At 41.4% G+C, this 288358-nt stretch overlaps 2 protein-coding genes and 1 pseudogene across 6 annotated transcripts; 2 read left to right on the plus strand and 1 right to left on the minus strand.

The window, feature by feature from the left end:
• The first annotated feature begins 12655 nt into the window (after positions 1–12655).
• RLIM (ring finger protein, LIM domain interacting) lies at positions 12656–52097 on the plus strand. Of its 4 annotated transcripts, XM_022580877.3 has the most exons (5): positions 12656–12833; positions 14661–14726; positions 42627–42819; positions 43725–43808; positions 45108–52097. In XM_022580877.3, the coding sequence occupies exons 2-5, from the start codon at positions 14709–14711 to the stop codon at positions 46724–46726; spliced, it is 1914 nt and encodes a 637-aa protein (XP_022436585.1). In that variant the 5' UTR covers positions 12656–12833; positions 14661–14708; the 3' UTR covers positions 46727–52097. The 4 variants fall into 4 exon arrangements, with proteins under 4 accessions (XP_022436585.1, XP_022436586.1, XP_089760485.1 ...); XM_022580878.3 differs by lacking the exon at positions 14661–14726; XM_089904359.1 differs by lacking the exon at positions 12656–12833 and having other exon boundaries at positions 12845–14726.
• Positions 52098–84180: 32083 nt separating this feature from the next.
• On the minus strand, positions 84181–201221 carry SLC16A2 (solute carrier family 16 member 2). Of its 2 annotated transcripts, none has more exons than XM_022580879.2 (6): positions 200615–201221; positions 95968–96112; positions 92287–92737; positions 90827–90970; positions 86768–86996; positions 84181–85162 (listed from the first exon to the last, which is right to left on the minus strand). In XM_022580879.2, the coding sequence occupies exons 1-6, from the start codon at positions 201042–201044 to the stop codon at positions 84942–84944; spliced, it is 1620 nt and encodes a 539-aa protein (XP_022436587.1). In that variant the 5' UTR covers positions 201045–201221; the 3' UTR covers positions 84181–84941. The 2 variants fall into 2 exon arrangements, with proteins under 2 accessions (XP_022436587.1, XP_022436588.1); XM_022580880.2 differs by having other exon boundaries at positions 92287–92455; positions 200615–201144.
• A 68895-nt stretch (positions 201222–270116) lies between these two features.
• LOC111178185 (N-alpha-acetyltransferase 50 pseudogene) lies at positions 270117–270719 on the plus strand (annotated as a pseudogene).
• The last annotated feature ends 17639 nt before the right edge of the window (positions 270720–288358 follow it).

Genomic DNA, 288358 nt, shown 5'->3' on the forward strand with positions numbered 1-288358 from the left:
TTAGATTTCATCTATATGTGTTAGCATATGGTATTTGTTTTTCTCTTTCTGACTTACTTCACTTTGTATGACAGACTCTAGGTCCATCCACCTCACTACGAATAACTCAATTTCCTTTCTTTTTATGGCTGACCTCAAACATTTTATAAATATAAACTTGTGGCTGACTTCCTAAAAAGTGTTGCCTGGGCCCCTACAATGGAACCAACACATCAGTTTTAGCTTCCACATATCTTCACAAAATGACTGTAGATGAAATTACATCCCAGGATGCCTCCCTTCTAGACTGTGAACTCCCTCAGGACAGAGACTATATCTTTTATATCTGTAACCCCAAGACCTAGCACAGTGCCATGGTACACAATAAATATTGTTGAATGAATGACAACTGCACAGTGCCATGGTATACAATAAATATTGTTGAATGAATGACAACTGAATGAATAAAGGAATGAATGGATTACTGATTACCTTTCAGTTGTCCCTTCTCATCCTGCTATCCCTTTCCTCAGGGCAGACTGAAGAAAACATTTAAAATCCATTCATATCTTGAATATTATTATGAACTCCTAAAGGAATGACCTTAAGCAAAATGGAAGTGCTAAGAGGCAGATACTGGTTTTCTAGTTAATTGATTTTGATCAGTAATTCTTATGCAAAAAATTTTAATAAAGACATTAGAGGCAGCATCTAGACTAAATAAATATATATTTGGGTGGTGTCACTTTCTAAAAACAAAACCAGTTTAATTTCTTAAAGATAAAGGAGTTTGGACCCTTAAAATAGTAAATAAATCCACCATAAAGAAAATGCAGTCACAAACACATAGCAGCCATAAAGATCTTTAAAAAAACAAACAAAAAAAACCTTCATCAGATCATTTTTAAATGATCCCTTTTTAAACCTCTTTAACAACTTCCCATTGCTTTTAGGATATGATCCAAAATCTCTAATTTGAACTATAAGCTAACTCATTGATTCATTCCAGAAATACTGATGAGTGTCTATTAGTATTTTAGGCTTGGAAAATACAGTGGTGAAGCACTGGGGCAAAGCCTCAGTTCCCACAAAACTTTACACTGGGAGTGGGCCAGTGGGAAGACTGACAGACTATAAACATAGAAATACAATCAATAAACATCATAAACAAATAGACAAGATAAATTCCAATGTGATGAGTGCTATGAAGAAAAGAAAATAGAATGATTTTCTAGAGAAAATGAGCTACTCTTTCAGTTTCCCAGGCTCCATTTTCTCACCCCAGGAAATCTGTGCAGGTTATTCCCTCAGGGCTCCTCCCTTATTTTCCTTCTTTCCCTAACCATCATTATTCCTTCAGCTCAAGTCTCAGCTAAAAATGGCAACTCTATGGGTTAAATATTCCTTTTATATACTGGTCCCAATGTACCAATATGTTGTCTCCTTTGTAATGTTCATTACATTTACGAGTATTCGGTCAATGTCTGTCTTGCCACAAGGGCAGGATCTTCTTGTCTGTGGTCTGCTGATCTATTCCCAGCCACCAGCTGGGAAATAAAGTAGATGATCAATCTACAGTAGATGATCATCATATAATAGGTGATCAATACATTTTGTTGAGTGAATGAACAGAAGGAAAATTGGAAAATTCTTTTATTATTTTCCTGTTAAGGAAGGGATAAAAATATGTGAACATCACACATATGTAAAAAGCACATGGGAGAGAAATGCAATTAGGCTGAAGAGAAACTCAATGAGAATTATTCAGTGGGTTGCTTCCCTGGGTTCTAAGGTGGCACTGAATGCCATCATGGGATAAATTGTTTTGAGAAGAAGTGATATCCTAGGTGTTGGAAGTAAGCAGCCCCTTGGTTATAAAAGAGCATGGAAAAGTACATGGGAGGGAGAGAGAGAGAGAGAGAGAGAGAAGAAAGAAGGGAGGCAGAGGGGTAGGGAGGAAGGAAGGAAGGGAGGAAGGAAGAAGGAAGAGTAGACTTGTTGAAGCGTGGAAGGAATAAGCAGATGGGGAGATGCTCTTTCTTTTCATTTTCAGATTCAGACAGAGTTTTCTTTTAAAATAAAAATGGCCCCTCCTTCCAATACCAAGAAATACATGCATATTGTAAATATTCAAGACAATACAGAAAGAGGTAAAGAATTAAAAATGACTAATAATCCTTTCACATTTTATTTGCATGTATATTCATCTAGACTTTTTTCTAAGTATATTTACACATATCTTAATATAAAAATAGAATAATACATGCTATTTTATAAATTGTCTTTTTATTTAAAAACATATTTCCAGAGGGCCGCTGGAGCCGGCGGAGAGCGGCGGCGCGGAGAGAAGATGAGACGGTAACCCAAACACATTGTATAAAATGTGGAAAATACAAACTAGTTTGAGAAAGGTGAATTAAAAATCACTGGTGTGGGAAGATGGCGGAAGAGTAAGACGCGGAGATCGCCTTCCTCCCCACGGATACACCAGAAATACATCTACACGTGGAACAACTCCTACAGAACACCTACTGAAGGCTGGCAGAAGACCTCAGACCTCCCAAAAGGCAAGAAACTCCCCACGTACCTGGGTAGGGCAAAAGAAAAAAAGAAAAAACAGAGACAAAAGAATAAGGATGGAACCTGCACCAGTGGGAGGGAGCTGTGAAGGAGGAAAAGTTTCCACACACTAGGAAGCCCCTCCGCGGGCAGAGCTTCGGGACCGCGGAGTAGTGCACAGCGACGGGTGCGGAGGGCAAAGCGGGGAGATTCCCGCATAGAGGATCGGTGCCGACCGGCACTCACCAGCCCGAGAGGCTTGTCTGCTCACCCACCGGGGCGGGCGGGGCTGCAAGCTGAGGCTCGGGTTTCGGTTTTGGACGGAGCGCAGGGAGAGGACTGGGGTTGGCGGCTTGAACATAGCCTGAAGGGGTTAGTGCACCACGACTAGCCGGGAGGGAGTTCGGGGAAAAGCCTGCACCTGCCGAAGAGGCAAGAGACTTTTTCTTCCCTCTTTGTTTCCTGGTGCGCAAGGAGAGGGGTTTAAGAGCGCTGCTTAGAGGAACTCCAGAGACGGGCGCGAGCCGCGGCTAAAAGCGCGAACCCCAGAGACGGGCGCGAGCCGCGGCTAAAAGCGCGGACCCCAGAGACGGGCGGGAGACGCTAAGGCTGCTGCTGCCGCTACCAAGGGGCCTGTGTGCGAGCACAGGTCACTCTCCACACCCCTCTTCCGCGGAGCCTGTGCAGCCCGCCACCGCCAGGTTCCCGGGAACCAGGGACAACTTCCCCGGGAGAACGCACGGCGGGCCTCGGGCTGCTGCAACGTCACGCCGGCCTCTGCCGCAACGTCACGCCGCCTCTGACGCCGCAGGCCCGCCCCGCACGCAGTGCCCCTCCTTCCCCCCCCTCACCCCCGGCCTGAGTGAGCCAGAGCCCCCGAATCAGCGGCTCCTTTAACCCTGTCCTGTCTGAGCAAAAAACAGACGCCCTCCAGCGACCTACACGCAGAGGCAGGGCCAAATCCAAAGCTGAGCTCCTGTGAGCTGTGAGAACAAAGAAGAGAAAGGGAAATCTCTCCCAGCAGCCTCAGAAGCAGCGGATTAAAGCTCCACAATCAACTTGATATACCCTGCATCTGTGGAATACCTGAATAGACAAGGAATGATCCCAAATTGAAGAGGTGGAATTTAGGAGCTAGATCTATGATTTTTTTCCCTTTTCCTCTTTTTGTGAATGTGTACGTGTATGCTTCTGTATAAGATTTTCTCTGTATAGCTTTGCTTCCAACATTTGTCCTAAGGTTCTATCCGTCCCTTTTTTTTTTTTCTAAATATTTTTTAATTCAATAACTATATTATACTTTATTTTATTTTTACTGTATCTTCTTTCTTTCTGTCTTTTTTCCTTCTTTCCCTCCTTCCTTCCTTCCTTCCTCCCTCCCTCCCTCCTTTCGTTCCTTCTTTGCTTCTTTCTTCCTTCCTTCCTTTCCTCCTTTCCTTCTTTCTTTCCTCATACTTCTACTAATTCTACTTTTTCTCCCTTTTATTCTGAGCCGTGTGGATGAAAGGCTCTTGGTGCTCCAGCCAGGAGTCAGGGCTCTGCCTCTGAGGTAGGAGAGCCAACTTCAGGACACTGGTCAACAAGAGACCTCCCAGCTCCACATAATATTAAATGGTGGAAGTCTCCCAGTGACCTCCATCTTAACACCAGCACCCAGCTTCACTCAACGACCAGCAAGCCACAGTGCTAGACAACCTATGCCAAACAACTAGCAAAACAGGAACACAACCCCACCCATTAGCAGAGAGGCTGCCTAAAATCATAATAAGGCCACAGACACCCCAAAACACACCACCAGACGTGAACCTGCCCACTAGAGAGACAAGATCCAGCCTCATCCACCACAACACAGGCACTAGTCCCCTCCACCAGGAAGCCTACACAACCCACTGAAACAACCTTAGCCACTGGAGACAGACATCAAAAACAACGGGAACTACGAACGTGCAGCCTGCAAAAAGGAGACCCCAAACACAGTAAGATAAGCAAAATGAGAAGACAGAAAAACACACAGCAGATGAAGGAGCAAGATAAAAATGCACCAGACGTAACAAATGAAGAGGAAATAGGCAGTCTACCTGAAAAAGAATTCAGAATAATGATAGTAAGGATGATCCGAAATCTTGGAAGTAGAATGGACAAAATGCAAGAAACAGTTAACAAGGACCTAGAAGAAATAAAGATGAAACAAGCAATGATGAACAACGCAATAAATGAAATTAAAAGTACTCTAGATGGGATCAATAACAGAATAACTGAGGCAGAAGAACGGATAAGTGACCTGGAAGATAAAATAGTGGAAATAACTACTGCAGAGCAGAATAAAGAAAAAAGAATGAAAAGAACTGAGGACAGTCTCAGAGACCTCTGGGACAACATTAAACGCACCAACATTCGAATTATAGGCGTTCCAGAAGAAGAAGAGAAAAAGAAAGGGACTGAGAAAATATTTGAAGAGATTATAGTTGAAAACTTCCCTAATATGGGAAAGGAAATAGTTAATCAAGTCCAGGAAGCACAGAGAGTCCCATACAGGATAAATACAAGGAGAAATACGCCAAGACACATATTAATCAAACTGTCAAAAATTAAATACAAAGAAAGCATATTAAAAGCAGCAAGGGAAAAACAACAAATAACACACAAGGGAATCCCCATAAGGTTAACAGCTGATCTCTCAGCAGAAACCCTACAAGCCAGAAGGGAGTGGCAGGACATACTGAAAGTGATGAAGGAGAAAAACCTGCAACCAAGACTACTCTACCCAGCAAGGATCTCATTCAGATTTGATGGAGAAATTAAAACCTTTACAGACAAGCAAAAGCTGAGAGAGTTTAGCACCACCAAACCAGCTTTACAACAAATGCTAAAGGAACTTCTCTAGACAAGGAACACAAGAGAAGGAAAAGACCTATAATAACGAACCCAAAACAATATAGAAAATGGGAATAGGAACATACATATCGATAATTACCTTAAATGTAAATGGACTAAATGCTCCCACCAAAAGACACAGATTGGCTGAAAGGATACAAAAACAAGACCCTTATATATGCTGTCTACAAGAGACCCACTTCAGACCTAGAGACACATACAGACTGAAAATAAGGGGATGGAAAAAGATATTCCATGCAAATGGAAACCAAAAGAAAGCTGGAGTAGCAATTCTCATATCAGACAAAATAGACTTTAAAATAAGGACTATTACAAGAGACAAAGAAGGACACTACATAATGATCAAGGGATCGATCCAAGAAGAAGATATAACAATTGTAAATATTTATGCACCCAACATAGGAGCACCTCAATACATAAGGCAAATACTAACAGCCATCAAAGGGGAGATTGACAGTAACACATTCATAGTAGGGGACTTTAACACCCCACTTTCACCCATGGACAAATCATCCAAAATGAAAATAAATAAGGAAACACAAGCTTTAAATGATACATTAAACAAGATGGACTTAATTGATATTTATAGGACACTCCATCCAAAAACAACAGAATACACATTTTTCTCAAGTGCTCATGGAACATTCTCCAGGATAGATCATATCTTGGGTCACAAATCAAGCCTTGGTAAATTTAAGAAAATTGAAATTGTATCAAGTATCTTTTCTGACCACAACGCCATGAGACTAGATATCAATTGCAGGAAAATATCTGTAAAAAATACAAACACATGGAGGCTAAACAATATACTACTTAATAATGAAGTGATCACTGAAGAAATCAAAGAGGAAATAAAAAAATACCTAGAAACAAATGACAATGGAGACACAACGACCCAAAACCTATGGGATGCAGCAAAAGCAGTTCTAAGGGGGAAGTTTATAGCAATACAAGCCCACCTTAAGAAGCAGGAAACATCTCGAATAAACAACCTAACCTTGCACCTCAAGCAATTAGAGAAAGAAGAACAAAAAAACCCCAAAGCTAGCAGAAAGAAAGAAATCATAAAAATCAGATCAGAAATAAATGAAAAAGAAATGAAGGAAACGATAGCAAAGATCAATAAAACTAAAAGCTGGTTCTTTGAGAAGATAAACAAAATAGATAAACCACTAGCCAGACTCATCAAGAAAAAAAGGGAGAAGACTCAAATCAATAGAATTACAAATGAAAAAGGAGAAGTAACAACTGACACTGCAGAAATAAAAAAAATCATGAGAGATTACTACAAGCAGCTCTATGCCAATAAAATGGACAATCTGGAAGAAATGGACAAATTCTTAGAAATGCACAACCTGCCAAGACTGAATCAGGAAGAAATAGAAAATATGAACAGCCCAATCACAAGCACTGAAATTGAAACTGTGATTAAAAATCTTCTAACAAACAAAAGCCCAGGACCAGATGGCTTCACAGGTGAATTCTATCAAACGTTTAGAGACGAGCTAACACCTATCCTTCTCAAACTCTTCCAAAATATAGCAGAGGGAGGAACACTCCCAAATTCCTTCTACGAGGCCACCATCACCTTGATACCAAAACCAGACAAGGATGTCACAAAGAAAGAAAACTACAGGCCAATATCACTGATGAACATAGATGCAAAAATCCTCAACAAAATACTAGCAAACAGAATCCAACAGCACATTAAAAGGATCATACACCATGATCAAGTGGGGTTTATTCCAGGAATGCAAGGATTCTTCAATATACGCAAATCTATCAATGTGATAAACCATATTAACAAATTGAAGGAGAAAAACCATATGATCATCTCAATAGATGCAGAGAAAGCTTTCGACAAAATTCAACACCCATTTATGATAAAAACCCTGCAGAAAGTAGGCATAGAGGGAACTTTCCTCAACATAATAAAGGCCATATATGACAAGCCCACAGCAAACATCATCCTCAATGGTGAAAAACTGAAAGCATTTCCACTAAGATCAGGAACAAGACAAGGTTGCCCACTCTCACCACTCTTATTCAACATAGTTTTGGAAGTTTTAGCCACAGCAATCAGAGAAGAAAAGGAAATAAAAGGAATCCAAATCGGAAAAGAAGAAGTAAAGCTGTCACTGTTTGCAGATGACATGATACTATACATAGAGAATCCTAAAGATGCTACCAGAAAACTACTAGAGCTAATCAATGAATTTGGTAAAGTAGCAGGATACAAAGTTAATGCACAGAAATCTCTGGCATTCCTATATACTAATGATGAAAAATCTGAAAGTGAAATCAAGAAAACACTCCCATTTACCATTGCAACAAAAAGAATAAAATATCTAGGAATAAACCTACCTAAGGAGACGAAAGACCTGTATGCAGAAAATTATAAGACACTGATGAAAGAAATTAAAGATGATACAAATAGATGGAGAGATATACCATGTTCTTGGATGGGAAGAATCAACATTGTGAAAATGACTCTACTACCCAAAGCAATCTACAGATTCAATGCAATCCCTATCAAACTACCACTGGCATTTTTCACAGAACTAGAACAAAAAATTTCACAATTTGTATGGAAACACAAAAGACCCCGAATAGCCAAAGCAATCTTGAGAACGAAAAAAGGAGCTGGAGGAATCAGGCTCCCTGACTTCAGACTATACTACAAAGCTACAGTAATCAAGACAGTATGGTACTGGCACAAAAACAGAAATATAGATCAATGGAACAGGATAGAAAGCCCAGCGATAAACCCACGCACATATGGACACCTTATCTTTGATAAAGGTGGCAGGAATGTACAGTGGAGAAAGGACAGCCTCTTCAATAAATGGTGCTGGGAAAACTGGACAGGTACATGTAAAAGTATGAGATTAGATCACTCCCTAACACCATACACAAAAATAAGCTCAAAATGGATTAAAGACCTAAATGTAAGGCCAGAAACTATCAAACTCTTAGAGGAAAACATAGGCAGAACACTCTATGACATAAATCACAGCAAGATCCTTTCTGACCCACCTCCTAGAGTAATGGAAATAAAAACAAAAATAAACAAATGGGACCTAATGAAACTTCAAAGCTTTTGCACAGCAAAGGAAACCATAAACAAGACCAAAAGACAACCCTCAGAATGGGAGAAAATATTTGCAAATGAAGCAACTGACAAAGGATTAATCTCCAAAATTTACAAGCAGCTCATGCAGCTCAATACCAAAAAAACAAACAACCCAATCCAAAAATGGGCAGAAGACCTAAATAGACATTTCTCCAAAGAAGATATACAGATTTCCAACAAACTCATGAAAGGATGCTCAACATCATTAATCATTAGAGAAATGCAAATCAAAACTACAATGAGATATCATCTCACACCAGTCAGAATGGCCATCATCAAAAAATCTAGAAACAATAAATGCTGGAGAGGGTGTGGAGAAAAGGGAACACTCTTGCACTGCTGGTGGGAATGTGAATTGGTTCAGCCACTATGGAGAACAGTATGGAGGTTCCTTAAAAAACTACAAATAGAATTACCATATGACCCAGCAATCCCACTACTGGGCATATACCCTGAGAAAACCAAAATTCAAAAAGAGTCATGTACCAAAATGTTCATTGCAGCTCTATTTACAATAGCCCGGAGATGGAAACAACCTAAGCGCCCATCATCGGATGAATGGATAAAGAAGATGTGGCACATATATACAATGGAATATTACTCAGCCTTAAAAAGAAATGAAATTGAGCTATTTGTAATGAGATGGATAGACCTAGAGTCTGTCATACAGAGTGATGTAAGTCAGAAAGAAAAAGACAAATACCGTATGCTAACACATATATATGGAATTTAAGGGGAAAAAAATGTCATGAAGAACCTAGGGGTAAGACAGGAATAAAGACGCAGACCTACTGGAGAACGGACTTGAGGATATGGGGAGGGGGAAGGGTGAGCTTTGACAGGGCGAGAGAGAGTCATGGACATATACACACTAACAAACGTAGTAAGGTAGATAGCTAGGGGGAAGCAGCCGCAAGGCACAGGGATATTAGCTCGGTGCTTTGTGACAACCTGGAGGGGTGGGATAGGGAGAGTGGGAGGGAGACGCAAGAGGGAAGACATATGGGAACATATGTATATGTATAACTGATTCACTTTGTTATAAAGCAGAAACTAACACACCATTGTAAAGCAATTATACCCCAATAAAGATGTTTAAAAAAAACAAACAAACATATTTCCAGATCTAGCTACTCATTTCTAATGGCTGTGTAGGAGTCCATTATGTGGATGCACTGTATTTAACTAATTATTGTTGAATAGTTATTTTTCTGATATTTCAGTATTTCAATATTATACAACTCACTATGATTAACATCTTTGTACATTTATTACGTATAGTTTTGAAAACTTGTCCATTTATTTTCCTTAAAATAAATTTCTGTTTGTGGATTTGTTGATCAAACAATATGGATATTTAGGCTTTTGATACATGTTGCCAAATTACCTAAAAAAGGTTATATCAGTTTGTACCAGTAGCATATAAGTGTGCCCATTTCATAGTATCTTCATCAACACTTAATATTAAAAACTTTTAATCTTTGACATTCTGATAGGCAAAAAAGAGATATCACTGTTTTTATTTTTATTTCTGATTATGAGTGAGGTTGATTACTCTGATTAATATTATCATATGCTTATCAGCCAAATATTTTCTCCTTCTTTGAATTGTCTATTCATGCCCTTTGCACGTTTAATTGGGATATTTATCTTTAAAAAAAATTTATAATAGCACTTTATAGACTACAGATCTTCCTCAATTTACGATGGGGTTACGTCCCGAGAAATCCATCCTAAGTTGAAAATATCCTAAGTGGAAAATGCATTTAATACACATAACATACCAAACATCATAGTTTAGCCTAGCCTACCTTAAACATGCTCAGAAGACTTAAATTAGCCTACAGTTGAGCAAAAACATCTAACACAAAGCCTATTTTATAATAAAGTGATGAATATCTCATGTAATTTATTGAATACTGTACTGAAATACGGAATGGTTGTGTGGGTACAGAATTGCTATCAGTGTCTGGGTTGTTTACCCTCATGATGTGGCTGACTGGGAACTGCAGCTTGCTGCTGCTGCCCAGCATCACCAGAAAGTATCGTACTGCATATTGCTAGCCCAGAGAAAGATCAAAATTCAAATCTGAAGTACAGTTTCTACTGAATGAGTATCTCTTTTGCACCATAGTAAAGTCAAAAAATCGTAAGTCGAACCACGTAAACTGGGGACTGTCTGTAGTGATACTAGCCATACATGCTTATCATATGTTTATCATATGTAGCATTTTTGCCAATTTCTCATTTCTCTTTTAATTTTATTATAAATCAGTACTACCCCTTAGCTGTCATATGGAAATTATTTTTCTCAGTTTGTCATTTGTCTTTTAACTTTATTAACCTTGTGTTTTGACATTCAGAAGCTTTACTTTCATTTATGAAGTTGTATTTAACAGTAATTCCTTTTATGGACTTTGTGTCATGTTTAGAAAGTCCTTCCACCTCCCCAAGGCTATAGACATATTCACCTACATTTTCCACTTCTTTTGTGATTTTATATTTTACATTAAGCCACGTTTGCCTCAAGAATATGTCAAGGAGTGGCTAATGTTATTGCCATAATCTCAATATCTGGCTTAATAGCAATTGCAGGCCACTGAAGAACTCATTTTACACATTCTAGGTAAAAGTTCTAGTATATGACATGTAATATAAGACAAAAGCTGAGTAGAGACACAATACCAAACTCATATTCCCATACTGTCAAAAATGACAGTATCAAGCCTGTTGGAAAGTTGAACAGGGAAGTATGAGGGATATTGTTGTAACTGCTTGGAGTGAAATATATTTCTGGCTGATGAAATGGCCGTCATGCTGAGGCCGGCACTCTATCAAAAAATATTTGAGGGCCTACTATGAGCTCGCTGCGGATGTAACAGTGAACAAAACAAAAAGGTTTACTGTTCTTAAGGGGGTGGGGTAAACAAATAAATAATATATTTTCAGATGAAGTGCTCTAAAGAAAATTAAGCAGGTAAGGGGACGGGTAAGATGTTATTTCAGATAGGGTGGTTAGGGAAGTCCTCTCTGGGGAGGTGACAGTTGAGAAAAGGTAAAGTTGTAGAGGTGGGAACAAGTTTAGTTCGCTGGAATAATACTAAGAAAGCCAGTGTAGCTGGAGTGTTACCTGAAAACACAGAAAACAGAAAAATGGGGAAAAAAAAACAAACAGGGACACACCCTAAAACCGTGGCTGCTTTTCTTTAAATGTGAAAACGGGAGTTGGATGCTGGGTAGCTCATTCTCTACCTTCCTTCACGCATTACCATCTAAGAAAGGCCTTCCTTAACCGCCCTTAAATTCCAACCTTATCAGATTTTCCCACCGTTTTACAGTCACCGCCCTCTTCCAAGGATTTCAGAATTACCATCTCAGAGAGGCTACCTCTGACCACTCTTTTTAAAACTGCAATTCCCGTTTGCCCCCACCGGGCGTTCTCCCGCCCACCTCCCCCCGCTTTTTCTCCCTAGCATTTATCATCAACTATATATATGTTATACATATATATACACATATATATATATAGTAATTATTGTCCCTCCCCCAAGTAGAATATGAAGACCCACGAGAACTGGGATTTTGGTCCGCTTTAATTTCCGCTGTATCCCCAACATCTATAATAGTGCTTGACACTACAGCTGGCGCTCGATAAATGTCGAATAAACGTAGGATGCTGTATTAACCGGTCCGGACTAACTGTGTGAATCGACGTCAGGTTAGACTAGTATCGCATTTCTCACTCTGAAAAGGGTTTCCAGCAGTCAGACGATGACATCCTCCAGCTTTCAAAAATGGAAACCCAACTTTCCCACAATTCTCAGAACGCGAAATTTCTCGCCACAATTCAAAATGGCGGAGGAGGGTGGGGCCTGTCACATGGTGGGCGTCACAGCGGTTTTCCTTTTCCAGGCCGCGGCCCGCCTTGCCGCGTCGTCAGCCGGCAGCCTTCTCCTCCCACTGAGCCTTTTCAAGCAATCGCCTGGGATTGGCTACTCGGCTGGGAGTCGGGCTGCGGGGCCCGGACGCGGCATCATCACTTCCTGTTGTGGGCAAGCGTTTCCTGTCGCTGCTTGGTAACAATGGGGAAGATAATGGCTGCCTGAGCAACGTCTCCGAGCAGGCGCTGGGCTAGAGGCGGGTCTCAACCAGCGACTCATCGGAGGCGGGCTTGAGAGCGGCGGTAGGGGAGGCGCGCAGGAGCCCCGGCGGCGGCGGCGGCGGCGGCGGCCGGACCGACCGAGTCGGATCCCGACACTAAAACCGAGTAAGTGAAGCCTTGGGAATCCTGAGAAATGGATGGAGAGCGAGAGGAAGACAGCGGAGCCGCGGTTACTGCGTTCTCTCAAAATGGCCTGAGTGGCGCATCGTGGCGGAGGCTCAGCGCCGCCTCCGGACCCCAGGCGCAGGTTGCTGCGGGGGGCTCCGTGGCGTAGTCGCCGCTGCCATTTTAGTTGGGTGTATGGCCGACAGGCTCTTTGAAGAAGGGGAAGGAGGTGGGAAGTACTTCCTTTTCGTGGCCGCTCGAGCCGCGGCCGGGGCCCTCCAGAACCTTAAGAATTTTGGGGAGGCGATTTTCGAGTGTTGGCTTCAGACGTGAGAATCTTTGACCGTCTCAGGTTTTTCTCTCCTCGGTTCTCTGGAGACTTCCCTCGCGTCCTCCTCCCCCCCTCCCTTTTACATGGCGGGCTTGGGTTTAGGAAATGGGGGAAAAATCAGGCTGCTCTAAGTTAGATGCTGAGAACTTGCGGGCCTTTATATTTCCCAGGATTTGCAAAACCCCATTTTGAGCCCTTCTGCAGGGCACTATCAATTAGGCGCCCCCTGGGGCCACGATGACATCTTCCCTGAGGATCTGAGGCAAATGTGGTTTACTCCCTTGCTCGAATAACCCTGGCATATCCTTTGGCAGATATCACTGCAAGGATTCCCCCAAAAGGGAGGGAAAAGCTGTTGCGTGTTTGTTGTTTTTCCCTGGGTGAGGGTGGGAATTGGGCCAAATGATCTTGAAGTTAATTTTCGTTCAATCCGTGAGCAACCCAACCCCTCCCCCCTCAAAAAAATGCCTAAGGGTCTCGGCTTCTGCGGGCGGTACCTGCCACGTACGCCATAGCTTTAGTAACTAGTATTAACCGGTTGGGCTTCTGCTTCCTGAATACTCAGTCCCTTTTTCCCTTATGCTGATTAATTTCAAGATGGAGGAGACAGCCACGTTCCTTCCCTAGACAGTTTCACCATACTTATTCCACAGGTTAGTCCGGGATTCTGAGGACTAGCAGGCTTGTTATTTAGGTCATTCTTTAGTTTTGGGGCAGGAGGAAGCATTTATATCAGGTTGTCATCCACTGTTTGCAAGGTCCCAGAATAATTTTTTGCTGGAAATAAGGAGCCCGCATTTCCTGAATCAGAATTAACCGCAGTGGCTTTGGATGATTGAAGGAAGAAATAGACATACTATTACTAATCATTTTTTGATTCTTCTCCTTATTAAAGACAGAATACTTATATCACCCCATCAGGTACATTATGTCCGTCCTGGATGACTTGAGAGCAGGCAGGCACAGTTATCGCTCTCCCAAAATCGGTTTTCTAAGTTGTAAAAATAAAGTACCCAGGAAGACCAATCTAAATATTTTTTAGTTGGATTTTAGTATACTCTTACTGAAAAAATGTTTTTCTTTAGCCTAAGATGTCCTGATGATCTTTCATACTTTAATTACTGCCTTAGGCTAGTGTAATGTGCCAAATAAGTTTTTGGAAGTAACTGAGAATCTGAAAATAATTAATGGTCTCATGAGAAAAGGCCTATTTTAAGTAACTTTATATTAAAAGGTAGATTGGCTCTCGGCCTTTAAAGGCTATCTTATATATAACATATAAGATTCCTGGTTCCCTCTGACCTTCTCAGTCTCCCCAAATATCCTAATACTAATGTTGAGTTATGTTGGGTTGTGGTGAGTGTGTGTGTGTGTATGTATGTGTGTGTATCTGTATCTAAAATATATAGGATATGTATTGTTTTAGGATGTGTCTGTTTCAAAGAAAATGTCTATCTTATAAAAGAGGAAGAATAATGGATTCTTTTTTTTTCTAGAGCAGAGAGTGAAGAAAACTAAAATCCAGTTTATTGTATTACAATACTATGTCATATAACAGTCAGGTAATTTATTTTTTGTTGCGTCTCCTGATGATTTATGTGTAGAATGCATGTTTAAAAATATTTATTCTGTTTTGCAGGCCCTGTAATTGGATGGGCTTATTTGATATATGTTAGTTGGTCTTGGTCATTCTTCATGATCAGAATGGGTGTTTTTCACTGGGAATTCAAAAGGTAGTGTTCCTGAGTAGCTGGAACCTCATTAGTGCTGTACCTGTCAATTTTTTTCCTTTAAAATAACGTTTGAAATTTACCAGTACCTGTATGGAACAGAAAAAACAATACAGAAATTTGCTGCCTTAAATTACTGTTGGAATGAGATGGGTATAAATAAATAGTGTTTAAATGTTTATTGAATAACAAAATGAATTATCAGTAGACTGTATTACAGGAATATAATCTCATTATTTTGTGTGACATTCGATTTTTTTCCTTCAAGGTCCAAAAAGTCATAAATGATATATAATACTCTAATTGGTATTAACTCCTTTCATCATCATTGTTAAGGTAGCCACATAATTTATTGCCCTAGCCAGGATGCTTTTAAGAGCAAAAGGGACATTATTAATAATGCATCCAGGTGCAAACCTGCATTGTCCCAGGCAAACTGCGATGGGTAGTTAGCCTAAATTCATAACTAATTTGTATTGAATACTTATGTGCTAGGTCCTGTGCTTCACATGTATCATTTTGTACTCCTTACAGCAAAACTTCATGAGGATGTTACCTATTTTACAGAGGTAACTGAGACTCAAAGGAGAGATTAGGTAATTTGTCCTCAATTACATAGCTAATAAGTGGTAGAGCCCCCATTTTAACTCAGGTCTGATGCCAAAGTCACTAAGGTTTTATGTCTTTAGACCTAATTACTATCTAATTAGATTGGAAATGCAAAGAAAATGAAAGGTGGTAATTTTTAAAATCTGTAGGTTATTTGCATCAAAAACTTTTGTTAAAGGAAATTTGCTTTATGAAGCAGGTGAGACTTATTTAGCAATTACACCCTCTTTTTTGGTCTGTCAAGGTTCCTGTTTCAGCTGTTACTGCTTGTGAAAAAGTTTGATAAACTTAATTTAAAATCAGAAATGGCTTTAAGAAATAGCTTAATAATGAAGTCATCTAGAACTGTTAGGCTGATTGGATATATTCTTTCAGATTAGTGAACATGTAGTGAGGCCTTAAATAATACAGTAGATCAAATGCATTTATGGAATTATAATGTGTATATTACTTTTCCCAAAGCTCTAGCGGTTTGGGAAATAGAGCAAACCACTCACCAACCTCCTGTTCCCTTGATTTACTGTAAAGTAGATAACAAATTAGAAAGTAAAAAGTCCTCTGTCAAACCCAGACCAATCAGGTGCTAGAATTTTGGGCCACTAACTAGGGCTGGGACATGTTTTTCTTTTGTAAGTCTAATTCCTTAACATTTCTGTATAACACAGACATTTCCAAAACCATATGGCCCGTTGATTTTAAAAAGTATCCAACTTACGTGATCCTTTGACATTTTGATACCCAGTGTAAGAAAGCAGTAACACTTCTGTGTCTATTTTTCCTTCGTTATTTTTTTTTCCAACCTGGAATATGGAAGTTTCCCAGATAATCAAGCAGTTCATTTTATATGTAAAAATCTTGACAATCTTGAACAATTTGGGAATATATTTGTGAACTTGTGGTTTTGCTCTTGAAATATATACTTGATATTTTTGCTGTAGATATTCTTGTATTTTAGTGCTTCAACCCAAGGTTTTAATTTCATTAGTCATAATATCACCAACATATGTGGGAGACAAATATCTGTAGACAGTGCATGGTATATGTATGTAGATTTGTGGACCTCTTGCAATAATTTCACTACTACAGGTTGGGCTGCTATTACAGCGTTTACATGGTGATGAACGTGATACTTTCTGTGGGGGAGAGGAGATATTTGTGTTCAGTGTTTTCAGTTTTTTCTGGAATGAAAAATGGTCTCTTTCCTCTTGTTCTTCACTTGAGTGTATGAAGAAAGGATTTAACTCTAATTACAATTTTCATTTTTTATTGACCAAAGTTCCTGTTAGTGTCAATTACATCTAAGATGACCATATAGTTTATCCAAACTGGGACACTTAGGCGTGGAAGAGGGCCATATTAATAATTACTACAGGACAACAGTTGTAGACTGCTACTCTTCTGGACAGACCGGGGATATATGGTCAACTTCGTCACCATTTCTGTGTAGGAGCACTGGTTCAGGGATCACAGTTGTCAACGTGTTTGGTTCTGTAACACAGTATTGTTTTCCTCAAACAATATAGCAGTCATTTGTATTTGTGTAGATAATATTTTCTTTTTTGGTCAAGTGATTTTAATTTTAAAAATTGACTTCACTCTTTTAAATTGTTCACTTTGGTGGAAAACTTATTTCTTAAAAAGTAGTACTTTACCATGAGATATCATCTCACACCAGTCAGAATGGCCATCATCAAAAAATCTAGAAACAATAAATGCTGGAGAGGGTGTGGAGAAAAGGGAACACTCTTGCACTGCTGGTGGGAATGTGAATTGGTTCAGCCACTATGGAGAACAGTATGGAGGTTCCTTAAAAAACTACAAATAGAGCTACCATATGACCCAGCAATCCCACTACTGGGCATATACCCTGAGAAAACCAAAATTCAAAAAGAGTCATGTACCAAAATGTTCATTGCAGCTCTATTTACAATAGCCCGGAGATGGAAACAACCTAAGTGCCCATCATCGGATGAATGGATAAAGAAGATGTGGCACATATATACAATGGAATATTACTCAGCCATAAAAAGAAACGAAATTGAGCTATTTCTAATGAGGTGGATAGACCTAGAGTCTGTCATACAGAGTGAAGTAAGTCAGAAAGAAAAAGACAAATACTGTATGCTAACACATATATATGGAATTTAAGGGAAAAAATGTCATGAACCTAGGGGTAAGACAGGAATAAAGACGCAGACCTACTGGAGAACGGACTTGAGGATATGGGGAGGGGGAAGGGTGAGCTGTGACAGGACGAGAGAGAGTCATGGACATATACACACTACCAAACGTAAGGTAGATAGCTAGTGGGAAGCAGCTGCATGGCACAGGGATATTGGCTTGGTGCTTTGTGACAGCCTGGAGGGGTGGGATAGGGAGGGCGGGAGACGCAAGAGGGAAGAGATAAGGGAACATATGTATATGTATAACTGATTCACTTTGTTATAAAGCAGAAACTAACACACCATTGTAAAGCAATTATATCCCAATAAAGATGTTAAAAAAAAAAAGTAGTACTTTACCAATTAACACCAAAATTGCCAGTAATCAGTGACTTTTACATTAATAACTTAAAAATAAACACATGAATCTTTTGGGTTTTTGAGTCATTTTTTGACTTCTTGAGAATAATGAGAAGTCAGAATTGAGTTAGTGTGAATAAGACCAAATTCTAATTTAGTGGCGTAGCTTGATAATAAAAGAGCATGAATTGGGTTGAACTGGGTAATTGAAGATTAAATTCACTGTCTAAAGTACTTGAGTGAATTGAAATGTCATTATAATGGTTTCTTTTTTTGACTAACTTGATCCTGTGAATTGGCAGCATTTGGCTTGGTCTCCATCCTTTGATTTGTTGACATTGTTAATATTTTTCGGTTTAACTGTTTTAGAGGGTTGTTGTAAATCAGAATTATTTGTGAGCTGCAGACTTCCTGCCAAGAGATTAGACACATGCTGAATCCTTTTTTTCCTGCTGTCCTTTTCAAGTGGTAGAGGTAGAAGAATATAAACCAGGCTAAGCTAACATTGCCATGCAGATATTTTATAATCCCATTTTGCGCTAGTAGTATCAGCAGTGGTGGAGGCCTTAGTAGCATCCTCTGATAGGCCAGTAATGGAAGTGATCAGCAAATTGTGTGGGTGGTGAGAGGTACCGTGCAATAAGTAAAGGCAGTGAAATATAAACCCTGCCCTGTTTTTTAAAGAGGAATGCTTTATGTTTCTTTAAAAAAAAATAAGATAGTCATAAAAAGAGACAAGTGTATGAGTGAAATAGCAGTAAGAAAAGCACAGCTTCTAAGCTTACATCCTAGTTATTCATGTTGTTTCTTAAGCTTTATTTTTCTGACTTAGTATTGTAATGTGATGCAGGTTATATCTTATTCATAGTCACAGATTCATAGAATTGGAAAGGTATCTTGTAGATAGCTTAATCCAGTACTCTAATATTGATGGAGATCCTGAGACACAAAAGGTTAAATAAATTGGCCAAATTTACAGTTACTGTTACAGCCAAGACTAGAACCTAGTATCCTGTCTTTTTCCATTTTCACAGAGCTGAATTCCACCCTGCTACTCATAGAATAAAAAAAGCTATCTGGTAATCAACCTTTGATTTGCTACAAATGCTGTAAAATTTTAATGAAACATTCTATATAGGAACAATTCCCAACACTTTTGTATATAACTACATATACGATGGTATTTTATTTTCATGACCTCAGATTCAGCAGTTCTTTGTGATTTGACCTTTTTTTGTTTTTAACTATATTGAGTATTTTTCGTTTTGGTGATGATACTATTGAGCTGACATTTTCATTATTCACAAGGCTTGCATGTCATTAATTCTCATCTACTCTGAGGTTCTTAATGAAGAAGCTCTGTTGCAAACACAATAATGTTTGCCCTTCTCTTTTCAGTATGACACATTTTTATGTTGGTACCTATGATTTTTTTTAATTGGCATGTTGTGCTTTAGAACACTATCGAGTTTTGGAGCTTGTATGAACACATCCAAAAGGTGACGATGCTCAAGGTATAATACTTTAGTAGTTGGTTGGTATTAGGTTACCCTGATTCCTCCCTCCCACCAGACCTTTTTGGTTTTTTGTTGTTGTTTTTGTTTCTTGGGTTTTTTTTGTTGTTGTTTGGGGTTTTTTGGCGGTATGCGGGCCTCTCACCGTTGTGGCCTCTCTCATTGTGGAGCACAGGCTCCGGACGCGCAGGTTCAGTGGCTATGGCTCACGGGCCTAGCCACTCCACAGCATGTGGGATCTTCCTGGACCAGGGCACGAACCCGTGTCCCCTGCATCGGCAGGCAGACTCTCAACCACTGCACCACCAGGGAAGCCCTACCTTTTTGTTTTTAAAAAGAGATTATTTCTTCCAGACTTAATAGATGTGGCTTATTTTAAAACTGATATTCACACAGGCATTTGAATTCCAGAATTCAGTTTTTTAAGTCTGTTGTTTTGTTAACCATATATTTTAGTGCCTTAAATCTTAATTGATGCAGTATGTCCATTGAATATAGTATGCGTGTACTAATACTTAGCACCAGGTCTTCTGACCCATTAGTACTGAGCAGTATGTTTTCTATGGTTTTGTTTGTTTGTTTTTTGTTTTTTTTTTTGGCGGTACACGGGCCTCTCACTGTTGTGGCCTCTGCCGTTGCAGAGCACAGGCTCCGGACGCGCAGGCTCAGCGGCCATGGCTCACGGGCCCAGCCGCTCCACGGCATGTGGAATCTTCCCGGACCAGGGCATGAACCCGTGTCCCCTGCGTTGGAGGCAGACTCCCAACCACTGTGCCACCAGGGAAGCCCGCTTGCTGTTATTTTTGATATTATACATTCCTCCCTATTTTGTAATGTATAGTCAATTCTCATTATTCTTGTAGATATTTTCTATAAACTCACCATAAGCACTGAATTAATGAGTACTGAACCCCAGCCCCTAGGGGAAATATGCGCGCACACACACACACACACACACACACAGTGGTAAGTAGACAGATATGTATGTATACAAATATCGCACATAGATTATGATCTTAAATTGTAAAATCAATTCTTGGTAGTTTCCATTTTCTTTACAGTATTTTTTTGTGTGTGTGTGGCACACGGGCCTCTCACTGTTGTGGCCTCTCCTGTTGTGGAGCACAGGCTCTGGATGCGCAGGCTCAGCGGCCATGGCTCACGGGCCCAGCCGCTCCGCGGCATGTGGGATCTTCCCGGACCGGGGCACGAACCCGTGTCCCCTGTATTGGCAGGCGGACTCTCAACCACTGCGCCACCAGGGAAGCCCCTGAACAGTATGTTTTAAGTGACTTTTTGCCCTAACGTTATAACAAAATTAAATTTTTTAAAGATTGGCATACGTGGATTAGGAGAATTAAATGAAATACTTTTAGCAGTGGTTAGAAACATAGTAACCTGCATAATTTTTATTAATATATGATAATGACTGTAGGAGAATTGGAGATCACTAAAAATGCTTTAAAATTCTCAAGGTGAATAAAATCTGCTTTAAACTCCCTAGTTACAGAATAAATCTCAGGTTTGGTTTTCTTGCTGGCTTTTCCTCCCTGGAATTAAATTTACCTGACACAGTCATACATGTGTTGACCAAATGAGTAGTTTTTCAAATGACTGGGCAAATTTTCTAATTTGGCTGTTTGTGTTCCAGGAATGGATTTGGATATATTGGCACACAGTACTCTGAAAGAAATAAGAGTAATAAAACATATTATTTATCCGAGGGGCAACTCTATTTAAAACGAAAATACTAAAAGTTGACTTACTTAAAAATAAGCCCTGCTGGGTTCAGACTGCTTATAAAAGGTGTTTTGTCATTTTGGAAGTTTTCATACCGGAAATGAACATGGTCTCAAAAGCTCACAGTGAGGTTGAATACATTGGACATGCCTATTGGGACTGAAGGAATATATTTATTTAGTTTATAGTCTTGTATACTACAAAGCTACAGTAATCAAGACAGTATGGTACTGGCACAAAAACAGAAAAATAGATCAATGCAGCAGGATAGAAAGCCCAGAGATGAACCCAAACACATATGGTCACCTTATCTTTGATAAAGGAGGCAGGAATATACAGTGGAGAAAGGACAGCCTCTTCAATAAGTGGTGCTTGGAGAACTGGACAGGTACATGTAAAAGTATGAGATTAGATCACTCCCTAACACCATACACAAAAATAAGCTCAAAATGGATTAAAGACCTAAATGTAAGGCCAGAAACTATCAAACTCTTAGAGGAAAACATAGGCAGAACACTCTGACATAAATCACAGCAAGATCCTTTTTGACTCACCTCCTAGAGAAATGGAAATAAAAACAAAAATAAACAAATGGGACCTAATGAAACTTCAAAGCTTTTGCACAGCAAAGGAAACCATAAACAAGACTAAAAGACAACCCTCAGAATGGGAGAAGATATTTACAAATGAAGCAACTGACAAAGGATTAATCTCCAGAATTTACAAGCAGCTCATGCAGCTCAATAACAAACAAACAACCCAATCCAAAAATGGGCAGAAGACCTAAATTTCTCCAAAGAAGACATTTCTCCAAAGAAGATATACAGACTGCCAACAAACACATGAAAGAATGCTCAACATCATTAATCATTAGAGAAATGCAAATCAAAACTACCATGAGATATCATCTCACACCAGTCAGAATGGCCATCACCAAAAAATCTAGAAACAATAAATGCTGGAGAGGGTGTGGACAAAAGGGAACACTCTTGCACTGCTGGTGGGACTGTGAATTGGTACAGCCACTATGGAGAACAGTATGGAGGTTCCTTAAAAAACTACAAATAGAGCTACCATATGACCCAGCAATCCCACTACTGGGCATATACCCTGAGAAAACCAAAATTCAAAAAGAGTCATGTACCAAAATGTTCATTGCAGCTCTATTTACAATAGCCCGGAGATGGAAACAACCTAAGTGTCCATCATCGGATGAATGGATAAAGAAGATATGGCACATATATACAATGGAATATTACTCAGCCATAAAAAGAAACGAAATTGAGCTATTTGTAATGAGGTGGATAGACCTAGAGTCTGTCATACAGAGTGATGTAAGTCAGAAAGAGAAAGACAAATACCGTATGCTAACACATATATGGAATTTAAGGGAAAAAATGTCATGAAGAACCTAGGGGTAAGACAGGACACAGAACTACTAGAGGACGTACTTGAGTATATGGGGAGGGGGAAGGGTAAGCTGTGACAAAGCGAGAGAGAGGCATGGACCTATATACACTACCAAATGTAAGGTAGAGAGCTAGTGGGAAGTAGCCGCATAGCACAGGGAGATAAGCTCCGTGCTTTGTGACCGCTTGGAGGGGTGGGATAGGGAGGGTGGGAGGGCGGGAGACGCAAGAGGGAAGAGATAAGGGAACATATGTATATGTATAACTGATTCACTTTGTTATAAAGCGGAAACTAACACACCATTGTAAAGCAATTATAGTCTAATAAAGATGTAAAAATAAATAAAATAAAAATAAGCCCTGCTGGGTTAAGCCTGCTTATAAAAGGTGTTTTGTCATTTTGGAAGTTTTCATACCGGAAATGAGCATGGTCTCAATAGCTCATAGTGAGGTTGAATACATTGGACATGCCTATTGGGACTGAAGGAATGTATTTATTTAAAGTTTATAGTCTTGTATACTACAAAGCTACAGTAATCAAGACAGTATGGTACTGGCACAAAAACAGAAAGACAGATCAATGGAACAGGATAAAAAGCCCAGAGATAAACCCACACACATATGGTCACCTTATCTTTGATAAAGGAGGCAGGAATGTACAGTGGAGAAAGGACAGCCTCTTCATTAAGTGGTGCTGGGACAACTGGACAGGTATGTGTAAAAGTATGAGATTAGATCACTCCCTAACACCGTACACAAAAATAAGCTCAAAATGGATTAAAGACCTAAATGTAAGGCCAGAAACTATCAAACTCTTAGAGGAAAACATAGGCAGAACACTCTGACATAAATCACAGCAAGATCCTTTTTGACCCACCTCCTAGAGAAATGGAAATAAAAACAAAAATAAATGGGACCTAATGAAACTTCAAAGCTTTTGCGCAGCAAAGGAAACCATAAACAAGACCAAAAGACAACCCTCAGAATGGGAGAAGATATTTGCAAATGAAGCAACTGACAAAGGATTAATCTCCAAAATTTACAAGCAGCTCATGCAGCTCAGTAACAAACAACCCAATCCAAAAATGGGCAAAAGACCTAAATTTCTCCAAAGAAGACATTTCTCCAAAGAAGATATACAGACTGCCAACAAACACATGAAAGAATGCTCAACATCATTAATCATTAGAGAAATGCAAATCAAAACTACCATGAGATATCATCTCACACCAGTCAGAATGGCCATCACCAAAAAATCTAGAAACAATAAATGCTGGAGAGGGTGTGGACAAAAGGGAACACTCTTGCACTGCTGGTGGGACTGTGAATTGGTACAGCCACTATGGAGAACAGTATGGAGGTTCCTTAAAAAACTACAAATAGAGCTACCATATGACCCAGCAATCCCACTACTGGGCATATACCCTGAGAAAACCAAAATTCAAAAAGAGTCATGTACCAAAATGTTCATTGCAGCTCTATTTACAATAGCCAGGACATGGAAGCAACCTAAGTGTCCATCATCGGATGAATGGATAAAGAAGATATGGCACATATATACAATGGAATATTACTCAGCCATAAAAAGAAACGAAATTGAGCTATTTGTAATGAGGTGGATAGACCTAGAGTCTGTCATACAGAGTGAAGTAAGTCAGAAAGAGAAAGACACATACCGTATGCTAACACATATATATGGAATTTAAGGGGAAAAAAATGTCATGAAGAACCTAGGGGTAAGACAGGAATAAAGACACAGACCTACTGGAGATCGGAGTTGAGGATATGGGGGGGGAAGGGTGAGCTGTGACAAAGCAAGAGAGAGGCATGGACATACATACACTACCAAACTTAAGGTAGAGAGCTAGTGGGAAGCAGCCGCATAGCACAGGGAGATCAGCTCCATGCTTTGTGACCGCCTGGAGGGGTGGGATAGGGAGGGTGGAGGGTGGGAGACACAGGAGGGAAGAGATGTGGGAGCATGTGTGTATGTGTAACTGGTTCACTTTGTTGTAGAGCAGGAGCTAACACACCATTGTAAAGCAACTGTACTCCAATAAAGATGTGGAAAAAAATAAAAGCAAACAATATGAAAAAAAATAAAGTTTATAGTCTTGGCATATATTGGGAGGCAGTTGTCCATTTAGTGAAAAGTTGACTGGATTTGGAATCAGGAGGCCTGGCTTTAATTACTGGCTCTTTCCACGTAGTAAGCACATGGCCTTTGGTAAATCACTTTCTCTGTCTGTGCTTCTGTTTTTTATCTGTAAAATAGATTTGGTGATTCCTACTTCATAGGATTGTTGTAAGGCTTCATTGAAATATAGGTGAAAGGGCTGTATGAATAGGATGGTAAGTATTGCTTATAACTAGGAAGAGACCTAAGTGATTTAAGAACAATTACACATTTGTTCTCTTGTTTTATTGGTAAGCTTTCCCAGAAATATTTAAGTTTAAAAATGGCTGATGCTAACCGTATACTCAATCCAAAATTTCTGACTTGTGGACATGAATATTATAACTGAGTATAAGGTAACTAAATAAAAAGATTTAAAATCTTCTCTTTTATGATGATAGAAGGAGCCCAGGGGAGGGGGACGGTGGGGATTCTTTTTTTCTCTTACATACATAAGTTAAACTGGAAATGTACCACAGTGTTTTTCACCACAGAGTAGAATCTACAGACCCATTTTATTAACATAATTCTTAACTGATCTTTTCACACCAAAATGGAGAGAGATCTGTATTTCATCATTTGGACTGCAGTCTCCTGACATCTTTGGCATACTTTAACCTTTAAAATGTTAGTTTTCACTTACCAAACAATAGTGACATTACATCTGTCGGGCTGAACTGAACTTGTGGTTTAGAATTATTACATTTTTTTCATTTTTATACCACTTAGGTAGTGAAGGGACTGCTTAAAATGAGACCAGGTTCATTTGGGTGTATGTTAGTAAGATGATTTTACAAGGCATTTGAGGGCATTGCTTACATTCAGGATTTTCTTTTCTTTGAAGATGTATTGATAATTACTTCTAGTCTGGGGGACCTCGGCAGGTGTTACAGCCGTAACTCACCCCTTAAATGTCCATACAGGGTAGAGATGTCTTGCCAGTGCTGGAATCTCTTGACCACCACTCCCAACCTAGGGAAAGTGCAGAATGAGGCAGAAAGAATGAAGGCTTTGGGCAAAAGTAGGGGAGCAAATTGGCTTTTTCTCTCCCTGTGCCCTAATCAACTACAAGAAACAGACTGCATTTTAAATGGAAACCTATACCTTAGCAAAAACATTGTGTTCTGTTTAATGAAGCCTTGCCAGTTTGGTTGCAATTTTGAAATAAATGAGTGCGTTGCAGGGATGCCATGTGGGGAAAATATTTTCCTTTATTTTCTCTGGTGTAGGCAGGGGGAAAGGAGAGCAGCGTGTTATTATGGAAGTAATAGTAATTTGGATTTGTTCACATGTTGCTTTGTGAGTGTGTCTCGTTGCTAAAACTTTGAATTAAAAAGTAAAATTAAACCAAAATAAAAATCCTTCTTGAATAGAATAAAGCAGCCTCTAAACTCATCAGGTGGGAGCTATTTAGGATTTAACAGTCTGTAAAATCACAGTGTTTGGGAGGGTTTTGAATGGAGGTATGACTTTTTTGACTCTAGTTTCCATGTAGGAAATGTTAGAAATTCTAGAATGTCAAGAGTGAACTTGAAGATCAGTGAGTGTAGGAAAGAATCATCTATTCCATGTGTTTTTGTAGAGTATTATTTTATTTTTGAAAAATGTAAAGGAGATGCATAAATAGTGGGTTTATAGAGCATAAACTATACATTGAGAACACTTTAAAGCTCTTTCCATATGTGGGGTTGCTGTCTTACAAACAGATTCTTTAAAGCTGCACTGTCCAATATGGTAACCTCTAAGCACATGTGGCTACTGGACACTTGAAATGTCACTAATTAACTGGAACTGAACTTTTAAGTTTCTTTAATTTTAATTAAGCTAAATAAAAAACTGAAAGTGTAAATTTTTTCCATTAAACACAACTTTGTTGTTTCATTAGGACTACATTTCACTTTAATGAAGGTTTAGCATCCATCTTGAGATGTGCTGTAAGTGTAAATTACACACCAGATTTCTGAGACTTAGAATTTTTAAAAAATATAAAACATCTCGCTAATTTTTGTATTGATAACATGTTGAAATGATATTTTGGTTATGTTGGGTAAATAAGATATTAATAAAATTAATATTTCAAAAATATAAAAAGACCATGTAAGGCAGGAAGTGACACTAGTGGTACAGACAAATGCTGTGTGCAAAGATGGATGAAAAAATTGATAGCTGAGATAGTAATAGCTTCTTAGGTGATAAGATTTCATTAAACATTGAGGCGTGAGGGAAATGGGGAAAGACTAAGCGGGGGCTGAAGGAACAGCATTAGTAGAAGTGTGAAGGTAGTAAAGCGCAAAGTGTGTTGGAGGGAGGGGATGGGGCAATATAAGTGGACTGGTCTTACCAAGAAAACATTATAACAAAATTGTGCCACTGGGAATGTGTGGCTTAGTATGACCCTAGGCCCAGAATAGAAAACCAAGGGGCTCTCCATCCTTAATGACATTTTAGTCCAAAGGGTCTTTTGAAATCAGTCTGTTCAAACTCCCACCTAATAAGGACAAACTCCCACCTAATATCTAGCCTCTGCTTGAATATTTCCAGAGATTGGTAATAGCTTGCTTCAAGAGACTGGTTACATCTCCACTTTTAGACAATCTTATTTGCTAGACTATTAAAAGACAGAATTATCTGCTTCCATATTTCTTCAACTCTTGGCCCTAGTTTGACCCTATGATTCTGCTCTCTTTCATGTTATAACTCCAAATATTTGAAGATGGTAATCATGTCCATTTTTAGTCTTGTCTTCAGGCTAGACATCTCCAAGTAATTCAACCATTTCTTTTCTTTTCTTTTCTTTTCTTTTAAGTTATTTTCTTTGGCTGCGTCAGGTCTTAGTTGCAGCATGCGGGGTGTTCGTCACAGCGTGCAGGATCTTCCTTGCGGTGAGGGCTCTTTGTTGTGGCACGCGGGTTCCAGAGCACGTGGGCTCTCTCGCTGAGGAGTGTGAGCTCAGTAGTCGTGGCATGCGGCGTTAGTTGCCCTGCGGCATGTGGGATCTTAGTTCCCTGGCCAGGGATCGAGCCCACTTTCCCTGCATTGGAAGGCAGATTCTTTACCACTGGACCACCAGGGAAGTCCCTCAACCGTTTCTTTTATGGTATTCCCTGGCTTCTCACCATCTTGGTCACTCTAGATACTTTCTTGTGTTTGTCAATGTCCTTTTGGAGGTATTTTAAACGTTTCAAATACTCCGCATGTAGTCTGAAGTGCAAGTTGCATTGGCACTGTTACCTACTTTTATCTGAACACTATGGCCTGGGAAAACAACATGTGACTCTTAGGTTTCTTAGCAGCCAGGTCAAACGGTCTTTTTATTGAGCTTTTGTTAACTAAAAACTTCAGGTCTTCATGTGAACTCACCAAGACAGGTTTTTTTCCCCTATTCTGTAATCTTTTTTTTTAAATATATTTATTTTTGGCTGTGTTGGGTCTTCGTTGCTGCATGCAGTCTTTCTCTAGTTGTGGCGAACGGGGCAGGGGGCTACTCTTCATTGCGGTGCACGGGCTTCTCATTGCAGTGGCTTCTCGTTGTGGTGCAAGGGCTTCAGTAGTTGCGTCACGCGGGCTCAGTAGTTGTGGCACGCGGGCTTAGTTGCTCTGCGGCATGTGGGATCTTCCCGGACCAGGGATTGAACCTGTGTCCCCTGCATTGGCAGGTGGATTCTTAACCGCTGCGCCACAGGGAAGCCCCCCTATTCTGTACTCTTACTATGATTACTTCAGCTTGCTAACCCTTAAAGTGTTTAAGGTAGCACATTTATCATCATTTTGTTGATTTCAGCTCATCTTCACAGCCCAGAGAATTCAGAATATTTTTTATCATATACATCTTCATTACTAACTCCCAGCTTTGAGTTGTCTGTAGATTTGTTTAGCATGTCTTTGACATGGTTCTTTTAAAAATGCTAAAGACAGGGCTGTTTGCAGGTTAACATTGCTCCATAATCTTTGAGAGTGTTATTTAACAACTGTGAATCTGTTAAATTGTATTGTCATCAAGCTCCTTGCTACTCAGACTGATCAGCATCATCAGCATCACTTGGAGGCTTATTTAAAATGCATGCTCTCAGGCCTCACCCCCAACCTACTGAATCAGAATCTGTATTTTTACAAGATTTCCATATGATTCGTTTGTATGCTGAAGTTTGAGAAGCACTGATCTAGTCCACATTTCTCCATAACGATAGGATGCAAAACCTTTTCAGACTCTGTACAGAAACCAAGCTAGACTAGTCGGCAGTATTATCCTGATGCCCCTATCAAAGAGTTTCTCAACCCTGACTGCACAATGGAATTACCTGTGGAATTTTTAAAATATCACTGTCTAGTTCGCCCCAGAGAAAGCTCCCCCAGGTGATTTTCATGTGAGAATCTTGTAAAGCAAGTTGTATGTGAAAGAAAACTATAAGCAAATGAGGTTAATTTGGCAGTGAATTCCACTTCTGGTAAACATATTTCTTCTACGTGTTTGCAATATATCTGATAGTCTATTGCAGAATTTCCCCCTAGGTTTCTCGTCAGATTTTGCTGTGCTATAGCTTATAGATGTCACTTTCTTTGAAGATTACATCATCTAGCATCTCTCCTGTTCTCTGTGATTTCTCAAAGATTATCATTGGAAATATTGCAGTTTTGGCTCTTGATTCTCTCTGAGATATTTGGTTTTTTCCACTACTTCCAGTTGGAAGATGATTCTCCGTGTTGAATAAAATAGAAGTTGAGTGCCTCTACCTACCATCTTCTGTTAATATACCAACGCCCCCCCACACACGTTTAGTACAAGACTCCATTCTTCTTTCAGATTTTGTTTTTCAAAGCCATTTTAAAAAATCTTTCCTGTACTTCTGAAAGTTTCTGTTTCTTGTGGGCTTTAACCTCCCTGGCACTATTCTTAAGACTTTGTGCCATGCTTGTAACAGTCCTTGGTATGTGAGTTTTCTGTTATCTTTGGTTCATGTCCTGCAAATGTCAGAACTTATCAGATGTTTTTCCCTTCTTTGAAAGCTTTACATTTTTAAAGCCTTTCAGCCCTACTGAGTTGTATATTTATTTTTAATTTTATTCATTTTTTTATACGGCAGGCTCTTATTAGTTATCCATTTTATACATATTACTGTATATATATCAATCCCAATCTCCCGGTTCATCACACCACCACCACCCCCCGCCACTTTCCCCCCTTGGTGTCCATACGTTTGTTCTCTGCATCTGTGTCTCTATTTCTGCCCTGCAAACCGGTTCATCTGTACCATTTTTCTAGGTTCCACATATATGCATTAATATACGATATTTGTTTTTCTCTTTCTGATTTCGCTCTGTGTGACAGTCTCTAGATCCATCAACGTCTCTACAAATAGCCCAATTTTATTCCTTTTTAGGGCTGAGTAATGTTGTATTGTATATGTGTGCCACATCTTTATCCATTTGTCTGTCGATGGGCATTTACGTTGCTTCCATGACCTGGCTATTGTAAATAGTGCTGCAGTGAACATTGGGGTGCATGTATCTTTTAGAATTATGGTTTTCTCTGGGTATATGCCCAGTAGTGGGATTGTTGGGTCATATGGTAATGCTATTTTTAGTTTTTTAAGGCACGTCCATACTGTTCTCCATAGTGGCTGTATCAATTTACATTCCCACCAACAGTGTAAGAGGGTTCCATTTCCTCCCCACCCTCTCCAGCATTTGTTGTTTGTAGATTTTCTCATCGTGCCCATTCTAACTGGTGTGAGGTGATACCTCATTATAGTTTTGACTTGCATTTCTCTAATTAGTGATGTTGAGCAGCTTTTCATGTGCTTCTTGGCCATCTGTATGTCTTCTTTGGAGAAATGTCTATTTAGGTCTTCTGCCCATATTTTGATTGGGTTGTTTGTTTTTTTTAATATTGAGCTACATGAGCTGTTTATACGTTTCAGAGATTAATCCTTTGTCCATTGATTCGTTTGCAAATATTTTCTCCCATTCCGAGGGTTGTCTTTTCATCTTGTTTGTAGTTTTCTTTGATGTGCAAAAACTTTTAAGTTTCATTAGGTCCCATTTGTTTATTTGTTTTTATTTCCATTAGGAGGTGGATCAAAAATGACCTTGCTATGATTTATGTCAAAGAGTGTTCTATCCTGTGTTTTCCTCTAAGAGTTTTATAGTGTCCAGTCTTACATTTATGTCTCAAATCCATTTTGAGTTTATTTTTGTGTATGGTGTTAGGGAGTGTTGTAATTTCATTCTTTTACATGTAGCTGTCCAGTTTTCCCAGCACCACTTTTTGAAGAGACTGTCTTCTCCATTGTATATCCTTGCCTCCTTTGTCATAGCTTAGCTGGCCATAGGTGCATGGGTTTATCTCTGGGCTTTCTATCCTGTTCCATTGATCTATATTTCTGGTTTTGTGCCAGTACCATATTGTCTTGATTACTGTAGCTTTGTAGTATAGTCTAAAGTCAGGGAGTCTGATTTCCCCAAGCTCTGTTTTTATCCCTCAAGACTGCTTTGGCTCTTCGGGGTCTTTTGTGTCTCCATACAAATTTTAAGATTTTTTGTTCTAGTTCTGTCAAAAATGCCATTGGTAGTTTGATAGGGTTTACATTGAATCTGTAGATTGCTTTGGGTAGTATATTCATTTTCACAATATTGATTCTTCCAATCCAAGAACATGGTATATTTCTCCATCTGTTTGTATCATCTTTAATTTCTTTCATCAGTGTCTTATAGTTTTTTGCATACAGGTCTTTTGTCTCCCTAGGTAGGTTATTTCTAGATATTTTATTCTTTTTGTTGCAGTGGTAAATGGGAGTGTTTTCTTACTTTCTTTATTAGATTTTTCATCATTAGTGTATAGGAATGCAAGAGATTTCTGTGCATTAATTTTGTATCCTGCAACTTTACAAAATTCATTGATTAGCTCTAGTAGTTTCTGGTGGCATCTTTAGGATTCTCTATGTTTAGTATCACATCATCTTCAAACAGCGACAGCTTTACTTCTTCTTTTCCAATTTGGATTCCTTTTATTTCTTTTTCTTCGCTGATTGCTGTGGCTAAAACTTCCAAAACTATGTTGAATAATAGTGGTGAGAGCGGACATCCTTGTCTTGTTCCTGATCTTAGAGGAAATGCTTTCAGTTTTTCACCATTGAGAATGATGTTTGCTGTGGGTTTGTCATATATGGCCTTTATTATGTTGAGGTAGGTTCCCTCTTTGCCCACTTTCTGGAGCGTTTTTATCATAAATGGGTGTTAAGTTTTGTCAAAAGCTTTTTCTGCATCTATTGAGATAATGTGGTTTTTATTCTTCAATTTGTTAATATGGTGTATCACATTGATTGATTTATGTATATTGAAGAATCCTTGCCTCCCTGGGATAAATCCCACTTGATCATGGTGTATGATCCTTTATTAAATGTGTTGTTGGATTCTGTTTGCTAGTATTTTGTTGAGGATTTTTGCATCTTTATTCATCAGTGATATTGGTCTATAATGTTCTTTTTTTGTAGTATCTGTGTCTGGTTTTGGTATCAGGGTGATGGTGGCCTCATAGAATGAGTTTGGGAGTGTTCCTTCCTCTGCAATTTTTTGCAAGAGTTTAGAGGGATAGATGTTAGCTCTTCTCTTAATGTTTGATAGAATTCACGTGTGAAGCCATCTGGTCCTGGACTATTGTTTGTTGGAAGATGTTTAATCACAGTTTCAATTTCATTACTTGTGATTTGTCTGTTCATATTTTCTATTTCTTCCTGGTTCAGTCTTGGAACGTTATACCTTTCTAAGAATTTGTCCGTTTCTTCCAGGTTGTCCCTTTTATTGGCATAGAGTTGCTTGTAGTAGTCTATTAGGATGCTTTGTATTTCTGCAGTGTCACAACTTCTCCTTTTTCATTTCTAATTTTATTGATTTGAGACCTGTCCCTCTTGATGAGTCTGGCTAATGGCTTATCAATTTTGTTTATCTTCTCAAAGAACCAGCTTTTAGTTTTATTGGTCTTTGCTACTGTTTCCTTTGTTTTATTTCATTTATTCCTTTTTTTGAATTTTATTCTATTTTTTTATACAGCAGGTTCTTAATAGTTATCCATCTTATACATATTAGTGTATATATGTCAGTCACAGTCTCCCAATTCATCACACACACACACACACACACACACACACACACACACGCCGCTGCTTTCCCCCCTTGGTGTTCATACGTTTGTTCTCTATATCTGTGTCTCAATTTCTGCCCTGCAAACCAGTTCATCTGTACCATTTTTCTGGGTTCCACTAGAACCTAGAAAAATGTATATGCGTTAATATACGATATTGGTTTTTCTCTTTCTGAATTACTTCACTCTGTGTGACAGTTTCTAGATTCATCCACATCTCTACAAATGAACCAATTTCGTTCCTTTTTATGGCTGAGTAATATTGCATTGTGTATATGTACCACATCTTCTTTATCCATTCATCCGTCGATGGGCATTTAGGTTGCTTCCATGATCTGGCTATTGTAAATAGTGCTGCAGTGAACATTGTAGTACATAACTCTTTTTGAATTATGGTTTTCTCAGGGTATATGCGCAGTAGGGGGATTGCTGGGTTGTATGGTAGTTCTACTTTTAGTTTTTTAAAGAATCTCCATACTGTTCTCCATAGTGGCTATATCAGTTTACATTCCCACCAACAGTGCAAGAGGGTTCCATTTTCTCCACACCCTCTCCAACATTTGTTGTTTGTAGATTTTCTGATGATGCCCCCTTCTAACGGGTGTGAGGTGATACCTCATTGTAGTTTTGACTTGCATTTCTCTCATAGTGATGTTGAGAAGCTTTTCATGTGCTTCTTGGCCATCTGTATGTCTTCTTTGGAGAAATGTCTATTTAAGTCTTCTCTCCTTTTTTTGATTGGATTGTTTGTTTCTTTAATATTGACCTGCATGAGCTGTTTATATATTTTGGAGATTAACCCTTTGTCCGTTGATTCGTTGGCAAATATTTTCCCTTATTCTGAGGGTTGTCTTTTCATCTTGTTTGTAGTTTGCTGTGGAAAAGGTTTTAAGTTTCATTAGGTCCCATTTGTTTGTTTTTGTTTTTATTTCCATTACTCTAGGAGGTGGGTCAATAAAGATCTTGCTGTGATTTATGTCAAAGAGTGTTCTTCCTGTTTTCCTCTAAGATTTTTATAGTGTCCAGTGTTACACTTAGGTCTCTAATCCATTTTGAGTTTATTTTTGTGTATGGTGTTAAGTAGTGTTCTAATATCATTCTTTTACATGTAGCTGTCCAGTTTTCCCAGCACCACTTATTGAAGAGACTGTCTTTTCTCCATTGTGTATCCTTGCCTCCTTTGTCATTGATTAGTTGACCACAGGTGCGTGGGTTTATCTCTGGGCTTTCTATCCTGTTCCATTGATCCATATTTCTGTTTTTGTGCCAGTACCATATTGTCTCGATTACTGAAGCTTTGTAGTATAGTCTGAAGTCAGGGAGTCTGATTCCCCCAGCTCCGTTTTTTTCCCTCAAGACTGCTTTGGTTATTCAGGGTTTCTTGTGTCTCCATACAAATTTTAAGATTTTTTGTTCTAGTTCTGTGAAAAATGCCGTGGGTAGTTTGATAGGTATTGCATTGAATCTGTAGGTTGCTTTGGGTAGTATATTCATTTTCACAATATTGGTTCTTCCAGTCCAAGAACATGGTATATCTCTCTATGTGATTGTATCATCTTTAATTTCTTGCATCAGTGTCTTATAGTTTTCTGCATACAGGTCTTTTGTCTCCTTAGGTAGGTTTATTCCTAGGTATTTTATTCTTTTTATTGCAGTGGTAAATGGGAGTGTTTCCTTAATTTCTCTTTCAGATTTTTCATTATCAATGTACAGGAATGCAAGAGATTTCTGTGCATTAATTTTGTATCCTGCAACTTTACAGAATTCATTGATTAGCTCTAGTAGTTTTCTGCAAGCATCTTTAGGATTCTCTATGTATAGTATCACATCATCTGCAAACAGTGACAGTTTTACTTCTTCTTTTCCAATTTGTATTCATTTTATTTCTTTTTCTTCTCTGATTGCCGTTGCTCAGACTTCCAAAACTATGTTGAATAATACTGGTGAGGGTGGACATCCTTGTCTTGTTCCTGACCTTAGAGGAAATGCTTTCAGTTTTTCATCATTGAGAATGATGTTTGCTGTTGGTTTGTCATATATGGCCTTTATTATGTTGAGGTAGTTTCCTTCTGTGCCCAGTTTCTGGAGAGTTTTTACCGTAAATGGGTGTTGAATTTTGTCAAAAGCTTTTTCGGCATCTGTTGAGATGATCATATGGATTTTATTCTTCAGTTTGTTAATATGGTGTATCACATTGATTGATTTGCGTATATTGAAGTATCCTTGCCTCCCTGGGATAAATCCCACTTGATCATGGTGTATGATTCTTTTATTGTGTTGTTGTATTCTGTTTGCTCGTATTTTGTTGAGGATTTTTGCATCTATATTCATCAGTGATATTGGTCTGTAATTTTCCTTTTTTGTAGTATCTGTGTCTGGTTTTGCTATCAGGGTGATGGTGGCCTTATAGAATGAGTTTGGGAGTGTCCTTCCTCTGCAATTGTTTGGAAGAGTTTGAGACAGATGGGTGTTATCTCTCCTCTAAATGTTTGATAGAATTCACCTGTGAAGCCATCTGGTCCTGGACTTTTGTTTGTTGGAAGGTTTTGTTGTTGTTGTTGGAAGGTTTTTAATCACAGTTTCAATTTCGTTACTTGTGATTGGTCTGTTCATAATTTCTATTTCTTCCTGGTTCCGTCTTGGAAGGTTATATCTTTCTAAGAATTTGTTCATTTCTTCTAGGTTGTCCATTTTATTGGCATAGAGTTGCTTGTGGCAGTCTCTTAGGTTGCTTTGTATTTCTGCGGTGTCTGTTGTAACTTCTCCTTTTTCATTTCTAATTTTATTGATTTGAGTCCTCTCTGTCTTTTTTTGATGAGTCTGGCTAATGGTTTATCAGTTTTGTTTATCTTCTCAAAGAACCAGCTTCAGTTTTATTGATCTTTGCTGTTGTTTTCTTTGTTTCTGTTTCATTTATTTCTGCTCTGCTCTTTATGATATCTTTTGTTCTGCTAACTTAGGGTTTTGTTTGTTCTTCCTCTATTTCCTTTAGGTGTAAGGTTAGATTGTTTATTTGAGATTTTTCTTGTTTCTTGAGGTAGGCTTGTATTGCTATAAACTTCCCTCTTAGAATTGCTTTTGCTGCATCCCATAGGTTTTGGATCGTCGTGTTTTCATTGTCATTTGTCTCTAGGTATTTTTTGATTTCCTCTTTGGTAGCTTCAGTGAGCTCTTGGTTATTTAGTAACGTATTGTTTAGCCTCCATGTGTTTGTGTTTTTTTACGTTTTTTTCCCTGTAATTGATTTCTAATCTTATAGCGTTGTGGTCAGAAAAGATGCTTGATATGATTTCAGTTTTCTTAAATTTACTGAGGCTTGATGTGACCTTAGATGTGGTCTATCGTGGGGAATGTTCCATGCGCACTTGAGAAGAAAGTGTTGTAATCTCCTGTTTTTGGATGGAATGTCCTATAAATATCAGTTTAATCTATCTCGTCTGTTGTGTCATTTAGACCTTGTGTTTCCTTATTAATTTTCTGTTTGGATGATCTCTCTATTGGTGTGAGGTGTTAAAATCCTGTACTATTATTGTGTTACTGTTGATTTCCTCTTTTATAACCGTTAGCAGTTGCCTTATGTATTGAGATGCTCCTTTGTTGGGCACATATATATTTATAATTGTTATATCTTCTTCTTGGATTGATTTCTTGATCATTATGTAGTGTCCTTCCTTGTCTCTTGTAACATTCTTCATTTTATCTGATATGAGTGTTGCTATTCCAGCTTTCTTTTGATTTCCAGTTGCATGGGATATCTTTTTCCCTCCCCTCACTTTCATTCTGTATATGTCCCAGGTCTGAAGTGGGTCTCTTGTAGACAGCATATATATGGGTCTTGTTTTTGTGTCCATTCAGCAAGCCTGTGTCTTTTGGTTGGAGCATTTAATCCATTCACATTTAAGGTAATTATCGATATGTTATCCCTCCCTTCCCTCCCTCCTCTTTTTTCACTGACTTGAGTCTTTCCTTGACCTCCCAGGTGAAGCTTATAGCTTCTTTCTCTGTTTAGGAGGTTGGACTAGACCTCTAATGTCCCTTCCTACCCAGAGATGCTACCCTCTTTAGTGTCTTTTGTGTGTATGTGCTGAAAACAGCTTCATTGACTCAGGCATCCTTAATCACTGTGCTCCTTGGATCTGGCTCTATTTTCTTAATTGTTATGGGTTTGTTTTTTGGGGGTACTTTTCTTCTCATGTGTTTCCCATTTAGAGAAGTTCCTTTAGCATTTGTTGTAGAGCTGGTTTGCTGGTGCTCAATTCACTTAGCTTTTGCTTGTCTGTAAAGGTTTTGATTTCTCTGTTGAATCTGAATGAGATCCTTGCTGGGTAGAGTAATCTTGGTTGTAGGTTCTTCCCTTTCATCACATAGCCACTCCCTTGTGGCTTGTAGAGTTTCTGCTGAGAAAGCAACTGTTAACCTTATGGAAGTTCCCTTGTATGTTTTTTGTCGTTTTTCCTTTGTTGCTTTTAATAATTTTTCTTTGTCTTTAATTTTTGTCAGTTTGATTACTATGTGTCTCGGCATGTTTCTCCTTCTGTTTATCCTGCCTGGGACTCTCTGTGGTTCCTGGACTTGGGTGGCTATTTCCTGTCCCATGTTAGGGAAGTTTTCAACTGTAATCTCTTTAAGTATTTTCTCAGGTCCTTTCTCTCTTCTCCTTCTGGGACCCCTATGATGCGAATGTTGTTGCGTTTAATGTTGTCCCAGAGGTCTGTTAGGCTGTCTTCATTTCTTTTCATTCTTTTTTCGTCATTCTGTTCCACACCAGTGAATTCCACCATTCTGTCTTCCAGGTCACTTATCCATTCTTTTGCCTCAGTTATTCTGCTATTGATTCCTTCTAGTGTATTTTTCATTTCAGTTATTGTATTGTTCATCTCTGTTTGTTTGTTCTTGAATTCTTCTAGGTGTTTGTTCTTTAATTCTTCTAGGTCTTTTTTAAGCATTTCTTGCGCCTTCTCGTTCTTTGCCTCCATTCTTTTTCCGAGGTCCTGGATCATCTTCACTATCATTATTCTGAATTCTTTTTCTGGAAGGTTATCTTTGTCCACTTCTTTTAATTGTTTTTCTGGGGTTTTATCTTGTCCCTTCATCTGTTACATAGCGCTCTGCCTTTTCATCCTGTCTATCTGTGAATGTGGTTTTTGTTCCACAGGCTGCAGGATTGTAGTTCTCCTTGCTTCTGCTCCTGAGTTGTATTTTTCATAAATTACTTTCAGGATTATTTATTGATCCTTCACAAGTGGACTTTGTCATGTTGTTAGTGTTCAGAATATTAACTGCTTAATGTTAGCCAAATGTGGTTTTCTTTGGTTTGAGAAATTATGGATGAACTTTTTCCTTTGTGCTTTTCTGTAGTTTTAAAAATTAGCTGTGTGCTATTACCAATACTAAGTTGCTACTTAGGTACATATGGGAAATTTTGGCTTCCTTTTGTTTGTTTCTTTGATTGCCTGGCCCATATAACTTTTATGAGTGTTTTATTTAAGCTCTTGACTTGTAGTCTTCTTAAAGTTTCAGGTTATTATGAAAACAGTATATTTCAGAAATTTATATAGCTTACTCTTACCAAAAGTAAGGAATCTTAGTTATGAGGTTAGGAAACTCCAAAAATATTGCATCTCCCTCCCTTTCCTTGACATATTTATCTTATTTGTTTAAACAATGATAGAGTAGCTCTAAAAATAATGATCTAAGAGAGACAATGGGGAGAGCTAGGTGTGCCCATGTACAGCCTGAAATTTGTTTAGACTCATCAGACAGGTAGAGAGGCTTCTTTATTTTTATATCTGAAAGACAGTTTGTTTTTATTTTTCTCTAGTACTGACTTGTAAACATCCAGGTACTTCATGTGTTGTGTGTGGGATTAAATCCTAGTACCAATATAGATTACCTCTTTTCTACAAATCAGATTTTCATATGTTTATGGAATTAACTTTTATTTTGTCAATGTGAAGTTCAATAAGGTCAATCTGAGGTTGGAAGGAAAAGAGTTAGAGAATGAAATTTTTTGTTTGGATTCTTCTCTTAGTTTAGATTGTTTACTACCATTGTTTTTTCATTAGAGTGGTTAATGAGTGTGTGGAGGTCTGCCAATACAGTAATTATCTAATGCTGTACAAGTAGTGAATGACAATTAAGAGGTTTTGGCTAAACAGACACGTGAAAGGATGCTCAGTATCACTAATCATTAGAGAAATGCAAATCAAAACTATAATGAGGTATTACCTCACACCAGCCAGAATGGCCATCATCAAAAAATCTAGAAACAATAAATGCTGGAGAGGGTGTGGAGAAAAGGCAACCCTCTTGCACTGTTGGTGGGAATGTAAATTGATAACAGCCACTATGGAAAACAGTATGGAGGTTCCTTAGAAAACTAAAAATAGAATTACCACACGACTCAGCAATCCCACTACTGGGCATATACCCTGAGAAAAACATAATTCAAAAAGAGTCATGTACCATAATGTTCACTGCAGCTCTATTTACAGTAGCCAGGACATGGAAGCAACCTAAGTGTCCATCAGGAGATGAATGGATAAGGAAGATGTGGCACATATATACAGTGGAATATTACTCAGCCAGAAAAAGAAACGAAATTGAGTTATATGTAGTGAGGTGGATGGACCTAGAGTCTGTCATAACAGAGTGAAGTAAGTCAGAAAGAGAAAAACAAATACCGTATGCTAACACATATATATGGAATCTAAAAAAAACCAAAATTGTTCTGAAGAGCCTAGGGGCAGGACAGGAATAGAGGCGCAGATGTAGAGAATGGACTTGAGGACACAGGGAGGGGGAAGGGTAAGCTGGGACTAAGTGAGAGAGTGGCATGGATATATATACACTACCAAATGTAAAATAGATAGCTAGTGGGAAGCAGCCGCATAGCACAGGCAGATCAGCTCTGTGCTTTGTGTCCGCCTAGAGGGGTGGGATAGGGAGGGTGGGAGGGAGACGCAAGAGGGAGGGGATATGGGGATATATGTATACGTATAGCTGATTCACTTTGTTATACAGCAGAAACTAACACACCATTGTAAAGCAATTATACTCTAATAAAGTTGTTAAAAAAAAAGAAAAAAGTTTTGGCTAGTTTCATGTCCTATCCCAGAGCAGGGGTTGGTAAACTTTCTGTAGAAGTCCAGATAGTAAATTTTTTTCACTTTTCTAATCAAAATTGAGCATATTACATAGTTATTTATTTAAAAACAGAGAAACCAAATTTCCACAAAGTTTTTCTTGATAAAACTCACAATGTAATAATAATTGAGTACAATATTTTGTAATATAGGTCTACTAATGAGAAGAATGGTATTCTTTTGCTGACGGAGGGGTAACATTTTGCTTAATTGGGGCTAAACATACTCCTTATCAAAATCATTTGCAGATGTTCATTTAGTGTTTTCTGACTTGAAGTGAGATTTTACATATTTCATCTTTGAAAATGTCTATTCACACATATAGGTAGGTCTTGCTCTCTAATCAGTACACAAGCATATAATTTTAATGAAGTATATTCACCCCTTAGAAGGTGTTTATAGAATTTTTCATTAAATTCTCTTGATATTTACCTTTTTAGCAGGCATATCATTAGACGGCAGAGTCATCACTTTCAATTGAAGGGTAGGTGGAAGCTCCTCAGTTACACAGTTAAGTGGATTTTGAAATAAGGAAGTTTCCTTTGTACTTGCATTGAGGTCCAAAAAACACTTCTGGAGTTGTAGTTTGTGCTTAGAAAATATATCTACTACAATTTCTATAGGAATGGAGCTCTCATTTCTTTGATAGCACAAGAAGTGCATAAAGCAGCTTGACATTGTGATTCCAGTGTTAGTTATTGTTGAAATGACTTTACTGTAGTATAAGATTTACATATTATAAGCACTGTAATTTTAGGTTGAGTTCATTCAGAAACATTATGAAGTCTTCAGAAAAAGCTAATTTCCCAAGCCATTCCTTGTTTGGTTATAGTAATTGAGAGTAGTTCCTTTCATTCAGAAACAAATCTAATCTTGGACCTGGGTACAACAAATCACAGTAAAACTTTACCAGTGCTAAGCCATCAAAATGAGCACCTGGTAGAGCAAGTCAGGATATTCAGCTTCTATTTCTGACAAAAATTCATGGAACTCGCTATGTTTAAGTCCACCGTAGTGAAGTTCACCATTGACATCACTGGTTCAATAATGATAGATACAAATATTTTCTACACACTACCTATAACTACTATATAATGAATAACCATAGACTTTAAACACCTTACATATTCATAGGCATTGTAAATTTGTCCAAGTAGGTCTACACTTTTTTTTTAACCACTGTTTCAATTGTAACACATCTTAGCAGATTCCACTTCATGTTGTGCTGAATTAGTGTTTCTCAGCTTCTTTGAAAATATTATCACCTGTAGTTAGTTGTTCCATGCAAACTCTTTATAGAGGTCACTTCTTTAGTTACTTCAAACTCCTCAAATAATCAATGTTTGACTCCTTGAATAAACAGCTGAATAGTATCAGTTATATTTGTCAGCTCATCAAGAACCAAGGAAAACCACTCAAAATCATTTGCTCCCTTGTTTTTCACTTGATTATTGACATATCCCAATATCCTCAACTTTCTGAGCAACTGTTCTCATCAAAAGGCTAATAATCTTAAATTTATTTTCTGTGGACAAATTTCTTTAGCTTCTGCAGTCAAACACAGTTTAACTAACACATCATTGACAAATGGCTTTGCTTGCTTAGCCAACAAATGAGCCACTTGGAAACTTACTCTGGTTGAAGCCTCATTTTTTACTTTTGTGGGGAAATATTTTGTGATGAGATACTTTGTTTTAAATTTTTTAATTTTTCAGACTGTAGCTTTCCTGTGAATTGGGAATATTGTGATGAATGCTTATTTAGTCTGATAATATTAATGTATATTTTATTATTTTAGCACAGTTTTAGCGCTGTTGCATTATAAATATAACCTTTGCCATCTAATAACAAAATAATCCATACTCCACTGCACTTTAGGCATTTGAAGTCCATTTTCTCTTCATTTAATATGATGAGTGTACATTGGTAATTAAAAAAATATCACAGTGTGGTGATAAGCATGGCACTTGAAATGCTGTCAAGTTATAATTGCATCACTGCAACTTACAATGCACAGATCGCCAGTGCAAAGCAGTGAGAGTGCTACATACAGTCTTGGTAACAACTACTCAGCTCTGCCATTATAGCATGAAGCAGCCATAGAAAATAAGTGAATGTGTATGGCTGTATTCCAATAAAACTTAAACACTGAAATTTGGATTTCATATAATTTTCACACATCACAGAATATTCTCTTAAAAAAACATTTAAAGGTGTAAAAATCATTCTTAGATCTCAAGGAGAAAAAAATAGGCACCAGGGCTACATTTGGCCCATGGGCCATAGTTTGCCAACCCCTGACCTAGTCTTTTCGTAGTATAACAGTGCTTTTCAGGAGTTTTTCTGTTATGAAATTTCATTCATATGAGGTCTTAAAATCCACGTCTGGACCTGCATTCTGGATTTTCCCATAACTAAAACTGTTCTATAGAATACATACTGACTTCTGTTTTCAAGATTGATCTCCTTTCTCCTTTTAGATAATTTTCCACTTGTTCATCAAGATGGAAAGCTCAGATTCTAACGATAAAGGAAGCGGTGATCAGTCTGCAGCACAGCGCAGAAGTCAGATGGACCGATTGGATCGGGAAGAAGCTTTCTATCAATTTGTAAATAACCTCAGTGAAGAAGATTATAGGCTTATGAGGGATAACAATTTGCTAGGCACCCCAGGTATGCAATGTGTAGTTTAAGGATTTATATATGTAAATTGCTGGTCTTAAAAAAAAAAGGAAACCTGTATTTTAAAAGTTTCTTTAGCCGTTTTGAAGTATGATTTTAATACAAAGGATGTAGAGTGACATTAACTGCTGTACTTATTACATGATTTGTTCACTCATATTTGGAATTATCCTATGTCAGGGTTTTTAGTTAGGAATTATATTATGAATTTATAATGAGCTAAATTCAAGAGAGTGGACCTGAAAAATCTTTTTGTTATTTATCTTTATATAACTTACTAGACATTAGTAGTCTTGAGGAGCTAATGGGAACTTCAGCTCTTAGGAGAGACTTACTCTGTCATAATCAATCAAAGCTAGCCTTGGGTAAAATAGTCAATTATTCAGAACTTTGTGCTTGGTTATTCTCCTTTGCCTGATTAGGGCCCATTTGAATCTACTTAAAATTCATTATCTCCCTTCCTCCTTGTTTCTTGTTAATTCTATTAACCTTTGAGTGATTCGTTAAATTTTAAAAGGTAAGGTGTTAGTTAGCATGGCTCTTATAAGAGAGAGTGCATTTTGAGGCAACAGTACCAGACTTGAGTCAGAATGCCAAAGTTGGCATTCTCGCCCTGCCATATATTAATTAACACGTCAGTCTCTCACTCAGTCTGTTTCATTGTTTTAAACTGCAGATAATACTACCTCCCAGAGTTGCAGTTTTAAACAATGAGATACTGTATGCAAAAGCATTTTGTAAACTGGAAAGAAATGTGAATAAATATAAGTTGTAATGTCATGCTCTCAAATAGGTGAATTTTACCCAGGTTTCCTACTCACTCTCTGGTTGTCATCTCAGATGGATAAGTCATTGTTTTTTATTCATAATTTGGCAAACATTTTAAACTATTTTAGGTGAAAGTACTGAGGAAGAGTTGCTGAGAAGACTACAACAAATTAAAGAGGGCCCACCACCACAAAACTCAGATGAAAATAGAGGTAAATTTTGCTTGGGGGTGGAGGATGGAATGGATAAGGAGCTTCCTAATGATAAATGTCAGCCAAAGATAATCTAGCAATGGCACAAATTAATTTGGTGCTAAGTAACTGCTCATAAAAACAACTGGCATTTTCTTGATATTTGGTGAGAATGTTAACTTTTTTTTTTCTGCTTCACCTTTGGGTTTTTTGTGTTAATTGGAGCATAGTGAGGAATGGCCTATTTTAAATGTGATTTTTTTTCTTGATTTTCCACCTCCATTGAAATTTCCCCCTACCTACTGTATTATTCCTTCCTTATAAACATGAGTTCCTCACCAGCAGAAAGACATGTTGCATTCTGTAATCTGATGGCTCTCAATGGGGTATAATTTTGCCCCCTAGGGGACATTGGCAATGCCTGGAGACATTTTTGGTTGTCATGACTGGGGGTTTGCTATTGGTATCTAGTGGGTGGAGGTCAGGGATGCTGCTAAACATCCTAAAATGCACAGCACAGCCCCCACAACAAAGAATTATCTGGCTCAAAATATAAATAGTCCCACTGTTGAGAAATCTTGCTCTTACCTGGGGTCTGGTGTTTCTCCCTCAATGTGAAATAGGGAATTTGACTAACATAAGAAGCCATGATAACAGTTAGGTTCTCGAATGTGCCATTATATGTACTGTGCTAGGTTCAGACTGTTTACTTGGTCTGATCTCCAATTTCACGTTAATTTAAGATCTTGGTAATGTGAAGAAGTATTCAAATACTTTTAAACCTGTAAATCTCGTTTATATTTTTGCAGTGACTAAAGCAGTCTTGTATTTTTAAATGTCCCATATTATTAAAGGCACTTAAGTCAAGAGCCTAAAGAAATGTAGGCTAATGAAAATTTGACAAAAAAATGTAATTTGAACTAAAATATTAGCCCTGTACCTTAACTGGTGTTTACCTTGTTTGATTACATTAGTGTTGGCAGTGGACTGAAAAAATGTTGTCATCTGACAGCCCACAGTGGTATGTTAGGCTCTGTATATGATGAAGTGCTAAAAATAGACTTCTTCCCAATTCCCTTTTTAAAAAAAAAAATTCCCTAAATTTCTCTACGATTAGCTTGCTCTTTTAAAATGGAATTGAAACTTTCCTGCTTTTACTGCAAATCAATGCAGTATGGTTTACAAAAATCTGTAAATGTGAAATCTGTTCAGAATCTTTGTTCTTTTTTTCTAATATGAACTTTCTGAGTACTCTTATATAATTTCCTAATTTTAATAGTTCCTTTTTCTCCCTCTCTCCCCTCCCTTTTTTAAAAACAGGTGGAGACTCTTCAGATGATGTGTCTAATGGTGACTCTATAATAGACTGGCTTAACTCCGTCAGACAAACTGGAAATACGACAAGAAGTGGGCAAAGAGGAAACCAATCTTGGAGAGCAGTGAGCCGGACTAATCCAAACAGTGGTGATTTCAGATTCAGTTTAGAGATCAATGTTAACCGTAATAATGGGAGCCAAAATCCAGAGAATGAAAATGAGCTATCTGCAAGACGTTCTAGCGGAGAAAGTATGGACAACAACAGCCAAAGGCAAGTGGAAAATCCACGATCTGAATCAACATCTGCAAGGCCACCCAGATCAGAACGAAATTCAACTGAATCATTAACAGGAGAAGCCCCACCTACCAGAGGTCAGAGAAGGGCAAGAAGTAGGAGCCCAGACCATCGGAGAACCCGAGCAAGAGCTGAAAGAAGTAGATCACCTCTGCATCCAATGAGTGAAATTCCACGAAGATCTCATCATAGTATCTCATCTCAGACTTTTGAGCATCCTTTGGTAAATGAGACTGAGGGAAGTTCTAGAACCCGGCACCACGTGACATTGAGACAGCAAATAAGTGGGCCTGACTTGCTAAGTAGAGGTCTCTTTGCAGCTTCTGGAACCAGAAATGCCTCACAAGGAGCAGGGTCTTCAGATACAACTGGCAATGGTGAATCTACAGGATCAGGCCAGAGACCTCCAACCATAGTCCTTGATCTTCAAGTAAGAAGAGTTCGTCCTGGAGAATATCGGCAGAGAGATAGCATAGCTAGCAGAACTCGGTCAAGGTCTCAGACGCCAAATAACACCGTCACTTATGAAAGTGAACGAGGAGGTTTTAGGCGTACATTTTCACGTTCTGAGCGAGCAGGTGTGAGAACCTATGTCAGTACCATCAGAATTCCGATTCGTAGAATCTTAAATACTGGTTTAAGTGAGACTACATCTGTTGCAATTCAGACCATGTTAAGGCAGATAATGACAGGTTTTGGTGAGTTAAGCTACTTTATGTACAGTGATAGTGATTCAGAGCCTAGTGGCTCAGTCTCAAGTCGAAATATGGAAAGGTCAGAGTCACGGAATGGAAGAGGGGGTTCTGGTGGTAGTAGCAGTTCTGGTTCGAGTTCCAGTTCCAGTTCCAGTTCTAGTTCCAGTTCTAGTTCCAGTTCCAGTCCTAGTTCCAGTTCCAGTGGTGAAAGTTCAGAGACTAGCTCAGAGGTATTTGAAGGCAGTAATGAAGGAAGCTCATCATCAGGCTCATCAGGTGCCAGGCGAGAGGGTCGACACAGGGCCCCAGTAACATTTGATGAAAGTGGCTCTTTGCCCTTCCTTAGTCTGGCTCAGTTTTTCCTCTTAAATGAGGATGATGATGACCAACCTAGAGGACTCACCAAAGAACAGATTGACAACTTGGCAATGAGAAGTTTTGGTGAAAATGATGCATTAAAAACCTGTAGTGTTTGCATTACAGAATACACAGAAGGCAACAAACTTCGTAAACTACCTTGTTCCCATGAGTACCATGTCCACTGCATCGATCGCTGGTTATCTGAGAATTCTACTTGTCCTATATGTCGCAGAGCAGTCTTAGCTTCTGGTAACAGAGAAAGCGTTGTGTGATTAAGGTCTGAACTCTCAGCTATGTAGCTGGTATAGTGATGGGCAAACAGGAATCACTTGCTTTATGTCCACTTTTTGAGTGGTGCTTAAATGTAAAGTAGCAACCTGAATTGAGTCATTGCTTTCTGAATGAATCATTGTCCTTCCTCTAATTTCTGTTCCAGAATAAAAGGAAATATTTAAAAAGCAACGTTTTAGGACATAAAAATCTGATTTCAGTATCAGTAATTGTTATTACTGATGATTTATCATATATAGTTGTCAGTTTCTCCTTTGTTATCTTAAAAGGTCTGCCTTAGCAATGGCTCTTATCTGTTTCATGTTGATCTTTAAAGTTTCCTATGCCATAGGAAAGAGGGATGAAGGAAATTCCCAGTTTAGACTAAGTTACAGTACATGTTTCCTAAGTGATTGCTTAAAGCTATACTGTTCCCAGTTATTAGTTGGCACAAATTCACCTACATTCTGAATATCATTTGTTCACCTTTCAGACAAGGTGATATTATTGGACATGTCAGTGTAAATAACACTAAGGTTAGGATCTTCTAAGTGTATAACTGTCTCCTAAGCCCATCACTGTGGCACACTGTAGAGTGAGCTTATAGTTTAATTGAGATATTTATCTTGTGGAAATATTAAAAAAAAAAGCCTATGCTTGTGTAAGTGAAAAAAAATCACATTCATTTGTTTAAAAATGTAAAGCTATTTTGTAGAGGCTCAGTACTTTTCCAATGCACTGTTGTATTAATGCATTAAAAATTGTAAAGTACCATGCTTAGAAATGAAAAAACTGCTTTTTGTGAGCCAACATAGTAAAAAACACACCAAACAAAGTACAAAGCTGCTTTTGTAAGTGTGTAGATGTAAGAGCAGAACATATCTATGATATTTAATGTATGTGAACAGCTACTGTGACATGCAAAGAGGAAAGGACAGAGTGCAGAATTGAACTGCATTGAAGATCAGTGGAAATTGTTTATTTTAACTTGGATTTAGGCAGGAAATGAAAGACAGGAGGAGTAAAGAAAACTGCTTGGAAGAACTTAAACTTTTCATGAAGACAGTAGTCATACAGATGTGAGTGAACTGGTTTCATATGGTGAGATCCTGGACACAGTATTCTACTTGAGCAGATGATGCAAATTTGGCAGAGCTTTGGTTTAAGGAAAACAAACCACTACCCCTTAGCACAAGTTACACTGCTGTTTTTTACAAGTCTGCTCCTCAAAAAAAAAAAAAAACCCAAAAAGCAAAAGATGGAGGAAAGAGACTATAAACCACTTTTAGCATAGGAATTGAAGTTGGTGCAGATGTGTGTACTAATAGGAAAGTCTCAAATTTGCATCATTTTTGAGATTTGTCATTCAAGGTACCAGTGCCCACTTGTTTAATGTTTTGTTACTATCTCTCTAACACAGACCTAACATCTCACATATAAAGACAAGGTGAAGAATTAAGGGATTTTTATTCTTTGTGGAAAGTGAGTCGTGTTGGGTTATTTGAAATTGAAATTTTTAAATGTGCTGCCCATATCTGAAGATGAGAATGCTGACTCACAAATCTATGGGATATGCACTTTATGTTGTTTCCTTAGTAAGCTTTGTGAAGAACCCCAGTACTCTTGCCAACTTTCTCTTGAGGCTCATTGGGGTTAGGATTAGTCTGACTGTGGAGGACTGTCTTTGTTTTTCTGGGAAAAGATAATGGGCCCAAAGAGATTGAACACATCCTTGGCCTTTAACAAAGTGAGCTAATTACCCAGGCCTAGTCAGATACTCTACAAAATAAACAAGTCTGCTTTAGAAATTATCTGGCCACCTTAACTGTTATCAACTCAGCTGTAAAGATTATTTCAAAGCTCATTCTTTCGTATTTTCCTCTGGCTTTCAATCCTACCTAAGTATCAAGGAAATTAACTTGTAAATATGGTAGTTGTTTACTAAGGATATGTACTGCTCTTGCAAGGAAATAATGTCCAAACAAAGCTTCACTTATTTTTTTTTAATATAAGCAGATTTTACTGTTTATGGCGCTTATGTAATACATTTTATCTTTTTAAAAAAATTGTCCATGTAAAAGTCAGGATTCCTTTATATTTGTGAGCCATGTCTCCTTTCCTAAGGGTGTATTCTTTGGTTTTCAGATCTGCAGGGTAGTCCTGATTGGCTAAAAACAAACCCAGTTTCCTCTTGGTATAAAATGTCGCATTCTTATATAGGGGTGTTCATTTTAAATAGTTTAAAAACAACTGCATCACATTCTAAGCATAAAAGAAAGTTATTAACAGGTACCTTCCTAACCTCCCAAGATGTATTTTACTCATTTGTGAAGTATTAAAGAGGTAACTCATGCAGAATGCTGGTTATGAATGTAGATATTGAAGCTATTCATAAACACTGGAAATAGAATTTTAAGTTTTTAGTCTTCAGTAGGATGCACATATTGGACATGTGCATGTGGAAACCTTTTTCAGTAGCACTCATTAATTTCCATTGGATTGTGTAGAATGGATGCAAATATTTTAGTGGAATTTGCTACTTGATTTTTTTTTTGCAAGGTCCATGACCAATATGTACTTACTAGTATGGACATTGAAGACAAGGTCATTTGTAGGTGTCAGATGTACATTGGAGAACAAAAATCTTTTTTCCCACCAGCATCCAAACACCTGTTCTCTTGAGGAAGCATTTTCTTGCAAAAGACTTTACATTTCATTTTGTATCTTTGCACTTTTTCTTTATTACAGAAAGGTTCTGTCTTGAGGACCTAGTTTGAACTTCATGCAGTAATAGGAACAAGAAAAACAATGTTGGAATTACATTGTTCAAGGCATAGGGAAAAGTACTAAAAACGGAATTTCCTTGAATATTTCAGATTATTTTTTAAAATTCACTTACTAGTCTGAAACGTTTGAGGTGTTATGTTTAACTCCAAGCAGTTGACATGATTGAGATTTATTAATACTAAACAAAATTGAACAAGTTAGCTTTAAAGTTTGCAGACTTTATCTGTAGCAACACTAGAAGATGAGCCATATTCTTAATTTGGAATATTTGCTCTAAAAAGAACACATTAGTTATACCTCAGTGGTGTTGATGGAGGTGGGGATTGAGAAAAGTGTTCACATTAGTGTTGGAGTATAGGTAATCAGTTGTACAGTTAACAACGACAAAAAACGTTTAGCACCAGGATTTTATATATATATGTATGTGTGTGTGTATATATATATATATATATATGTATAAAATCTCTAAAAACATGATTGTTGGAGTTCATCCAAACTTTAAGATTAGGAAACTATTAGCTATAAGTGTTACCTCAAGTAATTTTTTTCCCTGGGAAAACATGTTCATTCCGTGCCAAGTATTATCTCCTAGTGTCCGTGTCTCAAATTATATTTATGAAGGGTTATCACTTAATATACTTTGTATTTAATCACCTGCTTCCCAGATGTCCACGACATAAAACGGGTCAAGCATCAGCCATAACTTTTGGCAGTTCGCAAAATACCCATGCGATAGGGAGGTGAGTGGCCATTTTTACAGCTTGCTAGAATACAGTGGCACCTTGTGGTTGTTGTTGATACTTTTAAAGATGGAAGATATTTTTATTCCTCCCTTTACTTCACCCCATTTCTTTGTTCTTTTGTGAACGAAAAATACTTGTAATCTGCCTTATTTGAGTTTTTAAGTTTTACCTTACTGGCTTCCCTGTCAAATGTATTACCAATATTAAATACATAGAAGCCACGTGTGCAGGGCACTTTTGTTGTCTTATAAGACTATGCTGATTGCTACTTTCTAAAGTATTCTGTACCTTAGTAATGCAAGAGACTGATAAGGCACATGTTAAAGTGTCAGGCGTTTTTTTCCCCTTAGTATAATTCTTCAGTATGTGTAATATTCAGTAACAGTGTTGTAATTCATTGAGTTAACGAGTAAATTGTGCGCTTTTGAAAAAACATTTGAAAATGTAAGTCAACTTATAACATGCTTCATTTGGAAAATTAAAGTGCAAGATCCAAGTAACTAGTATTTCAGTTATTTTTAAATCAGATTTTTAATAAGCAACTAAGAAATAGCTGTGAGTTACGTACCTGCCCTTTACAATTTTTAGCATTCTGAAATGAGTTCCTAACTGGAACATTTCTAAAATAACTAATATTCCCAACAAGTAAGCAATCTCACTTGATTTAAGTAACTCCATTTTGTATCTAAAATACAGTATAGAATTGAGCTGTTACTGAGCTGTTGGACTCTCAAGGAATAACAAGTTTGTATCAGTTTTATGATTATTTTCATGTCTACATAGGTATTTTAATTCAAATTTGAAGAAAATAGGCACACCCTTCAGCACTCAGAGATACTTATTTTTGATTAGGATTTGTTTACTCAAGACCCCCAAGCTGCTTTATAGTTACTTAGATTGAGTGATATCTTAAAGACATGCAGTGAAAGTGAACCCCGTCATACCACTGTGCCTAGTTATTTCAGGGTTCCTCTATCAGTTCCTCATCTTCCAGATTTATCCTAATACCAAGGTATGGCTGAACCAGCTGTCCAGCCTTAACTCTTTTGAGTGCCCCTTTGCTAACGTTCTTTTAACTGAGTGATTTGTGTTTTAACTGTCCAATGTTTGGATTTTACCTCTTGATGGCTCCGTTTGTCCCTGGTGCTGCTTTTAAAGATGTAGGGCCATGTGATCAGGTATCAAGTTGAGTAGGTACGCAATTGGCCTGGTTATGTATCTGTGCCTGTTTTATCTTCTCCCAGGAAGAGCTGCTTTGGTATAGATGTTTACTTAGATTCAGGTAAAGAACTGGGCAGCAATTTTGGAAAGCTTTCTGAAGCCTATAATAACCTGAGGGGATTTGGAGGGGGAACAGTAACAAAGGCTGCCTTTATGTCTTTGAACATGAAGCACATAAATGTATGTTCTGTAAAGACTAAAGTGATTGTTATACCAGGGCTTCCTGACCTCTGGGAGAGACTTTCAAAAAAGCAGAAAGGAGCACAAAGTGAAGTGAATTTGGTTGGTTTGCTTTATCTGGTTTCTCATTTTCTTTCAATTTAAACCTGAACATAACACCCTTCTCCAATATCTATCCAGCAGACTCCTGGTTGGGAAGCCCTGTGTTAAATTTTGAGAATGTACCCAGTTTCCTTTTTCTTTTTTTTTTTTTTTTTTTGTACAGTGCTTTACACCTGCTAAAAGTTAACTTGTTTAATGCAAAACAAGACCTTGAAAGGTCAGTCATACTAAAGCTGGTTTGATTATTAATAGTTATCTTTTAGGAAGAAGCTTTTTCCCTATGTAAGATGTCATACTGCAGATTTAAAATATAGACTATCAATAAAATGCATGAAGTGATCATTTGTGCTTGATCATCTCTCCTTGGGTTTTTCTTTTAAAAGGGGGATCTGATAAAGGTTCCGTTGCTTCACACCAATGTCAGATGTGGTTTTTAGAGTCAAGTAGAATTACAGTGCAACCTTGATTTTGATTCCCCTCACTGAGTGTGGGCAGGTACTGGTTTATGGAATATAACTTCCGTATCATGTAATTTAATGGCTTAATCTTTCAGTGGTAAAACAAAAGATTAAACTCTTTCTATATAAGAATCCGGGAAAGATTTATGTAAACGACATTTTAAGTAGGTGCATCTTTGCTGTTTCTTGTATTCTCGCCATTGCCCTGACAACTCCCTTGCTTGATCTCTGTAAATACAAAAACTTGTCTAGGTGTGCATGTGTGCTCACACAGCTTTTGTCTTCCATCCCTACTTCCAATCTCTTAAACATGTTGCCTAAGCCACTAAGAGTCTTTGTTTCTAAGTAGGTCATCACATTCTGATACGTGGATGTGAGTTCCCCTTGGTACTGGTATTCATTTAGCTGATGGTGAATTTTATTACCATTTCATTTCCTCTAGTGCCTACAGAGCCCTATCATTGGCATAGGAACACAGTTCCTCGGGATTTTTGGTGTGGTCAGCTCTTCTTTTCCCCATGACCTTCCCAGGGTTTTGCTTTTAGTGTCGTTCATGATTCTATTCTTTGAAACTCAAGAACACCAACACCACTGAATAGTTCACATTCTAGACAACGAAGTAAGCCAATACACAGGCATCATGTTGAGGGAAATTTAGTGAAAAGGACCATTACCTAGAACAGAGGATTTGATAAATCAGAGTGGATTATAGCTATACTCTTAATGGTCATTTAAAAAACAGGAAATGAAAGCTAGGGTCCAGTTTCTTTGAATTCAGGCAATATTTAAATTTAAGACCTTGCAAATGGATTACTAATGGCTATATTAAAAACAGCTAATTTTTTTCTTGTTGCTGTCAGGTGTTTTATTAAGTACTATAAGTTAATCCTCAGTTATTCTGAGGTTTATTATTACCACCCTGTTTTATAAATGATGTGACTGAGATACTGGCATTTGGTAATTTGCCCAAGGTCACATAATGAGTGGCAGAGTATTTCCAAGTCTGATCTCTGATTCCAGAGCTTATTTTCATTGTGCTTTTAATCCTGCTGCCATAATATGGGCCCTAATTTGTTTTTTAAAATATTTATCTCAAGTCCTAGAGTAATTACTTATGAGGTATGATTTCTTAGAATAAACATTGGTTTTGGGTAGTTTGCCAAGGAAAACTCAAAGGGCAAGTCTGAGAAGGCTGAAAGATCATATATTGTAAATTCTGTAAATCACTTTGGGCATTACTAAATACACCTTAGCGCTATGTGTAGCAAGGTGTTTCACTTCCAAAAATTTGGAAGGAGGCTGGAATGTGTTGTAGAAATCTTTAATGTTAATGGTCATCTCAGCCTCATTAAATGTGCTCTTGGCCCCAGTTATGACTTGATTTGAAATATGAAATGACTAGAAAAAAATTGTAGGTTTTTTTCTTAGTATGCTAGCCAGTTTTATTGGCATCCAAGTTAATGCCCTTGAAAGTTGCCTTGGGCAACCATAGGCATTCCAAGAATGTCATGCTTGCTCAGAAGATACTTGGAACTTGTGAGCAACTGAGAGAAGCAGCCCTCTTCAGTTTGTTCATGTTGTCATCCTTGAGATGAGTCTTGACTGTTTCAAAGAATTATCTTTTTCTCAGTGGATGGAGATTGCCACCCTTAAGCATATTCAGAAAAATACTGTGTGTTCTGAAAGCAATCACAAACAAGGCAGTTCAAGTAATAGATTTAGGATAAGTAAATGGCTGCCTAGGTGAGTGCTTTGATTATCACACCTCATTCAACATTTAAACACAGGGAGAAATAGAATCCCTACTCACAAGGAGCAGGCGTTCAGTGGGGAGACAAGTAAAGTATTACAAAAACCTTAAAAGATACACATAGCATAATTATCCATCCCCATGCAAATGATATTTGAGGGGAGCAGTGAGGAGTAACAGAGTGAACAAGGGCTCATCTGAATTTAGAGTTTGTTTCCTCAGCTAATAGGTAAATATGTATTGTGCTTGCACTATGTACTAGGCATTGTGGTGGTCCGAGGTGCTCTTCCCCTTGTTTTTGGCAGGATGGGGACCCGAAGCCTCTGAAAATATTGCTGAATTTCTCAGTGGACAGTGTTGCTGACTGTGATGTACCTACTTTTAAAAAAATTCAGTTTCCCCTATCTGTACCAGATGTTCTAGAATAGTGCTGTCCAGTGGGAATATAATGCAAGTCACGTGTAATTTAAAAATCTCTAGCAGCTACATTACAAAAGGAATAAAGATAAGAGTTGCAATTAATTTTAATATGTTTATTTAACCCAATAAAGTAAAACTTTTAACATGTGATCAATATAAAAATTATTAGAGATATTTACATTGTTTTTTTTTCATATTGAGTCTTCAAAATCTGCTATTTTACACGTATACTATGTCTCATTTTGGACACCAAATGCTCAGCAACAAGTGGCTAGTGGCTACCATATTGAACAGTACAGTTCTAGAACAGTATGGGAGAGTGATTAAAGTGGGTGGGATGCAAATGGTGATATGTTTTAAAAGTTCACCTGTAGATATGCACACCCTATCTGCTCACACTACCCTAGAACTAAATAGGCATCACGCTTTTACTTGCATGTCAAAGCTGTGGCTTAGAGTGTCTATCCAAGCTTACAAAACTACCATCTTTCTCCTCCCCTTTTGAGGTTAAAAGAATACACTCCCTACCAAAGCTTGAAGTCTAACCATTAACAATAGCAAAAGACCTTACTTAGCTGGTTGAGGGCTTTTATGATTAAGGTTAGGGAAGCCCATCACAACTCCAGCATTATGTAGCAGCTAATAAATAGCAATTGTTACGTTTACTTATTGCAGGAACCAGCACCCAAAGTTTAATGTGGATTCTCTTAGTTATGTTAAAATAATACAAATAATTTTCAAGCAGTCGCTCTATAATCTGAAAGCTGCGTTTGAATACTCCTGGCATAGGTTAGAAACTGCTAACCTGGATTTACAATCTGTTTCTACTTTGTGGTGATAATATATATGCTTAAATGAGTTTCTTGGAATGGAAGGGGGGAAGTTAACATGAGAACAGAGGCTACCAGATCAAACTTCAGCCTCAGTGAAAGTATCTCCCTACACCAAGTCTCTCTGATGCCATTGCTGAAAGTTTGTTTTGTTTGGCAACATGAAGTGAAATATTAACTCCTGTGAAGAAAGAGCTTTTGGAGTTGAGGTTTTAAAAACTGATTCATTTGGCTTGGCTTTACTTACATAATGTAATATTTTCTGTGGCCTTTTTATTTAAGAATCTGAAAACCCACTTAGTAGTACAGGATGGATGTTGGTTTCTAGCATGGGTGACAAACCTATCTCTAGCACGTGAGTCAGACTGCTTACTTGGAAGAAGCCAGAGGAGCACATCACCCAGCTTCTTTCAGAATCTTGGGTGTAGCCCCTCTAGATTAAAGGTGAAAATTACGGAAGAGTCATTCTGGTCATTCTGTTTTGTCTTGGCCCTGCCCTTTCCTGGGAGAAGGAAAAGAATGGAACAGTGTCTGGGGCTCTGTTAACACGAAGGTACAGGATTGTTCCTAAGGAGAGCCCAACTTGGCAACTAAGCCCAAATTCTGCCCTATTGCTCAAATTAAAAAGAACACTTCCCTAATAATTAATACTATCTTCTCTGGCATCCAAGGTAATCCCTTTTCTCCACATGTGGGGACCAGTAACATCTACATTTTTAAACAGGAAAATCATTCAGCCTAATCTACTAAATAGAAATATATTCCAAACTTCATTTAGTGATGTTATCTAACAGCCCTTGTACAAATATGGGCACTGACTGGGCCCTTTCTCCGTTATTTATTTTTTTAAGTCTGAAGTCAAAATCACTTGGAAAAAAAAAAGCTGGAGAAGCCATTCTTTTTTTCTAACATCTTTATTGGAGTATAATTACTTTACAATGGCGTGTTAGTTTCTGCTGTATAACAAAGTGAGTCAGTTATACATATGTTCCCATATCTCTTCCCTCTTGCATCTCCCTCCCTCCCACCCTCCCTATCCCACCCCTCTAGGTGGGCACAAAGCACAGACCTGATCTGCCTGTGCTATGCGGCTGCTTCCCACTAGCTATCTATTTTATATTTGGTAGTGTATATATGTCCATGCCACTCTCTCACTTCGTCCCAGCTTACCCTTCCCCCTCCCCGTGTCCTCAAGTCCATTCTCTATGTCTGTGTCTTTATTCCTGTCCTGCCCCTAGGTTCTTCACAACCATGTTTTTTATGATTCCATATATATGTGTTAGCATATGGTATTTGTTTTTCTTTTTCTGACTTACTTCACTCTGTATGACAGACTCTAGGTCCATCCACCTCACTACAAATAGCTCAATTTCGTTTCTTTTTCTGGCTGAGTAATATTCCATTGTATATATGTGCCACATCTTCTTTATCCATTCATCTATCAACAGACACTCAGGTTGCTTCCACGTCCTGGCTATTGTAAATAGAGCTGCAATGAATATTGTGGTACATGTCTCTTTTTGAAGTATGGTTTTCTCAGGGTGTATGCCCAGTAGTGGGATTGCTGGGTCGTATGGTAGTTCTATTTGTAGTTTTTTAAGGAACCTCCAAACTGTTCTCCATAGTGACTGTATCAATTTACATTTCCACCAACAGTGCAAGAGGGTTCCCTTTTCTCCACACCCTCTCCAGCATTTATTGTTCGTAGGTTTTTTGATGATGGCCATTCTGACCGGTGTGAGGTGATACGACATTGTATCACATTGTTTTAATTTGCATTTCTCTAATGATTAATGATGTTGAGCATCCTTTCATGTGTTTGTTGGCAATCTTCTTTGGAGAAATGTCTATTTAGGTCTTCTGCCCATTTTCGGACTGAGTTGTTTGTTTTTTTGATATTGAGCTTCATGAGCTGCTTGTGTATTTTGGAGATTAATCCTTTGTCAGTTGCTTCATTTGCAAATATTTTCTCCCATTCTGAGGGTTGTCTTTCCGTCTTGTTTATGGTTTCCTTTGCTGTGCAAAAGCTTTGAAGTTTCATTCGGTCCCATTTGTTTATTTTTGTTTTTATTTCCATTTCTCTAGGGGGTGGGCCAAAAAGGATCTTGCTGTGATTTATGTCATAGTGTTCTGCCTATGTTTTCCTCTAAGAGTTTGATAGTTTCTGGCCTTACATTTAGGTCTTTAATCCATTTTGAGCTTATTTTTGTGTATGGTGTTAGGGAGTGTTCTAATTTCATTCTTTTACATGTAGCTGTCCAGTTTTCCCAACACCACTTACTGAAGAGCCTGTCATTTGCAGAAGCCATTCTTGTTCTTTCCCCCACCCCACCCCAAAGTGTTCCCTTCAGTTCACGCTATTGGTGCATTTGATTTTGAATTCCTTATAAGTTAACTGTTCAGCATATATTAACTATGCCTGGCTTAGGCCTTACTTTCTCTTTAAAATGCCCGTTTATAAATCAGCCTAGAAACTCGAGTGGGCAAGATTCCTAACCCTGACATCTTTGTGGATGACTGAAATATCTACTTACAACTGTTTCGGAGAGGTACTGTGGGACCCAGTTGAAAGCACGCTGTGATTTACAGCATCCACCCTCCAATCACCAGTACTGTATACACACTTCGATTGCATTGAAAGGTTAATGTGAACTGTCAGCATGGCCCTGAAAGGAAGAGGGAAGGAGAGATGGCTATGGATTGATGAATAGACCAATAGGTGTCTTGAATATCTATCTGTTTATGGGTCACTGGACTAGGCTTTTTTTTCCCCACGTTTTTCTTCTTATTTGATACTCATAACAATAGGGGGGGCAATTGGATATTTGCATTTTATCCCTGAAATAAAATCAGAATTTAAATGATATGCTCCAGGTCCCACTGCTAGTACTGGTCATCAAAATATTTTTTCATTGGAATCTATGTCCCAAGTACCATTCCAGGTGTAGAGGATACAATGGTGAACAAGACAAAGGCCCTTGCCTTCATGGAGCTTACATTCTAGTAGGGAGAGGCAGATACATTTGTAAATATAAATGAAGACAGTGACCAAATGCTGGGAAAAAAAATAAAATGGTGTGATGTGATTGTGACTGAGATGGAATAGGGTGGTTGTAGAAGACCTTTCTGAGGAGGTGACACAAGCTGAGAACTGAATGAAGAGGAAGCAGAACATTCCAGTCCCAGAAAATGAGCTCTGCTCATTATTTAGAGGGAGGAAAAGGAGCAATGTTGGAGGGGGGAAGCTGTAAGAGATAAGTAAGGGCCAGTTCATGAGGGTTTTATAGTCCAGGGAAGGGAGATAGGATTTTATTCCGAGATGAGAAGATGTTGGGGTCTTGATCATGGGAGTGAAGTGCTGACTTTAACTCCTAAGTGGCAAAATCAAAGACAGATATGACTCTAGGGTGGCTGCTGCAAGTTCCATGATACCAGAGAAGACTCTCTCTTCCCTGCCCCTCTCCTTCCAAGTGTAAGTGCTGGGAAGCTGAGTCCACAGTACCCTGGAGATGGCTCTGCAGTGCTCTAATCTTTTCACTTATCTTTCCTTGTTTTCCTAACAATTTGGTTCTTTGTGTTATTTTATTCTAATCTGATTCGAATGACCCTTTTCTGCTATCACTGAGAAATCCTCAGGTAATGGAACCCAATGCCACAAATGAAGTGGAACAAGCTCTTCTCACTGAAAACTGTGCCAGCATTGCTCTGTTTTTCGTTGCTAATACCTGTAGGGGGCAGTGTTGTCCATAAAATGAACCAAAGAGACAACCGGGTTAATTTTTTCAAGAGCTGACTGTTCAGATCCTTTTCATTGGATGCCTCTTGGTGACTTCTTTACTTGTCAGTGATTTTACTGATGTGTAGGCTAAATTCAGCAAACTCAGATGAATCTAGGAAAGTTAACATACATTTATGGATTAGCTATTATTCCCTGGCATTTTATGAGTGACAGTCACCCAGTTCAGCTGCCTGCATCTAGGCAGGTCTACATTCAAACTATCCCAAGAGCTGAAAAACTGGAGACTCTGGATTGAAAGAATCCACTTATTGATTGGATATAGGGCCCTAACCTAACCATGGGAAAAGGGGTCCCAACCTCAGTGTCCAAGTTACTAGTTCATCTTCTGGGTTTCAGATATAGAAGCAAAGGGCCAAAGGAAATAGGGTCAAAGGAAAGGCAGTTCTGGGCTACCGCATGGGAATCGGGCCAAGCTACACAGAAACTGGCTCCTTTTCTGCTTGTTATGGTGGCATACATTGCTTCCCTAGTCTAGTAGGTCCTACTACGTCATCTCTCTGCCATGCCACCACTAACTGTTGGGATGGGTCTAATGGTGACTTCGTAGCCACAATCCCCCTGGACCCAGCCAAGTCCAGAGATGTTCAGGGCTGTAGGTGAGTGCACATGGAGCCTGGCTCATTTGCAGAAGTATCTTCTCAGGCTAAGCAACAAGTTTTGGGAAAAGGCCCTAGTTCAATTGCTGATTCTAACCTTGCCCTAAGATGATGAGACAAAGTGTCCTGCAAATAGCATATTTGACGTGGACCCTAGTCCTGTGCAAGAAAGACACTTGCCTAGGAAGATTACCTCCTCACAGCTTTTCCCCCACTGAAACTTCCCTCTTTGTTCCTTCAGAAGAATCTATTCACCTGGAGATCCACCTGAATAATTAGAATTGTGTCTGGATAAGGACACACAGCCCTAGGAACTTTAAGAGGCAGTATAAGGATAAATATATTCATGCATAAAAACAGGCAATATAAGTGTTCAGGATCTTACCAGTAATGAGCAGCAATGATCCTATTGAGCAAATGGCCCATGGGAGAGGTGATTTGGGGACCTAAAGGTGCAGTGAAAAGGCTACAGGTTTAAGAGCCAGTTAGATTCATATGCGTCTTACAAGCTGTGTGGTTTTAGATGACACATCTTCTCTGAGTCTCAATTTTCCTTTCTGCAAAGCGGGACTAATGATGCCTACTTTGTTGGGAAGCTTAGCGATCACGTAGGGAAATTCCCTAGCGCTTTAATGGGAGGGACATTCTATTGAGATATTAATAAGATAGGAAAGCAGCATTTCCTAGCGTGGGAGAGGTGGCTGAGCCAACCTCCAATGGCTGTGAAATCTGTACATCTAATTTTTAAAATTAATAAATTTTGAGTTGTGTTGGGTCTTTGTTGCTACATGCAGGCTTTCTCTAGTTGCGGCAAGCGGGGGCTACTCTTCGTTGCGCTGTGCGGGCTTCTCATTGCGGTGGCTTCTCTTGTTGCAGAGCACGGGCTCTAGGTGCGCGGGCTTCAGTAGTTGTGGCACACGGGCTCAGTAGTTGTGGCTTGCAGGCTCTAGAGTGCAGGCTCAGTAGTTGTGACACACAGGCTTAGTTGCTCTGCGGCATGTGAGATCTTCCCGGACCAGGGCTCGAACCCGTGTCCCCTGCATTGGCAGGCAGATTCTTAACCACTGCACCACCAGGGAAGTCCCTGTACGTCTAATTTTGAGATGTTTAAAAAGCATTGAGCTTGTGGTCTGGGAAACCAGCTTCAGTAAAGAGGAATGCATCTTCCCAATGTTCTTTGGATACTCAAAGAAGTCTACTAGGTGTATGAAGGAGACAGGCAGGGTACAGACACAGTTTTTCTAGAATAAGATGGGACCTGTCCATTATGAGACAGCAGGAAAAAAAAACCCAAAAAGCCCATGTAATAGGCACCTGCTTTACCAGGTAAACTAGGATTACACCTAATTGCCTGTGAAGCAACAAATCAATGGCTAAAGATTTGTTGCTATGGCAACTTTTTTTTTTTTTTTTTTTTTGCGTATTCAGCATCTAGCCGCTATTTAGAGGCTACAGCAGGGCCTGGATAGGCAAGTAACTAGATATACCAGGTGCAAAACAAATGAAAAAAACCCCACAATCTAAAAAACAACCCTCCAGGGAATTCCCTGGTGGTCCAGTGGTTAAGACTCTGCACTTTCATTGCCATGGGCGTGGGTTCAATCCCTGGTCAGGGAACCAAGATTCTACAAGCCGTGCAGAGCAGCCAAAACAAAAACAAAAACAAATACAAAACAAGAAAAACCCCAAAATCTGCTGGTAAAATAGGATAAGTGACAAAACTTGCATGCTTCTTTTAAAACTTGCATGTGGCTCAACAAAGATTCCACATATGCTGAGTGACGCTTAAAAAAGAAATCTTTGCTACAGTTGAAAAAGGTTGAAAAAGAAAAGAAATGTGGAAAGTGTGGATTGCTAAGGGCCCAGCAAAAGCTTTTGTCAGAAACCAGTGACTCCCAAAATCTTACCTAGAATTTCTTCTGTTTCCCCTCTCCTATAATTTAGGGGTCCTCTTCACTAGGAGCAGCAGCCCTCAGGTATCTTTTAGCAACATTTTAGACACTGTATTTAGCAGCTTTATGTTTGTAATCAGCATCCCCAGGTCTGAGATGAACTGCGATTTTCCTTTGTTCTTCTAAAAGGAGTGAAGGTACTTCTAGGTCGAGACAGCCAGCAAAAAAACAAAAACAGGGCTTCCCTGGTGGCGCAGTGGTTGAGAGTCCACCTGCCGATGCAGGGGACGCGGGTTCGTACCCCGGTCTGGGAGGATCCCTCATGCCGCGGAGCGGCTGGGCCCGTGAGCCATGGCTGCTGGGCCTGTGCATCCAGAGCCTGTGCTCCGCAACGGGAGGGGCCACAGCAGTGAGAGACCCGTGTACCGCAAAAAAACACAAAAAAAACAAAAATACAAAAACAAACAAAACAGAACAAAAACAAAAAAATGCTGAAACAATTCATCCAGAGGGAACCCCTCCTCGCATTACCGCCCCATCACACAAAGGCCTGCTACTTTTCCTCAACGTGCTTGGGAACAGTTCAAGGCTTCAACCATCAGAGATCATAGTTCAAAGAAAAAAGCACCGTTAGACCCTTTGTTCTTCTCTAGTTAACACTGTTTGACTTTACTCACCCCCGTGGTATTTTTCCTTTATGTAAGAATTGTTTATCTTATTACAGAAGAAATTTCCCCATGGTTTTAACTATTCTCCATACCCTGATGACTCATCAACCTATATCTCTAAGGTCTGATCTCTCCTTCGAAATTTAGACACTCTTTCCCCCTCCCCCCACCCCAGTTGTTTGTGGGGCATCTCAATCTGAATATTTTATAGGCACTTGTTTTACGTGGAATATTCTCCTTTATTTCTTTAGGTGGTACCATATAGTGATCAACAGTGGATTTGAACTACTAGGCCCAGTTAATGAGTGGGCCATTTCTCAACAGAGGAGATCGTAAAATAGGCAAGAAGCTTCTAAGAAATCTTGAACATGACTAAGCCGGATCCTAAGGCTTAGTGTGAAGAGTTAGGAGTAAGGGTTAAAAAATCCACCTTAGCAATAAATATTTAAGTATATGGCTGCTAAAAAAGGTTAAGCCATCTAGAGGGGGGAAAGCCAGTAAGGAGGAAGACTCTTAAGGGAAATCTGACCCGCAAGAAAAACTAGAACTTTGATATAAGAGAATGCAATGGAACTGTGGGCATTGGAAGTCAACGTTGGAAAGTACACTGGTGAAAGTTGACTTTTGAGAGTCCCAAAGAAGGATAGATCTCAGGACAGTAATAAAGGTTGCAAGGTCTCAGTGCTACACCAACTAACTGTGAAACATTGGGCAGTCACCCGCCCTTTTGGCATCTTAGTTTCCCTATTTGTAAAATAAGGGATTTGGATAAGTTTTTTCCAGCTAACTCAAGTTTTAAATTTTTTACTTTTGAAATAATTATAAATTCACAGGAAATTGGAGAGATAGTAGAGAGAGGTAATATATGCCCTTCACCCAGTTTCCCTCATTAACTGCATCTTAGGTAACTGTAGCACAAAACCAGGTATCAAAACCAGGAAATTGATACTGGTACAATGTACATGTGTAATTTTAAGTCATTTTATCACATATGTAGATTCATATAACCAACACAACTATCAAGATATAGAACTATTTTATCACCCCAAAGATCTCCCTTGTACTACCAATTTATATTCAGAATCACACCTGCTTCCCACCACCACCTTTAAACCCCTGGCAATCACTAATCTCTTTTCCATCTCTATAATTTTGTCATTCCAAGAATGTTATATAAATGGAATCATACAGCATGTGACCTTTTAATTGGCTTTTTGTCATTCACCGTAATACCCTTGAGATCCATCCAAGTTGTTGCATGTATCAGTAATTTGTTCCTTTTTATTACTGAGTAGTATTTCATTGTGTAGATGTACTACCCTTTAAATACTCATCTATTTTAGGACATTTTGGTTGTGTCCAGATTTTGGCTATTACAAATAATACTATGAACAATTGTGTAGAGGTTTTATGTGGACCTTTATAAGTTGTACGTAGAAACTTTATAAGTTTTCATTTCTCAGGAGTGCAATTGCTGAGTCTCATGGTAAATGTATAATTAGTTTTTTAAGAAAGTGCCAACTTATTTTCTAGAGTGGCTGTAACATTTTACATTCCCACAGCAATATGAGAGATTCAGTTTCTCCACATCCCAGCCAGCATTTGGTATTGTCACCATTTATTATTTTAGCTGTTCTAATAAATATATAATGGTATCTCATCATAATCTTAGTTTGTATTTCCCTAATGCAAGAAATGTTAAACATCTTTTCATGTGACTATTTACCAAACATATATCCACTTTGGTAAAATGTCTCTTCATATCTTTTGCCTATTTCCTAACAGAATTGTTTGTGGGGGTTTTTTTCTGTTGAGTTTTATTTATATATTCTGGATATGAGTCTTTGTTAGCTACGCAGTTTGTAAATATTTTCTCCCAGTGTGTAGCTTGTCTTTTCATCCTCTTAACAGAATCTTCTGCAGAGCAGGATTTTACTTTTCATAAAGTCCAATTTATCAATTTTTTTTCCTATGGATTGTACTCTTCTTTTTTTCTTTGTACCTGATATCTGTTTTTTGGGATTTTTTGGGTTTTTTAAAAACATTTTTATTGGAGTATAATTGCTGTACAATGGTGTGTTAGTTTCTGCTTTATAGCAAAGTGAATCAGTTATACATACACATATATTCCCATATCTCTTCCCTCTTGCGTCTCCCTCCCGCCCACCCTCCCTATCCCACCCTTTTATCTGGTCACAAAGCACCGAGATGATCTCCCTGTGCTATGCGACTGCTTCCCACTAGCTATCTATTTTACATTTGGTAGTGTATATATGTACATATATACACTACGACTCTCACTTTGTCCCAGCTTACACTTCCCCCTCCCCGTGTCCTCAAGTCCATTCTCTAGTAGGCCTGCGTCTTTATTCCCGTCTTGCCCCTAGGTTCTTCTGACCTTTTTTTTTCTTTTTTTCTTTTATATTCCATATATATGTGTTAGCATACGGTATTTGTTTTTCTCTTTCTGACTTACTTCACGCTGTATGACAGACTCTAGGTCCATCCACCTCACTACAAATAACTCAGTTTCATTCATTTTTATGGCTGAGTAATATTCCATTGTATATATGTGCCACATCTTCTTTATCCATTCATCTGTTGATAGAAACTTAGGTTGCTTCCATCTCCTGGCTATTGTAAATAGAGCTGCAATTAACATTTTGGTACATGACTCTTTTTGAATTACGGTTTTCTCAGGGTATATGCTCAGTAGTGGGATTGCTGGGTTGTATGGTAATGCTTTTGCACAGCAAAGGAAACCATAAACAAGGTGAAAAGACAACCCTCAGAATGGATTGTACTTTTGATGTCATGTCTAAAACACTCCTCTCCAAGCCCTAGGTCCTGAAGATTTTCTCCTATGTTTTCTTCTAAAAGTGTTATAGTTTTGCATTTTACATTTAAATCTATGATCCATTTTGAGTTTATGTTTGTATAAGGCATGATATTTAGTAGGTTGAGATTCTTTTTGCCTATGGATATCCAATTGCTCTGGCATCATTTGTTAAAAAGGTTATAAATTTCTTTTGTACCTTTGTCAAAAATCAGTTGATCCTACTTGTGTGGGGCTATGTCAAGGTTTTCTATTCTGTTGCATTGCTTTGTTGGGTTGGCCAAAAATTTCGTTCTTTTATTCCCATAAGAGCTTATCTGAACGAACTTTTTGGCCAACCCAATATATATCTAGCCCTCTACCAATACCACACAGTCATGATTACTATAGCTATATAATAAGTCTTGAAATCAGATGGAGTGATTCTTCTCACTTTATTATTGCTTTTCAAAGAAGTTATTCTATTCCTTTATCTTTCCATATAAATTTTAGAATAATCTTGTCCATTTTTACAAAAAAAATCTTGCTAGGATTTTGAAAGGAATTGAGTTAAAACTATCAGTTTGGGGAAAATTGACATCTTTACTATGTTGAGTCTTCCAATCCATGAACAGAGTATGCTTTTTGATTTATTTAGCTCTTCTTTGACTTCTTTCATTAGCATTTTGAAATTTTCAGCATACAGATTCAGTACATGTTTTGTTAAGTGTATACCTAAGTATTTCATTTTCTCTGTAATGATTGTAAATATTACTGTGCTTTCAACTTCAGTGTCTGCATGTTCATTGATAGTATATAGAAATGTGATTGATTTTTGTATGTTGATCTTGTCTACTGTGATGTTGCTAAACTTTTTAGTTCTGTAAGGTTTTTGTAGATTCCTTGGGATTTTCTATATAGACAATCCTGTTATCTGCAAATACAGTTTTATTTCTTCCTTTCCAATCTGTATACATTTTAGGTATTTTTCCTTGTCTTATTGCAGTGGCTAGAATTTCCAGTACTATGTTAAATAACAGTGGTGAGAACGGGCATCTTTGTCTTGTTCCTGGTATTAGCAGGAAAGGATAGAATATTTCCTAATAAGTATGATGTTGGCTGTAGATGCTCTTCATCAAATTGAAGTAGTTTCCTTCTATTCTCAACTTTCTGAGAGCTCGTAATCATAAATTAGTGTTGTATTTTGTCAAATGCTTTTTCTGCACCAATTGATAGTATCATATGATTTTTCATCTTTAATTTATTGATATGGTACATTATATTGATTGAATTTCAAATATGGAAACAGCATTATATACATGGAATAAATCCCATTTAGGCATGGTGCACAATTCTTTATATTATTGGATTTGGCTTGATAATATTTTGTGGAGGAATTTTGCATCTATATTCATAAGGGATATTGGTGTATAGTTTTCATTTTTTTGTATTGTCTGGTTTTAGTATCAGGGTAATGCTGTCCTCATAAAATCAGTTGGGAAGTTTTTTTAAATTTTTATTTATTTATTTATTTATTTTTGGCTGCATTGGGTCTTCGTTGCTGCATGTGGGATTTCTAGTTGCAGCGAGCAGGGGCTGCTCTTCATTGTGGTGCGCAGACTTCTCATTAGGTGGCTTCTCTTTTGGCAGAGCATGGGCCCTAGGTGCGTGGGCTTCAGTAGTTGTGGCTCGTGGGCTCTAGAGTGCAGGCTCAGTAGTTGTGGTGCACGGGCTTAGTTGCTCCACGGCATGCGGCACCTTCCTGGCCCAGGTCTCGAACCCTTGTCCCCTGCATTGGCAGGCGGATTCTTAACCACTGTGCCGCCAGGGAAGCCCGGGAAGTGTTTTTTTGTCTTAAGTTTTCTAGAATAGAATGTGTAAAATTGCTGTTAATTCTTCTTCGGACGTTTGGTAAAATTTTCCAATGAATCCATATAGGCTTTTCTTTTAGAGGAGATTTTAAATTACAAATTCTATTTCTTTAATGGTTATAGGATTATTCAGGTAATCTATTTCCTTTTGGTTGAGTTCTTGTGGGGTTTGAGGAGTTTGTCCAATTTTCTAGTTATTGAAGTTTTAAGTGAAAAGTTGTTCATAGTATTCTCTTATTATCTTTTTAATAGCTGCAGGATCTGTAATATAATCCTGTTTCATTTCAGATATTGGTGATTTGGATCTTCTCTCTGTATTCACTCTTACTAGAGGTTTATAAATATTATTGATTTTTTTCAAAGAGCTAAATTTTGTTTTATTGATTTCCTCTATTGCTTTCCTATTTTCAATTTTATTGATTTCTGCCTTTTATTTCCTTCCTTCTTCTTGCTTTGAGTTTATTTTGCACTTCTTTTTCTAGTTTCTTGAGGTAGGAACTTAGATTATTGATTTGAAACCATTCCTAATTTATACAATAAGCAATCAGTGCTATAAACTTCCCTCTCAGTACTGCTTTAGTTCTGTCCCATGTATTGTGATATGTTGTATTTTAATTTTCATTCAGTTGTTTATATTTTTTAAAATTTCCTTTGAGAGTTCCTCTTTGATCTATGCATTGTTAAGAAGTATATTGCTTAATATCTACTTGTTTAGAGATTTTCCTATTGTCTTTCTGATTTTGATTTCTACTTTGATTCTGTTATTCTGAGAAAACAGATTATGTATGATTTCAATTATTTTAAATTTGTTGAAGTTGGTTTTAGGCTCGGGATATGGTCTATTTTGGTATATGTTGCATGGGTGCTTGAAAAGAATGTGTATTCTGCTGTTGTGAGGCAGAGTGCTTCTTTTTTAAAATTAAATACATTGTTTATTTAGTTATCTATTTTTTACATATTAGTGTATATATGTCAATCCCAGTCTCCCAATTCATCCCACCACCCCCTCCCCTGCTTCCCCACTTGGTGTCCATATGTTTGTTCTCTACATCTGTGTCTCTATTTCAGGCAGAACGCTTCTTAAATTTGGTTAGATCTCCCTGGTTGATAGTGTTTTTAGTTCTTCTATGTCCTTACTGATTTTTCTGTCTAGTTTTTCTATCAGTTTTTGAGACACAGTGTAGGAGTTACCAACTATATTATCTATTTCCCTTTTATTTTCTCAGTTTTTGCTTCAACTGTTTTGTAACACTGTTTAGGATTGCTATATCTTCTTGGTAGTCTAACCCTTTTATCACTATGTTTTGTCTTTTTCTCTCTTGGTAATTTTATTTGCTCTGACATCTACTGGCATACCTTTTCCCATCCTTTTACTTTCAACCTACCTATCATTATATAATTGAGGTGAATTTCCTGCATACAACATATAGTTGTGTCATTTAAAAAATCCATTCTGGGGTTTTCAAGATGGTGGAGGAGTAGGAGGACATGGAGTTCATCTCTCTACACAAATGCATCTACAGATGGAACAATTCTCACAGAACACCAGCTGAACAATAGCAGAAGACCTTGGACACCGGAAAGGACAATAAAGGACCTTGCATAACCAGGTAGGACAAAAGAAAGAAGGGAGAAAGAAGAGGAGAGGAAGTGGGATGGGACGTGCACCCCTGCGGGGGGGAACTGAAGCAGAGGAGAGGGTCCTGCATCTGGGGAAACCCCTCACTGATGGGGAAATCGGTTGGAACAGAAAGGAAGCATCTGAGGCTGTCAGAGGAGGGTGAAACAGCTGGTCTGTGGCAGACAGGATAGAGTGAGAGCTACACAGATGGTCCGTGCCATGGCCCTGCATGCCCCAGACTGGGACATGTGTCCACCGGCGCACGTGGGAGCTGGGAGCTGGAATGTGGGGATTGGAGAGCAAAACCCAGGGGGAGGACTGCTGTTGGCTGTGAGGAGACAACTTGAGGGGACAGGAGGGAGGAAATCCACAACTGGGAATGCCTGTGGAGGAAACCCAGACTGCCATGGAAGCAAGGCGCCACTGTTGAGTGATGCGCAGAGGGTGGAGCCACCATTGCAGCCTCTCTCTCCCCATGTGCTGGCCCCTGCCCCGCCCCCGGCACTAGGAAAGGGCCCTGATAGTGCTGGCCCTCATGAGCCTGCCTCCAGGCACTAGAAAATGCTCCCACTAGGGCCGAATCTCTCTCACCCATGGCTGCCAGCTTCTGTGCACCTGTTGCCACTGGGGCTTCTATGACCCAGGCAGCTGTGTCACATCCGCGGCCTGTTCTCACCAAGGCAGACCCAAGTGCTCTAGGGCAGCCCTGGGAGCAGACTCCTGTGGGTGGCCCACACCCAGAGGTAGGGCTAAAACCACGGCTGAGCCCCAAGGGAGGGACAACTAAGGAAGAGGAACAAAAATCTTTCTGTCACCCACACAAGCTGCAGATTAAATCCCCGTAATTGGCTTAGTAGACCCTGAGTCTGTGGAATATCTGAATGGATGAGTGTTCCCACAGATGAAACCAGTCTAACTCTGACAGCTCTGGACTCTGGGGGCAAGAACACGTGGGAGTTGGGCCAGATCACAATCTGAGCTGTCCCCAAAGAGCCCACAGCAGGTCAAGAGACCAACCTAGAGACATTGGAGGGCCTCCTGGGGAGGTGGAGGTGGGCTGTGGCTCACAGCAGGGGCAAGGACACTGACAGCTGAGACCCCATGAAAATGTTATTATTACTATTATTTTTCTTATGTTTTGATTAGTTCTGTTGTTTGGTTTTTTTAATTATTATTTTTATTCATTTTTATATATTTTGGGGGGGTTGTTTGTTTTTTTTCTTTTTAATTTTTAAAATTCTTTTTAATATATTTTTTATTTTTATATTTCTATTTTTACTTTACTTCTTCATTGTTCTGTGTTTTTTCCTTTTTTAAAATCGTTTTTGTCTGTTTGTTTACTTTTCTTTGCTTTATCCTTCAGTTTGCATTCTGCTTTGTTTTGGTTTGTGTTTTTGTTAGTTTTGTTTTTAATTGTTTGATTTCGTTTTTGGTTCTTTTGTTTGGTTGTTCTCCTGTTTTCTTTGTTTTTGATTTTGTGTGTGTGTTTGTTTTTCTTTGGTTTTGCTTTTACCGTTAGTCTTTTTTTTTTTTTATTGCTGTTGTTGCTGTTTGTTTTTTGGTCTTTGCTATTTTCTTGGAATTTGTTTCTCTTTTTATTTTTGTTTGTTTTCTTCCCCCACTTCTTTTCCCTTTATTGCCATGACATGTGGCTTGCAGGGGTCGAGCCTGAGCCTCCAGGGTGGGCGCGCTAAGTACAGGATGCTGGACCACCAGAGAATTCCCAGCCTCGGGGAATATTAATCAGTGAGAGCTCTCCCAGAGCTCTCCATCTCAAATCCAAGACCAGCTACACCCAACTGCCTGCAGGCTCCAGTGCTGGATGCCTCATGCCAGACAACAAGCAAGACAGGAACACAAACCCACCCATTAACAGACAGGCTGCCTAAAGTTGTACTAAGCTCACAGACATCCCCAAACACACCACCTGAAATGGCCCTGCCCATCAGAGGGACAAGGTCCAGCTCCACCCACCAGAACGCAGGCACCAGTCCCTCCCACCAGGAAGCCTACACAAGCCACTGGACCAACCTCACTCACCAGGGGCAGACAAAACCAAGAGGAACTATGACCCTGCAGCCTGTGGAAAGGAGACCTCAAACACAGCAAGTTAGACAACATGAGAAGATGGAGAAATATGTTGCAAATGAAGGAGCAAGGTAAAAACTCACAAGATCAAATAAATGGAGAGGAAATAGGCAGTCTACCTAAAAAAGAATTCAGAGTAATTATAGGAAAGATAATCCAAGATCTCGGAAATAGAATGGAGGCACTGATCGAGAAAATAGAAGAAATGTTTAACAAGGACTTGGAAGAACTAAAGAACAAACAAACAGTGATGAACAACACAATAACTGAAATTAAAAATACTCTAGAAGGAATCAATAGCAGAATAACTGAGCCAGAAGAACGGATAAGTGACCTGGAAGATAGAATGGTGGAATTCACTGCTGTGGAGCAGAATAAAGAAAAAAGAATGAAAAGAAATGAAAATAGTCTCAGAGACCTCTGAGACAACATTAAACGCATCAACATATGAATTATAGTGGTCCCAGAAGAAGGAAAGAAAGAGAAAGGGTCTGAGAATATATCTGAAGAAATTATAGTTGAAAATTTCCCTAACATGGGAAAGGAAATAGTCAAACAAGTCCAGGAAGTACAGAGAGTCCCATACAGGATAAACCCAAGGAGAAACACAGTGAGACACATATTAATCAGACAAACAACAATTAAATACAAAGAAAAAATATTAAAAGCAGAAAGGGAAAAGCAACAAATAACATACAAGGGAATCCTCATAACATTATCAGCTGATTTTTCAGCAGAAATTCTGCAGGCCAGAAGGGAGTGGCAAAATATATTTAAAATGATGAAAGGGAAAAACCTACAACCAAGATTACTCTACCAAGCAAGGATCTCATTCAGATTCAACAGAGAAATGAAAAGCCTTAGAGACAAGCAAAAGCTAAGAGAATTCAGCACCACCAAACCAGCTTTGCCGCAAATGCTAAAGGAACTTCTCTAGGCAGGAAACACAAGAAAAGAAAAAGACCTACAAGAACAAACCCAAAACAATTAAGAAAATGGTAATAGAAACCTTAAATGTAAATAGATTAAATGCTCCAACAAAAAGACTCAGACTGGCTGAATGGATACAAAAACAAGACCCATATATACGCTGTCGACAAGAGACCCACTTCAGACCTAGGGACACATACAGACTGAAAGTGAGGGCATGGAAAAAGAGATTCCATGCAAATGGAAATCAAGAGAAAGCTGGAGTAGCAATACTCATATCAGACAAAATAGACTTTAAAATAAAGACAGTTACAAGAGACAAGGAAGGCCACTACCTAATGATCAAGGGATCAATACAAGAAGAAGAAATAACAATAGTAAATATTTATGCACCCAGTATAGGAGCACTTCAGCACTTAAGGCAAATGCCAACAGACATAAAAGGGGAAATTGACAGTAACACAATAACAGTGGGGGACATAAATATTCCACTTACACCAATGGATAGATCATCCAGACAGAAAATTAATAAGAAAACAAAAGTCTTAAATGACACATTAGATGAGATAGACTTAATTGATATTTATAGGACATTCCATCCCAAAGCAGAAGAATACACTTCCTTCTCAGGTGCACACGGAACATTCTCGAGGATAGATCACATCTTGGGTCACAAATCAAGCCTCAGTAAATTTAAGAAAGTTGAAGTTGTATTGAGCATCTTTTCCAACTACAACACTATGGGATTAGAAATCAATTACAGGGGAAAAAAACCTGTAAAAACAAAAACACATGGAGGCTAAACAATATGCTACTAAATAACCAAGAGACCACTGAAAAAATCAAAGAGGAAATCGAAAAATACCTAGAAACAAATGACAACGAAAACACGACAACCCGAAACCTATGGGATGCAGCAAAAACAGTTCTAAAAGGGAACTTTATAGCAATACAATCTTACGTCAAGAAACAAGAAAAATCTCAAATAAACAGCTTAACCTTACACCTAAAGCAACTAGAGAAGAAGAAACAAAACCCAAAGTTATTAGAAGGAAAGAAATCATAAAGACCAGAGCAGAAATAAATGAAATAGAGATGAAGAAAACAATTCAAAAGATCAATGACACTAAAAGTTGGTTCTCTGAGAAGATAAATAAAATTGATAAACCTTTAGCCAGACTCATCAAGAAAAAAAGGGAGAGGACTCAAATCAATAAAATTAGAAACAAAAAAGCAGAAGTTTCAACTGACACCACAGAAATACAAAGGATCATAAGAAACTCTTACAGGCAACTATATGCCAATAAAATGGACAACCTGGGAGAAATGGAGAAATTCTTAGAAAAGTACAACCTTCCAATACTGAACCAGGAATAAATAGAAAATATGAACAGACCAATCACACGTACTGAAGTTGAAACTGTGATTAAAACTCTTCCAGTAAACAAAAGTCCAGGACCACATGGCTTCACCAGCAGATTTTATCAAACGTTTAGAGAAGAGCTAACACCTATCCTTCTCAAGCTCTTCCAAAAAATTGCAGAGAGAGAAACACTCCCAAACTCATTCTACAAGGCCACCATCACCCTGATAACAACACCAGACAAAGATATTGCGAAAAAAGAAAATTACAGGCCAAATTCACTGATGAGCGTAGACGCAAAAATCCTCAACATAACACTACCGAAGAGAATCCAACAACACATTAAAAGGATCATACACCATGGTCAAGTAGTATTTATCCCAGGGATGCAAGAAATTTTCAATATTTTCAAATCAATCAGTGTGATACACCACCTCAACAAATTGAAGAACAAAAACCATACGATCATCTCAATAGATGCAGAAAAGGCTTTCGACAAAATTCAACACCCATTCATGATAAAAAAAAAAACCTCTCCAGAAAGTGGGCATAGAGGGAACCTACCTCAACATAATAAAGGCCATATATGACAAACCCACAGCAAATATCATTCTCAATGGTGAAAAACTGAAAGCATTTCCTCTAAGATCTGGAAAAAGACAAGGGTGCCCACTCTCACCACTCTTATTCAACATAGTTTTGGAAGTCCTAGCCACAGCAATCAGAGAAAGAAAAGAAATAAAAGGAATCCAAATTGGAAAAGAAGTAAAACTGTCACTGTTTGCAGATGACATGACACTCTACATAGAAAATGCTAAAGATGCCACCAGAAAACAGCTAGAACTTATCAATGAATTTAGTCGAGTCGCAGGATACAAAATTAATGCACAGAAATCTCTTGCATTCCTATACACTAACAATGAAAGACCAGAAAGAGAAATTAAGGAAACAATCCCATTCACCATTGCAACAAAAAGAATAAAATACCTAGGAATAAATCTGCCTAAGGAGAAAAAGTCCTGTATGCAGAAAACTATAAGACACTGATGAAGAATATCAAAGATGACACAAACAGATGGAGAGATATACCATTTTCCTGGATTGGAAAAATCAATATTTTGAAAATGACTATACTACCCAAAGCAAGCTACAGATTCAATGCAACCCCTATCAAATTACCAGTAGCATTTTTCACAGAACTAGAACAAAAAATTTTACAATTTGTATAGAAACTCAAAAGACCATGAGTAGCCAAAGTGATCTTGAGAAAGAAAAATGGAGCTGGAGGAATCAGGCTCCCTGACTTCAGACTATACTACAAAGCTACAGTCATCAAACCAGTATGGTACTGGTACAAAAATAGAAATACAGATCAATGGAACAGGATAGAAAGCCCAGTGATAAACCCACTCACCTCTGGTCACCTAATCTATGACACAGGAGGCAAGAATATGCAATGGAGAAAAGACAGCCTATTTAATAAGTAGTGCTGGGAAAAGTGGACAACTACATGTAAAAGAATGAAATTAGAACACTCCCTAACACCATACACAAAAATAAACTCAAAATGGATTAAACACCTAAATGTAAAGCCAGACACAATAAAACTCTTAGAAGAAAACATAGGCAGAACACTCTTTGACATAAATTGCAGCAAGATCTTTTTTGACCTACCTCCTAGAATAATGAGATTAAAAACAAAAGTAAACAAATGACACCTAATTAAACTTAAAAGCTTTTGCACAGCAAATGAAACCATAAACAAGATGAAAAGACAACCCTCAGAATGGGAGAAAATATTTGTAAATAAAGCAACTGACAAAGGATTAATCTCCAAAATATACAAGCAGCTCATGCAGCTCAATTGCAAAAAAACAAACAACCCAATCCAAAAATGGGCCGAAGACCTAAATAGACATTTTTCCAAAGAGACATACAGATGGCCAAGAGGCTCATGAAAAGATGTTCAACATCACTAATTATTAGAGAAATGAAAAGCAAAACTACAATGAGGTATCACCTCACACCAATCAGAATGGTCATCATCAAAAACTCTACAAACAATAAATGCTAGAGAGGGTATGGAGAAAAGGGAGCCTTCCTGCACTGTTGGTGGGAATGTAAGTTGATACAACCACTATGGAGAACAGTATGGAGGTTCCTTAAAAAACTAAAATTAGAACTGTCATATGACCTGGCAATCCCACTACTGGGCATATACCCAACAAAAACCGTAATTCAAAAAGATACATGCACCCCAATGTTCATTGCAGTGCTATTTACAGTAGCCAGGATATGGAAGCAACCTAAATGTCCAAGAACAGAGCAATGGATAAAGAAGATATGGTACATATATACAATGGAATATTACTCAGCCATAAAATGGAAAATAATTGAGTCATTTGTAGAGACGTGTATCGACCTATAAAGTGTCATACAGAGTGAAGTAAGTCAGAAAGAGAAAAACAAATATCATATATTAATGCATATATATGGAATCTAAAAAAATGGTATAGTTGATCTTATTTGTAAAACAGAAGTAGAGACACATATGTAGAAAACCAATGTATGGATTCCAAGGGGGAAGCAGGGGTGGGATGAATTGGGAGATGGGGATTGACATATATACACTATTGATACTATGTATAAAATAGATAACTAATGAGAACTTACTGTATAACACAGGGAACTCTACTCAGTGCTCTACGGTGACCTAGATGGGAAGGAAGTCCAAAAAAGTGGGGGTATATGTGTACGTATAGCTGATTCACGTTGCTGTACAGTAGAAACTAACACAACATTGCAAAGCAACTATACTCCAATAAAAATAAATTTTAAAAGGAATGTAGGATGAAGTAGATGACCAGGAAAGTTTAAGTATTTAGGGTTAATTATTAGGTTTATTAAATAACCATATTTCTTGCAAAAAAAGTCCACTCTGCAAATCTCTATAGTTGATGTATTTACACCATTTATACTTAATGTAATTATTGATATATTATGGTCTAGTTCTGACATTTATTGTTTGTTTTCTGTTTGTTCCCTCTGTCTTTCATTTATGAATTTTATTCCTGCCTTCCTGTGGGTTAGAATTCTATTTGATTTTCGAGGGTATCTATTTGCTTGGCTTCTTTAGTGGTTGATCTAAGTATTACATTATATGTACATAACTTATCACAGTCTATCAGAGTCAGTATTTTACCAGTTTTAGTGAAGTGTAGAAACCTTACCTCCTTTTTTGTCTTTTCACCATCCCCCATTTATAGTATTGTCTTAGTTTCTCTACATACATTGAGAGCTACATCAGATATTGTTATAGTTTTTGCTTCAATTGTTAAACATAATTTAGAAAGCTCAAGATGATACGAAAAACCTGTTGTATTTTTGCTCTTTTCATTGTACTTTCTTCCTTCCTGACATTTCAAGATTTCTTCTTTTGTCACTTTTCTGTTGGAAGAGCTTCCTTTAGCCATTCTTTTAGGGTAATTCTGCTGGTAACAAATTTTCTTAGTTCTCTGTCATCTGAGAATGTCTTGATTTCCTCTTAATTCCTCAAGGATTTTTTGCTGGATATACAATTCTGGGTTGATAGTTCTTTTCTTTTAGTACTTGAAAAACTTAACGACTTCTTCTAGCTCTCGTCCATGGTTTCTGATGAGAAATCTACAGTCGTTCTAATTGTTTTTTCTCCTATAAATAAGGTGTCATTTTTCTCTCACTGCTTTCAAGATCTTTGTTTGTTTGTGTTTAGTTTTCACATTTGACATGATGTGTTTTTGCATAGATTTCTTTGAGTTCCTCCTGTTTGGGTTTTGCTCAGTTTTTTGAACATACAAGAATATGTCTTTTACCCAGTTTGAGGAGTTTTCTGCCATTAAATAATGACTTTGAATACTTTTTCAGCCCAACTTACTTTCTCCTCTCTTTCTGGGACTCTGATGACATGAATATTAGATCTTTGTTGTAGTTTCAGCAGGCCTCCTCTAACAGTGTGCCGCTGAGAGAAAGTGTGCACTACCTCATTGCTGTCAAGTTGAGGTAGAAGTCTGGGATTCCCACTGGGCCTTCATTGACACCCAGGTGTTGAGGGGCTTCTCATTACTGCTTTGCAGGGGTTGGAGTTCAGGTACCCACTAGGCTTCCTCTGATACCCACAGGAATGCAAGGAACTGGGATGCCTCATTACTATTTCCTACATTTTTCTGCATGGCTGGGATGAAACTCTGGGCTCCATATTTGGCTTTCTGTGACACCACCATGGTGATGGTGGGGAAAGGTGCTTTGTTATAGCATGATGAAGGTGGAATCTAGGCTCTCCACTTTGCCTTTGCTGCTTGGGGTGGGGGTGGGGCCACAATTTGTCCATGGTGTTTGACTGGAGTAGAACTGTAATTGTGTAAAAGTTTTCTGTCTTTCTAGACTGTCCCTTTCCTGATTCTTTGACTAGAGAGAAAAAAATTTCCTTGGGCTTTTTATGTCAGTGCCCATTGCCATTTCTGGGTTTCTGGCTTCTCCATCACCAAGTCTGGGATATGTAAGGCAAAAAGGAAACCTACAGCACTCACCTCAAGTGGATCACTCCTCAGGTTCTGCCTCAGGTCTTCACTCCTACCTGGTCTGCCTTCTTCTCTCCAACTTTCAGAGTCACCTTAGGTTTGTTTTATATATAATATCCAGCATTAAACTGTTCTTCATTGGAGGAATAAGGAAAACCAGTCCCGGAAATTTTAGCGGTCTTTGAGGTACCTCTGTGAATCCCCCAAAGAGTCACAGAGTACAGTATGAAAATTACTGGATCTGAAGCTCTCCACCATTTCACATCTGACCTCCTTTGGGCCTTTGATTTCCTCCTGGTAGAGAACAGCCCTTAACTGTGTTGACCAAGGATTGTGAAGAAAGTACTTAGTTAACCAGAAAAACTGAATTAAGGTAAGTTTCTTTGTAGCCCCTGTGTTCTATCATTATAATGTTTAAAGTGCTCCTGAAGTTCACTAGTTACAACTATGTACACAGCTACTGAACTGGAACTAGCTTTGCCTAGAACTTGACTTTTCTTGAAACTTGCCTCTTCCTGCTTTCCGGGCCCAGCCACTGTGGTTGACAGGTGAGTCCTAACCTTGGAGGGACCTGGCTTGGATGCTTGAAGCTATTTACCCTGAAGGAAAGGCTTAGGCTAAGATTTACTGGGATCTGGGAATTTAGAGCCCACCAAAAAATGTGGTACTGAAGGGTGGGGGCTGCTAGATGACAACAAGCTCCCCTGCAGATATAGGGAATCTCTCAGCTGGGGGCAGGGTAGATGAGGAGGAGGGTAATGGCCACAGTTGCTGAGAGGCATATACAGGACAAGTCCACCTCAGTGAGGTGTGTGGTTAGGGGTTTAGGCATGTTCTCCACTTTTCCTTTCGCCAGGTGCTATCTTGGGAACTCCCCTACCCTTAATTGCATGATATTTGCTACTCCCCCCTCCCCACTGAATCCCCTTTCCGTAGCTTGGCAAAGTGCTAGAAGTCTAGATGAGAGGGAGCCTCTGAGCTAGCTGTGTTGACCACTTAGACACACGAATCCTTTCCCAAGAAAGCAAGGCCTCCCAGGAACTGTTCCTCACATCCTCTCCCCTCATAAATAGACCAGACAAAGTGTCCTTTGGGGGATCTATGGGCAGTTAGCAAGGCCCTGGAAATTAGCCCTCAGTGATGATAGTTTTATTGAATAATAAGAGAAGGACTGAGGCAGTAAGGCATAGGAGAGCTCAGTTTGGAGTTTTATACCCATTTTGAGGCAGAGAGGAACCCAGAAGACAGTGTTGTATACCCCCAGGGAAAGGCAGATCAGAGACTCCTAATTCCTCTTCCACATTCCCCTCCCTGTCCCATTCCCTCCAAGAGAGAGGCTGGGGTGGGTGGGTAGGGGGTGCACAAGGACTCTGGCTCAGCTTTTTCTCCTTTCCATGCCTCCATCTTGGGGCTGTGGTGCCACTCACTACCCACTCACTACCCACCACTCACTTCCTTGGCTGGGCCTGGGGAACCGCAGGTACTATCTCCAGGAGGAGCAAGCAGGCTTTCTGAGAAGTCAACGGAAAAGAGAGATTCGCTTACTTCCCTACTTCCTGTGAGGTGGGGTGGAAACAGCCTTGGAGAAGGAGTTTGAAAACTGGCATTCAGTTCCCCTCTGGGGCTTACTTTCCCTATCTGTAAAATAGGCACAGGAGCAGCTGCCTTCCAGGGTTGGGGAGAGGGTCAAGCATGATGAGAGATATGTGAGCACCTATGAACTGTAAATTGAGCGCCCCCCTCCCCCACAGATGAAGGTGTCCTGTTATCATTGAAGGGGGTCTCTGTGTCCAGATATGCTGGGGGAAGGCCCTTGTGTTCTTGGAGCTGAAGGATGACGGGAGCGTGTCTGTGCACGTGTATGGGGGAGGGGAGGCAAATGAGGAGGCAAGGTAGCTTGAAGGTCTTGGACTGACAGGAGGAAACTCTGGCCTTTGCAGGCTTTAAGGCAGAAGGATCTGCAAGGCTGGGATGCTCAGAAGGCTCCACCTTGTGGGAGGAAGGATGTATGTGGATGAGTGCGGGAGGGCAGTGGAGGTGGTTACCCTGGCTCCCTCCTACACCACCACTTAGGCAAGTGGCTGAAGGAAGCAGGTTGATGGAGAGTGGGGTGGAAGAGTGTTCAGTGGGGAGCAAATTGAGGAGGGCAGGTCTTAGAGTTAATCTGGTCCATTCCTGGGGCTCTGTCCAGGTTTGGAGGAGGGTTCTCAAGCCTAGGAAATCCCACTAGTTCACCTCTGTGAACATAGGGCAGCTGGTGGGGGCTCACCTTCACCTTGGGTAGGATCTGGGGACCTTGTAGTGGGAGAGCAGGCCTGAGCTGAGAGCTCCCACCAGCAAGCATGGCTGCCCCCGGGAGTTCTGGGACAGATTTTATGGGGACAACCGGCCCGGGGTTGGAGGATGGAGAGGAGGGTGAGGAGAATGGCTGCTCAGGACCAGAGCGGAGCGTTTCCTGGAGGCGGTTCTCGCTCCTAACCCCCTCATCCTGGCAGGCCTCCTGCCTGGAATCACTTAGGTCCTTGGTAGTCGCAGGTCGACCCCGCCCTCGGGACCTCGGGGACAGATCTGGTAGGGGGCCGCTGGTGGGAGGGGGTTGTTGGACTGCGCAGCCCGAATCACCTCCAGAGCTCTGGACCCAACGCTCGATGGGGGCGGCGATGCTGCAATCCCTGGTGGCGGTGGCCCGGGCAGGGTAGTGGGGGTGGGGGATTGAGGAGGAGCTGAGCTCAGGACACGCGCAGCTGCTGTCTATCCATCTGGCTCCCCAGACAGTTGGCAGGGCCCGAAGCTGCGCCCTCCCGCCTTCCTTCCCACTCACTTCCCCTGGGAGGGAAGGTTTGCTTGTTCTGGGTGGGCTTGATTCCCGTTCGAGTAGCAGGGGCAGATGAGTCTCAGTTGGCGCGTCTCCAGGGTTCTTACCCCTCCCAGGCGGGGAAATGGATGGAGAGCCCCGGAGGGGCAGGAACCGCCCACCACTCTGCTTAAAGTGACCGGAAGCCAGCGGCAGGACCAGGAGAGCAGCCAGGGCCACTGGGGGCCCCCAGACCCATCTCCATCCCTAGGCATTCCCCAAGTGTGGGGTGGACATGGGGATATAGTGGGAAACGGTACCGGTTAGCAACCACATCCCCGGATCCCAGGGCCCAGTAGTTGCGAGGGCTGTGTAGGGTGGGTGTGTGGTGGGAAAGGAGGTAGCTGTAGCCCCGCCCCTTTCTAGTTCCCCATCCCTGGAGCGGGTAGAGCAGGGTGAACGAGTATGCGCTGGGCCGGGGGCGCTGTACCGGTGCTGTTAGTCCCCATGTTGACTGGCCCAGCAGGAGAGCCCATGGGTTACCTTCCCTCCCCCTAACTGGACACGGGTTGACACTTGTTAGTCGTGAGCAATGGGCTAATTTTATCTCGCTCCAGCTCAGCAGGAAACCAACGCTGAAGAGCGCCTAGCTCTTCCGGGAGGCTGTGGCCGGGGTAGGCCAGTCGCAGGGCGATAGGGAGGGGGGAAATGCTGAGGCCTCCATCCCGGAAGGGGCGTGGTGGCCCCTGTCCTGCCTCAAAGGCTTTAAGGTCCGTAAGCTCCGGGCCGCTGGGGTCCAGAAGAAGAAAAGGTATCTTGGAAAGAAGACAGTTCATATTCCTTCTTGTGTTTCTTCTCTTTGTCTTCTCCACCTCTGTTCCTTTCATTTCTGAAATCCCTGGGTTCTAGCAAAGTGCCCGACACAGAGCAGGTCCCTAGAAAATATTGCTGAAATGACTTGAAAACCAGGCATGGAACTTTGTTTCTGGTGACCACTAGAGAGAGCTGAAAGGCAGGATTTGAAAGACCTTCTAAAGTAAAGCCTCCTCAACCCCTGCAGGAGTTGCATATCTAATCCCTTTCCTTGTGCCTCTGGAGTCTCCTCTACATTTCAGCTTATTAGAATTCAGAACTTGCTTCAAAGGCTCTGGTTCAAACCAGCACCCACCCTATCTAAGCACCAGCTGTCAGATACCAGGGATTTACTGGGGGCACCTGTAATTCCTGTCAGCTGGCCTGCTCTGCTGCTGTGAAGTGGCAGGGAACTGCTGGCTGCCTCTTCAGACATGAAAAGGCCCTGGGGGAGAGCATATGCTCATAAAAATTATGGGATTCCACAGCTTTGAAATCTAATGATCCTGAGTGACCAAACACAGACTAGGGCCTTGGGGCTACTGGGGTAGTGACTGAGGGGGCAGCAGACCTTGGGTGGGAGAGCCTGGGGCCAGGCAGCAGGACAGAGTAATTAGTCTCAGTGGAAAGAGATGAGGAGGCTGGCAGCTTGAGGATGTCTGCACTGAGTCAGGGGAGAAACAATAGCCAAGAGCTGGGTGGTAAACCACCCTCTTGCAAAGGAAACCAGTCTCCTCCACCCCTCTCCTGTTCAGTGTATGGCCATAGGGAGATGGACTTTATTTGTACCTTTTGGGTTGCTGAGGGTGGAAGGGCAGTAGGTGGGACCAGCTGTCCATGGCCAAGGCCACGTGGTCTGGAGTGCTTGAAAAGAGAGAACCCCAGAAGTATGTGTTGGTTGGGAGTGAGAGTAATTGTGAAAAGATGGGCTATGCTAAAATTCAGACATGGCTCAGATTTCTTTTTGCTTGGAGCTGGTTCTGCCAACACCCTTTTGGAAATGGGCTCACTATATAGTTGTTGAATGAAGTGTGCAAGTCATGTTCCCCTGCTTGTGTTGGTTTCTTCATCTGCAAAATGAGGAGTTTGGACTGGACTGGAAGTCGACCTGAGTTCAAGGTTTCAGCCTGCTCTGTCACTGACAAACTGTGTGAGCCTGCTGCAGTGCCTTATATACAGGCCTCAGTGTCCTCACTTAAATTCAAGCAGAGTATGGACAAGGGAGACTCTAAGGTTACTCCCAGCTTTGTCATTGTTATAGGTCTCTCTTCTGTATCACCCTCAATTCCAGGCTGCTGCCTGGCTGTATAACCCGGCTATACTAGCCCATTCAAGTTCCCCCATCAATTACAAGGGAGAAGAAAAGGAGTACAGACCCTGGCATAAATTTGATTTGAAATGAGATTTCAGTTCTGAAACTAAACTTCCTGCTGTTAACCAGGTTAAGACTATTTTACCCATGTAGGCAACATACACACCAAAGCTGGATTTTTAAGACTATTTCACCCATGTAGGCAACATAACACACAAAAGCTGGATTTTTAGATCTGTTTATTTTGTTCCAAACCTTCTGAGGATTTAAATGTCCCAGATCTCAAGCTCCCAAATTTTGTTCGTTCTCCTTGATTTAACTGTGGTGCATAAGAGGCTGCATCTTACCCTAAATATTAATACTGTGCTGCTTTTGCCAACCAACGTTCTCTCCAAAAGTGCACAAGCACGCACATGCACGTGTACATGTGTGGAAGAAGTAAACTGACACCTTGCCACGTTATGTGACACCTGATAGGGCAGATTTGGGACCTGTGAATGTCTTTCCTTCATCTGGAGAGAAGTGGGTAGCACCCTGATTCTTAAGAGCTATCCATACCATAAGCAACAAAGGAGGCCCTGCAGAACTGCCCTCAGGTGACTTGGTGGGAGTGGGCAGGGAGCAATGGAAGCAGGGGCTTTGTTGCTCCAACATTTTCAATGGCCTCTTCTGGGACTTAAAGAGCTCCTGGGGCCCAGCTCCTCCTGTTCCACTGCTGTTTGGGATAACAGGATCATAATTAGGCAGGCCCCTTCCTATTCACAGAGCCAAGAACCAGTGGGTTTTCCTTTGGGGAATTGATAAGAGCTGGACTGGGACCAAGGGAGGGGGCTTCAGACTTTGGCCTTGAATGAATCCATCAGAGGCCAACCATGCCCCAGCTGCCTGTTCGTAACGGAAAAACTCATGGGTGGGGACCACTGTCTTCTTTGGAGCTCCTCAGGGGCGATCTCATCCTCCTGGCCCTGGGATGGCCCTGGCTCGGGGTGGCAAGTCACTGTTAGCTCTAGGTGACAGCCAGGGATGCCTGGTAAGAAGATGATGAAAGGTTAGGGTAATAGGAACACAGCAGAAAAAGACACAGAATAGGGAGAAATACAAAGAGGCTGAGTGAGAGAGGCTGAGCTCCTAATAAGGTGAGTTGTGATGGCCGGACATGGCGTGGCTGGAAATGATCTTCAGCAAGAGTGCTTCCCAGAGCTTAGGCATAGGGAAACATCTGGTACCTACTTCAGAGGGATGAAGATGGTCCAGAGTCTACCCTTCCTGGCACCTTTAATGCCCACTAAGTAGAGTGGTCCAGGATGCCCAGCATGGGGGACACATTAGGTAATAAAGCCTAGGATGGTTTCCTCTTCCTAGAAGTTTTCCAACCCTATGTGCAGCTGCTGCCTCTACCTTTGGGGGATCCAGGTTGGGAATGGGATTTTCCCTCAAACAGTTCCTTTTCTGGCCTGGCCCAGGTGGAAATGTTGACCCGTCATGAATAATGAGAGATGGAGTTGGTCCTTCCCCAGGTCCATAACTATTGCTCCTCCCCCCACCATGCCATTCCCCCTGTCATCAGTCTTCCTCTGCCTGCTGAGAATGAAAGGAATTTCTTCACATTTTGACAGGTGGATATAAGGATTGGGAGCTGGGACAGCCTGCAGGTTAATGCATTGTCCTGGAAAATCTGTAAAAAATCAGTGAGTGGAATTTAACGGTGTTTAAGGTCCCTTTCCTATGTGATATTCTATTATTCCACTATAGGATTATAGCAGCTTGAGCCAAAAAATGAGATGTGGCTCAGCCTGAGATGAGTGGAATTGATGCTAGTGTTAGGGGCGGGCTGGGCCAAGGTGAGGCTGATTGGCCCAAGCTCTGGGTCCCTCCTTTCTTCAAGCACCCACGAGTCTATATGACAGTCATAAAAAGAAATAGAGGGGGAGAAGAGGCAGTAGAGGAAAAAAAGGAGGAAGGAAAGAAGAAAGCAGACTGTTAACCAACCATATGATGGGGAGACTCTCTGTACACTTGTAAAATGATGTCACCCATACCTCTTGGGAAGCCATAGCCCTCAGAGACTCTGAGGCTAAACAAGGCTCCTCATCTCATTTTACCTCTATGCCCTTTCCCTTGCACCCCCCAATGGTTCCTAAGGACAGATGGCAAGGAACTCCTCAGCACACAGGCTTGGATCTTCCCACCAGGCTCCTGGGGACACAGTAGCACCTTTGGCAGTTGCTTTTAGTGGGTGACTAACAAGCTGGGCCAGGAGTTCCCATCCTCCGCCTCCCCCAAGAGTTAGAAAGTATATGGAGAGGGTCCAAAGGCGAGGGGGTGATCCCAAGCTTTCCTAGATCCTGGGAGGAGAGGACCCTGGCAAGTTTAAAGGCATTCACAGGGAGAATTTGGTTAATGAGTTTGGAACACCTGGAGCTTTGGTTCCAGGGGGATGGTCAGGTGGCTGAAATGCTGCATGTGCAGGTTTGGGAACAAGTGTGCTGGTGGCAAAAATGTAAATGCTGAGCAGGGCAGGGTGAAGGGAAAGGTTTGGGGAGGAGCACACGATGGCAAATATGAGGCATTAGATTGGTTCCTCAGGGGTGGGGGAGCCTGGCAGCAGCTCTCCATTGGGGTCTGGGTCAGGGGTCAACATCTTATCCTTGCTGGAATCCCTTTGCTCTTTCTTGAACATCCTTTGATGCATCAGAGGGACAAACAAGAGGATTACAGCTCCGACGATCGGGGGCACACCGGCAAAGTAGAAGGCCACATGATAGTCCCCAAAACAGTTGCGGAGGAGGCCTAAAAAGTCAACAGAGACAAGTCAAGCCCAGCTTTGCCCTCTTGTACAAAGGTGCTCTCTGCCTCTTCTAGGGGCCATCACAATGCCTATCCAGAGACTCTTGGCCTGTACTGCCTTGACCCGAGAGCCCCCTCAGTTTAAACACTCCTAGATGGAAGAAACAAAACCTCTATTACAAAGACAGGCTGCTCCTCTCTGAGGCACTGGGGTTGCAGGCTCTTGAGGTTATGAAAGAAGCAAATGAAGCTTCTCAATTTCTCCATTTCTGACTTTTATGAAGCTACAGCTAACTTCTAGTCACTCCAAGGTATGGAGTTAGGAGGGAAGCTACTCTAAAAGAACTCCACAGAAGATGACCAAGACTTGTTTCGGTTCACAGTGATATACACTTCCACCCCCAGCTTGGGCTAGAGTGTTCTTGTGGAACAATTCAGCCAAGTTCCTATTTTCCCTTTCTTTGAAGTGCCCATATGCCCTAAGAGGAGGCTGTATGTGTATCCTTCCTTCTAGTTACAGATATGGTTGTCCCCTCTGGGTTCCTCTAGGTTGCCAATACGGTAAATGTATTTGGCATGGGATACAGGGCCTTCCCTGCTCACCTCCAGAAGCTAATGTGGGACACCTCATAGGGAGGATGAGCCCAGAAACACTACCGAAGAAAGGCAAGTAGGCCCTGAGGCTGCTTAGGAGGTAAGCAAAATGGAGAGAGATATGGATTCTGGGATCCACCTTTGGGATCAGGAGTTGGGTAGAGGCTCCCCTCCCCCAGTGGACAGTGTGGCTGTTGAACAAGGGCCTGAGTAGAAGGTTTTGTCACTGTAACACAGCATGACCACTGCCCTCACAACACCTTGCACAGAATTGGTATTCAAGGAATGCTTGTTGAGCTAGCCCAGTTGGCCAGCCTAGGAGACTCTAGCCCATGAATCAATATTTGCAATAAATCCTAAAGAAAGGAAATGATGTTCTCTTCTTATTAGTTTTCCTTGTTTCCTAAGTTCTCTGGGGTACCAACAATGTCCTTCTTGGAAGTGGACAGAGAAATTGGGAGTGCTGAAAGATAGCAAGCCAACACTTTGCCTGTTGCCTGCAGGAAGTGAGCCTCATTGGTCCAGTCCTGGGTTGTGTTCTTAATCAAATCTTTTCTACAGGCTCAGTTCAGAAGCTGGTAGAGGAGGAGGGGGTATCTCTAAGTCTTAATAAAACCAGGGCCCACTTTCTCTTCTCTTCCTGCTCAACTACCTTCCAAATAATTACTTGCCTGTAAAGAGAGAGAGAGAAGATTCTGGATCAATAGAATGGTCAGGAAGGCCAAACCCATTTCTCTCTCTACTGTCCCAGAATCAGCCATGCTGTCTACAATAAAACCCCACAGCAACAGATATACAGCCATGAAAAGCCCATCCCCCCCAAATGAATCCATGCACATATACTGTCCTTAGTCTCTTTCACCAGTGGTGGTAAGGGGTTTCATGCACTCTGACGAGGCTGCTTAAATAGGAAAGAAGGAGAAAAGGGACTTTAAGCAGAGGTGCTTAGGAGATCTAGGTCCCAAGGAAGACAGGACTCCCCCACTCATGCCCTCCCTGCAATATCAACCTCACCTGCAATGGGGGGTCCGGCAATCATCGGCAGGGCCATCATGCCCAGGAGGTAGCCAATGGCCTGTGAGGCCTGCATTGGGCCCACCAGCTCAAATGCGATGGGGGCCATGATGGTGATGAAGAAGCCATCACACAGGCCCAAGAAGAGGCAGACAACGATGAGGCCCCCGAAGCCCCGGCAGAGGGGAATCATCATGGACATCAGGCCCAGGAGCAGGAAGGAGATGACCTAAAGGAGCAACAGCCTGAGGTCATGTTGTGCTTGCCTGCCAAGACCACATAGTAAATCACATCTCCTTTCTCAGGGCCTCGTTTCTACGTCTGTAAAATGGGGCAAGGGGATATCAACAGAGAGCCCAGTGGACTAGTTACTTAGGCCCCTTCTAAGTCCTGCTTAGAAGGACTTAGGATTTAAAGATTTTAAGAGAGCCCCTATTTAACTTTGATTCTGTCAAGACTTTTAAAAGAGGAGGCATTGCTCCTGTCCTCAAGAAGTTGTCTTTTAATTGGATTCTGAGATAAAGGGAATTGCTGTTGCTGCTTTCTGATCCTGTGTTTGTCTGCCCCAGGCAACAGGGTCTGGGATCAGACCATGCTGGTATTTTCAGATCCATGTTAGATATGGGAAGAGGAAGGGGAGGAAGTGAGGATGACTTGAATAATTGAATAATGATTAGATGGGAGCATGAATGGAAGGCACAGCTTCCTGAAATGAGGAGGGAGCCAGTCCCCATTTTTGTGGGAGACTGATTTTAGAAAACACCTTGGTGTGAAGGAGGCCATTGGGAGGTTCACCCAGGTTCCTTAGGCTTTAGGACATGGGACACACCACCCATCTCAGACACTCAGACATTATGGCTCTGGGGGCTTCTGGGCTTGTCTGGGCACCCTGCGAAGGCAACAAAGGGGGCTCTAAGGAGAACCAAGACACTAGGAAGAGGTCTAGGGTGCCTGAAGCCAGTCCAGGGGGCACTGACTAGCCACTGGGCTTTCTTTGGGCTGAGCAAAATGACTCTGAAGTAAAGAAGCTGCCTATCCAGAGGCTGGTTTTTCCCTCTCAATAGAGATAAGGGCCACTGGACACACAGCTGGCCTTTTGATGAAAGTCATCTGCAACCTGTGTCCGTGAGCCAGACTGAAGACCTGGGCTCCACCCACTGTAGCCAGCAGAGCCAGGTTGTCCCAGGGTCAGGGCTAAGGCCTGATCTGTTAACCAAGGCCTTGACAGGATCCAGGATTTTCTAATAGTTCACACAAGCAGGCTGACTTATCCAGGAAGCGTAAGTCACCACATCACCACATGGAAGGCAGGTAGGAGGGTCAAGGCTGTTTCAAGCACTAAAGATTTTCTGTGTTGTTGCTGCCAATGGGTTTGTTAGGCTAATTGGTTGGATTTTGCAGAGGATAAGAAATGTCCTGGTCATGCCATCTGAGGAAATCTCTTTGTTGAGGGACTTTTGAACTTTGCCTAAGATGTTTTGGGATAGCTAGGCAGAATCTAGGAATAAGAACCCAGATATCCCAGTTTCTCCTCTAGGAGATTCATGTACAACTGTAAGATAAAACCAGACCCACTTATCAACCAAGTCATAATGGTATGGCAATTAAGGAGTTAATACCATTATATAATACAAAGGACCCCATTAACTGATTTCAATTGGCTGTAATTACTACCTACTGTATCTAGCTGCCTCTTAATATCCTCCACAAGGCCTTGCCAAGGTTCAGAAATTAAAAATCCCTCTTGGAACTGAGAATCGGGCCTCAAGAACTGGCCCAAAGTGAGGTTGTCCTGCAGGTTGTCACCACTTCCTTACCAACAGACTGTCCAGGGCCTTGATACCAGACACATGTGCCTGTCTTTGTCAGTAGTAGGAACCACAAAGTCTAGTGGATGGCTCTTCAGAACCTGAAGCTGCGTATACTCCTTTTCTCTCCCAGACCAGTACTCCTGCATCTGACCCAGGGAGAAAGGGAGGCAAATTCTTGTGATGGAGTATCTTGAGTAGCTCAAGAGAGAGAAGTTCATTCATTGTTTTGTGCTTTCAGCCTGAGACACTTACCAGCACAATGAGTTTGAACAAATCACTTTCCCTCTCTGGGCCTCAGTTCCTCAGTTTGTAAAATGGAGAATTTGGACTACAAGTTGATGAAGATATGTTTCAGCTAAAAAGTTCCAAGATTATTTTATATTATTCTAAGTGGTAAAACTGGGTCAAGTAAGAGTGGAAAAGGGGAGAGATTGTTGGGTGGGTAGGGGAAATGTTCAGCAGAAGCACTGGGCCATAAGCCTAGTTCTTCTTCTGACTAGCTAATGCCTCTGCCTCTCTTGGAACTCCCTCTGCACAATACAAAGCAAAAACTGCTTGGGCCCTACCTTTCTCCTAGGGACTACAGTGAGAAATGAGCTATATGGCTAGGCAAGGGCTTCTGCCTTTCCTCAAGATAAAGCCCTGGCCCAATACTAGCTTACCCTGATCTCCAGCACTCTTTGGCATCTTGGAGTTGCTGATATTGACAGGGAAGACCCACAGGGGTGCCATGTGGAAGAGGCTGGGAAAGCCACACACAGTCCTATGCAAAAAGCCACCCAGGTAAGGTCTTGCTGATATTGGCACAGGAATTTAAAATTTTATAATTGGTTTATCTCAATCACAGCCTTTTGGTTTGACCTTGGTCTAGTCACTTATGTCTGGGACTTGGTTCTGCCATCCATCACTTAGTGTAAAGTGGAATATGAGAAGAGTGCTACATAGGAGTTCAGCTCTGCCATGACTGTCTGAGTCTTTCCCTCAGTTTCTCCATCAGTGGAGATGGAGATGGACTGGATGGACTGGATGGACCATAATGGCACCCTGAGCTCTGACAAAGCAGATTCACTAGCTCTTGCAAATCTAACACAAAGTTAAACACAACAGGAAACCTTAATCATATCCTCATCCAAGACATACGAGGGTATTTAGGAAAACACTTGGGGCTATCAGAAGACAGAGAAATCCCTGCTGTGTGTATAGTCAGGGCCCCTTGGAAGTTCTTTTAGGACTTCTCCAGGATAGTCAGAACTCAACAACATTCCTGATGGACTGTGACCCACATGTTTTCTGGGGCTGCTGTTATCCCTTCACAGTGTTCCACACTTGGGCACCTTCTGGTAAACCCAACTGCTGTAGCAAAAAGCATGAGCCAGGTCAGAAAGACAATATTGTTGCCCAGTAGACAAAGACAGACAGCTTGAGCAGTAGTCTGTATTCAAGCCAGACCAGAGCCCAGGTCACACAAAAAGTGGCCTCTTGAGCATCCACATGGCTACTGCCCACAATATGAGGCTACCTGTGTCACTGTGAGAAGGATTAAAACTTCGCATGGCTATAACACTTTTTACTTCTCAAAGCCTGGTCACACCTGTATTCCTTTTGATCCTCACCTGCAAGGTGAGATAGGAAAGGCAAGGATTATTCTCATTGCACGAAAGAGGAAAGTGAGGTGTAGAGAGGGCAAGTGAGGTCTGGCCTTTTCTGGCAATTTTTTTGTGTCCGTCAAGAGGATGGCATTTGAGAGCCAGTGTTTGGTGCCAAGTAGCTCTGGAGGTATAAGAAGTGATGGGTCTGGGCCTAGAGGAGAGAGACACTGGGCCACAGAGTACTGCAGATGCTCAAGACCCTCCAAGAGAGTATAAGGTAGCCATGAGTTCAGTCTTCAATGGGGGCAGCATCTAACTCCTGGCTTCAGTTTCCCTCTTTCAGATGGGAGAGCCTTTATTAATAAACATTTTCTTTGAAAGTGTTCTTAGAGGTTCTATTTACACTGACAGCTTTCACTACATCCTCACTCCATATTGATGAAGGAGGCAGAACAAGGATGATGATCTTCACTTGAAAGCAAGGGAAACGGAGGCTTAGAGAAGTTGATTGACTTTCCCATGTCACATAGCAAGCTGGTATCAGAGCTGGGGCCCAGGCCACAGCAGTTATACATCCTATCATTGTATCCCAAAGGCTGGATAACCTAGCATCTGTGGCAGGCTGTTTTCCCCACAGTAGACAGGGTGGTCACACTCACCTGCAAGTAGATCTTCTTAAGTCCAGGAATGGAGTCACTGACACGGCCTGACACAAGGCGCCCAAGGCCTGAGGTAGCTCCAATACACACCAAGAGCACCCAGGTCTGCTTGATTTCCAAGAATTCCTCTTCCACATACTTCATCTGAAAAGCATAGCACCAGGCCCACGGGATAAGAGGAAGAAGAAGAGCTGGATGGTTAATTGTGGGCATACCCAGAATCCTCTACTGCTTACTTCCCTGGACCATGGCAAGAGTTCCTTCTCTTGCAGCTCCCTCCTTTATAGCCTTAGCTCTAGAACAAGCTCTCTGGCTGTTTCTAACAGCTTAAAAGGCTGCATATCCCTTGGCTCTCTGGATTCTGGGTTTCTGAGCAACAGCTGAGGGCAGTGGGTGTCTCTAAGCCCCTTCCAAGCCTTGGCAGGACAGAATACAGCCTTAACAACTGAAAAAAGTCCAAGGGTTCCCCTATTATCTCCTCATTCCCTGACCCAGAACTGACAGCCTAGGGTAACAGCAGGTCACCAAGGGAGAATGATCCACTAACTTCCAGGTAATATTCCAAAAGTGTGCTTTAAGAAACACAAGGTCTGTGGAAGATAACAGTTGGACTACAAGCAACAAATCTTTGGCCATGTAAGTTGGGTGTATGGTGGTTAAACAAAGCTTAATTGATTTCTTTACAGCAGGATTTTTGGTACCTTTAAAAGATTGCTACACATTATGAAGCTAGAGAAATCTAGTATGTGTTATTTCTTAAACAAAATTACTTGACCCCAAAGACTAGCATTCCATAAGACACACTCTTAGAAAACTCTATCATTGAGGGACTTCCCTGGTGGTCAGTGGTTAAGACTCCATGCTCCCAATGCAGGGGCCTGGTGATCCCTGGCTGGGGAACTAAGATCCTACATACCACAACTAAGCCAGCGTGCTGCAACTACTGAGCCCGTATGCTCTAGAGCCTGCATGCTGCAACTAGAGAGCCCAAGCACTGCAACCACTGAGCCAACATGCTGTGACTACTGAGCCCATGTGCTGCAGCTAGAGAAGCCCACACGCCACAACGAAGAGACAAGGCACTGCAACGAAGACCCAGCACTGCCAAATAAATATAAAAAAAAGAAAGAAAGAAAAGAAAACCCTATCATTGGGTCATCTGAGGCAGCCTCCTGTATCCCGGTGATGCTTATCTTCTCCTGAAAATCCATCTAGATTTATCAGTGGGGGAAACCATAGGCATGGGCCTCCCCGTGAGGAACTTCCCCCATTTCCCATTGAGGTCTTCCCTCAGCCCATGCTCTTTCCTACTCTGGGTCTCTCCAACCACTGTTTTGTCTTTCTCCAAAGGTTCCAGGTCTGCCCTTTCAATGTCTTCTGCTCCTACCCTCTGGACTTCAGGCAAGTTAAGGGCAACTTCTTGGGGTCAGGTAGGGTGGACCCACCCTGGTATTCCTCACCAAGTGTACATAGGGAACGAAGTAGCCAAGGGCAGCAGCAGCGATCCCGAAGGCCCAGATGCGGTAGGTACGTTGGCGGAACACTCGCATGTTGAAGTACTTCCTGAGCTGAGCCAGAAAGCGTTGGCACAGGGTGTGGACACCTCTCTTGCTTGGGGTGTCCTGCGAGCTGGGCAGGAGGGGTCGGTAGGTGAGTGAAAGCAGCGTAAGAATAAACATAAAGGTACTCAGCACCTGGAAGGTTTGGGCGAGCTTGATCTTAGCCCCCAGCGTTTTGATGAGGAGGGGGAAGGATATGGAGAAGATGCTACTCCCAGCAGACACCACACCATTGGCCAGACCCAGACGGCGTTGGAAGTAATGGCCCAGGATGACGAGAGATGGCTGAAAGGCGAAGGAACAGCCACAACCAAAGAGAATCCCGTAGGTGAAGTAACGCAGGCTTAGTGAGCTGTGGGAGAGACACCAAGAGCTATCCTCAGAAGCCTGACCAGCAATCCACCTGCCCTTCCCCCCTCACCCTCCTGAGATCTGCATACCCCCACCCTTAACCCATGGCCCCAGTTACTACTGACCCTCAGAATAGACAAGGAATAGGACCTTCTGATCCCCATTTTGTAGATGGGGAGACAGAGGCTCAGAGAAGTAATTTACCCAAGGTAGCATAACTGGGGATCAGCAAAGCTTGGACTTGAATCTAAGTCTGTGTGACTCTAGTTTGAATCATAGTACCCCATCAGAGAGTACTGTTCAAAAGAAAGCCAAAACTAGCCTATGCAAAGTCTGAATGAGGGGCTACAAAGAGTAAGTCAGTGCCTTAGAGAGAATAGTTACACCTACTGCTCACCTAGACACCATGGTTGGGCTGGTAACCAAAGCTTTATCCCAAGTAACAAGAAAGTTCTGCAAGGAGCCAAGATTCTAGAAGGTTGAGGCCCTCCATAGGACTCTTCAGTGTCTTTCTTCATGCTCAGGGCCCTTAATATTTCACAGAATGGTTGATGGTATTCTGAGAGACACCCCCTCTCCAACCATGCCCATGGTCTGGATGTCCCAAGACACTTTACTCCAGGCCCTAGATAATTTCCATGGGGATCCTAAAGTAAGGAGTTTCTATAACTTCCAAAGCCTGGCTCCTGTTGCTGGACATGATATGGACTAGCTTCCCAGAGTAGCTTGGCTGCTTGATGGGAACTGGAAACTCAAAGAAGTTGTGGGCCTGGCCAAGTAAGAGAGGCTCTGGCTTAAAACCCTTAGGCCCTGCTTTGACTATAAACTTCTATAACAGAAGGCAAAGTATCAGAAGGGAAAAGGCCATGGGAAGGTCAGCTTGGCTGGCCATTTGCCCTCAGATGATATTGGCACAAACTAGTGAAAAACTTTGTTTTCTTTTTGATGCCTCCACATATTTTGCAATACTTCTTATCTGACCACGTAATAACCTAATACTTTCCACGGTCGGGCAGTTCCTCTCCATAGATAGATCCAGTCCTCATACTAAAGGACTGGACCTATGCTGCAGAGATGAAGTGGTGCTAGTACTCATGATTCCAAGACAGCTATCATCATCATTTCTTTCTATCTGCTTGCATTCATTGGATATGAGCAAGGGCTTTGGTTTCAAAAGTGTTGCCTCTACTTAGAACACATAGCTAAGCCAAGTGCTCCTCTTCTGTCAGATTCCTTGGGGCTTCCTCCCATTAGAATCTAAGTACCATTTGGGATTGACCTGGGCTGGGGGCCTTGTCTAAGGGAGAGGAGTTATGAAGGTCTGAGGGAGACCCTCAGGGAGGGGGCCAGTGGGAGCAAAGCATGGGATTCAGTTCAGGGAGCTGTGTGGTGGATCTATTTCTAGCTGGGCCCAAAGGCAGGAGGCCCCTGAGCAGGCTTGCCAAGGCCTCCCCACCCCTGCCTGAACTTTGCCCCACCTCACACCATCCAAAGGAACTCAGAGCCCTGATTCAAGCAACAGGAAAGATGACTTGGAGTTCTAGCCACAAGCAGAACCATTTTTCCACTGGATGTGAAGCCATCCAGAAAGTTTCTTGGCTTTGACGATGTTCTTGCAGAAAGGGCAAAGGGGGTGGGGGAGGAGCTTAGGGGCTGGAGAACAGAACGCCTACTCCAATGTGCCTAAAGAAGAATGCCAGGAGAAAGCACATCTGAGCTCCTTCCCCTCCTGTAACTGAGCTCATGTGGATTGGAAGGAAAATGGGATCCGTATGTTGCTAATTTGTTTACACTTTGCTCTGCTTGGCCTTAAAAAACAGGCCTCTGATGTGTAGCTCTGAGACTGGAGCCGCTTCTGAGGCCTAGCTCCTTCCCACAAGGAGCCAGACACGAGCTTGCTGAGGGCAAATGAGGCCGACCACCAGAGGGGTCCTGAAAGGGTGTGGAGCTGCTGCCCTGGGAAGACTGAGCAGATTACAGACAGGATATGGTTTTCCCTGCCTCTGTCCCAGTTGGATGGGACCAAGCCAAGAAACCATTGCAGGCCAGATCCAAGCTGTGTTGGAGGGTGGGCTGGGCAGCCGGAAATGCTCAAGTCATAAAGAAAGCTGGCTCAACCTCACAAGGCCCAGTTGTAGCAGAACACAATTATCATCCTCTGCTGTGAGTGGAACCTTAGGCCTGGAGAGCATAACCATGGTCCTTCTCTGGGGAGCCAAGCTCAGAAAGCAAGTCTCTAATAAGCTAGCCACGTCTCCAGGCTGGCATTCTCCTACACCAGCCCAGGCAGATTGGAAGTAGGAGGTACCATAACTCCCAAAGTGTCTTTGGCAGAAAGTCATTGGAGTTCTTTAGGAATCCCATATTCCTCAGGCTGTGGTGGAGAGTTTTTACTTCTCTCCTCCCCTACAGACATGCTTCTGGAGAGCTGGCAGAAAGAAAGCAGAAAATGAACTTGTAGCCTGCTCCTTGCCTGACACTACCAGTTTCTGCCAGTGGGACCTATGGGACCAGATTTTGAGTTTACCTAGCTTAGGCCTAGTTGGGTAGCTGGGTGCTGGGTCTGTATCTCAGTGAGGGAGGCTGCTAAACATCCCTTCTCACACCCAAGACATGAATCTTTATCTGTTCCAAATCATCCATGCATTGCTATCCAGAAATGGAAAAGGACCAGAAATGCTAAACAGCCTTGGGCTCAGCTGACCTCTTTTTCAGCATAAGATTACCTTAGGAATCCTGTAATGGTAGGTGTTCACATGGGCTTACTCCAGAAGTTCATTTCCAGGAGGGCAGTTGAGGTCATGAGATGTGTGGCATATTGAAGGGAAATAGAATGGCAGAGCTGGAAGACACCTGAAAAGACCTGATCTAATCTCCTCATGTTACAGTATAAAAATTGAGGCCCAAAGAGGGGAATGGTACTCATGAATTGTTCCATTGCCATTCAGTGGCCAAAACTTGACTTGGGCCCAGCAGTATGAATGCCCAAGCTTTGGCTCCTCCCACCACTTTGGAACTCTTGGATCCTCTTTGGGTATATTCCCTACCAATGTGTCCTGGGGACCCTACCAAGATGAGTCCCATTGGACAATAATTCCTGGGAGCAGGGTCTTGAGGACCCTACATGGAAAGGGCCACGGGGGATTCTACAATGAGAAGAGTGTCTAGTTGAGGCCCAGAAAGAAGCCAACCCTCAGCCTTGGGCAAATGGTCGGCAACTCCTAGCCTTACCTGGTGAAGGAGCTGGTATGGAGGCCAATGAAAGCGACGGCAGCCCCTGCAGTTGCTGTGATTCGGCAGCCCAATCGATCAGTGAATATACTCACAATGGGAGAACAGAAGAAGATCATGCCCATTGAGAGGGCTCCTACCCATGCTGCAGAGAAAAGAAGCACAAAGACACCTTAGTTTAATGTGTTACCTGGTGGTGCGGCTGGTATCTCAGATCTTCTCTGGCCTTTCACTGGGGGCATTGTCTTGGTCTGCACTGCCAGCCTGCTAGTCCCTGATGGTCAGTGAGGTTAGGCAATTTTCAAAGTGCCTGTAACAAAGCAATGTGAGAACCAGGAGTCTAGTTCATAAGTATACCCAGAACTTCAAAGCTGGGGCAGGGAGCCTTTAGAGATCAAGTCTGTGATGGAGACTTCTAGCTAGCTACCACACAGCTACACTACATTTCTTAGCCTGTTCAGCTGTTTGGCTTGACCATGTGACTGAATTCTGACCAATAGCATGTGGGCAAAAAGACTAATACCACTTCCAGGCCTGGACCATAAAAAGACTACCATGATGTTTCTGCTTACTTGGGAGCTATAACAGCAGAGTGACCTTGGAAGCCATGTATTAAGACTGGCAGAACTGCCATCAGTTCTCTCTGGGTCTGTGAATGGAGTGAAGTTCCCCCTCTCTCTCCAATCTGGAATCCCTGCCCTGAATGTTACATAAGAAGTAAAGAAATGTCTTGTCCTTTAAGCTACTGAATTTTCTAGGGCTATTTGTTATAGCAGTTAAACAAACAAACTAAAACAAAGAGATTCCTCTACAACCGTTTTACTGATAAAGAAACAGCTCCAGAAATGTGAAGGGACTTGCCAAAGATCACACAGCAAGTTAAGTGGAAGAGCTGGGACTCAAACCTAACTCTCCTTATTTCTAGTCCAATGTTCATTGTATTATATCTCTTACTGGGATGAATGAAGCTTCCCATCATTGGAGGTGTGCAAGCAGAGGTAGACATAAAACAGGAGATTCAAGCACTGTGGTCAGATTTGGACCAGCCAACAATTCAAGCTTCCTTCCAGGGATGCTAAGCCAGATTTATAGCCTTAGGCATTGGGCTACTTGGCTTCAGTGCCAAGGAACATGAGAATTAATTAAGCCTTCAGGAGCTTAGGTAAGACTTCTATTGGTCATTGGAACAGTCCTGTGAAGATGCTAAGACTAAGGAGTAGGGAAGGCCACAGACAAAGGGCTCCTGGAATTGTACAGGGACACAGGGCAGGTTCAGGAGATGCTCAAAGATTTATAAGGACACTATGCAAGAGGGTCATGTAACTCTCATGCTGAAATCCTTCATCAGAGCCAATGTTTGGCAAATCCCTGACTCCAAACTCAAATAAGAAGAGTTTATTCTGTTTATAAAGGCTCTTAAGTGTCTGTAACAATCCTCAACAGGGAGGAAGAAATTTTCCCTTTTCCTTGGATTCTTCCAGCCCATTTCCCCTTGCTCAGCCCTCAGAAAGTAAGCCCAAGCTTTTTTTGTTTGAAGGCTGTATCAAGTTTCATCATGGGCCTCTGTTTTCTAGGCTAAACAATTCTTAGTTTCATTAATATTTCTTCTTAGCTTTAATTTCTAAATCTGTATTACTTTGAGAGCTCTCCTCTTAACACGTTCCTAGTCTTCATCATCATCATCAAAAAGTATTCATTGAGTGTCACCTGAACAGGATGCCAGGCCAGCTTCTGGCTCTCTTCAATTGTGGAGCCCCAAATGGGCCAGAGGAGTGCAGTCTGAGGTTAGACTAGTCCACTGTCTGAGTCTCTTTCCTCAGTGCCTAATAGGTCGCTCAGATCGCCACTGGTAATCTTTGCTTTGCTGTGGGTGCCATCTTGAGTCTTAGCTGGCTGGCTCCAACAGTACTGGCCTGAGACCGCAGGAGACCCTAACTCTCATCACAATTTTACCTTATACCTTTCAATTTCACCTCTTATCAGCTATGGGACCTTGAGCAAATTACACAGCACTTCTCTAATCCTCCGACTTCTCATCTGTAAAATGGGGATTAAAATTCTCCATGTGCCTTCCCCAAAGTTTTTTTTTAATCTAAAGATTATCAGATGTGATCATATGTATGAGAGCTTTATAAATACCAATAGTCACACCGTACATAAAAATTAATACAAATGGATCATAGACTCAAATGTAAAACTTAAAACTTCTAGAAGAAAGTATAGGAGAAAATCTTTTTGAACTTTAGTTAGGCAAAGATTTCATAGATAATTACCAAAAGTGTGATCCATTAAAAACTTGATACATTAGACTTCATCAAAGTGTAAAACTTCTGTTCTTTGAAAAATACTGTTATGAAAATGAAAGGGCAAACCACAGATTGGGAAAAGTATTTACAATACACACATTGATAAAAGACTGGTATCCAGAGTACAAAGTGTGAGTTGACTCTCATAACTCAATAAGACAGCAAACAATCCAATTTAAAATACGGGCAAAAGATTTGAACAGACATTTTACACACAAACACAGGATGTGAATGGCAATTGAGCACATGAAAAGATGCTCAATATCATTAATCATTCAAGAAATCCTTATTAAAACCACAATGAGATACCCCTATACAACCACTAAAAAGGCTTTTTTTTAAAAAAAAAATGACAATACCTAGTACTGGTGAGGATATAGAGGAACTGGAAATCTCATACACTGTTGATGGGAATGTAAAATGGTATACCTGCTTTGGAAAACAGTTTGGCAGCTTCTTAAAAGTTAAACATACAGGGGGACTTCCCTGGTGGTCCAGTGGTAAAGAATCCATCTTACAATGCAGGAGACGCAGGTTCTATCCCTGGTTAGGGAACTAAGATCCCACATGCCGAGGAGCAACTAAGCCTACACGCCACAACTACTGAGCTCACGCGCCTCAACTAGAGCCTGTGTGCTGCAAACTACAGAGCCCACATGCTCTGGAACCCGTGTGCCACAACTACAGAACCCATGCACCCTGGAGTCTGAGCGCCACAACTAGAGAAGAGAAAACCCGCACGCCACAACTAGAGAGAAGCCCACATGCCACAATGAAGAGCCCGCCTGCCTCTACGAAGATCCCACGTGCCACAACTAAGACCCAATGCAGCCAAAAATAAACTAAAAAAAAAAAGTTAAACATACAATTACCATATGACCCTAAAATCATTCTCCTGGGTATTTACCCAAGATAAATGAAAAATTATATTCATACAAAGACCTGTACCTAGATGTTTTTGCAGATTTTTCATAACTGCCAAAACGTGGCAATAACTCAAATTGTACTTCAACTGGTGAATGGATAAATACGTGGATATACATTAAGACAATGGGATACAACTCTGCAATAAATACGAATGAACTAATGATACAGGCAACAACTTAGACAATTCTCAAAGGCATTATGCTAAGTGAACAGAAGCCAGACACAAATGATTACATTTATATGTAATTCTGAAAAGGCAAAACTGTGGGGTCAAACAGATCAGTGCATGCCAAGAGGAAGGGTGAGGGGAAATGACTCATTGTAGATGATCATGAGGGAACTTTTTGGAGTAATGAAATGTTATATATTTTGACTGTAAGTGGTGATATTCTTTTGTCAAAATTCATAGAACTGAGCATATAAAAAGGGTGAATATTACCATATGTAAATTATACCTCAATAAATCTGTTATAAAAAAAGAAGAGGGGGCAGGGAAGCAGGAAGTGCCAGTGTGAGATCTCATTTATGATGTATGTATTTTTATTCTGGCTGGATTTTCAAAAATGAAAAAATACTTAAATTCAGTAAATTATCTTACTGTCATGTTATCAACTACAACTCACCATTATTTGGCCCTTCTGAATTTCTAAAATACAATGAAAGCTGATGATTGGGCTTGAAAGTATCTTTTGCACAGTCAAAGAAAAATTAAATTATATTGGATATAGCTTTTTATGTTAATGACATGTATTCATCATTATGGTATCATACAGAACATTTTCACTGCCTTAAAAATACCATGCTCCACCTATTCATTCCTCCTCCCCTCCCAACCTCTGGCAACCACTGATCTTTTTACTGTCTCCATAGTTTTGCCTTTTCCACAATGTTATATAGTTGGAATCATACAGTATGTAATCTTTTCAGATTAGCTTCTTTCACTTAGTACTATGCATTTAAGATTCCCCCATGTATTTTCATGACTTGAAAGCTCTTATTTTTCAGCACTGAATAATATTCCATTGTCTGGATGTACCACAGTTTATTTACTAACTCACCTACTGAAGGACATCTTGTTTGCTTCCACATTTTGGCAATTATGAATAAAGCTGCTATAAATATCTGTGTGCAAATTTTTGTGTGGACGTAAGTTCTTGATTCATTTGGTTAAACACTAAGGAGCATGATTGCTAAATTGTATGTTTAGTTTTGTAAGAAATTGCCAAACTTTCTTCCAATGTGGCTGTACCATTTTGCATTCCCAACAGTAGTGAGTGAGAGTTCTTGTTGCTCTACGTCCTTGCCAGCATTTGGTGGTGTTGGTGTTTCAGATTTTGGTCATTCTAATAAGTATGTAGTGGTATCTCACTGTTGTTTTCATTTGTATTTCCCTGATGGCATATGGTGTTGTGTATCTTTTCATATGCTTATTTGTCATCTGTATATTTTCTTTGATGAGGTGTCTGTTAAGGTCTTTGGCCCATTTTTCAACTGGGTTGTTCATTTTCTCATTGTTGAGCTTAAGGAATTCTTTGTACATTTTGGATAACAGTCCTTTATCAGATATGTCTTTTGTGAATATTTTCTCCCAGTCTGTGGCTTATCTTCTCATTCTCTTGATATTGTCTTCTGCAGAGCAGAAGTTTTTAATTTTAATGAAATCCAACTTATCAATTAGTTCTTTCTTGGATCATGACTTTGGTCTTGTACCTAAAATGTCATAATCATACCCAAGTTTTCCTAAGTTATTTTCTAGGAGTTTTAGAGTTTCGTGTTTTATATTTAGGTCTGTGATCCATTCTGAGTTAATTTTTGATAAGGATGTAAGGTCTGTGTCTAGATTAATTTTTTTGCATGTGGATGTCCAGTTGTTCCAGCACCATTTGTTGAAAAGATTATCTTTGTTCCATTGTATGGTCTTTGCTTCTTGTCAAAGATCAGTTGGCTATATTTATGTGGATCTATTTCTGGGCTTTCTATTCTGTTCCATTGATCTATTTGTCTATTCTTTCACCAATACCACATTGTCTTGAATATTGTAGCTTCATAGTAAGTCTTGAGGTCAAGTAGTGACAGTTCTCCAATGTTGTTCATCTCTTCCAATACTGTGTTGGCTATTTGGGGTCCTTTGCTTCTCCATGTAAACTTTAGAATCAGTTTATCGATATCCACAAAATAAATTGCTGAGATTTTGATTGGGATTGCATTGAATCTATACATCAAGTTGGGAAGAACTGACATCCTGACAATATTGAGTCTTCCTGTGCATGAACATAGAATATCTCCATTTATTTAGTTCTTTGAATTTTCGTTCATCAAAATTTTGTAGTTTTCCTCATATAAATTTGTACATATTTTGTTAGGTTTATACATACGTATTTCATTTTTGGGTGTGCTAATGTAAATGGCATTCATTTTTAAAGTTTCAAACTCCTCTTGTTCATTGCTGGTTTATAGGAAAGCGATTCACTTTTGTATATTAACCTTGTATCCTGCAACTTTGCTGTAATTGCCTTTAAGTTCCAGAGTTTTTTGTCATTTTTTTCAGATTGTCTACATAGATGATCATGTCATCTGTGAACATAGACAGTTTTATGTCTTCCTTCCCAGCCTGTATACTTATTTCTTTTTCTTGTATTATTATATTAGCTAGAACTTCCACTACAGTGTTGAAAAGGAGTGGTGAGAAGGGACAGCCTTGTCTTGAACCTGATCTTAGTGGGAAAGCTGCAATTTTCTCACCATTTAGTATGATATTATTAGTAGTTTTTAAAATATGATTTTAAAATATTAATCTGAGTTTTTTTTCAACTTTTGAAACAATTATAGATTCATAGGAAATAGCTAAGATAATCCAGAGAAGTCCCATGAACACTTCACCCAGTTTCCCCCAATGGTTACATCATATATAACTATACTATAATATCAAAACAAGGAAATTGACGTTGGTACAATATGTGTGTATAGTTCTATATCATTTTATCACATGTGTAGATTTGTGTAACCACCACTGCAATCAAGATACAGGATTATTCCATCACCATAAAGATCTCCTTTGTGCTACTCTTTCATAATCACACCCAGTCCACTCCCCCACTGTCCCTAACTCTTGGCAACCACTAATTTGTTTTCCATCTCTATAATATTATTTTAAGAAAGTTATAGAAATTGAGTCATATAGTGTGTGACTTTTTGAAATTGGCTTTTTTTCACCCAGCATAATTCCCTGGAGATATATATTTGAAGTAAGTTTCTTGTAGACAGCTTATAGTTGGGGTATTTTATTTTCCTGCCAATCTCTGTCTTTTAATTGATGTATTTAGATCATTTGCAAGGAAGTAATCATTGACATGTTAGGGTCATTTTATTTTTGTTTCCTGTTTGTTCCCTCTGTTTTTCCTTTCTCTACTTTCTTTTTCTCTGCTTGCCTGTAGGCTCCCTTAACAATTTTTAGAATTCCAATTTGATTTATTTATAGCACTTTGAGTGTATTCCTTTGTATACCTTTTTAAGTGGTTGCTCTAGCTATTACATCATGGTTTACTGATGTTGACATTTCACTAGTTTGAGTGGAGTGTAAAAACCTAAACTCCCTCATGTCCTTTCACTATCCTCCATTTATAATATAATTTTCTTAAATATTTCCTCTACATACATTGAAACCACATCAGGAATCATTATAATTTTTGCTTCAACTGTTAAACATAATTTAGAAAATCCAAGAGAAGAAGGAAACTCTATTCTATTTACCCATAATTTTACTCTTTTAATTGTTCTTCCTTCTTGATGATCCAATATTCCTTTTTCTATTGTTTCCTTTTTGTTTATAGAATTCCTTTGGCCACTCTTTTAGGGTAGGTCTGCTGGTGACAAATTCTATTTTCCCTTCATTTGAAAATACCTTGATTTCCCCCTTTGTTCCTGAAGAATATTTTCACCAGATATGCAATTCTGGATTGACAGTTTATTCTTTCAGCACTTGAAGAATGTTTTGTGACTTCTTCCTTCTACCCTCCATGGTTTTTGATGAGAAATCCACTATCATTTGAATTTTTTCCCCTTAATTAAGGTGTCATTTCTCTCTCAATTTTTTCAAGATGTGTGTGTGTGTGTGTGTGTGTGTGTGTGTGTGTGTTTATATTTCAGAAGTCTGTGATGTGTTTTGGCATAGATTTCTTTGAGTTCACCTTCTTTGGGGTTCACTCAGCTTCTTAATACTGTAGATTTTTCTTTTGCCAAATTTGGGAATTTTTCAACCGTTATTTCTCTGAGTAATTTTTCAGCCCCACCTTCTTTCTCCTCTCCATTCAGGACTCCTCTGATGACAGGAATATTACCTCTTTTGTTATAGCACCACAGTTCTCTGAGGCTCTGTTCATTTTTTAAAAATTTATTTTCCCCCTGTTGTTCAGATTGTATAATTTCTATTGTTCTGTCTTCAAGCTTACTACTTCTTTCCTCTGCCCTCTCCATTATTTAATGGAACCCATCCAGTGAGGTTTTTAATATTATTTCAGTTTTTGTATTTTTCAGTTCTAAAATTTCCATTGTTTCTTCTTTGTATTTTCTATTTATTTGTTGAGACTCTATTTTTTCATTTGTCTCAAGTATGATTGTAATTGCTCATTGAAGCATTTTTATAGTGGCTGCTTTAAAATCCTTGTCAAATAATTTCAATATCTGTGTCATCTTGGTGTTTTCTCATTGAAAACAACATGTAGTCTTTTCTCGTTGAAGTTGAGATTTTCCTAGTCTTTGGTGTGTCAAGTGGTTTTTCTATTTTACCTGGGAAATGCTGGATATTATGTTATGAGACTCGGTATCCTATTTAAATCTTGTGTTTTAGTAGGCCTACTATGACACTGTGCCAGCAAGGTACCACCACATTATTTCTAGATGGGGTGGAAGAGATGGGGATGGAAGTCCAGGTTCCCTGCTTAGCCTCCATGGACACCCTGGGGAGGATCGGTACCTTGTTATGCTGAGCAGGGGTTGGTGTTCAAGATCCCCACTGGTCTTCCTCTGATACTTAACTGGTTGGGAGAGGTCTTCCTCTGATACTTAACTGGTTGGGAGAGGTAAGAGTCTCTCGTTACTATTCTCCACGTTGCTTCAACTGATACTGTACTGAATGATGCTAAAAGTCCTAGTTTCCTACTTGGCCTTCACTGACACCACCTTGGCACCTCTTCAGGAATGGGAGGAGAGCCAGAAGTTACAGACTGGCAAGGGTGAACGTCCAGATTCCCTGCATGGTCTCCACTGAAACAATGGATGGAGAATAGGCCTTGCTACAACTGAGAGGATGACATTCCTGGCTCCCTACTCAGTTTTCTCTACTACTACCTTGGAATGGTAGGTGGACAGATTGGGGCACCTTGTTATAACTGGGTGAGTATATAAGTCAAGGTTCCTTATTAGGCCTTTGTTGGTAAAGGTCAGAAGGTATGCATTTTTCCCCATGGTGTTTGGCTGGAGTAGAGTGGTTATTGTCTAAAAGTTTTCTGTCTTGATAGGCTCCTCCTTTCTTGGTCTTTTGGTTAGAGAAATCAGGCTTTTCTCAATGCTCATTTTATTTGTTTCTGTTGGCATTTCTGGGTTGCAAGCTTCTTCAGCTCCAGGTGTAAGATATATGAGGCAAAAAGAAAACCCAGGTAATTCACCACTGTGTTGTTCCTTGAGTCCTGAGATACCTAGTCCATCAACTTTCTTCTCTCTACCTTTTAGCCTTCTTATATTTGCTTTATATAATGGCCAGTGTTTTTAGCCATACTTCATGGGAGGAATAGGGAAAAGTACCTTGATATAGTTTTTGACGCTAAATGTACATTTTAAAAAAATGAAGCCATCCATATATGATATTCATTTATTTAAAAGTTATTTAACATCCTTTATGGCCCAAATACACAGCTATCCCACAGGTACTGAGGATGCTAAATGAGTGACATATGGTCTTTGCCTTCAAGGATCTCACAGTAGAATAAGGAACACGTTTTTGAACAGGACAGTAAAATGTATAAATCCCATGGTTCAAGACCACAGTAAAATTTTCTATATAAAGATTTTCAGAGCGGTCAGACATTCCAAGGGAAAGAAAATTTGCTACGTTAAGGAAAAGAAAGGTAATTTAATAGCTAGATCAATGACTGAAGAAGAATAGAACAATTGTTAGCAGGAAAGGTTATCAGAGGAAATTTTGTAAGAGAAAAATAATCAGCTATAACTATATTTAAAAAAAGAAGAACCAATAGTGATAATAATAATGATAATTATAACCATGTTGATGGTAGAATGAGTGTTGTTGGTTATTCTTTATCTTTCTTGCACTCAATTTCATTTTTTGGAAAATACAAGGCATGGGTAGAGGTTTTCTAGAACTCTTGACAGTCCTTGGACTCAAAGCTGGGGAGTTTTTGTTGTTCCCCATATTACCCTTGCTCTCATATGAGGAAGACAAAGTGATTTTTTTTTTAATTCCCTACTGCTGATGACAAAGTGATTTTGATGAAACAGCTGAATGTGGGAGAGTTCAAGGGGTGAAAAGTAGACTTTAACAGGAGGTATAGAAGGCTATCTTTATAAACAGTCTTGGCAAAATCAGAGATGGCACCCCACAACTTTCCATCAGGCAGAGAGCATTATTTTCAATGCACAACTGTGCTAAGTGCCAAGCGTCTAATTTCTGACTAATAAACCTTCTGTCCAGCAGAGCCCTAGGACTTTAAGGATTAACTATGTATAAACCCACCATCCACAACTTTCATCCAATGATACCCAGAATTCTCTTCAGCCTCAACCACTACCCTCAGGTGAGTTAAGTACTCCCAAAGAGTTGGCCCCCAAAGACCTGTGCCTGAAGTGAACACAATGTCTATATTCACTGGACACCACCTCCTTTCCTCCTCTAAGCACCCATAGCCAGCTGGGCTTCTGTTGAGCCTGAGCAGTGCAAAAGCAGAACCCCAGCCTTTCCAGCTCCATCCTGGACCTATTGGCCCTCAAATTTCCTTATATTCAAAGTCTTTTCACTCAAGTGCCCAATTAGTGCCCTGGCTCCTTACCCAGGCTCACAGTCTAATGTCTTTGAAGTACAGGGAGTCTGCTCAGAAAAGAACTCAAATGCGAGACCAGATTCCCCATTCCTTGGTTTCCAAAAGCCAACTTCTCTGAGCTCTCCCTCTGAGTTGGAAAGTGGGGAGAGAGTACTCTAAGAGCCAAACTCTCTAAATAAATTATAGGCTTTCACAAATTCCTGTTGTTGTGGGGAACTAACAAAAGCTCAAATGAGGGAACGATGGAGCAAAGCCAAAGAAAGGGCAAAGCTGGGGAAGGGTAAAGGAGAGAGAGAGGTGAAAGGGGGTGACACGAGGGCAGAGATATATCTATTCAGGAGCCCCTACTTCATGACAAGGTGAACAGTATGATGAAAGACTAGCAAATAGGATTAGGAGCCATGTTCTGAAGCTTGCTATGCAACGCTAAGTGGAGGAAATGTCACTATTAACCAGAGTCCCTGTTGCCAGAAATATTCCCATTTCTGCCCCATCTCCACCCTTCTTCAGAGTCCCCAGAACACAGTAAAGAGACTAAACCTAGATGGGATAAGTAGGCATGGTCAGAATGGCATAGGTAGGGCATGGGGACCATGTGGGGTTGGTGGCAGGTAGCTCAGGACTGTGCTGATGGTATGCTGGCACATCTAGCCAGTTGATCAGCACACATTAGTAAGATGACTGAAAGCATTGGTGGAATACATTTAAAAGGAGGCAAGTAAAAGCACTTCAGGGGTCAGCTGGGGCACTCCAGAGGAGAAAAATGCAACACTCTGGTCTTCCTTGGGGACTGAGATGGCAAGAGCCCTGCCTTTCATTCTCTCTGTGGCTGACTGGAGAGTGACCTCCAGCTGAGCTTCATTTATTAACTATTTCTCTATCCTTGTGCTAGGAGTTAAGTGCTAGGTAGTTATTTTTCTGGTGAATAAATGTAACAATCTTGTTCAGGGAAGCTGATTCCAAAACTTTTTCTATGGTTTGATAAACATTATGTTGAGAAGCTCTTTCTTCCAGCTCTCAGCCTATCGAAGTCCATTTACTTTGGTAGCTACTCACATCCACCGTGTCTAGAACACTACTCCAGATCTGTAGCAAGCCTTTATTTTAAAATTCCAAAAGTGTTTTCATATTTGTCCTGGCAGTGTTTTATTTTTTCTCTTCATTAGAATGTGGTGGTGTTTTTCTGGGTTGGCACAGAAATACTGGAAAACATTCTTTTCCAAGCATTCAACATCTAAACAAACCCCATTTTTAACCTTCTACACTTTGTCTCAAAACATGCCAACTTTAATGGGCTACCTACTTTTGAGTGTCAAAACTTGTAAAGTCAAATAATCACTGAAAATGTAAGTTGTCTTATTACCCCCCTTATTATTTTATTTGACCTCATTCTCTGTGCTTCTATTGTTTATTTACTTCCATTTTTTGGAGTTGGAAGGTCTAGACATCCAGTTCCTAATTTTACAGATAGTCAGACCGAGGCCCAGAGAGACTCACTTAGAAGTACCCATGTCAAGTCTGAAAATGCAGTCCTTCTAACTCCTGCCTCAGTCCTTCAGGGATCATGGGCTTTACTTAATGTCTTATGGCCACTGATTTGGCAACCACTGCTTTAGGACAATGGTCAGTTATCTATTCTAATGGCTAAGGTATATTAGAGGTGGTTCTTGAACCCAAACCATCAGTGCTTTGGAAGAACTACGATTTGAAACAGTTTCCTCAGTTTTCTCTGAGGGGGCTGGCTAGCACCTAGAGACTCTGATTGTCAGACACTCACCTGATAAAGAGTATGGAAAAGAGGCAGGAGACAGAGACAGAAAAGAAATAAGGAGACAGAGAGAGAGATGCATATATCTAAAATAGAAAGATTGATGATGAGCATCTTATTAGAACTGCAAAGTGTTAAAAATGAAAGGGTCCTCAAGAATCATAGAGGGGGTAACAAAGATGGCTTCACTGGTGAATTACAAACATTTAAGGAAGAAATAATAACAAGGTTACACAAACTGTTGCAAAAAATAAAATAGGAGGCAATACTTTCCAACTCATTCTATGAGTCCAGTGTTACCTTAATACCATAACCACCATAAAGACAGCACAAGAAAAGAAAATTATAAATGAATGTCCCTTATAAACACAGTTGCAAAACGCTTAACAACATTTTAGCAAATTGAATCAAACAATATGTAAAAAGGATAAAACATCATGACCGAGTAATATTTATCCCAGAAATACAAGGTTAGTTCAACATCCAAAAATCAACCAATGCAGTATGTGATTATTAACGACTACAAAATTTTAAAATCCCATATAACTACCTCAGTAGATACAGAAAAACACTTGACAAAATTCAATACCCATTCAAGATAAAAACTCTCAGAAAACCAGTAATAGGTGGGGACTTTCTCAACCTGATAAAGGGCAACTAGTGAAAACCTATAGCTAACATCATACTTAATAATGAAAGACTAAAATCTTTCATCCTAAGATTAAGAACAAGGCAAGGATGTCTGTACTTGCTATTTCTATTTAATATTGCATTGGAGGTTCTCACCAGTGCAATAAGACAAGAAGAAGAAATAGAAGACATACAGATTATAAATAAGAGTTACTTAGAGTTTTACAACTATCTCTGTTTACAGACATGATTGTCTATCTAGAAAACATTAAAGACTACAAAAAAGCAACTAGAAGTAATAAGTGAGTTAAATAAGCTCACAAGGTACAAATCAACATACAAAAACCAATTGTATTTCTGTATATTAGCAATGAATAATTAAAAACTGAGATAAAAATACCATTTACAATACCATCCGAAATTTGAAATATTTATGGATAAATTTGATGAAAATATGTACAAGATCTCTACATTGAAAATTACAAAATGTTGATGAGATAAATTAAAGAAGACCTAAATAGGGCTTCCCTGGTGGCGCAGTGGTTGAGAGTCCGCCTGCCGATGCAGGGGACACGGGTTCATGCCCCGGTCTGGGAAGATCCCACATGCCATGGAGAGGCTAGGCCCGTGAGCCATGGCCACTGAGCCTGCGTGTCCGGAGCCTGTGCTCCGCAACGGGAGAGGAGAGGCCACAACAGTGAGAAGCCCGCCTACCACAAAAAAAAAAAAAAAAAAAGAAGAAGACCTAAATAAATGAAGGATATATCTTGTTCACAGGTCAGAAGACTCAATATTGTTAACATATCAATTCTCCCCCAAGTTGTTTTACAAATACAATGCAATCCCAATCAAAACCCCAGCAAGGTTTTTTTTTTTGATAAAATTTGGCAAACTGATTCTCAAATTTATGTGTAAATGTACAGGATATAGAATGGCAAAAATAATTTTTACATTGAAGAACAAAGTTGGAAGGCTTATAATGACTTGATTTTAAGACTTACTATAAAATTACACCAATCAAGACATTATGGTATTGGGGCTTCTCTGGTGGTACAGAGGTTAAGAATCCGCCTGCCAATACAGGGGACACAGGTTTGATCCCTGATCCGGGAAGATCCCACATGACATGGAGCAACTAAGCCCATGTGCCACAACTACTGAGCCTGCGCTCTAGAGCCTGCGAGCCACAACTACTGAGCCCACGTGCCACAACTACTGAAGCTCGCGTGCCTAGAGCCCGTGCTCAGCAACAAGAGAAGACACCGCAATGAGAAGCCTGCACACCACAATGAAGAGTAGCCCCCACTCGCCACAACTAGAGAACGCCTGCACTCAGCAACAAAGACCCGATGCAACCAAAAATAAAATAAATAAAATAAACAACAACGAAAAAAGATATTATGGCATTGGCATAAAGATAGACATATAGATCAGTGGAACATAACATAGTCCAGAAATGGGCCCACACATATATGGCTGGTTGATTTTCAATTTAAAAAATGTTAAAAAAATTCAATAGGGAAGGATAATATTTTTCAACAAATGGTGCCGGGTCAACTGGATATCCACATAAAAAAGAATGAAGTTGAACTAATATCTCACACTATACTCAAAAATTAACTCAAAATGGATGGTAGACCTAAATGTAAGAGCTAAAACTATAAAACTTCTAGAAAACATAGGATAAAATCATAGTGAACCTGGGTTAGGCAAAGATTTCTTAAATAGAGCACAAAGAGCACAAAGTATAAAAATACATAAAATTAACTTCATCAAAATTTTAAAATTTATTCTTCAAATATACTTTTAAGAGAATTAAAAGACAAGCTACAGACTGGGAGAAAATATTTGCCAATTATATATCTGATAAAGGAGGACTCATATCCAGAGTGTTTAAGAATAATTTCTTATTTACAAAAACAAGAAAATAAAGAACCCAACTGAAAACAGGCAAAAGATTTGAACTGATACTTTACCAAAGATATATGAGTGGTAACCAAATACATGAAAGAATACTCAACATCATTAGCCATTAGGGAAATGAAAGTTAAAACCTAATGAGATGCCAATACACACCCATTAAAACATCTACTATTTTTAAAACTGACCATACCAAGTGTTAGTGAGGATTTGGAACAACTGAAACTCTGAGTTGCAGTTGCATAGTTGCTGGGACTGTAAAATGGTGTAATCACTTTGGAAAACAGTTTGGAAGTTCCTCAACTGGTTACATATAAAGTTACAATGACCCAGCAACCCCCCAAAATGAAAGCATATGTCCACATCAAGACCTGTACATGAATATTTATAGCAACTATATTTGTAGTAGTAAAAAACTAGAAACAACCCATGTCCATCAATATGTAAATGGATAAACACATTGTGGTATATCCATACCAGGAAATGGTACTCAGCAACAAAAAGGAATGAACTATTGATATATGCAACAACTTGGATGAATCTCAAAACAATTGCAGTAAGTAAAAGAAGTCAAATTTTTAAAATACCTACTTTTTATTCCATTTATATAAAAAGTCTAGAAAATACAAACTAATCTGTAGTGACAGAAAGAAGAGCAATGGTTGCCTGTGGATACGAAGAGGACTTTGGAGGATGATAGATATGCTCATTATCCTGAATATGGTAATGGCTTCATGATGTATACATACGTATATCAAAACTTCTTGTACTGTGCAATTTAAATATGAGCGTGTTTATCGTATGTCAATTATAGCTCAATAAAGCTGTTTAAAAATAAAGTAACATTTTCCTACTTTTAAAAAGAGCTGTATATTTTCACAATTGAAAAATTAGAAAAACAAAGAAGCAAGGCAAAAAAAAAATCTCCACAATTCCAATCACTTGGAGACAAGTATTTTTACCTTGATATGTATCCCTCCAGATTTTTCTATACATTTATATCTATATAGTTTTTTCAAATACAGTATATATAGTATACATCACTTATAAGCTGCTTTTAAAATTTTCTCATGTTTTAGAGGCCTTTCCATGTTAATAAAATTCAACACCATCTCCCCAAAAGAAATACTGGAAGAATGGAAAGAAGGTAGAAAGGGAGGGGAACGAACAATTGATACATGTAACAACATGGATGAATCTCAAAATAATTATGTTGAGTGAAAGAAGCCAGAGCCTACCAAAAAATACATACCCTATGACTCCAGCTATGTAAAACTCAAGAAAAATACAGATTAATCTATAGTGAGAGAAAGCATATTAGTGGTTGCCTGGGAGTGGGGAGGGGCCAGAAGTGGGCTGGGAGAGAAGAATTATAAAGAGACATAAGAAACCTTTTGGAGGTGATGGGCATGTCCATTACTTTGATCATAGTGATGGTTTCATGAGTGTGCACATATGTCAAAACTTGTCAAATTGTATACTTGAAATATATGCAGTTTATTGTATGTTAATTATTCCTCAATAAAACTTTAAAAAAACATAGATGGGGAAATCAAGGCTCAGAGAGGACACAAACTACTCAGGGAGACACAGCAGGTCCATTGCTGAGCCAGAACTAAAACCCCATCTTTGGACTCCTAATCTAGTGCTCCTTCCACTGTACCACAATGCCTGACAGGCCTCCAATGATCTTCCCAACCACCAGGGAAGAGCAGCAGGGTCAGATGGCTGATTTTCTAAGCTCTGCTTTCAGCAGAACAAGAACAGAAAACAAATGCTGAAATGATGAGCCCCTTCCTGCCCTGAGACTGAAACTAGATAGGGCTCTGCCCTCAGCTTTGAGAACACTCCTGAGCTAAGGAGGTAGCCAGTTTGGGCAGTTCCTTCAAGTAGGCAGGTGACAGCTCTGTCTCCAGAAATAGCTCTCTCCACACTTGCAGTCCAGCAATTAGGAAGGAAACCTTGGATGGTCAGCCTGAGACAGATGACAAGGTAATCAATCCAGGGAAGACTGGCTGCCAGGATCAATAGGGCTTTGATTCTCAGAGCTGAGATAAACACTAATGTTAGCTACACAGTTAGGGACCTCCTGCTATGGCTTCAGGATGTATCAAAGCCAGAGGAAATCTCACTTCTGATATTAGGCCATATTCCTGCCTCTGAGCAGGAATCTGCTGACAATCCCTAGCACCGCTGGATTCCTTATTAGAGCGGAGGGATGGAGGTAGGGAAAAGATGGCAGAGGGAAGGACTGGGGAAACATGGGCAGAACCCATTTTTTCAATGTAAAATGCTTTTTCCAGGGATACTGACCCTTTCTGTTGAGTGTTTTATGAGAGAGATGGGGAAAATGAGGAAAAGAACAGAGGAAGAAAATCAAATCCCTGCAGACCAGAGAATATTACAGTGGTTGGCAACCTGCTTCCCAACAGAGAAATTTCCTTGAGCCTCAGCTTGGCTATCTTGGAACCAGGCTGTTGGGACCCGTACCACTACAAGGAAGGCTCTGGGATGGATTAGTCTTTCTATAATGTATAGATTAAGAGCACAGTCTCTGAAGTCAGAGAGACATGGGTTTAAGAAAAGATTTACTTACCTGCTGTTTGACTTTGAGCAAATTACTTCATATCTCTAAGCCTCAGTTTCCTCATCTGAAAAATGGATATTATAAAAGTGCCACTAAGTGTTTGTTTTGTGAAGATTAAGTGAGGTAATATAAGAGACCTGGCATGTAGAAATTAACTAATGTCCTGGAGAGAGCAGATGAAGACAGTCACTTCTCTCAAGCTGTTACTGAAGGGAATCCCACACCCAGACACATACACCCCTCATTTAACTAGCCCAGATTTGTTGGATGGTCATTATGTAACTGTGTCTTTGTGTGCAGAAGTCAATGACTGTTCAGAGCAGTAAGTCTTCATGGCACCCCATGGGTTCCAGCACACCCCCAAACTTGAAAAGCAGCAACAGCAGCAACTAAGAGCCAGACCCTCAGCAGAGCAAATGCAAAGTGCAGTCTGGGCGGGCGGGGCACAGGCTACTTATCTGAGAGGTGACTCTGCAGTAAGGGTGGGAGTGGAAGTTGGCAGAGGGATGGAGGTCAAGATTTCAAATCTCTTCTTCCAATTCAATCTGCCAGGAGGAGTAAATCATCACGATGGCAAGGAGAGGTAGGTGGACAGGGAAGGAAATAGCCAGCACTGAGCAAGTCAGAGATCATAGACTCAAGATAAACCTCTTGGCAGCAAGGAGGAAGGTCCCAACACCTTTATGTTTTAATTTCAATACCATCTCACCTTTGAAAAGTGCTTTTATCTTCCAAATGCTTTTCCAGCACTTATCTCATTACATCCTCATGGCAACTGTATAATAACCTAACATAGATAGGCCAGCAAATGTCCTCCTGCAAGTCTTCCTTTTCTTCATAGTGGTAGTAGTAATAGCTGAGACTTGTATAGTACTTACTATGTGGCAGGCACTATGTTAAATTCCTTATGCATATTAGCTATGTCATCTCATTTAATCCTCATAACAACCTGATAAAGTAAATACTGTAAGTGACCCCACTTACTTTCCGTCAACTAAGTAAACAGACCAAGAGGGATTTGGTGACTAGACTAGGGCACATGGCTAGTAAGCAGTAGAGCTGAGACACCAGCCCAGGTCTGTCTGATTTTAAAGCCCTTGCTCTTAGCTACTATGCTAAGGTATATAACCCTATTTTGCAAAGGAAGAAAATGGAGCCAGAGAGCTTGAGTGGCTTGCCCAAGGACACATAGCAAGCTAGTACCAGAAGGAGGCCTAACTTTGGGCCTTCTGACCCTCAGCCTAGTGTTCACTCCCTTATTCACTTCCCAGCCATTGGTACTACACTCCAGGCGCCCTATGGTCAACATGCACTTGGAATGCCAGAGATCAGGTAAACATGCCATCTACCAACAAGGTCACAGTTTAATCTTTCATTATTTTATGATACCTGCTCTGTAGATGAAGTAACCAAGGAGGCAAACAGCTTACCCCAGATCTTCCACTGTACCAGGAGCAGAGGAATTCCTCAAAGTTCTTAACTTTCAAGTCTGGGCTTGTTTCACTCGAATACCTCTGTGTGCCCACAAGGCAGCAAAGAAAGCAGTGTGGATCAAAAGACAATCAGACAAAAGAAACCCAGTATACTCCCTGTCTCCTTTTAATTGGATCTGTGGAGCCCTCAGGGCTGGGACAAAGAGAGCTGACACAGAAGTGAGGTAGCTGAAGAGAATGTCAGGGGTCTGCAGGGATAGGACAAGAGAGGTTTGAAAAAGCATATAATTTGGGGAGAGGTAGAGGGTAATGTTAGGGTCTTGAAGCCTTGGAGTACCTTTTTGTAGAGGCTCTGTGGTATCCCTTAAGAGGGTATGGAGAAGGCAGGAACACAAGCAGAGCTGTAAACCCATTTCTATCCTGGTCTTCAGCCATGAAAACAACACTGACTAAGAACCTGCCAGGATTTTGGCCTGGTACCAGAGACTGAGGTGGCTATGGTGCATTGCAAGCCAAAGGTCTAGCCAGTCCAAGCAGGAAGCTAACATACATGTAAAGGGAACTTGTCCAGTGATCCCAAATGCCAGCCTTGGGACCATACTTACCTGGCTGCATCTGCACTACCTAGGTAATTCAAGGGCATTGTCAAGTTTGGGAAGCTCTGTATTGGCTCAACTAGTATTTTTCAGTGTCAGTGACCATTGTGGGGAGTGGTCAGAAGGACCATTTGGTTGGAGATCTCATTCAGAAAAGGTCTCCAATGTAGACCTTATTAATCTTGTAATTATCTTGTGAATGACATATACATATATATATTTTAACATCTTTATTGGAGTATAATTGCTTTACAATGGTGTGTTAGATTCTGCTTTATAACAAAGTGAATCAGCTATACATATACATATATTCCCATATCTCCTCCCTCTTGCATCTCCCTCCCACCCTCTTGTGAATGACATATATTAATTACCTTGTATTTATGTGATGTGTGTTAAAAGCATATTTTGGCAATTCCTTGTTTAAAAGTACCCAGAGAGCCTCACAAAATGGATGTGTCTTGAGCCTTTCCCCTGCTCTGCATGTGGAGAGCTATGAATGACAGGGTCAGGGAAAGGACCTGGATCTTTACATACTGGAGACCCCCCCCCCCCCACACACACACACACACACACGGTTCAAGTGGAATGTTAAAAAGATAACTGTGGTCATTGTGTCCGTAAGGGTGTGGAGGCAGGATTGGAAACCACCACTGAGGAGGCCAGTGTCAGAATTTTTTAGGGATGGTAGGAAGAAGCCTGGACTGGAGACCTGCCAGTGAGAACAGGCTTAAGACTGAACCACATAAACAAGAGTTTGGAAGAACAACTTTTAGTGTTCATCTAAACCCACCTCCTCACTTTATGCATGGACAAACTGTGGCCCAGAGAGATTAAACGTATCACCCAAAGTCACTAATTTGTTACAGCCTAAAGTAACATGTTACATATTTCTAGTACACAAATACTTAAGATATTAAAAAGGGACAGGACTCTTTCTGGAGAGGAGGGAGGAGAGAGCTGAGGAGGACTCCAAGGTTTCAAGTATGTACCTGCATCCCAGATAGTGCCAGAACCCAGGACCCTCCCACCCTGTGGAAGATGAACAGGATTTCAGGGAACACCTCAAAGAAAGTTACTGAGGGCCTACCTCCAGGGGCTCTTTCCATGCAGTGGGCCAGGGGTTGGTCGGGTCCCTGGGTAAGGCTCCCCACCTGATGGGTTTTGGTGGAGCATCAGGTATCAGTAAAAGCCAGGCTACCCAGCTCCCATTGCAGCCTGTTCTACTCTTCTATGTGGGTGGCATTCCCCAAGGGCCAGGGTGGGGGCAGGGTGAACAAGCTAGCAAACACCAAGGTGAAGAGGAGCAGGAGCTATTTGTTAAGACGTGTCCTCTTTGGAGGGGGTGGCCTCCATGCCAAGACAAACTCCTTCAGAAATAAATATGGCACATAAAAGACTAATTATGGGTTTGGTCTTTGGGATTTAGTAGGAGAGAACTGGCTCTCTTCAGGATAAAGTTTTGCAGTCTGCAGTACCAGTCTGCAGCAGGGGAACATGAAAGGGCAGGGTGGGAAGGGGTGTCTCCAGTACCCCTCAGCAGGCTCCTCTGGCTAGGAAGTGATGTTTACCTAGGGGGAGACAGTTTTACAAAGTTGGTTTTACTAGGAACTGAAATAAAAGGGAGCCAGAGCAGAGATGCAGCCCACCATAAATGGCAGCAGCTGCATTGGATTCTTCCCTCTTGTGCTACTTGCCCAAGGGACTTCAACTATACCCTCTCCAATCTTCCTCCTCAACTGGCTTATGCTGTTATCATCAGTTGCCATGAAAAAGCCTCTTCACCACCAGGCCTGGGGATAATAGCACTCTATCCCCTCCCACCCCGAGTTGCTTGCATTCTGTCTTGTCTGCCCAGCCAGGTAAATACTGTGTCCAACATGGCACAAGTGGAAGCCAGGCAGCTGTTCTGTACACAGCCCAGGCCACGCTGGTGAGAGACACTAAAGAATACTTTGACAATTGAAGGCCCAGCTCTAGCTTCATCCTTTACCTTCTATATAACTTCAGACAATTAACACCTTCAAATTAATTTTCCTACTCTGTAACATGAGGGTAATAGTAGTCATCTTATAAGGTTAGTATAAGGACTATATAAAATAATGCATATGACTCTCAACCTGTCTCCTGTAATGAAGATAGAAGAAAATTTATTTAAGGGAAAGCAGAATTGCATCCTTTTTCTTTGGATGTAAAGTACCTTGAAAAGCTGTTGCCAGGCCTCTGGACCCAACAGGACCCTATAATTCTTACCTGAATTGGATTGAGCTGAAATAAAGAGGTAAAATCCTAAATCATCCATTGAACTCTTCTTGAAAGGGTTCCTGGGCACAAGATGGCAGAGCAGAAGGACATGAACTCACCTTTTCTTATGGAAACCCCAAAATCACAACTAACACTGAACAACCACCAACAAAAAATGCTGGAACCTACCAAATAAGATACCCTATATCGAAAGACAAAGAAGAAGCCACAAAGAGATGGTAGGAGAGGCACAACTGTGATAAAATCAAATCCCATACACACTGGGTGGGCGAGTCACAAAAAGGAAAATAATTATACCACAGAAGCACTCCCACAGGAGTGAAAGTTCTGAACCCACGTCAGGCTCCCCAGTCTGAGGGTCTGGCAATGGGAGGAGGAGGCCCCAGAGAATCTAGCTTTGAAATCCAGTGGGGTTTGATTGCGGGAATTCCAAAAGACTGGAGGAAACAGAAACTCCACTCTCAGAGGTCACACAGAGGGTCCCATGCACAGCAGGGAACAGGGAGAAAAAGCAGTGACCTCATAAGAGACTGGGCCAGACTTACATGCTAGTATTGGAGGGTAACCTGTGAAGGCAAGGGGCAGCTGTGGCTCACTGTGGGGACAAGGACACTGGTGACTGTAGTTCTGGGGAGTACTCATTGGTATAAGCCCCCTTGAAGGTCGTCATTTTCTGACCAAGACATGGCCCCACACAACAGCCTATAGGCTCCAGTGCTGGGATGCCTCAGGTAAAAAAACCCAACAGGGCAGGAACACAGCTCCACACATCAGCAGACGGGCTGCTTAACGGCTTCCTGAGCACACATCTACCAAATAAACACACGCCCTAACACGGCTCTGCCCACCAGAGAGACAAGACCCAGCTCCACCCACCAGAGGGCAGGCACCATTCCCTCCCACCAGGAAACCTACACAAGCCCCTGGTGCAACCTCACCCACCAGGGTGCAGGAACCAGAAGCAAGAGGAACTACAATCCTGCAGCCTGTAGAAAGAGGACCACAAACATAGAAAGTTAGACAAACTGAGACAACAAAGAAATATGTTGCAGGTAAAGGAACAAGATAAAAACCCACAAGAAAACTAAATGAATAGGAGATAGGAAATCTACCTGGAAAACAATTCAGAGTAATGAATCCTATGCATCCTATGGGATGCAGTGAAAACAGTTCTAAGAGGGAAGTTTATAGCAATACAATCTCACCTCAAGAAATAAGAAAACCTGTAGGAACCAAGATGGCGGTGTAGAAGGACGTGCTCTGACTCCCTCGTGTGAAAACACCAGAATCACAACTAGCTGCTGGACAATCATCAACAGCAAGACACTGGAACTCACCAAAAAAAAAATACCCCACATCTAAAGACAAAGGAGAAGCCACAATGAGACAGTAGGAGGGGTGCAATCACAGGAAAATCAAATCCCATAACTGCTGGGTGGGTGACTCACAGACTGGAGAACACTTATACCACAGAAGTCTACCCACTGGAGTGAAGGTTCTGAGCCCCACGTCAGGCTTCCCATCCTGGGGTCCTGGCAACTGGAGGAGGAATTCCTAGAGAATCAGACTTTGAAGACTAGTGGGATTTGATTGCAGGACTTTGACAGGACTGGGGGAAACAGAGACTCCACTCTTGGAGGGCACACACAAAGTAGTGTGCGCATCGGGACCCAGAGGAAGGAGCAGTGACCCCAGGGGAGGTTGAACCAGACCTACCTGCTAGTGTTGCAGGGTCTCCTGCAGAGGTGGGGAGTGGGGGGCTGTGGCTCACCGTGGGGATAAGGACACTGGCAGCAGAAGTTCTGGGAAGTACTCCCTGGCATGAGCCCTCCCAGAGTCTGCCATTAGCCCCACCACAGAGCCCAGGTAGGCTCCACTGTTGGGTTGCTTCAGGCCAAACAACCAACAGGGAGGGAACCCAGCCCCACCCATCAGCAGTCAAGCAGATTAAAGTTTTACTGAGCTCTGCCCACCAGAGCAACAGTCAGCTCTACCCACCACCAGTCCCTCCCATCAGGAAATTTACACAAGCCTCTTAGATAGCCTCATCCACCAGAGGGCAGACAGTAGAAGCAACAAGAACTACAGTCCTGCAGCCTGTGGAACAAAAACCACATTCACAGAAAGATAGACAAGATGGAAAGGCAGAGGGTTATGTACAAGATGAAGGAACAAGATAAAACCTCAGAAAAACAACTAAATGAAGTGGAGAGAGGCAACCTTCCAGAAAAAGAATTCAGAATAATGATGGTGAAGATGATACAGGACCTTGGGAAAAAAAACGGAGGCAAAGATCGAGAAGATGGAAGAAATGTTTAACAAAGACCTAGAAAAATTAAAGAACAAACAGAGATGAACAATACAATAACTGAAATGAAAACTACACTAGAAGGAATCAATAGCAGAATAACTGAGGCAGAAGAACGGATAAGTGACCTGGAAGACAAAATGGTGGAATTCACTGCTGCGGAACAGAATAAAGAAAAAAGAATGAAAAGAAATGAAGACAGCCTGACAGACCTCTGGGACAACATTAAACACAACAACATTTGCATTATAGGGGTCCCAGAAGGAGAAGAGAGAGAGAAAGGACCTGAGAAAATATTTGAAGAGATTATAGTCGAAAACTTCCCTAACATGGGAAAGCAAATAGCCACTCAAGTCCAGGAAGCGCAGTGAGTCCCATACAGGATAAACCCAAGGAGAAACACGCTGAGACACATAGTAATCAATTGGCAAAAATTAAAGACAAAGAAAAATTATTGAAAGCAGCAAGGGAAAAATGACAAATAACATACAAGGGAACTCCCATAAGGTTAACAGCTGATTTCTCAGCAGAAACTATACAAGCCAGAAGGGAGTGGCATGATACACTTAAAGTGATGAAAGGGAAGAACCTACAACCAAGATTGCTCTACGCGGCAAGGATCTCATTCAGATTTGATGGAGAAATCAAAAGCTTTACAGACAAGTAAAACCTAAGAGAATTCAGAACCACCAAAACAGCTCTACAACAAATGCTAAAGGAACTTCTCTAAGTGGGAAACACAAGAGAAGAAAAGGACCTACAAAAACATACCCAAAACAATTAACAAAATGGTCATAGAAACATACATATTGATAATTACCTTAAACGTGAATGGATTAAATGCTCCAACCAAAAGACACAGGCTTGCTGAATGGATACAAAAACAAGACCCATCTATATGCTGTCTACAAGAGACCCACTTCAGACCTAGGGACACATACAGACTGAAAGTGAGGGGATGGAAAAAGATATTCCATAAAACTGGAAATCAAAAGAAAGCTGGGGTAGCAATACTCATATCAGATAAAATAGACTTTAAAATACAGAATGCTGGGCTTCCCTGGGGGCACAGTGGTTGAGAGTCTGCCTGCCAATGCAGGGGAAATGGGTTCGTGCCCTGGTCCGGGAAGATTCCACATGCCGCGGAGCGGCTAGGCCTGCGAGCCATGGCTGCTAAGCCTGCGCATCCAGAGCCTGTGCTCCACTACGGGAGAGGCCACAACAGTGAGAGGCCCGCGTACTGCAAAAAAAAAATAATAATACAGAATGTTACAAGAGACAAGAAAGGAAAATACATAATGATCAAGGTATCAATCCAAGAAAAAGATATAACAATTATAAATTTATATGCACCCAACATAGGAGCACCTCAATACATAAGGCAACTGCTAACAGCTATAAAAGAGGATATTGACAGTAACACAATAACAGTAGAGGAATTTATCACCCCACTTACACCAATGGGCAGATCATCCAAACAGAAAATAAATAAGGAAACAGAAGCTTTAAATGAAACAACAGATCAGACAGATTTAATTGATATTTATAGGACATTCCATCCAAAAACAGCAGAATACACGTTGTTCTCAAGTGTGCATGGAACATTCTCCAGGATAGATCACATCTTGGATCACAAATCAAGCCTCAGTAAATTTAAGAAAATTGAAATATCAAGCATCTTTTCTGACCACAACGCTATGAGATTAGAAATGAATTACCGGGAAAAAAACGTAAAAAACACAAACACATGGAGGCTAAACAATACGTTACAAAATAACCAAGGGATCACTGAAGAAATCAAAGAGGAAATCAAAAAATACCTAGAGACAAATGACAATGGAAACATGATGATCCAAAACCTATGGGATGCAGCAAAAGCAGTTCTAAGAGGGAAGTTTATAGCTATACAAGCCTACCTCAAGAAACAAGAAAAATCTCAAATAAACAATCTAACCCTATACCTAAAGGACCTAGAGAAAGAAGAAGAAACAAAACCAAAAGTTAGCAGAAGGAAAGAAATCATAAAGGTCACAGCAGAAATAAATGAAATAGAAACAAAGAAAACAATACCAAAGATCAATAAAACTAAAAGCTGGTTCTTTGAGAAGATAAACAAAATTAATAAACCATTAGCCAGACTCATCAAGAAAAAGAGGGAGAGGACTCAAATCAATAAAATTAGAAATGAAAAAGGAGAAGTTACAACAGACACTGCAGAAATACAAAGCATCCTAAGAGACTACTACAAGAAACTCTATGCCAATAAAGTGGACAACCTGGAAGAAATGTACAAATTCTTAGAAAAGTATAACCTTCCAAGACTGAACCAGGAAGCAACAGAAAATATGAACAGACCAATCACAAGCAATGAACTTGAAACTGTGATTAAAAATCTTCCAACAAACAGAAGTCCAGGACCAGATGGCTTCACAGGTAAATTCTATCAAACATTGAGAGAAGAGCTAACACCTATCCTTCTCAAACTCTTCCAAAAAGTTGCACAGGAAGAAACACTCCCAAACGCATTCTATGAGGTCACCATCACCCTGATACGAAAACCAGACAAGGATACTACAAAAAAGAGAAAATTACAGACCAATATCACTGATGAATATAGATGCAAAAATCCTCAACAAAATACTAGCAAACAGAATCCAACAACACATTAAAAGGATCATACACCATGATCAAGTGGGATTTATCCCAGGGATGCAAGAATTCTTCAATATATGCAAATCAAACAATGTGACACACCATATTAACAAATTGAAGAATAAAAACCATATGATCATCTCAATAGATGCAGAAAAAGCTTTTTACAAAATTCAACACCAATTTATGATAAAAACTCTCCAGAAAGTGGGCATAGAGGGAACCTACCTCAACATAATAAAGGCCATATACAACAAACCACAGCAAACATCATTCTCAATGGTGAAAAACTGAAAGCATTTCCTCTAAGATCAGGAACAAGACAAGGATGTCCACTCTCATCACTATTATTCAACATAGTTTTGGAAGTCCTAGCTATGGCAATCAGAGAAGAAAAAGAAATAAAAGGAATCCAAACAGGAAAAGAAGAATTAAAACTGTCACTGTTTGCAGATGTCATGATACTATACATAGAAAATCCTAAAAATGCCACCAGAAAACTGCTAGAGTTAATCAATGAATTTGGTAAAGTTGCAGGATACAAAATTAATGCACATAAATCTCTTGCATTCCTAATAATAATGATGAAAATTCTGACAGAGAAATTAAGGAAACACTTCCATTTACCATTACAACAAAAAGAATAAAATACCTAGGAAGAAACCTACCTAGGGAGACGAAAGACCTGTATGCAGAAAACTATAAGACACTGATGAAAGAAATTAAAGATGATACCAACAGATGGAGAGATACACCATGTTCCTGGATTGGAAGAATCAATATTGTGAAAATGACTACACTACACAAAGCAATCTACAGATTCAATGCAATCCCTATCAAGTTACCAATGGCATTTTTTACAGAACTAGAACAAAAAATCTTAAAATTTGTATGGAGACACAAAAGACCCCGAATAGCCAAAGCAGTCTTGAGGGAAAAAAAACGGAGCTGGAGGAATTAGACTCCCTGACTTCAGACTATACTACAAAGGTGCAGTAATCCAAACAATATGGTACTGGCACAAAAACAGAAACATAGATCAATGGAACAAGATAGAAAGCCCAAAGATAAACCCACGCACCTATGTTCAACTAATCTATGACAAAGGAGGCAAGGATATACAATGAAGAAAAGACAGTCTCTTCAATAAGTGGTGCTGGGAAAACTGGACAGCTACATGTAAAAGAATGAAATTAGAACAATCCCTAATACCATACACAAAAATAAACTCAAAATGGATTAGAGACCTAAATGTAAGACCGGACACTATAAACCTCTTAGAGGAAAACATAGGAAGAACACTCTGACATAAATCACAGCAAGATCTTTTTTGACCCACCTCGTAGAGTGATGGAAATAAAAACAAAAATAAACAAATGGGATCTAATGAAACTTAAAAGCTTTTGCAAAACAAAGGAAACCATAAACAAGACGAAAAGACAACCCTCAGAATGGGAGAAAATATTTGCAAACGAATCAATGGACAAAGGATTAATCTCCAAAATATATAAACAGCGCATGCAGCTCAATATTAGAGAAACAAACAACCCACTCCAAAAATGAGTAGAAGACCTAAATAGACATTTCTCCAAAGAAGACCTACAGATGGCCAAGAAGTACATGAAAAGCTGCTCAACATCACTAATTATTGGAGAAATGCAAATCAAAACTACAATGAGGTATCACCTCACACCAGTTAGAATGGGCATCATCATAAAATCTACAAACAACAAAGGCTGGAGAGGGTGTGGAGAAATGGGAACCCTCCTGCACTGTTGGTGGGAATGTAAATTGATACAGCCACTATGAAGAACAGTATGGAGGTTCCTTAAAAATCTAAAAGTAGAATTACCATATGATCCAGCAATCTGACTACTGGGTATATACCCAGAGAAAACCATAATTCAAAAAGACACATGCACCCCCATGTTCATTGCAGCACTATTTACAATAGCCTGGTCATGGAAGCAACCTAAATGCCCATCGACAGATGAATGGATAAAGTAGTTGTGGTACATATATACAATGGAATATTACTCAGCCATGAAAAGGAACGAAATTGAGTCATTTTTTGAGACGTGGATGGATCTAGAGTCTGTCATACAGAGTGAAGTATGTCAGAAAGAGGAAAACAAATATCGTATATTAACGCATGTATGTGGAACCTAGAAAAATGGTACAGATGAACCGGTTTGCAGGGCAGAAGGTGAGACACAGATGTAGAGAACAAATGTATGGGCACAAAGGGGGAAAGCCGCGGGGCAGTGGGGATGATGGTGTGATGAATTCGGTGATTGGGATTGACATGTATACACTGATGTGTATAAAACTGATGACTAATAAGAACCTGTTGTATAAAAAAAATTAAATTAAAAAAAGAAAAACCTCAAATAAAGAACGTAACCTTACACCTAAAGCAACTAGAGAAAGAATAACAAACAAAACCCCAAGTTACTAGAAGGAAAGAAACCATAAAGATCAGAGATGAAATAGAAATGAAGAAAACAATTCAAAAGATCAATGAAACTAAAAGCTGGTTCTTTGAGAGGATAAACAAAATTGATAAACCATTAGCCAGACTCATCCAGAAAAAAAGGGAGAGGATTCAAATCAATAAAATTAGAAATGAAAAAGGAAAAGTTACAACTGACACCGCAGAAATACAAAGGATCATAAGAGACTACTACAAGGAACTATGTGCCAAAAAAATTGACAACCTGTAAGAAATGGACAAATTCTTAGAAAGGTACAACCTTCCAAGACTGAACAAGGGAGAAATAGAAAACATGAATAGACCAATCACAAGTAATGAAATTGAAACTGTGATTAAAAACCTTCCAACAGACAAAAATCCAGGAGCAGATGGCTTCACAGGCAAATTCTGTCAAACATTTAGAGAAGTGCTAACAGCTATCCTTCTCAAAATCGTCCAAAAAATTGCAGAGGGAGGAACACTCTCAAACTCATTCTACGAGGCCACCATCACCCTGATACCAAAATGAGACAAAGACATCACAAAAAAAGAAAACTACAGGCCAATTTCACTGATGAACATAGATGCAAAAATCCTCAACATAATGCTAGCAAACAGAACCCAACAACACATTAAAAGGATCATAGCGCATGATCAAGAGGGATTTATCCCAGGGATGCAAGGATTCTTCAATAATAGCAAATCAATCAATGTGATACACCATATTAACAAATTGAAGAATGAGACCATATGATCATATCAACAGGTGCAGAAAAACCTTTCGACAAAATTCGACACCCATTTATGATAAAAATAACTCTCCAGAAAGTGGTCTTAGTGGGAACCTACCTCAACATACTAAAGGCCACATATGACAAACTCACAGCAAATCATTTTCAATGGTGAAAAACTGAAAGCATTTCCTCTAAGATGAGAAATGAGACAAGGATGTCCACACTTACCACTTTTATTCAACACAATTTTGGAAGTCCTAGCCATGGCAATCAGAGAAGAAAAAGAAATAAAAGGAATCGAAACTGGAAAAAAAAAAAGTAAAACTGTCACTGTTTGCAGATGACATGATACTTTACATAGAAAATCCTAAAGATGCCACCAGGAAACTACTAAAGCTCTTCAATGAATTTAGTAAAGTTGCAGGATACAAAATTAATGCACAGAAATCTCTTGCATTCTTATACACTTACAATGAAAGATCAGAAACAGAAATTAAGAAAACAATCTCAGACTTCCCTGGTGGCACAGTTGTTAAGAATCTGCCTGCCAGTGCAGGGGACATGGGTTCAAGACCTGGTCCCGGAAGATCCCACATGCCGTGGAGCAACTGAGCCTGTGTGCCACAACTACTGAGCCTGCACTCTAGAGTCCATGAGCCACAACTGTTGAGCCTGTGTGCTACAACTACTGAAGCCCATGCACCTAGAGTCTGTGCTCCACAACAAGAGAAGCCACTGTAATGAGAAACACGTGCACCGCAACAAAGAGTAGCCCCCGTCGCCGCAACTAGAGAAAGCCAGCGTGCAGCAATGAAGACGCAACGCAGCCAAAAATAAATAAATAAATACTTTTTTTAAAAAAAGAAAACAATCTCATTTACCATCACATCAAAAATAATAAAATACCTAGGAATAAACCTACCTAAGGAGGCAAAAGACCTGTACTCTGAAAAATATAAGACGCTGATGAAAGAAATCGAAGATGACACAAACAGATGGAAAGATATACCATGTTCTTGGGTTGGAAGAATCAATACTGTCAAAACGACTATACTACCCATGGCAATCTACAGACTCAATGCAATCCCTATCAAATTACCAATGGCATTTTTCACAGAACTACAACAAAAAAATCTTAAAATTTGTATGGAGACACAAAAGGTCCCAAACAGCCAAAGCAATCTTGAGAAAGAAAAAGGGAGCTGGGAGAATCAGACTCCCTGACAGAAGACTATCCTACGAAGCTACAGTCATCAAAACAGTATGGTACTGGCACAAGAACAGAAATATAGCACAGTGGAACAGGATAGAAAGTCCAGAAATAAACCCATGCACCTATGATCAGTTAATATATGACAAAGGAGGCAAGGCTATACAATGGAGAAGAGACATCTCTTCAATAAATGGTGCTGTGAAAGCTGGACAACTACATGTAAAAAAATGAAATTAGAACATTCTTTAACATCATACGCAAAAATAAGCTCAAAATGGATTAAAAACCTAAATGTAAGACTGAATACTATAAAACTCTTAGAGGAAAACATAGGCAGAACACTCTTTGACATAAACCACAGCAATATCTTCTTCAATCCATCTCCTAGAGTAATGGAAATACAAACAAAAATAAACAAATGGGACCTAATTAAACTTAAAAGCTTTAGCATAGCAAAGGAAACCATAAGCAAAACAAAAAGACAACCCACAGAATGGTAGAAAATATTTGCAAACAATGTGACTGAAAAGGGATTAGACTCCAAAATTTACAAACAGCTCATGTGGCTCAATATTGAAAAAACAAACAACCCAATCAAAAAATGGGCAGAAGACCTAAATACACATTTCTCCAAAGAAGATATACAGATGGCCAAGAGGCCCATGAAAAGATGATCAACGTCACTAATTATTAGAGAACTGCAAATCAAAACTACAATGAGATCTCACCTCACACCAGTCAGAACGGCCATCATGAAAAACTCTACAAACAGTAGATGCTGGAGAGGGTGTGGAGTAAAGGGGACCCTTCTACACTGTTGGTGGGAATGTAAATTGGTGCAGCCACTATGGAGAATGGTATGGAGGTTACTTAAAAAAACTAAAAATAGAGCAACCATATGATCCAGCAATCCCACTCCTGGGCATATATCTGGAGAAAACCATACTTTGAAAGATACATACACCACAATGTTCACTGCAGCACTATTTACAATAGCAACGACGTGGAAGCAATCTAAATGTCCATCAACAGAGGAATGGATAAAGATGTGTTTTTTACATATATACAATGGAATATTACTCAGCCATAAAAAAGAAGGAAATAATGTCAGTTGCAGCAACATGGATGGACCTGGAGATTGTCATACTAAGTGAAGTAAGCCAGCCAGAGAAAGACAAATATCATATGATATCACATATATGCAGAATCTTAAAAAATGATACAAAAGATCTTACAAAACAGAAACAGAATCACAGAAATAGAAAATGCACTTATGGTTACCAGGGGGGAAGGTTGGGGTGGAGGGATAGATTGGGAATTTGGGATTGACATGTACACACGGCTAAAAAAAAAAAAAAAAAAAAAAAGAGATAAAAAATTTCAAATTTAAACAACAAAATAAAATACCGCATATGAATTAAAATGAATGGTATGTAAAGAAGGGGAGCACTTAATTTATCATGCAAATCATGCCAATTTTGAGAGGAAATTTTAATTTCAATAATTAGAATGTGACAATATACATAAACGGGGACATCCAGTTATTCTATTTATAGAGGTTGCCTGTTATTAAGAAACCTGACTTTCATTTCTGCAAATGATCGCTGTGGAACATTGAGCAAATGACCTTCATTATCTGGAACTCAGACTGTCTATACGTGAAATAGAGTAAACAGGGTACAGTGGTAGTCTCAGAATTACACTGACGTTTATAATTGTTTCTTTGAGATCAGTCAGGATTGTGCATTTTACTTCAGAAATTTAAAGCACTGCCTTAAATTGCTAATAACTGAGTGAAATAGAGATTTTCAGCTTTCTGACGACTGTAATAAGTGCAAGAGCCCTGTGTTCCCTGGGTCTCAGTTCCCAGCTCTGAGAAAGAAGGGGCTGAACGCCACCACACCTATGCTTCCTCTCTCATCCAAAGTCTGACAGGGGTGGGTATGGCATGGGGGCGAGAAGGGAAGTGTGTCCCCCAAAGGACTGGAGGCCCACTGGGATCATTGTTTTTCATGGGCACAGGCCCCACCCCCCAGGGCCAGTGGCAAAGAGAGACCATATGGACAGAGTCTGTGGGTGGGGGCCCCAGGGACCAGAGGGCCCTTCACTTTCTGTTCCAAGGACACATACAGCTTCTCAATGCGTCAGTACTTATGAAACAGCCTGGAAACCAGAAGTCTCAGAAGCCAAACAACAGGAGTGACCAGGCGGGTAAAATAAGGCATTTCCTTATTTTTTCCCTGAAAGTTTCACTTAAACATCCCTGTGTGTCACTGAGCTCAGTAAGTAAAGAATCCACAGGACATTTTCCCATGCTTTTCCCCACTTCTTTCCTGTGTCACTCCTCCACCCCCACCCCCACATACATAGGAGAAGAGTAGCAGGGATGGAGAAAAGGGGCAGCCTTGCTCCCTGCCCTTTATGTTAATTGTCAAGGTCAATGGAAGCTAAATCCCAAACACAGGTTTGAAGAAGGCAATATCTTGGCCCTCTGCATGAGTGGGGGAAAAAGAAAACGGTTTCTCAGAACAATTGAACTGTTGCCATTTTTGGAGGCCTTGCAACCCACACTTTGCATCACAAGAGCCAGCAAGAGAAAGGGCACCCAGTTCATATTCAACTTCTGCTCAGAACAGCCACTGAAGACTCAACAGTGAGCTTTGGGGTCCCAAACCACTACTTTGAGAACCCCGGGTGTGATGAAGGGGAGCCTCACCTCTTCTCCAAGCCCCAGAAGTTGCCCAGTTATCAGTGACATGACAAAAAGTTCCGCAGGGTAATCCGCACCCTTGATCACGTCTGCCTGGCCTGAAGAGGGGAGACCGATGGCTCCCCAAGGATACCTTCCTAACCAGCTAGAACCGACTCCTCCAGAAATGGGCACGGACAGCCAGGAAAGTGCCTGCAGCACAGGATGGTTCCTGAGCCCCTGAGACGGGCTCCGCTGGGTTCCCACAGCCCCTGGCTTCCTTTAGCCTGGGGGTAGCTCCCTGGGTTGGACTCACCTCTCGAGCGCTTGCCTGCCTAGCTAGGCTGCAAGCTCTGAGAGGGCAGGGACCACGTCCTACTTGTTCACTGTTCGGTTCCCAGTCACTCGGTCACTAGTTGTTGAATAAAAGAAGTAGCTAGGATACTCAGTGGCTCGTGGTGGGTGGTCAAGTTAAGAGTCCCAGCTCAGGCACTTGGTAGTCAGATGTGCTTGTGACCTTTCTCCCTGTGGCGTGCGTGCATGTGTGCCTGTGTGCCTGTGTGTGTGTGCATGTGTGTGCGTGTGTCCTGTATTTGCCCAGGAGAACCCAGGAGCTCCCTGAGGGTGGGTTTCATAAACTGGTTTTAGTTCATGCCACAACTCTGCTCCTTAGGGGACTGGCTCTCCACTTCACCATCACCCGCCCTGCCCAGGCAAGATCCCTCCTGAGGAGGTCTCCAGCTCTTTCCTACCCCAAGCTCCTCCCTGTCCCAGCTCTGTGTAACCTTGGACAAGTCCCTGTTTCCTTGGCTGGAAAGTGAGGATGTTGGGCTACATGGAGGGCAAGGAGCCAATCGGTGCCACAGTTGCTCATCTGCATGATGTCTCAACACTGCTGCCTCCTGAACGCCTCGGGGATTGGGAGCAGGGACTTGAGGGCTCTAGAGCCCACTCTGCCACCATTGTGACTTGAGTTGCGGTGATGAAAATGGCTGTCACCCACCCAGGTACTTCTGGGTCAGCCAAGAAGCTTAGACAGACCCAGGCCTCGGCCAGAGGAAATGAGGCTCAGAGACAGTGGGACACAGGCAGGAAGACCCTCCTGACTGTAAAGGTAAATAAAAACAGCAATCATTTACCAAGGAATGTTGTGGGTCTCCCTTTCCTGGAGATCACAGAAACGTGGAAGCTAACGGGCCCCTGGAGATCGACTGGTGCAGCCCCCTCATTGTATAGATGAGGAAACCGAGACCCACAGGGAGGAAGTAGCCCACCCAGGGTCACAGAGCAGCGTAATGAAAGAGCAGAGACCCAGACCTGCCACCAGGGCTCTCGGGCCAGAGCTGATTCCATTACTCCAAGCTGAGAGGCCTCCTTCAACCACAGGGCAGCCCAGGCGATTCTCCGGAGTGTCTTCGCTGCACGGATGAAGACTCCCTGAGGCTCTCAGAGGGTAAATGACCTATGGGAGGGAGGGCTGAGGCCAGAGGCCAGAGGCCCCTGTCCTCAGGATGCCCAAGCCCAGGCTGCTCCCTGGGCAATCCCTTGCCTTCTCTGGGGGCAAGAGAGACCACCATCACTCTGGAGTGTCTGATGGCTGTTCCTGCCTGGGGTCCGGGATCTCTCCTCAAAGCCTTGCCCGTACATTGAGCCCACTCACCCTCCAGAAGGCCCCTCACTCGGGCAGTCAGTCAGTTAGTCAGCTGCCCTTTGGGGAGTACCTTCCAAGTGGCTCTGGGTGAGGCTCAGCTGGGGCAGGTCACAGATATCCAGAAATAAGTTCCCCGCACTTGGGGTGCTTCTGGGTGAGGGAGAGACTGAGGTACATGCACCCAAGGGCAGACACTTGGGAATAGAGAGAAATGGGCCAGGGTCGTCAGAGGAGGTGGGAACGCGTGGGTCTTTGACAGATGCTAGGCAGGACCTGGACTAGGAGGCGGGGACAGGGTGGAGGCCTTCCCTGCCTCCTTCCTAAAGCCTTCCCCCGCCTTTCTGGAGGCAGGACAGGTGGAGGTGGCAGAGTGTGTTTATTAGGAGTTTAGGCTCCTGACATGAGTTCCCGGCCTGGCCCCCTGTGCCTCAGTAGCTGGGTGACCTTGAGCTCTTCATTTCATTGCTCTGAATCTCAGTCTCCTCATCCCAAGATTTGGGAATTAATAATGCCTCACATAACTCAAGGCAGGGCTCACAGGAGGCCTCAGGAAGAGCCCGGGGGCTAGTGGTTTGCAGGGTAATTTCGGTTTCTTGGGATTTCAGTATATTGTAGGGACATACTCGGGACCCAGAGTTGGTATAAAGATTATTTTAGCTGAAGACATTTGAGCTTTGATAGACAACAGGGAAAAAAAGCCTTTTCTGTAGCTTCCCTTATCTGACTAAAAACAGCAACTTCTAGGAAATGAGGCGCCAAAAATTCCTTCTCAGGGCGGATCTACTCCCGGAAGGTAGACTGTGAATAAAAAGTCTACGCCAAATCTTTTCCCCAAGTGAGTTTTGTGGCCCTGAAAAGATAGAAAGGCCACTCACACCTGTATAGACAAACATGACAGCCTCTCTTATCAAGTGTTGGTTCTCCTGAAAATCCATGTATCTTTCCAAAAAGTCATTTATACTCCTGGCAAGTGCCTTTCTCCCCCACTTCATCTATTAAGATGGTATATAAGACCCAAATTCCAACCACTCCTTTGAGTTATCGTCACTGAGTTCTTCTGTGTATATGGAAGTTGCACATGTAAATACACTCTGTTTCTTTCTCCTGTTAGTCTGTCTTTTATCAGTTTCATTCGCAGGCCCTAGGTACTGAACCTAAGAGAGTAGGAGAAAAGTTTTTTCTCCCCCGAAGTATTCAGAAAGGGGAACCTCTAGATTACCGTGTGGCCTTTATTTAGACCTTGACTCAAATAAACCGTGAAATCAGAACAAAAAATGAAAAACAATCAGCACTTCATGATATTGATGAGGCATTTGAAGTTTGAACACTGCCTGGATATTTGATGAGATTATGGAATTATTGATAATTACTTTAGGTGCTCTAATGACACTGTAGTTCTGTTAGAAAGAGAGTTCTCATGTTTCAAAGCTAGATACTGAAATGCAGTTACAATGATGTGATATCTGGCCAGGGGTTGATAATTGTTGATGCTGGGTGATGTCCACAGGAGCCTCATTATGCTATTCTCCTTGTATATAGGCTTGAAATTTTCCACAACAAAAAGTTTTTAATATGAAATAGAAAAGGGTGGATCAAGGAGATGTTTACCCAAATGTGGCTTAGCTGTCTGCCTTTGGAAGACTTTTCATTATAGAGAACAACAATCGCAAATTTAAGAAAAGCCTGGTATCTGTTTTGTGAGCAACAGCGACATATGACTGGAGACAGTGATTTCGCCCCCTCATTTCAGCCCCCTCATTAGGCAGCATCTGTGCTGCTCCTCTCAGCCTGTGGCAGCCCAGTTTGGTTGCCAGGCAATGGAAGCCAGAAGCCAGAAGCCCTTTACTTGGGAGGGAGAAAGGGGGAAAGGGAGGGAGAGAAGCAAGGAGTGGGGAAGGCAGAAAGAAGCTGCCCAGAGGAAGGCTTGTCCCTGCCTAGCGGCCTGGCCCAGGGGGGATAGATGGGGTGGTGGGGTCCCTTGTTGGACGCTGGTTTCCTACAGCCCCCACTTTCCATGGTTTATTCCTGGGGGCAGCCTCATTGTCAGAGCTTGAGGCCCCACAGAAGGAGTGGGGTGGGGGTGCACACATGTACACCTCCTGCGAAGACCAGTGAGGTCTGCGGTTAAGTAAGATACCAACTAGCACCCACTCAGAGTCAGAATTTCGGACAGGCCTCCCCTGGGGGATGCTCCTGAGCTCTTATTGAGTTAAAAACAATTCTGGGAAAGCAGCTCGTCAAATGGAAATTCTCCACTGGTGATCACCCTTTGCTGGGGCCATTCCAGAAGGCAGGAGGGCAGGAGGCTTCCCCCTCGGGGTGGAGAATTCTGTCCTCGCTGTCTTTTGGGGAGGGAAGGCAGAAGCCTCTGGTGCTGTGCAGTGGCCTGGCAATCTCATGGACGCTGACTGTGTTGGGGAGCCCTGTGTTCTGGCATTGGTTCAGACCCAGCTCTCACTGGAAGGCTGTGTGGGCCTGAGGCCATGTCTGACTCTCAATTTCCTGATCTCTAGAAGCCCAGGGAGTATGGTACCTTGCCTCCCTTCAGTCTCAGATGGGCTGGGGTTACAGTGCACACCCCACCGACCCCCCCGACCCTGGGCAGGAATTGCTCTCATCCAGGGTAAAAGGAGCCTGGCCCACGCTGAGGCAGGAGGTAGGTGGGCCCCAGGCTGAGCAGCTGGAGTTGGTCCCCTGTGGACAGATACTCCAAGATGAAGAGGAGGAGGAGCTGAGCCCTGCCCAGGTAAGAGACAGAGACCACATATTTCTCATTCTCGAGGTCAAGGAGACCTTCCCGACTATACATGTGCAGAAAGGCTCCTTGGAGGTCAAAAAGGGATTGATGTCAACCTACCCATAGGCCTCTTCACTAGAATCCATCTTGGCTAAGAGATGCGTGTGCACACATGGGAGGACCCAGAGGTAAACCAAATACGGACTCAGAACCAGGCAAAGCAAGATGATTGGCCAAATTAAACCCGGAAGAAATGCCCCATATAAGTGATTCAAACTACCACGAGGGCGTGACTCTCTCTGAGCCCACCCGTGTGTGTGTGTGTGTGTGTGTGTGTGTGTGTGTGTGTGCCTATTCACACGTACTCTTTTTCCTCCTAATAGACACTTGTTTCACTATTTTCTGACTCTCTGTGGAAATTCATTTCTACACAGCTGATGGGCCAGGGCCTTGTTACTGGCCACTGGTCCCTGGTGGTCTAGTGGCAAGGATTCAGCGCTCTCACTGCTGCGGCCTGACTTCAGTCTCTGGCTGGGAACCGAAACCCTGCTTCAAGCCTCTGCAGGCCGAGGCCACCCGAGATCAACTCTACTTCCACCCACCAGGCCAGACTGGAAGAACCAACATAGCCAGCGACCTCTGAGAGACAGAGTGAGGGCCCTTCCTAGAGCCACCCTGCTATGATCATGAACTACCTCCTGCTGTCCTGGGAGGTGGGATTCAGAGAAGCTCTAGGCAGGCAGGATAGGGGGTGAGGTCAGGCAGCTGCCCCAGAGATCAGCCTTTCAAGACCCAGCATCTGAGAGAGGAAGGCTGGCTGTACTCAATGAGAAAAAAACATCAGGGAGGCAGTAGTCAGGAGCTGAGCAGGAGCAGGGCCCAGACAGCCCCCTTTCTCTGCAGCATCTTTGTGGCTCCTGGTTGTTAGGAGCAGGCGCTTCCGTTGCTAAGCAACTGGAGCCTGGTGGATTAAAACCAATTTCCTGAGCTCACTGAAAGGGGGAGGGAGAGGAGGTACAATGCAGATGCCCTGGGGAAGCTCATCCCTGCCTCCAGCCTTTGTCGGTGCATGCGGGTGGAGGTGAAGGGAAGGTGAGGTGCAGCTGGGAGCTGATCTCTAGGGAGAAGGTTGGGGGTGGGGTGGCTGGGGGAGGGCTATGCACCAGATATCCATTATAAAGACCAAAAGACCAGAGCGAAACTGGCAATTAAGATGCCAATTAGAGCACTAATGAATGCTAATGCTGCTCCTTTTTGAAACCCCAGAAAAGGCCTGCAGTCCCTGGGGTGTTTCTGAGCCACCTGACCAGGCCAGAAAGGATTGGGCAAGATTTGTCCTCCAAAGATGGGAGGATCAGAGCATTTTAGGGTCCACGGGCCCCCAACAGTCCTGGGGTCCTACCTCTTGTTGAATGACAGAGACCCCTCGACACGCTGCCCTCCGCCTAGATAATAACCTCCAGATGACAGGGAGCTCACTTCCTCCTGCAACAGCCCTTTCTGTATCTTTCCCATAGAGAGTGCTTTGCCCCACATGGCCCAAGTCTGTCTTCCTGTGGCTCTTTCCCGCAGGAGCCAAGGGAGTCATCCCAATCTGCCCTGCTGTAGGGACATGTAGCCTCTTTCTTCTGTGAGGCCCACCTCCTACCTCTTGCCACTACTCAAGGGACAGAATGGGTGGGGCCTCACCATCACTTGGTGCCCTCTGATCCCCCACCCACAGCCTGGTCTTTAGCCTCCTTAAGGAAGAAGCCACTAGGATGGACAAATTTACAAAGAGGTCCTGGATCCAATTCCTGCCCCAGAGTCCAGGCTTCTCCCACTACCCTGCTCAGATGAGATCTTGGGTCAGAAAGAAGAGTCTGTGTCTGTGTTGGGGACTGTGGTGGGGTGTTTACAAACTTAACAGAGAGGTTTCCGGTTCTAGAATGGGGATGTGATAAGCCTTGTGGACCCATTTTCTAATGAAAAAACCATAATTGGTATAATCTTTTAAACTTATTAAGAAGTTGTTCTAATATCATATAGCAAATGGAGCAGCATTTATTCAAAATACTCTAATAAATCTTGGTAGGAACAACAAGAGTCCATGGCATTTGAGCCATGACTTGCTCCCATCTCTGCCCTCTCTTGCTCAGTGTAATATAAGCTATATTGTAGGTGAGTGTGGCCAATAATAGGGGGCTCTGTCTTCCTCCAGATCCCAGTACTGGGCTACAGTTTGATTCTTGGAAGGATGGGATACAGGCATCTCTCATCCTTCCTTCAGCTCTGTGTTGCAAAAGCTTTGTTCCAGACAGGCAGGGCCAAGAGGATTGATAAGCCTTTCTACCACTCAGCTCCTATTGGTATGGTGAGAGCTCTACTCCAGACATGGCACCTAGAATATTGTCTCTGATAATCTCTGCCCTAATTCACTCATAGGGTAGAGGTTACATGTTAGGAAAGACAAGTCCAAAAAAGCAGTAGCTACCATCTTGCCTAGCACCCTACTCATAGAGTTGGGGTGTCACTCTGGGAGATGTGGGATGCTCTCCCCACCTCCAGTTCAAGTACAGTGAAGCAGAAGTTTCCATCCAGAGGAAAGACAGACTTTTAAGATGTGAGAGCCCCTTTAGCTCTCCCTAATGGGACTAACTTTATGTGGAAAAGAGAGCGGAGAAGTTCTTGCCAAAGGGTATTGTCAGAAACAATGAAGTTCTTGATGTTGAGCAATTAAGAGGGGACTTGGAGCTTCAGAATTTTAGTAGCAACTTTAAAATATTAGACCAGTTAGAAGTTTAACAGAGAGAACCAGGGAAAGAACTAAGAAGAACTATTCTAGGGTCTGAGCAAGCCTCAAGGACTGATAACACCCTGCCCCTGCAATGGAGCAGAAACTTTAATTGGATCAGATTGTGGAATAATTTATGCCCACAGGCATGATTTAAAAAAATAGTGGAATTAAGAAGAAATTAGTAGAGGCTAATAGCTGGGTGTGATACCACTAGAGATAGATCAGTTAGAAGCTAAATGGGAATCTCAATGAAAGAAACAGAGATTCCATTTGAAAGCACAGTAATCACTGGTAGTAGTGATGCTGTGTACATATCCATGGCTGCAACTTTTGAGGAGGTCGTATACTGCAGGAAATAGACCTCACAAACCTAGTCCAGAAAAGCCAGTAACAGTAGCTCGAGTTTTACGGTATATTTTTCAACAAAAAAATTATGAAACATGCAAGAAACAGGAAAGTGTAACCCATAAACAGGAAAAAAATCAGGCACTAGAAGCTGTCTTGAGGGGGCTAAATGGTAGACTTAGAAGACAAAGCTGCTATTATAAATATTTGCAAAGAACTGAATGAAATCATGTTTAAAGAATTAGAAGAATGCATGATGACAATTTCTAATCACAAAGAGAATATCAATAAAGAGACAGAAAATTTTTAAAAGAACCAAATGGAAATTCTGGAGTTGAAAAGTACTGTATGTGAAAGGAAAAATTCAACAAGGAGCTCAACAGTAGATTTAAGGCAGCAGAAGAATAAAATCAGCAGACTTGAAGGTAGATCAAAACATATTATACAAATTGAAAAACATTGAGAACATAGAATTAAGAAAAATGAACAGAGCCTCAGAGAAATGTAGGGCACCAATAAGCCCACCAATATACATGCAGTGAGATTCCAAAAAGAAAGAATACTCAAAAATAATGAAAACTCCTCAAATTTGAAGAAAACATTAATCTACACATATAAGAAGCTCTACAAATAACAAGAGGATAATAAACACAAGGAGAGACATCCCAGAGACCCCATAATCAAAATGTTGAAAGCCAAAAACAAAGGAAAATCTTGAAAGTAGCAAGAGAAAAATGACTCATCATGGACAAGAGAAACTCCGTAAGATTAATGGCTGACTTCTACCAAATAGAATAGAGGTCAGAAGGCAGTGGGATGACATATTCAAAGTGATGAAAGGAAAAAACTCTCAATCAAAAATATTTGCTATGGAATGTCCAAAATAGGCAAATCCATAGGGACAGAAAGTAGACTATTGGTCACCAGGGGCTGGGGAATGGGGAGGTTGAGAAGAGATAGCTACTAGGAAGAATCTTCTTGGGGTGATGAAAACGTTCAGAAATTAGAGAGTGGTATTGGTTGGAAAAAATTGGAAATATACTAAAAACACCAAATTATACACTTTAAAAGGGCAAATGTTATGGTATGTGAATTTTATCTCAACAAAAAAATTTAAAAAGTAAAGAGCTCAAATCATGAACCTAACTTTCCAGCTAAAGAAACTAGAAAAAGAAGAGCCAACTAAACCCATAGCATGCAGAAGAAAGGCAAAAATTAAGACTAGAACAGAAATAACTAAAATAGAGAATAAAAAGTGGAGAAAATTAATAAAACCACAAGTTGGTTCTTTGCAAATATCTACAAAATTGGCAAACCTTTAACCAGATGGACGAAGACAATAAAAGAGAGAAGACTCAAATTAGTAAAATTAAGTACAAAGAGGGGATATCACTGCAACCTTACAGAAATAAAGGAGCATAAGTGAATACTGTGAACAGTTGTATGATATAGACAAATTCATACAAAACCTCTACTCATAGGGTAGAGGTTACATGTTAGGAAAGACAAGTCAAAAAAAGCAGATAACAGATGATATAGACAAATTCATACAAAACCACAAACTACCAAAACTGATGCAAGAAGAAACAGAAAACCTGAATAGAGATATAACAAAAGATTGAATAAGTAATTGAAATACTTCCCCCATCCTCAAAAATAAAAAACCTAAGCCAAATACTTTTACTAGTGAATGGTACCAAACATTAGAGAATTAATACCAAACTTCACAAACTCTCCACAAATAGCGGGGAACATTTCTCAACTCATGAGGCCAGTATTACCCTGATACCAAAGCTAGCCAAAGACATCACAAGAGAAGAAAACTACAGACCAATATCTCTTATGAATATTGATGTAAAAGCCCTCAACAAAACACTAGCAAATTGATTACAGTAATATATGAAAAAAGATTATACATCATGACCAAGTGAGGTTTATCTCAGGAATGCAAGATTGACTTAAAATCTGAAAATCAACCAATGTAATACACTGTATCAATAGAATGAAAGAAAAAAAACACATGATTATCTCAAGAGATGCAGAAAAGGCATTTGAAAAATCACAACATTCCTTCAAGATAAAACATTCAACAAATGAGGAATAGAAGGGAACTTCCTTGACCTGATAAAGGTGATTTATGAAAAACCCAGGGGCAATATCATACATGTTGGTGAAAGACTGATTACTTTCCCTCTAAGATCAGAAACAAGACAAGGATGTCTGCTGTCATCATGTCTGTTCAACATTGAACTCAAGGTTTCAGCTAGGCCAATTAGGCTAGAAAAATAAATAAAAGGCATCCAGATTGAAAAGGAAAAAATAAAACTATCTCTGTTTGCAGATAACATGATCTTGTATATAGAAAATCCTGAGGAATCTACCGAAAAAAAGAAAAAACTTCAAATAACCTAGCTCAGCAAGGTTGCAGGATACAAGATCAATATACAAAGATCAGTAGTACTTCTGTACAATAACAAACAATTTGAAAATGAAATTAAGAAAAAATTCCATTAACAATAGCATCAAAACATAAATTACTTAGAAATAAATTTAACAAAAGAAGTATAAAACTTACACTCTGAAAACTATAAAATATTGTTGAAAGAAGTTAAAGAAAACCTAAATACATGAAAATACATCCCATCTTCATAGGTAAAAAGATGTAATATTGTTAAGATGGCAATCTCTCCAAGTTGATCTACGGGTTCCATATCAAAATCCCAGCTGCATTGTTTTTTGCAAAGATTGACAAGTTGACCCTAAAATTTGCATGGAAATACAAGAGACCCAGATAGCCAAAAAAAACTTGAAAAAGAAAAAGTTGAGGACCCACACTTTCTGATTTAAAATTTGCTACAAATCTATAATAATCAAGGCAGTGTAGTACTGGCATAAGGATAGATACATCTATTAATGGAATAAAATGGAAAGTCCACAAAAATTACATTTATTGTGAATTTACTGCTTGCAAGAGTGCCAAAATAATTCAGTGTAGAAAAAGTAGACTGTTCAATGAAAGGTGATGAGTCAATTAGATATTCACATGCAAAAGAATGAAGACCCCTACATCACACCATATACAAAAATTACCTCAAAATGAAGCATAGTCCTAAATGTAAGAACTAAAACTATAAAACTCTTAAAAGAAAGCATAGAAGTAAATCTTCACGACCTTAGATTAGGCAATGGTTTCTTAGATATAACAACAAAAGCACAAGCAACAAAAGAAAACTGTAGATAAACTGGACTTCATGAAAATTAAGAACAGTTTTGGGGTTATATACCCAAAATAATTGAAAACAGGGACTTAAACAGATATTTGTACACTCATGTTCATAGCAGCATTGTTCACAACAGCCAAAATGTGGAAACACCCAAATGTCCATCAATGGATGAATGGATAAACAAAATGTTGTATATACAAACAATGGAATATTATTCAACATTAAAAAGAAAAGAAATTCTGACACATGCTACAACATGGATGAACCTTGAAGACATTATGCTAAGTGAAACAAACCAGTTACAAAAGGACAAATATTGTATGATTTCACTTATAATGAAGTACATAGAGTAATCAAATGCATAGACACAGAAAGTAGAATGTTGGTTGCCAAGGGGTCAGAGGAGGAGAAAATGGGGAGTTATTATTTAAAGGGCATAGAGTTTCAGTTTGGGAAGATAAAAAATGTTCTGGATATGGGTGGTGGTGGTGCTTGTACAACAACGTGAATGTACTTAATACCACTGAAACATATGCTTAAAAATGGTAAATTTTGTTATGTATATTTTAGCACAATAAAATATTAAAAACTTTTGTGCTTCAAAGGACACCAGCAAGAAAGTGAAAAGACACCAACACAATAGGATAAAATATTTGCATATCATTTATCTGAAAAGTGCTTGTAAGGCCAACTGGCTTGAGGCAGGGGAACGCAATCAGACTCACAGGTTGCATCAGACCGAAACTTTCCGGACCACCCAGTTCCAGAAACTGACCTGGAGACTTTCCGGACCACCCAGTTCCAGGAACTGACCTGGGGACTTTCCACCCGGCCCAGCCTTCCCGCCTTTCGAGGGGCGGGACTAACGGTCCCAAGACTGATGCAACCGGCACCGGATATTGCCACGATACCCGAAGAGACCACGAAATAAGGAATAACCTGCGCCCTCCCGGATTCACCACACCCCTTTCCCGTCTTCCCCTATAAATTCTGCTCAAACCCTCGCCCGGGCACGACTTCTCTGGCCCCTTTCTCTCGGACCAGTGAACCTCGCCCAGGAGCGTTCCCAAATAAAGCTTGTTTAAGCTCTCCTCCGTTTCTTGGTGCCGTTCCTTACAGTGCTGAGTATGCAGAATATATAAAGAACACTTACAATTCAACAATAAAAAGACAACTCCATTTTTTTTTGCCACACCATGCGTGGCATGTGGGATCTTAGTTCCCCAACCAGGGATTGAACCCACGCTCCCTACATTGGAAGCATGGAGTCTTAACCACTGGACCACCAGGGAAGTCCCAACAACTCCATTTTAAATAGGCAAAGATTTTATGGTCTGGCATGTAAGGAGCTTGGAAGTCATCACTCCATCCTAACAACAAATAAAAAGCTGAACAAACTAAAAAATCAACAACTCTTCTTAGATTCATTAGAGAAGTGAGGTCACAGGGCAAATTACTATACTAAAAATTATAGAGACAGACAGCTGAATACAGAGAATCACAACTTACTAGAGCAGAAACCCATGAGCAGAAAGTTCCGTGAAACAAGCATCAGGGTAAGAAAACCTAAATTGTAACTGACAAGTTGCTGGAGGCTCAGTGTGGACAAGTGTGAGTCTTAAAAACTCCGCGGGAGCCTATCATGGTGGGGGTTGGGGGGCAACCCTTTTGTGAATTTTACCTCAGGAGCTCTACCAGGTTCTCACAGTGAAGACTGGAGAAAAATTATTTCACGTTTCTAGCAAGGGGAGGGGGAAATGTAGCTATTTTGAAATATATCAGAGCATTCTGTTCTTAACAAGGTCTGTCCACAAGAGAAACTATTTTACCAGAGCCTAAACTGCTGAGGTTTTATCAGAGTCTAACTGACCTGGGGGAAGAGAAATACCCAATCAACCCCTTTTAGCCATCCTGTCCCACCTAAAGGGGAAAAAGAACTGTGACATACTTTTGAAGTTCACAGCCCAGAAGCACAGGCTCACTAAGAGACTGAAACTTAATGATAGGACTATAAAATACTTTCTCTCCCTCCCCACCACACCATACGACCACATCACTAAAGGCCTATTTACCAGAGTTCATTTTACCTAGTACATCATGTCTGACTTTCAACGAAAAATTACAAGCATACTAAAAAGCTAAAAACAGAGTGTAAAGAGACAGAGTGAGCATCAGAACCAGACAAGATATGGCTGGGTTGTTGGAATTATCAGACCAAGAATTTAAAAAAACTGATTAATAATATGGTAAGGGCTCTAATGGACAAAGTAGACAACATACAAGAACAGATGGACAATGTAAGCAGAGAGAAGGAAATTCTAAGAAAGAATCAAAAAGAAATGCTAGAGGGACTTCCCTGGTGGTGCAGTGGTTAAGAATCCGCCTGCCAATGCAGGGGACATGGGTTCGAGCCCTGGTCCGGGAAGATCCCACATGCCACGGAGCAACTAAGCCCGTGCGCCACAACTACTGAGCCTGCACTCTAGAGCCTGTGTGCCACAACTACTGAGCCTGAGTGCCACAACTACTGAAGCCCGCACACCCAGAGCCTTTGCTCCACAAGAAGAGAAGCCACGGCAGTGAGAAACCTGCACACCGCAACAAAGAGTACGCCCCGCTCATCGCAACTAGAGAAAGCCCGCGTGCAGCAACGAAGACCCAACACAGCCAAATAAATAAATAATTTTTTTAAAAAAAGAAATGCTAGAGATATAAAAACAGTGTAACCGAAATGAAGAATGCCTTTAATAGGCTCATTAGTATTAGTAGATTGGACATGGTTGAGGAGTCAGTGAGACTGAGGATATGTCAATAGAAACTTCCAAAATGGAAAAACAAAGAAAAAGAGACTGGAAAAAATGGAACAGAATATCCAAGAACTGAGGGACAAGTACAAAAGATGTAACATATGCACAATGGGAGTACCAGAAGGAGACAAAAGAGAGAAAGGAGCAGAAAAAATATTTGAAGCAATAAGGACTGAGAATTTCCCCAATTAATGTCAGACACAAAATCACAGATCCAGGAAACTCAGAGAACACCAAGCAGAATAAATGTCCCAAAACAACACCTAGGCATATTATATTCAAACTGCAGAGAATGAAAGATAAAGAAAAAAAAATCTTGAAAGAAATTATCTTACCTAAAGAAAAGATAAGAATTACATCTGACTTCTCCTCAGAAGTCATGTAAGCAAGAAGAGAGTGGGGTGAAATATTTAAAATGTTGAGAGAAAAATAGCACCAACCTGGAATTCTGTACCGTGGGAAATTAACCTCCAAAAGTAAAGGAGAAATACTTTCTCAGAAAAATAACAATTGAGGGAATTTGTTGCCAGTGAACCTGCCATGCAAAAAAATGTTAGAAGAAGTTCTTCAGTGAGAAGGAAAATAGTGGGTGGGCCAAAAGGTTCATTCGGTTTTTTCCTTAAGATGGCTCTAGTAGCACCTAGCTGTCTTTCGGCTCTGTGCTTTGTGACCAGCTAGAAAGGTGGGATAGGGAGGGTGGATGTGATAGGGAGGGTGGATGTGATAGGGAGGGTGGGTGGGATGGAGGCGCAAGAGGGAAGAGATATGGAGATATATGTATATGTATAACAGATTCACTTTGTTATAAAGCAGAAACTAACACACCATTGTAAAGCAATTATACTCCAATAAAGATGTTAAAAAAATAAATTTTAAAAATATATTTAAAAAATAAACAAAGTTGGTGAATTTTTGTGTAGCCATTTTAATATTGAAGACGAAAGAAAAACAGCAACATTTTCAGCATATTATGCTTTATTATTTCAAGAAAGGTAAATATGCAACTGAAACACACAAAAAGATTTGTGCAGTGTATGGAGAAGGTGCTGTGACTGATCAAACATGTCAAAAGCGGCTTGCAAAGTTTCGTGCTGGGGATTTCTTGCTGGATGATGCTCCATGGTCAGGTAGACCAGCTGAAGTTGATAGCGATCAAACCGAAACAATAATTGAAAACAATGAACGTTATACCATGCAGGAGCTAGCCGACATACTCAAAATATCCAAATAAAGCACTGAAAATCATTTGCACCAGCTTGGGTATGTTCATTACTTTGATGTTTGGGTTCCACATAAGTTAAGTGAAAAAAACCTTCTTGACCATTATTTCTGCATGCAATTCTCTACTGAAACTTAATGAAAATGTTCCATTTTTAAAACCAATTGTGACGGGCGATGAAAAGTAGATACTGTACAACAACGTGGAATGGAAGAGATCGTTGGGCAAGCGAAAGGAACCACCACCAACCACACCAAAGGCCAGTCTTCATCCAAAGAAGGTGATGTTGTGTATATGGTGGAAGTGGAAGGGAGTCCTCTATTATGACCTCCTTCTGGAAAACCAAACGATTAATTCCAACAAGTACTGCTCCCAATTAGACCAGCTGAAAGCGGCACTCGACAAAAAGCGTCCAGAATTAGTCAACAGAAAATGCATAATCTTCTATCAGGATAACACAAGACCACATGTTTCTTTGATGACCAGGCAAAAACTGTTACAGCTTGGCTGGGAAGTTCTGATTCATCCGCCATATTTACCAGACATTACACCTTCGGATTTCCATTTATTTCAGTCTTTACAAAATTCTTTTAATGGAAAAAATTTCAGTTCCCTGGAAGACTGTAAAAGGCACCTGGAACAGTTCTTTGCTCAAAAAGATAAAAAGTTTTGGGAAGATGGAATTATGAAGTTGCCTGAAAAATGGCAGAAGGTAGTGGAACAAAAGGGTGAATACACTGTTCAATAAAGTTCTTGGTGAAAATGAAAAATGTGTCTTCTATTTCTACTTAAAAAACCGAAGGCACATTTTGGCCCATCCAACAATATAGGTCAGAACTTTTGATCTACATAAAGAAAGGAAGAGCATTGGAGAACGGATGAGCGAAAGTAAAATAAAAACTTTATTTTTCTTATTTTTAATTGATCTAAGAGATCAATTTTTTGCTCAAAATAATAATAGCAACAGCATTCAATTATGTATACTTACATATAAGTGAAATAAATGACAGCAATGATAGAAGGGACAGCAAGGAAGAATTAGGATTATTTTGTTTTTATAAGATACTTGCACTACTCATGAGGCAGTATACTGTTATATAAAAGTGGTCTTGGATTAGTTGGTGATGACTTTTTAGATATGATCCATAAAAGGAAGAATTGATAAGCTGTATTTCATTAAAATGTAAAACTTTTGCTCTGCAAAAGACACTGTCAAGAAATGAGAAAATAAGCCACAGACTGAGAGAAAATATCTGCAGAGGATATATCTGATAAAGGACTGTTTGTTATCCAAAATACACAAAGAACTCAAAATTCAACAATAAGAAAATAACAACCCAATTAAAAAATGCGCAAAATGTCTGAACAGACACCTCACTAAAGAAGATATATAGAGGGCAAATAAGCATATGAAAAGACGTTCCACATCATGTGTCATTAGGGAATTGCAAATGAAAACAACAAGATCCACTACATACCTATAAGAATGGACAAAATCCAAAACACTGACAACACAAAATGCTGGCCAAAATGTGCAGCAACAGAAACTGTTATTCGTTGCTGGTGAGAATGCAAAATGGTACAGCCACTTTGGAAGATAGTTTGGCAGTTTCCTACAAAACTAAACATACTCTTACCATATGATCTAGCGATTGTGCTCCTTGGTATTTAAGGAAATGAATCAAAAAACCTATGTCCACACAAAAACTTGCACATGATTATTTATATCAGCGATATTCATAACTGCCTAAACTTGGAAACAATCAAGATGTCCTTCAGCAGGTGAATGGATAAATAAACTGTGGTTCATCCAGAAAATGGAATATTATTCAGTGCTAAAAAGAAATGAAGTATCAAGACATGAAAAGACATGGAGGAAATTTAAATGCATGTTACTAAGTGAAAGAAGCCAACCTGAAAAGGCTACCTACCATATAATTTCAACTATATGACAGCCTGAAAAAGGCAAAACTATGGAGACAGTAAAAGAATCAGTGGTTGCCAGGGGTTCAGGGGGAAGGAGAGAGGAATAGGTAGAGCATAGAGGATTTTTATGGCTGTGAAACTATTCTGTATGATACTTAATGGTGGAGTTCGACGTTTGTCAGAGTTCATAGAATGTACTGATACAAAGAGTGAATGCAATGTAAACTATGGACTTTGGGCACTGATGATGTACCAATGTAGGTTCACTCATTGTAATAAATGTATCACTCTGGTTTGGGATGTTAATATTAGGGGAGGCTCTGTGTGTGTTGGGGCAGGGGGTATATGAGAAATCTCTGTACCTTCCACTCAATTTTGCTGTGAGCCTAAAACTGCTCTAAAAAATATAGTCTTTTAAAACATCAGGCAAAAATAACTATTTAGATAGACATTTCTCCAAAGAAGAAATATGAATGGCCAATAAGCATATGATAACATGCCCAACATCATTAGAGAACTGTAAATCAAAAGAAAAAAAGAGATACCACTTGATACTCACTAGGATGGTTACAATAATAATAATTAAAAAGGAAAATAAATATTGGTAAGGATGTGGAGAAACTGAAATCGTCATTCACTGCTGGTGGGGATGGAAAATGATTCAGTTGCTTTAGAAAATATTTTGGCAGTTCCTTAAAATGTTAAACATAGTTATCATATAATCTAATAATTCTACTCTTAGGTATATATCCAAGACAAATGAAAATATATGCCTACAAAAAACTTGAATACAAATGTTCATAGCAGCATTATTTATAATAGCCAAAAAATGGAAACAACCCAACTGTGCATGAATTGATGAATGGATAAACAAAATGTGATATATCCATACAATAGAATATTATTCAGCCATAAAAATGAATAAATTAATGATACATGCCACAACATAGGAGAACCCTGAAAACATTATGCTACGTGAAAGAAGCCAGTCAAAAAGACCGCATATTGTATAATTCCATTTATATGAAATGTCCAGAACATGCAAAGACATGTGGACAGAAAGTAGATTAGTGTTTGCTGAGATGATTGTATGGCATATGAATTTTGTCTCGATAAAGCTGTTATTTAAAAAAAAAAAGCTTAATAGAACAGAAAGTGATCTTTGAGTTGAGTCCTGAAGGATAATCAAATAATTACAAATGGTTTGGAGGCTTGAAATATGAATGATACCATGTGAATGGAAAAGGTATGTGTGGGTGGTTTAGGTAGGTGCTGGGCGGAAAAATATAAGCCTGGGAAAGCAGCCTGGGAACTTGAATGGCATGCTCAGGAGTCTGGATCGAATCTCACCAAGTCAATGGAGATTCATGAGTTGTTTCTGGGCTGGGAACTGACAAAGTCAGATTTTCATTTTTATGGAGCATGTCCTGACAACCGTCAGTCTGCAGAATATATGGGAGGAGGCAAGAATACCAGTTAGGATTTCGTAAACTGTGTAGTCTGCAAAGGCTGTCACTGGGGGCTTTCTCAATTGTCTTCTCTGAGCTGCCTCCCTCAGGGCCTGCCCTGATCCTCGTTCCCACAGGGTCTCGTCTATACTAAGATTTTATTTTTGGAAAATTAAATATGCACAAGTTTCAAGCTCCAAAAGAATTACTCAGAGGTGGTATCTCTGTTTCTGAGAGATACTTTGGTGACAGTGCCAGGAGCCTACCAGGTCAAAAGCAAACCAACCCTAGAGGTGGCCACAAAGTCCCGAGTAAGGGTCTTAATCTGCTTTCTGCATGCCGCCCACACACTTAACTTAGGATATTCTCTGTTTTAGAAGCTTCCCTTCAACCCATAGCCCTAGACTCCAGTTCTCAGCTCTACCACTAATCTGCTATGAGGCCTAAGTCAAGTCCCTTACTCTTCTAGATCTTTGTTTCTCTGCCTATATCATGAAGAATTCTGAAAATATTTGCTCTAAGGGTCCTTGTCACTTTCCAGCTGAGCTTTCTTTAAATAGAGCTAAGGCTGAGTGGGCAGAGGAGGAACAGAGACAGAGACAGAAAAATAGAGAAGAGGGGTAAGCCCTTAGACCTCTCTCTCTGGCTGAGAGCTACCTGGGTATATGGTGATCTGGTTCAGCCTGGGAAGGGTGGGGACTGTCCCTAAGCCAAACATGCTCCCCTCAACCTGGCATCTGCCCTTCGGGAGTGTTCCACTTTCAAATTCAAAATGTACTTCATATTTTCCAATGTTCTCTGGTTCTCCAAATCTCAGAAGAACATATTGTTTTGGGTAAGATCGGAACCTATAAGAAGCATACCCTTCGTTAACAATCTGAACAGTCCACTGAACAATGGCAAGCAGACCAAAAGAAACTCGGAGATCAGGCTTGGCTTAACTGTGGTGAGGATCCTTGCCCTCATCCCTCTAGCCTGTCTGGGTTCCTGCCCATACTTCACAGAGGCCTTATAACTGAGGAGAAACAACCCAGAGAAGAAGGCCTACCACTCTACAAAGCAGCCACAGTTTGAAAGGCTAGTATGGCAGTGTCACAGAAACTGGGGAGCCAGGTTTGAAGGCAGCAAGTTGAGGGCAGGGACTCATTCTCTGGGGCACCTAAAGGGCTGATGGGAGCTTAGTGACCGTCTATTCCAGCAGCTTTTAACTGAAAATGGTAGAAGGTAGTAAAGAGGGAATGGAGGGAAGGAGAGACGTCTTTGAATGAATCTGAAACCCTCAAAGAAATTCTAGGTTGACCCAGGATAAGGTGACATAGAGCACATGCTCACTAAAGTGTGAAGTTTCTTTCTTTTTGGCTATAACAATCATTATCTTTACTGGTCAGAAGTTCTGATTGGCAGTTATGACTTAGGCTAATAAGATGAGGAAATAAATTATAACATAATCAATATATTTATTAGTAAAAAAAAAAAAAGAAATCTCACAAAATACATGGTCCAGGAGGGGAAATATTTTTAAGGGTGAAAAATTTGGGAACTGCTAATGGAATCCAAATATTTAATTTTACTCATGAGGAAACTGGGACCCAAGGAAGAGAAGTAACTTCTCTGAAGTCACATAGTGAGTGGACCTGTCAGTTATGGAGCCCAGATCTCTTAACTACCAGCCAGAACCCTGTTTCCTCTACTCCACTCCAGGACTGCCTGTTCCTCCACAATAAAGCAGGTGCTCAGGAAAGGTTTGTTGAATTGAACAAAACCCATCCATTTTGCCAGGAAAAATGTCTGGCTAGATTGGTTCCATGGTCATAAAGTGATCTGGGTTGGCAGAATTGGGCCGAGAAACTAGAACCCAGGCTAAAATGTATAACACCTCTCTAAGGCCACATCACTAAGTATTGGGTACTGTTGCAAAGCCATGGACTTCTGAACCATGCTAGATCTATGGCAACCCTAACTTAGATCAGGACATCATGGTCTCAATCCAAACCACAAGTTCCAGAACTCCCAGAGTCCTCCTACTAGGTGAGTGTTTTATTGTGTCCCCAGTGTCACTGAACTGGTGCTCAGAGTGGCTGTGACTGGGTTGGAGCTTGGTAAAGTAACTCAGGGAAAGGCAACTTTGTTTTCACCAGGCACAATGGGTCAATTTCTTTGTGTGGAGGAGAGGCACAGAGAATGAGAGTCCTAGAAGAAGCATGGGTCTGCAGCAGATCCCAGATAAAATATATTCAGGTGAGAGGAATGGTGAGTAGGGAGTCAGAGAAGCGGATGGAAAAATGCTGTCGCCTGAGCAGCTGTTTGGCATTTGTAGCTTTTTAGAAGCCAGGTCTAGAAGAAGCTCATAAAGACAATGAAAGTAAAAAATTCACACCAGCCCCAAGCACCATGGCTTTGAAGCATTGGTGAGAGAGTACGCAGTCTGAATCCACCGCCCATCCGGACTCCTGGAACCCTGGGGCCTTGGATGGAGCCTGTATCCTTCTTCCTAGGCTTCCCCCAATGGCGTTGCCTGCTGGGTTTGCAGTTCTCCGGGTTCCCTTCTCATTTCTCCTTGGAGGTGGTATTGACCAGCCCTCTCCCACCAGATAAGGACATCGTGTTCTTCCTGATCTGGGAGAGCAAAGCAGTCCACATTCCCTGGGGTCTGGGAGGGCCGGAGAGGGAAGTTCTAATGTTTGTAAGCAGATCCGTCAGTCTCCTGGGCAGCCCCAGGGGCTCCTGGTCTAGATATCCTCCACCACCTCCCTTTTAGTCCCCTCCTCATCTTTTTCCCCTCGCACAGCTTCTGGACTGCTTTGTTCACTGCCCAGAAACTTGCAGCTAGCCAAGAACAATGCATCCCACCTCCCTGGAATTGTCTCCTCAGTATGGGGGTTGGCTGAGGAAGAAAACTGCAGTGTGCTCCTCACTAGGCCTCTCTCCAGCTCTCTCCAGCCCTTTCCTGCCTGCCAGTGGGGACTGTTCTGGTGAACAAACACTGTCTCCAATCTACAGGATGGGCTTAGCACTACCTCCAGCCTCCCTGGCAGCTTAGCATAGCAAAAAAATACTATTTAAGCTGGTCCAAGTGGCCTCAAGGCCCAGGGGAAGTATCTGAAGAGTGAGCAAGGGCAGCAAGAACCTGGAGGGCTGCAGTAACTGATGAGTCAGTGCTTTGTAAAGGGCTCTGCTCCTGCCTTTCTCTGTAGTAATTCATTCTCAGGGACACATGCAGGGACTCCAGAGTCCAGGGCAAAGTTTTTGTGCTTGGATTCCCCATTCTAGGCTGCCCCTTCTCACACTGTGACAAAATCTTCTCAAGCCACACTCTCTCCTGGACTGACAGTCATCCTTGGTTTCCAAATAGTCCCATGAGGCCATTTTAAATTTTGTTAAGGAAATATCAACCAAAATAAAATAAGAATGAAATAAAAGTACGGCCATTTCCTTGGGGAGTCCTGGAAGGAAGACATGAGATAGATATCATATCCCATGCACAGATGCATGGATGCACACCATGCAATCTCTCTCTGAACCCCTTTCCCGAAACAACAGTTGTTTGCTGGCCATGGGCCAGCCCAAACCTAAAGGCCAGATCCCTCCATGTTGCCATAATCTCTGGCTCAATGGCAGAGCAATAGGTCTGAAACTGACTATCTTAGGATTGTGTTCCCTGTCCCACTCATGGACTTGTAGTCTCTCCTATCTGAAGACCCTAGCCTTTATCTAGGCCAGTGGCTTTAAAAAGAAATTAATTCTGTCCTTTTTTGGTATTATATTTATTGGTTTGTTTTAGTAAATATATAATATTTACAAGGGCTTTGGCTCTTATTTCCCCACCAAGACAACTTTTTATACAAAACATCTTAAGTTTTTCAACTAAAATTCTTCCTACATGGGTTTTCAGAAACCCATTCTTCACACTTGGGGAAGTGCTACTGCAGGGTCAACAATGTGTAATAACATCAAAAGGATGTAAAATATCAACAACAACAAAAACTGCCAAAAATAGCATTGAGAACAAAAGAGAAACACAAATGCAACATTCGCCAAGTCAGTTTCTGCTAAACACATTTTGAAAATGGAAGTCATCAGTTGAATTAAAAAGCACTTGTAAATGACTTACACAGAAATGTTCATAACAGCTTTATTTTTAATAGTCCCAAACTGGAAACAACCAAAATATCTATCAACAAGTGAATGGATAACTGTGTTATATCCATACAGTGGAATACTACTTAGCAATAAAAAGGAACAAAATGGTGATACACACATTATTTTGAATCTCAAAATAGTTATGCTGAGTGAAAGGATTTCTAAGACAGAGCACAATACTGTATGAGTCCATTTATACAAAATTCTAAAAAATGCCAACTAATATATAGTGACAGAAGACAGACCAGTGGTTGCCTGCGAATGGTGGTGGAACGAAAGATATACTGTGCAAGGGCATGAAGAAACTTTTGGGGGTGATACGCTCGTTATCTAGATTACTGCAATGATTTCATGCGTGCATACATTTGCCAAAATTTACCAAATTATAAAATTTAAATGTATGCAGTTTGTTGTATATCAATTATACTTTCATAACCTGTAAAAAAAAGTAATTAGATATAGAGTAAAAAAGTTAATTGTAGCAGATGCTGCTGGGCTCACTCAATATCTATTTCAATTCTCTATTTCTGTCACCATTACAGAAGCTACAAAAGCTAAAAGCTTACTTTTCCAGACTCCCAGCTAAAAGTTAGAAAGTTTAAAAATCTTTGTAAATCCATGGAATCTCTTTTCCTTTAAGTTTAAAATCTTTCTAAATCCATGGAATCTCTTTTCCTTTCCAATTGCAATCTTACACTGAAGCACATTGTGTAAATTATATAAAAGCAGGGCTGCACTAGTGTGATGACAGTTCTTGTCGGGATAGTGGAAACTCCACTCAATTTTTTCTCATTTGCTTTCTCCTCATCAATTCTCTCCCTCTGCTGTAGTCCCTGAGGGGTTCTGAATAATCTCTGGAGTCGTACAGATCTCGTCTTTCCCAAGCTAGCTACTATCTCACTATCTGTCCTAAAAGAGATGGAGTCCAGTCTCCTCATTTGATAGGTGGAGAAACTGAGCCACAAAGAAGTGAAGGGACCTGCACATGGTCTCACAAGGCAGAAGCAGAAGGTGCTGGCCCAAATGTTTTCGGAGTCCCAGGCCAGATCCCCGTGTTGAGCCTGTGGGCTTTTATTTTGATGGGATTTTCTCTTTAGTTTCTTCACAGGTGTCTTGAAACCCTAATTAATTCCTGCTACACTAGTCCTAAGCACAACTATTTCTCTGCCCCCTGCTCAGTCTTATTTCTCTTTGGTCATGGTCTTCCAGACCTGTGAACCCTCCCCGTCCTTTCTAGTGAAGCCCATTCTCCCTGGATCTGCAGCAGGCTTGACAGCAAAGTTATGACATGCTGGGACAAGAACACTAAACTGGGACCAAAAGCTCTGGGTGAAACACTAGCAGTCAGAAGTCTCCCCAGGAAACAAGTACCTCAGTACAAGCACCACTTTAAATGAAGAGAACCTCAAGCCCCAAAGGAGCCTGGGAACCAGAAAACACAAACAACCTTGATTCCCAATCGTTCTCTGGATGCCTGCGAGGGGCTCCACCCAAACTCAGAGGGGCAGCTCCGGACCCTCTTCAAAGACACTGGGTCAACAGAGGTGGGGTTTCCGCCACTAGGGCGAAGAAGAGACAGGAAGAGGGAGTCCAGTGAGAGGGGCAGCTATGAAACGAGCTGGCCTGGCCTGGGCTGAAGGGCTCAGAAAGACACACTCCACTGAGGGTAGGAGAGTGAAGGCCACTGCAGGGCACAGGGTTAGATTTAGAGAAATCAGGAGCTTGGAGCCTTTGCTGCTGGCCTCTCCATATGGGGCTGGAGATGGGATTAAGGCTGAATCTCTCCTAGGAGGAGTTGGAAGTGATTAAGTTTGAAATCTCTGGGGTGGTTTCCGGCAACATAAAGCTAAGAGCTAGAATGTCTTTCAACGTTGTAATTTCTTTAATTTGGTAATGATACCAGAGCTGCAGACCCTCTGTTCCATATATCTATATCTGTCTTTTAGTGGCAGATCCAACCCAGGCCAAGGAGCAAGGTAAAGAAGATTGTAACTCCGAAAAGAGCATTCATTCTTACAAAAGTAGGTCACCATGTGTGTTGCCTAGCACTGCGTGTGAGGGAACCGCCAAGCGAAGCTGGAAACAAGCTGCATGGAGGGGATGTCTCTGTCTTTGTCTCTGTCTCTCTCTTTCTGTCTCTCACACACACACACATACACACACACACTGCACACACTCCTTTTCCAACACATTGCTGTCCTTTAGAAGAACTTGAACACCACAATTTGGTTAAGAAAAGACTGAGAAAACAGAGAAAAAGTGGTAGTCACAAAAAATAAGAGCTGAGGCCCAGAAAGGGAAGGTCATAGAGAGTGTAAGGACTTGTTCAAGGTGACATGGTTTGTTAGTGGCAAACCTGGAGATAGATTTCCCTGACTCACAATCCAAAATGGAGATCAAGATGAAATGAATGCTTCTTAGGCAATACTATAGCTAGACTAAAGAAAGAGCTTCTTTGAAATCTTGCCATTTGTGACACCATGGATGGACCTTGAGGGCATTCCACTAAGTGAAATAAGTCAGATGGAAAAACATAAATACTGTATAATCTCATTTATATGTGGAATATAAAAACAAAACAAAAACAAAAACCCAACCAAACAAAAAACCCCAGAGCTCATGGATATAGAGAACAGATTGGTGGTTGGCTGAGGGTTGAGGTGGGTGAAGGGGGTCAAAAGGTACAAATTTCCAATTATAAAATGAATAAGTCATGGGGATGTAATGTACAGCACGGTAACAATAGTTAATAATACTGTATTGCATACTTGAAAGCAGCTAGGAGAGTGAATCTTGAAATTTCCCATCATAAAAAAAAATTGTAACGTTTGGTGATGGATGTTAACTGGACTTATTGTGGTGATCATTTTGCATATATACAAATATCGAATCATTACACTGTACACCTGAAACTAATTTAATGTTATGTCAATTATACCTCAATAAAAAAGAAACATCTTCCTCCATAAGAAGTCATATAAGACACTGAGTTAGAACACTGAAAAAAAAAGAAAAGAAACTTATTCATACAAGATTCTGATTTGGAGTAAAGCAAGACAGTAAATTTGGATCACTCACAAAGTCTCTCTAAACCCTAGGGATTTTCCCCCAATGTTTAGAAACTTGATGACTGTTTTCTAAGGGTGGTTCACGGCTTCTCATCACATATGACCCTGGATATAGATCCAGACTCCAGGCCAATCCATTTGATTTCACATTGCTCAGAACTTGTGTTAGTCTGGGGCTTCCTAGAATAGGACAGTAAAATGGAAATAAATGTTCGAGGACTTACTAAGGGAAATGAGAGCATGGGGAGAGGGGCCTGGGAAGGCTAGGAGAGCCATGAGACTGCAGTGTAAGCCTGGCCCTGAACAAAAGAGAGAGGAAGAGAAGGTTGGGTAGAGGTGTCCCAGTCTGCCCTACACTCTAAGGAAGGTTTGGCAAAGCCATCAGAGATTCATGTGACCAATTTCAGTCAGCAGTCAGAGGAGTTCTGTGCCTCCCAGGAATAGGCCTACTACCTTGTTATCTCTGCCATATAGCAGGTGCCTCAGTGCAAATGCTGGGATGGATTTCAGATCACAGCAGCCAAGGCCCTTGGTGGCTTAAGCTCCTTGTAGTTAGAGGTCATCAAGGCACATTCTCTTGAGTACCACAGAACTCCACCTTTATCTTCTACTGTACCCCTTCTTTGCCCAAATGCATCTGCTTTCCCCAAACCCACAGGCCCAGCTGGAACCTTGAGTCTTTAGAGAGAAGGAACAGAAGAGAACAGGGACCAGAGAGCCTCTACCTGAAGCACTGAAGTCAGACCCACCTTGAGCCGTGGTTCTTTTCTTCCATAGCTCTGCCTTCTGTCATGGGCTAACATGTTCATACCACCCATGCTAGTTGTCCATCGAAGCCATTCAATTCCAGCAGCCTTTCCAAGTACCCTGAATGTACACTCTTTCTTGCTCCAGGCATATTCTTATCCTTCCTTTCTCTAGCCTCCTAATCACCTGGGTCTGGAGAACACAAAGCAAAGAATGGCCAAGGAGGTGGGGTGAGAGTTGGAGAGAGTGTCACATACAACTGTTTTCTTCCAACAGTGGGTATGACTATTAGGACCAGGCCAACATTTTGTTGACCCCCCCTCCAATATACCTAACCTGCATCACTCTATACATCTGTACTGATAGGTATTAGAATACTTGTTTAGTGGATGAGAAAACTGAGGATACAGGTAAGCCACTTGCCTACAGTCACACAACTCTAAGTGGCAGAGGCACTAAAGTTACAATGAACCAAAACCTTGGGGGAAGGGGACCCAAACTTTGCCATTCAGTGAGTTTTTCCTCTTTCAGAACCCCAGGGATTGGCAGGGGTACAGCTGTCTCTGCAAGCTGCCTTCACTGGAGGCCATCACTAATCTACATTTCTTTCTGATAACTTCCATGTCTTCAACTCAGCTCCAGGCACTAGGGTGGCCACTGCCTCAGTGTCTGCTTCCCAGCATACCTCTCAGCTTCTGTCCTTGATAGGAGGCAGGAAAAGCCCTGGATTAAGATCAGGGTCAGGGCTCAGTTACAGAAAGAGGCCAGAGCAGATGTCTGAAACTGGCTTGAGGGGATCCAGGCAAGGTTCTGGTTAGACAGGGATTGGAGCTTATCTGGGCTTTCTAGGCACTCCAGTCTATGCACCACTTAATGAAGTGAACAGGATAAGCTATTCTCCCACAACACTGGCCCAGAGGAATTTCTTCATTGCTGTAGCTTTGATTTTACATTTAAAAGTCCACAGAGCACCAGTCCAGGAGATTTAACAATCACATTCTTGGGCACTAAGCCATAGGTGGTAGGAGGTAGAAGAAGGAGCAGAAATCTGACTAAAGGAGGACATCAAAAGACAACAACATAGCAAAGTGCCTATGTTGCCAAAAAATTATTGATAATCCCTTCCAGCCTGATTATGTAAAGATAGGTGTATATAGTATGTTGAAGAGGATGTTCTGTTTATTCAGTATTACTAATGTTTTGTTTACTAGAATATTTCAATAAATCTTACTTTTCTAAAAACAAAGAAAGCCTATTTGGTGGTGTGGGAAAAGATACACATATCTACTCCCTCATCCCTGGGCAAGTCAAGCTTACACACAACTATGGGCCCAGAGCCAGCAAGACAGCAGGCAGAGATGAACAGGCATCAGGAGTCCCAGTGACCAGTGTCTCTCTTCTCCCTCCTCTGTGCTGACTCTTCGTAAGGCTCTGGTGCATAGGAAGCATGCTCTATGTGTGAGAACTGTAAGTATTGATAGATGGGGTGGAAGCTGAAGGATATTCTAGATAGCATGAGTCCCTTGGAGGGAGCCAGAGAAGAAACATGCCTTGTGTGGGAGGCTTCCAAGAAAAGTCAGAAACTGGGTAAAATTGTTTGTGGGCTTCTCACTGGAGGCAGACAGTCTCTTCATAAGCCTTTGTGATAGGTAAAGAAAGAGTAAGAAGGCTGGAACTAAAATAGTTCTGATCTAGCACAAGAGGAAAGTTGATGACAAAAGGGTCAGTGGGGCTCAGGACAGTATCACTGATCCTGAAACTCAGACTTTCAGACTTCTAGGCCCTCCACATACCAGGGTTCAGGGTCTTGTTGAGGTGCAGGGTGACCGAGAGTCAATTGAGCAGAGGCTGGGAAGCCTGATTTGTTGGGAGTCTGTCCTTCAAGTCTCACAGATGTAAGGTTCGTTTTCTGTAGAGCAAGTTCTTAAAAAAATCTTGACTGTACATTAGAATCATCTAGAGAGCTTTTAAAAATGCTGCCCCAGCCCCCAGAGATGCTGATTCAATTGGTCTGGGGTAGGGCCAGCCCATCAGCATTTTTTAAAGCTCCCCAAGGGATTTTGATGAGAACCACTGCTCTGGAAGAAGCCCATAGTCTCAGTCTGATGCCAGCTTAGGTAACAGGTCAAGTGACTGGGAGTTGGTGGAGGTAGAGAGAGAGGAAATAGCAAGAGATGGATGCTGTGGAAAGCACACACTGGCCTATGTGAGCCAGGAGATCTAGGTCAAGGCCCTGTTTCTGCCACTGCTTTACTGTGTGTCCCCGGTCAAGTCCATGTCTTTCTCTGTGCTCCCATATCTCCACCAGTATAAAAAAAGAGTTGGATTTCTAAGTGTCCTTCCAACTTCTTCAACATTCTAGGAATTTACCAGGCAGGAGAAGGGAGTGGGGGATGCTTTGCTGCTGCTGTGTGGTCAAGGCTTGGCCCGCAGGGGATGCAAAAAAGCACTGCTAACCCAGCCCACTGGGAAGGGCTGGTCTCAGGGACCTGCCTATCCAGAGCTCAAATTGGAAGGCATGCAAACTGTCCTCAGGTCCTCCTCAATTGTGAACCCACTAGGTAGAGGCAGTGCCCAAGTGCAGGCTCCCGTTGATAGCATCACATACAAGTTTATTAATATTATATGCAGTAGTAGTAGTAGTAGTGATAATGATCTTAATTTGACATCTAGATTTCCCATCTCATAATAATGACAGCTTAAATGTGTCTGCAGTAACATCCTAAGGAGCTTAAACCACTTCAACTGCATTCTCTTCTTCATTCTTATTATCTCCCCACTGGGAAGACAAAGGCCCAGGGAACTGAGGTAGAAGTGTACATGGTAATTCATATTTCAAGTCACTGTTTTCCAAGCTTGAGCCTGGCCAAGATTCTCAGCCCACACATTGGACTCTAAGAATGGCTTGCTGCCCAGTTGGGAAGGGAGCAAAGTGTCTTCTTCCACCTGCAATCTATACCTCCTTTCCCAGCCAGTGTCCTCAAACCTCCTGGCAGTTTCTTCATCCATTTCCTGCCTCTCCCCATAGCGCTACTCATGAACCACAACTACAGAACACAATCCATTCAATAACAACTTCACCATGCAACAACCACAACTCACAAGTAAGTCAATTACATAGACTGAAAGCTTCTTGGGAAAGAGATCTTGCTTCCTCTTTCTCCTCAGTCCCCTACAGCTTAACACGGAACTGATCAGTTCAGTGCATATCTTTCACAAGAGGCCAGTTGGCTCATCTGATAAAGTTGCCAGGGCTAATCAATCAAGGATTGTAAGAGCCCAGTGCAGTAGCCAGATATTCATGGATTTTGTGAGCAGATATTTTGGAATACAGATCCAGAGCCTTGGCTTGCCACTGCAGGCTCTCCTTGTTCCTCTCCCACACAGTACACTCCAACCCGTGCCATAGAACTACTGTCTGCTCCCCACATGGCTGCCATGACCTGATGTCTCCTCTTCAGGTTCATTCTCCTCCTGATCCAGTTCTCCTCTACCAGCAATATAATGTAGGAGGAGCAACACTCCACCTCCTCCACTACCCCCCACCCCACTTGGGGCCCCTCTGCCTGGAATGGGCTGACAGACTCTTATCAAGGCCAATACTACCCTATCCCTTCCTCATTGCTTCCTCATCACCACCAGCAAGCCTTCCCTATTCCCCCAGCCAGAAGAACTTTTAAATTCCCTGAGGCCTTTTGCTCCCCTCTCTCATGGCCCTTAGCATTTTCTATTCTACTTTTATAATTAATCCCCCAATAACCCTAAGACAGCTCATTTGCTGTATGACCTTCAACAAGTCACTTAACCTCTCAAGCTTTAGTTACTCATCTGTAAAATGGAGATGACAATTCTCGCTCTAACCTCCTCCCAGATCACAAGATAACATATGTGAAAACATATAGTACATAATGATAGTTAATAAATATTTATTAACTAATATTTACTAACTAATATTTAGTAACTATCATTATATGTGCCAGACACTGTTCTAAGTACTTCATATAGACTAATTCACTTAAACCACCAAGCAACCCTATGCAAAGCATACATTTATTATCCTGATTTTGAGGAAACTGAGATACAGAGAGAGATTAAGTAATTTGCACAAGGATATACAACTAGTAAATTGTAAAACTGGATTTGAACCTAGGCATTCTAGTTTTTGAGTGCTCACTTGTATGACTTAGTAATACAACTCCAGTGCAGGCAACAAGATATTAATTTACATATACACACACAAATGCATACATACATATACATTCTTATATAATAAGTGTGATGCAATAGACAGGAAATGCAATAGAAATTTAGAAATTCAGAGGATAGATCGATGTGATTTAAAGCTGTTGAATAGTGTCATGGAAGATATAGTGACTTAAGCTAGGTCATGAAAGATGAATTGGAGCAAGGAGGTATCAGAAGATGAGGGTTTAGTGTAGTCAAAAACCCAGAGTCAGAAGTATGTTTGAGGTACAGGGAGGAAAACAGTGAGGACACCGAGTTGGCTGGAGTTGGGGCATCATGGTAGCCAGACAGAGAAAGGATAGATGAACAGTAAAAGGAATGGTCTGGAAAAAAATAAACATGATCTGCTGAGCAAGAGCTATGTGGGGTTTAAATGTAATTCTCTCCAGGCCAACGAAACCAAATTTATTATGCATGAAGATGGTCACGGATGAGATATGTAAGTGGATTCAAAAAAAGTGAGTCAAGGTGAAAGGTGTACTGTAACAGAGATAAATGACAGTTAATATACTTGGAGTAAGAAGAAACCTGCACAATTTTAGAATGAAGGAGCTATGGCTTAGTAGAAACATATGTGAGAGATACCTAGGAGTTTTAGACAACAATAAGTTTAATAGGTATCAAAGTTGTGATGTGCTGCCTTATTGGAAATCTTGAACTGAGTTGTCCAAAATGTACTGATCAGAACGAAGGAGGAGATAGTTGTGCTTTCTTCTGCTCTGAGCAGACTATGCCTGGAGGGATGCTGTGATTCCAGGGCCCCACACTCAAAGACCGACTGGAATGTGTCTAGAGGAGAGTAGAGTGAGGACAATTGAAATTATACCATATGAGCATCAATGAAAGAAGACCTGTATATATTTATATGTGCAAAATATATATGTATTACACATACCTATATATGTATATGTCACATTTGTGTCATGATGTAAAATGTATATGTATATATATATATAATCTATATTTTTAAATATACATGATATTTACATATACCTTAAACAAATTTCATAAAACAGTAATTACTCCTACTCTGTGTAACAAACTGACATTTTCTAATGCACTGTATTTTTTTTAAATGCAGAATATGAACTTACTAAATTAATTTCATGACCCACTAATGGGGTATAATGCACACTTTGAAAAACACTGTACTACATAAATCTAGAGGTCTCCACATGCTCTAGGCCTCTACCCTTCTGTATTGCTCATTGCTTGCTCCCTGGTCCAAAATGGTACCTGAATTATGGGCATGTCCCTGCTCTTCTTTCCTAGAGCAGGAGCTATAAGACTGCCCTCAGCGGGACAAAAGAGAAGGCCTGCCCCCTCCAGGCTAGTTCTCAAATCCACTCTGCTGAGAGTAGTGGTGGTAATGCTTCAGGGAAGAGAGCTGACTGGCAGTTGGAAAGGTGGTGGGAACTGGTTGGCCCAGCTTCAATGCATGTCCAGTGTGGGGGTTGCCTAGGGGGCTTGCCAATTCCATTCTGGTCATTTTACCATGATCCAAGGGGGTCAAGGACCAACCTGCTGCTAGTCATTTAGCTCAAATTGTGCTCTAACAGTGGACAAAGACATTGACTTTTCCCTTCTTCAAATAGAGGGCCTCCTTTGGCCCTTTTCTCAACTATGGGCTCCTCCAATCCCCTTACTAATGGTAATGCATCCCTCCTCTTTCTGACAGAGCATGACATACTTGAATTCAGGCTCATTCTCTCCTATTTATAACACCAGGGAGGCTCAAGTACACGAAAAGCATTTGATCAGTGTGGCACATTTAAGTGTCACATTCTCCATTCGTCCCATGACAGGTGCGGGACCCCCAGGGGGATGACATTTCAATGCAAATAGGCATATCACTATGAGAAACTCCCCCTCATACACATTCATACACTTCCTTTATAATCCCTTCTTGAGCTACTGGGCCCTGAGGATCCAGAGTTCTCCTTGCCTCATAGCTTATCCCCCCATCACTAACCATTTACTTTCCATGTCAATTTATAGCCAAGCCTACCAAAGTCTAGCCATGTGACATGGTCATTTGTTCCTTGCCTGGAATAAAACATTGAAAGTAACAGGTGTCATTGGCAAAGTGCATTGCAAGTCTGAATAATCTCATAGAGTCATAGAATGAACAGCAGAACTGGAAGTTACCTCAGATATTATGCAGCCTAAATCTGATCTTTGATCATGGAGCCTAACTGTATATACGAGGGAAGGTGGGAGGTATGGGTGCTCAACTTTTCAATTTATTGATTACACTTTTTAGGCTGCATACACTCTTTGTCCAATGAACATGTTTTGCCTCTCCTCAGAAAACTGCCTCTACCTCCCCTCTGAAACTCACCATATACCCACATACCCACTGCCTAACCCCAACTCCAACCTGACTCATCACACTCAAAGCATATGCACAAAACAAACTGCCTTTCTACTGGTTACATATTTGGAATCAGAATCATAGATGTCAGGGATTGGAAGGTTTCTTAAAGGTTATCCTTAATAAACAGCATCTTTAAAGTGCATGTGCTTCATCCACAGAGCTCTATGGAAACCCAATCCAGAGGGACAAGAAAGGAAAGACTAACTAAGAGAGATTCTACCCTTTCCAGTTTTCTGCCTGGTTTCCTTTAACCCCAGGCAGGGATATATTTTATGGCTGTATATATTTTATGGCTGAATGAGACTTTCAAAACCAAGACAAGGATTTGTTCTGTCATGACCAAGACTCCCAGGTCTTCAGGAACCTGTCCACCCCAACCACCACTAGGCCCAGGGGATACCATTTGTGCAACTTACTTTTCGTGGGTCATCAAAGACAGTGTAGAAGGGGCAAAAAGTGGGGGACCTTGAATGTTGTGACTTTCACTCATAGAAGTGAGATCTAATCAGTAATCCCTATTGTCAGGGAGGGAGGCAGTGCCTTCTCTGAAATTGGCTTGGTCCAAAATCCAGAGTTTAGTTCTTTTTCCCATCAGCATGAGCCAAATACTCTGATAACTAGATGGAGGTTTCTTTCACTTCTTGGAGCAGAGGGTGGGGGGCGAGATTTGGTATTAGAATTCAGATCACAGAGCCTTAAACTGCCAGAAATGGAAGATTCCCTAAGGAACCATTGAGTTCAGCATCCAATTCTATAGAGGGAGAGACTTAAGACCCAGAGAGAGGAAGGAATATGCCCAAGGTTAAAAGATGGGTTAGCGGCTGATCCAGGTCTCCTGACTCAGCTAGCACTATTTCCTTTGGTTTTTCGGTCTGTTTAGTCTTCATTTGTTCAGTCATTGTTCATTCAACAAATATTTATTTAGTATTTATTATATGCCAGGCAGGCCTTGTGTTAGACCCTGAGGCATGCAATGGGGTGTCCATAATTTCTCAATAGGAAGGGCATAAGGAAAGCAATTTGGCTGGAAGGAGGTGACTAAAGGACTTGTCTTGATGCTTGCTTGCATAGCAAGTGCATGAGTTTTACTTAGATTATCAATTTATTAATTATGGCTTTGGGAGATGCTAAAGCTTCCCAAGGTAGCCCTTGTTACTGTAACTGGTGGTAAAGGGAGTGTGGGCCTTCCTGGTAGACCATAGCGCCCTGTTCCGAGACAAAGACCATCCTATTATCCCTAGAGGATTAAGGCGGAGGGTGGGGAGGAGGAGGGAGGGAGGGTTATTGGGAGGAGAAGGGTTAGGCAGAGGAGAAATCCCCAGAGTAAAACTGCCAAAAAGAAGAGCTCCCCACAACAGGATGAATCAAGTCCTTTCCAGTCAGAGAAACCACAAGCTGCTGGCACTGAACCAGTGCCAGCAGGTGACCTAGTGAGAGGGGTGTATGGCTAAGGGAGTCAATGTGCTAAAAAAGCCCCATAAATGTAGATTACGCAAAAGAGAGCCAGGGAGGGGATCCTGAAAAGCGAAGTTAGCTATGTCCTCAGGCTCTCACCTCCAGTGGGAAAAGCAGTTTTCTGTTGCACCTGGCTGCCTTCAAGAAGCTGAAACATCCAGAGTGCAGTGGAGCCAGGCTGCACTGAGATATCACCCAGCTGAGGCCCACTGAAGCCAGCACAGTAGGGCATGAACATGTTATGCAAATTGCTCTGGAGGTTAGATCTTGAACCTGGGGTAAAAACACATCTTCTCCAAGAATGAACTCAAGATGTGGGATGAATAGGGCACCATGGGGTCAGGGAATGGGCATCACCCATTAGGTGCCCTCTCCCTTGACCCTACAGCTTGGCTCTTAAGTTAGCAGCATTCAATCAAAAGTGAAAGGCTCTGAGTCCAACCTCCTCAATGTGTGGTTGGGGAAACTGAGGCTTAGAGGGGTGAGGGCCTACTCCCCAGTCATATCAAGTAAACATAGCAGTGGTGAGGCTAGAACCCAGGTCTAATGACAGTCAGTGCTCCTTCTACCATACTTCCCTACCTAGATTGACACTGAGCTCATCTCAGTGAACAAAAATGAGAACTACAAGTCAGCCCTGCCTTGCCCTCCACCAGCCATCTTTCCATTCTACTTCTTACCCTGGCCCTGAAGAACAGTAGGCCAAAGATGTGGGCAGCCCTGTAGACTTAGAAAGGGTGAAACACAGTGCTGTGAGAGTGATAAGCATAGCTTAAGATGTGGACATGAAGGAACACCTCCCAGGGTTTGCCTCAATGCTGGGTAATTGACATTTGAGGCATTTTTCAAAGCATGTCATTACCCTTGCACTTAAGGCTGCCCCCGGCGATAGTGTGATGGGAATAAGGCCAAAATTCCCCGAGATAAACAAACAGACACTTAGCTCCAGCCCAAGCTTTAGGTAACCTGCTGCCACTAGACATTCCGGCTCCCTCAGCACAAGAACTGGGCTCCCAGCTTCCACACAGCTCTGGACAGATTTCTGGCAGCACACACACTTGAAACTTTGCAGCTGTCCCTGCTTTCTGAAGGAAGCGGTCACTGTGGCTCCTGCCCCAACCTTTTATCCCTGGAAAAATGAAGGTGCAGAGGCTAAGAATGTGCAGCAATTTGAGAGTCTGGCTTCAAGGATAAAACTCAAGGACTTGGAGCCTCAGAGATGGGTCTGACTTGGCCCCAGAGTCAAAGTATGCATAATTCCAGAGACACAGAAAGATAAGTAATGGCAGGATGCAGAAGAGTAATATGTGTGTTCTATGCAAAGAGGGGATGGTAAGAACAAAGGCAGAAGGGCTCTGCCCTTATTTTCCTGTCTGGCCACTTTGCTGTAAGTCACTGACCCTCTGAGCCTCAATTTCAGCATCTAAAAACAAAAATCAAAGGATTCAACCAAGCAATTCCCAAACCTGGCCTATTATCAGAATCACCTGATGAGATTATTTAAAACACAATACACACTTCGGGGCCCCACCTCAGAAACCCTGATTCAGTAGATTTATCATGGGCCCCAGAGAAGCTGTATTTTTAACACATTCCCTAGATAATTTTGATGGTCAGCCAGGGTTAGGAACCACTGGACTAGATGACTGCTGTGGATCTTCTAGCCCCGACCTTCTATGAATATAAGTCAAGTTTGGACCAAGTACTTTATCATGATTATCAGTGTCACCATCCAAAAAGCCTTTATCATGCAACTACCTTCACATGACTCAGGTCTGGGCATTTCACATGGGGAGTTTGTGGGCCCCTCTGAAAACTCACAAAGATTGAAATTGACCACGTGTTCAGACCTAAAGGACATACCTATGGTCTCTTGAACATTGAAACTTTTATTTGAATAACTAAGTCAATAACTTAATAAACTTATTTAGGATGAGAAGGACAAAAGCTTATTGAGGGGTGGCAAAGGGAGAGGTATTCAATTACATGTTGGGGCAGGACCGGGTGGGGAGGAATGCATTCTCTATTGCAGTTAGGTAACTCTGTCATTCTGTCATCCTCATCTTCATCCGGGCCCCAGGCCAAAATCTGAACTTCAGACACTAAGAAAATAGACAGAGACCTTCATCTCTCTGTCATGACTGGAGGCAGGAGGCTGAATCCAAGGCATTAGGGAGAACTGTATCTGTAACAATGTCTTAGAATTCTCAAAGTTGAGAGGTTCTTTCTTCTAGATTAATTTTTTTCTGCTGCAGGTTTACCTCACCAGTAATCTGGTCTTTGTATGAGAGGTAGGCAAGCTTAAAATACCAATCCCTAGATAATTATATGTCAGAATCCACTTGAACCTGGGATGCAATCTGCTTGCTCCATCCAAAGGTGTCACTGAGATGACAAGAGAGAAGCCTGTCCCCCCTGTCAACTTTTCTCACAAAGGGGAAAGAAAGCAGAGAATTGACTTAGGTTGAGTCTGGAAACTGGGGGTGGGGAGGCCAGGCTGCCCAAGGAAAGACAAGGAAGATGCCTAGGAAATTTACCCTGTCCAGCTGCCCCTGGAGTGCAGACAAGGCAAACCATCTTTGGGAATTCCAGACTCAGCTGGCCAGAGGATGGGTGAGAGTGTACCTCTACTCTGGAATTGAGAAACCTGATTGGTCCCAGGGGAAGAAGGCAGGGGGTGTGTAGAATCTTGGCCTCCACAACTAAAATCAGAGTCCATAGATAGGGCAAGGAAATGGGAAAGACATTTGCCAGCTGTCCAAGAGCAAAGTGAAGCTCAGGGGTTTCCTGTGGGATTTCTTAGGCAGAGGGGCATGGTCAGCAGTCAAAGGAAAAGCCAAAAACTCCGATGACCGTGGCTGTTAAGAACAATGATTTGGAAAACAAATCCAAATACATCACACCTTTAAAGTAGCCTTGCAAATAAGGCCCGAGAAGTCAGCAGTGGATACTGAAGTGACAGGCGTGAAACATGCCCACAATGCATTAACCTTTCCCCCAAACATGCCCATGGTCTCCTACCTTTGGCCCTCATTTCTTTCAATACACATTTATCACACTTACTATATATAGTGCATTGTGTTAGGTGCCGGGATCATTACATCATTCTTTATAAATCACTGCACTCAATTGTATGTCTGTTCATACAGACATCAAACATGAGACTTCGTTCTCTAGCTCCCCTTGATCATAGCACCTAGCAAATGTGATATATATAGTGAAGTCTTCTTCTAAGAACCCAAGCCAAATAGAGAAAGAGACGAAAAGGTAGTGCACAGTCAGTATCTTTTTGGTGCACTGCTTAACCTTTTCTAGGATTGCTGCCTGGTTTTATTTGATTCCTGGAGACTGACGGCTATCTTAATAGCTAATCCAGACTTCTCACCTCTCATATGCTTCCAGATGAACTTCCTGCCCACCTCAACACACACACACACACACACACACACACACACACACAACTTAAAACCTGCCAATTATCATCTACGTGCCCTTTACTTCACTCCTCTGAGCTTTGGTTTCCTCATCTGCAGTAACGGGCTAACAACATCGTGAGACAAGCCGCATGTTCCCAGATAGATTTCTCCTACTGGTTTGCATTGACTTGAGATTGCCACTGCTCTTATGGGTGAGATGAGAAAGCATTTTGGTGCAGAAAAGCCCAGCTAAGTTTGTCCCTGGGAGAAGAAAGAGGACCCTGTGGGAACATTGTGATTCTCCGCCAAAGACATAGAGATTCCAGGAACAGATGACTACCTAGTCTTCAGAGCAAACATCGGAGGGGGACAGGACATTAGCCAAGCTGGGCAACTTTGAATGTATGTGTATGGCAAGGCAGTCAGGGAATAGAGGGTATTAACAATAACAACTCCTCCTGTGCAAATAGCACTTTAGAGCTCTCCAAATATTTCCAGTTTATTCTCTCATTCTATCCTCAAAATAAGCAACAGAAATGTCCTAGATGTTTTTGCATACATATTTTTTCATTTAAAACCTGAGTCAAACCTTGAAAAACAGTTTGGTTTTTTCCTATTCTACAAATGACAGAACTGAGGTTCAGGGCAATAAAGTACATTGTTCAAAGTCAACAGGGAGATAGTGGTGAAATTTGCGGATAGTAGTAGGACCCATGTTTTCTGATTCCTTTCAGAGTGCTCCTTTCCCTGTAACAAATAACAAGGGTGAAGGAGTGAGGGGCAGGATATGGTGTCAGGAAAGCAAGGTTTGAAGAAGGAGGCAGTATAGAGAAGGAAGAGAGAGAGCATCAAGATGAAAGAAGGGGAATGGGAAGGTATCTGAACCACAGCCCCTCCACCCATAGTAATTTCCCAAGCGCTGCTCAGGGCCCTCCTAGGGAAACTCCCCTCTCCAGATGTTGCCTCCACAGTCAACTTGGCTCATGCCAGACCCTGGCCACCAGGCACATCCAGGTAGTCTCTGATTGTGTAGATCAGTACCACCTCCACCAGACCTTGACTAATATCACTCTGTGAGCCAAACTGCCTTCTTCTGCTCAAGGTTGAGAAAAGGATGGAAAATTCATCTCACCTTCCAAGAGGAAAAGGTCTGATGGAGTAGTGGGGAAGGAAATATTCATCTCAGCCTACCAAGGGCTGTGGACAATGCAGAATCAAGGTTGATCTCTGTGTGGGTTAATATCCAAAATATAAAAACAGTTTATATAACTAAACATCAAAAACACAAACAATCTGATTAAAAGATGGGCAGAAGACCTGAATGGACATTTTTCCAAAGAAGATATACAGATGGCCAACAGGCACATGAAAAGATGCTCAATATCATTAATCATGAGAGAAATGCAAACTAAAACCACAATGAGGGCTTCCCTGGTGGCACAGTGGTTGAGAGTCCGCCTGCCGATGCAGGGGACACAGGTTCGTGCCCCGGTCCGGGAAGATCCCACATGCCACGGAGCAGCTAGGCCCATGAGCCATGGCCACTGAGCCTGTGCGTCCGGAGCCTGTGCTCCGCAATGGGAGAGACCACAACAGTGAGAGGCCCGCATACCGCCAAAAACAAACAAACAAACAAAAAACACAATGAGATATAACCTCACACCTGTCAGAATGGCTATCATCAAAAAGAACCCAAATAACAAATGTTGGTGAGGACGTGGAGAAAAAGAAACCCTTGTACACTGTTGGTGGGAATGTAAATTGGTACAGCCACTGTGGAAAACAGTATGGAGGTTTCTCAAAAAACTAAAAATAGAACTACTATGTGATCCAGCATTCCACTCCTGGATATATATCTGAAGAAAATGAAAACACTAAATTGAAAAGATACATGCACCTCAATGTTCACTGCAGCATTATTTACAATAGCCAAGATATAGAAGCAAGCTAAGTGTCCATCAACAGATGAATGGAAAAAGATGTGGTATACACACACAAACACACACGTGTGTGTGCACACACAATGGAATACTACTCAGCCATAAAAAAGAATGAAATTTTGCCATTTGCAACAACGTGGATGGACTTAGAGGGTATTATGTTTAGTGAAATAAGTCAGAGAAAGACAAGTACTGTATGATATCACTTATATGTGGAATCTAAAAAAATACAACGAACTAGTGAATATAACAAAAAAGAAACTCACAGATGTAGAGAACGAACTAGTGGTTACCAGTGGATGGAAGGAAGGGGGAGGGGCAAGAGAGGGGTAAGGATTTAAGAGGTAAAAATGACTATGTATAAAAATAAGTAAATAAATAAAAATAAGCTACAGGGATGTATTGTACAACACAGGGAATACAGCCAATATTTTACAATAACTGTAAACGTAGTATAGCCTTTAAAAATTGAGTCACTATGTTGTACACCTGAAACTTATATAATATTATACATCAACTATGTGTCACTAAAAAAAGTTTTTTTAAAAGGTTGACCTCTGTCTGCAACTCTTAACTATACCATAAACCCAGAGAAATGTGCACACAGACACGGACACAGTCACATAAGGCATGGAGGGAGCTTCTCTGGGCCCATTTTGCAGGATTTTCTCATTTGCCAATTTAAGGAGATATTTCCTGTTTTTCACAGAGGGAAAGAATTACAGGGCCCAGGCCTAGAGCCCAGAGCAGCTTCTAGAGGTTGATACAGAAAGCACCTCACTTGGTACTTGGGGTCAGCAGTGCGGTAGCTAAGTCAGAGCTCCAGGCCAACAGACTAAGCTGATTGGGGGCCACTTGCTCACTCTTCCCTAGAGGGAAGGGGAGCATGACAGGGGAACACAGCAAAGTGACTCAAGGGCTGCTTGAGTTTGTGAGGAAGGGTTACCATAGAGTTGCTGACCCCTAGAATGTCAAAGCTGGAAGGAGCTCTAGGAATCATGTAGATGGGGAATCTGATAACCACAGTGGATCAGGGAAAACACCCTAGGCTTGGGAGTCAATAGGCTATACTAGTGCTATACTAGCACTAGACCTTGGATGAGTTACCTAGCATTTCTATTCCTCAATACCCTTATCTGTAAAAAAAGGGAGGAGTATACTCCCCATAGGGCTATTTTGAGAATTAAGTGAGATAATGCATGGAAAAAATATTAGCATAGTGCCTGGTGTGCAGTGGGTTCTCAATAATTTATTTTAAATGTAAATGGATTTCATACCATTAGTCAAGCAGAGTTGTGTTTGAATTCTGATTCCCCTATTACTAGCTGTTTTACTTTAAGCAAGCTACTTTACCTCTTGGAGTTTCTTACTGAGATAAATCCTACTTCACAGGGCTCTTGTGAAGGTTCAAGGGGATAATTAATACATGTAAAAGTTTAGCATCGTACTAGGCGTATAGTAAATGCTCAATAAATATTGACTGAGTCTGAACTGGCATATCACAACATGAGACCTGGGTTGTTTTCTCAGTTGTGCTGCAGCACCCCATACTCTTTTGCTTCATCCTTTGTTTGAATGGTCAGGCAAATGTATGCAGCCTGAACAGAGGTTCAAGAAAGCTGGATTTGTCCATGTGAGGACTGAATCACGGTTTGGGGTTTGGCTTCATCAGCACTGGGCTAATGCACAGCTTGCACTTGCTAACTTGCACAGCTAACCCCTCAGCCACAGATAGAACAGGCTAGAGCTCATGAGAGAGTCACCCATCCTTCTCCTGGGGGCACAAATCCCCATTTCAACAGCCGACCCTAACACTCCTGGGGCCTCTCCAGCCATTTCCTTTGCCCAGAGCCCAAAGTGATGAGGGCAGGAGCTGAAAGGTCAGAGATTAGAAGGGGAGAGGCTTTCCTGTCTTATTGCTCGGTCTGGGGATACTTTCAGCCTATGTCTGGCCCACATCCTGTGAAGGCCTCTAGTGGGTCTTTACTATCCAGGTTTGTCTCCAAGGCAAACCTCATCTGTAGGTTGTATGTTTGGAGCTGGGAGGCTTTGTGTGATGTTCAAAACACTGGAAAGTTTCTATTACTTGAAAAGTTCCTTCAGGGAGGCAGGCTTAGAGAACTGGCCATCTGTCAAATCTTCCCCTTGCACTCAAATCTAGGCTTACAGGCACCTCAAGCTTACTCTCAAGCAGCTTCTTCCCACACTTGCCAAGCGCCTGTTGTTTTCAGAAACCTTAAAGAAATAGCTAGGCTTTTACTCCAATGCATGGATTGGCAGTTGGCTCCCAATCAGGATTTTGTGACTGTCGCTAATCTACCCCTAACCACTGACAAGAAAATAGTAAGTCTCATTACACATGCCTCAGTTTCCTCACGTGTAAAATGAGGTGGTGGTCTATGTGATTGCTCTCTGGAAGTTACAAAGTTCACAACTTAATGAATCAGGGTGTCAGACCTGGTGCTCATGTGCACACACACACACACACACACACATGCACACACACACTCATTTATCCTCACCACATCCATGTTCATACACTCACACGTCCATACACATGTACATGCCCATAGTTACACACAGTGACATATACTCATATTCCCACTCCCACTCGTACATACTTTTAAAACTTTGATACAAATACGTACACACAGTACACAAAATTGCACACACACACACAAACATACAATTTCTCCTCTTCTGAAGCTGACCAGGAAATAACATACTTGGGAAAGAGTTCCATTACATATTTATGGACGACAGCAAGAAAAGGAATTCATGTTCAGAATAAATAATCCTTAGTCTCAAGGCTGAATCTCCCTGCCTTGCTCCCCACTACCCAACTGCCCCCCTCACACACATTTTTCAAGTCATACTTGTGAGGAGCCCTTACAGTTTGCCCTTTCCTGGAAAACTAGAGCAATATGGCCTAAACTTAGAATGAAAATACATTTTGGTCTGCCTGGGACAATCCTAGTTTATGCCTGTTGTCCCACCAGGCTATTGAAATGGGAACTATTATTATTAATAATAATTAATATTATAAATGGTGTCTGCTTTCATTCTTAAATGTATCCCAGTTTGGAAAATAAATTATCTGATAGCCCTGCCTAAAGCTCTCCTCACCCTGGGCCATGGCTAGGCCACCTGGAATGAGGCCCATCACATCTGGCCTGGGCCTGCTCTCTTCCTGGGAAACCATCTTGCTCTTTAACCAAGCTTAACTTTTCAATTCTATCACTAGGGATACTTCTTGGTGTTCCCACCCTGCACACAAACAAAAGTTTACTAGATCACATCCAGGTGATTAAGGGGAGGCTGAGCTGCTTTGCCTTTCTAGTTGGCCTCAAAGTGGGCATTAATCCATCTCCTTTTGGTGTCATCCCATTTAATTCCGCAGCTATGTTCTTCCTGCTTATAATCCCCAAAACCCTAACTTTTTTTCTCCTTTCCTTTCTCTTCCTTCCTCCCAAAGAGGAGAGCCTGATGAACCCAGGATCTCTCTGAATCCAATACACTCCATGTGAACACCATCCTCTACCCCACTACTGAGACAGAGAGAGAGAGAGAGAGAAAGAGAAAGAGAGAGAGAGAGGGAGGGAGAGAGAGAGAAGGACCCGGGGAAGGGAGAGAGAGAGCGAAGAAGGAGGAGGAGGGGAAGGGGAAGAAGAGGAGGAGGAGGGGAAAGGAGAGGACAGGAGAGGGGAGATTGATTGATTCAACCTCATTTACGCTCTGTGACTAAGTTTCATTAGGCTTGTTGCCTAATTTCTTTTAGCTTCAAGACATGTGAGCCAGTGACTACTTTCATGGCTAGATTAACTGTGTTTTGAAATAAATATGAAAAAACTGTCAAACATGGATATCAATATATTGTTCAGAATAGAGTGCTATTCACAGAGCATACTCTAGATACCACATACTACAGCTTGAATTGTGGCAGTAGCTGTGCTAATCTGCAAACAAAATGGAAGCAAGGAAGAGGCCCCAGCAAGGGCAAAAGGGACATTATCAGTATGAAATGGGGGGATTAACAAACAGGACCTTTCTCAGACCCTTAGAAAACTGAATGGTCTGGGGGGAAGCTGAAGGGTATGGTATGCTCACCTGTACAGCTATGGGGCTGTACATATATGTACATATGCATGTAAAAACATACATAGGCACATATACATCTGCCTGTGTGTGGATATATATGTGAGAGAAAGAGAAAGAGGCTATCAATATAGATAAATGTGTATCTGTGTGCCTATGGGTATGTGCTTTTAGTTGCCTATGTCATGATTATGTGTATAGTTTTGTACACACAAGTGGTTGCTTATACATATGTGCATCTTTGGTGATGCCTCAGTCCAGCTCTACATACATGAGTACATGTGCAAATCTACAGATAAACTTATGTACCTGGCAGCCATGATGATAATTCATATGTAAGGCTCAAATCAGTATTCAAAGGACTGTCACATCCATCCTCTCATTTGAACCTCATCGCAAGACTGAGAGATTATTACTCTCCCCCCAACCCGCCATTTTACAGATAGGTAAAGTGAGGCTCAGAGAGGCCAAATGACTTGGCCATGGGTTGCAGATTAGGTAAATGGCAAAGTCAGGACTCTAACATTGGTCTATCTGATGTCAGATCCTGTTCCTTACCTATACCACACAGCACAAGGAGAAATGACGCAAAAGGGACTTGAACTTCAGGGTCTTCTTTATGACCTCCCATTGTAAAGCAATCTTTTCTGTTAGTGCTGAAACAAATTCCATGAAAAGGAAGAGGGCTCCAGGACCTGTGCTAGTCACTGTTGAGCCATGGTCTGGAGACTGGCCTGCAAGTTGCTGGTCCTGCCTGGAGATGTGGCCAAATCCATTCATGGGACACAGATAAGCCATGGTCCTCTTGAGCAGGTATTCACTGGTGACACCCTGGAGCCCAAGGGGAGGCTTCCAGGGGTTAGGAGTCAGGACAATAGGTTTGTTCCTTCCCTATTCTCTCCTCTGGCTGTCTGTCTTTCTCTTCCGAAGAGCCGCAGGCTCTCAACATCTGGTCTGACCAGTTCCACTGAGCCTTCCATGTTTGAGATATACTGTGAGGAGGGCAGGGAGCACAGGCTTGGCTAAGCCTGAATGTGAGTGGTGCCATCCCAGGGCAAAGCAGCAAATGAACCTGTTTGAGGTCCTGCTAACTTCCTGTACCCTGGCCACCAGGTCCCTCCAGCTGGTTGACCCGAAGATTTAAGGAAAACTTGCTTTTGGCTAGTCTTTCCATAGGCAAAATCTAGGTCAAAGCAAAAAACCACTGTGGCTCTTGGAACACACACAACTTTCTTGTTGTTCACCATTTGGATGATTAGAACCTGGTCAAGAGTAATAGAGATAATGATAGTAATTCCAAATCTTCAGGATCACTAATTTGAAATCCTTGGAGAAGTCAGGGCTCAGGGAAAGGGGGATGGTCTCCTAGTCATCTGCAGGCAGGAGATCCTCACCATTCCCCATCTCTACTATGACTGTACTCAGTCATCCCAACTGGTCACCAGAATTTTAACTTGCTAATATTTAGAGCCTCCCATAGGGAGCCCTTACTGGGACTTCCTGGCATTTGTCCTCACCTCTCCCACCCGAGAAGATGAACCCTCCTTCCAGGTAACAGGATGGGAGGTCCCAATGGGCAAGGAGGTCAAGGGGCTTGGCAGGATAAGCTCTTAGGAGGCAGGACACAGAACACCATGTTGTAGATAGAGCTGTTTGGGTTCAAAATTGTTGTATGTGTATGTGTAGACCACTCACAGTCGTTGGTTCCCTCCAGAATTTAGGGAGGAGCTTATAGGCTGATGTGGCCAGTGCAGGATTACCCAACAGGGACTAAGTATGAACTTAGGGAATCAATGAAGCAAGGGCACCCCAAAATGAAAAAGTTATAAATTTAATGAATTGTTTCAGAATTAAGCAGTTGGAAAAACAGTGCTGCAAGCCTCTAAAGGTATTAATTCTGGCCCTGGGAATGGCCAACATCAGAGAAGCCTAGATGGTATCTTGAGAAGGCACCTTTATCTCCAAAATTCCTGAATGAGTAATGCTAAACTCCCTTGGGCTCACTTGGGGGTACATTAGCTTACTAGACAGATAACAAGAACACCAAATGCTTATATGTGCCAGTAAAAGCACTTACTATCTGCTAGACACTGTTCTGAGATATATATAACTCACTTAACAACCCTACTGGTAAGTACTCTTGTTATCCTCCCTTACGCATGACGAACTAGTGGCACAGAGAGGTTAAGTGCCTTGCCTAAGGACACACAGCTGGTAAATGGTGGAGCCAGGACTTACCCAGGCAGTTTGGCTCCAGGGTCAGTCAGTGCTCACTCAAGAGGGCTCCAAGAAAGGAGGACTCTCAGTGGTACTTTTCCCATAAGACACGAACTCCCTTTTAAAAAAATAAAGCTAAGATCTTAAAAAAGTGATATTAAAGTAGAGAATATTCAGGAAAGATGTCCAGGCATGTTGACTCAGCATATCATAATCTGTCCCACCAAATCTCAGTTTCACATTGAGGTACTTGCTCACTTGTGCACACATGCTCTCTCTTTGCCTCTCTTGGGTGGAATTCTTCAAAGAGATAGGATAGAAACCATGGGATAGCTATCATTTCCAAAACTCATCTTTCCTCAAATCAGGGAGGATCAGTTTTCAATTTTCATCAGAGAAGTTGTTCTCTTACACTCACTGTCTCATCATTCTTTATAACCTCTGACCCCTTGCCAGGAAGCACCCAAGACCTCTTTGGTTTATAGAAACCACTGGTTCTAAGCACCACTAAGTTTCTAGGAGGTCTAGCTTTTTCATCGCACAAGTGGAGAAATCAAGGCCCAGAAACGGGAAGGGACTTGTCAAGGTCACAAAGACAGTAGCTGAGCCAGAAGTAGAAATTGGCTCTCCTGACTCCCAGTCCAGTGCTCTTTCTTGATCCCAGCCAGCAGGCCTTAGCTATGCCCAGATCCTTCCTTCCATGACACTTATTTCTGTCCCCCTTAGCTTTCTGACTCCCAATTTGTTTCAGGCTGCTATCAAGTTTAGGAAAAACTGTTCCAGGTTTCAGGGAGCTCCTACATCTCTGCCCCCATGGAACATGGAATTGGGAGACCTGGTTTCTAGTCTCAGCTCTGCTAAATATTAAGTATATGAGACGTTGGGCCACTCATTTGCCCTCAATCTGCTCTCCATTTTCTGCAACTGTAAAATGGGAATATGGTTCTCTACACAGCCCTTCCCTGCCATGAATTTTTCCTGAACTAACACAAACCATATTGACTTTTCATTTTCCAGAACCCCTCAACACACCACTTGCTGTGATCAAAGAAGTTAGCACAGAATGAGATTCAACTGAGTATTTTATTTCATAACTGTCTCGGTTGCAAGGATAAACATCAATTAAGATGTGAACTACAAATGTACCACACACAGAAGGGATTATTATCACTCAATTGTCTCCCCCTCTTCTGGGGCTCATAGCATCAGACCCGTTTGGAACTCAGGGTGAGGGGCTGAGAGCTGCTGCCACTTCTGCTCTCAGGCCCTTTATCCCTCTTCTTGGACCTCTTAGAAAAAGTACCTGGCTGCTGACATGGAAGAGCAGGTGGTGTAGGCTGGGTGGGCTATGCCACAAGCAACTTGTAGGCACCTCATTCTGTGGCCCAATGTCCAGACATCCCCCTGTCCCATACCCTTTTCTCTAAATGTCCTCAGTATTTTCCTCTCCTCCTTCCCTTCCACTCCACTCCACCTGCTGGGTCAGGGACTTCCAGAGGGCAAAGACCCAGACATTGAGTAACAACCAAACTGTCCAATTCACAACCTTCAGCCAACCACTGCCCAATTCATAGGCTCCTCTCCACTTAGCTAAGTCCCTTTTCAAGTTACAACTCTACCAGCAAAACTTCATTGATTCCTCTGGCCCTCACATTCGTCTCTCCTTTTCCACATCACCACATCAAAATTGCATTCAATTTTATATATACATATTTTTGCTACCTAGCAGTGATCTGTGGTTGTTTGGTATGTTATGTCTTCTCAAAGAAATTATAAACTTCTTGAGGAACACCTGTCCTTCTCTTGTTCATCCAAGGTCCAGCCTCCTAACATATAATAAACACCTATTGACTTGAATTGAACCAACATCAATTGAATTGAAGATGGAGAGTATGGGGAAGGCTTGTGAGCAAGGAGTGAACTATTTACTGAACACTTAGTGTGTGTTAGGCTGTATGCTAGATGCTTTATATGCCTCCTCTCATTTACTCTCGACACCAATAATGACAGATGTTATTATTATCCCTATTTTACACATGAGAAAACTCAGGCTTCAAGAAGTTAAAACCTTTGTCAAGGCCAGCCATATGGTGAGTATTTGAATCTAGTGCTGTTTGATTCCAAAGCCTATATTCAAAGATTGGTTACAGCTTGAATGCTTATTAGCAAAGTGCTGAATGAATAAATTATGACATATCCACATAATGGAATACTGTGCAGTTATAAAAAAGAAGAGTGAGGATTTTATGCACTTAATGTGTAATAATATCCAAGATATATTTTGAAGTATAAAAGGCAAGGTGGAGGATAATGTGAATTAAAGGCTACCATTGTGTTTTTAAAATAGGATGTATACACACATACACAAATGCTTGTACATATACAGAATATCTCTGGAAGGACGCCCCAGATAACACTGGTGGCCTCTAGGGAGGGGAACAAGGTAGGCACAAGATAGTGTAGGAGAGACACTTTTTACCATCATACCTCTTGAATTCTGTCTCAGATTAAATAAATAAAATTACATTTATTACAACACAGTACAATCTCTTTCCGCAAAGTAGTACCTGGGGATTAACTTTAGAAAAGTTCAGGGAAAGATGAAGGGGGCAGGATGCCAGTTATTGAACTGGGGAACCCCCAAGGTGCCAGAAGTCCCACCCCTTACACCCATTCCCCAACTCCTCTTATAAACCAACCTTCACTACAATCATCTACCTATAATACTGATTGAGGTTACATCTTTCCAGATCTCAGTTCTCTCCCTGTAAAATGGGAACCAAATGGTTAGGAATAGGTAGTCTCTAAAATGCCTTCCAGTTCACACATTTAAATAACTGAAAGTCAAGATGGTATGTCCTAGTATATTTGAAATATTAGTCTCAAAGAAGGACTTGGGGATTTTGTTTTGTTGTTTACAACAAGAAAGAAGAACATTTTCATTGTGAAATGGTATGAACATTTGTCTACTAAATGGTATTAATGGAGACTCCATAAGTGTTCACTGAAATGCTGCTCAAAACTGCTATTGCAAAGAAACCAAGATGGAGGAGGAGTAGGAGGACATGGAGGTCATCTTAACACAAATGCATCAAGAATACATCTACAGATGGAACAATTCTCACAGAACACCGGCTGAACACTAGCAGAAGACCTTGGACAATGGAAAGGACAATAAAGATTCTCGCATAACCAGGTAGGACAAAAGAAAGAAGGAAGAAAGAAGAAGAGAGGAAGCAGTAAGGGATCTGCACCCCTCGGGGGGAGCTGAAACAGAGGAGAGGTTCCCACATCAGGGGAAGCCCCCTCACCAACGGGAAAATCAGTCAGGACAGAAGGGGAGCATCTGAGGCTGTAAGAGGAGGATGAAATGGCCAGTCTGTGGCAGACAGGACAGAGTAAGACCTACACAGACAGTCCATGCCACAGCCCTGTGCACCCCAGACTGAAACATGTGTCCACCAGTGCACACAGGGGCTGAGGGCTGGAACAAGGGAATTGGAGAGCAAACCCGGGGGGAGGACTGCAGTTGGCTGTGAGGAGACAGCCTGAGTGGACCAGAGGGAGGAAATCCATAACTAGGAATGCTTGTGGAGGAAACCCAGACTGCCACAGAAGCAAGGCGCCACTGTTGAGTGATGCGCAGGGGGTGGAGCCGCCATTGCAACCTCTCTCTCCCCACGTGCCAGCCTCCAGCCCTGCCAGGTGCTAGGAAAAGCCCCCACCAGGGCTAACTTTCTCGCACCTGCCACCAGGCACTGAGAAAAGTCCCCACCAGGGCTGACCTTCTCACACCTGATGTCAGGCGCTAGGAAAGGCTCCCAGTAAGGCCAGATCTCTCATGCCCATGGTCACCGGCTTCCCCACACACCTGTTGCTGCCAGGGCCCCCACGACCCAGGCATTTCATGCCACCTCTGTGCCCTATCCTCACCAGGGCAGATCCGAGTGCTCCAGGACAGCCTCAGGAGCAGAGTCCAGTGGGTGGTCCACACGCAGAGGTGGGGCCATAGCTGAGCCCCAGGGTGGGGCGACTAGGAAGAGAAACAAAAATCTTTCCATGCAGTAGCACAAGCTGCAGATTAAATCCCCACAATCGGCTTGGTAATATCTTGCATCTATGGAATATCTGAATGGACAACGAGTGGTTGCAAAACTGAAACCAGTCTAGCTCTAGCAGCTATGGACTTTGGGGACTAGTACATGCAGGAGTTATGCCAGGTCAGAGTCTGAGCTGCCCCCACAGGGCCCACAAAGGAACCAGAGACCTACCTAGAGGTTTTGGAGGGCTTCCTGGAGAGGTGGAGGTTGACTGTGACTCACAGTGGGGGCAAGGACATTGACAGCTGAAACCGCAGGAAAATATAATTATTACTATTTCTTTTTATGTTTTGTCTTGTTCTGTTGTTGTTTTTTATTATTTTTTTAAGTTTCATTTAGTTTTTTAAATTTTTATATATTTTTTATTTTTTTATATTTCTATGCCTATGTTGCTTCTTTTGTTGTTCTGTGTTTTTTCCTTGTTTTTTTAAATTTCCTTTGTTCTATTTTGTTTTTACCTTTTTTTCCTTTGTTCTATTTGTTCTTACCTTTTTAAAATATTTTTAAAATATTTTTTGTGTGTTTGTACTGTTTTCTTTGCTGTTTCCTTCAGTTGCCATTGTGCTTTTGTTTTGTTTTTTATTTTTTGTTTTTGTTAGTTTTGTTTTTAATTGTTTGATTTCATTTTGGGATTCTTTTGTTTGTCTGGTTATTCTCTTGTTTTTTGTTTTCTCTGTTTTTGTTTCTTATCTTGTGTGTGTGTGTGTGTTTGTTTTTTTGTCTGTTTCTGTTTGTTAGGTTTTGCTTTTACCTTTGTCTGGGGTTCTGTTTGTCTGTTCGTTTGATTGTCTATTTTTAATTGTTGTTGTCACTGTTTGCTTGATTTTCTCTTTGCTATTGTGTTGGGTTTTGTATGTCTGTTTGTTTTACATCATGCCCTTTTTTCGCTTTTCTTTTTTTGCGTTTCTGCCAAGCTGTGTGGCTTGCGGAGTTTTGGTTCCCAGGCCAGAGGTTGGGCTTGAGCCTCTGGGGTAGGAGTGCCGAGTCCAGGATACTGGAACACCAGAGAATTCCTGACTCCAGGGAATGTTAATCAGTGAGAACTCTCCCAGAGGTCTCCATCTTAACCCCAAGACCCAGTTCCACTCAACTGCCTGCAGGCTTCAGTGCTGAATGACACATGCCAAATAATAAGCAAGACAAGAACACAAACCCAACAATCAGCAGACAGGCTGCCTAACATCATATTAAACCCACAGACACCCCAAGACACACAACCTGATGCAGCTCTGCCCATAAGAGGCCAAAGGTCCAGCGCCACACACCAAACTGCAGGCACCAGTCCCTCCCACCAGGAAGCCTACACAAGCCACTGGAACAACCTAATCCAAGGGGGGCAGACAGCAGAAGCAAGAGGAATTATGACCCTACAGCCTGCAGAGAGGAGACCTCAAACACAGAAAGTTAGACAAAATGAGAAGACAGAGAAATATGTTGCAGACAAAGGAGCAAGGTAAAAACCCATAAGACCAAATAAATAAAGAGGAAATACACAGGCTACCTAAAAAAGAATTCAGAGTAATGACAGTACAGATGATCCAAAATCTTGGAAATAGAATGGAGAAAACAGAAGAAACGTTTAATAAGGACCTAGAAGAACTAAAGAACAAACTGTGATGAACAACACAATAAATAAAATTAAAAATACACCAAAGGGCTTCCCTGGTGGTGCAGTGGTTAAGAATCCGCCTGTCAATGCAGGGAACACGGGTTCGATCTCTGGCCCGGGAAGATCCCACATGCCGCGGAGCAACTAACCTCATGTGCCACAACTACTGAGCCTGTGCTCTAGAGCTTGTGAGCCACAACTACTGAGCCCATGTGCCACAACTATTGAAGCACACGCGCCTAGAGCTCATGCTCCACAATGAAGGAAGCCACTGCAATGAGAAGCCCATGCACCGCAACGAAGAGTAGCCCCCGCTCGCTGCAACTAGAGAAAGCCCGCGTGCAGCAACGAACACCCAACACAGTCAAAAATTAATTAATTAATTAATTAAATTTTAAAAAATTAGAGACTAAAAAAAAAAAACACACCAAAGGTGCTGTTTTAAGGTTTCCTTTGCTGTGCAAAAGCTTTGAAGTTTCATTAGGTCCCATTTGTTTATTTTTATTTCCATTTCTCTAGGAGGTGGGTCAAAAAGGATCTTGCTGTAGTTTATGTCATAGAGTGTTCTTCCTATGTTTTCCTCTAAGAGTTTGACAGTTTCTGGCCTTACATTTAGATCTTTAATCCATTTTGAGCTTATTTTTGTGTATGGTGTTAGGGAGTGCTCTAATTTCATTCTTTTACATGTAGCTGTCCAGTTTTCCCAACACCACTTGTTGAACAAACTATCTTTTCTCCATTGTATATTGTTGCCTCCTTTATAAAAGATAAGGTGACCATATGTGAATGGATTTATCTCTGGGTTTCTATCCTATTCCACTGATCTATATTTCAGTTTTTGTGTCAGTACCATACTGTCTTGATTACTGTAGCTTTGTAGTATAGTATGAACTCAGGGAGCCTGATTTGTCCAGCTCCATTTTTCTTTCTCAAGATTCCTTTGGCTATTTGGGGTCTTTTGAGTTTCCATACAAATTGTGAAATTTTTTGTTCTAGTTCTGTGAAAAATGCCATTGGTAGTTTGATTGGGATTGCACTGAGTGTGTAGATTTCTTTAAGTAGTATAGTCATTTTCACAATGTTGATTCTTCCAATCCAAAAACATGGTATGTCTCTCCAAATGTTTGTATCATCTTTAATTTCCTTCATCAGTGTCTTATAGTTTTCTGCATACAGGTCTTTTGTCTCCTTAGGTAGGTTTATTCTTTGGTACTTTATTCTTTTTGTTGCAAAGGTAAATGGGAGTGTTTCCTTAATTTCTCTTTCAGACTTTTCATCCTTAGTGTACAGGACTGCAAGAGATTTCTCTGCATTAATTTTGTATCCTGCTACTCTACCAAATTCATTGATTAGCTCTAGTAGTTTTCTGGTAGCATGTTTAGGATTCTCTATGTATAGAATCATGTCATCTGCAAACAGTGACAGTTTTATTTCTTCCTTTCTGATTTGGATTTCTTTTATTTCCTTCTCTTCTCTGATTGCTGTGGCTAAAACTTCCAAAACTACGCTGAGTAAGAGTGGTGAGAGTGGGCAACCTTGTCTTGTTCCTGATCTTAGAGGAAATGGTTTCAGTTTTCCACCATTGAGAACGATGTTGGCTGTGGGTCTGTCATATATGGCCTTTATTATGTTGAGGTAGGTTCCCTCTATGCCCACTTTCTGGAGAGTTTTTATCATAAATGGGTGTTGAATTTTGTCAGAACATTTTTCTGCATTTATTGAGATGATCATATGGTTTTTCTCCTTCAATTTGTTAATATGGTGTATCACATTGATTGATTTGTGTAGACTGAAGAATCCTTGCATTCCTGGGATAAATCCCACTTGATCATGGTGTATGATCCTTTTAATGTGTTGTTGGATTCTGTTTGGTAATATTTTGTTGAGGATATTCGCATCTATGTTCATCAGTGATATTGGTCTGTAGTTTTCTTTTTTGTGACATCTTTGTCTGGTTTTGGTATCAGGGTGATGGTGGCCTCATAGAATGAGTTTGGGAGTGTTCCTCCCTCTGCTATATTTTGGAAGAGTTTGAGAAGGACAGGTGTTAGCTCTTCTCTAAATGTTTGATAGAAGTGACCTGTGAAGCCATCTGGTCCTGGGCTTTTGTTTGTTGGAAGATTTTTTAATCACAGTTTCAATATCAGTACTTGTGATTGGTCTGTTAATATTTTCTATTTCTTTCTGGTTCAGTCTTGGAAGGTTGTGATTTTCTAAGAATTTGTCCATTTCTTCCAGGTTGTCCATTATATTGGCATATAGTTGCTTGCAGTAATCTCTCACGATCCTTTGTACTTCTGCAGTGTCAGCTGTTATTTCTCCTTTTTCATAACTAATTCTGTTGATTTGAGTCTTCTCCCTTTCTTCCTTGATGAGTCTGGCTAATGGTTTATGAATTTTGTTTATCTTCTCAAGGAAACAGTCTTTTAGTTTTATTAATCTTTGCTATTGTTTCATTTGTTTTTCATTTATTTCTGATCTGATCTATATGATTTCTTTCCTTCTGCTAACTTTGGTTTTTTTGTTTGGTTGCTTCTTTTTCTTTCTCTAATTGCTTTAGGTGTAAGGTTAGGTTGTTTATTTGAGATTTTTCTTATTTCTTGAGGTAGGATTGTATTGTTATAGACTTCCCTCTGAGAACTGCTTTTGTTGCATCCATAGGTTTTGGGTCGTCGTGTTTTCCTTGTCATTTGTTTCTAGGCATTTTTTCATTTCCGTATTGATTTCTTCAGTGATCTCTTGGTTATTTAGGAGCATATTGTTTAGCCTCCATGTGTTTGTATTTTTTAGTTTTTTCCTGCAATTGATATCTATTCTCATAGTGTTGTGGTCGGAAAAGGTACTTGATAAAATTTCAATTTCCTTAAATTTACCATGGCTTCATTTGTGACACAAGATATTTGCAAATGAAACAACTGAAAAAGGATTAATCTCCAAAATATACAAGCAGCTCATGCAGCCCAATATCAAAAAAACAAACAACCCAATCCAAATATGGGCAGAAGACCTAAATAGACATTTCTCCAAAGAAGATATACAGGTTGCCAACAAACACATGAAAGGATGCTCAACATCACTAATCATTACAGAAATGCAAGTCAAAACTATAATGAGGTATCACCTCACACTGGTCAGAATGGCCATCATCAAAAAATCTACAAACAGTAAATGCTGGAGAGGGTGTGCAGAATTCGGAACTCTCTTGCACTGGTGGTGGGAATGAAAATTGATACAGCCACTATGCAGAACAGTATGGAGGTTCCTTAAAAAGCTAAAAATAGAACTACCATATGACCTGCAATCCCAGTCCTGGGCAAATACCCTGAGAAAACCATAATTCAAAAAAAGTCATGTACCACCACAATGTTCATTGCAGCTCTATTTACAATACTCAGGACATGGAAGCAACCTAAGTGTCCACTGACAGATGAATGGATAAAGAAGATGTGGCACATATATAAAACGGAATATTACTCAGCCATAAAAAGAAACGAAATTGAGTTATTTGTAGTGAGTTGGATGGACCTAGAGTCTGTCATACAGAGTGAAGTAAGTCAGAAAGAGAAAAACAAATACCATATGCTAACACATATATATGGAATCTAAAGAAAAAAACAAGGTTATGAAGAACCTAGGGGCAGGACAGAAATAAAGACGCAGACCTACTAGAGCATGGACTTGAGGACACAGGGAGGGGGAAGGGTAAGCTGGGACGAAGTGAGAGAGTAGCATTGACATATATACACTACCAAATGTAAAATAGATAACTAGTGGGAAGCAGCTGCATAGCACAGGGAGATCAGCTCGGTGCCTTATGACCACCTAGAGGGGTGGGATAGGGAGGATGGGAGGGAGACACAAGAGGGAGGGTATATGGGGATATATGCATACATGTAGCTGATTCACTTTTTTATACAGCAGAAACTAATGCAATATTGGAAAGCAATTAAAATCCAATAAAGATGTTTAAAAAATACACTAGAAGGAATCAATAGCAGAATAACTGAGTCAGAAGAACAGATAAGTGAGTTGGAAGATAGAATGGTGGAAATCACTGCCACAGAGCAGAATAAAAAATGCAGAATGAAAAGAATTGAGGACAGTCTCAGAGACCTCTGGGACAACATTAAACACACCAACATTGAAATTATAGGGGTTCCAGAAAAAAAAGAAAAATAGAAAGGGTCTGACAAAATACTTGAAGAGATTATACTTGAAAACTTCCCTAACATGGGAAAGGAAATAGTAAGTCAAGTCCAGGAAGTGCAGAGAGTCCCATACAGGATAAACCCAAGGAGAAACATGCTGAGACACATTTTTTTTTTTTCACGGTACGCGGGCCTCTCACTGCCGCGGCCTCTCCCGTTGTGGAGCACAGGCTCCGGACACACAGGCCCAGCAGCCACGGCTCATGGGCCCAGCCGCTCCACAGCACGCGGGATCCTCCCGGACTGGGGCACGAACCCGCGCCCCCCACATCGGCAGGCAGACTCCCAACCACTGCACCACCAGGGAAGCCCGCTGAGACACATATTAATCAAACTATCAAAGATTAAATACAAAGAAAAAATATTAAAAGAAGCAAGGGAAACCAACATATAACATACAAGGGAACACCCAGAACGTTATCAGCTGGTCTTTCAGCAGAAACTCTTCAGGCCAGAGAAGTGGCAGGATATATTTAAAGTGATGGAAAGGAAAAATCTACAACCAAGATTACTCTACCAGCAAGGATCTCATTCAGATTCAATGGAGAAATCAAAAGTTTTACAGACAAGCAAAAGCTAAGAGAATACAGCACCACCAGACCAGCTTTGCAACAAATGCTTAAAGAACTTCTCTAGTCAGGAAACACAAGTGAAAAAAAGACCTACAAAAAGAAACCCAAAACAATTAAGAAAATGGTAATAGGAACAAACAAATCGATAATTACCTTAAATGTAAATGGATTAAAGGCTCCAACCAAAAGGCACAGACTGGCTTAATGGATACAAAAACAAGACCTCTATATATGTTGTATATAAGAGACCCACTTCAGACCTGGGAACACATATAGACTGAAAGTGAGGGGATGGAAAAAGATATTCCATGCAAGTGGAAATCAAAAGAGAGTTGGAGTAGCAATACTCATATCAGACAAAATAGACTTCAAAATAAAGACTGTCACAAGAGACAAAGAAGGACATTACATAATGAACAAGGGATCAATCCAAGAAGAAGATATAAAAATGGTAAATATTTATGCACCCAACATAGGTGCACCTCAATACATAAGGCAAATGCTAATAGCCATAAAAGGAGAATTTGACAGTATCACAATAATAGTGGGGGACTTTAACTCTCCAATTACACCAATGGATAGATCATGCAGACAGAAAATTAATAAGGAAACACAAGCCTTAAATGACACATTAGACCAGATAGACTTAATTGATATTTCTGGGACATTCCATCCCAAAGCAGCAGAATACAGTTTCTTCTCAAGTGTGCATGGAACATTCTACAGGGTAGATCACATCTTGGGTCTCAAAGCAAGCACCAGTAATTTAAGAAAATTGAAATCATATCAAGCATCTTTTCCAACCACAATGTTATGAGACTAGAAATCAATTACAGGAAAAAAAACTGTAGAAAACACAGACACATGGAGGCTAAACAATACATTACTAAATAATGAAGAGCTCACTGAAGCTATCAAAGAGGAAATCAAAAAATACCTAGAAACAAATGACAATGAAAACATGACAACCCGAAACCTATAGGATGCAGCAAAAGCAGTCCTAAGAAGGAAGTTTAAACCAATACAATCCTACCTCAAGAAACAAGAAAAATCTCAAAAAAATAACCTAACCTTAAACCTAAAGCAACTAGAGAAAGAAGACCAAACAAAATCCAAAGTTATTAGAAGGAAAGAAATCATAAAGATCATAGCAGAAATAAATGAAATAGAAGCAAAGATCAATAAAACTAAAAGCTGGGTCTTTGAGAAGATACACAAAATTGATAAACCTTTAGCTAGACTCATCAAGACAAAAAGGGAGATTTTAATTTCAATAAAATTAGAAATGAAACTAAATGAAATTAGAAAAGAAATTAGAAACAAAAAAGAAGTTACAACTGACACCACAGAAATACAAAGGATCATAAGAGACTCTTACGGGCGACTATATGCCAATAAAATGGACAACCTGGGAGAAATGGACAAATTCTTAGAAATGTACAACCTTCCAATACTGAACCAGGAAGAAATAGAAAATATGAACAGACCAATCACAAGTAATGAAATTGAAACTGTGATTAGAAACCTTCCAACAAACACAAGTCCAGGACCAGACGGCTTCACCAGCGAATTTTATCAAACGTTTAGAGAAGAGCTAACACCTATCCTTCTCAATCTCTTCCAAAAAATTGCAGAGGGAGGAACATTCCCAAACTCATTCTACAAGGCCACCATCACCCTGATACTAGAACCAGACAAAGATATCCGCAAAAAAGAAAATTACAGGCCAATTGCACTGATGAACATAGATGCAAAAACTCTCAACATAACACTAGCAAAGAGAATCCAACAACACATTAAAAGGATCATACACCATGATCAAATGGGATTTATCTCAGGGATGCAAGGAATTTTTAATATTTGCAAATAAATCAGTGTGATACACCATACTAACAAATTGAAGAACAAAAACCATATGATCATCTCAATAGATGCAGAAAAAGCTTTTGACAACATTCAACACCATTTATGATAAAAACTCTCCAGAAAGTGGGCATACAGGAAACCTACCTCAACATAATAAAGGCTATGTATGACAAACCCACAGCAAACATTATTCTCAATGGTGAAAAACTGAAAGCATTTCCTCTAAAATCGGGAACAAGACAAGGGTCCCTACTTTTGCCACTATTATTCAACATAGTTTAGGAAGTCCTAGACATGGTAATTAGAGAAGAGAAAGAAAGAAAAGGAATCCAAATTGGCAAAGAAGAAGTACAATTGTCACTGTTTGGAGATGACATGATACTATACATAGAAAATCCTAAAGATGCCACCAGAAAATTACTAAAGCTCATCAATGAAGCTGGTAAAGTTGCAGGATACAAAATTAATACACAGAATCTCTTGCAATCCTATACACTAACAACAAAAGATCAGAAACATAAATTAAGGAAACAATCCCATTTACCATTGCAATGAAAAGAATAAACTGCCTAGGAATAAACCTACCTAAGGAGGCAAAATGCATATATGCAGAAAAATAAAAGATACTGATGAAAGAAATCAAAGATGACACAAACAGAAGGAAAGTTATACAATGTTCTTGGATTGGAAAAATCAATATTGTGAAAATGACTATATTAACCAAAGCAATCTACAGATTCAATGCAATCCCTATCAAATTGCCAATGGCATTTTTCACAGAAATAGAACCAAAATTTTACAATTTGTATGGAAACATAAAAGACCTCGTATAGCAAAAGCAATCTTGAGAATAAAAAGAAAAAGAGCTGGAGGAATCAGGCTCCCTGACTTCAGACTATACTACAGAACTAGAGTAATCAAGACACTATGGTACTGACACAAAAACAGAAATACAGATCAATGCAAGAGGATAGAAAGTCCAGAGATAAACCCACGCATGTATGGTCATCTAATCTATGACACGGGAGGCAAGAATATATAATGGAGCAAAGACAGCCTCTTCAATAAGTGGTGCTATTCAATGCAATCCCTATCAAACTACAACTGGCATTTTTCACAGAACTAGAACAAAAAATTTTACAATTTGTATGGAAACACAAAAGACCCTGAATAGCCAAAGCAATCTTGAGAACAAAAAACGGAGCTGGAGGAATCAGACTCCTTAACTTCAGACTATACTACAAAGCGACAGTAATCAAGACAGTATGGTACTGGCACAAAAACAGAAACATAGATCAATGGAACAGGATAGAAAGCCCAGAGATAAACCCATGCACATATGGTCAACTTATCTTTGATAAAGGAGGCAGGAATGTACAGTGGAGAAAGGACAGCCTCTTCAATAAGTGGTGCTGGGAAAACTGGACAGGTGTATGTAAAAGTATGAGATTAGATCACTCCCTAACACCATACACAAAAGTAAGCTCAAAATGGATTAAAGACCTAAATGTAAGGCCAGAAACTATCAAACTCTTAGAGGAAAACATAGGCAGAACACTCTATGACATAAATCACAGCAAGATCCTTTTTGACCCACCTCCTAGAGAAATGGAAATAAAAACAAAAATAAACAAATGGGACCTAATGAAACTTCAAAGCTTTTGCACAGCAAAGGAAACCATAAACAAGACCAAAAGACAACCCTCAGAATGGGAGAAAATATTTGCAAATGAAGCAACTGACAAAGGATTAATCTCCAAAATTTACAAGCAGCTCATACAGCTCAATAACAAAAAAACAAACAACCCAATCCAAAAATGGGCAGAAGACCTAAATAGACATCTCTCCAAAGAAGATATACAGACTGCCAACAAACACATGAAAGAATGCTCAACATCATTAATCATTACAGAAATGCAAATCAAAGCTACAATGAGGGGGCTTCCCTGGTGGCGCAGTGGTTGAGAGTCCGCCTGCCGATGCAGGGGACACGGGTTCATGCCCCAGTCTGGAAGGATCCCACATGCCGTGGAGCGGCTGGGCCCGCGAGCCATGGCCGCTGAGCCTGCACGTCCAGAGCCTGTGCTCCGCAGCGGGAGAGGCCACAGCAGTGAGAGGCCTGCGTACCGAAAAAAAAAAAAAAAAAACTACAATGAGATATCATCTCACACCAGTCCAAATGGCCGTCATCAAAAAATATAGAAACAATAAATGCTGGGGAGGGTGTGGAGAAAAGGGAACACTCTTGCACTGCTGGTGGGAATGTGAATTGGTACAGCCACAATGGAGAACAGTATGGAGGTTTCTTAAAAAAACTACAAACAGAACTACCATATCACCCAGCAATCCCTCTACTGGGCATATACCCTGAGAAAACCAAAATTCAAAAAGAGTCATGTACCAAAATGTTCATTGCAGCTCTATTTACAATAGCCAGGAGATGGAAACAACCTAAGTGTCCATCATTGGATGAATGGATAAAGAGGATGTGGCACATATATACAATGGAATATTACTCAGCCATAAAAAGAAACGAAATTGAGCTATTTGTAATGAGGTGGATGAACCTAGAGTCTGTCATACAAAGTGAAGTGAAAGAGAAAGACAAATACCATATGCTAACACATATATATGGAACTTAACAAAAAAAATGTCATGAAGAACCTAGGGGTAAGACAGGAATAAAGACACAGACCTACTAGAGAATGGACTTGAGGAAATGGGGAGGGGGAAGGGTAAGCTGTGACAAAGCAAGAGAGTGGCATGGACATATATACACTACCAAACGTAAAATAGATAGCTAGTGGGAAGCAGCCGCATAGCACAGGGAGATCAGCTCGGTGCTTTGTGACCATCTAGAGGGGTGGGATTGGGAGGGTGGGAGGGAGGGAGATGCAAGAGGGAAGAGATATGGGAACATATGTATATGTATAACTGATTCACTTTGTTATAAAGCAGAAACTAATACACCATTGTAAACCAATTATACACCAATAAAGATGTAAAAAAAAAAAAGTGGTGCTGGGAAAACTGGGCAGCTACATGTAAAATAATGAAATTAGAACACTCCTTAATACCATACACAAAAGTAAACTCAAAATGGATTAAAGACCTAAATGTAAGTCCAGACACTATAAAACTCTTAGAGCAAAACATGGGCAGAACACTCTTTGATATAAATTGCAGCAAGATTTTTTTTGACCCACCTCCTAGAGTAATGAGAATAAAAACAAAAATAAAGAAATGGGACCTAATTAAACTTAAAGCTTTTTCACAGCAAAGGAAACCATGAAAAAGACAAAATGACAACCCTCAGGATGGGAGAAAATATTTGCAAACGAAGCAACTGAAAAAGGATTAATCTCCCAAATATACAAACAGCTCATGCAGCTCAATATCAAAAATACAAACAACCCAATCCAAGAATGGGTGGACGACCTAAATAGACATTTCTCTAAGGAAGACATACAGGTGGCCAACGAACAGATGAAGAAATGCTCAATATCACTAATTATTAGAGAAATGCAAATCAAAACCACAATGAGATATCACCTCACCCCAGTCAGAATGGCCATCATCACAAAATCTACAAACAACAAATGGTGGAGAGGGTGTGCAGAAAAGGGAACCCTCTTGCACTCTTGGTGGGAATGTAAATTGATAGAGCTACTATGGAAAGCAGTATGGAGGTTCCTTAAAAAGCTAAAGATATAACTACCATGTGACCCAGCAATCCCACTACTGGGCATATAGCCTTAGAAAAACATAATTCAAGAAGATACATGCAGCCAGTGTTCACTGCAGCACCATTTACAATAACCGGGACATGGGAGAAAACTAAATGTCCATCAACAGAGAAATGGATAAAGAAGATGTGGTACATATATACAATGGAATATTCCTCAGCCATAAAAAGGAATGAAATTGGGTCATTTGTAGGGACATGAATGGACCTAGAGGCTGTCATACAGAGTGAAGTAAGTCAGAAAGAGAAAAACAAATACCATATATTAACGCATATATGTGGAATCTGAAAAAATCGGTATAGACAATCTTATTTACAAAGCAGAAATAGAAACAAAGTGGGGGGGTGAATTGGGAGATTGCGACTGACACATATATACTATTGATACTATGTATAAAATAGATAAATGATAACCTAGTGTATAGCACAGGGAACTCTACCTAGTGCTCTCTGCTGATCTAAATGGGAAGGAAATCCAAAAAAGAGGGGATGTATGTATACATATAGCTGATTCACTTTGCTGTACAGCAGAAACTAACAGTTTTAAAGCAACTATACTCCAATAAAAATTAAAAAAACAAAAACAAAAACCTGCTGTTGCAGTCCTCCTCCAGGCCTCTGGCTTTCTGTGGCCTCTGTTCTCTGGGGCTATCCTGTTTAGAACATAAGGAAATTGGCCCACTCCGAAACTGAATACAAAGGAGTAAGGCCCCTTCTTTGCTTAATGTCCCCTGGCCCAGACCTTCTGACCCTAAATATCCCTTTCCTTCTTTTCATTACCTGCAGGAGAACAGAGGCCCTGTGAGAGACCCTCGGGAGGAAGTGACACCCTAACTCCACCCACCATCTGCCCCCAATGCGCAGCAATTCCTATTTAAAAACTCAGTCCTTGACTCAAAGGGAGGTTTGTGAGCTCCTGCCAAGAGCTGTAAATATTTCAACATGCCTTGTTTCCTTGAATGTATATGACCTGGGATCTGGCCCCTCCTCTCCCTGGGCTCCTAGAGAATTGAGGAACAAAGAAAACATGGCCAGTCCTTAGCTACAGGATACCTGGGTAATAAAACTGCAGAAGAATACAGAGGAGAGATGGGGAAGAGATGGCGTGGGGAGGTGGAAGGTGGGGAGGAGAGGTTGATTCCTCTTCCAGAAATATTTAGAGAAAGGTATAGCAACTCACTTTCTAGGAGCTGGAAAAGGTTACTGGATGATGATGATGATAATAATAATAATACCAACCCCTTCACAATTTACAAATGTCTTTCACATACAGAATCTCATGTGACCCTTCATAGTCCTATAAAAGTAAATACTGTCAATCTCACCATGAAGATGAGAACACTGAAGGCTTGAAAGGTTATATGACTTATTCAGGCTAACCAACTAAAAAGAGATGGTTTCTCTGGCCCTGTTTTGGACCCAAGGACCATGACTCTGGGTAGAGGAAGACGGGTGGTTAGAAGAGTATGTCATGTATCACAAGACTGTGAGACTTTTGTTTACTAAACCCTTTCTTGGTCCTCTCTTTTTATCCCTTAGTCATAAGGATGCCCTGAGGCTACAGGAATGGAAAACTCTGCAGCAGTCTTCCTTGGTAGCTGCGCTCTTCCCATCTTTAGTATGTATTAGGTGATATCTAAAGGCAGGAGTTCTGGTCTCATACTCTCTGGGTTCAAATCTTGGCTCTGCTATTATTTGCTATATGAGCTAAGCAAGCTACTTAACTTCTGTGCATCTTTATCTGTGAAATGGAGGAAATAATAGTACCTACCTCATAGAGTTGTTCAGAATTTAAATGGGTTGGTACATGTAAAGTGCTTAACATAATGCCTAGCACAGAATTAATTGCTAAATGCTAAATAAATGTTAGCAATTTCTATTGTTATTATTACTATTATTATTACTATTAGGGTGCTTGATGGAAGTAAGAAGCTAAATGTCAAAGAAATAACACTGTGGAAGAGCAGCTATCACTAGGCTGTATGCTTTGTGTCTTTTCCCCATAATAGGGAAAGCTTACAGGGAGTCATCTCCCTACTTCTACCCAGTCCTCTTGGGATCAGTGGCAACCCCACATGAGGGGCATGGGTGATGAACAGAAGAAGAGTTCTTTTCTTTGTGAGAAGCTCAGTTACCTAAACAAGTGACTGAACTTGTGACCTGAGTCTCATAGGCACCATGTTTTAAGCAACTGTGCTAATTGGCCCAGACAGACATCACACACCCAGCTATACACACGTACACACAGGTCTGGACACATGGGTGTATGCACATACCCTTCCAGCCTGGGTAAGAAGGTGGGTGGACAGATCCACAGGATAAATTAGACAAGGAGACTGTGTGGGGACTGCTAGTTTAGTGACATTTCCTTTCCTTTTTTCCCTTTAGCTGCATGGAAGCAGGGAAGCAACTAACCTGGGAGTTTCACTTCCTCCCTCTCCATCCTCACTGAAAGCACTTTTGACTCTAGTTAGGACATGGGTGTCTGTCTCCTCCCCCCTTCGACTCCTCTACAATCAATTCTGCAGTATTTTTTGGCAAGAAGAGAGATGATAGGGGCTCAAAATAGAATGAAGAGTTCTATTCTATCGAGAACTGCTGAAGCTACTGAAAACCCATCTGAAGTCTCTGGAAGTTCAGTTGGCTGAGGAATTGAGGGACAACAATAGTGAGGATTTGAAGAGGAAGGGTGCAACTGACCAGGACATTTGTTGAATACTATTGAGTAAGACCTGCTACAATGCTATCTCTTTGACTGGGGCCCTGGGGCTGTGAAAAAAGGAGGTGTGGAAATGATGAAAAGGTTTCACAGCAGCTATCTTACTGCAAAAATCCAGAGGTGATAGCTTCTACGCTCTTGAGTGCTTCACAGGAAGTCACCCTTCCCCAAGAAAGTGGAGAATAAGAGAGGAGAAAGGGGAAAAGGGAAAAGATACTTCCACAGGATGTGTGGGAATGGGCCTGAGATCCAGTCTGGAGTGAGGCCTGTACAACATCCAAACCCCAGTTGTTCCTCTAATTGAATGAGGGAAAGAAGAGAGAACAATGCTGGGAGCAAAGGGATGGCATATGAGCAGAGGTATTACAAATGCACTGTGAAAATAGGAGGAGCGAAGAAAATGTGTGGTTGGGACAGCCAGTTTTAGCCCTTCTTCTACCAACCCCAGAAACAAGCAAACAAGAGAACAGAGAAAGACAAGACTTCCAGGGTGAAGAAGCATGTACTTCCTCAAGCCACCCAAGCAGGCCACATTCCCTACCCACAAAATAAGTGCCAAGTGATTTCACACTAGTAATCATTAGTACCTTGACTTCAAGGCAAATGATTAGACATCCCTAGGCTTAGTCCTCTGTCACCCTTAAACCAGGAAAGGGCTGGAGTATTCTAAACCCTCTTCCCAATAACCTTTGAATACCAAGAGGGATGCAGGATAAGGAGAGGATGGAAGCAGAAAGAAACTTACAATAAATGTTTCCAAGCCCCACTGTTGGGGAGTTGCAAAGAGTCCATGCCAAGAGGTACAATCCAGGCTGGCCATATTCTCTCCATCACTCTTACCTAACAAGTTTCCCAATCTGGGCCCTTTGCACTAGTCCCCCACAACCCCTACAGAAGCTTCTGTTACATTAAACCTAATTCTGTAAACAGATGAGAAAAGATGTTTTTCAGATAGAATACTCATAATCCATGGCTTGAGGTGTAGAGTGTGTGTGTGTGTGTGTGTGTATGTGTGTGTGTGTGTGTTTTATGAATAAAGCTTTTTCTCTAAGGTTTACTCATTCAATTCCAGGTGAAATAATTCCTTTCAAAACAGGAAATCCCACTCCATCTTTCACACAATCTGAAAAGAATAAATGATTCTTTCAAAATGTAATAAAACAAAAAGATGTTGATGGGAAAGGCAGTATACCCTCCTGGGAAACTGGTCTGCTCAAAAGGTCCAGATGACATCCTTTATATATTTCTGTAAATGTTGATAGTCCATCTGTTTGTTTACTCTTCATGGCACTGCAGGAAATATTTCCAAAGCAAGTATAAATTCAGGGAAAAGGAGAGAGAGCTCTGTGCCTGCTACTTCAGTAGCCACACTCTCAGCTAAGCCCTGAGTGAAGCTGAAGTTGCCCAGAAATTGTGGATACTCAATATGGCCTTCTCTAGGATGGCAAGCAGCAGCCCTCTCATACCCACTACAAGGCAGCAGCCCTTAGCCAGCTATAAAGATGCCCTGTCTGAAGCCCCCTGAAGGAAAACATCATATTGCACTTAGGAATCTTGGTTTACTCTTCTATCCTGAAGTAACAGAAAACCAAGATCATACTAATCATTTCTGAGAAATGAGAATGAGCTGTGGAAAATTAAGTTTCAGGAGAGGGGTCCAAACTGAGGCTTAAGGGAATGCTTGCAGTTTAATGCTTTTTAGAAACAGGCTCAAATGCTGGGAAACAGCAGCATACAGAACTACTCTGCTAGCCTGCAGAAGGCCAAGTTGAGGGAATTCTCTTGGAGGCCCAATTCTATGCTAAGCAGGACATTCTGGGAGAAGCATTGTGGATCTGAAGTTGCCTTGACACACTGGGTTAAAAAAAAGTGGGTCTTTTCAACCACATCAGTACATATGAGTTAGCCCCATAGTCTTTTAATACACATGGAGAAATGATGTCTACATGGCTTTTCATTGCTTTCCCAATCTCCTCCCAACCCATCCACACCCTCATTCAGGCAGATTAACATGTTTCCATTTGTCTGAATGAGTCAAAATTTATGCCAAGTGAATAGTAAAGAATAAAATATCACATAATTTTAGAAGGATAGAATAGCAGAGCTAAGAAGTTTATCTAGTCAAACCCTTTCACTTTACAGATAGATAAACTGAGGTACAGAGAGGTAAAGTGCCTGCTCAAAGTCACAGAGTAAGTCAGGGGCACAAGTTGTCTAGCTCCTAGTCACTGCCTAGTTAGTATTACTGAGATCACCAGCCCATTGGGATCCACATTTAGACTTAGAATGAGCACTCGAGGCTACTGGACAGTGAGCTAGGGATCCAACTTCAATTGGCTACTCCAGCTCAAACAAGCATCCCCCTGGTTGGCTTCCAAGTACCCCAACCTCTCCTCCTCATCCCCTCCGGTATGAGTCAAGGTCTCAGTTTGGGACCCAGCTTGGTTGGAGAGGAGTCAGAGGAGTGACTTGAAAGATGCCTGGCCAATGGCCCTGTGACCCAAAGCGCCATAGCAGGCTCTGAGCCAACCTTCTCTGGACAGTAAGCAAAAGCCTTCAGCCAAAGGCAAGACATTGGCAGATTTGCTCAAAAGACGCCTGGCTCTCAAAGTCAGCAATTTAGTTGTCAGCCCAGTGAGACACTGAACTAAGCAATGAAAGCCCCTAAAATGTGGAAGAGAAAGATAGCTTAAACTGTCCCTGGCCCCATCTATCTTTGGGACTCTTTGCCCAAAGGCAGATTGTATCATTTATCCCATGCCTAGAAAATTATGTCTCCATCAGAGTGGCCCATGAGCCTGAACTATCTTGTGCCCAATAATGAACCTTCCTGACCATTATTACCCCTCTCCCCAGGTGGTGAGAGACACAGCCCCACCCTCCTCACCTGGGAGCCTACAAGGGTCATGCTTATAAACTGCCCAGGAAAAGATGCCTCCCATCATATATTATGGCTCAGTGCTAGACTGGCAGTCAAGGTGGAAAGTGCAGGGTACTGGGTTTACTCTGGAGCACGTTCAAAAAGGCCTAAGCTTGGAGACAATGTTAAAAACTCTGACTTGTTCCGCCTTGTCTTCTGGACCCCCAACCCTAACCTTGCCCCAGCTCCAACTCATTTAGGGTTCCAGTAATGACCTGAGGCCTGCAATCAATGCTACCTTGCTCTTTCTTTCCTCCAAAATGCTTCCCTCTCATGCCAGGAAGCCATGATATACTTTCCACCGAATTGTTGGGTTGCCCATGTCCTGTTTGCTGCTTGGTCTGGGTTGGGGGAATTCCCAAATTTCCCACAAGCTCTACAAAAGTATAGGCTCATTTCTCTCTTGATTTTTTTCATTTTTCCCTAAATCGGACCTTGGTCACCTGCCTCCATCTCAAGAACCTTTTGTCTGCCAGTCATCCCAGGCCTAAGGCCCAGGGAAAGTTGGTTTCCTTTTCAAAATGGGTGAAGAGAAAGGACAAGATACATTGCCACCATAGAATTGTATGCACCACAGAGTTCACAAAGACTGGACATTGCATGCTCTAGAATGGCCTGCATTCCACTTCCCTTCTACTCTCCATGGCTTTTTCACATGACCAGAGACCCCTCTGATGTGGAGTTAGCTCCCAGACATCAAAACAACCTTTCTCTGGGGCACACTCACAATAGTCTCAGTCATCTGCAGAGCCTTATACCCATTAAGCCAATCAGCACAGCTTTAGGACTGTGAAGATATTAGGCCTAGCCAAAGAGAATTTGGGTTGTGGGGTGCCTCCAAATATTAAATTCATAGATTTCTAGAGATGTAAGCCATGTCAGACGTTAATAGAAATGGACAATGCACCAACCTCCTTGACTGTGGGAGTGTATATTCTACGTTCCTCAGAATGGCTATTGGGCAAACACTGGCTGACAAATATCTTAGCAAGCTTCTACTGGCTTATTCTATCCCTTTGAGACACCAGTGCTGTGGCATAGGTAGCTGAGAAATTTTGAGTAAACTGCAGAAAGTGTGTGGAGACAGAGGCACATTTGGAATCTCAGGACCTGAATGGTTGCTTGGCAAAGCTGAGGGGCTCAAGAAAGGTAGTGGTGAGGATGAGATTTTCTAGGAACTCAGGAGTGTATTGGGGTGTTCTTGACTTTTTTAAAATAAAAACTGAGGTGTTTCCCAGAGTCTCCAGTATCAAAAATAACTTTCATGAATTCAAGACACATACAGCAAGGACCCAAGCCAAAGTAGTCTGTGACCCTGGGGACATACCAAATTCCTCTCTGTCCTTTCCTGACCTATACTCACCATAACTTAAACTGGTAACCCCAGCCCCTCAATGCATCTAGTCTGTGTCAGAACACACACCAACCACACCTCTGCACAGCTCACTGCTACCCCCCCTTCCCAGCTGCACTGTGAGGTCTTGACCGGAAAGTCTCAGCCAGCCCTCCCCCTGAGTCCCCTATGATCACCTACTTTGAAGTTTGTTCCCCAGCAGTGAACCTCTTCCTGGTAAAATAGTGGTTTTTCCAAGTTTTATTACACACTCCTAAGGCCCCAGCTCTAGGCCTGCTCACATCACATGAATGCCAGGGCCTAGCTTCAGCCCATCCCCCATTACCTCCCATGAAGTTTTACCCAGACTTTGCCACTGACCCCGAAGGCCAACAGCTTGCCTTTAACCACAGGGCAATGCTCAGCAGGTGCCCTCCAAGGTAACCTAGGCAACAGCCAGAGGCCCTACACTGGCTTCCTTCCCAAGAGCCCCTGAACTGCATCAAAGCAGGGAAAATGTAGTCCCAGGGGTGAGTGTGACAGTGACCTTCCGCCCAAATGTTGTTCCACACAGTCAGGGACCCCCTCCACTCAGGCGTCAACGCAGCCTGGGCAGTCCTGAGATTGCCTTGGACAGCCATTGCAGCACACTTGAACTTTCAAGTGGGGCCCGCACACTAGAACGCCGATGGATCACAAGGTCAGAGGCACCAAGAGTCCCAAAACCTCTTAAAGGGCAGCCTAGCAAACTAAAAAAAGAAAAAAGAGAGTCCTTGGTTGAGAGCCTAGGAGAGGCCCTCTAAGGGCTCAGGGAATCCACAGGTGGATGCCCCCAGAATTCAAGGTTTCTATTCACTAAATGATCCCCAGGCTCCCTCAAAGAGCAGCAGAAGTACGTGTTTGGGGTTGGAGAGAGGAGGGAACCCTTCAGTCCCAGGGCAACACTTATTCTGAGCTGCGTTTTAAAAAGCCACGTATTCTAAGCTGCAAACTTGCGGCGGGTCTCCAGTGGAGCTGTCCTGAGGAACCACAAGAGGGAGTGAGCCTTGAGGAAGACGGCATCCCAAGCCCCTCGGCTCGCTCCCGAGACTCCTCATGAGAACGGCTGAGGGGCTTCGCCGGCGGCTTGCTGAGAAAGCGGGATGGCTACTTTGACTTCTCCAAGTCCACAGGCAGGCTCAACAGGAGGAGCGCACAAGCCTGTGGTCCTGTGGCCGCGGGCCTGAAGAGCGAGAGCTATGCCCCCAGCCCTGCTTGTCTTAGGGAAGAAGACCAAGTCAGCACCACACGAAGGCAGGAGGGGTGGAGGCCGGCATTCCGGCTAAAGACTAACGAGGCACCCAGCGGATAGCGGAGAGGCGCGGGGCGCCAGGCAGGGCAAGGCTGAGATTGGGGGCGGTGCGAAGTGAGCCTCAGGGCCCAGTCTGCCAGCCGCCTCACGCCTCTCTGGCAGGAGACCGCGGAGACTGCCTCCCTGCCTGCTTTGGGGTTCAGCTCAGAGGGCACAGAGATCCGCTCGCTCCCTCAGAGCGGCAGAGGACGGCCGGGCCCGGTTGGGCCGTAACCACGGCGGGCAAATAGACGCGCGCACACCCCCCACTCGCACTCCTTCCCTCCCTTCCTCTCTCTCCTGCAGATACACACGCCTGCCATGTGCTAGAGTCTTCGCTCAGTCACCAGGATTCCTAGTGTTTTTGACAGAAAACACCTCCGCTCCCCGTACAGGAACAGGGGCTGCTGCGGAGATCTGCGGTACAGTGTTTCTCTCAAAGTCCTCCCAACCTCCAAACTCTCTCCTCTCCCCATGTCTTCGCACTCCCCCCCAAAACAAAAAACAAAAAAACCACAACATTCTGCAAATATTTTCCCCCAGTACACACGCTCAGAGTACTTTAAATAAACCCGAAAGGTGCGTCTGGATATGTCCCAGAGCAAAAAATTCATTCCTTGCGTATGATCAACGAAGGTCCCAGGTCCCACCCCCGGGACTTCTTGCGCCTAGTCTCCACAGCCGAGGCTGCCCAGAGCCCGGCAACCGGCGCTCTAGCAGCGCCACGGGCAAGGGGCAAGGGGGAGGAGTCCAAGCGGCGCGCTAGAGGGGTGCCTCGGACCAGGAGGTATAGGATCGGCGGCAGCCGGAGCGGACACCCTTGCCTAGAATGCCAGGTGGGGCGCGCGGAGCCGCTCACCTGCTTGGAACTCCACTTGGCGATTTTTCTCTCTTTCCTCCTGCAGCAACATGGAGTAGAGAATCCCGAAGGAGTTCTGGATGCCAAAGATGGAGCCGTTGCACCAGGTGGCAGCGAAGACCACCATCCAGCCGAAGCCACCTTCGGGGGGCTGGAAGCCGCGCGCGGTGCCGCGGGTCTCCACGGTGGGCGTGGGCTCGGGTTCGCGCACCGGTTCAGGCTCAAACTCCAGCTCTGGCAGTGGTGCAGGGTCCGGTAAGGGCTGGGGCTCCGGCTGGGGCTCTGGCTGGGGCTCGGGTGGGGGTACTGGCACGGGCTCGGGCTCCGGCTCCGGCTCTGGCTCGGGGCTACCCACCCGCTCCTGCTGTTCCTGGTCTGCCTCCCGCCAGGGCCCCTTAGCTTCCTCGCTCGCCGGGCTTTGCAGCGCCATCGCGGCCGGGGGACTGTGGCTTCTCGGGCCGGAGGAGCCGCTGTGTGGCTGGTACTTGTTTCTGCTGCTGCTGCTCCAAGCGCTGCTACTGCTGCCTCCTCCTCCCGGCTCCGCGCCCCAGCTGGCCAGCCTGTCCCGAGACAGACAGTCCCTCGAGCCCTCTCCTCCTCCTCCCCCATCCCCCCTCCTCCTCTCCCCATGTCATCTCTCTCCTCCCCCTCCTCCTCCTCTCCCTTCCCCCCAACCTCTTCCTCCCTCAACAGGCAGCCGCTACAGCCTCTCTCTTCTCCCCAGCCCTTCCTCCTCCTCATACTCGCCTACCTACTCAATCCGCAGCTGTCTCCCTCAACTCCCTTTCCAAACTACTGAATTCTTTTCTCCTTGTCCAGAAGACCAGTAGAGGGATAGTTAAAATGGAAAAACGAGAGCATAAACTATCCTGTTCCTCTTCCCTCTCCTCCCTGCAGGCTCCAAACGAGCATTGATCAACCCAGAACCCCCAGGGAAGACCCCGCCTGTCCTTTGCTCCCACTCTCTCCTTTCTCACAAGTAGCCTGGAACTGGGGTGGCTCCAGGGACCCCAGGACGAGAGGTGGCCCTTGAGAGACCCCACCCCGCCCTCAGTAGTGCCTATGCCCCCCCTTGGGTTTGAGGGGGACTTGGAAGGGACACCCAAGCTCGGACAGAGGGTGGGCACAGTCTTCTCGAGCCCGGGGGCTCAGCCCCCCACAGTCCTGCGCAACAGCCCCCCCATCCCCGTCTCTCCCCCTCCACCCCCGCCCTTCCCAGCAAATCCCTGGCGGGGCACGGATGGGAGGAGGCGGCCCGGCAGCGAGGCCCGCCTCTCCGGGCAGTCAATCAGGGCTTTGTTTGCGCCAACCTGGAGCCCAGAGGAGCCGTAGAGGGCCGGGTCTGGGCCGGGGGCCGGGCCAGGTAGGGAGGGAGGTGCAGTGGCACCGGAGGGAGCCGGGCCCGGGCGGGGCGGGAGCCAGAGCTCAGCTCAGGCTCCTCCCGGCTCTCTGTCCCGCATTGGGGAACTGGGAGTCAGGGCCATGTCGAGCCGCCAGTTCGGGCAAGGGCCGCTCAGCCCGCAACATCCCAGCTGGGTTGGTCCCCCGGGCCTCCGCCGCGGCTTTTCGGGCGCTCGGGAACTCGGCCGAGGCGCTAGCGGAGGGATGTCTTCCCAGCACCCACCGCGCCCTTCCGCCCACCTCGGGCATAGAGACACAAGAATCCCGGTGAATGTCCCAGACTAAGGCCCTAACCCCGCGAGGGTAAGGGAGAGTTTGCTCCCTACGGAGTGCGCGGCTCTCGGGAGACGGGAGGGGTGATCTGCCCTGCGGGCGGCTGGGCTCCCTGACGCAGTGCACGGCTGTTTCCAGCCTCAGCCCTCGGGGCCGGCCCCAGCGATCCCGGGAAGCTCTGCCTCCCCTAAGGGCCCGCGCGTCTAATGCACTAATCATGAGTTCGTGGTGTGGTTACCAAGCTACTTCGCTCCCCACCAGCGGGCGGGCAAGCGCCAAGCCCTTTCTACCCAGCATCTCATTAACCTTCTTGCTGGGTGAAAAGACTGCATGGCAGGTGAAAATGCAGCTCAGGGCTGTGACATGCCCAGGAACACAGTCATTAAGCACCTGAACGCGGGCTGAGCTGAGCGGGAGGATAGAGGTGTCGCAAGTAGCTTGCCATGCCGTGAAAGGAATCGGCCATAATTCACAAATCACGGGGGCCATGCCAGTCAGCAAAGCAGGCATTGCTAGAGGAATAGAGCATTCCCTTATTGCCCGGAGGTGAGTATTTTTATCACCTGCTTTTTCCAAGCAGGAAGGCAGAGGCTCAACGAAATCAAGGCGTTTATTAGCCGAAGGTCCTGGGAAAAGTCAAGTACAAGGTGGAATTCAAGGCAAAGCCTCGTGCTCCCTGAGCTTCACCACAGGCGGCTGGGGCTTGGTGCTCCCCGGAAGAGGGACAGAGGAAGGAAAGGCAGGATGTGGCTGAGTTATCACAGTAGGCTTCCGGAGCACATAGTGGCCTAGATGGGCCTTGAATCTTGAGAAGGATTTTAACAGGCTGGGGGTGGAGGTTGGGTGTCCCTACCTAAGAAGGACAAAACAAAGAGGCATGGAAGGACTCTACTCATAGAAAGAGGTAAGTGAAAGCTAATCAGGCCAAAAAGTTAATATGTATGCTGCCTCTCCCAGGAAACGTTTGCATTTTAATAAAAATCCACAATGCTTCAGTCATGAGGAGTGACAAATCATGGACAGTATGGGCACTGTGGCTTAAGATTTGCTTTTTAGTCAGCGGTTTCACAGGACCAACTGTTGCCCTAGGGGAGCACTAGCCTTGGCTTCCATTTTCAGGGAACCTGATTAAGACCCTGAAAAGGGCTATTTCCAACCCCAGAACCAGGAATAGACCCTGAAGTCTTGAAGCCCATCTCGGACTCCTACTGTCTAAATTCTGTTCTAGTTTGAATGTCTTTTTTAGAGCACTGGAGTGGGGGGTGTGATGACACTCACTGAGAAACTCTTGTGAGCCTAGCACTATGCTAGCCCTTTACAAACATGATCTCATATAATCTTCATAACAATCCTATAAGATTGGGATGATTTGTCCCTGTCTTATAAGTGAGGAAACAGAGGCTCTGAAAGGTTAACTCAGTTGTTTAAGTCTACAAAGCCATCAAGAGGCAGAACAGGAATCTTTGCTCATTTGTGTGAGCTTCAAATTATATGCTCCATCCAGGAAACAAGATTGCATAATTACCATCCCACCATTCTAGAAACACATGCAGTACCTTCCATTTTTTCCCTTTTAAAAAGGCATTTTATAATGGCTAGAGCACTGGCATCAAGAGACCTGGATTCTAATCATGGTTCTACCATTGCATACCTGGGTGATCCTAAGAAAGTTGTTTACCCTTTCTGAGGTGCAGTTTCTTTATCTGCAAGATGGAGTTAATACCCACTTCACAGTTATTAAATAGTATACTGAGAAGTATAGGCTTTATTTTGGAAATACAAGAGAGCCACTGAAGATTTTCGAGTAGCTAACTAATATCAGATCTGCATTTTAGAAAAAAAACAAAACAAAACTGTGGTGACAGTATACTGTGGCTTGGAAAGATAAGAGGTAAGGAAACCAATGAACCGGGTAAAAGAAAATTTCATGATCTGGAATAGGGCACTGACTGGGGATGAAGAAAAAGGGTTGGCCCTGTGAACCATTGTTATGGTACAGCTGACAAAAACAGATTTGGGTAGTGAGAGAAAATAAGAAGCAAAGATGATGCTGACATCTCTTGCTCAAGTGAAGGAAAGGATGGTCGTAGTGTTAGTGAGGATTGGGAATTAGGAGCCAAATCAGGTCTGAAGGTGCCTGTGGCTGTCTCTTCTCCTTCCAAACAATCCTGTCAATTACAACTTTAAAATACAGTTTTAATCATGACACTTCTCTGCTTTAAAAACTTTCAGTGATTCTCCATTTGACTGTTAAGTTTAAATTCCGCAACCAGGCATAAAAGGTCCTTTATGGTTTGGGACCAGCCTCATTTACTAAGAACCTTTATGTGCCAGGCTCTGTACTAAATACCAAGGACACAAAAAGACCTGGTACCTGTCTCTGAGGTACTCATATTCAACCTGTCTAGTTCCATTCTTTGACATTTTCTCCTTTCCCCTTTCTCCCATTCATGCCAGGTTCTAAATATACTGGATTATCCACCATTCCATGATGTATGGACACCTGCTGTTCTCTCATCCCTCACCACCCATTCTCCTCACTGTCTTCCAGTTGAGATTCTAATGCCTTTCCTGAATCTCCAGAGTGAGTTCAACAAAGCATATAGGAGGGTTAGTCTTGAACTGGGGAGATATGCCTCTTGCCTTTGTCATACCATTCAGTCATTCATTTTACAAATAGTTATTGAGCAACTACTGTGTGCCAGTCACCATGTCAAGCACTGGGAACATACAATTGTCCTTGTCCTCATGGAGTTTACATTCTAGTGAAAAACATTAATAATTATAACTACCATTTGTTGAATTTGACTCCACTAGACTGGGTGAAGACATTTTGAGATTGAGGAAAAAGGAAGAGAAGGATGTAAAGGATGAGACAACATTGAGAGTGAGGTGATAGAAGTAGGGCTAGGGTCTTGAGATGAATGAAGTTTTCTCTACAAATTTCTAGATCAGACTTGGTTGACAAATATCATCAGTAGTAACAAATCATTAGAGAGCACCTAGTATGTGTAGACTCATTCAGTTTGGCTCATGCTCACAAGTAAGTGATGTGTGGCCCCTGTAAACTCTTTAAATTATTGTACTTGTCTGACTGTGGATCTTAGAAAACCCCAGTGAGGTCTCTGGTTTACACTGCAAGTGAAAGAATGTGCTTTATTTTTGTCCCAAACAGAATAAGCGCACAATGGAATCATTCTAATTGCTTATGTTCTTGATTAATCATACAAGTGGTGAAGCAGAGCAGTGGTTCCTTAACCTGGTTACACATTAGAATCACCTAGAGACTTTTGTACAAGTTCTGCCTCCTGGGTCCCACTCCACACTTGCTGAATCAAAATATCTGGGGGTGGGAGCCAGGAATACATAGTTTTAAAAAGGCTCCCAGTAATATTGATGCACTGCCAGGTTCTGAAACCACTAGACCAAAATAATAATAACCGAAAATTTGGATCTCAAAGACTTGAACAATTTCTCTAAAATTTCTCCCCAAACTTTGGGAACCAACATAAGGATGTTAACTTTTAATGTTGCCATGTAAGGGCATGTATCATCACTATTATATCATTAATGAAATGATGTTTTAACACTGAAATATAGAAAATGTAGAAAGGACATAGTCTTTTACTGAGGAAAGTCTTTCTCAAGAAAGGTCAGTTGGCAACAATTTTTCTCAACATTTCTCTGATGAAAATGTCACAGACTGCCATGGGTCTGCAGGTTAGTGCTTGGGACTCACTGGTCCAGATGACCTCTGAAAGCCTTTTATCCCTGATGTTCTCTATTTAGGTCAAATGTACTTCCTTGCTTTGGGCCTCTCCTATTTTTCGATAGAAGTCTCAGGCTAAAGTGGAACTTAATAGGTCATTCTCATCATCCCCCTGTCCTGCGCCTAAATCATCCTAACTACTTGAGAATGGATGACATATTGAGAACTTTCTCAAGAAGGTGGGTACATAATCTTTCCCTCGTTTGCTCAATTTTCTTTATTAATGTCTATGAGGGTAACTAAGGAGTTCTGATGACACAGCAACACCTTAGATTGATTGTGAGAGCCAAGTGGGATTGATTGTGAAAAGGAGCCAGGATGCTTGTAGTGGCAAAAGAAATAGTGATGGCAAAAGAAGTCCAAAGGCAAAGAAGACTGAGGTTTTATTGTCCATAATCAGGAAAGAGTACTGATTTGGGGAAAGGAATTTGAACGTTGACACCTCCTGGTAGCCAAAGTGGAGGCATGGAAGGGAAAAGATATTGGATGTAGCCTGATTTCAGTTTGAGCCAGGTGCATTAAAAACAAATCAATTGGCCATATGCATGGAGCCTGCTTCCTGAATGCCAAGGAAGCAATTCTGCTCAATCATTGGTCTATTATTAGAGCAGGCATAGAGGAGAAAAGATGACAGAAGCAACAGGAGCTTTATAGAAAAAAATGAGATAGGACTTGACCCTCTGAGGGCTAGTACAGAACAGCAAAGCTTGAAGTGAGAGAAAGGGTGAAATGGATTGGTTTCCTGATCATATCCAATGGAGAAATAGAATGGGTTTTTTAAAGCCTTTTATTAATTAATTAATTTTTTCATTTATTCAAGAGATATTTATTGAGAGCCTACCATGTGCTAAACATTGTGCTAAACCTTGGCTAAAAGTTTCCTATCCTGAGAAGTGACACCCTTGTAGGGCTGGAACAGAGGTGTCTCAGGTATATGTTACAGTGCAGTGTCAGGATGAACTTTGCCCTTTACATCTTGGTTTCTTCTCCTACACTGTGACCTCCTTGAGCATAGGGTCAGCATTATTTATTTTTATATCCTTAGCATTTAACACTGCCTGATAAAAAGAAGGTACTATAAATAAATAAATAAATGTAACCACTTAGTGTAACAAAGCCCATAAACAGTAGAGAAGAGGCTCATCTTTCAGATTCGTTGTGAGGATGGGAAATAAAATATGGAAAGCACCTGACATAGCACCTGGCATGTAGTAGGTACTCAATAAATGTTAGCATGTAGTTAATGCTCAATAAATGTTAACAAGATGGTTTGCAGATTGCTTTCACTGGAAAAAGAAAACAACCTAGTATGTTCTTTGGCATTGGTTCAATTCCAAAATCTAGAGCACAGATGTCAGAGCTGGAAGGGACCTTCCACAAAATCCAATCTCATTACACAGATGGGAACACTGAAGCCTAAAGAGGGAATAGGACTTACTTAAGGTGATATATAAATTATCTAAGCTTTTCCTTCTAATTACCTCAAATACTTGTGAACAGCAATATGACATACATACATATAAGATAGGGATATCATTTTACAATCAACACAGGGAAAGGTTAAATCATTTACTCAAGGACCTATGATTCACACTGTGGCAGTCTGGCTCCAGGGTCTGTGATTTTTAACCACTAACACTTCTCTATCACAGCACTTATGAAATTATATTAAAATTACCCATTTAACATGTCTTCTCACTAGAACCTAAGCTCCTTGGGGATAAGAACAGTGTCTGACTTCCACTGTGGATAGGTATTCATTCACAAATATTTATTGAGCAACTATTATACAATCAGGAATTGCTAGCCTTAAGAGCAGGCCATATCTTTGAAGCCAGATTATCTAGCTCTGTGGGGCTGCTGGTTTTTATTTCCTTCCCTTTTCTAGTGTCTTGTTGAACATTTCAGCTTAGTCTCATCTGTTCTGTGGGGCATAAAGTTCTGGGCCAGGCTTGGGTCAGACTGTTAAAGGAGAATAATCAGAAACTTCAGGGGGAAAGTGAAGTGTCAGAGATATGATGAGATCTGGGAGTTCCTCTTCACATCAAGAGGCTTCTTCCATATGTTGATACATGCAGAAAGATAACTCCCCTAGCACCAGGTCAGTGGTAGAGACACTAACTGCTGAAGAGAGTATAGGTGAGCCAAGTGAGGGAGACCTGGGGGTGGGATGGGGTGGGGTTCAGGTTAGCAGTGGGAAGGCTGGGAGTAGACATAGTGTGTCTGCATCCTCAGACATTTCCTGGTCCACCTCTTTGGGGTGACTTCTCAGACTCCAAGATAGCCACAGCCCTAAGGCCTTTAGGAACCCCAAGGCCCTTACACAGGAAATTTCTAGAGAGCAAGAGACAGAAGGATGAAACAGTGGTGAGTCTTAAGGCCAGAAGCAGGTATCAGCAGCTGAGTTAGAGGAGAGTGACTGGTATGCTCTGGTCCAGGGGCCAAGTTTCAAGTCTAACTTGCTGACCCTGCAGATAAAGAAAGCCAGTTAAAGAGGAGGGAAAAAATCATTCAGATGGAGCAAGGGCAAGAGTGCAAGGGGCCGGGGCAAGGGAGTTGGCTGGAAGGGAAGGACAAAGAAGAAGCAGTTTATTTTTCTCCTTCAGTACATATATACACAGTTTCTTCTGTGCCTGATTAAACTCAGTTTTCTGAGGGCCTCTTTTTGGGTGGAAGAGGGGTCAAAGAAGGAGGAGTATATTTTGTTGAAACTTTCTGAGACCTGGAGGTACTGATCCACTTGCCCAAGGTCATGCTGTAAGTGGGACCAGAACCCTTCTCTCTTAACTCCTAATCACAGAACATTTTTCCATGCCACACTACCTCTTATCATGTCATTCAACTCCTTAAAAATCTGAGATGATTTCTCACTGCCTAAAAGGTAAAGTCCAGACTCCTGAGCTGCCACATGAGGCCCCTTCTTATCTGGGCTCTCTTCAACTCTCTGATTGGTTCCTGGGCCACTTCCCACAATGACATTTAAGCCCAAGCAGCACAGAGCTCTTTCCTTTCCCCCAAATGCCCTAGTTTCCTTTTTCTCAATTCACCCCCACCAAATTGAAATAATTTTACCATGAACACCTGTATACTCACCACTGGATTCTACAATTAGCAATTTACTATATTTGCTTTATCACATATCTGTCCATCTATTCAGCTCTGTTGATCTATCAATCCATGTTATTTTTAATGCATTTCAAAGTAAATTGAAGACATTAGTATGCATCTTTCCCTCAATATTTCTGCATGTATATTATTAATTAAAGTTCAATTTTCTTGCAGTTTTTTCCTTTTGAGGTAAAACTTACATATAGTGAAATACATAAATTTTAAGGAAACATTTGCTGAGTTTTGACAAATGTTAACCCAAACCCCTGTCAAAATATAAAACATTACCATCACCCCACAGATTTCCCTCATGCCCCTTCCCAGTCAGACCCACCCCTACCTCATGCTCGAGAGAACCACCATGGATTAGTTGTGTCTTTTCTAGAGATTCATATAAAAGGAATAATACAGTTTGTAGCCTTTTGAGCATGGCATGTTTCACAGCATAATGCTTTTGAGATTCAGCTGTGTTGTGCTGGGTAGTATTCCACGGTATTTGTATTGTATTTATATTGTATTCACCAGTTGATGGGCATCTGGGTTGTTTCTAGCTTGGGGCTGTTATGAATAAGGCTGCTATGAATATTTGTATACAAGTTTTTTCATGGACATATTTTAAGTTCTTTTGGGTACATACCTAGAAGTGGAAATGTCAGGTCATAGGGTAAGGTGTATGTTCAACTATATAAGATACTGCCAGAACTGTGTCAGAATAAGTTGTTCCATTTTACACTGCTGCCAGCAGTATATAAGAGTTCCACATCCTCACCAATATTTGGTATTTTCATTTAAAATTTTTTACTTTAGTCATTCTAGTGGATGTGTAGTGGTTTTAACTTGCAGTTCCCCAATGACTAATGACATTGAGTATATATTTTTTCATGTTCTTATAGGTCTTATCTTCTTTTGTGAAGTGTCTTTCAAATACTTTGTGCATTTTTTAATGCCAAGTTTATTTATTTATTTATTTATTATCATTATTATTTTTTTTATTTGCCGCACCGCGTGGCTTGCAGAATCTTAGTTCCCCGACCAGAGATTGAACCTGGGCCACTGCAGTGAAAGCGCCAAGTCCTAACCCCTGGACTGCCAGGGAATTCCCTGTGCATTTTTAAATTAGGTTGTTCATTTTTTATTATTGAGTTGTAGGAGCTCTTTACATATCCTGAATACCAGTCCTTTGTCAGATATACGTTTTGCAAATTTTTAATTTGCAAAATTAATTAAAATTTTAATTTCAATAAAGTCTAATTTAGCCTCTTTTTTTCTTGTTTGGGTATTGCTTTCTGTGACTTAAATATGTGCCTACCTGCAAGTCATATTCTCCTATGTTTTCCTCTAAAAATTTTATGATTTCAGATATTACATTTAGACTTATAATCCATATCAAAGTAATTTTTGTGTGTGATGTAAAGTAAGAGTTGAGGTTTGTACTTTTCATATGGATATACTATTATTCTTATGCCATTTGAAAAGACTTCCATTTCCTCCATTGGATAGCTTTGGTTTCTTCTCTTTTTATTGTTAGCTCTTCTATCTAGAAAAGTGAATGTGTGCATATCATTGGATTTTCACAAATGGGACACTCCCATTAAACCAGCCCCCATATCCCAGCAATCTTATCATTACCAGCATCCCAGATGCCCCCTTTGTGCCTACTTAGAGTTAAAACCTCTCCTTCTGCTGCGGTGGTAACCACTATCCTGATGTCAATAGCATAGATTAATTTTGCCTATTTTTTATACTTTATATAAATGGAATTGTGTGCTCTTTTGTGTCTGGCTTCTTTCCCTTAATTTTATGCTTCTGAGAGTCATCCATTTTGTGTACAGCAATAGTTCATTCATTTTCATTGCTGCATATTATTTTATTGAATGAATACACTACATGGACATGGACATTTGGGTTGTTTCCAGTGTTTGACTATAATGAATGGTGTTGCACATATGTGTGCAATTCCATTACATGTATACTTAGGAAGTGGAACTACTAGCTCATAAGGCATGCATATCTTTACATTTTAGTAGATGCTGCCAAACAGTTTCTGAAGTGATTATTTCTATATATATTCTCACTAGTAGTTGCTCCACATCCTTGACAACACTTGGTATTGTTAATCTTTGTCATTTTATTTATTCTGGTGGAAATGACATTGTGGTTTTTATTTTATTTCCCTGATTAAATGAGTACCTTTTAATACATGTATCAAACATTTATTTGTCCCCTTGGAATTGTCATCTTTTTACTTGTGACCATTCTGGTGGGTGATTTACTTCCCTTTATACTTACTAAGAATATATTCTACCTTTAAGATCCAGCTCAAATGTCACCTTTTTGATGAAGCTTTCTCCATATTATAGGCCTTATAAATGTTCCTCAGAATTCTCATAGCATTTTGCACTCAATTATAATATTTCACTTTTATTGGGTATCTATTTTAACCCTTTACTGGGTTAAACTGGGGCAACTCCAGATTTGCATCATGGGCCTATATTTTTGTAATTACCTCCGTTACTAAGCTAGGAGCTCTTCAAGGACAGAAACTCCACCTTGTTTAATTCTGTACACCCTCTTTCATTCACTGTCCCCACACTTACAGAATGACAAGCACACAGTAGGTACTCAATAAACATTTGTTGAATTAAATGCATGTTATTGACACATTACTTTGGATCTACACACGGCCTCAACAAATGGCTGATATTGTTGATATTGTTGAGTTAATGCTAAAATAGATTTTATATGGAAAGCATTAAATCTAGTGATTGAAAGCTCTTCCATAGCCCTGAGGCTCAGAACTAAACCTTGGATTCAGTTTCCTAGGCCAGAGGGACAGGAGCTATTTTTCTTAGGTCCCTGCCATGCTCCTAGAATGTCAGTTCCTTGGGAGCAGCGACTTTTATCTCCAGTATCTAGAAGAATGCCTAGACATAGTAGATGTTTAATAATTGGTTGTCACGTGAATAATAAAGTCAACAAAGTAGCCTGAGCCTCCACCCTCTATCCCATCCTGCCCTGATGTTTAAAATACTGTATTAGTGGCAGCTTCCTTCAAGTTATGCTCTTTCAAAATACCAATCCCCAAAGAGAGATGACTCATTCAACCTTTCACTTGTACATTGTGATTGACTGTTCACAAAGCAACTTGATGTTCAGTATCCCTTTTGATCTGTACAGTAATTTTCTGAGAGGTAAGCGGGTCAGGGATTATCATGCCTGTTTTGCAAAGAGGAAACTGAGGTAAAACAGAGAGGTGAAATTATTTTGTTCCAAGTAACACAACTAGTAAGTGAAAAAGCCAAGACTTGAACCCGTGTTTTCTTATCTCCATCCAGAAATTTTCCCACCACAAATGAATTTATTGGATTGGTGAAAACTGGGGTACTTGAGATCCCTGGGGATGTGAATGGAGTGAGAAGGAGCCAGGGAGAAAACTACAAACAGAGACAAGGATCCTGAAGGGAGAAGTGGGCAGAGACAGTTGAAGATGAGTCTGGTGCTATGGCTGGTCTGTCCTCTCCCTACGCATTGCCTCAGGAGCCCCAGTTTTAGCAGGGCGGCTAAGCCTGATACCTATATCAGTAGAGCTCCCTCAAGGTGAACACTTTCCTGGTTGTGAGGAATCCAATCCAGCGGGCAGTTATGAAAGAAACAGTATTTTGGGCCCTCTTCCTATTAGAAGATTTCATTTTAGGGGTTTGGAGCTTTTGGGGGTATTTGGGGGAGCAGAGATGATGGTGAAAGTGGCCTTCAAGGCCCTGCCAGCCAATCAGCAACAAAATCCCTATGTCCAGGTTTCTGGGGAAGCAGTGCATGTGTGAAGGGGGTGGGAGTGGGTCCCCAGCTTCTCATCCAGCTACGGAAACCAAATAGAGGTACCAGAATCAGATATTACTAATCAGTTACAGACCTATTTCCAACACTTCCTTTTTGAAGTGCTCCATTAACAAGTCTGGGCAGGGGAGGAGATTGGGAGGAGCCACAGCCCAGCACTCAGCACTTTTGGAGTTGAGTTTTCTGGTCACATTCAATTTGTTCATTCCCGTTTGGAGGGTGGGTTCTGTGTTTGCAAAGGCTATGAAGGAGTAGGCAAAAGGAAGGGACATTGGTGACAAATGTCAGTGGTTAAAAAAAAAAAAAAAAGACTGTATGGCCATGGCCTTGCAACTCCATACTTTGAAGGGTATTTAATACCTATCAGTCCCCATGGTTGAGAGAAGAGAAAATCGAACCTTTGGACTAGGGCTGCTGAACTTGGGTAGGCCAGGGCTTGTGCCCACTCTCCTCCCCCTCCCCACTTTCATCAAGCCTTTCTCTGTGCTCCTGCAGCACCCTGTGCTCCCTGACCCAGCAGTCTAATCAGCTGTTTACTGAGATGTTTCACCCACTGGAATATAAGCTTTTTGTATTCTCAGGCACATGATAGGTGCTCTATAATTTCATGTTGTGTGTATGAGCAAATGAGACCAGGCTTTGGAAGATGGGGCCTCACAGGCACTTGACCCAGAGAGACATGGGAAATCATTGTACCCCACACCTGCCTTGGCCCTCCTGAGTCATAGATTCTGTACCAGTCCCAATTCAGTATGCAAATAGTATTTCTTTTCCTTCCTTTCCATCCTTCTTCCCTTCCTTCCTATGGGAGAGTCTGGATAGTGGAAGGGTTTCCTAATACCCTTGGAATACGGTACAGTGAAAGGAGAAAAGGCCTGGAAGTCAGTAGACTTGGGTTTAAGTCCCAGCTCTGTCACTGTCACTGAGTGACCTTGGATAAGTCCCTTGCCCTTTCTGGGTCTTTTACTGTCTTTACCTGACAATAGAATGAACTAGGATAAGTACTTTCCCAGCTGTGCTCTTTGGTGCCATAAGGTCATTTCCTGAAGTGTAATACAAGGACATGAGACAATTTTAAGTGCTACCAGAAGTAAATCTTAAATTTCAATAGTCATGGATGTATTTTAATATGAATTAGAAAAAAATATGCTTAGGACATTAAATTTATGATATTACATAGGATGAGGCTGAATTTATTTAAGAAAAAAGTGAGTCAATTTAAAGAAACATATTAAATAAATATTATCACACTGGCTGGTAGATAAGGTAAAATTATATAGGTGCTCTGAGTAGGATGGAAAGTTGGACCACGCTGCCCTAGAATTCTGAGGTATCTCTTCAGGCCATGGTTGAGCCCAGGGCCTCCCACTGTCAACCATCACCACTACCCTTTAACCAAAAGAGTTGCATCTTTAAGTTGAAGAAAAAACAAAAACAAATCTCCAAACCCCCAAACCCTGGCCTAGGTAATCCCCAAGGGTCCCCCAGTGCTGACATATCTAACACTCTAAATCACAACAGCAACACTTGGACATTCTCCTGGCCCGAGGAGTAACTTGATGACTATGTCTGAATCACGTGATTTGAAAAGCTGCCTACTTTCCTGCAGTGCACTTCAGGCTCCAGGGCAAAGTTATGGGAAGAAAGTTGGAAGCTGCCATTCAAAATTAGCTTTGGGGGGTGGGGCATGGTGGTTGTGGTAATAGTTTCCAAAACCCAGCTGCCCCCTGGTGGCCATAGGATAAGCATCAATGTGTATGGATAAAGAGTTCCTTTTGGCCTGGATTGGCATCCATTCAGAGCAGATAGTTCCAGAGCACAGTGATTTTCAATAAGCCTCAGAGACTGTGGAGGATGGTGGAGTAGGGGTGGGAGTGGAGTAAGAATGAACCTGAGAAGTCTTTATAGCTCTGGCCATTACGCCTGAGTTGGCTATATACCTTCTTCAGCCCAAGAGCAGAATAATAGAAAAAGGCTCACTAAACCCTGGGCCTAACCCAACATTCAGACCAGTTTGCTTGACTCCCAAGTCCATCTCAAGAAGGGACTATTGGTGGTTGACCAGGCTCATCTTCCCATCCTGACATGTAATCTCAGAAGCAGCTTCCCTATCAAAGAACCGCTTGCTACTTCCACAGCGCCAAGAGAGGCCTGGGAAGGATTTAATACTTTGCCCCATAATTTCCATCAGTTCTCGTGTGTCCATGATATTAACAACTGGTGTTTTCGCAAATTTATGCAATGTGCTTTGCAAACACAGCCTAAGAAAAGTTCTCTATTTCTCTAGTCTGCTTCTCTAACCAGTTCCCTCTGCCACCCTTAAAAACTGCCTGTTGGAAATTCTAGAGCCACTTCAGCCTTTGGACTGCATGTAGCACTCATGACTAGCAGAGCATAGTGTTTTAAGAATTAGGATAGATCAGTCAGTGAAAATTACAGAATAGGGAGCTCCAGGTATACAACCCTCCCGAAAAGCAGCTAATGAGCTAGAAAAACTGTCAGAATTAGCTATGGAAAAACTCTGGAATCTAGTCAAGAACTTACAACAAGGGTACTTATAACACCAAGATTCATTAAAGAAAGAAGATGTTGCTTTGTGGTAAGAGAGTGCTTTGGTGTTTTAAATCATTCACTTACCATCCCCCACACTCCAGATCAGCAGCAGCTGTGAGGACAGTAGCAGGCACAGCTGGTGCAAGTTGCCAGTGCCAAAAGGAGCAATATGGACCTTACCCTTAAAGAATTGTTATGGGTCTCAACCTGCCTGGAGCCTCCCTCAAGAACTGGTACAAAGTTTCTTTTTATTTTGCTTGACTCAAAGTGTCCACTGGAGTCAGGTGGCTTCCAGGGAAGCTATTGCCAAAAGCATTTAAATATATAGGTATTGGCCACAGCAGCCTGAGGCAAAGGACAGCACTTGAGACAAGCAATAGACACATCTAGAAGCCTGGGAAGGAAGAGAATGGGCAGGAGATATGTGAGAATAAGGACTATCAAAAGCTTTTATATATACTGGGGAATCAAAAACCCATATACATAACAAGGACAGGACACATGCTTGAAGAGGCCTGAGAAGACCCTAAGTTTTCATCTCTGGCTGCTCTTCAGGATTGACACATGTAGGAAGTGGAAGCTAAGGCAGAGTCGTAAGTGACCCAGCTAAGCATTGAAGGAGTGCCCCAGCACTGAACCAATAGGCAGAGGTTGGGAGAGTATTTTTATCCTTCTTTTTTTTCTTCTATTTTGCATTTATTGGCTCCAGGCATTTAGGCTAAGTCTGTCAAAACAACAGCTGACCATTAAGCTAACAGAACACAGACTTCAGTGGGCACACTAAACAAAGGATATAGACTTCATACAGATAGTTTAGAAAAGTCACAATACAACCAAACAACAACCCACTATAGTCAGCAGAAACAAACCCTGAAGAGGAGGCAGAATCTGGTTTCCAGAGTTGTCACATTATAATATTCAAAATGTCCAATTTTCAATTAAAAAATAGAGACATGCAAAGAAGCAGGAAAATATGGTCCATTCACAGGAAAAAAGAAATGAGTAGAAATTGTCCATAAAGAAGCTCAGGGATTAACTTACTATACAAAGACTTTAAATGTATGGATATAATATGCTCAAAGAAATAAAGGAAACCATAAACAAAGAACTAAAGGAAACCAGGAGAGTGATATCAAACCAAATAAGGAATACCAATGAAAAGGGAGAAATTATAAAAAGGAACAAAATACAGTTTCCAGAGCTGAGAAGTACAATCATTGAGAGTTCAACAGCAGATTTAAGCAGTTAGAAGAAAGAATCAATGAGTGTGATTATAGTCAACTGAGACTATATAGTCTTGTGAGTAGAAAGAGAAAAGAATGAAGAAAAAAGAGTAGGGCCTAAGAGACCTATGGGATAACATCAAAAGTACTATGTGCATAATGGGATTCCCAGAAGGAGAGAACAGAGAGAAAGGACAGAAAGCACATTTGAAAACATAATGACCATGAACCTCCAAAATTTGAGAAAAGAAATGACTCTATACATCCAAGCTCAATCAACTCCAAGAAGTGTAAAATTAAAGAGATCCACACTGAAACACATATTCAAAGTGATCAAAGGCAAAAAAAAAAAGGCAGCAAGAGAGAAGTGACTGAACATGTCCAAGGGATCCCCAATAAGATTAACAGCTAAATTCTTTTTTTTACATCTTTATTGGAGTATAATTGTTCAAAATCGTGTGCTAGTTTCTGCTTTATAAAAAAGCGAATCAGTTATGCATATACATATGTTCCCATATCTCTTCCCTCTTGCGTCTCCCTCCCTCCCTCCCTCCCTATCCCACCCCTCTAGGTGGTCACAAAGCACCGAGCTGATCTCCCTGTGCTATGCGGCTGCTTCCCACTAGCTATCTATTATGCTTTTGGTAGTGTATATATGTCCATGCCACTCTCTTGCTTTGTCACAGCTTACCCTTCCCCCTCCCCATGTCCTCAAGTCCATTGTCTAGTAGGTCTGTGTCTTTATTCCTGTCTTACCCCTATGTTCTTCATGACATTTTTTTTCTTAAATTTCATATATATGTGTTAGCATATGGTATTTGTTTTTCTCTTTCTGACTTACTTCACTCTGTATGACAGACGCTAGGTCCATCCACATCATTACAAATAACTCAATTTCGTTTCTTTTTATGGCTGAGTAATATTCCATTGTGTATATGTACCACATCTTCTTTATCCATTCATCCGATGATGGACACTTACGTTGTTTCCATCTCCTGGCTATTGTAAATAGAGCTGCAATGAACATTTTGGTACATGACTCTTTTTGAATTTTGGTTTTCTCAGGGTATATGCCCAGTAGTGGGATTGCTGGGTCATATGGTAGTTCTATTTGTAGTTTTTTAAGGAACCTCCATACTGTTCTCCATAGTGGCTGTACCAATTCACAGTCCCACCAGAAGTGCAAGAGTGTTCCCTTTTCTCCACACCCTCTCCAGCATTTATTGTTTCTAGATTTTTTGATGATGGCCATTCTGACTGGTTTGAGATGATATCTCATTGTAGTTTTGATTTGCATTTCTCTAACGATTAATGACGTTGAGCATTCTTTCATCTGTTTGTTGGCAGTCTATATATCTTCTTTGGAGAAATGTCTATTTAGGTATTCTGCCCATTTCTTGATTGGGCTGTTTGTTTTCTTCTTATTGAGCTGCATGAGCTGCTTGTAAATTTTGGCGGTTAATCCTTTGTCGGCTGCTCCATTTGTAAATATTTTCTCCCATTCTGAGGGTTGTCTTTTGGTCTTCTTTATGGTTTTCTTTGCTGTGCAAAAGCTTTGAAGTTTCATTCGGTCTCATTTGTTTATATTTGTTTTTATTTCCATTTCTCTGGAAGGTGGGTCAAAAAGGATCTTGCTGTGATTTATATAATAGAGTATTCTGCCTATGTTTTCCTCTAAGAATTGGATAGTTTCTGGCCTTACATTTAGGTCTTTAATCCATTTTGAGCTTATTTTTGTGTATGGTGTTAGGGGGTGTTCTAATCTCGTACTTTTATATGTACCTGTCCAGTTTTCCCAGCACCACTTATTGAAGATGCTGTCCTTTTTCCACTGTACATTCCTGCCTCCTTTATCAAAGATAAGGTGACCATATGTGTGTGAGTTTATCTCTGGGCTTTCTATCCTGTTCCATTGATCTATCTTTCTGTTTTTGTGCCAGTACCATACTGTCTTGATTACTGTCGCTTTGTAGTATAATCTGAAGTCAGGGAACCTGATTCCTCCAGCCCCATTTTTCGTTCTGAAGATTGCTTTGGGTATTCGGGGTCTTTTGTGTTTCCATACAAATTGTGAAATTTTTTGTTCTAGTTCTGTGAAAAATGCCAGTGGTAGTTTGATAGGGATTGCATTGAATCTGTAGATTGCTTTGGGTAGTAGAGTCATTTTCACAATGTTGATTCTTCCAATCCAAGAACATGGTATATCTCTCCATCTATTTGTATCATCTTTAATTTCTTTCATCAGTGTCTTATAATTTTCTGCATACAGGTCTTTTGTCTCCTTAGGTAGGTTTATTCCTAGATATTTTATTCTTTTTGTTGCAGTGGTAAATGGGAGTGTTTTCTTGATTTCACTTTCAGATTTTTCATCATTAGTGTATAGGAATGCCAGAGATTTCTGTGCATTAATTTTGTATCCTGCTACTTTACCAAATTCATTGATTAGCTCTAGTAGTTTTCTGGTAGTATCTTTAGGATTCTCTCTATGTATAGTATCATGTCATCTGCAAACAGTGACAGCTTTACTTCTTCTTTTCCGATTTAGATTCCTTTTATTTCCTTTTCTTCTCTGATTGCTGTGGCTAAAACTTCCAAAACTATGTTGAATAAGAGTGGTGAGAGTGGGCAACTTTGTCTTGTTCCTGATCTTAGTGGAAAGCCTTTCAGTTTTTCACCATTGAGGATGATGTTGGCTGTGGGGTGGTAATATATGGCCTTTATTATGTTGAGGAAAGTTCCCTCTATGCCTATTTTCTGCACGGTTTTTATCATAAATGGGTGTTGAATTTTGTCGAAAGCTTTCTCTGCATCTATTGAGATGATCATATGGTTTTTCTCCTTCAATTTGTTAATATGTTGTATCACGTTGATTTATTTGCATATATTGAAGACTTCTTGCAATCCTGGAATAAGCCCCACTTTATCATGGTGTATGATCCTTTTAATATGCTGTTGGATTCTGTTTGCTAGTATTTTGTTGAGGATTTTTGCATCTATGTTCATCAGTGATATTGGCCTGTAGTTTTGTTTCTTTGTGACATCCTTGTCTGGTTTTGGTATCAGGGTGATGGTGGCCTCGTTGAATGAGTTTGGGAGTGTTCCTCCCTGTGCTATATTTTGGAAGAGTTTGAGAAGGATAGGTGTTACCTCTTCTCTAAATGTTTGATAGAATTCACCTGTGAAGCCATCTAGTCTTGGGCTTTTGTCTGTTGGAAGATTTTTAATCACAGTTTCAATTTCGGTGCTTGTGATTGGTCTGTTCATATTTTCTATTTCTTCCTGCTTCAGTCTTGGCAGGTTGTGCATTTCTAAGAATTTGTCCATTTCTTCCAGGTTGTCCATTTTATTGGCATAGAGTTGCTTGTAGAAATCTCTCATGATCTTTTGTATTTCTGCAGTGTCAGTTGTTACTTCTCCTTTTTCATTTCTAATTCTATTGATTTGAGTCTTCTCCCTTTTTTTCTTGATGAGTCTGGCTAATAGTTGATCAATTTTGTTTATCTTCTCAAAGAACCAGCTTTTAGTTTTATTCATCTTTCCTATTGTTTCCTTCATTTCTTTTTCATTTATTTCTGATCTGATCTTTATTATTTCTTTCCTTCTGCTAACTTTGGGGTTTTTTTGTTCATCACTATCTAATTGCTTTCGGTACAAGGTTAGGTTGTTTATTCGAGATGTTTCCTGTTTCTTAAGGTAGGATTTTATCGCTATAAACTTCCCTCTTAGAACTGCTTTTGCTGCATCCCATAGGTTTTGGGTCGTCGTGTCTCCATGGTCATTTGTTTCTAGGTATTTTTTGATTTCTTCAGTGATCACTTCGTTATTAAGTAGTGTATTGTTTAGCCTCCATGTGTTTGTACTTTTTACCGATCACTTCCTGTAATTGATATCTAGTCTTATAGCATTGTGGTCGGAAAAGTTACTTGATACCATTTCAATTTTCTTAAATTTACTGAGACTTGATTTGTGACACAAGATATGATCTATCCTGGAGAATGTTCCATGAGCACTTGAGAAAATTGTGTATTCTGTTGTTTTTGGATGGAATGTCCTATAAATATCAATTAAGTCCGTCTTGTTTAATGTATCATTTAAAGCTTGTGTTTCCTTATTTATTTTCATTTTGGATGATCTGTCCATTGGTGAAAGTGGGGTGTTAAAATCCCCTAATATGAATGTGTTACTGTTGATTTCCCCTTTTATGGCTGTTAGTGTTTACCTTATGTATTGTGGTTGTCCTATGTTGGGTGCATAAATATTTACAATTGTTATGTCTTCTTCTTGGGTCGATCCCTTGATCATTATGTAGTGTCCTTCTTTGTCTCTTCTAGTAGTCTTTATTTTAAAGTCTATTTTCTCTGATATCAGAATTGCTATTCCAGCTTTCTTTTGGTTTGCATTTGTATGGAATATCTTTTTCCATCCCCTCACTTTCAGTCTGTATGTGTCTCTAGGTCTGAAGTGTGTCTCTTGTAGACAGCACATATATGGGTCTTCTTTTTGTATCCATTCAGCCAGTCTGTTTTTTTTTTTTTTGGTTGGAGCATTTAATTCATTTACATTTAAGGTAATTATCAATATGTATGTTCCTATTCCCATTTTCTTAATTGTTTTTGGTTTGTTATTGTAGGTCTTTTCCTTCTCTCGTGTTTCTTGCCTAGGGAAAGTCCTTTAGCATTTGTTGTACAGCTGGTTTGGTGGTGCTGAACTCTCTCAGCTTTTGCTTGACTGTAAAGGTTTTAATTTCTCCATCAAATCTGAATGAGATCCTTGCTGGGTAGAGTAATCTTGGTTGTAGGTTGTTCTGCTTCGTCATTTTAAATATGTCCTGCCAGTCACTTCTGGCTTGCACAGGTTCTGCTGAAAGATCAGCTGTTAACCTTATGGGGATTCCCTTGTGTGTTATTTGTTGTTTTTCCCTTGCTGCTTTTAATATGTTTTCTTTGTATTTAATTTTTGACAGTTTGATTAATATGTGTCTTGGTGTGTTTCTCCTTGGATTTATCCTGTATGGGACCCTCTGTGCTTCCTGGACTTGGTTAACTATTTCCTTTCCCATATTAGGGAAGTTTTCAGCTATAATCTCTTCAAATATTTTCTCAGTCCCTTTCTTTTTCTCTTCTTCTTCTGGAACCCCTATAATTCGAATGTTGGTGCGTTTAATGTTGTCTCAGAGGTCTCTGAGACTGTCCTCAGTTCTTTTCAATCTTTTTTCTTTATTCTGCTCTGCAGTAGTTATTTCCACTATTTTATCTTTCAGGTCACTTATCCATTCTTCTGTCTCAGTTATTCTGCTATTGATCCCATCTAGAGTATTTTTAATTTCATTTATTGTTTTGTTCATTGTTGCTTGTTTCATCTTTAGTTCTCCTAGGTCCTTGTTAAATGTTTCTTGCATTTTGTCTATTCTATTTCCAAGATTTTGGATCATCTTTACTATCATTATTCTGAATTGTTTTTCAGGTAGACTGCCTATTTCCTCTTCATTTGTTAGGTCTGGTGGGTTTTTATCTTGTTCCTTCATCTTCTGTGAGTTTTTCTGTCTTCTCATTTTGCTTATCTTACTGTGTCTCCTTTTTGCAGGCTGCAGGTTTGTAGTTCCCATTGTTTTTGGTGTCTGTCCCCAGTGGCTAAAGTTGGTTCAGTGGGTTGTGACGGCTTCCTCATGGAGGGAACTAGTGCCTGTGTTCTAGTGGACGAGGCTGGATCTTGTCTTTCTGGTGGGCAGGTCCACATCTGGTGGTGTGTTTTGGGGTGTCCGTGGACTTATTATGATTTTAGGCAGCCTCTCTGCTAATGGGTGGGGTTGTGGTCCTGTCTTGCTAGTTGTTTGGCATAGGGTGTCCAGCACTGTAGCTTGCTGGTCATTGAGTGAAGCTGAGTGCTGGTGTTGAGATGGAGATCTCTGGGAGATTTTTGCCATTTGGTATTATGTGGAGGTGGTAGGTCTCTTGTGGACCACTGTCCTGAAGTTGGCTCTCCCACCTCAGAGGCACAGCACTGACTCCTGGCTGCAGCACCAAGAGCCTTTCATCCACACAGCTTTGAATAAAAGGGAGAACAAGTAGAAAGAAGAAAGAACGAAAGAAAGAAAGAAAGAAAGGGGGCTTCCCTGGCGGCGCAGTGGTTGAGAGTCCACCTGCCGATGCAGGGGACACGGGTTCATGTCCCGGTCTGGGAAGATCCCACATGCCGCAGAGCGGCTGGGCCCGTGAGCCATGGCTGCTGAGCCTGCGCGTCCGGAGCCTGTGCTCCGCAACAGGAGAGGCCACAACAGTGAGAGGCCCGCGTACCGTAAAAAAAAAAAAAAAAAGAAAGAAAGAAAGGAAGGAAGGAAGAAAGAAAGAGGAAGGAGGATAAAATAAAGTTAAGTAAGATAAAATAAAATAAAGTTATTAAAATAAAAAATAATTATTAAGAAAAACGATTTTTTAAGAAGAAAAAGAAAAATGGATGGGTAGAGCCCTAGGACAAATGGTGACAGCAAAGCTGTACAGACAAAATCTGAAACAGAAGCATACACATACACACTCACAAAAAGAGGAAAAGGGGAAAAAATCATAAATCTTGCTCTCAAAGTCCACCTCCTCAATTTGGGATGATTCGTTGTCTATTCATGTATTGCACAGATGCAGGGTACATCAAGTTGATTGTGGAGATGTTTTTTTTTTTTTTTTTGGTGGTACGCGGGCCTCTCACTGTTGTGGCCTCTCCCGTTGCGGAGCACAGGCTCCGGACACGCAGGCTCAGTGGCCATGGCTCACGGGCCCAGCCGCTCCGCGGCATGTGGGATCTTCCCGGACCGGGGCACGAACCCATGTCCCCTGCATCGGCAGGCGGACTCTCAACCACTGTGCCACCAGGGAAGCCCCTGATTGTGCAGATTTAATCCACTGCTCCTGAGGCTGCTGGGAGAGATTTCCCTTTCTCTTCTTTGTTCGCACAGCTCCCGGGGCTCAGCTTTGGATTTGGCTCTGCCTCTACGTGTAGGTCGCCGGAGGGCATCTGTTCTTCGCTCAGACAGGATGGGGTTAAAGGAGCAGCTGCTTCGGGGGCTCTAGCTCACTCAGGACGGGGGGAGGGAGGGGTGTGGATGCAGGGCGAGCCTGCAGCGGTAGAGGCCGGTGGGACGTTGCATCAGCCTGAGGCGCACCTTGCGTTCTCCCGGGGAAGTTGTCCCTGGATCCCGGGACCCTGGCAGTGGCGGTCTGCACAGGCTCCCCGGAAGGGAGGTGTGGATAGTGACCTGTGCTCGCACACAGGCTTCTTGGTGGCAGCAGCAGCAGCCTTAGCCTCTCATGCCCGTCTCTGGAGTCTGCGCTGTTAGCTGCGGCTCACGCCCATCTCTGGAGCTCCTTTAAGCAGTGCTCTTAATCCCCTCTCCTCGCGCACCAGGAAATAAAGAGGGAAGAAAACGTCTCTTGGCTCTTCGGCAGGTCCAGACTTTTACCCAGACTCCTTCCCGGCTAGCCGTGGTGCACTAACCCCCTGCAGGCTGTGTTCACGCCGCCATACTCAGTTCTCTCCCTGCGCTCTGACGGAAGCCCGAACCTCAGCTCCCAGCCCTGCCCGCCCTGGCGGGTGATCAGACAAGCCTCTCGGGCTGGTGAGTGCCTGTCGGCACCGATCCTCTGTGCGGAAATCTCTCCGCTTTGCCCTCTGCACCCCTGTTGCTGTGCTCTCCTCCGCGGCTCCGAAGCTTTCCCCCTCCACCACCCACAGTCTCTGCCCGCGAAGGGGCTTCTTAGTGTGTGGAAACGTTTCCTCCTTCACAGCTCCCTCCCACTGGTGCGGGTCCCGTCCCTATTCTTTTGTCTCTGTTTATTCTTTCTTTTTCCCTACCCAGGTACGTGGGGGAGTTTCTTGCCTTTTGGGAGGTCTGAGGTCTTCTGCCAGCGTTCAGTAGGTGTTCTGTAGGAGTTGTTACACGTGTAGATGTATTTCTGGTGTATCTGTGGGGAGGAAGGTGATCTCCACGTCTTACTCTCCCGCCATCTTCCCGGTTCCCCCCCAACAGCTAATTTCTTACCAGAAACCGTGGAAGCCAGAAGGCAGTGAGATGACACATTTAAAGTGCTGGGGGAAGAATCAAGCAAGAATTCTATATCCAGAAAAAACAACCTTCTAAAATGAAAGAAAGGTATCCACTTTCCAGTACAACATGTATGGAGCTTGGAATTCATCACTCCATCCTAAAAACAACTAAAAAACTGAACAAGTTAAAAATTAACAACTCTTCGTAGACCTGTCTGAGAATTGAGGATGCAGGGCAAACTGATGTGCCCCAAATTGGACAGACAGACAGGCAGATACAGAGAATTACATTTACCAGAACAGAAACCCAAAGTGGAAACATCCATGGGAACCAGTACTGGGGTAGGAAAACCTAAACTATAACTGATGAATTGCTGGCAGCTCAGTGTGGACAAGTTTGAGAATTAAAAATTCCAGAGGGTCTAGTCATAGAGGTGCCCTGACACTTTTGTGATTTTTACCTCCAGGAGCCCTACCAGGTTCCCACAATGAAGATCAGAGATAAATATCCTTGTGCTTCTAATCAAAGAATGGGAAAAGGAGCCATTTGGAAATATGCCCAGAGCATTCTGTTCTTCACAGTGAGGCCCTGCCTTCCAAACTATTTTATCAGGGTGTAACCTACTGGGCTTTTATCAGTGCCTGCCCAACCTGGGGAAAGGGAAATACCCAACTCTAGCACACTCTGACCTTTCTGACCCACATAAGGAGAAGAAAAAACTGAGAAGCCCTTGTGAAAGTCACTACCCAAGAGCACAAGCTCACTAAAAGACTGAGACCTAATCGTAGGTCTGAAGAATGCTTCTCTCCCACACCTTACCACCACATTGATAAAAGCCACTTTACACCAGTTCCTTTTACCCAGTACATCACGTATGGTTTTCAACAACAAATTACAAGGCATACTAAAAGGTAAAAAACACACTTTGAAAAGAAGCCAGACAAAGAAAACATCAGAACCAGACTCATATGGCAAGGATGTTGGAATTATCACACCAGGAATTTAAAATAAAATATGCTAAAGGCACTAATGGATACAGTAGACAGCATGAAAGAACAGATGGGTAATTTAAGCAAAGAGATGGAAAATCTAAGAAAGAATCAAAAGAAGTGCTTGAAATAAAAAATACACTGTAATGGAAAAGAAGAAAGCATTTGAGAAAATCCAAATATCCATAAACAAGTGAATGGATAAAGAAACATTATACACACACATGCACGCACATGTACACAAGCACAATGGACTATTATTCAGCTTTTAAAAAGAAGGAAATCCTGCCATTTGCAATAACATAAATGAACTTGGAGGACAATATGCTAAGTGAAATAAGCCAGTCAGAAATACAAATACCACATGATTTCACTTATATGAGGTATGTAAAATAGTCAAACTCATAGAAACAGATAATAGAATAATGGTTTCTAGGGGCTGAAGGAGAGGTAAATAGAGAGCTGTTGTTAAATGGATATCAAGTTTCAGTTACAGAAGATGAATAAGTTTTAGAGATCTGCTGTGCAACTAGAGTTAACAGTACTGTATTGTGCATTTAAAAATTTAAGGGGATAAATCTCATTTTAAATGTTCTTACCACAAACAAAACAAAACAAAGAGACATAAGAACTGTTTGGAGATGATGAATATGTCTATTAATTGATTATGGTGATGGTTTCATGGATGTGTGCATATGTCCAAATCCATCAAATTGAATACATAATATATTCAATTGCACATATATTGCATAATGTATGTACAATTTTCTGTATATCAGTTATATCTCAATGAAACTGGTTTTTTTCTTCTTTTTTTTAACATCTTTACTGGAGTATAATTGCTTTACAATGGTGTGTTAGTTTCTGCTTTATAACAAAGTGAATCAGTTATACATATACATATATCCCCATATCTCTTCCCTCTTGCGTCTCCCTCCCTCCCACCCTCCCTATCCCAACCCCTAGGTGGTCACAAAGCACTGAGCTGATCTCCCTGTGCTATGCAGCTGCTTCCCACTTAAAAGAAAAAAACAATATATTTCATGAGCTCAGTAGTAGACTGGACATGGCTGAGGAAATAATCAGTGAGTATGAGGATATGTCAATAGAAATTTCTAAAACTGAAAACAAAATTAAAAAGAAAGAACAGATATCCAAAAACTGTGCAGCAGCAGCTATGAAAGGTGTAACATATGCATAATGGAAATACCAGGAGAAGAGAGAAAGGAACAGAAAAAATATCTGAAGCAATGATGACTGAAAATTTCATGAAATTAATGTTAGACATCAAACCAAAAATCCAGAAATCTCAGGGAACAGCAAGCAAGATAAATGCCAAAAAATCCACACCTAGGCACATCACTTTCAGACTGCACAAAATGAAAGATAAAGAAAAAATCTTGAAAGAAACCAAAGGAAGAAAAATTACTTTACCTATAGAGGGGTAAGTATAAGAATGACATCAGACTTCTCTTCAGAAACTATGCAAGCAGGAAGAGAGTGTGGTGAAATATTTGAAGTATTGACAGAGAGGGGGAAAAAGCACCAGCCCAGAAATCTGTATCCAGTGAAATTGTCCCTCAAAAGTGAAAGAGAAAGAAAGACTTTCTCAGACAAACAAAACTTGAAGGAATTCGTTGCCAGTAGGCCATTTGTGGAATAAATGTTTTAAAAAAAAGGGCTTCCTTGGTGGCACAGTGGTTAAGAATCCACCTGCCACTGCAGGGTACACAGGTTTGAGCCCTGGTCCAAGAAGATCCCACATGTCATGGAGAAACTAAGCCCATGCACCACAACGATTGAGCCTGCGCTCTGGAGCCTGCGAGCCACAACTACTGAGCCCACGCTCCTAGAGCCCATGCTCTGCAATAAGAAAAGCCACCACAATGAGAAGCCTGCGCACTGCAATGAGGAGTAGCCCCTGCTCACCACAACTAGAGAAAGCCCGTGCCCAGCAACAAAGACCCAATGCAGCCAAAAATAAATAAATAAAATAAATTAATTTTTTTAAAAAAGCTAATGAAGTTCATATAGTTTTAAAGCTGGTGGTGAATGCATTGTATTCCCCTAATCCCACCCCACCCCTTCCTTCAGTAAATGCACCAGCAAGATAACAGTATAATTAAGAGTCCTGAGAAAAAGAAAAAAAAAAGTCCTGAGCCAAATCTGGGGATAAAATAGGAGGCCCCCAGCCTTATGACAAGTTTTTTTTTATTATAAAAACTTGTATTTTTCTTATTCTTAATTGATAGAATACATAAAAGTTTGTTCAAAATAATAATAGCAACAATGCATTCAATGATTATACCTTATGCATAAGTGAAATAAATGACAACAATGACACAAGGGAAGGGAGGAGGAATTAGGACTACTTTGTTATAAGATACTTGCCTTACTTAAAAAGTGGTATAGCATTACTTGAATGTGAACTTAGATTAGCTGTAAATGTATACTGTAAAATAAAGGAGAGAGATCAAGATGGCAGAATAGGAAGATCTGGAACTCACCTTCTCCCACGGACACACCAAAACTACAACTACATATAAAACAACTATCTCTGAGGATGACCTGAAGACTAGCAGAACAGATTCTCTACAACTAAGGATATAAAGTAAAGGTCACATTGAGATGGGTAGGAAGGGCAGAGATGCAATCTAGTCAGAACCCACACCCCTGATGCAGTGACCCACAAGTGAGAGGAATATCACAACTGCAGAGGTCGCCCTTGAGGAGCAACTTATTCAAGCCACATGTTGGGCTCCCCAGTTCAGGGGACCTGCACTAGGAAGACACCCCCCCTGTAACATCTGGTTTTGAAAACAGTGGGGCTTACATCTTGGAGACCCCAAAGGGGCTGTGGGAAACCAAGACTCCACTCCAGAAGGGCTCATGCACAAATTCATTTGCTCCAAGTTCCAGCACAGAGGCAGCAGCTTGAAAAGTATGTGGGTCATGCAAAAAGGAGAGTCACTGACTAATTTTAGGGCCTGTGCCAAAGTGGGCAGGGATCTTATGAAACTTTCTCCAACGATAGAAGTGCTATTGGGCACTATGTTTTTTTTACTCTCCTTCCACCTAGCTGGCCCAGCACTGGAAGGTGTCATTTTACTCACTCTCCATCAACCTAGCTAACATTGTGTGCCTTGCCCTGGAGTTCCCTTGGGGACCAGCCTTGTTCAACCTGCTAGCCCCAGCCAGCTCCTCCAAAGTGTCTCCTGGCCCACCCCACCTGGTGGGTAGCCTCAGCCAGCGCCAGTACCCATACAAAGAAACTCCTGTCTCACCCCATCCAGCAGGCAGCCCCAGCCAGTACTGGTGCTTCTCTAAAGTGTCTCCCACCCTAGGGGTGCAGCCCTGCCCACCAATGCACATGCAACAATCGCAGGCCAACCACAACAAGAGGGTTCATGCAGCCCACACAGGGGATATCCCTGGAGCACCAGGCTCTGGTGACCAGAGGGGATTGCACCACTAGAGGGAATCAACAGCAGATTAAAGGATGCAGAATGGATTAGCAACCTGGAAGACAAGGTAGTGGAAATCACCCAACCAAAACAGCAAAAAGAAAAAGAATTTTAGAAATGAAAATAGTTTAATGGAGCTTTGGGACAACATCAAGCATACTAACATTCACATTATAAGAATCTCAGAAGGAGAAGAGCAAGAGAAAGGGACAGAAAGCCTATTTGAAGAAATAATGGCTGAAAACTTCCCTTACACGAAGGAGAAAACAGAGTCCAGCTACAGGAAGCACAGAGTCCCAAAAAAGATGAACCCAAAGAGATCCACACCAAGACATGTTATAATTAAAATGGCAAAAGTTAAAGATAAAGGGAAAATCTTAAAGGTAAGAGAAAAACAACTAATCATATAAAAGGGAAACCCCATAAAACTATTAGCTGATTTCCCAGCAGAAACTTTACAATCCATAAGAGTGTGGTGGGATATATTTAAAGTGCTGAAAGGAAAAAACTTCATATAACCTAGAATACTCTATACAACAAGGATATCATTCAGAATTGAAGGACAGATAGTTTCCCAGACAAGCAAAAACTAACGGAGTGGCCTTACAAGAAATGTTAAAGAGTCATCTTTAAGCAGAAAAAAAAAAGGTCACAACTAGAAATAAGAAAATATGTGAAAGAAAAAAATCTCATTTGTAAAGGCATATATAGAGTAAAGGCAGTGGCTCAGCCACTTAAAAAGCTAGAATGAAAGTTAAAAGACAAAAGTAGTACAATCAACTCTAACTACAATAAGTATTTGAGATATGCAAAATAAAAAGATGTAAGATATGAGGTCAAAAACATAAAATGTGGGGAAAGGGGAGTAAAAATGTAAAACTTTTAGAATGCACTTGAACTTAAGCAACCATCAACTTAAAATAGACTGCTATATACATCAATTTTCATATATGTATCTCATAGTAACCACAAATCAAAAACCTATAATAGATACACAAAAAAGTAAAGAGAAAGGAACACAAAAACAACACTAAAGTCATCAAATCACAAGGACAGAGAACAAGAGAAGAAAGGAACAGAGAAGAACTACAAAAACACCCAAAAAACAATTAACAAAATGTCAATAAGTCAACATATCTATCAATAATTACTTTAAATGCAAATAGACTAGATGCTTTAATCAAAAAACATAGGGTGGCTAAATGCATTAAAAAAAAAAACAAGACCCATATACATGCTGCCTACGAAGACTCATTTTGGATCTAAAGCCATTGATAGGTTAATGGATAAAAAAAGATGTGGTGGGCTTCCCTGGTGGCGCAGTGGTTGAGAGTCCGCCTGCCAATGCAGGGGACACGGGTTCATGCCCCGGTCTGGGAAGATCCCACATGCCGTGGAGCAGCTGGGCCTGTGAGCCATGGCCACTGAGCCTGTGCGTCCGGAGCCTGTGCTCCGCAACGGGAGAGGCCACAACAGTGAGAGGCTCGCGTACCGCAAAAAAAAAAAAAAAAAAAAAGATGTGGTATATATACACAATGGAATATTACACAGCCATAAAAAATAATGAAGTCTTACTATTTGCAGCAACACTGGTGGACCTAGAGAGTATTATACTAAGTGAAATAAGTCAGACAGAAAGACAAATGCCATATGATTTCACTTGTATGTGGAATATAAAAAACAAAACCAAATACAAACAGACTGATAGATACAGAGAACAAACTGGTAGTCACCAAAGGGGAGGGGACTGGTGGGTTGTGTGAAGTAGATTAAGAGGTACAAACTTTCAGTTACAAACTAAGTTAGTTCACTGGGATATAATGTACAGCATAGAGAACATTGTCAATAATGCTGCAATATCTTTGTAAGGTGACAGATGGTCACTAGACTTATCATGGTGATCAATTTGCAATGTATATAAATGTTGAATCATTACGTTGTGTACCTGAAACAAATACAATATTGTATGTCAACTATACTTCAATTTAAAAAAAAAGAAAAAGACAAAAATAAAAACCACTAAAAATTTTTTAAAAAGAATAATTGACATGCTAAGAAAATAGAGAAAACAGAATCACATAAAATGCTCAATTAAAACCATTCAGAGAAGGACGTGTGCTCACTCCCTCTTGTGAGAGCACCAGAATCACAACTAACTGCTGAACAATCATTGAGAGGAAGACACTGGAACTCACCAAAATGACACCCCACATCCAAAGACAAAGGAGAAGCCACAATGAGACAGTAGGAGGGGCGGAATCACAAAAAAATCAAATCCCATAACTTCTGGGTGGGTGACTCACAAACTGGAGACCAATTATACCACAGAAGTCCAACCACTGGAGTGAAGGTTCTGAGCCCCACATCAGGCTTCCCAACCTGGGGGTCTGGCAAAGGGAGGAGGAATTCCTGGAGAATCCGACTTTGAAAGTTAGTGGGATTTGATTGCAAGACTTGGACAGGACTGGGGGAAACAGAGACTCCACTCCTGGAGGGAACATGGAAAGTAGTGTGTGCATCAGGACCCAGGGGGAAGGAGTAGTAACCCCATAAGAGAATGAACCAGACCTACCTGTTAGTGTTGGAGGGTAACCTGAGGAGGCAAGGGGCAGCTGTGGCTCACTATGGGGACAAAGACACTGGCAGCAGAAGTACTGGGAAGTACTCCTTGGCATGAGCCCTCCCAGAGCCTGCCATTAGCCCCAACAAAGACCCATTCCTTGGTTGCCTCAGGCCAAATAACCAACAGGGAGGGAACTCAGCCGACCCATCAGTAGACAAGTGGATCAAAGTTTTGCTGAGCTCTGCCTACAAGAGAAACACCCAGCTCTACCCACCACCAGTCCCTCCCATCAGGAAGCTTGCACAAGCCTCTTAGATAGCCTCATCCACCAGAGGGCAGACAGCAGAAGCAAGAAGAACTACAATCCTGCAGCCTGTGGAATGAAAACCACATTCACAGAGAGACAAAATGAAAAAGCAGAGGACTACGTACCAGATGAAGGAACAAGATAAAATCCCAGAAAAACAACTAAATGAAGTGGAGATAGGCAACCTTCTAGAAAAATAATTCAGAATAATGATAGTGAAGATGATCCAAGACCTCGGAAAAAGACTGGAGGCAAATTTCAAGAAGATGCAAGAAATGTTTAACAAAGACCTAGAAGAATTAAAAACAGACATATAGAAGAATTAAAACACAAACAGAGATGAACAATACAATAACTGAAATGAAAAATACACTAGAAGGAATCAATAGTAGAATAACTGAGGCAGAAGAATGGATAAGTGACCTGGAAGACAGAATGGTGTAATTCACTGCCACAGAAGAGAAGAAAAAAGACAGCCTAAGAGACCTCTGGGACAACATTAAACACAACAACATTTATATTGTAGGGGTCCCCAGAAGGAGAAGAGAGAGAGAAAGGACCAGAGAAGATATTTGAAGAGATTATAGTTGAAAACTTCCCCTAACGTGGGAAAGGAAATAGCCACCCAAGTCCAGGAAGCACAGGGAGTCCCAGGCAGGATAAACGCAGGGACAAACACACCAAGACACATAAAATCAAATTGACAAAAATTAAAGATAAAGAAAAATTATTAAAAGCAACAAGGGGAAAATGACAAATAATATACAAGGGAACTCCTATAAGGTTAACAGCTGATTTCTCAGCAGAAACTCTACAGGCCAGAAGGGAGTGGCATGATATATTTAAAGTGATGACAGGGAAGAACCTACAACCAAGATTACTCTACCCAGCAAAGATCTCATTCAGATTGAACAGAGAAATCAAAAGTTTCACAGACAAGAAAAAGCTAAGAGAATTCAGCGCCACAAAACCATCTCTACAACAAATGCTAAAGGAACTTCTCTAAGTGGAAAACACAAGAGAAGAAAAAGACCAACTAAAACTAACCCAAAACAAGAAAATGGAATAGGAACATACATATTGATAATTACCTTAAATGTGAATGGATTAATTGCTCCAAGCAAAAGACACAGGCTCACTGAATGGAAACAAAAACAAGACCCATATATATGTGGTCTACAAGAGACCTGCTTCAGACCTAGGGACACATACAGACTGAAAGTGAGGGAATGAAAAAAGAGATCTCATGCAAATGAAAATCAAAAGAAAGCTGGAGTAGAAATACTCATATCAGATAAAACAGACTTTAAAATAAAGAATGTTACAAGAGACAGGGAAGGACACTACATAATGATCAAGGGATCAGTCCAAGAAAAGATATAGCAATTATAAATATATATGCACCCCACATAGGAGTACCTCAATACATAAGGCAAATGCTAACAGCTATAAAAGAGGAAATTGACAATAACACAATAATAGTGAGGGACTTTAACACCTCACTAACACCAAGGGACATACCATCCAGACAGAAAATTAATAAGGAAACACAAGCTTTATATGACACAATAGAAAAAATAGATTTAGTTGATATTTTTAGGACATTCCATCCAAAATCAGCAGATTACACTTTCTTCTCAAGTGCACATGGAACATTCTCCGGGATAGATCACATCTTGGTTCACAAATCAAGCCTCAGTAAATTTCATAAAATTGAAATCATATAAGCCATCTTTTCCGACCAAATGCTATGAGATTAGAAATAAATTACAGGGGCAAAAAATGTAAAAAACACAAACACATGGAGGCTAAACAATACGTTACTAAATACCAGGAGATCACTGGAAAAATCCAAGAGGAAATCAAAAAATACCTAGAGAAAAATGAAAATGAAAACACGACGATCCAAAACCTAAGGGATGCAGCAAAAGCAGTCTGAAGAGGGAAGTTTATAGCAATAAAATCCTACCACAAGAAACAAGAAAAACCTCAAATAAATAATCTAACCTTACACCTAAAGGAAAGAGAGAAAAAAGAACAAACAAGACCCAAAGTTAGTAGAAGGAAAGAACTCATAAAGATCAGAACAGAAATAAATGAATTAGAAACAAAGAAAACAATAGCAAAGATTAATAAAACTAAAAGACTGTTTCCTTGAGAAGATAAACAAAATTGATAAACCATTAGCCAGATTCATCAAGAAAAAAAGGGAGAAGACTCAAATAAATAGAATTAGAAATGCAAAAGGAGAAGTAACAACTGACACTGCAGAAATACAAAAGATCATGAGAGATTACTACAAGCAACTCTATGCCAATAAAATGGACAACCTGGAAGAAATGGACAAATTCTTAGAAATGCACAACCTGCCAAGACTGAATCAGGAAGAAATAGAAAATATGAACAGACCAATCACAAGCATTGAAATTGAAACTGTGATTTAAAATCTTCCAACAAACAAAAGCCCAGGACTAGATGGCTTCACAGGTGAATTCTATCAAACATTTAGAGAAGAGCTAACACCTATCCTTATCAAACTCTTCCAAAATATAGCAGAGGGAGGAACACTCCCAAACTCATTCTACAAGGCCATGATCACCCTGATACCAAAACCAGACAAGGACGTCACAAAGAAAGAAAACTACAGACCAATATCACTGATGAATATAGATGCAAAAATCCTCAACAAAATACTAGCAAACAGGATCCAACAGCACATTAAGAGGATCATACACCATGATCAGGTGGGGTTTATTCCAGGAATGCAAGGATTCTTCAATATACGCAAATCAATCAACATGATACACCATATTAAAAACTTGAACGAGAAAAACCATATGGTCATCTCAATAGATGCAGAGAAAGCTTTCTAAAAAATTCAACACCCATTTATGATTAAAAAAACCCTGCAGAAAGTAGGCATAGAGGGAACTTTCCTCAACATAATAAAGGCCATATATGACAAACCAACAGCCAACATCATCCTCAATGGTGAAAAACTGAAAGCATTTCCACTAAGATCAGGAACAAGACAAGGTTGCCCACTCTCACCACTCTTATTCAACATAGTCTTGGAAGTTTTAGCCACAGCAATCAGAGAAGAAAAGGAAATAAAAGGAATCCAAATTGGAAAAGAAGAAGTAAAGCTGTCACTGTTTGCAGATGACATGGTAATATATAGAGAGAATCCTAAAGATGCTACCAGAAAACTACCAGAGCTAATCAATGAATTTGGTAAAGTAGCAGGATACAAAATTAATGCACAGAAATCTCTGGCATTCCTATACACTAATGATGAAAAATCTGAAAGTGAAATCAAGAAAACACTCCCATTTACCACTGCAACAAAAAGAATAAAATATCTAGGAATAAACCTACCTAAGGAGACAAAAGACCTGTATACAGAAAATTATAAGACACTGATGAAAGAAATTAAAGATGATACAAATAGATGGAGAGATATACCATGTTCTTGGATTGGAAGAATCAACATTGTGAAAATGACTCTACTACCCAAAGCAGTCTACAGATTCAATGCAATCCTTATCAAACAACCACTGGCATTTTTCACAGAACTAGAACAAAAACTTTCACAATTTGTATGGAAACACAAAAGACCCCGAATAGCCAAAGCAATCTTGAGAACGAAAAACGGAGCTGGAGGAATCAGGCTCCCTGACTTCAGACTATACTACAAAGCTACAGTAATCAAGACAGTATGGTACTGGCACAAAAACAGAAAGATAGATCAATGGAACAGGATAGAAAGCCCAGAGATAAACCCATGCACATATGGTCAACTTATCTTTGATAAAGGAGGCAGGAATGTACAGTGGAGAAAGGAGAGCCTCTTCAATAAGTGGTGCTGGGAAAACTGAACAGGTACTTGTAAAAGTATGAGATTAGATCACTCCCTAACACCATACACAAAAATAAGCTCAAAATGGATTAAAGACCTAAATGTAAGGCCAGAAACTGTCAAACTCTTAGAGGAAAACATAGGCAGAACACTCTATGACATAAATCACAGCAAGATCCTTTTTGATCCACCTCCTAGAGAAATGGAAATAAAAACAAAAATAAACAAATGGGACCTAATGAAACTTCAAAGCTTTTGCACAGCAAAGGAAACCATAAAGAAGACCAAAAGACAACCCTGAGAATGGGAGAAAATATTTGCACATGAAGCAACTGACAAAGGATTAATCTCCAAAATTTATAAGCAGCTCATACAGCTCAATAACAAAAAAACAAACAACCCAATCCAAAAATGGGCAGAAGACCCAAATAGACATTTCTCCAAAGAAGATATACAGACTGCCAACAAACACATGAAAGAATGCTCAACATCATTAATCATTAGAGAAATGCAAATCAAAACTACAATGAGATATCATCTCAAACCAGTCAGAATGGCCATCACCAAAAAATCTAGAAACAATAAATGCTGGAGAGGGTGTGGAGAAAAGGGAACACTCTTGCACTGCTGGTGGGACTGTGAATTGGTACAGCCACTATGGAGAACAGTATGGAGGTTCCTTAAAAAACTACAAATAGAGCTACCATATGACCCAGCAATCCCACTACTGGGCATATACCCTGAGAAAACCATAATTCAAAAAGTGTCATGTACCAAAATGTTCATTGCAGCTCTATTTACAATAGCCAGGAGATGGAAGCCACCTAAGTGTCCATCATCGGATGAATGGATTAAGAAGATGTTGCACATATATACAATGGAATATTACTCAGCCATAAAAAGAAACGAAATTGAGCTATTTGTAATGAGGTGGATAGACCTAGAGTCTGTCATACAGAGTGAAATAAGTCAGAAAGAGAAAGACAAATACCGTATGTTAACACATATATATGGAATTTAAGGGAAAAAAATGTCATGAAGAACCTTGGGGTAAGACAGGAATAAAGACACAGACCTACTGGAGAATGGACTTGGGGACATGGGGAGGGGGAAGGGTAAGCTGTGACAAAGCGTGAGAGGGGCATGGACATATATACACTACCAAACGTAAAATAGATAGCTATTGGCAAGCAGCCACATAGCACAGGGAGATCAGCCTCGTGCTTTTTGACCACCTAGAGGGGTGGGATAGGGAGGGTGGGAGGGAGGGAGACAAAGAGGGAAGAGATATGGGAACATGTGTATATGTATGCCTGATTTGCTTTGTTATGGAGCAGAAACTAACACACCACTGTCAAGCAATTATACTCCAATAAAGATGTAAAAAAAAAAAAAGCTGGGCACATAAAGGGAAAGATTGATCTATAGGTCTATATTAAAATCACAAGTGTCTGTTTATTGAAAAGGAGTGATTAAGACTGTGAAAAGTCAACCCACTGATTCAGAGAAGATATTCACAATAAAATATTTGACCCAGGATTAATATCCAGAATACAAAAAGAACCCTTACAAATCTATATGAAAAAGACAGACAGAACAATAGAAAAACGGGCAAAAGAATTGAAAATACATTTCATAACAGGTGGTATCCATTGGGATTGACATATTCAGACTTCTATATGTAAAATAGATAAGCAATAAGGACCTACTGTGTAACACAGGGAACTCTACTCAATACTTTGTAATGACCTATATGGGCAAAGAATCTTAAAAAAGAGTTGATATATATATATATATATATATATATATATATATATGTATGTACAACTGATTCACTTTGTTGTACAGGAGAAACCAACACAACATTGTAAATCAGCTATACACCAAAAAACAGTTTTTTAAGAAACAAAGATGATATCCAGGGACTTCCCTGGTGGTCCAGTGGTTAGGACTCTGTGCTTCCACTGCCATGAGCCTGGGTTCAATCCCTCGTCAGGGAACTAAGATCCCACAAGCCATACGGCATGGTTAAAAAAAATGATATCCAAATGGCCACTGAACATACAGAAAAGTGTTTGACTTCATAAATCACCAGGGAAATATAAATTAAAACCAAAGGGAGATACCAGTACACCCCCATAAGAATGGATTTTTTTAAACTCAAAATATCAAGTATTATCAAGAACCTGGAGCAACTGGAAAATGCACTCATTTCTCATAGTGATGTAAACTGGTATAACCAGTTTGGAAAACTGGCAATAGCTATTAAAGTTGGAAGTAAAAGAATACCATAAAACCCAGCATTTGGGAATTCCCTGGCGATCCATTGGTTAAGACTCTGCACTCTCACTGCTGAGAGCCCACGTTCAATTCCCTGGTCAGGGAACTAAAATCCCACAAGCCATGCAGTGCAGCCGAAAAACCCCCCAAAAGCCAACCAAACAAACAAAAAAATCCCCCAGCATATCCATTCCTAGGTATATATCAAACAAAAGTGTGTAATTAGGTACAAGAATGTTTATGGCAGCTTCATTCATAATAACCAAAAACAAGAAACAACCCAAATGTCATCAATAGTAGAATGGATGAATAAACTGTAATATATATAATAAACTATAATATATAATGGAATTTTATATGGCAATGAGGAAAAAAAGAACTATTGCTATATGACATGAATGAACTTAAAAAATATAACCTCAAGGAAAAGAATATAGACAAACAATTATACATACTTATGATTCAGCTTATAAAAAGCAAAAGTAACCTGTGTTTTTAGAAGTCAGAGTAGTGGTTACCCTTGAAGGGTGGAGTATGACTAGAAGGATCCACAGGGGACTGCTGGTGTACAAGTAATGTCATTTGTGATCTGGATACTGGGTATAGGGGTGACTTAATAAAACATCACTGAAAAAAAATCATTGAGCTGTACATTTATGATTTGTGTGTTTCTCTGTATGTATGATATACTTCAAAAAATTATTTCCTTAATAAAATGCAAGTGCAGGATGTAGAATAGTGTATCTATTTTGAAAAACACACATCAAATGTTATTAGCGGTTATTGCTGGGACTTGAGGACATTTTTAACTTATTTCTTATACATTGATATATTGTTTTCATTTCCTACAATGAGTTTACATCCTTTTTTTTCTTTTTTTTGGCTGTGTCTGGTCTTAATTGCAGCACACAGGATTGTCGTTGCAGCATGCAGGATATTTTGTTGAGGCACGGGCTCTTCATTGTGGTGTGTGGGCTTCTCTCTAGTTGTGGCATGAGGATTTTCTCCCTCTAGTTGTGGCTCATGGGCTCCAGGGCACGTAGGCTCTGTAGTTGTGGCACACAAGCTCCAGAGTGTGTGGGCTCTGTAGTTTGCAGCACACAGGATCTGTAGTTGAGGCTCACGAGCTCAGTAGTTGTGGCGCACAGGCTTAGTTGCCCTACAGCATGTGGGACCTTAGTTTCCTGACCGAAGATCAAACCCATGTCCCCTGCACTGGGCGGGTAAAGGTGGACTCTTTACCACTGGATCACCAGGGAAGTCCCGAGTCTACATCCTTTTAATGTAAATTCATAAATGTGGTCATATATATATGCCTTTTAAATGTTTTTTTTCCTTTCCACCTTTTTCCTACCCTCTCTCTTCTATGTCAGCATGACCCCCACCTTACCATAGGTAACATTTTTAATATTTGCATATCTTTCCAAATTTTCTCTATATTCTTAAAATCATATATAGATATACACACATATATTGGGGATGCTTTTGGTTATTGTTTTACATAAAAAGCAGAGGTGGGGGAGATAACACCCACACTTTTCACATATTTCTATTTTCATTAAATAATACAGACATCCAGGTCCAGGAAGCACAGAGAATCACAAATAAGATCAATGCAAAAAGGTCCACATGAAGACACATTATAATTAAAATGGCAAAAATTAAAGATAAAGAGAGGCTATTCAAAGCAGCAAAGGAAAAGCAACTAGTTACATACAAGGGAACTCCCATAAGACTGTCAGCTGACTTTTCAACAGAAACTTTGCAGACCAGAAGGGAGTGGCAGGATATACTTAAAATGCTGAAAGGAAAAAAGCCTAAAAGCAAGAAAACTCTACCCAACAAGGCTGTCATTCATATTTGAAGGAGAGGATAGTTTTATAGACCAGCAAAAGCTAAAAGAGTTCAGCACCACTAATCTGGCTCTATAAAGAACGTTAAAGGGACTTCTCTAAGTGGGAAAGAAAAGACCACAACTAGAAATATGAAAATAATAGAAGGAAAAGTCTCATTGGTAAAGGCAAATATACAGCAAAGGTAGATCAACCATTTATAAAGCTAGTAGGAAGGTGGAAAGACAAAAGTAGTACAATCATCTATGGCCACAATAAGTAATTAAGGGATACACAAAACAAAAAATGTAGAATATGATGTCAAAAACATTAAACGTGGGGAAGGGAGGAAAAATGCAGGGTTATTAGGGTGCATTTGAACCTAAGAGATCATCAACTCAAAATAATCACATACGTATATATAGGCTGCTATATGTAAACCTCATGGTAACCACAAACCAAAAAATCTGCAATAGATACACATACAAAAAAGAGAAAGGAAACCAAACAAAACACTAAAGAGATAGTCGTCAAATCACAAGGGAAGATAGCAAAAGAAACTACAAAAATAGCCCTAAAATAATTAACAAAATGGCAATAAGTACCTACCTATCAATATTTACTTTAAATATAAATAGACTAATTGTGCTAAATCAAAAGTCATAGAATGTCAGGATGGATAATAAAACAAGCTCCATATATATTCTGCCTACAAGAAACTCACCTCAGATCTAAAGGCACACATAGACTGAAAGTGAGGGGATGGGAAAAGATATTCTATGCAAATAGAAATGAAAAGAAAGCTGGGATAGCAATACTTGTATCAGACAAAATAGACTTTAAAACAAAGACTGTAACAAGGCACAAAGAAGGACATTACATAATGATAAAGGGATTGATCTAACAAGAAGATATAACAATTGTAAATATATATATATACAACCAACATAGGAGCACCTAATACATAAAGCAAATATTAACAAACATAAAAGTAGAAATTGACAGTAACACAATAATAGTTGGGGGACTTTTAACACCCTACTTACATCAGTGGACAGATCATCCAGACAGAAAATCAATAAGGAAACACTGGCCTTAAATGATGCACTAGATGAGAGGAGCTTAATAAATATATATAGAACATTCCAACCAAAAGCAGCAGAATACATTCTTTTCAAGTGCACATGGAACATTCTCCAGGATAGATCACATGATAGGGTACAAAATAAGCCTCAATAAATTTAAGAAGACTGAACTCATATCAAGCATCTTTTGCTACTACAATGGTATGAGACTAGAAATCAACAATAAGAAAAAAACTCCAAAAAAACACAAATACAGGCTTCCCTGGTGGCGCAGTGGTTGAGAGTCCGCCTGCCGATGCAGGGGACACAGGTTCGTGCCCTGGTCCCGGGAGATCCCACATGCCGCGGAGCGGCTGGGCCCGCGAGCCATGGCCGCTGAGCCTGCGCATCCGGAGCCTGTGCTCCGCAACGGGAGAGGCCACAGCAGTGAGAGGGCCGCGTACCGCAAAAAAAACCACAAAACACAAATACATGGAAGCTAAACAATATGCTACTAAACAACCAATGGGTCACTGAATAAATCAAAGAATATGTGGAATAGATCCTGGGATTCCTAAACTTATATCTTTTCTCTGTCATTTATTTGTTCATAAATTTAGGTAGTTACCCTTTGGGCTTCAGTTTCTTCATCTGTACAATTAGGTTAATAATAACTATTCTTCAGGGATAATATGAGACCAGAAAAATGAGTTAATGAATATAAACTACTTTGTCCAAAGTAGTTGTTAAAGAAATGTCCCTATGAGGGTGTCCCATCACAACGTTTCTACTCTTTGGGTCTAAGGCCTTTTGTCAAACTTAGATTGAGAAATTAATCAGTGCCTCAGCCATTTTACTTCCTCCCACGTTATGGCATATTCCACTCTCTTATGCTCTTGTGGATCTTTATAATTTTCCTCCATGGATATGTTAATTAAGGTACTAGCATTACCCACACCTTATTCTCAGTGAAATAGCCTTGCCCACAGCTGGTATGGGCCAAGTAGCCACATTTTCTAGCATATGACTCCACCTGCTCTTCTTCCCCATGCCACAGCTAAATTTTTTTGGCAAGGGAGGGAGAAAGACCTTTTACAAGGGCATAAGTTGGCCTGTATAGACTGGCTTGAAAAAATTAGCTGGGCTAATCAGATACTTTATCTCTTAAATATAAAATATGAAACAGAAAACAACAATAATAAAAAACAAACTGAATTATTACAGCTAAAAGATCATGGGGTATAGTTGGGTCTGGAGAAGCCATGATAGGCCATGTACAGGGAGATTTATGAGTAATAATAAATAATTAGAGGCAGTCAAGTGGCAGTGGGATGGAAAGAAGCAGTCACTTAGTCACTAGAATGAAGACTCTAAGCTCTTACTGAAATTCTTTAGTGTTACCTTGAAGCCAAAACTACCCCCCAACCTAATCTTGGTGAGGTCCATTCCTGTTACAGTGTTTATTCTTGGATTTATGTACTACTTCTACACCATTACTTTACTTATAACCTTAGAATAAACTTAACTTTACATGAGTTAACTTGAGTGGGTTTCTTGTAACCAACTGAGCCTGAGTAAACCATCTATTCTTTCTTTAATTTCTCATGGATTATACTGGGACATTTTACCCTGGATAAAATTACCAAATACAAAGATGGATTTCATTTACACGAAACTTGCACCAAATAATGATACATATTAGTTGCAAGCACAATTGTGATGTCTCTGTAAATATTCTGCCTGGAAACCAGAGTGGAAAGAAATGGAGCTTTCTGATAGAATGCATGATCATTTAATATAGGTTGAAGGGTTGCAGTGGCAATTAGAAAGGAGCTCATTCAAATCATGTTGATATAAGTATGGGGGCGGAAGTGTGGTCTTGCAGAAATAATCAGGAAAGCCCAAGTCACTGCCTTCAAAGCTCTTGGCTCTGCTAGCTATATCAACACAACATGGGCTACCCTGTCTGGTTTGGCTTACCTCCAGATGAGTCAACAGGTTCTTAACTTGATGCTTTTAGAATGTTCTGGTTTGTCTCTAGGGTATTCTACCTCATTTTTCTTCCATCCTGTCACCATATCCCTTCAAATTTGCCCCTCCCTTTTCCCTGCCTTGGGCTTCCTGTCTTGTCTGGTTGCTTACTCTTTAGCTTTTTGTTACATTTCTGCCCTGCCTGCCTCAGAAGCAAACCTATGCACCATCTAGCAGTTTCCTTATACGACAACTTGATTTTTGGAGAATTGACCAAGAGTTCTCTGCTCTATCCTTTCTGAGATCTCTGGTCGAGATCCTACAAATAGTCTGATAAATGTGTTTTATTCCTCTACCAATTTGGTGTCTATGTTCACTCTGGAACCCTCCATTCTTCAACTTCCTCCATAACAACCTCCCAACCCATTTTAAATTCATATATAAATCACCTACTGCTATAGGCTAGAAATAAATGCAGCTACTTTGCTGGCATTGAGCTGTGGTTTGGCTCTGGCTCAACTACTTGTGTACTGGCAAGAGTAACTAACTGGAGACTTCCCTGGTGGCGCAGTGGTTAAGAATCCGCCTGCCAATGCAGGGGACATGGGTTCGATCCCCGGTCTGGGAAGATCCCACATGCTATGGCGCAATGAAGCCTGTGTGCCACAACTACTGAGCCTGAGCTCTAGAGCCCGTATGCCACAACTACTGAAGCCCGCGCACCTAGAGCCCCTGCTCTGCAACAAGAGAAGCCACCACAATGAGAGAAGTCCGCACACCGCAACGAAGAATAGCCACCGCTCACTGCAACTAGAGAAAGCCTGCGCGCAGCAACGAAGACCCAACGCATCCAAAAATAAATAAATTTTTTTTAAAAGGCTCAGCAGGGAATGGATGGGCAGGCTAATTAAAAAAAAAAAAAAAGTAACTAACTGAACTGCAGCATGTTAGCCAGTGAAAAGAAAGGGCCTGAAGAATGGACTGAAGCAGAGAGGGTAGAGGACATTCTTGGACATTGCTTCGACAGGTGCTAATAGACAAATTAAAGGAAATTGGTCCAGGGACTTAGGTATGATGATACTTTAGGTGTCTATGCTAAGATTCTTCAGTTACAAGTAACAGAAAACAATGAAACTACTTCAGGAAAAAATAGATACATTTACTATAAGGACTTAAGGGTGTCTCACAAAACCCAAGGTAAGAACATTACAGATCTCAGGAATGGACTAGAACAGGCAACTACAAAGTCTTCAGAAAATCAGACAGTAGATAATATCATTTTTTAAAATTTATTGTATGTATTTATTTTTGGCTGTGTTGGGTCTTCGTTGCTATGTGTGGGCTTTCTCTAGTTGCGGCAAGTGGGGGTTACTCTTCGTTGCAGTGCGTGTGCTTCTCATTGCAGTGGCTTCTCTTGTTGCAGAGCACAGGCTCTAGGCACGTGGACTTCAGTAGTTGCGGCACGCGGGCTTGGTAGTTGTGGCGCACGGGCTTAGTTGCTCTGTGGCATGTGGGATCCTCCTGGACCAGGGCTCGAACCCATGTCCCCTGCATTGGCAGGCGGATTCTTAACCACTGTGCCACCAGGGAAGTCCCTATCCTTCTTTTTATAATGTTTCCTTTTGCTTCACTCTCTCTGATGAGCAGCTCCTCTGCTCCTCAGAAAGCATGGGGAAACATAGCTTCCCTTCAGGGCCATGGCGTTATTGTTTACTTTCTAAGGTCCAGCCACAGACAAAACTCTCTCTCTCTCTCTCTCTCCACCCACTGTAATTTCAAGCTTCTGGAAAGAGCTTCTAAATAATCAGGTGCTCATCCTTAGGCCAATCAACTTAGGCCTAGGATTGGAACAACAGTTATAAACCATATTCACTGCCATGATATCACCCCTATAAGGAAGAGCGTGGAAAATGGGGGATAATTTAAGGAATCATGTGAAGTGCACAGATGCTCCAAAAGGGATTCATCACTGTGGCCAAGCAGTTTTCTTTCAGTACCAAAGTGCATACATATGAGAACAAGCCCTAAAGGCCTCTGCTTCCTTTCAATCCCCTAACAGTGAAGTGAAGAAGACAGAGATTTAAACACAAAAGAAAGTTAAAGTAGTGAAATAAAGTGACTAGTAGCCTCCTTAGTGTGTTGAGTCAAACCAAAATGTAACTAGGCCTGTCACATAATAAGCACTCAAAAAATAAGTTAGCTCTTATTATGGAAATCAAAAGAGGCTGGGTATAGTTGGACTCCGAGCAAAAGGAATTGGGTAATCTTTACAGATAGCTCCTGCAGAACGCAAAGGAACCTGGGAAATGTTTCTACTCCTTAGTAGGATATACCTCCATAAGAACCAAGATTTAGGTCTGCCACATACAACTCTCTCTTCCTTGCACAGAGCTGATCAACACTGACAAATTCTTGGGTTTAGGTGCTACTTTTTCAAGATTCTGTGCAAACTTCCCTTTTGTTATGACAACACAACAATTACCTCATCTTTCTTACAGTTGAACCCAAGACAACTCCCCTCAATGAATTCCATTCCAGTCACATCTACTTCAGAATCAGCCTGATTGAACTTGGAAGGCTCCTGGTATCCTTGATTATGTTTAGAAAACATGTAGTGTACTTTATTGAAATGTGGGAAACACTCAAATAACAATATTATAAGCATATACTATCTCTCCATGTTGGCTAAATTTTGTTAATCTCCCATTCCTACTGATTCTTAATAATTTCAGTTTGAGAGGCAGTTTCTGACTTCATCTCCAAATGCACCCTTTTGGGGATGTGTGAATTCCTCTGGATAGTAGTCACATTGTACACACATATGACAAATTAGAATATAAATAATGGGGATGAATCCACCTACCATTCCACTTGGTAAGTCTATGTCTTAGAGTGAGGGTTGGGAGACTTGAATCTGTCCTTCACTTCGGCGATCTCAGGTCCTGTGTGCTTCTCATAGTGTAAGTATCACCACCTTCAGTGTGTTTCTAGTGTTTAAACGTACATAGATTTCATGCAACAGGGACCCCAAACCCAAGCCTCCTACTTAATCTGGTGTTCAGTTGAAGAAACAGGGATCTGTTCCAATGTTGGCCCTATTGATAGACATTGTGTACATCTTTCACAAGTGATTTTCAAGGATTATTTTGACTATAGGTTATTCTCCCTTAAAAGTTTAATCCCCTTTAGAATCTGGCCTCAGCATAAAAAGCAATTTCACTGTACTAACTATAGTCTACAGGTTGAGAAAATGGCTTTTGTCCCCCACCAGCTACTAAAAAGGAAGTATATCATAGACAGGACAGGAAAAGATTTGGCCATGGACACCAATCCTCTGAGCACTTGGCAAGTGGTAGTGAAATTCCTCAGTTGTACTCAGAGACAGGGATTGGAAATGAACGTTGTATCCTCATATTCCACTTTACAACCCAAGATTCCATTCTGTCAGTAGAGCAAAAGTTTATGGAAAAATCATGAATGGGGTAGTACATCTTCAAATCAGGACCCAGGAAAAAGGCATGGGTAAAAAATGTGCAGGATGAGGAATGGGGAGTAAGATGAAGTTCTGTTCAAATGAGGGCATTGATTGGGAAAGAATAAAATCCTGGAAATGGGAGTGGGGACGAATGGGAAGATTCCAATGAAGCTGGAAATGTATATCCCTAAATTCTACTGAGTCTTCTTTACCAGCCTTTCCACCTCTGCCTGTGAAGGTTAACTCTGCTTTGTCCAAAAAATCTGTAATGGCCTCCCTTAAGGTAGTTTCTTTGCAAAGCACTGCTGACTCTCCTCAGTACCTACTTCACAACCCCCTTTTGCTTTTAGACATACACCTAGACTCAAGTCCCAGAAGCCCTTGAAGGGTGACCCACTAAAATGTGTGCTACGCACCAAAGCAAGTGCATGATTTTTCCAATTTATACAGACAGAAATCTAGAGAATATGTGTGGGAATGTATATTAAGAGGGTGGGATAATGATGGAAGGAAAATGAAGTTGAATCAGGCCAAATTTATTGATATGAACTCAGTAAGCAGAAATTATGGATTCAGTGTTTAACTCAAGATGTTAGAAATGGCTCTAACAATTTGGTTGGTTGGCTGAAAATGGATCAAAAAGTTACCTACACTAATGAAGTTGAAACGCCAGAACTGCCTTGGTACTATAAAGGAAGGGATCCAAAGGCTTAGAGAGACTGGAATGTTAGAGCAGATTTATCATTTAAGATCTACTTACCCACCCTGGAGGACACACCTTTCACCATGACTGTGAGAAATAAATTTGTGAGGGAAATTCCAGCATCCTTGAAGAACTCTATGGTCACTCTTCTCCGTAGGCCAGAAATTACAGTGGAAGCTGCTGCCACTGAAATGGAATCTTTAAATACAATGAGGATAATTGGAGCCTAGGGTTGCAGGGGCCAAATGGTGAAACTTAATCACCAAAGAGAAGATGGGTTTTGTTGCCGTAACTGACAATGAAGTCAAAGTAGTAATCAGAATAGTGTAACTTGCAGAGACCTTTGGAGTTGCCTAGTTGATCAGCATGTCCCTAGAAAGGAAATAGATGGGCAATCTACTAAATTCTTAGTTAATCTGTGTAACTGGGAGAGTCCTAGTTTGAGTGAACAACATAGGACAACATATTTATTTCTCGTTTGAGTGTACTACTCTGACCCACTTATTAAGTAACCTAAAAAGTTGCTAGTTTTGAGTGGGGCTTAGAATAAGAGAAGGCTCTACAACAGACAGGCTGCCATGCAAGCTGCTTTGTTACTTGGACGATATGATTCATCTAATCTGATGGTGTTTGAAGTGGCAGTGGCAAGTAGAGATGCTATTTGGAGCCTTGGCAGGCCCTTGAAGGTGAATTGCAGTGCAGGCACTTAGGGTTTGGGATCAATACCCTGCCTTCCTCTGTGGATAACTACTTTCATTTTGAGAAACAGCTTTTGGTTTCCTACTGGGCCTTAGTAGAGACTGAATACTTTACCATGGATCACCAAGTCACCATGCAACCTGAACTGCCCATTGTGAACTAGGTGTTATCTGTACCACGAAGCCATAAATTTTGCCATGTTCAGCAGCACTCTATTATCAAAAGGAAGTGGTAGATACAAGGTTGGGCTTGACCGTACTCTGAAAGCCTAAGAAAGTTACATGAGGAAGTGGCCCAAATGCCACAAATCTATATATTTGTGGACTATGACCAATGATTTAGCTAGATGGTAGGGAACTTAGAAGAAACATGATTGGAAAATTGGTGACAAGGAGGTCTGCGGAACTGTTATATGGATAGATGTTTCTGAATGAGTAAAGAATGTGAAGATACCTATATCCCATCTAATTCTCAACAAAGCATGACCTCAACAGAGGATGATTTTAATAATCAAGTGGATAGAATGGCCCTTTTTGTGGATATCTCATAGAGTGTTTCTTAGTATTACCATGTCCTGGGATTAAATGTTCCAAGGATGTGGAGAAAAGGGAACCCTTGTACACTGTGGGTGGGAATATAAATTGATGCAGCCAGTGTGGAAAACAGTACGGAGGTTTCTTAAAAAACTGAAAACAGAACTACCATATGACTCAGAAATTCCACTCCTGAGTATATACCTGAAAAAAATGGAAACACTAATTCGAAAGGAGGACACATGTACCCCAATGTTCATAGCAGCATTATTTACAATAGCAAAGACATGGAAGCAAACTAAGTGCACATCAATAGAAGAATGGATAAAGAAGATGTGGTATATATATATATATATATATATATATATATATGCATACACACACACACACACATACATACAATGGAATGTTACTCAGCCATTAAAAGGAATGAAATTAAGAATGAAATAATGCCATTTGCAGCAACATGGATGGAATTGGAGGGCATTATGCTAAGTGAATTAAGTCAAGCAGAGAAAGACAAATACTATATGATATCACTTATATGTGGAATCTAAAAACTACAACAAATTAGTGAATATAAAGTAAAAGAAGCAAACTCACAGATATAGAGAATAAACTAGTGGTTACCAGTGGGGAGAGGGAAGGGGGAGGGGCAAGATAGGGGTAGGAGATTAAGAGGTACAGACTATTGGTATAAAATAAACTACAAGGATATATTGTACAACACACAGAATATAGCCAATATTATATAATAACTATAAATGGAGTACAACATTTAAAAATTATGAATTGTTTTATTGTACACCTGTAACATATAATATTATACAGCAACTATACTTCAGTAAAAACTTTTCATAATTTTTTTTAAATTGTTAAAAATAAAGTTTATGGAAAACTACGACCACCCAATTCAGGCCCAAACCCTCCATGAGTGAATGTTTGGGACATCCCACCAGGCAAAGAATTATAATCAACAGAGGAAAAAGGAACTATGGAATGTGTAGTATAAGAAGTTAGTTATAAATACCATCTATGACCATGTGACCAGTTACAGAAATGAGGACTACTACAGTTAGGAGTATTTTTCCTTGATAACCTCCCAGGTTAGCTTCACTATGAGGCTTCTCATTATTGTCTCTATGTGCTGCGAGAGTAGGTGCTTACCTTTTTAAAGGAGTGGTCAGAGAAGTGGCACTGCATGGCAATTTCTCTCAAATTTCTCTCCCAAGTCCTTGCTAATGGTGGTCTTTGTGGGTCTGGCAAATTGTGTAACAGCTATAACCAAGTAGTTGTCAATTTGGGTGGAGAAAGTCCCATGCACAAAGAGGTTAGATTTCTCCATAAGATCAAATGTGTTTTTTATATGAATTGTCTTTGCTTTAACACTCAAGAGCTATGACTGTTTATTGTGAGCAACCAGTGTTGTAACTGTTGTAGAGCCCACTTCCACTGAATGTTATATAAAGCTTGCAGTTGGTATTGTGAGAGGTTAGGTTAGGGAAGAACTTGCAAGCTGGCTGCAATCCTGATTTTTTAGACATGTCTTGGCACAGGAAACATCATGTAGTATACATTGCCTTCCTTATATATATTGGTGGCCAGGGAGGGTGTATTAGCCAGGGTTCTCCAGAGAAACAGAACCAACAGGAGATAGATAGAGATACAGAAGAGAGAGAGAGAGAGAGAGAGAGAGAGAGAGTTATTTTAAGGTATTGGCTCACTTAATTATGGAGGCTTGGCAAATCCAAAACCTAATGGAATAGGATGGAAGGCTGGAGACTCAGGGAATAGTTGCAGCTCTACTCCAGTCTGCTGGCAGAATTCTTCCTTGCCCAAGGGAAGATCAGTCTTTGTTGTGTTAAGGTCTTCAACCGATTGGATGTGACTCAAATTATGGAGGGTAATCTACTTTACTTGAAGTTCACTGTTAAATGTCAATGTCATCCCCCAAAATACACCTTCACAGAAACACCTAAAATGTTTGAGAAAATATCTGGGTGCTGTGGCTCAGTCAAGTTGACACATAAAATTAACCATCACAGAGGAGGTTCATGGTAAGGTGCCAATTTCTTTCCACCTCAGTAAGTGGGGCTTGTATTAGAGGAGGAAAGAGATCATTATAATTAAAAGGAAAAGAGACCAATAGCTGCAAGAGTATACATTGTTAGCAGAGTTTATACTTATCATTATCCCAGAGATTACTAGAAGCTATAATTTTATCTCTGTAATCCCATAGGGTGTGTTAGTGCTGGTTCTTGATTACAACATCTTTAACTTAATTGTACAATCATGAACATCCTAGTTGTAATATTGGGTACATACTGTCTCTGCATTCTTTAAATAAGACTTGATAGATAGTGGCCTATTGCTCTACTTACTTGATGGCATTAGTTAATAATAGTGGATTTCATTTCGTTTGAGGTAAAAATTGGCCCATAGGGCTTAGAAGGCACCTGGAGTCACCAACAGTATTATAAAGTCTGGCTTAGCAAGGAGAGGTGTTGCTAGTAGTAGTAGAGATAGGAGGAAGAGTACTAGTCTCAGTGTTGACGCCTGTGGTCATGTTAGTCGGATTGACCAATCTGAATTACCAACAAAGTGATTCCCATTGTCCTCAATCTGACCAGTGTGATATGAATGTGGCATGCTAAGGTGATCCATCAATGGGCATGTAGTCTACACTGGTGAATGCAGGAACATTTCAAGTAAGGAAAGGCCACAGCAATAGAGTAGGGGTTAAACTCAGAGGTCATCTTCAGCCAGCAGTAGTGGATCTAATTGTCCACTGTATATCTCTCAGGGACAATTAATTCAACCTCTTGGGTGCCAGAATCTGATCCAGATTTGTTCCACAGTGCCTTTAGTAGAGCAAACGATGTGATGGCATATGGATGCCTCTCTCTCCAGTTAGTGGTGAGTGGTTTGCTCTGCTTATGCTGGAAGATGAACAGAAACAGGCTGAGGATGGTTCCAGAGCCAATAGTCCACATCAGGTCCTCATCAGGATTGAGGAGGAAATATCTAGGATCTAGATTTTCTATGAGGGAGAAAGGAAAAGTTTAAGTATCAGGTGGTTATTCCTCTGCTGTGAGCAATAATGTCAGGGTTACCATGTTTGTGAAAACTGATAATTGTGTTGTATGCAGTGTGGGTATATACAACAGCAGTGGTTGCAGCATCTCTATTGGTGGTCTGCTTATTTTCTGTGGATTTAAACATGGCATAGTTATGCCATGGTAGGGGAGGCAGTGTGAATTTAATGTAATTGGGACTATCGACGGTATCAACCACTTGGGGCACCATTGTCTTCCAAAATCTCTCCATAGTCCTTGTTTTGTTTTGTTGTTTTACATTTTTATTGGAGTATAATTGCTTTACAATGGTGTGTTAGTTTCTGCTTTATAACAAAGTGAATCAGTTATACATATACATATGTTCCCATATCTCTTCCCTCTTGCATCTCCCTCCCTACCACCCGCCCTATCCCACCCCTCCAGGTGGTCACAAAGTACGGAGCTGATCTCCCTATGCTATGCGGCTGCTTCCCACTAGCTATCTATTTTACGTTTGGTAGTATATATGTCCATGCCACTCTCTCACTTTGTCACAGCTTACCCTTCCCCCTCCCCATTTCCTCAAGTCCATTCTCCAGTAGGTCTGTATCTTTATTCCTGTCTTACCCCTAGGTTCTTCATGACATTTTTTTTCTTAAATTCCATATATAAGTGTTAGCATACGGTATTTGTCTTTCTCTTTGTGACTTACTTCACTCTGTATGACGGACTCTAGGTCCATCCACCTCATTACAAATAGCTCAATTTCGTTTCTTTTTATGGCTGAGTAATATTCCATTGTATATATGTGTCACATCTTCTTTATCCATTCATCCGATGATGGACACTTAGGTTGTTTCCATCTCCGGGCTATTGTAAATAGAGCTGCAATGAACATTTTGGTACATGACACTTTTTGAATTACGGTTTTCTCAGGGTATATGCCCAGTAGTGGGATTGCTAGGTCATATGGTAGTTCTATTTGTAGTTTTTTGAGGAACCTCCATACTGATCTCCATAGTGGCTGTACCAATTCACATTCCCACCAGCAGTTCAAGAGTGTTCCCTTTTCTCCACACCCTCTCCAGCATTTATTGTTTCTAGATTTTTTGATGATGGCCATTCTGACTGGTGTGAGGTGATATCTCATTGTACTTTTGATTTGCATTTCTCTGATGATTAATGATGTTGAGCATTCTTTCATGTGTTTGTTGGCAGTCTGTATATCTTCTTTGGAGAAATGTCTATTTACGCCTTCTGCCCATTTTTGGATTGGGTTGTTTATTTGTTATTGAGCTGCATGAGCTGCTTGTAAATTTTGGAGATTAATCGTTTGTCAGTTGCTTCATTTGCAAATATTTTCTCCCATTCTCAGGATTGTCTTTTGGTCTTGTTTATGGTTTCTTTGCTGTGCAAAAGCTTTGAAGTTTCATTCGGTCCCATTTGTTTATTTTTGTTTTTATTTCCATTTCTCTAGGAGGTGGGTCAAAAAGGATCTTGCTGTGATTTATGTCATAGAGTGTTCTGCCTATGTTTTCCTCTAAGAGTTGGATAGTTTCTGGCCTTACATTAAGGTCTTTAATCCATTTTGAGCTTATTTTTCTGTATGGTGTTAGGGAGTGTTCTCATCTCATACTTTCACATGTACCTGTCCAGTTTTCCCAGCACCACTTATTGAACAGGCTATCCTTTCCCCACTCTACATTCCTGCCTCCTTTATCAAAGATAAGGTGACCACATGTGTGTGGGTTTATCTCTGGGCTTTCTCTCCTGTTCCATTGATCTATCTTTCTGTTTTTGTGCCAGTACCATACTGTCTTGATTACTGTAGCTTTGTAGTATAGTCTGAAGCCAGGGAGCCTGATTCCTCTAGCTCCGTTTCTCGTTCTCATGATTGCTTTGGCTATTCGGGGTCTTTTGTGTTTCCATACAAATTGTGAAATTTTTTGTTCTAGTTCTGTGAAAAATGCCAGTGGTAGTTTGATAGGGATTGCATTGAATCTGTAGATTGCTTTGGGTAGTAGAGTCATTTTCACAATGTTGATTCTTCCAATCCAAGAACATGGTATATCTCTCCATCTATTTGTATCATCTTTAATTTCTTTCATCAGTGTCTTATAATTTTCTGCATACAGGTCTTTTGTCTCCTTAGGTGGGTTTATTCCTAGATATTTTATTCTTTTTGTTGCAGTGGTAAATGGGAGTGTTTTCTTGATTTCACTTTCAGATTTTTCATCATTAATGTATAGGAATGCCAGAGATTTCTGTGCATTAATTTTGTATCCTGCTACTTTACCAAATTCATTGATTAGCTCTGGTAGTTTTCTGGTAGAATATTTAGGATTCTCTATGTATAGTATCATGTCATCTGCAAACAGTGACAGCTTTACTTCTTCTTTTCCGATTTGGATTCCTTTTATTTCCTTTTCTTCTCTGATTGCTGTGGCTAAAACTTCCAAAACTATGTTGAATAAGAGTGGTGAGAGTGGGCAACCTTGTCTTGTTCCTGATCTTAGTGGAAATCCCTTCAGTTTTTCACCATTGAGGATGATGTTGGCTGTGGGTTTGTCATATATGGCCTTTATTAGGTTGAGGAAAGTTCCCTCTATGCTACTTTCTGCAGGGTTTTTTTTAATCATAAATGGGTGTTGAATTTTTTAGAAAGCTTTCTCTGCATCTATTGAGATGACCATATGGTTTTTCTCCTTCAATTAGTTAATATGCTGTATCACGTTGATTGATTTACATATATTGAAGAATCCTTGCATTCCTGGAATAAACCCCACCTGATCATGGTGTATGATCTGTTTAATGTGCTGTTGGATCCTGTTTGCTAGTATTTTGTTGAGGATTTTTGCATCTATATTCATCAGTGATATTGGCCTGTAGTTTTCTTTCCTTGTGACGTCCTTGTCTGGTTTTGGTATCAGGGTGATCATGGCCTTGTAGAATGAGTTTGGGAGTGTTCCTCCCTCTGCTATATTTTGGAAGAGTTTGAGAAGGATAGGTGTTAGCTCTTCTCTAAATGTTTGACAGAATTCGCCTGTGAAGCCATCTGGTCCTGGGCTTTTGTTTGTTGGAAGATTTTTAATCACAGTTTCAATTTCAGTGCTTGTGATTGGTCTGTTCATATTTTCTATTTCTTCCTGATTCAGTCTTGGCAGGTTGTGCATTTCTAAGAATTTGTCCATTTCTTCCAGGTTGTCCATTTTATTGGCATAGAGTTGCTTGTAGTAATCTCTCATGATCTTTTGTATTTCTGCAGTGTCAGTTGTTACTTCTCCTTTTTCCTTTCTAATTGTTTTAAAAGCCCGTTTTGTCTTTGCATGGTATCTGCTCATGTAGGATGATAGGGTAGGTGAAAAACACAAGCAATATTATTTTGTAATGCCCATTGTTGCATATGCTTTTCAGTGAAGTTGGAGCTTTGATCTGAGTGTGTAACACTCCCAAAGGCTGTAAAAGCTCTTTTATTAACCTCTCAGTAATATTAGGAAAGACTGGTGCCTTACACAATAAGCCAGTAGAAGGTCTGTGTGGGTATTTACCATTGTTAAGGCATATTTAATGACTCTTGCTGCTGCAGGAAGAGGCCCAGTGAAGTTGATTTGCCAGTTCTGTTGTGCCTGTTCTCCTCTAAAAATTTCTCCAGTTTTTAGATTTTGGGCACTTGGTACAGTCTCTAATGGCCCTGTGTAAATGTCTTTCTAGTAGGTCAACTCTTCTATTAGCAATCCATTTTCATAACCCCATAATACTCAAATACCCTGGCCTCTTGTGTGCATACCAGTAGAAGGTGTAGGGTGACTAGTCCCAAAGTTCTGGGGACTCTCTGTCCTTCAAGAAGCTTATCTGTTTCAGTGGTCTGGTTAGTTAATCGGCTTTGGTATTGTATCATCCCTCCTCCATGCCTTGTTTGGTATGAGGTGAGATATGGTATACCAAGATGGGCAGAGTAGGAACCGATGTGGTAATTTTTTCTCATATCGCTTTACCCCCAAATGTCTCAACCTTGTATTTTCCAGCTGTGATCTTGTTGAAGTCCTGATGAAGTTAGTTGTTAGCACATTAGCCATCACCCAAGAGTTGGTAAACATAGAACCTTAGGAAAATGTTTGTCAAAGGCATGATTTAGTGCTAGTGGTATTACATGCAGCTCAGGCTATTGGGCACTTTATCTATCCCCCTTATGGAAATTGGAGTGTTTGGATCGGGATGATAAGCTGTGGTTGTCCATTGTCTGACTCCCTTATACCCCATGCTCACTTCATTGGTAAAGACAGACCATTGTTTTTCTCATTTTGAGAGTACTGACCATCCTCCTACCAGTCCCCATCGAGCAAGAAGTGGGGACATTTCTTGGGACTTTGGCAAGTTATCCTCAATGGCAGAGTATATGGCTATTTCCTCTTGGAGTTGTGAAACTCCTATGAGGCTAGGTTTCTCTTGATCCTTACTTGGCTGTTCCCCAGTAAGGCCTTAAGTTTCAATAAGTGCCCAGTATGTCACCAGGAGTTGTTTCTCTACTGGTGAATACCTTTGACCCGGGTCTGGGGGCTTCTTATACCAAAATCTTATGCATAGTTATTTACATGTCCTTTTGGTCCAGAGGCTCCGGAAAGCAATTTTTGGATTGACCCAAACTTCTAATTATAAGTTGTGTCCTCGAGGCACTAGTGGGACTGCCAAAGTAATAGCCTCCTTTAGTTTATTAGCCTCCTTAGTGCCTGTTTTTGCTCAGGTCTTCACTGAAAGGTGAAAGATTTGTAGGTTTCTTGATAAACAAAGACCAACATTGGAGGGGAGGAATGTGTTGGCACCAAAATCCAAATACTCTTTCCAAATCTTGGGCCTCCTTTACCAATGTGGGAGGTTTGAGTGCTAGGTTCTTATCTTTTATCAAATTGGGAATAGCTCTCCTTCTAAGTTCCAAATATAGCCCCCAAATTTAGCAGAGAGGGGCCTTGTATCTTATGTGGGGCAACTGTCCATTTCCTCTCACTGAGGTGCTTGCTCACAGTTTTAATGACCTGTGAGACAGTCTTAGGTCCGATGAGAAGGGTGTCATTGATATAATGCCAAAGTTGGGTTTCTAGTGCAAGTGGGTCAGGCATTTAGGTCGTGCCTACAAAGATGGTGCAGGACTATTTAAATACCCCATAGGCAACTGGAAAAAAAGTGTACAGCTGACCTACAAAGGTGAAGGTAAGTTATGGTTGACTCCTGTGAAATGTTTATAGAATAGAACATGTTAGCTAAGTCTATAACTGTAAACCATTTTACCCACATTGTTTTAAATGTCATCCATTAAGATGACAATATCTAGTAGAGGTGCTCTAATAAAGGGAATATCTTTGTTAACTCTCTATAGTCTATAGTTATCCTCTACTCATTAGTTGTGGCTTTAAGCACAGGCGACGCTAAAGAATTCAAACGTAGTAAGAATCAGTGTCCCTTCTTTAACTAAGTCAGCTATGAGAAGCCGTAATCTTTCCGTGCCTCCCCTTAGCTGGTACTGTGGCAACTTCACCACCCATACCAGTAGAAGAAGGTTAACTGGTTCTTACTGGGTGGTGCCCAACAACAGTGTAAAAGCCTTAGGCTTGTTCCATGAGGTTAACTGCTGACTAAAAAGGTCCATTCCCATAGTGGAGAAATAAAGATGGTGGTGGTGGGATGGGGAATAACTAGGAGAGAAGCATCTTTTAGCAATAACAGAACCAATTTTAATATCTAATCAGGTAACTTCCCTTTTAATTAATATTCTTCCCAAGCTGGTCACCTCTTGGGGAGAGGAGATCCCTTTAAAACATGACTGCTTCCTGGGGTTAGGGAGATATGGGTACTCATGTCCAACAGAGCCAGCCCAGCCAGTATTGATTATATTTTGGAACTGAAACCACAGTTAATGTGGTAAAAGGGTAATTTTCTGCCAGAAGGGGGCACTTCCATGACCACTAGATCCCTGTGTAGCAGGTCCCTGTCACTGGCAGAGATTAGCAGCAAGTATGGAGGTAAAGCTACCCCCAACGGGGAAGCCAGTTATTGGTTGTAATCTAACTCTAGTAAGTATTGTAATTGTTGCACCTATTTACCAGAGGTTATTCAATTTGGGACCCTCCTGTCCCTTGGGTTGCAGTATAACCTCTCTTATTTATCTCAAAGCTCATGCTCAAACAAAGGCCTAGCTGTAGATGGTCTGTTTGGCCTAGGAGGAAGGTGATCTCACTGTTGACAGTAATTTTGATTTGGACCCAATGGGGTGTTTTTTGTAACAGACAACACTTGATTCTGAGTTAGTCTTTCTTGAGTTTCTATTAAATCCAGGGAGGCACTTCCCTGGTGGTCCAGGGGTTAAGAATCCATCTTGCAATGCAGGGAACACCTGTTCGATCCCTGGTAAGGGAAATAAGATCCCTCATGCTTCGAGACAACTAAGCCTGCATGCCTCAACTACTGAGCCCATGCACCACAACAAGACAGCCCACTTGCCACAACTACAGAGCCCACATGTTCTGGAGCCCGTACGCCACAGCTAGAGAGAAGCCTGTGCGCCACAACGAAGAGCCACAAAAGATCCTGTGTGGCGCAACTAAGACCTGACACAGCCAAAAATAAATAAATAATAAAACCTGGTCTTTTAAATAAATAAATAATGAATGAATGAATCAATTAATCAATCCAGGGCACCTATGTCCTCTTTAATGCTTTAGCGTTAGTCATTGCCACTAAAGAAGACTTATATTTGTCAAGAGTCTTCCTGAGAAACAACTGGGTGGATTTAGGACTCAATTCAGCCTCCTCTGGACTTGCCATGTCATCATGTGACACACCATGTATTGCCTGATAAGGTCACTCCAACCTCCCCAACTGGTGGAGGAGAGGGTTAACCTTGGCTAACATTTTCCACTGATAGTTGGCCCAGGCCACTGTAGGCCTAACATAGAGTGTGAAGCCTTCCAAGCCATAAAAATTCACATCAACAAAGTATAAATTTGAACTAGGGTTCAAAGTTTCCCCTGGGACCATTACAACCTTCCACACTAATTGTGCAGGATCCTTTAACAAGGATACCATTTTTTTCATCTCATACTACAGCAGCCAGCTGTTTAGTTCAGCTCCCATTAGGTGGAAATTTCTCCTTACCAGAAACATCCCATGTACCCAGGCAGCACTTTTTCATCTGGTTCCTGAGCTAGGTCATTAAGAAGAGACTAGGCCTCAGGGTGAGAGAGAGGATGTATCTCCTACACCAAGTGAAAACCAGTTTCTGGTTTTTGGCCCTCCCATTTTGTATTTCTTGTTCTTATTACTTTGTGAGTTGTCACCAGTAAAGCAGAGGGCAAATTATCCCAGTCACTATTATGGTGACATCATGCTGCCTTTTCTTCTAGAGAGCACTAGTCCTCCTCCCCAGGGTCTTCCCCTCCATCTAGTCTCTCTAGAAAATTTGGGCTTCTACCTCCTTTTCAGGTGGCATGCTGGTGAGAAGCTGCCTAGAGCAAGGCTTAGCATGAGACTTGTGGTTTAGAACACCTGTTCAGCAGGACAATGACCTTTTTCAGAGTCCTGGAAGGGGCAGGATTATATATTTCCTTGTCTTTAGTCATTTTAAGAAATGCTTTAGCCAGCTCACTCCAAGAGTTGGGATCTCCATATCCCTCTGGGGAAGGACTAGAATGACAACACCTGCAACAGCATAATTGAGTGTCACAACAGCAGAGGCATGCTAGTTATTTGCAAAAGCTCTCCCCTAACTGTGCTTAATAGAACAGCCTTGGCCTAATGTCTGCCTTATCAGCTCCTTTGCTTGCCATAACAGTCCCCGTGACAAGGACATCCTCTCAATTCAGAGTACCCCAAATCACCAGCCTGGCTAAGGAGAGCTCTTATGATAGCCTGTTAAGGGGATACAGGCAGCTCACCCTTAGTCTAGAAGCACGAACTTCTCCCCTTTTCCTATTCAGGCCCACAGGTCTTACAACTTCCAGCACCTGCCTAGTGAGGGACCCAGTTGTGTGGGCTGATATCCTCTGGCTGATTGACACCTCTGACCACAAAAGTCAGTTTTAATGTTATGCATTCACTCAACTCCTGGTGCTACTGCTTGGCCAAGCTAATGGGATAAAAGGGAAAATCACAAAAAAAATATAGAGTGAAGTACAACAAAGAGCAATGCCATGCCAAAAAGACTTAGAGTTATTCCAATTTTGAGTCCCAATTACTTAAGGTTTTCAATGAACTATTTGATAATTGACTGTCTTACTGATAGGCTAGGGCCCATGTCAATTCCTTGATCATCATGGGAATCCTGTCCTTATCACCACATATAGTGAGCTCAAGGATTTTGAGATAAGACCATGAGGTGATGGTAGCACATAACGAGCTTAATTTGGGTGGCAATTGAACAGGTTGTATGAGAGAAGTCCTTCACAGCACATGACCTTCCAGAGAGAGCCATACCAGTCCACTACCCAGAAAGGGAAGAAGGCAAGGGAACACTCAGGGGAGAGCAGAATCAAAGAAGGGGATATGTACCTAGGCAAAGTCACTCAGCAGTAAAATGGGGAGTCTCTGGGTCAGAAAACCTCAATAGGTAGCATCAGCTTGAGTTCTTTTATAGCTATAGGGTTAGTTTTTGTCTACATCTAACAGATGTTTGATGCAGTTTTGTGAGGTATATGAAGTAGGAAGTCTCCTCATGGCTAAAAATCTGCTTAGTTGCTCTATATTTTTAAAAATTGGAAGTGGTGGAGTCAAGATGGTGGAGTAGAAGGACTTGAGCTCACCTCCTCACAAAAACACAAAAATCACAACTAACTGCTGAACAACCATCAACAAAAAAGACTGGAATCTACCAAAAAAGATATTCTACCTTCAAAGACAAAGAAGTCACAATGAGATGGTAGGAGGGGAGCATGTGTGATACAATCAAATCTCATATCTGCTAAGTGGGCCACCCACAAACTGGAAAATAATTACATCGCAGAGGTTCTCCCGCAGGAATGAGAGTTCTGAGCCCCAGGTAAGGCTCCCCAGCCTGGGGGTCTGGCATCAGGATGAGGAGCCCCCAGAGCATTTGGCTTTGAAGGCCAGTGGAACCTTAACGCAGGAGCTCCACAAGACTTGGGGGAAAGAGAGACTGCACTCTTGGAGGGTGCACACAAGGTTTCACATGCACTGGGACCCAGGGCAAAGCAGTGACTCCATAGGAGTTTGGGCCAGACCTACCTGTGGGTCTTAGAGAGTCTCCTGGGGAGGTGGGGGTCAGCTGTGGCTTACTGTGGGGACAAGGACACTGGTGGCAGGGAATATTCACTGGAGTGAGCTCTCCCAGAGGTCACCACATTGGCACCAGACTTGGCCCCACCCAGCAGCCTGCAGGCTCCAGTGCTGGGACGCCTCAGGCCAAACAACCAACAGGGTGGGAACACAGCCACACCCATCAGCAGACAGGCTGCCTAAAGTCATCCTGAGGCCACAGCCACTTCTAAACACACTCCTTGATACAGCCCTGCCCACCAGAGGGACAAGACCGAGCTCCACCCACTAATGGGCAGACCCCAGTCCTTCCCACCAGGAAGCCTGCACAAGCCTCAACCTCACCTACCAGGGGACAAACATCAGAATCAACAGGAACCACAAACCTGCAGCCTGTGGAACAAAGACCACAAACACAGAAAGTTAGAAAAAAATGAGATGGCAGAGAAATATGTTCCAGACGAAGGAACAAGACAAAACTGCAGAAGAACTACTAAGTGAAGTGCAGATAGGTAACCTACCTGAAAAAGAATTCAGAGTAATGATAGTAAAGATGATACAAGATCTCGGAAAAAGAACAGAGGCACAGACTGAGAAGATACAAGAAATATTTAACAAAGACCTAGAAGAAATAAAGAACAGAGATGAACAATGCAATACCTGAAATGAAAAACACACTAGAAGGAATCAATAGCAGTAAAAATGAAGCAGAAGAATGAATAAGAGAGCAGGAAGACAAATTGGTGGAAATCACTGCAGCAGAACAGAATAAAGAAAAAAGAATGAAAAGAAATGAGGACAGTCTCAGAGACCTCTGGGACAACATTAAAGGCACCAACTTTTGCATTATAGGGGTCCCAGAAGGATAAGAGAGAGAGAGAAGGCCTGAGAAAATATTTGAAGAGATAATAGCCAAAAAACTTCCCTAACATGGGAAAGGAAACACTCAAGTCCAGGAAACACTGAGAGTCCCATACAGGACAACCCAAGGAGGAACACACCAAGACACATATTGGTAAAACTGACAAAAATTAAAGACAAAGAGAAAGTATTAAAAGCAACAGGGGGGAATTCCCTGGTCGTCCAGTGGTTAGGACTTGGTGCTATCAGTGCCAGGGCCCAGATTCAATCCCTGGTCAGGTAACTAAGATCCCGCAAGCCACATAGTGCAGCCAAAAAACATAAAAAATAAAAAATAAACTAAAATAAAGCAACAAGGGAAAAGCAACAAATAACATGCAAGGGAATCCCCATAAGATTATCAGCTGATTTTTCAGCAGAAATTCTGCAGGAAAGAAGGGAGTGGCATGATATATTTAAAGGGATAAAAGGGAAAAACCTACAACCAAGAATATTCTACCCAGCAAGGCTCTCATTCAGATTCAACGGAGAAATCAAAAGCTTTACAGACAAGCAAAATCTAAGAGAATTTAGCATCACCAAACCAGCTTTAGAACAAATGCTAAAGGAACTACTATAGGCAGAAAGAAAAGGCCACAAATAGAAACAAGAAGTTACGAATGGGAAAGCTCACTGGTAAAAGCAAATGTACAGTAAAGATAGGAAATCATCCACACACAGATATGATGTCAAAACCAGCAATTCTGAGAAGAGAGTACAAAAGTAGGGTATGGGAAATGCATGTGAAATTAAGAGGCCAGAAACTTTAAAAAATCTTGTATATATGGATATATATATATATATATATATATATATGCACACTGCTATATCAAAAGCTCATGGTAACCACAAACCAAAACTCTACAATAGATACACACAAAAAAAGGAAGAACAATCCAAACACAACACAAAAGATATTCATCAAATCACAAGAGGAGAGAACAAAAGAGGAAGGGAAGAAAAAGACCTATAAAAACAAATCTGAAACAATTAACAAAATGCCAATAGGAACGTGCATATCAATAATTACCTTAAATGTAAATGGATTAAATGCTCCAACCAAAAGACATAGACTGGCTGAATGGGTACAAAAACAAGACCTGTATATATGCTATCTACAAGAGACCTATTTCAGATCTACGAACACATACAGACTGAAAGTGAGGGGATGGAAAAAGGTATTCTATGCAAAAGGAAATCAAAAGAAAGCTGGAGTAGCAATATTCATATCAGACAAAATAGACTTTAAAATGAAGACTGCTACAGGAGACAAAAAAAGGACACTACATAATGATCAAAGGATCAATCCAAGAAGATATAAGAATTGTAAATATATATATGCACCCAACATAGGAGCACCTCAATATATAAGGCAAATGTTAACAGTCATAAAAGGAGAAATTGACAGGAACACAATAATAATGGGATACTTTAACACCCCACTTACCCAAATGGACAGGTCATCCAGACAGAAATTCAATAAGGAAACACAGATCTTAAATCACACATTAGACCAGACGGACTTAATTGATATTTATAGAGCATTCCATCCAAAAGCAGCAGAATACATATTCTTCTCAAGTGCACATGGAACATTCTCCAGGATTGACCACATGCTGGGCCACAAAGCAAGCCTCGGTTAATTTAAGAAAATTGGAAATCATATCAAGCATCTTTTCCAACCACAACTCTATGAGATTAGAAATCAACTAAAAGGGGCTTCCCTGGTGGTGCAGTGGTTAAGAATCTACTTACCAATGCAGCGGACATGGGTTCGAGCCCTGGTCCAGGAAGATCCCACATGCCACGGAGCAACTAAGCCCATGCACCACAACTACTGAGCCTGCGCTCTAGAGCCCGTGAACCACAACTACTGAAGCCCGTGTGCCACAAATACTGAAGCCTGTGTGCCTAGAGCCTGTGCTCTGCAACAAGAAAAGCCACCACAATGAGAAGGCTGCACCATGCAACAAAGTGTAGCCCCCGCTCACTGCAACTAGAGAAAGCCCGCATGCAGCAGCGAAGACCCAATGCAGCCAAAAATTAAATAAATGAATAAATAAATAAATTTATTTTTTAAAAAAAGAAATCAACTAAAAGAAAAAAACTTTAAAAAACACAAACATGTGGAGGCTAAACAATATGCTACTAAACAAACAATGGATCACTGAAGAAATCAGCAAGGAAGTCAAAAAAATACCTAGAAACAAATGAAAATGAAAAAGTGATGATCCAAAACCTATGGAACCCAGCAAAAGCAGTTCTAAGAGGGAAGTTTATAGTAATACAATCTTACTTCAAGAAACAAGAAAAATCTCAAATAAATAACCCAATCTTACACTTAAAGCAACTAAAGAAAAAAGAATGAATAAAACCCAAAGTTTTTAGAAAGAAATTTTAAAGATCAGAGCAGAAATAAATGAAATAGAGATGAAGAAAACAATACAAAAGGTCAATGAAACTAAAAGCTGGTTCTTTGAAAAGATAAACAAAATTGATAAACCTTTAGCCAGACTCATCAAGAAAAAGAGGAAGAGGGCTCAACTCAATAAAATTAGAAATAGAGAATCCCCGGTGGTCCAGTGGTTAGAACTCTGTGCTCTTACTGCTGAGGGCCCAGGTTGGATCCCTGGTCAGGGAACCAAGCTCCCCCAAGCCATGCAGCATGGCATAAAAAAATAAAACTAAACTAAAATAAATAAGATAAAATATAATAAAACAAAATGAAAAAGGAGAAGCTACAACTGAAACCACAGAAATACAAAGGATCATAAGAGACTACTACAAGCAACTATATGCCAAGAAAATGGACAACCTAACAGAAATGGACAAATTCTTAGAAAGGTAGAATCTTCCAAGACTGAAGAGGAAGAAATAGAAATTATAAACAGACCAATCACAAGTACTGAAATTGAAACTGTGATTTAAAAACTCCAAACAAGCTAAAGTCCAGGACCAGATTGCTTCACAGGCAATTTCTATCATACATTTAGAGAAGAGTTAACACCTATCCTTCTGAAACTATTCCCAAAAAATGCAGAGGAAGGAACACTCCCAAACTCATTCTATGAGGCCACCATAATTAACCCTGATACCAAAACCAGACAAAGATACTACAAAAAAAGAAAACCTGATGATCATAAATGCAAAAATCCTTAACAAAATACTAGTAAACTAAATCCAACAATACATTAAGAGGATCATACACCATGATCGAGTGGGATTTATCTCAGGTATGCAAGGATTTTTCAATATCTGCAAATCAATCAGTGTGATACACCACATCAACAAATTGAAGAATAAAAATCACATGATCATCTCAATAGATGCAGAATAAGCTTTTGACAAAATTCAACACCCATTTACAATAAAAACTCTCTAGAAAGTGGGTGTAGAGGGAACATACCTCAACAAAATAAAGGCCATATATGACAAACCCACAACTAACATCACACTCAACGGTGAAAAGCTGAAAGCATTTCCTCTAAGATCAGGAACAAGACAAGGATGTCCACTCTCACCACTTTTATTCAACATAGCTTTGGAAGTCCTAGCGACAGCAGTCAGAGAAGAAAAAGAAATAAAAGGAATCCTAATTGGAGAAGAAGTAAAACTGTCACTGTTTGCAGTTGACATGATACTATACATAGAAAAATCCTAAAGATGCTACCAGAAAACTACTAGAGCTCATCAATGAACCTGGTAAAGTTGTAGGATACAAAATTAATACACAGAAATCTCTTGCATTCCTATATACTAACAATGAAATATCAGAAAGGTAAATTAAGGAAACAATCCCATTTACCATGGCATCAAAAAGAATAAAATACATAGGAATAAATCTACCTAAGGAGGCAAAAGACATGTATTCAGAAAAATATAAGATACTGATGAAACAAATCAAAGGTGAAACAAACAGATGGAAAGATACACCATGTTCTTGGATTGGAAGAATCAATATTGTCAAAATGACTATACTACCCAGGCAATCTACAGATTCAATGCAATCGCCATCAAATTACCAATGGCATTTTTCACAGAACTAGAACAAAAAAATTTTTAAATTTGTTTGTACACACAAAAGATCCCAGATAGCTGAAGCAATCCTGAGAAAGAAGAATAGAGCTGGAGCAATCAGGCTCCCTGACTTCAGACTATACTACAAAGCTACAGTCATCAAACCAGTATGGTGCTGATACAAAAACAGAAATATAGATCAATGGAACAGGATAGAAAGTCCAAAGATAAACCCATGCACCTATGGTCACCTAATCTGTGACAAAGGAGGCCAGAATATACAATGGAGAAAAGACAGTCTTTTCAATAAGTGGTGCTGGGAAAACTGGACAGCTACATGTAAAAGAATGAAATAAGGACATTCTATAACACCATACACAAAAATAAACTCAAAATGGATTAAACCTAAATGTAAGACCACATCCTATAAAACTCTTAGAGGAAAACATAGGCAGAACACTTTCTGATATAAATCGCAGCAATATCTTTTTGGATCCACCTCCTAGAGTAATGAAAATAAAAACAAAAATAAACAAAATGGACCTAATTAAACTTAAAAACTTTTGCACAGCAAAGGCAACCATATACAAAACCAAAAGACAACCCACAGGATGGGAGAAATTATTTGCAAGTGAAGCAACAGACAAGGGATTGATCTCCAATATATACAAACAGCTCACATGGCTCAGTATGAAAAACAAAAACCCAATCAAAAAATGGGCAGAAGACCTAAACAGACATTTCTCCAAAGAAGACATACACAATATAGGGGTGGGGGAGTGGGAGGTACAAACTACTGGGTGTAAGATAGGCTACAAGGATGTATTGTACAATACAGGGAATATAGCCAACATATTATAATAACTAAATGGAGTGCAACCTTTAAACATTGTATAAATTTTTTAAAATTAATTTTAGAGTCATTGTTTAACATTCTTAGCAATACAGTGTAACATCAGATTTTATATTTATTCAAATAAAATGGATGAGATATCTCGAAGAAAAAGTTTTTAAAGGCATACAGATGGCCAAAAGTCACATAAATAGATGCTCAAGTTCGCTAATTATTAGAGAAATGCAAATCAAAACTACAATGAGGTTATCACCTCACACCAGTCAGAATGGCCATCATCAAAAAGTCTAGAAACAATAAATGCTGGAGAGGGTGTGGAGAAAAGGGAACTCTCTTGCACTGTTGGCAGGAATGTAAATTGGTGCAGCCACTATGGAAAACAGTATGGAGGTTCCTTAAAAAACTAAAAATAGAGCTACCATATGATCCAGCAATCTCATTCCTGGGCATATATCTGGAGAAAACCATACTTCAAAAAGATACATGCACCCCAATGTTCACTGCAGCACTATTTACAATAGCCAAGACATTGGAAGCAACCTAAATGTCCATCTACAGAAGAATGGATAAAGAAGATATGGTATAGGGACTTCCCTGGTGGTCCAGTGGTTAAGACTCCACGTTTCCCATGCAGGGGGCACAGGTTCCATCACTGGTCAGGGAACTAAGATCCCCTCATGCCACAAGTTGTGGCCAAAAAAATAAAATAAAATTGGGCAGCTCGATGCTTTATGATGACCTAGAGGGGTGGGATAGGGAGGTTGGGAGGGAGGCTCAAGAGGGAGGGGATATGGGGATATATGTATACATATAGCTGATTCACTTTGTTGTACAGCAGAAACTAACACAACATTATAAAGCAACTATACTCCAATAAAGATTAAAAAAATATATCTTTAAAAAAAAACATAGGGGACACATATAAAATGGAAGGTTACTCAGCCATTAAAAAGAATGAAATAATGCCATTTGCAATAGCATGGATGGACCTAGAAAGAAGTACATCAGACAGAGATAGATATCATATGATATCACTCATATGTGGAATCTTCAAAATGATACAAATGAACTTATTTACAAAACAGAAACAGACTCACAGACTTAGAAAATAAACTTATGGTTACCAAAGGGAAAAGGTGAGTGGGAGGAATAAATTAGGAGTTTGGGATTAACATAGACACACTACTATATATAAAATAGATAACCAACAAGAATCTACTGCATAGCACAGGGAACTTTACTCAAAATTCCGTAATAACCTATATGGGAAAGGAATTTGATAAAGAATGGATATATGTATACATATAACTGAACTAATTTGCTGTACACCTGAACATTACACAACCTTATAAAACAACTATATTCCAGCATAAAATAAAAATTAAATTTAAAAAGTCCCAACACTCTGAATAAAATGAAATAAAAATTGGATGTGTAAAATTTGAGTTTGGTACTGGTAGGCTTTTGAGCTTATGGTCCAAGCCTGTTGTGAATAAGTAAATATAGGGGCCGTCTTTAGCTTATTTACATAACAGTTGTGACAATCCTTTTTCTGATATAGACTTTATTTCCTGGTCGATATCAATGGCACACCTCTTCAGGGGAATTTTTCCAGCATCTGGCCACACACACTAGTGTAGTGTGGCCAGAAAAACAGCAAACCCTCTAAGTTTTATATTTGATCATGAGTTTTTTCCATTATATCAGATAAGGGATTATACTTAAACTCTAAGTTCATAAATCTTCCAAACAATAACTCAAAGGGAGAAATATCATGCCTGCCAGAGGAAGTTGACCTTATTTTTAATAAAACCAAAGGTGAAGCTCTGGGCCATTGTAAGCTGATGGCTTGATATTATTTAGTCAAAGAATTCTTTATAGTTCATTTGTTCTTCTTGTCCAGAAGACTGAGTATGATAAAGAGTATAGCAAATTATTGGTTTAGTGTTTACAGAGCTCCTACATAACCATAGAAATGAAATGACTTTCCCTATCAGACTCCAGATATTCAGAAATTCCAAAGGTTGGGATGTTATAATTCAGTAAGTCCTTAAAACACGGAGCATCTGCTTTAGCTGCTAGGAACACTTCTGGCAATCCAGACATCATATACAACATAACTGATCAATCTCTTCTGCCTTCTGAAGGTGAAAGCTCTATGCTATCAACGGAATGTGTTCTCCCCAAATTCTTATGTTGAAATCTAATCACCAATGTGATGGTATTTGGAAGAGGGTCTTTGGGAGATAATTAGGGCATGAGGGTGGAGACATCATGAATGAAATTAGTGTCCTTATAAAAGAGACCCCATAGAGCTCTCTCGCCCCTTATGCCACGTGAGGACACAGCAGAAGAAAGCCGTTTATGAAAAAAGAAGTGGACCATCACCTGACATTGAATCTGCCAGCACCTTAATCTTGGACTTCCCAGACTCCAGACCCATGAGAAATAAGTTTATGTTGTTTATAAGCCACCCAGTCTGTGCAGTATTCTCTTATAGCAGCCCAAATGGATTAGGACACTCTATAAAGTCTATTTGCCACCAGATCCCAGGTAACAATGTCCTAAGTAGACTTATTTGCCTTACCTTAAGTGTTTCCTGTAAATAATTTTTCTGACAAGCAGCACACCTTTGTATTATTTCTTGAATTATTTGACCCTTATTCCAAATGTGGTACAATTCCAAGGTTTTCAGTATACTCCTTTTGTTTGAATAATGTTGCTGGTGTCATGAAAAAGCCATCCAAGCATATAATAAGTGAGATACAAGAATACTCCTAGAGTGTAATTCCCATATTCCTATGATATTCTTCATAGCTCTCCTTGGTTTCCAATTTTCTAAATCTTGTGGAGTTGTGTATTTCTGAAATTGTAAATAAGAGTTCTTGGATAGAAGTAATGGGGCTTCAATTTCCCCAGTCAAGACCTAAGTAGCCCTTTCTGTGGCTTGGTGTGCAAATTAATTTCCTTTAGATATGTCATGTTGTTGTCTGTTATGAGTTCTACAACGAATTTCAGAAATCTGTTGGAGAAGCGGGGGTGACTAATAAATCAGCAATTACGTTTCTAGTGTGATATTTCAGTTACTACTGCTATGAGAAAGTTCCCTCTATTCCTCCACATTTGTTCCATAGCATGACAGATACCAAATGCATATTTACTATCAGTATAGATATTCACCTTAAGATTCGTGGCTAATTTAAAAGTTTGTATAAGAGCTAGTAGTTCCGATGAAAGTTCACAGCGCAGCGGCGGGTCTGGCTGGCGGCGGCGGGCGGGAGGCGAGTGCCCCGTGTGCGCTTGTGGAGATAGAGGCGCGCTCGACTCTCGAGGCCTCCGTCACCAGCTCAGCTCCCTGCCCTAGGCGAGGAGGGCGGCTTGTGGGGTTGAGTGGCCCGAGCTGAGGGTGCGGAGAGCTCAGGGTGGCGACAACAATGGCGTTGATATCGGTGGTAACAACAGCCTCAGCAAGCCGGGAAGATGGAAGGGCGGATCGAGCTGGGAGATGTGACACCACACAATATTAAACAGTTGTAGAGATTAAACCAGGTCATGTTTCCAGTCAGCTACAATGACAAGTTCTATAAGGATGTGCTGGAGGTTGGCGAGCTAGCAAAATTTGCCTATTTCAATGATATTGCTGCAGGCGCAGTATGTTGTAGGGTGAATCATTCACAGAATCAGAAGAGACTTTACATCATGACACTAGGGTGTCTGCCACCATACCGAAGGCTAGGAATAGGAACTAAAATGTTAAATCATGTCTTAAACATCTGTGAAAAAGTTGGCACTTTTGACAACATCTATCTGCATGTCCAGATCAGCAATGAGTCTGCAATTGACCTCTACAGAAAGTTTGGCTTTGAGATTATTGAGACAAAGAAGAATTACTATAAGTGGATAGAGCCCGCAGATGCAGGAAAACCTCAAAGTCCCTTCTGGCCAGAACGCACATGTGCAAAAGACAGACAACTGAACAAATTACAGATGAACTTTCTTGCACTTGCTTGTCGCCAAATAAAAGAGATGCCCATTGATTCCCCACCCCCCTCTTTCTTTTAAAGCTTTCCCCCTTCCTTGCTCTTGTTTTTCCTCCTTTCAAAACTCCTTCCCTTTCCTCTAAAGGTTTTAAACTTTTAATGACTTATTAATCATGTTTGGATTGTTTTAGTTTTCTTATTTTTGTGAGGTGGTTTGACTGTAGGAAGGAGAAGGTATAAATAGATCTGTCTAGTTTCACAGATAAGATATATGGTCCCAAAAACTTGTGTCAATTTCATTTCTTTTAATGTCCTGCTTTCACATTGAAGGGCAGAGTCTACAAAATACTGTATAATTCAAAGGACAAAAAGCAGCAGCAGCAATATCTTGTTCTCTAACTCATAGACAAGTTTAGTGTGTTTGTGGTACTTTGGGTTTTTCAAGATTTTGTGGGATACCAATCCCTATACATTGCCTTCACTCCACCTTTTGTCCTTCTGAGTATTATCTCAGAAGTTGGACCATTGTTATCCTTGTAAGAAATACTAAGCTTATTTTGTTCTGTTAAGCAGTTATTTCTTCCTTCCTCGCTGGCGGCTGAGGGTAGGTGGGACAGTTTGAGTAGGTAGTATTATACTTTTGTCTCAGCATTTGAGTTAAACTGATTTTTGCTAATGAGTGGGCTGGTTGTTATCAGGTTTATTTTTCTTGCTGTTGATTGTTAGAAGTGGCATTAACTTTTAGAGTGTGGGCTGGTGAGATTAATTTTTAATATCCCAGCTAGAGATATGGCCTTTAACTGACCTAAAGAGGTTTGTTGTGATTTGCTTTTTTTTCTCCTGTCCTCTTTCTTCAGTAAACCCACAATAGGTAGTCAAACCTTAAAAATGGAGTTGATGTCCTCATAGGTGAGTGCCCCTAAATAAACCCGAAGCAAGCATTGTCTCTTGGACATACTAAAAAATACCTAAAAGGAAGCTTAGATGGACTTATGGCACAACAAATGAATTTAATATCAGCTAATGCAGACTGTTAGAAGTGTGCACTGAGCATTTGATTTTAGAGGAAAGAATATCTAGACAGTATTTTTGAGAATAACATAGCTGTGCTATTGCTTATCTGTTGGAGAACATCCCAGATTTGCTTACATTCTGTGCATGTGATATTGAGTTTAAGAATTTGGGTGTGGGGGAATTGTTAAACATATTGCTTCTATTCTTGGAAAAAAGTAGAAGTCTAGAAGCATTAATAATGCAAATGTCACTGTGACCTCCTCTACTGACAGGACTGGTTTATGCCAGATCGTTTTCTGGCACATGAGTGGCTTTGATGGGTCGATAACTTTTTGTAAGATAGAAGACATCTGAAATTTTCATGTTTTCCTCCATAATCCCATCTCCAATATTTAAAATTTTCTACATTGCCAATACTGGTGGCCCAAGAAGTGTTTTCATTAGACTTTAAAACAATGCACAGGGCTTGCATTTTCTGTCATTTGACTTTAAAAGGAATGCTGATTCATAATATTTATCCTCTTATGTAAATTCTGGCATAAAAGTTTCATCTCTTCATATATGTTGAATGACAAAATTATTTTACACAATGTTCATGCACATTTTATAATCTTAAGTTCTTATTTGAGAATGTAAAAATACAAGGTACAGGGCTTCCCTGGTGGTGCAGTGGTTGAGAATCTGCCTGCTAATGCAGGGGACACGGGTTCGAGCCCTGGTCTCGGGGGATCCCGCATGCCACGGAGCAACTAGGCCCGTGAGCCACAACTACTGAGCCTGCGCATCTGGAGCCTGTGCTCTACAACAAGAGAGGCCGCGATAGTGGGAGGCCCGTGCACCGCGATGAAGAGTGGCCCCTGCTTGCCACAACTAGAGAAAGCCCTCGCACAGAAATGAAGACCCAACACAGCCAAAAATAAATAAATAAATAAATAAATAAATTAATTAATTAAAAGCCAAGCATTTGAAGCCCTTTAAAAAAAAAAAACAAGGTACAGTAGACTTCAACAGTCTTAGCTGAGTGCGAAGAATAATATAGAAAAGGAAGATAGTTGATAAATGAGCTTATAGGGTTATAATCTCAAGGTAGTAAAAATGTAGAAAGACCATGCTGGTTTCTTGGGTATCAGTTGCTTAAGCAGTCCAAATCTAAGCTTAGAAGAAAAGTTTAGCATTAAGCACCTTTACCTTCACGGATAAACTTCAGCTTGCTCTTGCCAAGAGAAGAGTGCCTGAGTTACAGAAGGTATAATTAGTTTGAAAATTCAGCCTTTTTGTAAACTTCAGATATCAAAATAGATTTTGATATATAAATGAGTTTTGTGAAATGACACTGCCTCTATTTCTATAACCATTTCACCTGGACTATCTAATCAGTCCTATGAATGTATCCCTAAATGTATTTAATGAAAACCAAATAGCTGCCTCATGACAATTAAGTACATATTATTTATGGAGGAAAAAATATTAAATTTTGAACTGTGTAGGCTCCCTATCAGTTTAGTGTTTCTTTTCCCACACTAGTCACTGACTTTAACCTAAATTGTGTTTGTAAAGGGTGAATTGTCCTACATCAAACTTACATGAAATAATTCCATCCACTTATGGAAGAGGAGGATGTAGAAGAGGTAGAAGCTGGGCACTAGTTAGTGTGCCTATGAGTCGGTAAAGACTGAAATAATGTCCCATATTCAGTTGGTTATTTTGATAAAAATTATCATTGAGGTAAAACAATTCTATTAACTGGAAGATCACAGGATATATCCATTATATTTTTCAGGGCAGATAGTTTTTCTGTGGGGCAAATAGGTAAAAATTATATTGTATGGTAATGGCATTAGGTTCTAAAGAAAAGAATCCGCAGAGAAATCTATGCAATATATAATTGGTCCAGATTCGTTTTCATTTGGAGAAAGAAGTTCAGAAATATCCCCAAAGCAGTTTACTCATCAACTGAAAGTCCTCCAAAAATAGAACTATTGGGAAACCATGGTATATGGGGTGGAAAAGAAAAACTCCCTCAGTTTTTTGGAGGGAATAACTTTAAAAATACTTAAATAGCTGAGTTTACTTGGTGCAGTTAAGATTTAAACTTGTTGATTTTAACATTGCTGTTACATCTGAAATAAACTTACCTGATGTTCTGGTAAAAAAAAAAAGAAAGAAAGAAAGAAAGAGAGAGCTAGGAATTCTACTTCTTGGGCTGACTTTATATTTGGGAGAGGATAAGCCTCTAAAACCTCATGAGGACTGACTACTGTATATGATACTTTTCTATTTCCCTGTGTGTCTCTCACTCAAATTCTATCAGTGAACAATATTAAATCAAGATTAGGAATAGGAATATCAGATAAGTCAGGCAAACTTTGAATATCTTCTGCTATAACTGTGAGGGAATCATTGTCTGCTATTTGGTCAGGATTTGGCAACAGAGTAGCTGGGTTCAAAAGGTTACACCTTCCTAGAATAACATTAGGATTAGACAATAAGACTTGTTCATACCTAGTCCAGTGGCACAGTGACAATGTTGTATCTTATGAATTTATAAAATAGCAGTAACAGCATGAGGTGCATATAAGTAAGTTAAATGTTCCAGAGTCAAAGCCTGAGACTTTTCAACTAGAATACCAACTGCTGCTAAGGCTTATAAACATCCTGGCATCTCTAGAACAAAAGAATCCAACAACACATAAAAGTAAGCAATAAGCCTATAATCAGAGCCTAACTTTTAAGAAAGTACACCACTTTCTTAAGTGCTCCCTTATTATCATTACAAAAAAGGTGGAATATTTTGTCAAAGTTAGGAACTCCTAATACCATTGGGCTACTCTAAGTGTTTAAAAGGTTTCTCTAGCTTCTTTGGACTACTGTAAAGGTTCTGGTGATGCATCATGTGACATCTCAAAGAGATGGTTAGTATTTTCAGAAAATGCAGAGATACATTGCGTGCAATACCCAACCAACCCCCCAAATTGGTGGAGTGGTTTATTTTTCATGGTAGTTTACTTCATTTATAAATAGGCTGACTTTGTAATGGAACTACCTTTTGTCTATTGACTAATATGAAATGTCCCAAATATTTGACTTCAATTTGACGATACTACAATTTATCTAGGAAGGTTTTATGTTCTTCAGCAGCTAAAAATATTAAGAAAGCCAAAGCATTTTCTTTATAGGCATTTAAAGTCTTAGCAATTATCAATAAATCATTCACGTATTGAACTAGCATGGGCCACGAAGGAACTTCTTCAAGTTCTTTTATAAATATCTAGAGAATATATAATAGGCAAATCTCTGAGAGATTCATTGCCACAAATATTGAAAGCCTCGATAGGTAAACACAAAGAAGAACCATGATTCCTCAGCTAAAGATGAGAAAAGAAAGCTAAAAATAAGTACCCTACAGAAAAATATTTAGGAGATGCAGGTATAGAGGTTAAGATAGTAGCAGGGGGACTTCCCTGGTGGCTCAGTGGTTAAGAATCTGCTTGCCAATGCAGGGGACACAGGTTCAATCCCTGGTCTGGGGAGATCCCACATGCCACGGAGCAACTAAGCCCGTGAGCCACAACTACTGAGCCTGCGTGCCACACTACTGAAGCCCACACGCCTAGAGCCCGTGCTCTGCAACAATAGAAGCCACCCCAATGAGAAGCCTGTGCACCGCCTGTGCACACAACAAAGACCCAATGCAACCAAATACATAAATAAATAAATTTATTTTTAAAAAAAGATAGCAGGGATGGATATAAAAGATGTCAGAGAGGGCTTCCCTGGTGGCGCAGTGGTTGAAAGTCTGCCTGCCGATGCAGGGGACACGGGTTCGTGCCCCGGTCTGGGAAGGTCCCACATGCCACGGAGCAGCTAGGCCCATGAGCCATGGCTGCTGAGCCTGCGTGTCCGGAGCCTGTGCTCCACAACGGGAAAAAATATGTCAGAGAAATGACTAACTTCTTGTACAAATTTATAAGTTGAACTTTCATGTCAAATTTTCCTTCCTCTTTATAGGTACATGGCAAATGCCCCCCTTTTTTTTTATTATGTCCCATCTTTCTAGTTATGTAATTGCAGGTTCTAGTTCTTGTATTGGAGCTAAAGAGAGAGGATATTGTGACCATGGCCATGGTTTTCATTTGTTGTAAGCTATAACATTAGTATTAATCCTTTTTATTAAAGGTGTCATTTGTTCATAGGATTCCTAAATCCTAATTCCTAAAGATGAATCTATTTCCTATAATTCAGAGTGCTTTTCCAGCACTTTTTTAGGTGAGACTGTCACTCTATCCTGTCCTTCTTTTGTTTCAGAAGGACATATTTACCAAAATCTCCATCTAGAGTATAGAATATGATAGCCCTTAGTTTACAGATCAGGTCCCATCCCATCAGATTAAGAGGCACAACAAGAGACAAAAGAAAAGCATGCTCCTCTAACAGATGACTTATTTGCACAGGAACCTTAGAGGAGAAGAACAGGTAAAATGTTGTGCAGAGGTACCCACAACTTGAATATTTTTATAGGTAAAGGAAAAATGAGAAAGATCATTAGAAAATACAGAACATGTGCCTCCAGTATCCATAAGAACAGCCAGGGAAAGATTAAGGCAGGGAAAAGAAACAGACATATAAGTATTTCCCATTCTCAGCTCCAAGTTTCCCCCATTATGCCAATTTTGCTCATTAGTTTGCACCACTTGCCAGTTATTTCCTGTGTGATTTCCTGGGGGGTAGTCTCTTTGACGCAGTTGTAAAGCTTCAGAGTTGGTTTCCATCCCTTGCATATTCTTCAATCTCTTCTGGCATCCATTTCTCCAGGGCCCCATCTTCTTATAATAGTGACATATTGACTTTACATTAGGGGACTCCCTCTTATGAGTTGATGACTTCAGATAAGGGTCTCTTTCCTTTGTGAATAATTTTAACTGAAAAGCTAACACTGAGGTCTTAAATTTCTTTTTGTCTTCTTTATCTTTCTCCATACTTTCCCAAAACTGAGTTGCTGTTGCTGCCAATATCTGAGAAACTGTCCTTGCCATCCACCTACTTTTTCTCTTACTTGTGCTTGATTTCTAGGCAAAAAGGCTGCCACAAAAGTAGAGAGGACAAAGGGCTTTTACTAATCTGCCCCTGGATCCATCCTTGTAAATTTAGATAATGCCCAGTAAACTATTGGTGAAAATCAGAGAGGATTTATCCAGCTTCTTGAGTGCGGCATTGTAGTTTCTTCCAGCTCACCTTCTGCAGAAAGACTTCGAGGATTGCCAACATCAATCCCTTGTGCTGAGTTTCCAAGGTATGAAAAGCAACCTGAGTTGTTGGAGGAGGCAAACTGTAGACTTCCTGAGGCATGGTATTCCCTGATAATAGGAGTTATTATTTGGTCTCTGTTATGAGTTATATTGTGTCCTCCAAAAAGATATGTTGAAGTCCTAACACCAAGTAACCTGTAAATGCGACCTTATTAGGAATTAGGGTCTTTGCAAATGTCAACAAGCAAAGGGCGGGCTCTTATCCAATGTAACTGGTGTCCTTTTAAGAAGATGAAAACACTGTGTGATGACAGAGACACACAGGGAGAATGCCATGTGAGGACAGAGGCAGAAATTAAAATGATGCAGCTGCAAGCCAAGAGTACCAAGGATTGGCAGTCACCAGCAGAAGCTAGGAAGAGGCAAAGAAGGATTCTATTCAGTCTCAGAGAGATGACCCTGCCAACACCTTTATTTCAGACTTCTAGCCTCCAGAACTGTGAAAGAATAAATTTCTGTTGTTTTAAGTCACCCAATTTGTGGCACTTTGTTATAGCATCCCTAGGAACCTAATAGAGCCTCATCATGCTTGTTCCTTTAGTCGAGCAAGACAGCCAATAGCAATAGTTCATGCAGCAGCCAGTATACATCCCATGCGTAGGGCTGTAGGTTGAAAACACTCCATGAAGCACCTCAGAAAAAAGTTACAGATCTTCCTGGAGCACTGGAAAAGAGCTCTTAAAATAGTAATAGCTGGCAAAAGGGTATATGGACTCTTACCATTTCTGGTGTTCCCAGGAGTCCTGGATAACCTCTAAAGAAGCATTTGAGCTTTGGAGCTCCAGAAGGGTAGGATAGATTTTCTTCATGCAGAGATTAAAAAATAGGGAGGTTTGGAAGCCATTCTAGTTTCCATTCTCATTTTGCCATTTATACTGCTTTTTAAAATTATTTTTCTTGCAAGTTACCAGGGCAACCAGATACTGTAAGGAACGGCACCAAAAACGGAGGAGAGCTTAAACAAGCTTTATTTGGGAAGGCTCCCGGGCGAGGTTCACTGGTCCAAGAGAAAGGGGCCAGAGAAGTCACGCCTGGCTGCGGGTGCGAACAAAATTTATAGGGGTGGACACAGGGGAGGCGCTTGCTGTGTGAAGCAGCCCCCTTTTTTGGTAATCTTTCGGGTGTTGTGGCAATGTCAGGTGTCGGTTGCATCAGCCTCAGAGCCGTTGGTTCCGCCCCTCGGGGAGCGGGAAGACCTGGGCCGAGTGGAAAGTCCCGGGTCTGTTTCCTGAGCAGGTGGAAAGTCCCGGGCTGATGCCACTCGTGTGTCCGGCTGCATCAACCACCCTGGCAGGGGTTCCGTCTGACTCCCTGGGCCCTTCCCTGGACCTGCTGGCCTTACATCCCGACTTCTTTGGTGTAATGGGGCGACGTTTGGTCTCTGGCTACTTCCTGCTGTACGGGGGCGCCAGAAGGGAGTCGGGCGGCCAGCAGTGCGGAGGTTAGGGGAGGGCGGCAGCGGGGGGTTCTGTGGGTAGTAAGGCATATGGGTGGAGGAGCATCTGATTCACCGCCACCCAAGAGACTTCTTGTATATGGCTGCGGAGAAACCTGTTGAACCACCTGAGAGACGAAGGCGGGTCTGTTGTCCTACTGGATGGAGATCGGCAGGCCAAATCGGAGGATGATATGTTGGAGAAGGATGGTGGTGACCGTATCCACCGTTTCTCAGGCCGTTGGGAAGGCCTCAATCCAACCTGAAAAGGTGTTAATGAGAGTGAGCAAATATCGGAGGCATTTACAGCAGGGCATGTGTGTGAAGTCAATCTGCCAGTCCTCGCCAGGTTGGTATCCGCGCATCTGGTGAGTAGGATTTGGGGCCGTAGGCCTCTTTGTGGAGAGACGGACGCGCAAGTCTGGCAAGCCGCATGAGTTTTTGAGATGGCATCTCTGAGTCCGGGCATGTAAAAGAGAGGATCTAGGAAATGGAACATCGCCCTTGGGCCAATGTGTAGGGACTTGTGGATGTCTGATAGGAGGCTGGCCGCTTAGGCTGAAGGGAGGGCAACTTTGTTGTCCATAAAAATCCATCCTTTTTCGGCCTTGTGGCCCCCTTTGGGTAGTAGGGCTGTCTCTTCATGGGGGTTGTATGCGGGTCGGATTGAGGTGGTGAGGAACAAGATCAGAGCTGGAGGGGCCTCTTTGGTGAGCTCGCGGGTCATGGAGTCGGCCTTTGAATTACCTTGTGCTATTGGGTTAGAAGGAGACTGGTGGCCCCTGCAGTGGATGATTGCCACCTCCTCAGGCAGTTGGAGGGCATCCAGGAGTTTTGCGATGAGGGAGGCGTTGACCACCGGGGAACCCTTGGTGGTCAAAAATCCGTGCTCCCTCCAAAGAGCTGAATGGCTGTGTGCAATCAGGAAGGCGTATTTAGAATCTGTATAGATATTGACCCTTTGGCCCTTAGAGCGGTCGAGGGCCCGCGTGAGTGCTATCAGTTCAGACCTTTGAGAGGTTGTCCCTTCTGGGAGGCGGTTGGCCTCGATAATGGTTGAGATGGTTACTACCGTGTAGGCCGCCCGGCGGTGTCCGTCGGGGCCGAGTATTGAGCTGCCATCTACAAAGCGGGTGCGGTCCAGGTTTAACAGTGGAGTATCAAAGAGTCCCTCCCTCGGCGGGCTGAGGGCCTCTACGACTTGGGGGCAGGAGTGGGAAGGGGAGGTCCCGATATCGGAGATAGGCAAGAGGGAGACCGGGTTTAGGCTGGGGGGGTGGGAGTCGAGGGAGATAGCAGGGTTTTCAATGAACAGCAGGTGGAATTCCTGGATGCGGGAAGGGCCCAAGAGAGAGACAGACTTATGGCCGAAGAGGTCGGCCAGTCGGTGGGAGGAGAATACAGTCAGCGGGCGGGCCAGGGTCAGTTTGAGTGTTTGTTTGGTCAGCTCGGCTGCTGCTGCCAAAGCTCGGAGGCATGGTTGCCATCCCTGAATGGTTGGGTCAAGTTGTTTGGAGAGGTAGGCCACGGGGGGATAGGAAGGCCCTATGGGTTGGGCAAGGGGTCCAGTAGCTATTCCGATCCGTTCATCTACAAAGAGGTGGAAAGGACGGTCTGGGTTAGGCAGAGAAAGGGGAGGGGAGGATATCAGGGTGTCTCTGAGGGTGAGAAAGGCCCATCGAACAGTGGAGGGAGAGGTAAAGAGTCCTTGGGGGGTTTCCTTAGCAGCTAAATATAGGGGCTTAGCAAGAAGAGCAAAGTTAGGGATCCAGTGTCGGAAAAATCCTATTAGGCCCAGAAAGGAGAGAATCTGGTCAGCTGTCTCTGGAGGTTGGAGGTCGTGGATGGCCTGGGTGCGGTCGGCTGTCAGGCTCTTTGTTGTGGGGGTAAGGTGAATCCCCAGGTAGGTTACTGAGGGTGTAGACAGTTGGGCCTTGGTTGGAGAGATCCGATAGCCGCGAGAGCCGAGATAATTGAGGAGGTCAGCAGTGTGTTGTTTTGAGAGGCTGAGAGATGGGCTACAGAGGAGGAGGTCATCCACGTATTGGAGGACTATACTGGGGGTAAGAGGGCAGGAAGCGAGGTCCCACGCCAGAGCCTGGCCAAAGAGGTGGGGGCTGTCGTGGAAGCCCTGGGGAAGAACCGTCCAGGTGAGCTGGCAGGAAGCCTGGGTATCCGGATCTGTCCAGGTGAAAGCAAAAAGGAAGTAGGAATCAGGGTGTAGGGGGATAGAAAAGAAGGCGTCTTTGAGATCTAGGACCGTAAAATGGGTGGTGGACGGGGGAATATGGGAGAGCAAAGTGTATGGGTTTGGCACGACTGGGTGGAGGGGAATTATCGCCTCATTGATCAGTCGGAGGTCCTGGACCAGGCGGTAATCTCCTGAGGCCTTGCGAACAGGCAGGATGGGGGTGTTGCAGGGAGAGTCCGTGGGGACGAGGAGCCCCTGATCTAAGAGTCTGGTGATAATAGGTCGCAAGCCCCTTAGATGAGTTTCAGAGATGGGGAATTGGGGCCTGGATGGAAACTTGGAGGGGTCTTTAAGACGGATTAGGACAGGGGGGTGGTGTGTCGCTATTATGGGTTTTGATGTATCCCAGACATGGGGGTCTATCCGGTTGGGGGAGATGGGAGGAGGAAGAGAGGAGGGAGAGGGTTCCACTACCAGACTGGGGAGGGGGAGCAGGAGTTGAGAGGAGGAGGCCTTAGGATCAAGTCTGGCAAGTTGGAGAGAGGCCCCTAATTGGAAGAGAACATCACGACCTAGCAGAGGAACCGGGCAGGACGGTATGACTAAGGAAGAATGAGTGAAAGGGAGCCTTTCGATGTAATATGAGAGGGGGCCGGTCTGGAGCAGGAAGAACGGCTTACCGTCGATGCCCATAACCGAGATCTGGGAAGGAAAAACTGGCCCTGAATATGTAGGCAAGACTGAATAGGTAGCCCCCGTGTCCACGAGGAATGAGATGGACTTACCCGCTACCTGTAGCGTTACCCTGGGCTCGGCGAGGGTGATGGGGGTCTTCGAGTCTGGGTGATGTCAGTCGTCAGCCAATCCCAGGAGCTCGAGTGGTAGACCCGTCAGGTCGGTTCGCCCTCCACGTGGAGGCGCTGAGGGAGGGCCGGCCGTAGGACAGTCACTTTTCCAATGGCCTGTTAGCCCGCAGCCAGGGCAGGGCTTGGAAGGAGGCCGGGGATTGGGACATTGGCGAGCCCAGTGCCCCTCTTTTCCGCACTTGAAGCAGGCCCCTTGTGGGGTTGCCTTCGGCGGGTCCCATGGATGTTGTCCATGGGAGATGGCCGGCCGCAGGGCGGCTACGAGGGCTTGGGTTTGGAGGGCCACCTTTTGGTGCATCCGAGCCTGTCGGCTGGACTCTGCCAAATCTTCACGGGCATTGTAGACTTTAAAGGCCATTTTTACCAGGTCTTGGATGGGAGTCTGGGGGCCGTCCTCTGCCCGCTTAAGTTTCTTTCTGATATCAGGGGCTGATTGGGTGATAAAGTGGGTGGCCAAGACGGTTGCGCCTGCGGGGGTGTCAGGGTCCAAGCGGGTGTAGCGAGTTAGGGCCTCTGTAAGGCGGTTGAGAAAAACGGCTGGATTTCCATTGGGCTCTTGGATTATCTCTTTTAGCTTTTCGAAGTTGACAGTCTTGTGGGAGGCAGCCTGCATACCAGCCAAGAGGCTTTGGATCATTAGATCGCGTTTGCGGCGACCGTCTTGGCCGTCCTGATAACTGCAGACCGGATCGGTGTCAGGAACGGCAGTGGCTCTGACGGGCATAGAGTTATCAGTGAGGTGGACCTGATCTGCATGGTTTCGGGCAGCAGTCTGAATTCGTTCCCTCTCGTCGGGGGTCAGAGTGGAAGGTAGTATCACAAAGATGTCGTGCCAGGTTAGATGGTAAGCTTGAGAGACGTAGCGAAATTCTTTGATGTAGCGGGAGGAGTCAGCAGAAAAGGAGCCTAATCGCTTTTCTATTTGAGAGAGATCTTGGAGGGAAAAGGGAACATGAACCCTAACTAATCCTTCCGCTCCGGCCACCTCTCTTAAGGGACAGAGAGGGTTTGGGTCTTGGGAGTCGTGGTGGTGACAGCGGGTGTGTGAGCTGATTGGCGAGGAGAGGGGCGAGGGGAGAGAGGTGGGGGGGGGAAGCGGGGGAAGGGGAAGCCAAGGGGGAGGTTGCCGGGGGAAGCGGGGGAGCGGTGGGGGGCGCTGGGGTGGGCTCAGGAGGGAGAGGGGCCGGAAATTAGGGGCTTCGATGTAGTGGATGTCTGTTTGGCAAGAAGGATCTGGGAAGTGGAACAATCGACGCAGAGGGAAGGGCGGGAGCGTAAATACCAGAAGGCCTGGACGTAGGGGACCTCGGACCATTCACCCGTCCTGCGGCAGTAGTTATCTAAATGCCAGAGGATGTTGAAATCGAAAGTCCCTTCAGGAGGCCATTTAGATTGACTGTTTAGAGGGTACTGTGGCCAGGCCTCGGTGGAATAAAATATGAGCCGCCTGCGGAGATCTTGAGAAAAACCTAGTTTTGTAAAGTTGGCTGGGAGACACTCCAGGGGTGCCTTAGGATCTGGTTTGGATTCTGAAGTCCCCATGACCTCCGGTCTGTCCCCGGGTGAACAGAGAAAGAGAGAGACGTCTCTGGCCTCAGTCTCTCGTCACAGCGGATCGGAGAGCAGTCAGGCGGTTGGGACGTCTCCACAATCGCCCGAGGCTCAGAGGGAGGATGGAGGAGTCCCTGACGCGGCCGCGGTTAAGGACAGGGAGTCCGGTGGGTAGGGACCCTGGGGGTCGAGGGGAACGAAGGAGGAACTTACCCCGCTTCTGCCGGATCGGGTGGGTGAGCAGAGGTCCCCGGTCGTTCCCTGGGGGTGGTGGAGGGTAGCCCCGCGGTAATTTGTGGGGCTGGGTACCCCTCCCGGGTTTCGGCACCAAATGTAAGGAACGGCACCAAAAACGGAGGAGAGCTTAAACAAGCTTTATTTGGGAACGCTCCCGGGCGAGGTTCACTGGTACGAGAGAAAGGGGCCAGAGAAGTCGCGCCCGGCTGCGGGTGCGAACAAAATTTATAGGAGTGGACACAGGGGAGGCGCTTGCTGTGTGAAGCAGCCCCCTTTTTTGGTAATCTTTCGGGTGTTGTGGCAATGTCAGGTGTCGGTTGCATCAGCCTCAGAGCCGTTGGTTCCGCCCCTCGGGGAGCAGGAAGACCTGGGCCGAGTGGAAAGTCCCGGGTCTGTTTCCTGAGCAGGTGGAAAGTCCCGGGCTGATGCCACTCGTGGGTCCGGCTGCATCAACCACCCTGGCGGGGGTTCCGTCTGACTCCCTGAGCCCTTCCCCGGACCTGCTGGCCTTACAGTTACCAATCCAATGCCTTTATTCTAAGGCACAGTCTCTTATTCAAATTCTAAATGACTCCTTGCTCTTTCCTTTAATCATTTTTGCTTCCCTAACTATGTTTTGCATGTTTGGTTTTTTGAGAATCTCAGAGGTGAAATTGAGACTTGGGCAACCCATATCAGGACATTTGAGTAAGGCTGGCAATTCTCCCTCTTCTAAAAGGAAGTCATCTCTGGGTCTCAGACCCACTAGGAACCATCCATCCAAGAGGTCATTACCCACCTTCTCCCAGGTCCTAGATTGAAACAAGGAACAGTGAAAGGAAACAGAAGGAGCAGAAGGGGCAAAAGTAGGGAAGAATTGTGAACTTGGAGAAAGAGAAAGAATTTTCCGTTTCTTAATATCTTCCTCCAATATATTAATTAATTGTTTATGGCTACCCAATTCATTCTTGCATTTACTTCCTGAGAAATATTCATCTCAGAGATTTTTCAATAATCCATTTGGTTGGGTTGGGTTTTTCTAAAAATTCCTGTAAGTAGACCAATTTGTCTACCCCAAAAAAGCCTTCCTCTGGCCATTGAAATACAGTAAGTCCTCTACATACGAACATTCAAGTTGCGAACTTTCAAAGATGCGAACGTGCATTTGCATGTCCAACCACGTAAGTTAGTTCACGTGTCTGGCTTCCATTGTCACTTGCATGCATCCTCTACAAATGGCTGAGCTTTTGTGTACTTTACTGTACAGTGCTGTATAGAGTACAGTAGTACAGTATCTTTATTTCAAGCCCAGGATGTCCGGAAGCAAGTGTAAAAGCAGCGGTGATGTAGCTGGTACTGCTAAGAAGCGCCAGGAATTGGAGGCCCAGAGAAAGAATGAAGAGAGACCAGGGAAAGAAGAAGTAACTGAAGAACCAAAGAGATTCACGATGCAGGAAATGGCAAGGGGATTTTCTTTATTTGAGGAGGCACTGTTAGCTTTTGAGGCACAGGACTCTAACATAGAATGGTACACGAAGGTTGCAGCAGCCGTTCACAATGCAATCCAGTGCTACCGTGTCATGTATGATGAGAAAAAAAGAGCTACTACCCAGACATCACTGGATCGTTTTTTCAAGAGGGTAGATAGAATTGAATCCAGCAAGGAACCAGAACCTGTGCCATCAATGTCAGGCATGAGTGAAATTGCAGCTTGCCCTCTATCTCCTATTGCTGATGATCCTTCAGCTCTACCATCTCCCACCTCCTCTCCCTCCTACAGTCAGTAACTCTTCTTGCCTGTTCACTCAATGCCAGCCCCTGGATGCCAGCTGTTGTACTGTACTACTGTATTTTTCAAGGTACTGTACTGTAAGATTAAAAATGTTTATTTTTGTGTTTGTTTTTTATGTATTATTTGTGTGAAAAGTATTATAAACCTATTATAGTACAGTACTATATAGCTGACTGTGTTAGCTGCATACCTAGGCTAACTTTGTTGGAGTTATGAACAAATTGGACTTATGAACTCATTCGTATGTAGGGGACTTACTGTATAGGGTTTTAATAAGTATCCTCATCACAAACATGATAGAGTGAAATCAGTCTTTTAAGAGAGAGACCTACGAGCAACATTCTGGGCTTCCCATATTTTTCTACCATTGAAGCTAATGGTGAACCAAATGGATTCTTAGAACCTGTATTACCTATTTTGCTCAGTACTTTTGGTAAACAGTCAGCCCATATTCACTTTATAGCAGGTGCTACATTGAACTTATTTGGAAGTCCTATATTTCATAATTCTTCTTCAGGCTTAGTCTGGCATTCTGCTCTCTCATAATTGTTTATCAGGCTTATTCTGCCATTTTGTTTTCCATAATTCCCATGGTTGCCCCTGACAGTATATCTTGTACGTATAATTCTTCACATCCTTCAACATTCTTCCATAAAGTTAAATTCCGTTTCCCAAAAAGCATGATTTTTTTAATGGTTGCATGATATTCTACCACATGGCCATGCCATAATTTATTTTAATACCATTTTCCTCTTGTTGGAAATTCATATGATTTCAAATACTTTCCCATTATAAACAATGTCATGACAAAGATCCTTATGCATAAAACATGATGCATATTTCTAATATTTTCTTTATGCTATCCAGAAGTGGATGCTCATGAGGATGAATATTTTTAAGCTTTAGTACATATTGATACACCACCTTTGGGAAAAACCATACTAATTTATGCTCCCATGGGCAGTGAATGAGAGAGAACTTATCTCGTCAAAGATATACATAGCCTCATGTTGCAGAAATGAAAAGACTGGTAATCTTGATAGGAGAGAATGAAAGAATGAGATCTTGCTGATTGCAACTAATGCAGATGAAAATGTTTGGCATATAGTATGGACTTGTCTGTTTCAACATAACAACTTGACATGGGCAAGTTATGTTATCTGTGATAATTAAATATAGACTGCCTAAAAGAATGGCAGTTATACATAGGCCTATATAACTAGGGTCAAGTTGACAAACAGTAGTACCTGAGGTTGTTGGAGATGGTTCAGTAAGTTGGCTTTTATTTTTGAGGTTTAAAAATTGTCTTTAGGGCTTCCCTGGTGGTGCAGTGGTTGAGAGTCCACCTGCCGATGCAGGGGACACGGGTTCGTGCCCCGGCCCGGGAAGATCCCACATGCCACGGAGCCGCTAGGCCCGTGAGCCATGGCCGCTGAGCCTGCGCATCCAGAGCCTGTGCTCCGCAATGGGAGAGGCCACAACAGTGAGAGGCCCGTGTATCGCAAAAAAAAAAAAAAAATGTCTTTAAGCTTTAAATTTTTAATAAAAACATTTAAGTAATACATGTTAATGGTACAAAATTCAAAAGGCACAAAAGGGTACATCATGAGAAATATGTATCCTATGCCTGTTCTTTCAGTGACCCAACTCTCCTGCCCATGGTTACCAAGTCTCTTGTTTATCTTCTCAATGACAACCTGAGAATTTACAAAATAAAATTCTTTTTTATACACTTTTGCTCTTCCACACAAAGGGTACCATATGATACATACTGTTCTGTACCTTGCTTTGTTTTTTTTTAATTTTGTTTTAATTTTTTGCCTGCACAGCACGGCATGCGGGGTCTTAATTCCCTGACCAGGGATTGAACCCATGCCCCCTGGAGTGGAAGCATGGAGTCTTAACCACTGGACCACCAGGGAAGTCCCCTCCTTGCTTCTTTTAGTCAGCAGTTTAGCTTGGATATCATGCCATATGAATATATAAAGAGCTTATCTATATGTGTAAGCATATATTGATTATTTAGCATATATTTGTGGAAGACCTACAAGGTGTCAGGCCTATTCTACACACTGAGATATGGCAAATGAAACACAGAATCTCAACCCTCATGGAACTTATATCAAAATGGGGAGAAACAGAAAAACAAAATAATAAGTAACATATGTTATATGATGGAAAGTGTTATAAAGAAAAAGAAAATGTTTGTTGAGCACCAACTGAATGTGCCCTTGATCGCTGAGGGGACACCGGCATGGGGAAGTGGTCTGCCAGTCAGATTGAAATAACAAAGCCCAGGCAGGCCCAAGTCCAGGAAGCAGCACTGCTTAGGAAGCAGCAGCTGAGGCCTAAAGATATTCAGGATCAGGGCACAGATAACCAAGCAGGGAGAAGACACACTGCTCTCCTCCTCTGACCAGAGCCAGTTATTCCTAAAACAGAAACCCTAGCAGAGAGAGAAAAACCTGAGCACTGACTGATGAAGTCCTGGGACAGGAGGTCTCTGCCTGAGTAGAGTAGTGGGAGAAGCCTGGGCTCTGGGGCAGGAATTGGATCCAGGACCTCTTTGTAAATTTGTCCATCCTAGTGGCTTCTTCCTTAAGGAGGCTAAAGACCAGGCTGTGGGTGGGGGATCAGAGGGCACCAAGTGATGGTGAGGCCCCACCCATTCTGTCCCTTGAGTAGTGGCAAGAGGTAGGAGGTGGGCCTCACAGAAGAAAGAGGCTACATGTCCCTACAGCAGGGCAGATTGGGATGACTCCCTTGGCTCCTGCGGGAAAGAGCCACAGGAAGACAGACTTGGGCCATGTGGGGCAAAGCACTCTCTATGGGAAAGATACAGAAAGGGCTGTTGCAGGAGGAAGTGAGCTCCCTGTCATCTGGAGGTTATTATCTAGGCGGAGGGCAGCGTGTCGAGGGGTCTCTGTCATTCAACAAGAGGTAGGACCCCAGGACTGTTGGGGGCCCGTGGACCCTAAAATGCTCTGATCCTCCCATCTTTGGAGGACAAATCTTGCCCAATCCTTTCTGGCCTGGTCAGGTGGCTCAGAAACACCCCAGGGACTGCAGGCCTTTTCTGGGGTTTCAAAAAGGAGCAGCATTAGCATTCATTAGTGCTCTAATTGGCATCTTAATTGCCAGTTTCGCTCTGGTCTTTTGGTCTTTATAATGGATATCTGGTGCATAGCCCTCCCCCAGCCACCCCACCCCCAACCTTCTCCCTAGAGATCAGCTCCCAGCTGCACCTCACCTTCCCTTCACCTCCACCCGCATGCACCGACAAAGGCTGGAGGCAGGGATGAGCTTCCCCAGGGCATCTGCATTGTACCTCCTCTCCCTCCCCCTTTCAGTGAGCTCAGGAAATTGGTTTT

The sequence above is a fragment of the Delphinapterus leucas genome, chromosome X (assembly GCF_059928025.1).
Source record: "Delphinapterus leucas isolate spDelLeu-1000000601 "Yukka" chromosome X, BTC_Dleu_Yukka2, whole genome shotgun sequence".
NCBI lineage: Eukaryota > Metazoa > Chordata > Mammalia > Artiodactyla > Monodontidae > Delphinapterus > Delphinapterus leucas.

Excerpts from the sequence above, each read along its gene's own strand:
- RLIM (XM_022580877.3), top strand. Across the intron at positions 42,820-43,724 it reads CAATTTGCTAGGCACCCCAG|GTGAAAGTACTGAGGAAGAG; the intron begins GTATGCAATGTG and ends AAACTATTTTAG. Across the intron at positions 43,809-45,107 it reads AAACTCAGATGAAAATAGAG|GTGGAGACTCTTCAGATGAT; the intron begins GTAAATTTTGCT and ends TTTTAAAAACAG.
- SLC16A2 (XM_022580879.2), bottom strand. The coding sequence starts at position 201,044 with ATGGCGCTGCAAAGCCCGGCGAGCGAGGAAGCTAAGGGGCCCTGGCGG. Across the intron at positions 90,971-92,286 it reads TCGTTCCCTATGTACACTTG|ATGAAGTATGTGGAAGAGGA; the intron begins GTGAGGAATACC and ends TATGCTTTTCAG. Across the intron at positions 86,997-90,826 it reads TTAAGAAGATCTACTTGCAG|GTCATCTCCTTCCTGCTCCT; the intron begins GTGAGTGTGACC and ends TTGCTCCTTTAG.